The sequence below is a fragment of the Caretta caretta genome, chromosome 2 (assembly GCF_965140235.1).
Source record: "Caretta caretta isolate rCarCar2 chromosome 2, rCarCar1.hap1, whole genome shotgun sequence".
NCBI classification, from domain to species: domain Eukaryota; kingdom Metazoa; phylum Chordata; order Testudines; family Cheloniidae; genus Caretta; species Caretta caretta.
In genome coordinates this window covers 130,100,016-130,388,373 of record NC_134207.1, presented here as the reverse complement: position 1 = coordinate 130,388,373, position 288,358 = coordinate 130,100,016, and the positions used below count along the sequence as shown (strand labels likewise).

General features: G+C 40.8%; 2 long non-coding RNA genes across 4 annotated transcripts; one reads left to right on the top strand and one right to left on the bottom strand.

Annotated features, from left to right (window-relative positions):
- Positions 1 to 73,130: 73,130 nt before the first annotated feature.
- LOC125632035 (uncharacterized) lies at positions 73,131 to 201,983 on the bottom strand. 3 transcript variants are annotated; one of them, XR_012667064.1, is made up of 7 exons: positions 201,806 to 201,983; positions 175,601 to 175,715; positions 162,872 to 162,984; positions 142,859 to 142,919; positions 87,110 to 87,204; positions 77,314 to 77,428; positions 73,131 to 74,756 (listed from the first exon to the last, which is right to left on the bottom strand). It is a non-coding gene; the product is annotated as an uncharacterized LOC125632035 (long non-coding RNA). The 3 variants fall into 3 exon arrangements; XR_012667065.1 differs by lacking the exon at positions 142,859 to 142,919 and having other exon boundaries at positions 201,806 to 201,981; XR_007355149.2 differs by lacking the exons at positions 73,131 to 74,756; positions 77,314 to 77,428; positions 87,110 to 87,204; positions 142,859 to 142,919 and adding an exon at positions 148,747 to 149,150 and having other exon boundaries at positions 201,806 to 201,970.
- Positions 201,984 to 252,621: 50,638 nt separating this feature from the next.
- On the top strand, positions 252,622 to 253,834 carry LOC142070822 (uncharacterized). The gene is made up of 2 exons (XR_012666745.1): positions 252,622 to 252,687; positions 253,276 to 253,834. It is a non-coding gene; the product is annotated as an uncharacterized LOC142070822 (long non-coding RNA).
- Positions 253,835 to 288,358: the final 34,524 nt, after the last annotated feature.

Sequence of the window (288,358 nt, the reverse complement as noted above, 5' to 3'; positions counted from 1 at the left end):
CTCATGTGAGGTACTGAACTCCGCTCAATTTTCAGGGACTTTAGTAGAGCTGGAAGGGGTTCAGCATCTCCAACAAAGCATTCAGCACATTGCAGGATTAAGCCCAATTTAACATTCCTCAGCTGAATAGTATAAAGTGACATAAATAACTTTTATTTGAGAATAAGCTTTCATGGGCTATAGCCCACTTCATCGGATGCATAGAATGGAATATATAATAAGAAGACATTTATACATACAGAGAACATGAAACAATGGGTGTTACCATACACACTGTAATGAGAGTGATCAGTTAAGGTGAGCTATTACCAGTAGGAGAGGGGAAAAAAAAAAAAAACTTTTGTGGTGATAATCAAGATGGGCCATTTCCAGCAGTTGACAAAAATGTGTGAGGAACAGTAGGGGGGGGAAATAAACATGGGGCAATAGTTTTACTTTGTGTAATGACACATCAACTCCCAGTCTTTATTCAAGCCTAATTTAATGGTGTCCAGTTTGCAAATTAATTCCAATTTAGCAGTCTCTTGTTGGAGTCTGTTTTTGAAGGTTTTTTTTTTTTTTTTGTAATATTGAGACTTTTAGGTCTGTAATCAAGTGATTGAAGTGTTCTCCGACTGGTTTTTGAATGTTATAATTCTTGATGTCTGATTTGTGTCCATTTATTCTTTTACGTAGAGACTGTCTCATTTGGCCAATGTACATGGCAGAGGGGCATTGCTGGCACATGATGGCATATATCACATTGGTAGATGTGCAGGTGAAAGAGCCTCTGATAGTGTGGCTGATGTGATTAGGCCCTATGATGGTGTCCCCTGAATAGATATGTGGACAGAGTTGGCAACGGGCTTTGTTGCAAGGATAGGTTCCTGGGTTAGTGGTTCTGTTGTGTGTGTGGTTGCTGGTGAGTATTTGCTTCAGGTTGGGAGGCTGTCTGTAGGCAAGGATTGGCCTGTCTCCCAAGATTTGTGAGTGATGGGTCGTCCTTCAGGATAGGTTGTAGATCCTTGATGATGCGCTGGAGAGGTTTTAACTGGGGGCTGAAGGTGACGGCTAGTGGTATTCTGTTACTTTCTTTGTTGGGCCTGTCCTGTAGTAGGTGACTTCTGGGTACTCTTCTGGCTCTGTCAATCTGTTTCTTCACTTCAGCAGGTGGGTATTGTAGTTGTAAGAATGCTTGATAGAGATCTTGTAGGTGTTTGTCTCTGTCTGAGGGGTTGGAGCAAATGTGGTTGTATCGTAGAGCTTGGCTGTAGACAATGGACCGTGTGGTGTGGTCTGGGTGAAAGCTGGAGGCATGTAGGTAGGAATAGTGGTCAGTAGGTTTCCGGTATAGGGTGGTGTTTCTGTGACCATCACTTATTAGCACCGTAGTGTCCAGGAAGTGGATCTCTTGTGTGGACTGGTCCAGGCTGAGGTTGATGGTGGGATGGAAATTGTTGAAATCCTGGTGGAATTCCTCAAGGGCTTCTTTTCCATGGGTCCAGATGATGAAGATGTCATCAATATAGCACAAGTAGAGCAGGGGCATTAGGGGATGAGAGCTGAGGAAGCATTGTTCTAAGTCAGCCATAAAAATGTTGGCATACTGTGGGGCCATGCGGGTACCCATAGCAGTGCTGCTGATTTGAAGGTATACATTGTCCCTAAATGTGAAATAGTTATGGGTAAGGACAAAGTCACAAAGTTCAGCCACCAGGTTTGCCGTGACATTATCGGGGATACTGTTTCTGACGGCTTGTAGCACATCTTTGTGTGGAATGTTGGTGTAGAGGGCTTCTACATCCATAGTGGCTAGGATGGTGTTTTCAGGAAGACCGAGGGATTGTAGTTTCCTCTACTCTACTTTCCCTATACTGAAAACTTTTTGATCTGCTATACTTACCTACATGCCTCCAGCTTTTCATCCAAATAACAAATAAATTTGTTAGTCTCTAAGGTGCCACAAGTACTGCTTTTCTTTTTGCGGATACAGAATAACACAATTGCTACTCTGAAATAAATAACTCTGCATGTACAGGAGCTGGTCAACATGTTTTTCAAGAGTGTTTTCATTGAAAATTTGCCTTTTTTCTCTCCAATAATTTTTTTCTTAAAATTTAAAAATGTCTTTTTTTCAAAATTCTTTTAATTCTTTGACCACATGTAAAAAATAAAAATAATAAAAACATAAGATATTTGAAGTGTTTCCAGAACTAAATAAGTTACAGCATAACAAATATAGGGCTAGAGTCGTATGTAGAAACTTAGTCCTTGAGTAGTGCCACTCAATGCAACTACTCATGGAGTCGGTTATTATTCAGCATGAGTAAGAGTGGGAGCACTTGTTCCAAAGAAAAAGGTAAGAAATTAAAACTGGAAAATTAACAGCCATCAACCATTAATTATATATAGAACTTTGCATAGGCTAGTACTTTCAATTGACTTCTAAAATGTAACTGTCAATTGTTCAGATCCGGACCACTGTTATTTTATAGTCATAACTAATTTGTAGTTTACGAAGCCAGAAGGGAGCATTGTGGTCATCTAGTCTGTTGTCCTTTCTAACACAGGCCACGGGATTTCCATGAATGAATTCCTGTTTGAGCTAGAGCATATATTTTAGAAAAAAACATCTAATTTTGATTTATAGATTGCCAGTAATGGAGAATCCATCACTACCCTAAGTAAAAAGAAAAGGAGTACTTGTGGCACCTTAGAGACTAACAAATTTATTTGAGCATCAGCTTTCGTGAGCTTTTTTGAGCTGTAGCTCATGAAAGCTTATGCTCAAATAAATTTGTTAGTCTCTAAGGTGCCACAAGTACTCCTTTTCTTTTTGTGGATACAGACTAACAAGGCTGCTACTCTGAAACCTACCCTAAGTGAGTTGTTCCAATGACTAAGTACACTCACTGTTAAAAATGTGTGCCTTATTTTCTGTATGAATTTGTCTAGCTTCAACTTCCAGTCATTGAAACTTGTTATACTACTTCAGTTTCTAGGCACTGGATCCTGTTATACCTGGTTAATAAGTAGTTATTGTATAGTTTATTTTTTGAAAAACTCTCCAATTGAGGCCTCTATGTCTATAAGCATTCCACGCCCCATCTTTTATTGGATCAATGATTCAATTCATTTATGCATCTTTGTGGAGTCCTCTGTTTTGATTAATTTCTAGAATTTGCTTGAAATGCTTCCTTTAGAAAAATAAACCTACCACTGGGAGACACTTTACTTTTTCATAATTAAACAAGACAGATTACAGTAATTAAATTCAGGCATCATTTTACACATCAGGAGGGTCACACAATAGGTTTAGTATAGTTGATTAGGAAGCATGTTCATTTTTCAGGCTGGAATTATTATGTAAAATGAAGTAACTATGATTAAGTGCTATGGGGAAACTCAAAATGTTGATTATTGCAGAGAGAGAGAGGGAGAGAGAGGAGATTTGAAGATATAGTTTAGGTTTCAAAGATGCTAACATTCAAGGTGAAATCTCATATCAGAGTTGGTTTCTCTACATACAATTTATTTCAGATAATATAATGTATATAGCTCCAAAGATTTCACATTGACCAAGTGTCATTTTTAATTCCCAGAGATAATTAAACCAGAAAATTACCCTAATTAAATATTTTCCAAGATTTCGAAAATGTTGTGGATTTAACACATCAAAAGTTTGCATGAGAAATTTGTTAGTAATGTATATAATGAATTAATGGGCATTATCACAAGGTTGGATGTTCAAGACAGCCTTTCTTGTGTAAAAACATTTATGATACAATGAGCAACATGATCCCTAAATGTATGTCAGCAATAAATGGTACAGACTGAAAACACCATTTAATAATATAGCTTAAATATACACAAACAGAATACTGTAAAACCTGTCCATTTATACCATTTTAAACCTAAGTTTAATGGATGGGATTTTCAAATGTGCTCTATGAAACTGTGGTGCTTATGTAAATTCCAGGACAGTCCACTTGGATGACTAGAATCAGAGATATTAAAGAAAACACCTGTTATAACATCTTGTCTCCTTTGCCAGTGCAGAATTGATTAATTTGGAGGCAAATATCTAGATGAAAATTTAACAGGCACTAGTTAAAAAAAAAATAACAAAACACGAACATATTTCATCAAAGTAAAAAAAAGATATAGCTACAGATTATATAGGTATAGATATATATACACACTGTATATTTTACATCGCAATGGCATAAGCAATACCTCCAATTAGCATAAAACGGGTCTAAAATATTTTATAGTACGTTTATTGGATGACAATACAGTAAACTAGTTGTAATTTTCTATAATAATCTGAACCTTTTAAAAGCCTCTTTGGACTTGAGTTTTTATCCTTATTAAACTTGAGGAATGTCTACACTAGGAGTACTTTACTGGCATAAGAATGCCAGTATACTATACAAATAGATTGCTCCTACTGTAGCTGCAGGTATAACATCCAAGCTGTGTGCTGTGCAAGTATAGTTAAACCACGCCCCACAAGCAAAATAAGCTATGCCAATATAGCTGCATGTATGTTAGGGACTTTTGCCAGCACAGCTACATTGCTCAGGGATGCAACTCTTCACAATCCTGACGTAGCTATACCTAAATGAATTGTTCAGAAAATATAAATCTAAGCGGAGTGGCGCTATTTGCATCTAGAGTACCCAAGCTAATTCTGAACATTGCAAGGTCAAATTTGAGATACTTGAAAGTCATATTGCAATGATCTTTGAGTTGTAACATAACCCATATGACCTCTGTGTTCAAGGGGCCTGTCCCTGGAGCATGCAAAGCAGGGGGAGGGCATTGTGTGGAGAGTGGCTGGTTAATAAAAATCCTCCTCTAGCCCAACAGAGGTTATGTGAAAAAGGCAATAAACACCAGGGCTCAGTTTGGTCAAGCACAGAGTAGTATGACCTACTTAGACGTTTCTGAAGCTGTCATCTTGTTCTCCGAAATCTCAGGTTTCTTTCTCTCTTTGTTTTTAAAGTAAGTCTGTATCTATAATGGTTGCAAAGAAAACCTCAAAATTGTCTGCACAATGAGGTAATGTCCCCTGTGGGGGTGTTATGAATTCATTCGTCCAAATAAACCCTGATGGTACTCACTGAAGTAGTGGCTTTCAAACTATGGGTCGTGACCCAGTACTGGGTTGTGGAATGTAAGGCACTGGGTTGCTGCGGCTCTGCACTGCCAACTGGGCTATTAAAAGTCCCATTGGCGATGCTGCCTGGCTAAGGCAGGCTAGTCCTTACCTGTTCTGACACCGCGCTGTGCCCCAGAAGCAGCCAGCAGCTGGTCCGGCTCCTGGGGTGGAGGGGTGGGGGCATGGGGCTCTGTGCACTGCCCCCATATTGAGCAACAGCTCCACATTCCCATTTGCCAGAAACTGGCCAATGGGAGCTGGGTTGAGGGGGTGTGTTCCTTCAGGTTAGAGCCACACAGAGCCGCTTGCACATCTCTGCCTAGGAGGAGGAATTGCTGCTGGCTGCTTCCAGGATGCAGTGCAGTCCATGGTGCCAGGACAGGCAGGAAGCCTCCCTTGGCCCCCACACTGCGCCGCTGACCGGGAGCCACCCAAGGTAAGCCCATGCTCCAACCCCACAGTCCAATCCACTGCCCCAGCCCTGAGCCCCCCCAAAACTCAAAGCCCCTTCCTGCACCCCAAGCCCTCGTCCCAGGCCCCACCCTGCAGCCCTCTCCCCCTGCACACCAACCCTCTGCCCCAGCCCTGAGCTCCTCCCACACCGCAAACCCCTCATCCCCAGCTCTGTTGGATCGCGGATATCAACAATTTTCTTCAGCTGGGTTGCCAGAAAAAAAAGTTTGAAAACCGCTGAACTAGAGTCAGGAGATCCTCCAATCAGGGCTCCCGTGGGTGATGCCTTGGCTGAGGCTGTAGTCCTACTAGTTTCAAAGTTCAGCAGGTTTCAGCAGACATTGGGTGGAGGTTAGGATGCAATGGCTGTCTGGGAACTCACAGACCTGGAACCAAACCTGGAACATCACACTATGGAGGAATTATACCATGGAGTATAGCAGGTAATGTCTAGCACGCATTAATCATGGAGCTTTTCACATAATAAATTCCGTCCCATGGCTTTTCATGTGGAAAGGGGCAATCTGGTCAAGTGTGTATATTTAAAAGACAGTTCAAAGATTTATCATATGAACAGGTGAGTGTTTTATTTGTTGGGTAGCAGAGTCTCAGGAAGGCAGCATATTTGGACTGAGGTACCATATATGGAGGGAGAAAAAAGGTTAAAAAGGCCTACTGCTCAACAAAAGCAGTAGAATCAAAGAGTAAGGGATAGTTCTTAGAGGATCTTTATAGACAAGTCAGATAAATAGGTATTCTGACTGTGAAATAATCAAATATTGAATCCTCATCAGAAACCGTGTAGTGTAGAGAGCAAAGATTATACCAGCAAAGGTTAAATCAACACCTTTTTAACTGATGCCCTGTACAAGATAATTAATTCTGTGCAGTTTATTATTTTTATTATTGATATGCTTTGGAATTTGAAATGCACGAATCACTTCATTGAGCTAACCAGAATGTGGGTTATGAACTAAGGATTTTTCTTTCATGTATATTTTCCCCTAAATATAATTAAATGTGAAAAAGAACAATTAATAATTGAGTGCATTCAGCAATGAATGGAGAAGTAAGGTTCAGTAATTGTAATGATGTGGGCTTTTGGATTTAATTAAATTGAGGTCAGCTGGTTTCATCTAGTTATTTCAGTAAGATAGATGGAGGCCTACCCAAGAGACAAAGCATATGTTTGAGCATGGTCATGTAAGAGGAGAAAATTTTAACACAAAGTAGCAAGGGTCAGATTCTAATACCCTCTCTCACACTGAATAGTGCTTCCTTCATGAGCAGTCCCACAGAAATCAATGGGATTATTTATAAAGTAATATTATTATTAACTTATATAACTGGAGTGCCTACAAGCCCAGTAATGGACCAGAATAACATTGTGGTTGGTGCTGTACAAAAACAAAACAAATACAAACACCAAAAATATGATCCCTACCTCCAAAAGCTTACAATGTAAGTATAAGACAAGAGACAACAGATAGATAGAGAAACAGGAAAGTACAAGGAAATGACAAGATAATATTGGTCAGCGTGGTAGGCTGTGATCTCACCACACCATCTGCCTAATCACTGTAAAATGCCTTTTTTTTTTGTTTTTTTGGTAAGCATAATGACAAAGGAGAGTTTTGAGCAGATATTTGAAGAGGATAATGAGGCAGTTTTGCAGATGCTTATGGGGTGCTCCTCATAAGAGTGAAGGATAGCAGAGGAGAAAGCATGAAGGTTCTTGTTTGAAAATGTCACAAGTGTGATATGGGATGTCATAACACTGTCACAATGTCATAATAACCCAGAGTATGGGTTTTAGAATGTGGCCCTACATGATTATTTGTACACTTACTTTATTAAAAACAAACACCACCATTTTCTATAGTGTCTAAGAATTAGAGTTTTTGCACCATTATTATATTTATAATATGAATATTTGATATTTTGCTCTAAAGAATGAGCGGCTTTCTTTTAAAATGATTTATTTGTTGTATTGTCCCCAATGAATCCTTTTATTGAAGGATATGTAGTACTGAACATAAATATAATGGGTTTATTTTTGCATGTTCCCTGAGACAAATAAAACACTAAACCTAGCAGGCGTTTTTGTCATCTTTTGAAAAAGAAAACTGTAGAATGCTGGCAGCCAGTTTCCTCTTAATATTATTTTTCAGACAGGTTTACCAGCTGCTGTACATGTGTATGTGTCTATAATCACTGTAGGTAGCAGTATTGATTGTTGATATAATTGCACAGTATAGACTGAGGGTAAAATTCATTGCTGTGTAGAGGGCTAGTGCAAGGCTTATGAATCATTTTAATCCTGTTTAAGTAGAGCTGGCCAAAACTCGGGGTTTCAATTCACGAGAAGTTTCTTTTAGTTAAGGATTTGGTTTCATTTTAAATTGAAACAAAACTAAATTTACCAAAATTTCTCATGAAATAGAAACCCCCAAGATTTTATTTTGGAAACACCTAAACATGGTGTCTCCAAAATGAAATATGTGAAATTGCTAGCAATGGGAGTTTTAGATGCTCAGTACCTCTGAAAATCAGGACACAGGTGTCTCAAGCTAGGAACACAAAAATGGAAGCACCTCAAATTAGCAGAGACTGTTGAAAATTTGCACCTTAGTCTGTTTATGAAGACATGAGTCGACTGATGGACAGGGAAATTTTGGGACTATTAAGCAGGCTGAATGGGGAGGGATCTTCACTTGTGGTGGGCCAAGGAGTTCTTTTATGGATATTAACCCACTGGAAATAATGCATATATATGTGTAGTGTCTAGAGACCTCCATAGGCGTTTATTACCTTAAATAAAATTAAACAGGAATAAATACAATGTATGGAGGCAGCATACAGGGAAAAATCACAGTCATCAAATAAATTTACGAGCATAAAAAACACAATATCCTTGTGTAGGAATGTTAAAAAAATAACCAATAGGACAAGCGGCAAAGAGTCCTGTGGCACCTTATAGACTAATAGATGTATTGGAGCATAAGCTTTTGTGGGTGAATACCCAACAGGAAAAGGAGATGGTAAAAACAACTAAAATGTACAGGTGAATAACCAGAATTGACAGTAAAGAGTGAAGGACAATTAACTTTCTGGTTTAGTTGCATACACATTTAGACTTGATAAGAGCAGTAAATTATGTCCATGTAGTAAGTTAGTGGGTATTATTTTAAGCTTACATTGCAATGAGCTACTCTATTACCAAGATAAAACCAGACTTTGTTGAACCAATCACCAGCAGAAGGAATCTAGGGATCCAACCAAAGGGGGAGGTATTGGGTTTCTAGGAGGACCTTAATTGTTTTTCTCTTTTTTTCGGCTTGGTATGGATTTGATTCCTTGAAAAGCAGATAAAAACAGTTGAATTAAAACATAATTTGGATTCAGAGTGGAGATTTAGCCATACAACTCCCCTTGAAATTAATAAAGGTTGTGTGGCTAAATGTTAGCTTTGGAAATCTCAACCTTAATTAATTTACCAGTTTTTATAGCTCCCAGCACAAGATATCTAGGACATTGTACACAACTTATTATAATAGTTAAAATTTACCTTTGTCCTATGGTCCAGCAAAGAGTCCTGCCATCCTCTCCCCTTCCACCTGTAATCCGCCAAACTTAAGATAATAGATAAAAGACAAAAACTGGAAAGGAGAAGCTAAAGCATGGGATGCCAAAATGATCCATGAAAAAATGACTTCAGTAAAAAGACTTTGCACCAAGCCTTGAAGAGAGCTATAAAGGGACTCTGGAAGACATACACAAGGATAGAGTTTCAGCCACAGGCTTAAGGAAGGTCTATATGGAGTTAAAGGTAAATAATGTATATGGGACCTGAGGGAGATTTAGTTCAATAGTGTGCCTAAGGCTGACTGACTCCATAAGGTGCCACTCAATATGGAATCCCCTTCTCATACCCACTACATTAATAACCACAGTAGTTCCATAAAAGCTGCTTTCCATTTTGCTTTCTCGTGTCTGCCCTGAGATATCTTGTTCTATTTTCAGATCTGCCACAGACTGCTTGTGTGAGCCTGGACAAAACACTTAACCCTTTGTGCCTCTGTTTCACCATGTGTAAAGTGGGTACAAATTATACTTGTCCACCTCAAAGGGGTGCTGTGAAATTTAATTAGCTAACATTTTAAAAGAGCATATGATCTGGCAAGTCAAATGTAAAAATATAGTTGAGCAGGCCAAAAAAATTTTCAGAGCAGCTAGCAAAAGACAATACCTGACAGCATTTTTCTTAAATACATCAGAAAGAGGAAGCCTGCCCATGTGCTGGAAGATCAAGTTGCTAAAGGAACACTTAAGGGAGAAAAGGCTATTGAGGAGAATTTAAACAAATTCTTTGCATCGATCTTTGCTACAGAGGACGTGAGAGTAATTTCCACACCTGAGGCATTCTAAAGCATCTGGCATTGGTCACTTTTGGAAGACAGGATACTGGGCTAGATGAACCATTGTTCTAACCCAATATGGCCATTCTTATGTTCTTATTAATTCTGTGTAAATTAAACCTGAAAGCTGTCTCAGCCCCTGAGAGCATACAACCTAAGGGTTTGATTCTGCAAGTTCTGCAGCGTGTGAGGTGCTGAATGTCATCCGTATTCATCTATTTCAATGGGACTTGATGGTGTTCAACTCCCCAGATGAATATTCTACACCAGGAGTCTCAAACTCAAATGACCACGAGGGCCACATGAGGACAAATGTATTGGCCCAAGGGCTGTACTACTGACCACGCCCCACCGCTGTCCCAGCCCCGCCCCCACTCCACCCCTTCCATGAGGCCCCACCCCTGCCCCGCCTCTTCCCACCCCTTCCCTGCCCCCATTCCAATCCCTTCCCTGAAATCCCCACCCCAATTTCACCCCTTCCCTGCCCCTGGGGGCTCAGAGTAGGGGGTTGGGGTGCAGGGTGGGCCAGGGGGTTGGGGTGCAGGCGGGGTGCAGCAGGGCGCTCAGGGCAGGGGGTCGGGGTGCAGGAGGTGTGCGGGGTGCAGCAGTGGGCTCAGGGCAGGGGGTTTGGCTGCAGGAGGGCCCGGTGTGCACTGGGGGCAGGGCAGGCTCCCTGCCTGCCCTGCCCCACCCCCGTGCCGCTCTGGGAAGCAGCTGGGACCTGGGGAATTGTGGGGCGGGCACAGGAGTCTGTGTGTTGCCCTGACCACTCCTCAAGGTACCTCCCCCGAAGTTCCCATTCCCCGGCCAATGGGAGCTTCGGGGGAGGTACCTGGAGGAGCGGCCAGGGCAACACACAGACCCCTGTGCCCTCCCTCCCCCAGGTCTTGGCCTCTGCCCAGAGCGGCGCCGGGGCAGGGAGTGAGCCTGCCCTGTCCCCGGTGCGCACCAGGCCGGAGCCGCTCTAGGTAAATGCTGGGGGGGTTGCGGGGAGCTGGCGGGCCACAGAAAATAACCCTGCTGGCCGCGTGTTTGAGACCTCTGTTCTACTCCCTGCAGGATCAAGACAAGATGCTCCAATCCCATATGCTTGTTTGCATGAGTTTAAAGATAAGCAGTCTTATTGAAGCCAACAGGACCAGTCATATTAAGTAAGTTAAGCACATATATAAGAATGTGCAGGATTGGAGCCTAAACAAATAAGCAATACAAGAAGACGGATGCAATGGAAATATGAGTACTTTTAAAATATATATTTATATATTTATATACTTTTGCCTGAAATAAATACACATCAACTCTACCTCAGTGCCTGAGTTATTACCATCCACAATGCTCCATTATTTTCCACAATACATGTCCCTCTCCCTCATTTTTGACATGCTACCAGTAAGACTCTCATTTGAAGGAACGTTTCACACATTCACTCAGCAAGGAATTCCAGGTGTGTCTATCAACAAAAGGTTCAGAAATGCTGAGTTTTCTGGGGGGAAAGTTATTTCCAAATCCAATTCACAGTTTATATGTGCTGTGAGATTCCTCTCACCCTGTGAACTTTCAGAGTGCTGTGCTTGGCAAAACTAGTACAACTTCCCTATAAGAACGTTCCTACAGCTCAGTGGAAATCATATTGAAGCAAACATTCCTTTAGTTCCACTGTCATATCTCTCTGGTTCCCAGCCTGTCTGCCTCTTCACAGTACTAGTAATAATTCCAAATGTCTATTAGATCAAAGTTCATACTGTGATCAGAGGAAAATGTATGTTATTTAATGTTTTTGGTTAAATCATATTTTTTCCCAATGCTAATGAGTGTTTCTACTTACTAACCACATTCATGTTAAGTGGAAAGCACTGTTTTATTTTAGGTTTTAAAATTATAGTTAGCCTTGAAATCAAAGAGAAACTGAGACAGTTTGTAATGGAAAGGGCTACGAATCCTGAAAAACGTTAAAGCACTGGCACTTTAAAAAAAATCTGTAAGAGATTCTGTTGAGCTTATAGCTACTATATATAACATCAAAAAGCAAACAAAGAAAAAATCCCTCTTGACTAGCAGCTGTGAACAATACCTGCTGTGCTGCATTAATATAAATCAACAAAAATAGTAATTTGGAAGGACTTTGGGCTCCTGTTTCTTGTGATCTCTAGCATTACCATAAATGTGACAGCCTTACATGTCCAACTTTCCTTCCTCCATAACTGTAAATACTATTTAAAATAATAATCCCCAAAATATATTTTATTGAATCATTATTTATAAAACATATCGACTAAGACACAATCTGCATGTAAGTGCACAGCTAGTCCCCTGCACTTTCATGGAACCCTGCTAACATCAAAGGATCTCTGCATTGGCCCACTCACTTGGGTTCTCTTGCAGAATTAGGGCCTACTATTGCTAGATTAGTGGTCACCAGCCAGTCAATACTGGAGACTCTCCCAGTCGATCACAATTTCCAGTCGCTAAAAGTCTGGCTGCATGGTGCAGCGGGGCTGCTGCTAAAACAGGCTCCCTGCCTGCCCCAGCCCCACGCCACTCCTGGAAGCGGCCAGCGCAGCATGGGGGGGCAGGGATGTAGGGGTCTCTGTGTGCTGCTCCTGCCTGCAGGCACTGCCCCTGCAGTTCCCATTGGCCAGGAATGGGAAACTGCATCCAATGGGAGCTACGTAGGCAGGATCTGCAGAAATGGACAGCCCGTGGAGCCACGTCCCGCCCCCCAGGGGCGCATTGGCCCCTTTCAGGAGCAGAGTGGGGCCAGGGCAGGCAGGGACCCTGCCTTCCTTAGCCCTGCTGTGCTACCGACCGCGAGCTGGCCTGAGGTAAGTGCCACCCAGTGGGAGCCCGCACTAATCCCCCAGCCCTGAGCCCCCTTCCGGAGACAGCACCCTGTACCTCCTCTGGCACCCCAACACTGCCCCAACCTGGAGCCCCCTCCTGCACACAAACTCCCTCCCAGAGACTGCACCCCTCACCCCCTCCTACACCGTAACCCTGCCCTCTCCCACACTCTGAGACCCTCAGCCAAATCCCAGAGCCCACACTCCCTCCCAAACCCCAACCTCTGCCCCAACCTGGTGAAAGTGAGTGAGGATGAAGGACAGTGAGCGATGGAGGGAGGAGGGGATGGAGTGAGCGGGGCAGGGCTTCGGGGAAGGGGCAGGGTAGATCCTGGGTTGCACTTAAATTCAAAAAATGATCTTGTACATAAAAAGGTTGGAGACCACTGTGCTAGATCATCTATAGTGTAGACCAGTGGTGAGCAACCTGCAGCCACAGGTTGCCCACCACTGCTGTAGACTGTTATGAGAGTGTTTAACATCTGTATTTATGTATGGGTACGTATGTAAATACTTAATAGGAAAAATCACATAGATTATGTAGAACTCAAGAATATGTATCTTAGTTCTTGGGTTTTGTGGGATTGATAAAACTTGTTGAGCACGGTAAATGACTTCCTCTGGCAGCTCTTAACAGAGTATTATACCATTTATATATTTTTTTTAATTTTAGCTTAATCATTAATGTAATAATCCTATTTTCCTGTGATACCTTAAATACTCTACTGTAATTTCACATTTATAAATACTATAGCCCATGAGGTTCACCTTCATGGTATGCCTGAATTCCAAGTGAAATTAATTTTAATTTTGCTTTAAAATTATAATTTTTGAACTGTAAAATTAAAATAAAAATTAACCTACCAAAAATAATGTATATCACTGAACAGTAAATTAAACATGAGTTTGCAGCATGACATGGCAGCAAAAAAGACAATGCAATTTTTCAGCTGCATTCTGTATACAGTGGCATTGTGTTATGAACCACAGGGTTAACATTTTCTCTCACTATAGCTATGGTGTGACTGCAACTTGAATAATGGACTAGAGCCTCTGCTGATGTAAATTGGTGCAGCTCCATTGACTTCCATGGAGCTACACCAATTACATCAACTGAAGATAATGCTCAGGGGTGGGAGGAATTGAAAGATGCAGAAGTATTAAATAAGCCACATTTATACAGTTTGATGTGAGAAAGGGTGTGGAGACATGGTAACAGTCTACAAACATTTGATCATTGTAAGCCCCAAAGATGAAGTGGAATTAATCTGGGTGTACAGAAATAAATTATGGAAATCAATGGAATGAAATTAAGAAAGGGGAAAATTAGGCTGCAGCTACGTATAAAGAAAAGCTTCCTGCCCAAGAGAAATGTATTAAGCTCTGTAATAATATAGTCTCTCAATCAAGTATCATGCTGGAAGTTCCATTCCTTGGGACATTGAAAACTACAGTGTACTAGGTAAGAACCTAGAAAATGGATTCAGTGCACAATCCTGCATTGTCAAGGAAATGGACTGGATGATCCAATAGGGCTTTTCTAACTCTGACCTTTCCATCTTCTCTAATTCCATGAACAGACAAAAGAAGCCAACATTTAAAACAAACCCTTTATAGCACATCATGAAGCCTCCTTTCAGCTGAGGGAGACACACCATGGTAAACTTTCCCTTTCAGGGGGCAATTTGTGCCTGTAACATTTGGGCTCATATTGTGCACCCTCACTTGAATTGTGAATGCAAATCAGGTAGGTAGAGGTGCAAGGACTAGATTTCAAATTTATTTTGAGACTACAAAAATCTTAATGCATGGTTCCACAAAAAGTGAGGGTAAGCCTCAGTCTGGTAATATACCCCAGTGTTTCCAGCATAAATATCAACAGAACTAATCAAAACGTCTAGGGAATTGGATCAAGTTGCTTTAAATTCATCCTCTCTATCACTTAAGTAAAAATATGACAATGAAAGGCATCAAAGAATCCAATCCAAATTAGTAAGTGTTCAGGATTTTATGACTTATAAACATTAGCCTATGTGCTTAACTAGAGAGTGGACTGGAGTTAATGATAACATCTAAACTAAAGCACGAGAATTTCCTATTCATTAGGGCATGATGAAAAATTTTCACCAGACCAATTTTCCATTGGAAAAACCTGTTTCATTGACATTGAAATGATTAACAGGAATATGTTGATTTTAAAGGAAATTTTAAAAGGAAAATTTTTGAAATGATTTGAAATTAAAAAGTCGTATTTTGTTCAGACCTCATTTTATCTTGATATGATATGTGATATGCTATGATGTAAGATATAAGGTTGACATGAGATACAATATGATAAACATTTCAACATCATTGAAATGAAATTATGTGATAAGGTCATTTCAATATTTCCAAATAATTTCTTTTAAGAATTTCTACTCTGCAGAAACTTTCAGAATTTTGACTTTTCATCTCAATTTGGGATGAAAACCAATTTCAAAATGTCAGAATTTCTTATGGGACAGAAATCCTTCTTTCTGCCCAACTTACTCACAATGATACCTAATCCACTCTAAAAATGTTACTGTGTTTGAACAGATTTGTGAAGAATGGAGTTTGATGACACATTGCTGAGTCTGACTAGATCAGAACACATCATATTATGTATCATATCTGCTATCTGTGAGTAAACCTTTGTTCCACCAGGGTCTGCACATGGTCAGCTGACACAATGATGAACACAATTTGTCCTGATCTACAGGAAATGCTAAGTTGAGGTCAGCATAATATCATCTAAATTGGGTATTCTCAGCTGTGATCAAACATGGTAACATTCTGGAGTATAGACAAGGTCTAAGATTGAATCCTTCAAACTCTCCAGTGTGATCTTGAGTGCTTTGGGTGCTCCTGTTTTAAGAGATGCCTCAACCTCATGAGAGTGTATTATTTGCAAACCCTAGTGCAGAGACTCAAGACTATGCCATCCCTCCTTTCTTTTCAAAGAAAACCTTCAGGTTGTGTTTTTGTAACCCTTCTGCCAGGTGGAGCCGGCAGCAACCAGGGCTGGTTCAATATCTATTCCTTTTCAACAATACAACACAGATTGGCTCAAGCCCCCACCCAGTAACGTGGGGAAATTACACACCATTCCTGGGTGTCTTTGAGAGGCAATACTTCCCCAGTCACAAGTACAGAGTTTGAGTGTAGGAAAGAAACTTTTAATGAAAAGAGGGAAGCCACCCGACATTAATTAAGGAAAATGCCACAAACAGGATTCATAATCATAAAACTGTGAGCAGGACACCCACCCCAGAGTGCGTGGGGCAGTGCCTTCTGCCTCATGTTTTTGAGTTCTACAACCAACAGTTTCTTTTCTGTGCCCATCTCTGCTCCCCTCTCACAATGGTTGTCCTTGCCACTAGCTCTGGCTGGCTGCCACCAGCCATCCCGCCAGCTGTGGTGCTGCTCCACCAGCTGCCCCGCCCGCCACAGTTCCTCACCATCTAGCCGCCCCTCCAGCTGCGGTTCCTCGCTGCCTGGCCACCCCGCTAGCCACTCATTCCACTCTCTGCCTCACCAGCCACTCATTCCACTCTCTGTCTCACCAGCCACTCATTTCGCTCACTGTCTCGCCAGCTGCTCATTCGCTAGCTAACTATCAGTCACCTTCTGCTGCCACCTGCCTCTTTGCTGTGACCCCTGCACATCAGTCTCCTAGTGATTTTCAGCTCTTTGCAGGCTAGGCAGAAACACTGACCCACCACAATTGATTTCATGTCTCATTTCAGCACTTTAAATAACAAAAGGCTCCTAATGAAGCCTGTTTAACTTTATATTTGAACAGTGGGAAGGAACAGGTTAAACTAGACCATGGACCCTTAAGGGAGAGTCCACACCTCCTGGATGGCACACCTGTCCCCACCTCTCTTACTTTCACAGTGGTCTGGCATTTGAACCCCTGGCTTAGTGAGTTCCATTCAGCTGAGGGCGACCCCTCAATCAGGACAAGCTCAGTACAGTTCTGCTCCCTTTAGTCATACAATGAAGATAACATTGATAACAACAATTCACTACCCCTGCATTCCATACTAAAGTGATTTGTAACCCAACACCAGCCAAAGCTGATCACTTGGAGTTACACAACACCTGTCTGCTAGATACCTACATAGAGTAGATGTGTTCATGTAAATACAGTTTGCTCCTGAAGTCTCTCTCCCTCCCAAACTAGTTGTCAGGGGAGAGTTCCTTCAGACCCTGCTTACATCTTTAAAAAGCCTCTACGAAAAACATATGTAGCTTGGAATGTTTTCAGCCTTTTGTTTATTTCTTAAATAAGGCTGAAATAGCCAATATTGAGACTGCAGAATTGTAATCAAAGATAAGGTCCAGAGAGCTATATGAAGATGGGAAATGAAGATTGGGAGAGGGAGGAAAGATAGAAGAACTAGACAGAGTGTCTCTTATAAGATGCAAGATAAAGTCAAAAACTCCAATATGTAAGCAGAAGGATAATAATCAGGGATAACGAGAAGTATGTTTACAATTAGGAACTGGTGAACCTCACAAGCTTCAGATGAATCTCTTGAATTTGCAAAAGTCTTTTCATAGTGTTTCAGCAATACTGACTCCACTTGTGATTTAGAAATGCAACATACACTGACTATTGCAGAACCTAACACAAAGTTTATTGCCAGTTGGATTCTAAATGTGAGCAAATGTTTCAGGGGCCTGTTATTTTTATATGAAATGATTTGCTCAATATTTTCATCTGAACCAAGAGCAATTAAATGGAAAAATGACATTTAAATGATGTTAAGGGTGGTGTTAAAACCCACAAATGGAAAGAAATTTAAAGTTAAAGCTAAACTTCTGTTCTCCATGCACCCCGTTGTGCCAAATTATTGCAGGTGCCACTGGAAAAAATCTGATGAAGAGAAACGTGTGCTGCAATACTTCGCACAACAGGGCACATTTAAGAGGAAGCTAAACCCTAACACTAAATTGCCTTGTCTTGGAGTTTATATTACACTCATTTATTAGAGTATAAAAAGAATGCAAGCCAATAAAAATACCACACACACACAGAGCACCAAAATGATTATTAGGAACATTATATTCAGTTGCTGTTTAATAGTTAAACAATTTTTAAACAGTGTTTAGTTGCTTTCTCCAAGAGTAGGGAACCCTGAAGTTTAGAACAGATTTATCAATGAGTGTGCTGATAAATTCTGCTTGGTGTTGTGTAGGGGAGAGATCTCAGTATTAATGCATAACTGATATTAATAAATTATAAACTGATGTTGTTATTAGGCTGGAGCTTGGGCTCTGAAGCTCAGGGATGGGGCGTGCTCTCCTGCTGAAAAAGAAACTCATCCTGTCCATCTCCACAAGCACAGCAACTGCAAACAGCTAAGAATAGAAAATACTCAGGAGGAAACCAACCCAAGGAAAACCACCCAAAGACTTTATAATGGACCAATGAGACAAAGTTAAAGCACAGCCAAGGGATTAGATTTAAAAATTATTGTAACTACTTTACTGGGATATGGAAATGTTGTTGTAACTTACAATTTTAAGTTTTCCCTGTTAATTACCAAATGGTTAGACCATGCATTCCATGTAATAGTCACAGTTGGCCTGTTTTATGAAAAATGAATTCTTCTAACTGATTTAAATATTTTCTTTGATTTCATAGGATTTAGTTAAGTTTGATTACTTTGCCCATTTATAAACTTTCTGTTTATTATTAATAATAAATAGACAGGCTTCACATTATCTTAAATAAATTATTTTGCCCATGCACAAAGAGTTTAAGTATCAAAGAAGATACTAAAATGGAATTCACCTTAATTTTGGGAAACAGTATACTTTTGTCTGAACTTACTATAGTGAGGCACAGTAGCCTCCCTCAAGTATGGAGGAGGTTAACTCCTCCTGGTGTGTCCAGCTAACCCTGCCCTGTCCTCCTTACAAGAAGTGTTGTGGCAGGACAGGAAGTATAAAAGTAGGGCCCTGCAGCTAAATTATGGATAGTTCAGGGAAGGAGGCAGACATCTCTCCCAAACAGCCGAGCACTCAACAGAATCCATGACCATCTGCAGGGAAGAAAGGCAAGCCACTGCCTCAGGAGATGGAAGACCCCAGTAAAGATCTGGGGATTTGGGCCTATGTTAAATCCCTAACCTAAGAGGCTCTGAAATCCACAGCTCCACTTCTGCCTTTGTTTCTCTGGCCTGAATGACTTTGCACCTCTGCTCTTCCTGGTTTTAGCCAGGCAGGAAGTATAAGAAGTGAAATAGGCTATTTCCTGTGGAATTTTCAAAGTGGCCAGAACAAAGACATCCTGTACTAGAAGTCTCACAAAGAATATTGCTTTTATAACTCTTGTCCAATTTCTAAACTAAATATCTTCTGAAGAATGAAGTGCTTAGGCTTATCCAGCTTTTGAGGTTGTACGAGGACCTTCCTTTTCAGCAGCTCTACACGACACCCACATACCCAACCTGCAAACCAGGTGGCTATCCTTAGTTGTCAGCCCACAGTTCCCTATAACTCCAGTGTCAGCTAGCCACAGCAGAACCACCTCTTGCCTTCCTTACCCATTAGAGCAACCTGCATGGAACTTGCAGGAAGGAGCACAGGCTGCAGCAGACAAGAGTTTGGAGGAGGCACCAGGAATTCAGTTTGTTTGCATATGGCTAGAATACTAACTGCAGTTTTAGCATGTCTATAAATAGATTCCCTAATTAAGAGCCAGTTTAGTTTCACCAGCGAGGAGTCCTCCTTTCATGTTATTACACAGCATGCAATACATGAGACAGGGTGGCAGCAGTCAGCCTAGTGAGACCAATAGCAAAGAAGATAGTATGATTAACCGACAGACAAAGCAATGACTAGAAACAGAGAAAAACAGGCAGCATGGAAGGACTCAGACTAATGGGAATGCTGGATTTCTAGATGAAAACCGTGCACAACCATGGAAGCAGCGGAATCAAGAATTGAGTTTGTATATAGAGCAGACCACTGAGGATAATGATGAGAAAACTAAAGGTATACAGGGATTTCCCTACACCCCCCGCCCCCGAATTTCCTCAACACCTCCTCCAGTTTTGTGAACTAGTTACATGCAGTATTGCCAATTTAGTGATTGTTTGGAAATTTGCATTGAAATGGAAACATTAATGCACACTTTAAAAGCATATAATGTGTATCATAAAATATGTGTATCTGAAAAAGTATAATAGATTTGAAAAGTATGAACACAGACTAGCTTCCTTATACAGCTGTTTTTTTTATGACAATGTCAGTGCATTCATTTCGGTGATGTTGGCCAACCAAATCATTTCAAATTATGATTTGTAAGCAAAATCTAAATGAGCTCTCCCTGACAGCTAGTGATGTGCTGGGGGCTGGCAGGGAAAGGCTTCAGGACCAGATCATATTTACATTCACCCCTAGTCTAGCTAGGTATCCACTTGTTGCCCAAGTGATAGATTTTGGCTAGGGTTGGGTTACAAATCATTTGAATGCAGGGGTAATGAAATGTTGTTATTCTTATTGTATGAGTAAAGGGCAGTAGAACTCTACTTAGCCTCTGCTGATTGAGGGCATCAAGAGAGAGGGTGGGGACAGGTATTTTGCTTGATGGTCTGCCTGAGTCACAAATACTATTTGACCTGCCCCTTTCCACTGTTTAAAGACAGAACTGATTAGGCTCCATGGATAGTCTTTTGTTTTGTTAAGTGACCACTACAGCTGGAATCACTGATAATCAGGTCTAAGCACTTAGACCTGATTTGGGACAGTGTTTCTGTGGAAGAGATGGCCCAGCCTGCATTAGCAGTGAGGTTCCCCCATTGATAGCTGAAATCACTGAGAGCTGGTGGAACCTGAAGAGACCAACTCGCAGAGGTCACAGTGGCAGGTGGCAGCAGAAGGTGACAGTGCAGGGCCATTGGCAGCAGATTGATGGAGTGAACGGTGGCACAACGAACAGTGGCCAGAGCTAACAGTGAGCAGCTGGAGGAACAAGCAAGGTACCTTCTTGTTCCCCACCCGGGAGGTGAACTCATGTGAAAGCACCTCTGAACTCTGAGTCTCCGCTGACCAAGGACAACACCAGTGAGTATTAATGAGGCTGTTAAGAATGCTGAAGACACAACACAGTTCATGCAAACACATATGGCTGTGGCATCATTCTTTCTATTTAAGCAAGAGATACCACACACTACAAACTGGAGGCCAGTGTTAAGTTCATTGTCACTTGTTCATCCTGAAGTTGAACACTGGTTCTGAACAAGACAAATGCTCACTATCGTTCTTCAAGAAACTCAGCTGAGTGGTTAGAAGCATGTGGTGCAACAGTGAAAGACTCAACAGTTGAAAAAGTGAAGAACTCTCTCACCACATTCAAAAAATTTGCATACATGGCTATGAATGCACCGATGCAAATGGACATCAAGTATTAAGTCATTGTATACATTATCTTGATTTCAGCGGTAGGCCAGTAGATGCATTTCTAGATGTTCAAGTTATAGAAGACACATCGGCTGCATCTGTGACAACCCGCATCTTACAAGAGTTAAATGCTTGTCAGCTGGACCCCGAACAGATGGCTGCTTGTGCATTTGATGGAGCTGCAGACTCCTCTGGAAGACATGGTGGAGTACAAGCTTTGCTCAGAGAAAAGTGTAACCCTTATCTCTCCTATATACACTGCAGAAGCCATCTACTCCAACTAGCACTGGTATGAGCTGCAGACTCTTCAAAAGACATTTTAAAAGCTCTAAGTTTAATGTCTTCGTTATATTATTTTTTCAGCAAGAGTCCAAAAAGACTGAATATCTTGGAAAATATAGAAGATACACTGGGACTGAAGTTCAAATTAGTCCAACCTGGGAAAGCACTCTGGCTTTCTAATGAGCAATCCTTGGCTGTTGTCTTAAAATTGCTCCAGACTTAATTACTGGCTTTGGAAAGTATCTACCAAGATGGGATGAATCTAAGTAGTGAGGCTGGTGGATTACTTTTGCTACTACACCGGACCCTCACTAGAACGCGGGCTTTGGGATCCATGTGCGATACCGCATTAACGCGGGGACTGCGTTATAGCGGGGCCGTGTTATCATGGATCCCAATTTAAATATTTAAATTTGGGATCCATCTCCGCGACCACGCTATATGCAAATCCACGCTATAGTGACGCGTTCTCTAGCGAGGGTCCACTGTATGTTCAGAGAAGACTATTGCCATTCTCTCTCTTGAAAGGCTACAGTTGAAGTTACATTTAGATCAATCAGAGAGCTATCCATTGAAAAAGTACTAGAAGAAGCAAAGACTTCAGTCCAGAAGTTGACTAATGAAGGAATTTATATTGAATCCTTAAATGAAATGGACAAGTGTTTGTTAAGACAACTGAAAGAGTACACAGACTTGATTCTTAAAAATTTACAACAGTGACTTCTAGATTCTACTCAACCTCTACAAGCTTTTACAGATCCCTGTCCTATAAAACACTGACAGTTGAGTGGAGTGAGGCACTACCAGCAATGGGGCTGCTATGTGCTCAGGACAAAATAGAGAATTTGAACACAGAGTGGAATATCATGTGACGAATGAATGAAGATTTTACTTCAATTTCTTTATCATCATCCCTAGTGGCTCGACCTGATCTTTGTGCTATGTTCCCTGGGATGGAAGAAGTAGGAATTCATCTCTTGCTACTCCCAGTCACAACAGTTACAGCTGAGCGTTCTTTTTTATCATTGAATAGAATTTTGTGTTCTGAAAGAAGTCGCCTTCTGCCTGATCATGTGAATGAACTAATGAGCATATCAATTGAAGGAATGGAAGTACTGGACACATGAGAAGCCACCAAAGATGAACGCATTGCATTAAAGAAGTTCATTAACAGAGTTGTGCAAAATTATAACAGGAAACCAAGGAGGATGTAGATGTAGTGCTTCATAGAAGCCTTCAGTAGCCAACTTTAGTTTGTGTGATGATTTTAAACCATGAGTTAAATCTAATAAAATGGTCATGAAACATTTTTCAGTTTTTACTATGGTGCCATACAGCCCACCTTCACCCTCATGGTCTCACCCCTCATCGGCCCTGACCCCCTCCTGGGGAAAACACTGAAGGTACAGCTTTTTTATTATCTCACCGGGGTGGGGGGGGGGAGAATGAGATGCGAATGAAACACTGTTGCCAGGAATAATGCTTGAAACACTGGAACAGCTGATAAAAATGTCTGAGTACTGAGACCCCAGACAGCAAGAGACTGGAGAGAGAGAGATTGTGTTTGTTTTTTTTTTTTTTACCCAAAACTAAGTAGCAGAAGAGGGAATAAATATTTATATTACAAAGCTGAGAACTCTTGCATCCACTTGTATCTTTGGAGACATTAAAAATTCCCTAATTCAAGACAAGATCATTTTTGGGCCATGTGATTCCAGTTTACAGGAGAGATTGTTGAGTGACAGCCACGAGTGACAGCCACTGGTACAGAACAGGTAAACAGGCTCAAGCTGAAGGAATCCAGGGAGCAGGACAGAGACACACTGACCAAGAATGCAGGCATCATGGTCCAGTAAGTTTTGTGGAAAACAACACAAAAGGATGAAAGAAAAGGGGCTGGGAAGCAGAACCACTTTGTGACTCAATGGCACAGCTACCTCCAGAATTAAAAAGAAGCAGTACATGCAGTGACTAAGGGAGGTGGTGGAATCTCCTTCCTTAGAAGTTTTTAAGGTCAGGCTTGACAAAGCCCTGGCTGGTATGATTTAGTTGGGGATTGGTCCTGCTCTGAGCAGGGGATTGGACTAGATGACCTCCTGAGGTCCCTTCCAACCCTGATATTCTATGATTCTATGATTCAATGAAGAGGAGGGTATCTGTAGTTTGACTTTTGCATGCAAAAGAAGGCTGCTAGCCATTCAACTGCCATATTTGCAACAATATTATTGGATCAACAACCAGTTTGATTTCAGTGAATTGTGAAGCCAGCTGCAATGTAATCCCAGAAACACTGATAATCAGTAAGGCTGTGTTTTAATCATGGGTATTTTTAGTAAAAGTCATGGACAGGTCACGGGCAGTAAACAAAAAAGTAAACAAAAACCCATGACCTGTCCATGACCTTTACTATATACCCCTAACTAAAACTTGAGCAGGGGGCCACGGGTGCTGGACGGGGATGGTACTGCTGCTGTGGGTGAGAAGGGGGGTGCTTATGGCCTGGGACCCCTGCTGAAAGAGGGGGGTCTGGGGGCGGTGCCAGGTCAGGGACCCCTGCTGGTGCTGGGGATGAGGGGGCAGTGCCATGGTGTGTGGTCCAGGACCCTTGCTGGTGCTGGGTGGGGGGAGGGTTGGTGGGGCTGGCAGGCTCCCTACTCAGTTCCGACTGGCATATTCCTGAAGCTCCTGAGGGAGGGGCGGCCAGGGGGGCTCTGTGTGCTCCTCCTGCCACAAGCACCGATTCCACAGCTCCCACTGGCCGGGAACTGCCAAGACAAGCAGTGCAAATTTATTAATAGGTTCACCACTTCAGCAATGGAAAGCGGATATACACCAGCCTTTGCACACCTGAGCAGATTTACCACACACTTCAGGCAAACTCACTGGTAAAGATAAACAGTAAAAGAAGTTCACTGACTACAAAAGATAGATTTTAACTGATTATATGTGATAGGCAAAAAGTCAGAGTGGTTACAAAAATAAAATAAAATATAATCATGATATCTAAACTCTCAACCCTATTAGACTGGGCAACATCTATATTAAGCAGTTTTCTCACCCCGCTGGATATTGCAGTTCATAGTACACAGGTTTCACCCTCGAAACCTGGGCCAGTCCCCTCTGTTGGAGTCTTCAGAGTGTCCTTGTTGCTTGCAGTGTAGGTGGGGGAAGGAGAAAGGCCAGCCATGTGGCCACCCTGTTCTGTTTTATACCTTCAGTCCCATGTTCTTCGAGAACACAAATCTGGGTATGACTGGTGGGCATTGCTGAATTTCCAGGCAATGTTGAGCAATTTCCCTGGTGTGGCTTTATGCAGGTGAGACATTAAATTGTAACTCCCTTGCTCAACAATGACTGTTGATGGTTGTTTGACACCCACCTGGGTGTTGGTTACTTTCCTTGGTATTGTCTCTGGAGAGCTAGTATCTGGGTGCTTCCCAATCCCACAGCATATTTTAGTAACAACCATACAACACAATCTCATAACTTCATATGCACTAATGCAGGGATCTGCAACCTTTGGCACATGGCCTGCCATGGTAAGCCCCCTGGTGGGCCGGGCTGGTTTGTTTCCCTGCTGCATCTGCAGGTTCGGCTGATCACAGATCCCACTGGCCGCAGTTCGCTGCTTCAGGCCAATGGGAGCTGCGGGAAGCAGCACAGGCTGAGGGATGTGCTGTCTGCTGCTGTGACTGTGTGCAGCTGATGAGATAACCAAAACACAGAGCTCCATCAGTCATTAAAGAAGGAACTGGAAAACCTGCAAAGAAGAGGCATTATTAAACCTGTTGAAACTAGCAGAGTGGTCAGCATTCTAACAGTGGTGAGAAAACCTCCAGCTAAACTGAGGATTTGCAAAGACCCTAAGCCATTGAATGGAGCATTGAAAAGATGATAGTACCCATTACAAATGATTGAGAACTTACCATCCAATTTACCAGAGCAGAAGTCTTCATCATGTCGAGAATAGTTTTCTGCATATTGAGTTAGAGGAGACAACCAGCCACCAGACAACAGTTTTCACAGCTTTTGGTAGGTGCCATGGGTATGAATGCCTATGGTCATCTACCCAGCCAGAGGTGTTCCACTATAAATATTCAGAGGCACTAAAATGGTGATTCCTAGACATTAAAATTGTAGCTGATAACATTCTTATTGTAGGAGAAAGTGATGTCAAGGAAGAAGCAGTCTCGGACCATGATAAGTTGTGACAACTACTAAGCAGGTGCTGGAAGTGAAATATTAGGTTAGATGCAGACAAACTGAATCTTATGAGAGCTGAAGTTCCCTACATTAAAAAAACCTGATGACTTCTGAGGGATCTGGAAAAATTGAGAGCCATTAAGAAAATGTCCAGACTATAGGATGTGAAGAGAGTCCAGCAATTTATAGGGCTAGCCAACTATCTTCCCAGATTCTGCACTTGCCTATCAGAAGGCAGGGAGCCCTTGAGACAGTTAATACAAATAAGGCATTGTGGAAATGGTCAGAGACCCATGAACAGACATTCGAAAGCATAAAGAAAATCTTAAGTGAGGTACCAGTCCTAAAGTACTACAGTCTAGTGGAGTAGCTGTAACAACTCCAAAATAGAAGTTGGAATATTTGAGTGTAATGGATTAGAATGAGGCCTAGGACCTTTTGAAATTCCCACTAAGTACCTATTTACATCTCTAGGTGCCTAAATACCTTTAAAATGTTGTCACTAAGTGACTCATTCAAGGTCACTTTGGAAGTCTGTGGCATAGCAGGGAACTGAGCCCACATATTCCAAGTCTCACATAAAGCCTTGGCCATTGGAAAACCCCATCTTCCTAAGTAGATAGAACTATCTAATTTATGTAGGGATAATGGGATTAACACCCTTGGAGTAGCAAAAAGTTCCATAAGTGTTATGTAGCCTGATTTAGGGTGTGTTAATAATATTATTTTAATTTATCAATTTATTTTATTTTATCTAATCAATTAATATTAATAATAATTAATTATTAATATTAATAGTATGGGGTTTAACCTCGCCAATCTGTTTGATCAGAAGATAAAAGTTCTTGTCCCGAATCAGGCTCCACAGAATTTACAAAGGACCCTCGGGGGTATGACAGGAAGCTCACACTGAGACAGATATATCCTTAAAGACTTTTTATTAAAATCAATAATAGTAAGTAAATGGTAAAATACTCAGAGTTACAAAGTTACAATTGCATTACTGCTATTCAAAAGATACATATGATAATATAGTATTATATGCAACAAAGCTTTTGTTAATATACTCACACCCTTCCTTGATAACCTGGTGGTAAGACACACAGGACCAGCCTTGCAGTTCAGGTTTCTCAATTCTTGAGTGAGGGATGCAGTGCTTAGAAAAATCTAATGCTAAGAGCTATCAAAACTAAATTAGGGTTTACTTGACTAACTAACTTAAAATCAAAACCTAATAAACTAAGAATAAAAACCTAGGGAAACCAAGCTTAGCCTAGTTCCCTTGAAACGTAAAGTTTAAGAACAACAAGTATAGCCTACTAATAGTAGCAGTCGTCATAGATAGACAGACTAGATAGAGTAAAAATACATAGAAAATGAAGTAAAGTGAAGTATGGTAGAGTGGAGTACTCTAGCAAGGTGTGTCTCTTTTATAGGGCACAACTGCCGGAAATCCTTCCTCCTATGCCCAAACTTCATTCCTCACCCACAAAATGTTAGGGTTTGCTTACCCCATAGGCTAGTATGTTTGTGGGTATTGATGACAAGTATATACACACATAAGTTTCCTTGTGGTGTACATGTTAAGTCTGTGGGTACAACATTGAAAAAAAAACATGTCATTCTCTATTGTCTATTGGTCTAGATAAAGGTCTTAGACATAGGCGTGGGTACTTATCTATTTAGGTAACAAGATATAGGTCAACTTTACTTTCTGGGTAAAAAGTCTTAATATATATATGCTAACTTTGCCGCAGCTTGACATTCAGGATATGGCCTGTATGTCTTTTGCATCCAAACTTATTTTTAATATAAATCTATAAACCTATTACAATACATCAAATACTTAAACTATAAGAAAAAAGATAGATAGATTAGATAGATAGATGCAAGAAAGCAGGTTAGCCCTATAGGCTACAGCTTGTAAATAACTAATCTACTACACCCTTAAAGTGACTCTTCCACGAATAATATTCCTTTGGAAATGACTTCTACAGGTGGAGGTACCTTATAGTCTTCCAAGAGAACCCTCTAGTAAAGTTTATCGGGGGAGCATTGCAATCACAACATACTCTTTTCTTCTGGAGGAAGGATGGGAAACTTATCATTCCTGCTGTGCTTTAACGAAGATGAAGCATCTTCAGAGTTTACGGTGACAAAGAATAATTATATCTATGGCTGTTGCAGATGGTTTGATAAGTCCTGGCAAAGGAAAGAGGACAGAAATATTGGTTCTCTATTAACTAATAACTACATAACTGGAAACTTTATTGGATCTAAAAATGATGAATGTGTATAACATTTACCAACTACAGTGTCTGACCTTTACCAAATAACCACCTATATAAAGCATGGCTGCTGAACTAGAGCATGAAACAAGGTGATTGTTAATAAAGATCACATTATTGCAACAATTATAAATTTAGGTGCACACACATCTGGAACAGGAAGTTATATAACTGGCAATGTTTACGTGATCAATATTTTTAATAATACCCTCTGGTTTCTGCTATATCACACTCGTGCTGAAAGTTTTTCTTTGTTGAAAGCAAACTGTTTCAATGAAGATCAAGCAGCTAGAATAGCTGTATTTTAGACTGACAACTACTGTCATGCAGAATCAGAATTTTTCTGAACTCGATGCCCTGCTGCTTATGAGGATTGAAATAAAATAATAATAATAATAATAAAAGCTGGCCTGAGTGCTACAAGCGACAGCCTTATCAACTGATGTGATGCAATCACAGTGGTTATGCTATATTTAAGCAACCATATCTTTTCATGGTCAGGGGAAGAAGCAGAAAAGACACTGGGATTTTCCATTATTGATTCTTTGAGCTACGGATATCCAAAACGCTGAGCATTTGCAACTCATGAGCATGTTTATAGCATAGCACTAGGCAGAGCACTTTAACAAAAATCTTCTAAAATAAATAAATAAATAACCTAAGCAAACAAATCTCTGGATACCTTGTGTGCCAGCTTCTTTACAGCTATTTATTAATAGACATCACTGTGATGATTTGGGGAGTCTGTTTGAACAATGCATGGGCATCTTTAGTGGAATTTGGAAAAGGGGTATATAACAATAGGCCAGGGGCTAAATTCATCACTTTATAACTCTATAGGGGCAAACTATAGCTTGCCTCATATGGTTAAACAAGTGGGAAAGGAGAGAGAGAAAGAGCAGAGACAAGAGCACAGGACCATGGGTAATGCAAAGGATATCATTGTCATAGCTTCTTCACTGGGAGAAGAGAGGTATTAGATTTAGGGTGGAATTATACCTAGATGATTAATTTAATGAAGCAGGGACTGGCCTTTTCCTTATATGTCTGTAAAGTAGCACAAAGGGACCCTGATCTTTGACTGTCAGTCCTGGGCGCTACTACAATATAAGTAATAAATAATAGCGAATAAGTGTGACAGAGAGTGGAGGTTGCTCTATTTCAAGGCCTACAAAGGTAACCCTGGAGCACAAACTCTGCAAGAGCACAGGAAATAATTCTAGCTCAGCCACACACAACTCCCCCTGGTGTCCTACTTCATCCATGCCCCGTACTACAGGCCTATGCTTTAATGGTAACTGTGATGATTCCCCCCTTTAAGGTGTCACCTGATGTACTGAGATATCGCTGAGCCCACCTGTTCTGTCAGCCTGGGCCCCCTTTACCCTGTCTTACTGAGCCATGCTCTTAAGACACATACAGAGGCAGGGCCCCACCCAGACACAGACACTGAGATCACTCTGGGAAGACTCAGCTTAAGGGACTTGCCCCAGCACTCAGCTGCCCACTTCCCTTGGAGTGCAGACCCAAAGGTATAAAGTATTGCGCCATATAGAAAAATCTGCACAGAACAAACGCATAAGAATTCACCCTCCCTCAGTGTGAAAAGAGATATGCACAACTTCTTATCCCCCCCAGTTGGAAATTTCACAAACTCGGTTTAATAATAAACAAAACTAATTTATTAACTATAAAAGGCAGATGTTAAGTGATTATAAGAGATAGCAAACAGAACAAAACAGATTACTAAGCAAATAAAACAAACACACAAACTAAGCTTGATTCACTAAAGAATCAGGTTACAAAATGTAATTTCTCACCCTAAATGTTGAATTAGGCAGATTGCAAAGATTCTTGAAAGCCAGCAGCACTGGCCTGCAGCTTGAAACTTCAGGTATTATTCACAGACTAGACACCCTTCCAGCCTGGGCTCAACTCTTCTCTCCACAGTTCAGTTCTTGCTTCCAGGTGTTTTCCAGTGTCTCTTCGGGTCGGGAGGCAGAGGAGACCTTGTGATGTCACTCCCCTGCCTCATATAGCTTTTGTGTATAGCAGGAACCCTTTGTCTTCCAGTGGAAAAAGACTGGCATACCGGGGCGGGGGGGGGGGGGGGGGAGCACTACCAGGTGACTCATTCCCATGTCTCTGCAGGATCCTAGCAGCCATTACTCGCAGGCTGCTTGGAGTGTCCACAGGAAGACTAAGCTCTTTCACAGTCCATTGTCTCTGCTGATGGGCCATCAGCCCTGTCTGACTTTTTCATTGTTGTACCTGAAGGGCTAGTTGTGGGTGTCACCCAAAGTAGCACATTTGAAATACAGATACATGGTCAATATTTCTAACTTTAGATACAGAAATGATATGTGCATACAAATTGGATAATCACATTCACTAAATTATAGCCTTTCCAAAGATACCTTGCATGAGCCATCTTGCATAAAGTATATCTTAGTCATTCTATATTCATATCATAACAATATTTCTATGAAGAATATGGGATGTAACATCACAGTAACTAGCCCCTGGGATTCAGTGGAATTATACCATGAATAAATTTTGTCTCTAGTATTATTTTATCTGCCTAAAAATTGAAAATTTACTCTTAGAAATTAAATTAAATGCTTTGTGGGTTTGGTATATTGGGTTTCTCTTAAGATTCTTTTCTTATTCTCGTGAGTTAATGTTTGATGTTGCTTTTGTTGATCATATTCATCAGTTAATTAGCTTTAATATGTGAGTTCATCCAATATGTAATCATCCAATTATGAGGTGTGATTATTATTTGGTCTCTGTCAGAACCCTCGTTTCACATTTCTTTTCATTGTTGCAAATCTCGATCCATAAATTACATGCTGGAGAGTTAGCTTATGAAATGATGCATTTATGTCACATCGAGGGGAGCAATTCATATCTGCAATAGCTAAGACTGTCTTTTTTTACTAGCATTGAAAGGAATGGTGCCTTCCTATTTCTGGTTTTCCTTAGGTGATCTTCTGGTCTTAGATTTTTAATTTCTCTGGAATTGCATGGGTGGCAGATTTTAGTATTGTTTCTCCTTCTGCCAGCTCCCTCTCTTATAATTCAATAGTTAGTGATTTTTCCTATGCCTGAGAAATCTTTTATAGTAATGCACTATCACTCAGCTGACAGGCAGATCAAAAGTGCCACTCAGTGAATGGACATCTGCAAACACTGAGGAAACCATACTCATAGGAAATCAATCTAGTTTTGAGATGGTTATTCTCCAGAGAATGGTTGGAGGAATGAAATATCAGGGAATTCTACTTGCAAGGATTTTTGTTTAACTTGAATTTATGGTGTTCTGTCCAAATAATATGGTTCATCTTACTGTATTGAACTAGCTCAAAACTCTTTTTTTTAATGTAAATCTTTGCAGCATGGTTCCTGTCAGAGCTATGTGAAACATACATGACTTATTCCACACACAGCACTGAACAGCCATCAGAAGGTAACTGTTTTGGATTACTATTACTTATTCTGGATTTGAACTAGTGAGCTAGAAGTGAAAGATTTTGCATCCTATTAGCATCAGTCCCCTATGGTATTGAGCCCAGCCCCCAAATCCTGCAAATCCACCTCAGGCAAATATTTCTTGTGTGGAATTTATAACCTGGTGCATAGGTGTGGTCTGGAGCCATAACTTCACATATCAGCAAAGGAGAAAAAAGAAAAAAAAATCATGCCACTTAAGGAGTATACCTTTCAGCGTACCACTCACCACTCCTGATCAAATAGACAAATAGACAAAGCTAGATAGTGCCATTTATGCCAAAGCTCTGAATAGCGGGTGGAACAGAACTGGATTATTCCAGAAGGAACGCTGGAGAGATTGTGCCTCAGGCTACTCCATACATGGATAGTGATGGGTGGAGTAGACTAGTGCTGTGGCTTATTGGTTCTGCTCTTCAGGCTGATACTGGGAGGGGTGAGATCAAGACCTCCCTGTCATAACCATACAGCTGAGGGTAGCCTAGAATTCCTCCTTACCTGTAAGGGGTTAAGAAGCTCAAATAACCTGGTTGGCACCTGACCAAAAGGACCAATGGGGAAAGATGATACTTGGGGAGGGGGAAGGCTTTGTTTGTGCTCTTTGTTTTTGTGTTCTCTTGGGAAGCAGAGAAGCACCAGGTCAGAAAACTCCTCCTATAAACCATCATAAAATAAGTCTCAATATTGCAAAAAGAGTAAGTAAATAAAGCAGGGTGCATTAGATCACCTTTTGTTTTCAATGTGTGAATTTTCCCTGTGCTAAGAGAGGTTTATCCCTGGTTTTTGTAACTTTAAAGTTTTGCCTAGAGGGGAATTCTCTGTGTTTTGAATCTGATTACCGTGTACAGTTACCTTCCACCCTGATTTTACAGAGGTACTTTTACTTTTTTTCTTCATAATAAAGTTATGTTTTTTAAGAATCTGGTTTACCTAAACAGTTGGTATATTATTTTCAAGCCTTCCCAGGAAGGGCGTGTAGGGCCTGGGGGGATATATTGGGGGAATAGGAATTTCAAGTGGTCCTTTGCCTGATTCTTTGACTAAATCATTTGGTGGTGGCAGCGTACCATCCAAGGACAAAGGATTTGTGTCTTGGGGAAGTTTTTAACCTAATCTGATAGAAATAAGTTTAGGGGGTTTTCATGCGGGTCTCCACATCTGTACCCTAGAGTTCAGAGTAGGGAGGGAACTCTGACACTCCCCTTTACTCTTTTGGGAATCCTGCTCTTCAGGTGGATAGAAGGATAACAACAATGATTCCCTCTGACTCTCAAAGGTTTTAGTTGTTTTGTTTATTGCTGAGCATAAGCTCTCTGCTCCAGCGCTGAATAAAAGTAGAAATGGACTCAAAGCAAACCCCCAGATCAGAATACAAATTTGGAGGGAGGGGGTATTTAAAAACTGAAACCAAAATGCAAATATTATGGCTTCAAGTCACTTCTATGCCATGTAGGCAATAAGAATAATAATCAGGATTTTTTTCAAGCCTTATTTACATTGCCCAAAATGTGTGTATAGGATAAAACTCAAGGAGAGGAAATATTTGGGAATTGAATGTCAGTAAAAAATGCAATTTCTCTTAAGTAGATAGTGTTCTTATTTATATCATCATGTTTCATCAATATTTGTTATTTGCTATGATCAATGTTACATATTAACTTTTCAAAAGTATGCTGTTCAAACATATGGATACAACAGATTTGATTGGTCTCAGTTTGACAGTTTCATTACTTAGTAATTATTGTATGAACCTGAATAAACATAGTAAGTTAATGAAAAATGGTTTTGTACATTTCACTTGAAAAATGAAGAGAATCATCACTGTCTAAAATCAATGAAGAAAAATCTCAATGTAAAGGAAAGGGACAAGAAAATACATTTCATCAGGTAACACGAACAATAGATGTGAATCAGGAAGACTTTTTCTTCTGATGATTTAAGTCTGTAACATACTCAATGGCCAACTAATAGCCTTGCTATCAGACACTATTCAGAGAATGTCAAAAGCCCAGTACAGCCTTTGTAGGAGTTCTCCTACCTTTCACTCTTTGTGTTTGTTCTCTGCTATTGTACCTTTTAAAGTGCACAATTTCAGATTGTAAACACAGTAATTTACAAGATATTAGATTAGTAGCATTAGAGTTTTAGACAAAACTTGTGATCTCAGTTACACTTCTATAAATTCAGAGTAACACCACTGAAATTAGTTAGTTATGCTAATATAGTTGAAATCAGAATTTGGCCAGTGGTGTCCACTATTTCATAGACACACTGCAGTCACCTACAGCATCCACCACTCACTCATTTTCTTTTCATTTCTACAGGATGAAAACAAAACAAACAAAAAAACTCTACATAGTATACTTCCGTAAGACTTTACTTTAAATGGTGTTTTGCCTGAGTAAAGACAGCCAACAAAATCATAGAATATCAGGGTTGGAAGGGACCTCAGGAGGTCCTCTAGTCCCAACCCCTGCTCAAAGCAGGACCAATCCCCAACTAAATCATCCCAGCCAGGGCTTTGTCAAGCCTGATCTTAAAAACCTCAAAGGAAGGAGATTCCACCACCTCCCTAGGTAACCCATTCCAATGCTTCACCACCCTCTTAGTGAAAAAGTTTTTCCTAATATCCAACCTAAACCTCCCACACTGCAACTTGTGATCATTACTCCTTGTTCTGTCAGCTGCTACCACTGAGTATGGTCTACATCCATCCTCTTTGGAACCCCCTTTCAGGTAGTTGAAAGCAGCTATCAAATCCCCCCTCATTCTTCTCTTCTGCAGACTAAACAATCCCAGTTCCCTCAGCCTCTCCTCATAAGTCAGGTGTTCTAGTCCCCTAATCATTTTTTTTGCCCTCCGCTGGACACTTTCCAATTTTTTCACATCCTTCTTTTAATGTGGGGCCCCAAACTAAACACAGTACTTCAGATGAGGTCTCACCAATATCGAATACAGGGGAACGATCATGTCCCTCGATCTGCTGGCAATGCCCCTACTTATACAGCCCAAAATGTAATTGGCCTTCGTGGAAACAAGGGCACACTGTTGACTCATATCCAGGTTCTCATCTACTGTATCCCCTAGGTTCTTTTCTGCAGAACTGCTGCCTAGCCATTCGGTCCCTAGTCTGTAGCGGTGCATGGGATTCTTCCGTCCTAAGTGCAGGACTCTGCACTTGTCCTTGCTGAACCTCATCAGATTTCTTTTGGCCCAGTCCTCTAATTTGTCGAGGGCCCTCTGTATCCTATCCCTACCCTCCAGAGTATCTACCACTCCTCCCAGATTTGTGTCATCTGCAAACTTGCCGAGGGTGCAGTCCACGCCATCCTCCAGATCATTAAAGAAGATATTGAACAAAACCAGCCCGAGGACTGACCCTTAGGGCACTCTGCTTGATACCGGATGTCAATTAGACATCTAGCCATTGTTCACTACCCGTTGAGCCCAACAATGTAGCCAGCTTTCTATCCACCTTATAGTCCATTCATCCAGCCCATACTTCTTTAACTTGCTGTTAAGAATACTGTGGGAGACCATGTCAAAAGCTTTGCTAAAGCCAAGAAATAACACGTCCACTGCTTTCCCCTCATCCACAGAGCCAGTTATCTTGTCGCAGAAGGCAAATAAATTAGTCAGGCATGACTTGCCTTTGGTGAATTCATGTTGACTATTCCTGATCACTTTCCTTTCCTCTAAGTGCTTCAGAATTGATTCCTTGAGGACCTGCTCCATGATTTTTCCAGGGATTGAGGTGAGGCTGACTGGCCTTTAGTTCCCAGGATCCTCCTTCTTCCCTTTTTTAAAGATGGGCACTACATTAGCTTTTTTTCAGTCATCCAGGACCTCCCCCGATCGCCATGAGTTTTCAAAGATAATGGCCAATGGCTCTGCAATCACATCCGCCAGCTCCTTTATCACTCTCGGATGCAGCATATCTGGCCCCATGGACTTGTGCTTGTCCAGCTTTTCTAATTAGTCCCGGACCACTTCTCTCTTAGAGGGCTGGTCACCTCCTCCCCATGCTGTGCTGCCCAGTGCTGTAGTCTGGGAGCTGACCTTGTTTGTGAAGACAGAGGCAAAAAAAGCATTGAGTACATTAGCTTTTTCCACATCCTCTGTCACTAGGTTGCCTCCCTCATTCAGTAAGGGGCCCACACTTTCCTTGACTTTCTTCTTGTTGCTAACATACCTGAAGAAACCCTTCTTGTTACTCTTAATATCTCTTGCTAGCTGCAACTCCAAGTGTGATTTGGCCTTCCTGATTTCATTCCTGCATGCCTGAGCAATATTTTTATACTCCTCCCTGGTTATTTGTCCAATCTTCCACTTCTTGTAAGCTTCTTTTTTGTGTTTAAGTTCAGCAAGGATTTAACTGTTAAGCCAAGCTGGTTGCCTGCCATATTTACTATTCTATCTACACATCAGGATAGATTGTTCCTGCAACCTCAATAAGGATTCTTTAAAATACAGCCAGCTCTCCTGGACTCCTTTCCCCCTCATGTTATTCTCCCAGGGGATCCTGCCCATCAGTTCCCTGCGGGAGTCAAAGTCTGCTTTTCTGAAGTACAGGGTCTGTATTCTGGTGCTCTCCTTTGTTCCTTGTGTCAGGATCCTGAACTTGACCATCTCATGGTTACTGCCTCCCAGGTTCCCATCCACTTCCCCTACTAATTCTTCCCAGTTTGTGAGCAGCAGGTCAAGAAGAGCTCTGCCCCTAGTTGGTTCCTCCAGCACTTGCACCAGGAAATTGTCCCCTACACTTTCCAAAAAACATCCTGGATTGTCCGTTCACTGCTGTATTGCTCTCCCAGCAGATATCAGGGGGATTGAAGTCTCCCATGAGAACCAGGGCCTGCAATCTAGTAACTTCTGTTAGTTGCTGGAAGAAAGCCTCGTCCACCTCATCCCCCTGGTCCGGTGGACTATAGCAGACTCCCACCACAACATAACCCGTGTTGCTCACACTTCTAAACTTAATCCAGAGACTCTCAGGTTTTTCTGCAGTTTCATACCGGAGCTCTGAGCAGTCATACTGCTCTCTTACATACAATGCAACTCCCCCACCTTTTCTGCCCTGCTTGTCCTTCCTGAACAGTTTATATCCATCCATGACAGTACTCCAATCATGTGAGTTATCCCACCCAGTCTGTTATTCCAATCACATCATAATTTCTTGACTGTGCTAGGACTTCCAGTTCTCCGTGCTTGTTTCCCAGGCTTCTTGTATTTGTGTACAGGCACTTAAGATAACTCGCTGATCTTCATTCGTTCTCAGTAAGAGGCAGGAGCCCTCCCCTTTCGCGCTCTCCTGCTCGTGCTTCTACCCGGTATCCCACTTCCCCTCTTACCTCAGGGCTCTCACAAAAGAATCCTTGTGAAAGAGAACAAACAAACAGAAGAATGTCTATTTTTACTAATGGGTACATAAAACTAAATGGTAATTTATCAGATTTCACACTGAACATGTAATGTACCTATGGGTAATTTTACAAATTCACAGATCAGCGTAGTCTATAGCTGCCATATACTTTAGCAAACGTCCTAGCTAATAATAGCCCCTAAAAGTCCACAACTCTGGCTGGGAAACTGCCAGAATGCAGCAGGACTCTGGCCATGCCCACTACAATGGGAAAGCACTCAACAGACCTCTGTGCCAGAGGATCCCCTGGTTCCCACTTAAGGCAGCTTTGCAGACCCTTTGCACAGAGAGATCATTACTAATAGGACAGACCATGAGTCAAGTTCTATCGCATAATAAATTATTTACATAGGGTTTTATCTTTTCAACCACCTGAACAATCATTCCTCTTTAACCCTAACAAACTGTATGTGAGCCAGGTAAATAAGTCTGAACCCCATTTTATAGATGGTGAAACAGAGTGATTGAACAACTTACTCAAGGTCACACACCAAATAAATGTCAGACTCAAAGAGCTGAAATCAGGTTTTTTTGGCGTAAAGGTCAAAGTTTAACCTACTTCACCAGTAAACCACCAGATGTATCTTTGGACTTTTCTAGGTCTTGGTTTTCCAATTTTTGAAATCAGACTAATAATACTTTGTGCATTTTAATCTACTGTGCTCCATGTGCTTTTGAAAAGATGGCTACACATGCAGAGGGAACTGAGGTAGAGAGAAGAGTTCAGTCACAGGTTCAACGTCTGACAGTAAATAAGTATCCAACTCAAGTACTGAGTTGATAGTACTCAGTGCTTTGGCTCACAGGACAAGGTCTAACTCTGACTACCTGTCAGGGTTCCTCCCCCACTCTGAACTCTAGGGTACAGATGTGGGGACCTGCATGAAAAAACCCCCTAAGCTTATCTTTACCAGCTTAGGTCAAAATTTCCCCAAGGTACAAAATATTACACCCGTTATCCTTGGAATGGCCGCTACCACCACCAAACAATTACTGGTTACTGGGGAAGAGCTGTTTGGACGCGTCTGTCCCCCCAAAATACTTCCCAAAACCTTGCACCCCACTTCCTGGACAAGGTTTGGTAAAAAGCCTCACCAATTTGCCTAGGTGACTACAGACCCAAACCCTTGGATCTGAGAACAATGAAAAAGCATTCAGTTTTTTAAAAGAAGACTTTTAATAAAAAATAGCAGTAAATAGAAATAAAGAAATCCCCCCTGTAAAATCAGGATGGTAGATATCTTACAGGGTAATTAGATTCAAAACATAGAGAACCCCTCTAGGCAAAACCTTAAGTTACAAAAAAAGTACACAGACAGAAATAGTTATTCTATTCAGCACAATTCTTTTCTCAGCCATTTAAAGAAATCATAATCTAACACATACCTAGCTAGATTACTTACTAAAAGTTCTAAGACTCCATTCCTGTTCTGTCTCTGGCAAGAGCAGCATACAGACAGACCCTTTGTTCCTCTCCCTCCTCCCAGCTTTTGAAAGTATCTTGTCTCCTCATTGGTCATTTTGGTCAGGTGCCAGCGAGGTTACCTTTAGCTTCTTAACCCTTTACAGGTGAGAGGAGCTTTCCCCTGGCCAGGAGGGATTTCAAAGGGGTTTACCCTTCCCTTTATATTTATGACACGCCCCCCAAATCTCAGCTAGGGTGAAACACTGGCTGGGATTTCTTCCTGGAGCTCTAGGAAAACAGAGTTAATAAGACACATGCATCTCTAAATATACTACCAAGTACATAAAGACTAACAATATTTTCCACATCTCAAGGACGATTTTAACCAGTTGATTCTGGGAAACTTTCACGGGAGAGTGCATCAGCCACTTTGTTAGAAGCTCCTGAGATGTGTTGGATGTCGAAATCAAAATCTTGGAGAGCTAAACTCCACCGAAGAAGTTTTTTGTTAGTTTCTTTGACGGTGTGAAGCCACTTTAGTGCAGCATGGTCGGTTTGCAGGTGGAAACGCCGTCCCCAAACATAGGGGCGTAGCTTTTCCAGAGCGTAGACAATGGCATAACATTCTTTTTCAGTGACTGACCAGTTGCTTTCCCTCTCAGACAGTTTTTTGCTGAGAAACACTACAGGGTGGAATTCTTGATCAGGTCCTTTCTGCATTAAAACTGCTCCCACACCACGCTCGGATGCATCTGTGGTTACTAGGAACGGTTTGTCAAAGTCTGGGGCCCTTAGTACAGGGTCAGACATGAGTGTCGCTTTAAGCTTGTTAAAGGCCTTCTGACACTTTCCGGTCCACTGAACAGCATTTGGCTGTTTCTTTTTGGTTAGGTCTGTCAGTGGGGCAGCGATTTGGCTGTAGTGCGGTACAAATCGTCTGTAATAACCGGCCAAGCCTAAGAAGGATTGAACCTGTTTCTTTGACTTTGGGACAGGCCACTTTTGGATAGCATCCACTTTGGCCTGTAGGGGGCTGATAGTTCCTTGACCCACCTGGTGTCCAAGGTAAGTCACTCTGTTTAGGCCTATTTGACACTTCTTAGCCTTAACAGTTAGTCCTGCCTCCCTTATGCGCTCAAGGACTTTTTGTAGATGTTCCAGGTGGTCTGCCCAGGAATCCGAAAATATGGCCACATCGTCAAGGTAGGCGACTGCATATTCTCCTAATCCCGCTAGGAGACCATCTACAAGTCTTTGGAAAGTGGCGGGTGCATTTCGCAGCCCGAAAGGGAGTACATTAAATTCATACAGCCCGAGATGTGTGATGAAGGCTGACCTTTCCTTGGCAGATTCATCTAGCGGTACCTGCCAGTACCCCTTGGTTAAGTCCAAGGTAGAGATGAACTGGGCCCGTCCCAGTTTCTCTAATAGTTCATCTGTGCGTGGCATTGGATAGTTGTCTGGGCGAGTTACAGCATTTAGCTTACGGTAGTCCACGCAAAAACGTATTTCCCCATCTGGTTTGGGAACTAGAACCACTGGAGATGCCCATGCACTTTCAGAGGGGCGGATTACCCCCATCTGTAACATATCCTGGATCTCCCGTTCTATAGCAGTTTTAGCTTGAGGAGACACCCGGTAAGGTTGGACCCTAATTGGGTGAGCATTACCTGTGTCAATGGAGTGGTATGCCCGTTCAGTCAGTCCTGGGGTGGCTGAGAACGTTGGCGCGTAGCTAGTGCACAGCTCCTGGATCTGCTGTCACTGCATACGCCCAAGGGTCATGGAGAGGTTCACCTCTTCCACACCACCACCACATTTCCCTTCGTAGTAGACACCTTTGGGCCACTCAGCGTCGTCTCTTCCGTGGGCTGTAAACTGACAAACCTTTAATTCTCTGGAATAAAAGGGCTTTAGAGAATTAATAAGGTACACCTTAGGCTTTCGGTTGGAGGTGGGGAATGCTATGAGATAATTAACAGCTCCCAGGCGCTCCTGGACCGTGAATGGCCCTTCCCACGATGCTTCCATTTTATGGGCCTGGAGCGCCCTTAAGACCATGACATGGTCTCCTACTTTGAAGGAACGCTCTCTGGCATGTTTATCATACCAGGCTTTTTGTTCTTTTTGAGCATCCTGTAAGTTTTCTCTAGCAAGGGCTAAAGAGGTTCGGAGGGTGTTTTGTAGGTTGGTTACAAAGTCCAGAATGTTAGTTCCTGGAGAAGGTGTAAATCCCTCCCATTGCTGCTTCACCAACTGCAATGGCCCCTTAACCTCACGGCCATATACAAGTTCAAATGGGGAAAACCCTAAACTGGGATGTGGTACAGCTCTGTAGGCAAAGAGCAACTGCTGCAACACTAGGTCCCAATCATTGGAGTGCTCATTTACAAATTTACGTATCATGGCCCCCAAAGTTCCATTAAACTTCTCCACCATGCCATTTGTTTGATGATGGTAAGGAGTGGCAACCAAGTGATTTACCCCATGATTTTCCCAAAGGTTTTTCATAGTTCCTGCCAGGAAATTAGTCCCTGCATCGGTGAGGATGTCGGAGGGCCAACCTACCGTGGCAAAAATGTCTGCTAGTGCCTGGCACACACTTTTAGCCCTGGTGTTGCTTAGAGCTACTGCTTCCGGCCATCGGGTGGCAAAATCCATGAAAGTCAGTATGTACTGCTTTCCTCTGGGTGTCTTTTTCGGAAAAGGACCCAGAATATCCACAGCTACTCGCTGAAATGGAACTTCAATGATGGGGAGTGGCTGGAGAGGGGCTTTGACCTGGTCTTGGGGTTTTCCCACTCTTTGGCACACCTCACAAGACTGGACATAGGTAGAAACATCCTTGCCCATTCCCTCCCAGTGGAATGACCCCCCCAAACGGTCTTTGGTCCTGTTCACCCCAGCATGGCCACTAGGGTGATCATGGGCTAAGCTCAAGAGCTTGGCCCGGTATTTAGTTGGAACTACCAACTGTCTCTGAGGATGCCAGTCTTCCTGGTGTCCACCAGAAAGAGTTTCCTTGTATAAAAGTCCTCTTTCTACAACAAACCTGGATCGATTAGAAGAGCTGAGAGGCGGTGGGTTGCTCCGTGCCGCCGTCCAAGCTCTCTGGAGGCTTTCATCTGCTTCCTGTTCGGTCTGGAACTGTTCCCTTGATGCTGGAGACATCAGTTCCTCATGGGATTGTGGACCTAGGCTTGGTCCCTCTGGAAGCGATATAGGGGATGGAGCTGTTTCTGTTGACTGTGAACCGCTCTCCGCTGGTGCACTATGTTGGGATTCAGGCTCCGGCTGAGCCTCTTGGGTCGGGTTATCGGCTGCTGCCAGTTCAGGTTCGGTGGGGCCCTCTGGTGTTGAGGTTGCAAGTACTGGATTCAGTGCTGACACGGGGTCTGGTGTTGGTTGTTCGGCTGGTTCCGGTTCTGGGACTGGTTCCGTCTGGGTCTCTGGGACTGGATCCACTACTGCTGTTGCAGACATTGGCCTGGGGTCCAGGTCCATCACCTCTGACTGGGTCCTGATAGAAGTTTCCGGAACAGAGCTAGGCCTCACGGCTTGTTTAGCCTGGCTGCGGGTGACCATTCCCACCCTCTTGGCCTGCTTCACATGATTGGCCAAGTCTTCCCCCAACAGCATGGGGATGGGATAATCATCATAGACTGCAAAATTCCACATTCCTGACCAGCCCTTGTACTGGACAGGCAACTTGGCTGTAGGCAAATTGAAAGAGTTAGACTTGAAGGGTTGAATCGTCACTTGGATCTCTGGGTTGATTAAATTGGGGTCCACTAAGGAAGCATGGATAGCTGACACTTGTGCTCCGGTGTCCCTCCACGCGGTGACCTTCTTCCCGCCCACACTCACAGTTTCCCTCCGCTCCAAGGGTATCTGGGAGGTATCTGGGCCTGTGGACCTCTGGTGTGATTCCGGTGCAATGAACTGTAATCTGTTGGGGTTCTTGGGGCAGTTGGCCTTTACATGCCCCAGCTCGTTACACTTAAAACATCGTCCAGCTGACGGGTCACTGGGGCGAGGAGGGTTGCTGGAGAACGGGGTGGTGGGACGATAAGGGGTCTGGAGGGTTCTTTGGGAGGTAGGTGGTGCTTTGGGCGGCCCCCGGTAATAGGGTGTGGTCTGGGGTGGTCCCTTCTGGTCTCCACTCCAACTGCGGCCAGTTTTCTTCTTCTCTGCCACCTCCACCCATCTGGCTCCAATCTCTCCTGCCTCGATTACAGTTTTGGGCTTCCCGTCTAGGATGTATCTTTCTATTTCCTCAGGAACACCCTCTAAGAATTGTTCCATTTGCATTAGGAAGGGCAAATTTACTGGAGATTCAACACTTGCTCCTGATATCCAGGCATCCCAATGTTTCACAATGTGGTAGGCATGTCGGGTAAATGACATGTCTGGTTTCCACCTTAGGGCTCTGAACCTCCGACGAGACTGCTCGGGCGTTATCCCCATTCTGACTCTCGCCTTGGATTTAAACAGTTCATACTTGTTCATGTGTTCTTTAGGCATTTCAGCTGCCACCTCAGCTAAGGGTCCACTGAGCTGCGGCCTCAGCTCTACCATGTATTGGTCAGTAGAGATGTTGTACCCAAGGCAGGCCCTTTCAAAGTTTTCTAAGAAGGCCTCAGTATCATCACCTGCCTTGTAGGTGGGGAACTTTCTGGGATGGGAAGTGGTACCTGGAGAAGGATTGCTAGGGTTTGTTGGTATATTCTGCTGGGCCTTTATCCTCTCCACCTCCTCCACATGCTTCCTCTCTTTTTCCTTCTCCTCCTCCACATGCTTCCTCTCTTTTTCCTTCTCCTCCTCCACATGCTTCCTTGCCTCCATTTCCCTCTTGTGGGCAGCCTCCTGTACCTCCTTCTCCAGCCGCATGAGTTCTATCTGTCTTTCATGTTCCCTTTGTCTTTCCTCAGCCTGAAATTTGGCTAATTCCAGCTGTAGTTGAGCTGAGGATTTGGTCATTCTAACCTCTCTGTTTTTAACTAACTTTACACCTGAGGTTTAGAAATAAACAAACAAAACTTGGCTGTAAAATTTTGCTGTGCTGCAATAGAATACCTATTCTCTGATAGTGATTGTCAGCCTACAGAAAAAGACAATTCCCTTGTCTCTGCTCTGGGCCCAAATTAAAGCAAAAAACCTCCAACTACTTGGAAACCTGCTTACCCAGCCCAAAGAAAAAGCAAATGGGTAGAACACACACCCCCTATTTACTTTTAGGAAGAAAAGAAAAAAAAACCTCTGGATTGGAAGATTTCCCTGCAGGAGTTAAGTACCCTGCCTCCAGGCAAAAAAACCTGCAATTCACAAGATAATCCCCTTTTGTCTCTGCTTGGCCACAAAGCAGAGAGAAACCAAGCTGCTTTCAGTTTCAAAGCTGCTTTCTGGACTTTCTTTCCAAAGAAAAAAAAATTTTCCTTTTTAAAATCTGTATTTCTAGTTCAAAAAATCTCAACTGGATCTCAAATGATTTCAGGTTAATCCCACCACTGCGCCACCATGTCAGGGTTCCTCCCCCACTCTGAACTCTAGGGTACAGATGTGGGGACCTGCATGAAAAAACCCCCTAAGCTTATCTTTACCAGCTTAGGTCAAAACTTCCCCAAGGTACAAAATATTACACCCGTTATCCTTGGAATGGCCGCTACCACCACCAAACAATTACTGGTTACTGGGGAAGAGCTGTTTGGACGCGTCTGTCCCCCCAAAATACTTCCCAAAACCTTGCACCCCACTTCCTGGACAAGGTTTGGTAAAAAGCCTCACCAATTTGCCTAGGTGACTACAGACCCAAACCCTTGGATCTGAGAACAATGAAAAAGCATTCAGTTTTTTAAAAGAAGACTTTTAATAAAAAATAGCAGTAAATAGAAATAAAGAAATCCCCCCTGTAAAATCAGGATGGTAGATATCTTACAGGGTAATTAGATTCAAAACATAGAGAACCCCTCTAGGCAAAACCTTAAGTTACAAAAAAAGTACACAGACAGAAATAGTTATTCTATTCAGCACAATTCTTTTCTCAGCCATTTAAAGAAATCATAATCTAACACATACCTAGCTAGATTACTTACTAAAAGTTCTAAGACTCCATTCCTGTTCTGTCTCTGGCAAGAGCAGCATACAGACAGACCCTTTGTTCCTCTCCCTCCTCCCAGCTTTTGAAAGTATCTTGTCTCCTCATTGGTCATTTTGGTCAGGTGCCAGCGAGGTTACCTTTAGCTTCTTAACCCTTTACAGGTGAGAGGAGCTTTCCCCTGGCCAGGAGGGATTTCAAAGGGGTTTACCCTTCCCTTTATATTTATGACACTACCAAAGCAAGTTATACACACTTTCTGTTTCTCAGTTCTTATGACTACAGAACTGGCCTACCAGAGAGTATAACTGAGCATATTTGAATTAGTTTGTCTGAGGATACATCAACATAAGGATAAAAAGACTGCGGCATGGCCACGGCTGGCCCAGGTCATCTGATTAAGGTTGCAGGGCGAAAAATTGCGATGTAGACATTTGGGCTCAGTTTGGATCCTGGGCTCTGGGAACCTGAACCCAAATATTTACAGAGTGATTTTTCAGTCCCAGAGCCCAACGCCCTGCAAGATTGGTTCTGTTTCCAGATTTTGCCACCAACTTCATGTGTTTTCTTGAGCTAGTAAAAACTGAGGCGAGTTTCAGCTGCTCCAAAAAAAGGTGACTTTTTTTTAATGGGAAAAATATACACCTTTTCCACTTCTTCCCTCACGCAAAAATTGCTGGTTTGCTCAAAAATAAAACAAACAAAACCCAATAATAAAAATACCTTTTAACTGAATCCCAAAAAAATTTCAGCCCAAAATGTGAATGCTTCAGAAAGTTACAAGAAAAAGAATGTGAAATGTTTTCATGGGAACACTAAGGCAACCTTATCTATAGAGGCTCACAGCCATCTCTCCTGTAAAGTATCCATATTACAGATGGTGAATCTGAGGGAAAGTAATTTTGCCCAAAATAGCAATTCCTGGTACTGGCTCTAATCTCACAAACACATTCTAATTACACACACGCACACACACAGAGAGTCCCTACGCCAAATAATGATTTATTTTTATTTTCTTTTAACAAAAACTCAAAATGAAGACATCTGGTTAAATCATGCATTTTGGAAACATAGTACAAGATTGTATTTTATGTGTATATATATATATATACACACATATACACACATATACATACACACACACACATATATATATGTTTATATTATATATAATAGTTATATAATCACAATAAAACATTACTGTTTTATTGTCTATTCCTCTTATCAATTAACATAAAAACAAATTGATATTTTTGCTTCAGGGAAGGGGAAAAAAAGACCCAAACCTAAGGAGCTCTTCTCTTTGTGCCACTGTATGGTTAGCCATGTATTTTCAACCATTTTTTGGTTTGAGGGCAAGTTGTTTTGCTTCCTGTGAATCCAATCATTCCATCTCTCTTTCTCTTTTCCATTAACAGTACAAGTGGAAACAGTCTCTACACTATGTGGCTTTAATGTACATAATTTGCTTCTCTTTCTGTCTCTACCTGTTCTGCTGTTATGTAGATGGTTTTTAGATAGACATACAACTATCATTTCAAGGGCAGCAGCACATGTAAGTAAATATCTGGGTCCCTTAGTGGGATCATAAATGTATTAAATTAAATGGCTTTTCAGCTTCAGCAGAACAGTTTGAAAGTTTCAGTATTGGATGAGTCACCCCATTTTGTTATGCCACAGAATGACAAACACCTGATAAATGATAACCTGCATAGAAATGAGGATGCTTCTAAAATAAACATTTCAATGACCCAGGAAAAGCAGCAGGACTGCAACATATATTTTCTTTTCTTGAGTATATTGTCTACTGAATAATAGGAAGAGGTACAGAGACATTCATCTACTCTTTTATATGGAAAAGGGAGAGATGAGGTATTGTGAAGCTGTAATTGTAATTTGTGCATTTTATCTGATTTCACTCGCAATATAATAAAGTTGTATGAAAAGTTATTACATTATGATATAAACTGTATTATTAGGCAGTTATAATAAACAAGAAGTACAAGACACTTTTATTACATTTTATTATTGTGGCTTCTTTTATAGCTAAAAATAAAAATTAAAAAATACACAAGCAGCATTCAGAAGGATGATTTATGTAGGAGGCATTATGGCTTCTAGTCCTATGAAACAGATGGGACTTTTTATTAGGGATGGGTAAATTGAGTAATAAATTTGCTGAACAGCATGCTTATCGGCTATATTGATGAGATGACTAGAGCCTGATTCTTCTTTCACTTGCACCAGTTTTATACCAGGATGACTCCACTGATTTCAGTGGAGTAACTTTTAATTTACACCTGTATAAGCAAATCGAGAATCCAGTCCGCTAAAGTAAAAACATTTAACTGATAGATATAAAGGGTCTATATGATAATAGTCATTACAGCCACAGCTGTCTCATATGGAATGGGATACCTATAATTAACCAAAAAACACAACTCATTACTTATGTTATATGGCCTACTGCACTTCCTACTGACGTATTTGATTCAGCTTGTAACCTCAGAGCATCAAATTTTAAAGGACATACTAAAAAAAACAAAAACAATTCTGACAAAGGTAGCAAATTATAAAGGAAGAGACAATCTGTTCAGTTGTAAGATGCAGTGGTTGAATCAAAGTAGCTTGCTTCTTCATCGTGGTGAAGAGGGCTGTGTGCTCCTTGAATTCCAGCTAAGGTGGCAGAAATTCTTTTAATACTTCTATATACTACTGCATACATAGAACAAAATTGGCTAGTTTGGGGAATCATCCATTCAAAAACCAGAAATAGATTGAAGAACTCCAGTGCTGGGAACTTGGTGATTGTCTATCACAATTTAAAATTTGATAAGAAAATGGCAGATGAAGAGTTGACTCCATTATATGGAGAGGAAGAAAGAGATACTGATGAATTTGATGATGACAACAAAGATATAGATTAAGCAGTTGGAACTGATAAAGAAAAAGAAGATAATAAAAAGCAAAGTGTTTGAAGAGTTGCCTACCTATCATTTGTGCAATTAAAAATGACTTTTATTTTATAGTTGTTATATGTATGTCTTAATTTCCTTTTTCTTTTGAAACTGTTAAGTCTTGAATAAGATTCACATATAAATGCTAACCTAACATTGCTAAAAAGGTAATAATAATTATTACTTCATATTTTAAAACTTCATTTCCTTTTGATTCATTTTTTATGAGATATAACAATTCAGTTAAGTAACTTTTTTTTTTAATTAGGCATACATATCTAAGACTAAGCCCATTAGAGACCATTAAGTCTTAGTCTTTTTTGTTACTGTTGTTATTGTTCTAATAAAACAGTGCTTTAAAATATTTTATTATTTTTGGCATTATAACAATATTTTACCAATGTTTTGGCTGAACAATTCACCAATTATTTTTGGATGAGTCAAATGCCCAATTATAAAAATAACATTAAAAGAACATTAAAGTTTCAAAGTCAAACACTGAGAAGTTATGAAATTACAGAATTAAGGATGCCAATGGAACATTAGGGCATGAGACAGAGGTCTTGTGGAAAAATAGTACATAAAAATGTAATTAAAGAATGTATCATAATACATATGCTCAAGAGGGCTGAATTATGGTTACACATAAAACCTTGCTTCTGGCATTTCCTAATATTTGAGTGTTTGACTTTACAACCTTGAGACTCTTAACATAATTTGGATGTAAGACAGAGATAGAAATATGAAATGGTTAAGAGGTAAATCATAAAAATATTCCATTCACTCCTCCCCCTCTCCCCTCCCCCCAAAAAAGTATAGGTAGTGTGACAAAGTTCCTCTTCTACCTTGGTGGGTCCTGCACTTTTTGGCGGATTTACTTACCTCAGAGGTTCATGGCAGCCCTCAGTTTGGCCGCTTCTGCTAGAGGCTCAAACCTGCCGTACACTCAGCTAACCTCATCACTGGCCAGCATGGGGAAAATGGAAAATAATCTCCACAGTCTCTGTTGTCCCACATAGTGGGTCAGGGACAGGCCAGATCCCTTTCCAAATTAGACCTTCCCTTCTGGTTTTGCTCACAGACCATGCCAACTCCTCCTGTGTCCGATCAGAAGTTGGGCGAATGGGGGGAACCCGGGCCCGCCCTCTACACCGAGTTCCAGCCCAAGGCCCTGTGGATAGCAGCTGTCTTTGTCTTCTGTAACAGCTGTGTGACACCTACAGCTACAAATCCCTGGGCTACTTCCCCATGGCCTCCCCCCAGCACCTTCTTTGTCCTCACCACAGGATCTTCCTCCTGAAGCCTGATCACGCTTGTACTCCTCAGTCCTCCAGCAGTACACCTTCTCACTCCATGCACACCCCCAACTAACTGATGGGAGGTCCTTTTTAAACCAGGTGTCCTGATTAGTCTGCCTGCCATAATTGATTCTATTATGTTCTTAATTGGCTCCAGGTGTCTTAATTAGTTTGCTTGTCTTAATTGATTCTAGCAGGTTCCTGATTGCTCTAGTGCAGCCACTGCTCTGGTCACTCAGGGAACAGAAAAACTGTTCATCCAGTGGCCAGTATATTTGCCTTCTATCAGACTCCTGTACCCCACTGGTCTGGATCTGTCACAGTAGGAATCCTGTACTCTATTATATGATCAGATTGGGGAATATCTTTCACTGAAGGACTGCATCACCGTCATGGCCTAACAATTTAATGCACTGGCCACTTAACCATCTGTCCTGTTCTACACCAATCATTCTAGCTGTTTTACTTCAGAAATGAAAAATCTAAGTGGTGGACATCTGAGTTTTCTTGTAAATGTAAAATGTGTATATATTACCTATGCGTTAAAAACATAAATATCAGGGTTGATTGCATGCATACAAATTAGCGCTCATGTTATAAAGAGAATAATTTTCACAATGGACAAAAATAATAATGGAAATTGTTGATCCTGAAAAAGAACAGTAACTACACTTTCTTCCCATTTGCAGTCACACCTGCTTAGAGATTAAATTGTATTGTTATGCTACATTAAAAGAGTATTTTCCTACAAGAATGCATTATGTTTCTGAAAGGCAATTGTGAGGGTCTTTGTGCACTCAGCAATGTTTTGTATTCGGCAGTGAACATTTGTGTTAATGTCAATTAATTTGTAATTCTACTTCAGAGGGAGAGAGCGAGAATGTCAGTCAGGACATTAGGCATGTACTCTTGCTCTTTCTGAAGACAGTTGTGAGAGTTTTACCATCCTTATCAACTTCCAGAATCAGGCAGATGGAACTTCAATTTAATGCTTCATCTGAATACAACTGCCTACTATTGTCATTCAGATCTGATAGTGATATTCATTCTGGGAACCCATTTCTCCATCTAGGTATTTATATGCCTGTGCTTCATTATGGTATTTGAGGTCTAGTTTTGACTATTTTTGTAGTTCTTCCCATATTTAAAACAAAGTGTTCTATTTTTATGGAAGGATGTGGGTATGGCTGCAGAAATCAAAAGTCACCCTTCATTTTGAAAGGTGGAGTTCTGTACATAATGGGGCAGAATAGACTGAAGCTTATAATGGGCTCTCCTTGGTATGTTGTGTAATATTTAAATGAAGATAATGTAAGCATCAAACATAATCTCTCTATGCCTTAATAAGCAAAACAACTCAAGTTGTTGTCACAATTATTATTTGTGTTATGGTAACACCTAGGAGCCATAGTCTTACATCAGGACATAATTGTGTTAAGCACTGAACAAACACAGGGAAAAAGACTGTTCCTGTCCACCATCAACTCCATTTCCTTCCTATTCCTCCCCCAGGCTGAGCAGACCCTTTTTTTGGATTATTTTTTTGGGTATTTGTATTCAGGCAACGCAAACCATGAGAAGAATTTATTATGGTGTTTACTTTAGATTTAGTCTTCTGTGAAAAGCTTCTGTGAAGCTTCTTCATTTCTAGTAGTAGTTTCAGGATTTACTCTTGGGATAGAAGTCCATTGTTGGGCCATTTTATGTTGAAATGTTTGCACTCTTTTCTTTCAAATGTTTGTTTTATTAAATGAAAGACCTCCAGGCGCTTGGCAACGGACACTTCTATGTTCTTCAGATCAGCAAATCCCTCCTGGCACAGCTTTGTCTCTGTGGTTCTGAGGGTCCCAACATGCAGTGACATCTTACCAGTTCCAGTGTTAAGGTGGCAGGTCCTTATATGCCATGGAACAGAGCTCTGCAGGGAAGATGTGTGGAAGAGGCAGAAGCAGGGTCGGGGTGGATCCATCACCATGCAGGTCCTTCAGTCACATTCCCTCCACCACTTCACCTAGTGGAACATGCTTCACCCTGCAGCCTAGGTACTCGGGCTGCATGCTGGGGACATCTCTAACCAAAAGTGCTTTGTCAAACTCAGTATGTCCCATAATTGTCCTACTCTATGTAGATGTTGATTCTGTTACTTTTTCCAAATGTCATCTACTTTTCATGTATGTTTTCTTGTTAAAAGTAAATGCATCAATATTCATTTTTTAAGCAAAGAAGACAAACCTTAATGTCTAAAGCACAATACTCAGGAGTAATTTTCCAGTAACAAAATTATGCAAATTCAAAAGTGAGAAAAACAATTGCTAAGGAACAACTTTCTACTTTGTAGTTTTTTCTAGGATGTTATGAACAGTGTGTGCATGGGGAATGGCAAAGAACATTGATGGTTTAAAAATTATTTGGGAAACTGTTTCTGTGAAGTTCAGAGAACTTTTTCTAGCCAAAGATATAGGATAAGTTGCTGTTTTCTATGAATCAGCATTGCATGACACATGTAAATAATGAGATAGGCATACACAGTCTAGGTTTTGGTGTACTACATCTTACATTGTTGAACTGTCATCTCTTTCCTCTGTGGAGTTTACAAATATATGAACAGTCTTCCTCTGGCCAAATTGTTTTTGTTCACCATACAGGACAGAAAAAAAATCTCTGTCTCAAGATATCATTCAGAACCCCAAATGAACCCCATATTCAAAGCAGCATTGCAGAATCTGCATGAAAATCTCTATTTTAGTGTTTGCAAGAGTACTCATTTTACATCTGAGAAACAGAAGTGATGGAAGTAATGGAAAAAAATCTATCCACCCATAGTCTGTGTTTGCCATTAGATATTTGGAGTCTGAAAACAAAATTTTAAAATTTCCTTTTTTAAAAAAAAAAATATTTTTCACTGGGAAAGCTCACACTACTGTGCTACTCCAGTTTTATGTTGATGTAACTGCATTGGATGCATGCAGAAGTGAATCGAGCCCTATATATTCCAAATGTTCTTTCAACTTTCAAAATGTTCTCTGGTAGTTAAACATTATTTTTTCCAACTTGCTATATTCATTTATTCCTTTCAATTCTGGAGTCAGTGCTGAAGGTTTCAAGTCTGCATCAACTATGAATGAAATGAATGAAAAAAAAAGCAGGCTTTAGGAGAAAAGTGTAAAGCAAACACAAACAAACAATTACTTTCTACAGTTCATATTTCTGTGGAAAATACATCAAGGGTAATTAAAAAAAAATGCTTAGTGAAGTATATCCCTGTCCTACGTTCAAAAGCTTTTTAGGCCAGATTCTCTCCTGCACTGAGATATCACTCGAGAAGGAGAATAGGAGGAGGGGTAGTATGGAGCTGGTTTTGTTTCTCTAATTATGTGAGCTGGTCTGTGCAGGACTCACTGGCATTAATAGGAGGTGGCTGGATTCATGGCACCAGATCCTCACCTGGTTAAATCAGCATAGCTGCATTTAGGTTAATGAACTCATGTCAATGGAGCTATGACAATGTTCACTGGCATAGGAACTGGCCTTTTGCAGGTCTGGTTTTAAAGAGGTGACCGAGCACTCACAGCTCACATTGACTTCACTAGGAGCTGGTGGTGCTCAGTTTCTGAGAAAATCAGGCCCCTTGTGACAAGGATGATGTTCAGCAGAAGATCTAGTGTGACCGGTCAGCCAGGCCATATCTCATATGTGCAATCATAGCAGCTATACTTTTGTTGTAAAATTCCTAGAACTCCTGCTTCCTTGCATGTTGTGCGGAAGTTATGGACTGGCCTTTGAAATCTCTCAGGGTGATTCCCTGGAGTTCTCAGGGATTCTAACTATCAAGTGTTTAGTGTTTCAATTACAAATGTTTTAACACCACCATAAAAATGTTACTCTTGAGTTAATAAGTGATTGACAGTCCCAAGCTTTATTATAACTGAAAATGCTAGACCCTTAACCATCTCCTCCTGTAAAATCCTTCTCAGAATACAGAAGACATAAATATATAAAGGGATTGGTGAGCTATTCAGTGATAATTGAGCACCCACTTTGGAGGAGAGGGAGGGCGGTTTAGCAAACCATTTACAGACTGAACCTGATTTTATTTAACATATTTTTAAGATTTTTTTCTTATTTATTTCTTTATCCTCCTGCACCCTCCCATGCACAGGACATCCACCAGTTTCTGCCATTTATTTTAGTCATGTGCTGGTCTGTTCAGGGTTCTTAGTGTCAGGTTGATGGATCTGGCTTCTTTCTCTGTTATTTTCTGTAATGTTTCTCTAAGTTGCCCTCTTTTTCTCTTCCTGGGTGGCATCCATATTCTTACTTGACATGGAAGTCGTGTTGGTGCATCCTTAAAACGTGCCCTAAATACCATCTTCACCTTCTGCTGTTTCATGTTGGTTTGTTCTACTTAGGATTTCTGATGTTACAAGAAACTCTCTCCAACAGGCATTTAATTTGGAATGAGTTGAACATCTTATCAATTTCTGTTGTAGAGTTCCATGACTCTGCTCCATAAAGTAGAAGGGACATGATGTCAGTGTTCATGTTTTTGTATCAGTGCCAATCAAGCTACTTACTTTTCCAAATCTTTTCACATTTATGAAGGTTGTTTCCTACTTTTGATATCTGTAGCTTGACATCCAGCATGATGCCACTATCATTGTACATCTCACTCCCTAGATAGGCAAAATTATTTAGTTCTTTTAGTGTTTCTCCATTCACTCTGACGGTGGATTTGGGAGCATTGATAGCCATATATTTTGTCATTTATTTTTAAGTTTGCATATATGTAATAATGTTGCATTGTTGGATCATATTAAAGAAGTTCTGTATTAAAATCACAAATGAGTTTGATTCCCCATAGTTTAAATTCCAGGGTATTACTAATTAAGAAGTCTCTTGGTTTTTGGTACTGTTTCTCTCCCTCTATGTGTGAAACTTGCAAGCTGCTAATTGTGTTAGTACATTCTAAGACAGAGTCTGTTCTCAAAGCAATTCACAGAGAGAGAGACTCAAAGCAATACTCTAACAACAGAAACAACACCCAGAGACTCCCCACCCTTTTGTTGTATTAACAATTGTGATTAAAATAGAGATAGAAGATGTATGTGGATGGATGCTTGGTGTGGATAATAACTGAATGATCAGGGAGGTGCCAGCCTAAGAATCCAGTGTCCATGGGCTGAAGAAGGCGTCAAGTGGAAATAACCAGAGGACCCCCCCGGAGGGCAGACTGGAATCCACCCAACAGCCTCAAGAATGGGAGAACCAAAGAACAAGATAACATCTTGGAGCCGTCAGGAATGTGCTATCTGCTGATTGATTCAGCAACAGCATGATGAAGCAATTCCCATAGACTGGCATAGGAAGAAATTCCTATAAAAATAGACTCTAAAAAGTGAGAACTTTGGGGGTCTGATTCTGCAAACCAACTTCCAGGAGCATCAGATGAGCATCTGACAAGGCCCTGCTCCCTCCTCATGTCCAGGCCACCTGGCCAGTGGCTTGGCATGAGCAACTCTAAGGCTGGTAACTATGATAACAACCTTGCAGAACCTGTGTGTGTGTGTGTGTGTGTGTGTGTGTGTATGAATGAATGTGTGAATAAATATGAGATTGAATGGAATGTTATAACTAGAACTAACTGCTTTCTATGATTCTTTCTGTATTCACAATAAATGTGGTATTTTGCCTTTTTCCCTTTAATAAGATCCTGCTGGTTTTTATTTTATTGGTACAACAGCATCACTTCAACACTTCTAATATATCAGGTACCATCTAGAGGGCAAAATGAATATCCCATATTGTCTTCTGTACCTGATGCAACCCTACAGAAATGTAATCTTCTCAAGGAAGCAGGGAGTCTGAGATTTTAGTAAAATGCTTTTATTTAAAAATTGTATCAACCACAAAAGGGATGGAACTTGATTCCAGTGTCTGAATCAGAGAAGAGCTGTGAAAATAATCAATTTTTGGTTTTGTGTCCCAGCCAAACAACAACAATAATTTTGGGTTGCTCAGAAATGATTTTTTTTCAGATTTTTGAAAAAGCAATTTTTGGTGGGATTGATTGAAAAAAAAATTTTGAGGGGGTTTTTCTTTATAAAGAAACTGAAAAAGTTGTTTTCAATCATAAATTTGAAATGTTTCATTTTGAAAATGTCAAATTAAAATGTTTTTATGTTTCTCAGAATTATGTTTTTAATTTCTCCCCAACTTGAAACAATTTGATAAATTCAACACAAATTTACAAAATGTCTTGGTTGGCCTGAATCTGCATTTTGCCATGAAATAAAGTTTAATTTGAAAATTTTCATTCAGCTCTACCAGAAAATTCCTAAATTTTGCGTGTCTTCCTGTCGCTCTCCAGTCTATTTCCTGTTAGATACCTGGAGGGTCCACAAGTTGGCACAATTCCACAAGAAATGTCAATGGTCTTTTGGCATGTTAGCGTAGAGACTACCGCCATGGTCCACTGTCAGCACAAAAGCAGCAGCACACAACCCAAAGGAAGCGATTAGCTCAAGCTATCATTATTAGGCTTGGTCTACACCTAAAACTTAGGTCAACCTAGATATGTCATCAGGGGTGTGAAAAATTCACACCCAGAGAGACATATTTAAGCCGACCTAAGCCCCATTATAGGCACTGCTAGGTAGATGGAAGAATTATTCTGTCAACCTAGCTACTGCCTCTTGATGGGATGGATTTACTACAGCAATGGAAAAACCACAGCTGTACCACAGTAGTGTAGACATACCCTCTGTTCTGTTAAGGCTTTTGTTTGCAGTTATTGGAGGTAATTAGTTCTTTATCTGATGGGAGACAAAGAGTTCTGTGTGACCACCCAGACCAATGGCCACCTTGGAGAATGTTTGTGGTTCTAGAAATGTGAACCCTTAAAGAAGCCAACTTGACTGCTTAATTCAGCTGGAATGCTGTTGGAACGTGCCCTGCTTTACAAGAGAATTAATTAATACCACAGATGTATTGAATTTGCAATGCCTGCCACCCAATGCTATTTACACGTGTAATGGGAAAACATCAGGTACAGTAATTACCTAAGCAAATTTATGTAGTGAATATCAAGTCTACAATATAGTACTTGCAGGGTTTTTTTAAGTGAAAAAAGCAAGCTGTAGCAAGATGTGCTAACTGCGTAAATTTCAAGTGGGTAGTTAAAAGGTCAGAGGGGGAAAAAACACACAACGTTTATTATGTCAAAGGACCTGCACCATGCTGAGCATCATTTGAAAGAAGCTGAGTCCCTCGAACTTCTGCTGAAGTCAATGGGAGCAAACTGCACTTCTCAGAAGGTGTTCAGCACTTACCATGATTAGGTCACAAATCATATTTGTATTTAATTTTAAATTTAGCTTTCCATATTTGGTGTTTATTTCACTTATACTGGTATATTAAATAGGATGGTCTGAATATTACAGGCACTGAATCAGAGCACCTTGAATTCTTAAGAAGAAACACAGTAAGCACTAATATAGCTTATTTTTTTTTGGTGATTTATTAGTGTACATAATTACTGTAAGTATAACAAAAAATGTGAAAGGAAGAAATAATTTAGATTTGAATGGCCTCTGGGAGCAATGCAAAGGTTTCTGTCAATATACTAAGGCTATCAGAGATGAAGGGTAAAGCTGTCAAATTGCTAAAAAGACAAACCTTATAGTTTCTTAGGGGTTTATACCGTTGTCTGCACCATAATATCAGCATCTTTCATAGGAAATTGATTACCAAGAGCAAAATCCCTAGTTGATTTCATGGAATGAAGCCTCTCCTCATTGACTTATGAGGAGAGGCTGAGGGAACTGGGATTGTTTAGTCTGCAGAAGAGAAGAATGAGGGGGGATTTGATAGCTGCTTTCAACTACCTGAAGGGGGGTTCCAAAGAGGATGGATCTAGACTATTCTCAGTGGTACCAGATGACAGAACAAGGAGTAATGTTCTCAAGTTGCAGTGGGGGAGGTTTAGGTTGGATGTTAGGAAAAACTTTTTCACTAGGAGAGTGGTGAAGCACTGGAATGGGTTACTTAGGGAGGTGATGGAATCTCCTTCCTTAGAGGTTTTCAAGGTCAGGCTTGACAAAGTCCTGGTTGGGGTGATTTAGTTGGGGATTGGTCCTGCTTTGAGCAGGGGTTTGGACTAGATGACCTCCTGAGGTCCCTTCCAACCCGATATTCTATGAGTCTATAACTGTATGGGCATAGGAAAGAAACTTTAAACAATATAAGGGAATTTAGTTAATTTTAAGTAGTGACTACATATTTTAGAATAATGGCTCATCTGTAGTTTTAATCTTTTATTCACAATTTGCACACATCTCAAATGCATTTGTATAATATGGGGAACACAACTATTTTTCTCCATTTGAGGGATTTGGATGGTTCAAATACAGGCTTTATCTGAAAAAGTGAATCACATCAATAACATTGAAAGTATAATGGGGGAAAGGTTTGGAGTTTTTCAGAGGGTTTTTTTCACTTTATAGTTTCAACGAAATAAAAGCTACTAAGCACTGGAAATGGTAAAAGAAAAACCTCTCCAGACACTTCCCCTTTAGTCAGCTTCAGAATCACTTAATGGTGCATGATGTGCAACTGACATTGAACACAGACCCAGAGGATAGTGTACAGAATTGTAGCAGTGCTCAGTAGAAAGGAAGACCACTAAAATACCTGTTTCAACTTGAAACAATGAAAATACCTGCGGGGCCTGCTTTTCAAAGGGGTCTCAACCCTGCTCCACTTTTTGTAAGTGCAAATGTGCGTGTGTCTGCCCTGGAATCATAGCAATGTAGGGCTGGAAGGGACCTCAAGAGGTCATCTAGTTCATCTCCCCACGCTGAGGCAGAATTAAGTGTATTTGGATCATCCCTAACAAATATGAATCAAACCAGTTTTTTTAAAAACTTCCAATGGCAGAGATTCCACAACCTTCCTAGGCGATCTGATACATTGCTTAATTATCCTTATAGCTAGGAAGTTTTTTCTTAATATCTAACCTAAATCTCCCTTACTGCAAATTAAAATGATTACTTCTTATCCTACCCTTGGCGGATATGGAGAACAATTCATCACCATCCCCTTTATAACATATTTGAAGACTGTTATCAAGTCCCTCCTCAGCCTTCTTTTCTCTATGCTAAACAAGCCCAATTCTTTTAACTTTTTCTCATAGGTCATGTACTTTAAACCTCTTATTTTTGTTGCTCTCCCCTGCCCTTAGTGTTAATGCACGAAAAGTACACAGCTATGCGTGCATTGATTGGATGTAGAATTTACACACACAAGTGTCAAACAAATGAGGTTTTCACATGTCAGCTTTATCACCTGCGTACACAGGTGTTAGCTTACATTATCCGTCCATGCAAATATTACTATCTGAAAAGTGTGCATGCACACAAAAAAAATCTGTGTTCTGAAAATTGCTTCTATTAGGTACTGTGTGTTCATGCACACACAGGTCACCATTATTTTTAAGTCTTCGGTTTAATCAAATGTTACTGAAGTATTGCCAACTACAACATTAAAAAAAAATATGGCATTGGCTTAAACATCATGATTTATTTAAAAAAAAAAGAGGGGTTGTTTTTATTTTCCTTTCGGTTTCTGAGCCTTTAGAGTGCAGTAGAAAGTCCTTCATTTTAATTGGAAGCTGAAGTTCTCATATAATCATCTGACTGCAGGAGGCTGACTATAAGAAAACAAATTACAAGTAATCCTGGGAGTTGGCAATACTGTTTTTGCAATGCATTTGTTAATTACCTGCAAGCAGCAGTTGAAAATGGGCCTGATTCAAAGTCCATTGAGGTTGAAGAAAATCTTTCCATTGATTTCAATGCACTTTGGATTCAGGCCTTGTGTGTGGGAAGTTCTAAAGTATATTGAAGTTACATTTTCCTCCTTTTGAGCTTCATAAGCTCAGTGTAGCTCTCCCTCTTCTGAAAAAAATGTTATATTTGTTTACCTGGTTTTAAATTCTCTTGTATCACTTATCCTGCCTAGTCCCTTCAATGTCATGCATCACTCCTTAAGGTGACCTCTTAATCTCCTTTTTTTCAAAGAATGTGAACCTAGATTCTCTAATTTTTTGAATGTCCTTCACAGTGCTGCCTCCATTTCAATAATATCCTTATGATAATGAGGTGAATAGTATTGCTCACATTATTTTAAATATGGTGTTGAGACGGTGACAAATTATTATGAATTGCTGTGATTCATAGAATCATAGAATATCAGGGTTGGAAGGGACCTCAGGAGGTCATCTACTCCAAACCCCTGCTGAAAAGCAGGACCCATACCCAATTAAATCATCCCAGCCAGGGCTTTGTCAAGCCTGACCTTAAAAACTTCTAAGGAAGGAGATTCCACCACCTCCCTAGGCAACGCATTCCAGTGTTTCACCACCCTCCTAGTGAAAAAGTTTTTCCTAATATCCAACCTGAACCTCCCCCACTGCAACTTGTTTGATATGGATAAATGTGGCAAGCATGAGTTTAATATGGCTTGGTATGTCTGACCCTGCTAGAGGATTCTGGGAGCGGGATTCTCTTAGCATTAGATAAATGGAGTGGAATACTACTGGAGGTGCTAAAACTACACTGGAATGGTTAACAGTGGCTCCATGGGTATGTGTGTTTTAACAAAAACAACAAGGAGTCCGGTGGCACCTTAAAGACTAACAGATTTATTTGAGCATAAGCTTTTGTGGGTAAAAACCTCACTTCTTCAGATGAATGGAGTGAAAGTTACAGATGCAGGCATAAATATACTGACACATGAAGAGAAGAGAGTTACCCCACAAGTGGAGAACCAGTGCTGACAGGGCCAATTCGATCAGAGTGGATGTAGTCCACTCCCCACAATAGATAAGGAGGTGTCAATTCCAGGAGAGGCAAAGCTGCTTCTGTAATGACCCAGCCACTCCCAGTCCCTATTCAAGCCCAAATTAATGGTGTTAAATTTGCAAATTAATTTTAGTTCTGCTTTTTCTCTTTGAAGTCTGTTTCTGAAGTGTTTTTGTTCAAGAATAGCTACTTTCAAATCTATTATAGAATGTCCCAGAAGATTGAAGTGTTCTCCCACTGGAACTGAGAGTGCCTGGCTCATTAAAGAATCAGCTTTGCCTCTCCTGGAATTGACACCTCCTCATCTATTGCTGGGAGTGGACTACATCCACCCTGATCAAATTGGCCCTGTCAACACTGGTTCTCCACTTGTGAGGTAACTCCCTTCTCTTCATGTGTCAGTATATTTATGTCTGCATCTGTAACTTTCACTCCATTCATCTGAAGAAGTGAGGTTTTTACCCACAAAAGCTTATGCTCAAATAAATCTGTTAGTCTTTAAGGTGCCACCAGACTCCTTGTTGTTTTTGTGGACACAGACTAACACGGCTACCCCCTGATACTTGTGTTTTAACACTGAACTTTGGAATATTTGAGCAGCGAACCCACTCACAAAGTAAAGAACATGTAACATCATGCGATCAGTGAGCATGGTGACATGGCTGACATGGGTCAGAATGAACCTTTTTGGATAACCTCATGCTAAGAGCTTAAGTGAATGATTTATGAGAGAGTAAAGTATAGACAAGCTTTGGTCTGTGTGTCTGCTTTGCAATCCCTTCCAAAATTATGACGAAAACGAGTAATAAATGTCTATGAGGCATATTTTTGGAACATGTATTTCCTTTGAGAATAAAAAGGTATATAATTGCTAAGCAAAGTAAATGAGTCAGATCAATTCCCCAATTAATATCCGAAGAGGTTGGAGACTGTGACACAGAAGTCATCAGGGTAACCAAGACCCTGCCTCTAGGGACCTTTGCAAGACCCTAGAACCAGAAGTCGTGAGGGTAACAAAGGCCCTGCTTCAAGGGACAGACCAAGTGCCTGAGAGGGGAAAGAAGAAAGAGAAGTAGTCTCTATCTAGAGCTGGTTGATATATCTGCTTTGTTTGCCAATCAGGATACTGTGTAAGGCCAACATAGTTACTGAGGGTTTATGCTAGGGGAACTGAGGCTTATGGAAAGGAATGCATAACATGTAACCTTAACTGCTTGTGTGAGTCTTTCTTAAATAAATGACTGTGCATTAAGCATATTGGTTTCCGAATTCTTACTGGTACTGGTAAACCCCTGCCCAACTGTGGGCTATTAAAAGAGCTGTTTCAATATGCGGCCTCACAGTTATTACTCACTTTACAGAGCTGTAATCATATCCTTCACATTTAGTTCACATGTGTTAATGCTACTGTATTTGTGCCTTGCAGATTTTAGCTAGCCCTTTTGTCTTCCTGACATTCAGCACTGAAGGCTTGATTCTGCCATTCATGCTGAGTGGTACTTTATCTCCAAGTAGCCCTATTGATTTAAATTGGGGTATAACAGATTGATAATATCCTACAATGTTCTAGACAAAACTTACTGAATTGAGTTAAACATTATTGAACTGAGTTTCGTGTCCATTTATTTAAAAAGCAATCGTGTGTGTGTTGAGGAGTTTCTTTGTATTTCCATGGAAAGGGTAAATAGAAGAAGAGCAGGAGGTGACAAGGAAAATTCACCCAAGTTGTAACATCACCACCTGGAGAGGTCTGCATACATTAGTTCAAACTGGGTTCTCCAAGAACCAACAGACAAAGGATTTTAGGATAAACAGCCTGATTTTAAAGTGACTCAGGGCCTTGTTTCTGATCCAGCAAACTGATAGGACTTCTGGTCCAAGGTGGGCCCCAGTCCTTACAGAAGGATTGGAAGGACTCATCACCAACCAGAACCCTTAGCAGAGTGAGGGGGATGAATTTTGGTAAGCATATTTGCATGTGTGTAGGTTCTTTTACTGTGAATATGTATTCTATGTGATGCTTTTACCAAGAATAAAATAGACACATAAAAAAGAGCTGTGTGGTAACTATATCAGTGGGCAGTTAAACTATTAACTGTCTCTGAAGAGAAAGCAAGCAGGTGTGCTTGGGCAACCTATTTCTGATGGGGATACCACTGTGTTGTCAGGGAACTGTGCAGCCTGTAAATACTCCATACAGAAGGGAGTGAGACATAGGACTCCACTCAAGAAAGGCAGTGTCTGGAGAGCTGGAAACCTGAGTGGGTATCCTTGCTGGACTACTGAGGGGAAATACAGGTGCAGTTGCCCTGAACTGTGACACAGGGTAGTTGCAGAGAAAGGCATTGTTTTGGAATTTGGCCCTGAGACAGAGATGGTGTTAAGCATGCAGTCAGGGTGTGAACCCTAGCAAATTTTACTAAGTCCTGATTCATGAGAAGAGCTGGGTGAAATTTCCATCAAACCTTTTTTCAGCAAGAAAATGGAGATTTGGCAACATCAAAACCTTTAGTGAATTTGGGTCGACTTTGCAGAACAACCACATACCACACAACAGAACCACTAACCCAGGAACCTATCCTTGCAACAAAGCCCGTTGCCAACTGTACCCACATATCTATTCAGGGGACACAATCACAGGGCCTAATAACATCAGCCACACTATCAGAGGCTCGTTCACCTGCACATCCACCAATGTGATATATGCCATCATGTGACAGCAATGCCCCTCTGCCATTTACATTGGTCAAACTGGACAGTCTCTACGTAAAAGAATAAATGGACACAAATCAGATGTCAAGAATTATAACATTCATAAACCAGTCGGAGAACACTTCAATCTCTCTGTTCACGCAATTACAGACATGAAGGTCGCTATCTTACAACAAAAAAACTTCAAATCCAGACTCCAGCAAGAAACTGCTGAATTGGAATTCATTTGCAAATTGGATACTATTAATTTAGGCTTAAATAGAGACTGGGAGTGGCTAAGTCATTATGCAAGGTAGCCTATTTCCCCCTGTTTTTTCCTACCCCCCCACCCCCCCAGACGTTCTGGTTAAACTTGGATTTAAACTTAGAGAGTGGTCAGTTTGGATGAGCTATTGCCAGCAGGAGAGTGAGTTTGTGTGTGTGTGTGTGTGTGTTTCCCGGGGGGGGGGGGGTGAGAAAGCCTGGATTTGTGCTGGAATTGGCCCACCTTGATTATCATGCACATTGTAGGGAGAGTGGTCACTTTGGATAAGCTATTACCAGCAGGAGAGTGAGTTTGTGTGTGTGGTTTTTGGAGGGGGTTGAGGGGGTGAGAGAACCTGGATTTATGCAGGAAATGGCCCACCTTGATTATCATACACATTGTGAAGAGAGTGGTCACTTTGGATGGGCTATTACCAGCAGGACAGTGACTTTGTATGTGGGGGGGCGGAGGGTGAGAAAACCTGGATTTGTGCTGGAAATGGCCCAACTTGATGATCACTTTAGATAAGCTATTACCAGCAGGAGAGTGAGTTTGTGTGTGTATGGGGGTGGGGGGGTGAGAAAACCTGGATTTGTGCTGGAAATGGCCCACCTTGATTATCATGCACATTGTAGGGAGAGTGGTCACTTTGGATAAGCTATTACCAGCAGGAGAGTGAGTTTGTGTGTGTGGTTTTTGGAGGGGGGTGAGGGAGTGAGAGAACCTGGATTTGTGCAGGAAATGGCCCACCTTGATTATCACACACATTGTGAAGAGAGTGGTCACTTTGGATGGGCTATTACCAGCAGGAGAGTGAGTTTGGGGGGGGGGAGGGTGAGAAAACCTGGATTTGTGCTGGAAATGGCCCAACTTGATGATCACTTTAGATAAGCTATTACCAGCAGGACAGTGGGGTGGGAGGAGGTATTGTTTCATGGTCTCTGTGTGTATATAATGTCTTCTGCAGTTTCCACGGTATGCATCCGATGAAGTGAGCTGTAGCTCACGAAAGCTCATGCTCAAATAAATTGGTTAGTCTCTAAGGTGCCACAAGTACTCCTTTTCTTTTTGAGAAGACAGACTAACACGGCTGTTACTCTGAAACCTTTGCAGAATTGTTTCAGTTGAAAAAAAATCCTAAAATATTTTCTTTTAAATAAAAAAGAAATAATTCCTTTAATTTTATTTTCAGAAAATCAAAAATGTTTACAAACGGTCTCAATCAAAATGTTTAATTTGACACAAAATGATTTTTTTTTCAAATTTACTTTTCAATTAGCCATGTATTTTAGAAAAATCATTTTCAGTTTGACCAAACTAAATTTCCCCCCACTTTTTTGGAATTGCCAGCATACCAAAAAAAATCAATTATTGGTCCAGCTCTACATACCACATTTCTTCCAGAACAGCAATGGGACAGTCTTATTGCATTCTTCAATGGCTATGGCATTCTCCCATACTTACTGAACCAGTTGATCTTCCCTGTCTCTACTTTTGACTCCTTCCATTTCAGCTGAGTGCTATTCTTTATATTTGCCTTTAAAGCCCCATGTGCCCCTATGATATTATATAAATAACAATAAGTAATATTTGTCTAACACTTTGGAAGTCAAGAACAAAGGAGCCAACAGAAGAGAAAACAATAGGTCACCGGCAGGGGTGAGACTGGAAGTAAGTGGTGACACCCTGTTCACACTGCATGAGCTAAAGTTTCTCAGTGTCACTTGAGTACCCAGCTTTCTAAGGTGTCTCTTCTCCTCCCTCTAGATACTATTTTCTAAAATATTCTTACCAGAGTTAATTTAGGTGCAGCTCCCTTGGGAGGAGCACTGTTGACTGTACAAATGTAAGAATGTTGCAGAGGCTCTGGACATTTTTACCACCATATGCACTGACCTGTTTTAAGTGGGTTTAGAAGACAGCTGGGCTAGTGTTAGCAACAGGAGGGACATTTGTCAGAACAAAACCTCGTGTCTTCCCTTTCTATTCCCCTCACTCTCTTCCCCTCATCTGACTTTTCTCAGTTGTAAGGCTGTATCTGCACTGCAGGGTAGGGATGTGAGTCCTGGCTCATGTACACTTGCTCACACGAGCTTGGTGAGAGCTAGTGCATGTATAAATAACAGTGCAGCCGCAGGAGCAGGGGCAGTGGGAGCAGCCGCACGGCTGAGTACAAACCCTCCTGACCCTCTTGGGCACGTACTCAGCATGGCTAAGCATTGCAGCCACGGACTGTGCTACTACCCCTACGCCACAATGCAAACTCGCGCCAGCGTAAACCTGTGCATGCGGAGCTGGGAATCGCTCCCCTAACTCGTAGTGTCGCTGTAGCCGAATATTCATCCTTTTTCCGCTTCAGGAAATCAATGGCCCATCTCATCACTTTACAGGTCCTTCTAGCCCTACTTTCTGGTTTGCCTATTGTCTGGGCAGAGACCAACATATTCAGCCTTAATTCTGTTCATCTGTCTGGGCTGGCTGGCTATTCCCTTCAAGTACTCCTCCCTTGTCCAGGATCCTTCTTCACTGGATGGACTTCTTTTTGGATGCTTTTTGGAGATGCCACTGGCTCTGTTCAAGGTGTCCCCTGAAATGATTTCTCCCACCTTTCTCTGGCTGAAATTTAATGACTCCTGGCTCCTATCTGCCTGTAATCCTATTTTAATATGATCTGCAACATAAAATAAGAATTATTGACCAAAAAAGCTTGATCTGTCACATCAGGCAATGTTTGCTAAACTCTCCCATTCTCAGCAGCCTGCCTCTAGGGTAGCCCTATACCTTGTTTCTGCTTGGAGGGTGAGGATTCACTTGTAATTTCTTCAAGAAAGGCCTTTTTGCAGAAGCTTTGATTGCAGATTCAGGATTGGGCTCACAGTATTTCCATTAATTTGCCTGCTGCAAAAATCCTTCTTACAGAGTCTGTGCTGCTATTATGATCCTTTAAATCTCTTCCCGAATATGGAGTTTACAAGTTCCTAATAGCTTCTTCACAGTCTGTTGATGCATAATAGCTTTCTGAAGAATTAGTTATGCATGCTAAAAGCTGCCCCAAATACGAGTAACCTACACAGCAGCATCAGAATCTATGTACTACTGAAATTGGTTAGGGACTAGCTTGAATCAGTAGGCACAATCCTGGAATCTTTAAACAGCTGCCTATTTTTGATTACATTTCCATAGGCGCCTACTGTATCTATCTTCATTCAGCTGTGCAGTATACTCTAGGATGTCCAACTTACCTTTTCTTACTCAGCTGGTCATGACATTGGATTAAAAAGTCCCCATTGATTAAAAACACTGATAGCACCACTCAACATGGTGAACAGTGTATGTAGGGTGAATGTGGGAGGGTTGGGGGGAGGAGAAAGCAGGAGACATTCAACTTCTCTATGTCGGCATATGAGCAGGCTCTATTCTTTTATTTTCTCCAAGTAAGAAAACAAACCGTAAATAACTACTCAGAATTACTCTCTTAGTGACAAATATTTCCACCTCAGTTCCTTACTGTCATATCCTTCACCAGCTTTCCCAAGAGACTGTGAAGTCAGAAAGAATCAATTTTACATTAACTGCTGTCTTATGGAATATTCTTTATCAGTTTACAGCCAAATCTGCTCAGAAAGTTATACTTGTCCTAAAACATCCATACCACACACATCTTGTTCTATACTATTTTTATATAGATACAGATAGATATATCCTGTGCTTACATTTGCTGGTGCTTATTAAAGCAAGCAGATAGAAGGGGAAACGATCCCATCTTGTTAGCTGCTTCTACCATTCATTGTCACTAGAGATGAAAGGAGCCCTTCCTATGTATCCTTCTCCCTTTCAAAAAGTATGACTCCCCTCTGACCTACAATGCAGTTAACTATTGATGATCATCATCAAGCAAAAGCTATTTCACATTCTACCTGATCTGTTTCATGCTCTTTCAATTTTCATCTTTATGTGCCCTCAAGCCACCTGCAGCTAACTGTGTTTACATTTAGATGAGAGGTGACTGTGGTTGAGTGACAATCCTTAGACCAACACTCATTCTACCTGGCATTGATTAATGTTAAAATCAGAGCTAAAACTCTTCTCGTAAATTTGTCATCAATATGTATTCTTGAGTCAAATATACACAAAAATACTAATTTAATCAAGTGTTTCTGAACACAAATATATTATATAAAAGTACAGGAAGATTGTTACTAGAGCTGACTTGTGTCTTGTCCTTAATTAGAGCAAGATTGTGGCTTTCTCTATGGACCGAAGCAGGGGAGTAAGGTGTGTGTGTGTGTGTGCACATGGCAGGGGGGTTGAGGTACTCTCTATCTCCCCTCTATGGGCTACTTACAATGAAGATTATAACATGAGGCAGGGCAGTAACTTTCAAGCAAATATTTGTCTTCCCACACAGGTGGGTGAAACCTTGACTTCATTCTTTCCCAAACACACTGGCCGGTATAGCTGAGCTGGCGTGAAGGAGAACGTGATATACACCAGATAAAGAGATGGTGCAGATTACTTCTCCCCGCTTCTTCTCTCTCCCCCACTCCACCCACCCCCCCCGAACCCTCCAGAGCAAAGGGAAAATCAAGTACTGAACTGTAACACTGAGTCATTATTCAGTCCATGATCAACTCCTGGGACAATACTGCTATATGCTGCCCTATACTGAGGGTAGTAGCAAAGCCACAATTCAGCCCTTTGACTGTCAGCTCTTGGAGGTTACGTCTAACCGCAATCCGTGTTTATACAGGGAGCAGCACAATGAGGCACCAATCCTAACTAGGAGCTTTGGGTGGGACCACAGTACAAATAAATCATAAAATGATAATATTAATTAATTTAAATTGCAATATGTACTATGAACCACCTGTTTGGAAATGGATAGAATGTACCTACCTCTGAACTAGAATATAAAGTCTCTCTCTCTCTCGTTTTCTGATGTTACTTAAAGCTCTGCTCTTCTGTATAACTGGATGTGCAGTTTATTTCAGAATTTTAAATCCATACTTTATGGTTTTCATTGGAATCACAAGCTCCTGAAACTGGACAGGACAAATTACTTAGGTGGATATATTTGGCATTTTAAAATTAGGATACAAATATGCTAAACTACCTTATTGAAGTAAATGTTTTTAGAATGATCCAGGAGATAGGCTATATACAATACTGTACCTCCCTCTTGCTAGCCATAATACGTGCTTTTTCAAAGATCCTCAAACAGGAACATGTCTTTTCTGAATAATAATTGTGAATTATCATTCATTTATATTATGCCTTCATTTTAGACTTGTTGGAATGTTTATTCTTCTCTCAAATTCATGAGGCATATGGATTTTCCCAGTGACATACTTTAACATTTCCAAGCTTCCAAGGTTTCTAGTCCCAAGATTTCTACTAGGAACATGTATATATTATATGTCTCGAGGGGCACAAAGTGCCTTATTCTCATTTACACCAACCTGGCAGTGTAAAGAGACCATAATGTGGATATGTAAATGAGAAGCAGGCTCAAAATGCATACCTTATCAAAAGACAATACAAACTTGGTATAATTGTTTAAGGCTGAATTTGGTCCAATGACTTTTGACTTATCCCTTTAAATGTATGGCTTAGTGGAAGCCTAATTAAGATAGTAAATTCTCTATAATGCATGGCAAAAATATTTACAGATTTTCAAGAACTATTTTGCCTTCTAAATCTAGAAACCTCTTGTCCACATTATTCTGTAGCAAACCCTGTAAGAGATTAAACCAGACTGAAAACTCAATCCAATTCTCAGTGAAGTTAGTTGAGAGACTCCCATTGACTTCAATAGGCTTTGGATCAGTGTAGTTCACTTCATGTCTGTTTAAGAGGTGAGGTCATCAATTCTCAGATGAGATTCTAAAAATCTCTCCCTTTTAGAAGAAACTGCTTAAGATGATCTTACAAATTATGTCAAGTGCAATAATGAGGGCTGGCTCTGCTTCAAAAGACACACTTCTTTCTTCCCAGGTTTTCAGTAGCTTTTGCCAAACAATCTATCCCACATGAATGGAGGCAAAGTTCTCTAAGGAGCTTCTCTGCTCGTCTCCTGGAGATTTCTTAGTGCCAGCACGGTCAGTAGTTAATTGACAATGGAGGGAAAGAGAGTTAGTTTATGTATCTAGTTGGTCTCCTTAGAAACATTTTGGGAAACACAGTTTCCATTCAGGCTCCTACCTACATTTCAGCCTAAGAATTATGGGAATCCAGCATGGGGGTGGGAGAGAAAGAAGTATTCAAGTATTTGTGAACTGTCTAGCAATCATTTTAATCCCTATGCTTTCATTCCCCAACAAATTGTCTCTTCCTTCCCCATCCTTACTGAATATTAACCCCCTTGCACCTTGACCTGACTTATTCTGCTTTGAGCAACAGCTTCACAACACATTCTAGCATGCCTGTGAACAAAGAAAAGCCTCTCCCTTCTGTGGTTGAAGCCTGAATTTATTAGTTAGGATTAATTAGCTAGTGTTTGCACAGAATTTAGCACATATGAACAGCCATGTCCTTAAGTGCTAAATATTATATCATTATTTATTAAGAGTGTCCCTGAATACTCTTAGAAAAGGTACATAGTCTGTCTTACTGTACCCCTAGAGGGAACGTTATTTCACTGCAACAATAAAGTTTTCACCCTTCCGCCCAGAACCTGACGGGTCCTAACAATGCAGCACAGGGGAGGTAGGGCAGGCTATTTGCACCTTGTCCCACCCATCCACACAAAAGAGCGGTAAAATAGCAGTGCCTGCTGTTGAGGGAGTGCAAGGGCTGCTCCTTCTTAATGTCTCAGGGGTGCAGATCACCCTAAAGGGAAAGGAAATGCAATGGAGCTGTGTCTCAACCCGGCTTCCACTGGCCCACAGAGTTGGCTGGGTGTGAACAGGGGAACAGACGATATCATTCTCACTGCCTCCCTTATGCTTATGCATAACTGTGCAAGTATTATACTTTGATATATGGTATGGATTGAATTAGTGTAATTAATTTATTCCCTGTAATTACAAAGGATCTGGTATCTGAGAACTATGGGAGTATAGCTTTGCCAGCTCCAGATACACTACATTGATTCTGAATTTGATTTTATTTATGATAAAGTTACAGCACTAATTTACTCCCTTTGAGAGGCAAAGATAATCTTAATCAGCAGCTGGTTATCAAATTAAGGAAGTTTCTCCTCCTTTGTAGTCAGGAAACATAGTGCTATACTGGTACTCTTTCCTTGATAGCCTTTCAGTATATCTTATCCAAAGATGTGGCCTTGTCCTCATACTGTCTGTCTGCCAAATACATGTCTGATGGAACTTGGAACACAGGGAACAGATCCTGATCTCATTTATACTTGTGTACGACTGGAGTAACTGTACTGACTTCACTGGGGTTACTTTACATACATACCAAAGATCAATTCTGAAATCAAAATCTGGCTATGTAGTCCAGCAGCCACTCTGGTAAACCTTGCTTTAGGGTTCAAACAAGGTTGTCAGGGAGATGGGGTGTGTGTGTGTGTGTGTTATGGATTCTGTATCTGAAGACCAAACATTTAAAATCTGCTTGATGACATTCTCACTGTTGAGCATTCTGAAATACCAGCATTTCTTCCCTCCCTCATCACCCTCACCCCCATAATCAGTAAGAGTTTGCATGATTTTTGGTATACAAAAAAAAAAAAAAAATCAAGGCAGAAGAGTTATAATACATGAAATGCATGTATTTAACATTTGCATTAGCAATCAATAACAGTGGTGTGCCATGACATTTTTAATCAGGCATGCAATTCTCTGATATTTATGCCTCATTGGTGTCATTTATGTTCACACTGTTTTCCACCAGCTAGATAAGTAGAAAGAAGTGGTGAAAAGATTACTTAAAATATCACAGATTGTATTTGTCAAGAAATTCTACCTATATATCTAAAACTCTGAGATCTGCAGTAGTTGTGATGAAAACAGAGGTGCAAAGAAATACTGTGGGACCCTTTGCAAAGTAAATATTGCACTCAATGCACAGATGTTCATCCAAATGTTAACTGTTTGGAAAGAAGTGCTACTTCGAAGCATACTGAGGTGGCTCAGATCATAATTCAATTACTTCTAAAATTCTTTGCAACTTTAACTAATGTAATGAAAAGTTTAGGAAGCCTAGAAGTATATGAATTGGAATTTGAATGGTAAATCCAAAATGTTTAACCTCTAGTCACAATGGCCTTGTCTACACTGGCAGTGTAGCGTAAGATATGCCACAGTGAAAAGCAGGGTGCATCCATACTGCAGAGGGTAGCTACACGAGGCAGTGAAAGGCTGTGGTGGGGGGAGGCAGAAGGGAAAGTCTCCAGCAACACCTTGCTGCTGGAGACTTTCCATGGTGCTTTCCCTCTGCCAGAGCCTTTTCCCACAGCTGGGAAAGATCCTGGCAGCTTCCTACCATTGGAGCCATTTCCTGTAGTGGGGAAAGGCTCTGGCATCTCCCTGTGGAGAGGAAAAGCTCTGGCAGTGGGACATAATAAGAACATAAGAATATAAGAATGGCCATACTGGGTCAGACCAAAGGTCCATCCACCCCAGTATCCTGTCTACTGACAGTGGCCAATGCCAAGTGCCCCAGAGGGAGTGAACCTAACAGGTAATGATCAAGTGATCTCTCTCTCCTGCCATCCATCTGCACCCTCTGACAAACATAGGCTAGGACACCATTCCTTGCCCATCCTGTCTAATAGCCATTAATGGACTTAACCTGCATGAATTTATCCAGTTCTCTTTTAAACCCTGTTATAGTTCTAGCCTTCACAATCTCCTCAGGCAGGGAGTTCCACAGATTGACTGTGCGCTGAGTGAAGAAGAACTTCCTTTTATTTATTTTAAACCTGCTACCCATTAATTTCATTTGGTGGCCCCTAGTTCTTACATTATGGGAACAAGTAAATAACTTTTCCTTATTCACTTTCTCCACACCTCTCAAGATTTTATATACCTCTATCATTTCCCCCCTTAGTCTCCTCTTTTCCAAGCTGAAAAGTCCTAGCCTCTTTAATCTCTCCTCATATGAGACCTGTTCCAAACCCCTGATCATTTTAGTTGCCCTTTTCTGAGCCTTTTCTAATGCCAGTATATCTTTTTTGAGATGAGGAGACCACATCTGTACGCAGATGGATCTAGACTGTTCTCAGTGGCTGGATCTAGACTGTTCTCAGTGGTAGCAGATGACAGAACGAGGAATAATGGTCTCAAGTTGCAGTGGGGGAGGTTTAGTTTGGATATTAGGAAAAACTTTTTCATTAGGAGGGTGATGAAACACTGGAATGCGTTACCTAGGGAAGTGGTGGAATCTCCTTCCTTAGAAGTTTTTAAGGTCAGGCTTGACAAAGCCCTGGCTGGGATGATTTAGTTGGGGATTGGTCCTGCTTTGAGCAGGGGTTTGGAGTAGATGACCTCCTGAGGTCCCTTCCAACCCTGATATTCTATGATTCGATGATTCTATGATACCATGGATTTATATAAGGCCAATAAGATATTCTCTCTCTTATTCTCTATCCCTTTTTAAATGATTCCTAACATCCTGTTTGCTTTTTTGACTGCTGCTGCACACTGCATGGACATCTTCAGAGAACTATCCATGATGACTCCAAGATCTTTCTCCTGATTAGTTGTAGCTAAATTAGCCCCCAACATATTGTATGTATAGTTGGGGTTATTTTTTCCAATGTGCATTACTTTACATTTATCCACATTAAATTTCATTTGCCATTTTGTTGCCCAATCACTTAGTTTGTGAGATCTTTCTGAAGGTCTTCACAGTCTGCTTTGGTCTTAACTATCTTGAACAGTTTAGTATCATCTGCAAACTTTGCCACCTTACTGTTTACCCCTTTCTCCAGATCATTTATGAATAAGTTGAATAGGATTGGTCGTAGGACTGACCCTTGGGGAACACCACATTCTGAAATTTTACCATTTATTCCTATCCTTTGTTCCCTGTCTTTTAACTAGTTCTCAGTCCATGAAAGGATCTTCCCTCTTATCCTATGGCAACTTAATTTACCTAATTTACATAAGAACCTTTGGTGAGGGACCTTTCTGGAAATCTAAGTACACTATGTCTACTGGATCCCCCTTGTCCACATGTTTGTTGACCCGCTCAAAGAACTCTAATAGATTAGTAAGACATGATCTCCCTTTACAGAAACCATGTTGACTTTTGTGCAACAATTTATGTTCTTCTATGTGTCTGACAAATTTTATTCTTTACTATTGTTTCAACTAATTTGCCTGGTACTGACATTAGACTTACTGGTCTGTAATTGCCAGGATCACCCACAACATGAACAGTTTCATATTTGGGTTCAGAATTATTTTATTTAAAAAAAACTGTATTTTTTAAAATAAAAACGGTCAACGTCAATATATTCTTTTAAAATGATCAAAATACAATATTTAAATTTTTCTAAACTGATTTTTTTACATTCATTTCATGAAAATTTTCAAGATTTTGAATTTTTTGTTATTTGAAATAGGAAAACATTTAAAATATTGATTTTTTCTCAAGATGGGAAAACCATTGTCCATTCAAATTTAACACTAAGTATTAATTCATTATTATTATTATTACTATTATTATTAACTTCAGTGGGAGTTCTGGGCAGTTGATATTTCACAGCATCCAGCCTTCTTTTGGAAGTGATATATTTCTTCAGCTTCCATTTTCTCTCTTTATTTCTTCAGCAGTCTGGATAAATGGAAAATTGAGATTGATGGTATCACCCAATACTCCAAATCAGGTAGAAGCACTTTAGGTTTGGAAATACTGATTATCTGTATTGTGTAAGGCAGGTACATTTCTAGAAAACAATTTGGCATATCTCTACATCAAGTGCAAAGTTAATCATGTTGCATGTGGATAGTTGGCAATTGATTTGCTGAGAACACCTCTCAGGTTTTACTCCTCTGGAGTAAACAGTTATTTTATTTTATTTTATTTTGTGCTATTCAGAATGTTTTACAGAACTCTGCCACGTTCAGGATGTATGCTGAAGTTGTTTGTTGATTTTCTATTTGCTGTTATTTGAGACTAAAAGCATTTCTCATTATTTTATTTACCACTCAATTGAGATGGTAATTTGGCTTCATTGAACTTGTGATGGTCTTTAATGTTCCTTTGGCAGTGCTTTCACTGAGCATACTTGGTCACAAACCATCCTTACAATTGTTACTTTGATACAAGAGCATAAAAACAAGTCTCAGGGACTGAACAATTTCTTTTCTATATGACTGAGTTAATAGCATATATTTTACATGTGTATTTTACATGTTAATTAAGTTCTGACATTGATAATACTTTATAACTCCTATTCACAAAAAAAACAAAACAAAAAAAACACCACCCCACCACACCACCAACAAAGGATTATTAAGTAACTCTTGGGATTGCACTGTTTTTCCACGTTTATGTAACATTTTATTTGTTCTTTCTCTGTTGGTTTCAGAAAGACAATTAGGTTATTGGGCCACAGAAGTCAAGCAATCTGTTTGGCTAATGAATATTTTAACCCATGCAGATCTCTCATTGCCAAATAAGTAAGAATTCATTAAAGGCAGACTGGCCAGAAAAAAAAAATCCATTTACTTTCCCAATAATCTCTCCCACTAACCAAGCAGAGAGGATCATTCAACAGCACACAAACAAAACTAAACTTTGTAAAAATTCTCTTTAGGATTCAGTGAGTTTGTGCCAGCAGATCTCCCACTGTGATAGCCCAGGATGAGGCATCAAAGCTATAGGACCAAGAAACTGTAGGATATAGTGCTGGCCACTAGGGTTTCCCACCAGTACTGTACCATATCTAGAGTGAAATTCTAGCCTATTGGAAGTTCATCTTGTATCTTAATAGATGGTGCAGTTTTCAACATCCTTTGTACTATTCTACAAACCAAAAGTTATAAAACAACATTAGAGAGAATCTGCATTCCACGAAAAAAAATAATAAAAGAATGCAATATTCTGAATGCAATTTCCAAAAACAATAAGAAATAAATAAACAAGTCTTCAGCAGAGGAAGATATTTCCTGTTCATCCTTATCCCTCCTCTTGCTCATTTTAGCACTGAAAAATCTCATACTTGCACTTATTAGAACTGTTGTAGATGTGCCTCTGGCTTCCTTACTGTGGGAAACCCTCCTAAAGCAAAGAAAACACTGGATTCAGGCTTTTATAGCATGCAAGCTGAATATATTTTGTAAGTCATTCAAATCTCTGGGCCAAACCCTGCTCATTTTACCCACATAGGCAGTCCACACTAATGTGAATAGTCCCTTTGACTTCATGGTGGATTCTGACTACAACAGGACCACTCATAGGAACTAGGGTGTGTCAAACTTAATTCTCTAATAGTAGAACCATCAACTTTTTCTTACTTTCTCACGAGTTCCTTTATAGAAAAATCCTATCAAATTTAATTAGGATTCCTAAGGGTGTGATTCCTATGACACTAAGGCCTCTTTATGCCAGGCTGCAGTGTAAATGAGAATCCAGTCTTATACCTATAGGGATCTATAGAAATTACTTTTAAAACCTACCATATGTAGTAGAGAAGGACATTATTTCTACAGTTTTTTGAGCATTTCTATGGAATTTTATAGCAGAAGAGAGAGAGAGAGAGAGAAATGCCCCAAACCTTATTTCCTGTTAAGTTCTTTAGGATTTTCCACAAGGTTTGTCTCAAAAGCATTATCAGTGCCTTGGAGTTAGAAAATAATTTAAAGGGAAAAAATGTAACATGATAAACACTATTTTTGTTATAGGAGTTTGTTATTTCTTTATACTTCTATTGATTTAATGACTGAACATTCTGCAATTACCAGTGTTCTAGTATAGATATTTTTTGCACAGACATTAGGAGAGTTGCGTTGCTGGGTTTTAATTATTTTTATAAGGCCAAAAATAAAATTAAAAAGACAATTTAGGGACTCATCAAAACTAACTTTATTATTAATTATTATTATTATAAATAATAATAATAATTCTTTTGGCATACATAAAAACAAACTATTCTATAGCATGGTAAAAGCTCTGTACATGATGGCTCTGTGTTAAAACTCTAGCCCTGTAATAGCTTTGAAGCAGAAGAGGTTTGGCAGTACTTCAAAGCTGAGAGGGACTGGCACAGCTAAAAAGATCTCTCTCCTCCTTTCAAAATACAGCAATAGGGCAGGAGAGTCTTTCTAAATGAAGAAAGGATTAAAACAATTTTTGGCTAAAGAAAACAGAAAGACAAAGGAAGTTGGTACAAGCTACAATGCTTTTAAAACAGATAATAAACAAGGACAGGAATGTGTCTGAAGCAATTTTTGAAAAGAGAATGGTTCACTGAATTAGCTTTCTCAGAGTTTAAAATTGGGAATTACACTAATACCAGTTAGAAACTGGGGTAATGTCTCATTAAACAGTGTTAGAGGAAGATGGTAACTGGTACATACAATAATCTTTCCCTTTGACTTTCTAAAACTGAAAAAGGATGGTCCAGGAGCTTTTCCTTCACTAACAAAAACCCACTGAACAAAACAAATGATGCCTCTTCCACTGACTACTCATCCTGATGGGGACATTCAAATTAGTCTTTAATGATGTGAAGAAAAGCAGTGATTAAATGTGGGGGAGGGGGAAGAATCCCTTCCAGATGTACAGCCTGAAATGAGATCAACAGCTCCAAACAGATCTGCACATAAAAGCAAGAGAGCATGTTGCCACTCAATAGGCCTTTGCTTCTCTGCTATTTCAGCCAACAGTCTGAAAAGAGCACTTAGTCACAGAGTAATGTCCTCTGCCAACATACTCAATGACATGTGCAAAAACATCCTATTTCCACATAGATATTGTCTGGATCAGGAGGTCGATATTAGTTCTGGGTTTGATATATAGAAAAACCTTCAAAGAAACTCACAGGAACACAACATGTGTTCTAGGGCCAAAATCCTGGTCCCAATCAAGTCAACAGAACTTTTGCAATTGATTTCAATGGGATTAACATTTGGCTTTAGCCCTGATTTAATCTTGGCAATTTCTCTTTGAAGGGCTTAACTGTAGCCTACAGGTGTCCCCAAGTCTTGAGTTCTGCTTTCAGTTTCAAGTTAAAAAAAACCTAAACCCCTAACTCTGAAATCTTAATTCAGGTTTTCCCACCTTTGTTTTGTATCAAAAGTAGGCAGAAGAGCAAATTTTGCATGATTTAGTACAAAACCCATCATGAATCTGTCCAAGTCTGCTCCAAGCTGGTCTCAGTTTGGACAGAACATTTTGTGTACCTTAGCAAACCCTTATAAGAACTTAGTTTGAATTTCATATTCATAATGGCAAACAAGCTTGGACCTAATGCAGTGGGAAAGAGAGAGCCAGTGTTAGGATTCAGAGAGAGAAAAAATGGATATTGCCAAACACAAGGAAGATAATATTAATAACTACATTTTGAATGGTTTGAACTCAGAGGGTTCGGATGTATGTGTCATGGAGGCTAGGGAGGAGTAATTCACAGTTATCAATAAAGGTAATGGTGAAATCCTGGTCAAGTGCTTTAGTTGAGTTAGAAATACTGTGCAAGAAGAAGGGATGAGGCATGGACTCAGAGGGCTGGATTCTCAGTTGGTGTCAGTTTACATGTCAATTTATACCCACTGGGGATTAAGCCCAAATTATATAAACAATAATTAATAGCAATTAAAAAGTCCAAAGAACTACTTACTATGTCTCACACACATAAAGCTTAAATCAAAAATGGATGAAGTTCAGAGCAGAACGGAGAACATGACTCATTACCGCCACATTTCTGCTTCTCCCACCTCACTGTCTTCACAAATCTGTGAAGAGTAATAGTACATCCCCACATTAATAATACAGAAGAGAGTCTGTCCTCAGATCATTCTCTATAGCTCCCACTTACTGTGTCCGAAACCGTCAGTTCAAAGCATTTACCAAACACTTTTAAACTGAGAAAACTCACGTCAGCAGTGTCCACCAATATACATGAAATCCATCATTTGGGATTTCTTCCCAACACAGGAAAGATCAGTCCTCTGTTTGTACACTGATATAAGGCATTCTAAATTTCAATTTCATTTAATTTCAAGTTTCTGACAGAAACAAAAAATACCAACTGTACAGCCAAACATTTCTAAGAAGGTAAATAGTAAAGGAAATAATTAACAAATCACCACTGAATTCATGTCAATTCAGGTCAGTGGAGAAGGGTTGAAAACAAACGTACCATGTGTGGTCACTATCCACATTCTAGCTGCTATAGCCCCCCATGGGGGGAAAACACATTGAAAAACTACTCAGAGGTCGCAGATATTGCAGTTGTAATCAACTGCTATGTTCATAACAATACCACAATTACTAATAAAAAGAAAAGGAGTACTTGTGGCACCTTAGAGACTAACAAATTTATTTGAGCATAAGCTTTCGTGAGCTACAGCTCACTTCATCGGATGTATTCAGTGGAAAATACAGTGGGGACATTTATATACACAGAGAACATGAAACAATAGGTGTTACCATACACACTGCAAGGAGAGTGATCACTTAAGGTGAGATATTAGCAGCAGGAGAGCGGGGGCCAGGGGGCGGAGGAGGGGCCTTTTGTAGGGATAATCAAGGTGGGCCATTTCCAGCAGTTGACAAGAATGTCTGAGGAACGGTGGGGGGGTAGAATAAACATGGGGAAATAGTTTTACTTTGTGTAATGACCCATCTACTCCCAGTCTCTATTCAAGCCAAAGTTAATTGTATCCAGTTTGCAAATTAATTCCAATTCAGCAGTCTCTCATTGGAGTCTGTTTTTGAAGGGGTTTTTTTTGAAGAATTGCAACTTTTAGTCTGTAATCGAGTGACCAAAGAGATTGAAGTGTTCTCTGGTTGGTTTTTGAATGTTATAATTCTTGACGTCTGATTTGTGTCCATTTATTCTTTTACGTAGAGACTGTCCAGTTTGACCAATGTACATGGTGGAGGAGCATTGCTGTCACATGATAGCATATGTCACATTGGGTAGATGTGCAGGTGAACAAGCCTCTTATAGTGTGGCTGATGTGAATAGGCCCTATGATGGTGTTCCCTGAATAGATATGAGGACACAGTTGGCAATGGGCTTTGTTGCAAGGACAGGTTGGGTTAGTGGTTCTGTTGTGTGGTGTGTGGTTGCTAGTGAGTATTTGTTTCAGGTTGGTGGGCTGTCTGTAAGCAAGGACTGGCCTGTCTCCCAAGATCTGTGAGAGTGATGGGTCATCCTTCAGGATAGGTTGTAGATCCTTGATGATGCATTGGAGAGGTTTTAGTTGGGGGCTGAAGGTGACGGCTAGTGGCGTTCTGTTATTTTCTTTGTTGGGCCTGTCCCGTAGTAGGTGACTTCTGGGTACTCTTCAGGCTCTGTCAATCTGTTTCTTCACTTTAGCAGGTGGATATTGTAGTTGTAAGAATGACTGATAGTTGTCAAGGTCCTCATCCCCCCCCACTCTCCTGCTGGTAATATCTCACTCTCGTTACAGTAGGTATGGTAACGTCCATTGTTTCATGTTCTCTATGTATATAAATCTCCGCACTGTATTTTCCACTGAATGCATCCGATGAAGTGAGCTGTAGCTCACAAAAGCTTATGCTCAAATAAATTGGTTAGTCTCTAAGGTGCCACAACTACTCCTTTTCTTTTTGCGAATACAGACTAACACAGCTGCTACTCTGAAACCTGTCATTATACAATTACTAATAAAGTTTTAGCAATTGTCTCCAATTAGTACATGCGGGGGGTGCAGGAAGGGAAGGGCATTGCACACCTTGTTGCTTCTGTAGCTCACTGCACACACCAGGGGCTCCTTGCATCCCTCCACAAGGTCCATGTGTGCCACCTTCCTTATCCCCTTCTATTTCAGGGACTCCCCGCCCCACCTCCTCCCTCATGCCAGGGGCTCTGTGTATCCCTTCTCCCTCCCCCACGTCCACTATGTTAGGGCCTCTGCATACCCCATGCTCCTTCCCTGCAATGCCAAGATCTCTGTATGCCCCACATTCTCCCCTCCCACCAAACCTGGGTATCCCACTCACACACACCCATGCCAGGAGATGTGTGTGCTCCCTTATTCATCCCTCTTTTTACCATGCCCCCATTCCCCACCATGGCAGAGGCTATATATGCCCTCCATTCCTTCCTCTGCCATATGCCTAGGGCTGTATGTGTCCCTCCAGCCTCTGTCACATGCCTAGGGAATCTGTCCCCCCATCTCCCAAAGCATTGTCCCCTGTTCTCCATGCCCTAGCACCATTCCATGGCTTGTATGCCCTCATTCTCCCCTTCCACCACTATCCCCCCCATAACTTCTTCCTCATGTTGTGCCCATACCAGGGCCCCTCATCTCTCCCACTCCATGTCAGGAGTTCTTATGTCCCCCATTCTCCTCTCCTGCCACACACCAAGGGTCCTGTCTACCATGCCCCCCCTCCCCTCTATCATTCTGATTTCTTTTTCTTTCAGGTATCAACATTTAAAACTCAGTTGGGACATGGACAGAGCTGAGATGGGGTTGTTGGTATCCTGGGACATGATAATGTCTGCCATCAACCAGTTCTTTGATGTAAAGACAATTACAGAAGTAGTTGAAGCTGCTGGGTTTGCTAACCAGACATCAGTGGCTGTGTGTGCGTCCCCATTTCCCACTTCCAGTTTTCCAATTTTCACCAGAATCAATAGGGTTCTGCCCATTGTTGTCAAGAATATTTCCTGAAATTCTGGATGCTGTGTTCCAAATTTATCAGATTAGATCCAAATATAGAACTGCCATCAAATTGAGTCTGGGATCTTGCAAGCTCAGCCAATTAATCTTGAGTCAGTTTACTGATTGTCAGTAAAATTCCATAGTCCATCAATCATACTGTGTGTCTTGCATAGAGAAAAATGCTTAGATCAAAAACTTGATTAAAGCCAGTCAGTGATAAAGACCTTCAATGCAGCAACATTCAGACCCAGAAAGGTGACCCCCTTACAGACCAAATTTCCTCTTACCTCGTCTTTCCTTTAATTTAGGAATGTGTTCATTAATTACAATGTGGATACAAATGGCCTGAGCTTGCACTGCTTACACTGGCCCTAATTCAGCAAAATCAATGGGACTCAGGTGCGTGCTTATGTTCTTTCCTGAATCAGTGCCCAAATGTGGGGAAATTTTGACTGATTAAGGAGTATATGATCAGGTCCATGCTGTGAAATGTTTTATATAACCTTTCGGCATTTCTCTTATACCCTTTTTTTAAGCATCCTGTAAGTGTCCTTCACACTCAAGCCAATAGCACATTTAATCCAATATATTACATATAGTTGATCATTAATCTTTAGTAATTAATCTTTAAATTTCAATCTACCAGGCAAATGGGGCATCATGACACCTGGTGAGTGTGGATGAAAACATTGCATAGTATTTCCACTGAAGTGGGAAGTTGGCAAGTAGCTGAAAGATTAGAAGATCTGGGGAGGTTTAAAATCTATTTCTAGATACCAAATAATTGCTAATATTGAGATTTCTCATGGAAACTGTCTAAACTATGGATGGGTAATTCTGCCAATAAAGATGGCATATTTCCTACTATGTTAGTGTCTGCAAATAATATCGCTAAATGTCTTTGAAAGTTGAACTTAATTGGAAGCACAAAGAACTTGAAAGTTCCTTTTTGCTTGTGTTAGAAAAAAAGAAAAAGAAAAATGGGCTGCAATATAGAAAACATTTCAGATCTTGATACTGATTCCCTTTATAGGGATTGTCGTGCTTGTTTTTTTTATTATTTTTGGGGTTTTTTTTTGTCTTCATCAACAGAGCATAGCCTCTCAACCTTCAAGAGCAGATGAACTAGAAGGACTAAAGAGCAGCTTTTTCCAGATAGACACAGAATTGTCTCTCTCTGCAGTAATTATGAGGATCCATAGGTTTTCTGTCATAGTGTGAATTGAAGCTTACTCAGGGAGTACTAACCATAGAGTGAATACTATGATCCAGTCACTATTTGAAGCATCACATTTACTTTTTCAAATTATGAATTTCACTAATGTTCTTTTTACCCCCTATCTGCATCAAACAAACAACTTTACACATCTAAACCACTTTGTATAGCCTGTAAAGTTATTTCCTACAAGTTATTTTCTTTTTTGCACTTTATTTTTTTTTTAAATTCATAAACAAACAATGAATCACACAACAATACTGCAGATCACAAATATTATGTGGACTAATTAGTATGTGATGGGCTTCACAGGACACTTCCACCATTCCCCTTGCCTGTTTCAAAAACCAAACCAAACCCTTATTTGTATTATGGATAAATGATGGCAGAGCTCCATAACTAAGGCCCCAATCTGCAAAGATTTATACGTATTCACCTTTACCCACATAAGTACGGATATTGAAGACAAGTACATGTATAATTCTGTGAAGATGTAATGCCATTACATACCCAATATTACCTCTATCCCTTGTTTGAGAAGCACAATCTTAACCCTTCATGTTTCTTCAGTTTCTGTATAAGATATTTATATGGCCCTCAAAACTGTAGTATCTGAGCTCCTCACCATCTTTAAATGTATTTAATCTCACTACATGCCTATCAGGTAGGACAGTACTATTTTCCAGATGTGGAATTAAGGCACACAGTGTGAGCTCCACTAAGGTACTTAGGCACCTAATTCCCATTGAAATCAGTAGGAGTTACGCACCTACATTCCTTTGTGAATTTCCCACAGAGAGACTAGGGGCCAGATTTTTAAAGGCAGTCAGATATCTGAAGGTGCCAATAGATGCCCAGTGGGATTTTCAAAAGCCTGGGAGTTGGGCACCTAGATTCTTAAGAAAAAATCCACTAGGTGTCTACCTGAATCTCTAGGCACAAAAATAGCCTTAAAAATCTGGTCCTTAGTAACTAACACAAGTTCAAGTAGGAAGTTTGTGGCAAAGCAGGAAATTGAATCTGGGCCTCTTGAGTTCTAGGCTAGTGCCCTAAACAGGACATTATCCATCCTCTCTAAATAGTCTTCTTCCTCCTCCTCCTCTTCTATAAAACTTACATACATGAGTGGTAATATGCACTCCCGGATCTCACTGAAGTCTGACTGTTCCTGTGATTAAAGTTAAGCATGTGCTTAAATGCTGTACTGGAGCAGGGCAAGTATTCTTAATATCTTGGGGCTTTTCTGTACTTCCAGTGCAGCTGTACCATTGGACCACTTAGTCAAGACGCTACCTAGGCCAACAGAAGAGCTTCTCCCATCAGTGTAGGTAATCCACCTCCCAGAGAGGTGGTAGCTACGTTGACAGGAGAAGCCCTCCCCATCAACATAGCACTGTATACACCGGGAATTAGGCCAGTGTAGCTCTCTTGCTTAAGGATGTGGACGTAGTTATACGACATACGTTTGTAGTGTAGAACAAGCCTTGTGGGCCCAAACCCTCAGGTCATTGATAGGTGCCTGCAACTTTACATTCACCTTAATGCTGTGGGGTGCACGAAAAGTTTAATTCTATATAAGCTATGCATGACTGTGTACTACTTGGAGATGTGCAAATTGTCATATCTTGCTGAATTATAAATGATTTGTTTACTATTCCTCAATCTTGTTATGTTGTGTGGACTATTTAAAAAAAGGACCTAATATATAATGCCCTTCAGTAAAGGGAACAAAAGAACAAGAAACCAACTGGGTGATAAAGGTAGTGTTAGCGCTGTGGTTTTTGCAAGCTACTTTTTATGCAGAATACCTGATCAAAGTAATTTCCATATGAAAGACAGCAGAATTCATACCTTTTTTGTGGTGATTGGAGGAGCTTTTGTATCTCTGCTTCAGACATATAAGGTCAGTGTTTAATGTTCTTGTATGGATCACTATTTAAACATTTGTGTGTGTACCACAGCCTTTGTTTTAGTTCTCCAACCTAGAACTTGTTTTCTAGTCGTTTCTCTACAGGAGCTGCATACTAATTGCAAATGTAACACTTACAAGAAAAATGGAGACTGTTCGATCCAAAATGTGGACTGTATTATCAACTGAATAAGATCAGATTAATAACTAATTATCCCCCATAGTGTGGTATGACTAAACTAAATCCACCCTCCTCCAAAGGCAGGATATAACGACCTAAAATTATTTTCCATTTCTAACTGGAAATGAGTCAATCTGGAGAGGAACTTATTTAGTTAATTTTCATAACCTCTAAATGTAAAGGACCCATTTTAACCACAAATATCCTTTATGTGATTCCATTCTCTGTGTGGAATTTCACACAGAAATGTCATGGACACTATCTTTACAATTTTGATTTGTGAGTGTGAGATGACCAACACAGACAGCAACTTAAAGGGTCATATCACCTCTTCCAAGAGAAATCCATCAAAAAGTGCAAGTTCTTCTTTGTCCCAGTTGAGCAAGTTGGGGAATTGGTCTTCTGAATCTATAACTATTCCTAGATCCACATGGATCTCAGGACACCCGTAAAGCTTAAGCCCATCTGCAAGGAATCTGAACGTCTCTATGAAGTTCCTTGAGACACCTTCTCTCCCCCATGACAGCACTCCAGAGTCATACCCTCGTGCTATCCCCAACATCATCTTACCTTTCATAGAATCATAGAATATCAGGATTGGAAGGGTCATCTAGTCCAACCTCTTGCTCAAAGCAGGACCAGTCCCCAATTTTTGCCCCAGATCCTGAAATGACCCCCTCAAGGATTGAACTCACAACCCTGGGTTTAGCAGGCCAATGCTCAAACCACTGAGCTATCCTTCCCCCCTTTCTTCATTCTTCTTTTGGGCGGGAGGGGCAACAAGCACCAAATATGGTGACTGGTCCAGTATTACTTGACATTTCACAATGGCAGTGAGATTGAAAAAGGATGCCATAAGAATGGTCATGTCCCCAGCCTAATCTTGCCTCTCCCCCAGATAACGCCACACACTCCCTCTGAGGCCATGGTAAACTGTGAAGGGGCTTCTTTTGGATTGACTGAAGTAAGTGAATACATTACTGAGGCATTGTCTTCCCATTCCCCAATTCACGCTTTCTTCATTCTGCACCCTACATGATCCTAATCTGGTTCTCCCCGATGTGTGGTACCGGACCAGAAGAATGGTGATACCCAGACTTATTAGATATGTAGACAAATGACCACAGACACAAGTTTACCTTAATTTGTATTTTGGGGGAGGGTTGAATATAAGGAAAAGTAGGTTTGAGTTGCTTTTTCTGAATCTTCCTGTATTTCTCTCTCTACCCTCCACCTCAGGAGAAAAAAATCCTGGCCCCACTGAAGTCACTGGGAGTTTTGCCATTGACTTTAATGGGCCAGAATTTCACCTCTGCATGTAAATTGGTCTTGTCTGCAAGTTAGGCAGTAACCCACAGCATGAATCTACAGTGTACCAGCTTGCCGCACACTAACTTACAGTGTAGACAAGCCTTACACTTGTTTTGCGGTGCAATGAATAGCAAATAAATGCAAGGTGCACTACTTTGCCACTTCCCTCTTTTTTCTGATGAGTTTTAGAAGTGATGTATAACTTACTCCTCTTGTTATGTATCTTCTGAAGTTGGTTCAGAGCCTTTCAAGGGAACTGCGTTTTCTTCACACTAGCTGTTTTTGTGCAATTTTGGCCATTCATCACTTGTAACAAACTCAGTGATCTCTCCCCCAAAATCCCCAGTATGGAAAATGTACTGGTACACACATGCACACCATTTTTTTCTCCATGTCTTAAAAGTTAAATGTTGATGAGAGAAACTCTTTGGGACTGATTCTACATTCCCATTCACCCAATTTTTTTATTCACTTAAATACGGGCATTTGGAGGGAAAATAATGGAAGACTGAGATTTACGTATTTCTAGCAATCTAATCCTAGAAAATAAGCATTATATTTTTAAACATGCAGCTACACTGACAGGACTGACATTTTCAAAAATATTTCCATCACCTTCTGTTTACTTGCTTTGAGATTGTATCAGAATTCTGCAATTGTATTCATACTGCAGTACCATCAACAAAGCAAATGAGAAAACATGAAGCCTGACAAACATTTTTATCACATCGAATTTTAAAGTGCATATCAAATGAAAAATATAAAACCAGATGTAAATTGAAAACTTGACTGAGTAACATCACACAAAACATGCCTTTATCTACATAAATGTATTTCTATATTTGATCATGTTCATGTGGAGCTGATATATTTTTTTTTAAAGTAAATGGCTGTATTTCACTGGATTTCTCAGGAATATATTAGAGCAAAAAAGAAAAGAGAGCATGTCAGAATATATTATAAGAAATGAGAAGTCAGGATTCATGTTCTTTTAGCCGCTATCACTCTATATCACCCAGTGGATGCAAATTGTTGAATTTGCATTGAACTGAATGGAACTACACTGGCTCAAATCAGAGAATGTAGGCCACTATAATCAGATGAATTGTAACATGTAAATGTTCAGATACAAATGTGTGAATCAGGTGTTACTTTTCTTTCAGATGAAACTCAGATGAGATTCATTAAAAACACTTTGATACAAAATTTGAATTAAGACGATCAGGGAGGTTTGGGGGTTGTTTGTTTTTATGGGTTCTGCTGTTGTACTTTATATAGAGCCTGTTTTAACATTTTAGGAGAATGTGAAAGCATCCACACAGTTAAAATATTTTTGTTGCTGATTTATTTTTATTTCTATTTCTCCCTATTAAATGCATATTACTATTTGTGAAATTAGGTTACCAGATGAAAATGTAATGAGCTAAGCAGGAAGCACCTATGTTTAAAAAGCTTTCAGATTCAGGATTTGAATAATGATATTTTGAAGAGAAGGACCTACACAATATATTAAGCAAACATTGTTTTTTTTTCCTCTTAATGTACCTCATGTTTATAGCTATTAGACAAGCTAAACATCTGTTACATTCCGAGCAAATTCATGTTCCTTCCAATACCTACAAATACTAGAAGGAGTAACAAAAGTACATGACAGTGTATTGATTTATGAGATTGCGTGAAAGCACAAACACCACTTTGGTATCTTCCTTCATGTAACATAACCATTAAACTACCAGGTCTGATGTCTGTGACTCCTAGAATGATTGCAAATATTTAGTAATTACTGCTGATTTTAAAATCTTGAAGGCCTGTATATGTAATCACCTCACATATTTTCTTTGTCTAACCCACACAATTAAGTGTCTGATCTCACAACATGCTACATGCCCTTCTCTCCCACTGACTTTATGATTGACTTCAGAACGTGCGAGATCAGCCTTTCCTTTGGAATGGAGGGTGCTCAGCACCTTGCAGGGTCCTAAATTCTTGAAATTCGTTCTTGATGCGTAACTTAATGCTGATGATCAAAAAAGCTCCCTTGACTGTCTATGGTTTAGACAAGCAATGGTATATACTGAAAGGAACAGACGAGTGAAAGGGTCACTTTGTAGGACAACTCTCATTCTCCACCCCAGTGGTATAAGAATGAATACTTACACAGTCAATAAAGAGCAACTCATCAAGACCAAGCATCAGGTAGTGTTCCAAAGCTCACTCCAGCTGGCAGAAGTGAAAAATCTATTTTGAGACACCTGGGACATGAGGAAAGAACAAAATTGCTCTGAGCCACTGTGCTTGCTGATAAATGGCATACAAAGATAAAAACATTCTCCTCCCCAACACTAGATGTAAAGGCAATCTATAGCACAGTATCTTTCCAAAAGATGTTTCTTACTATTTAAACCCCCTTCTGCCCATGAACAAACCCACTGTGTGGTGTACACACACCTTATAAGAGAGACAGATAGGAAACCAAATTCTGTTTTGCGCTGTGCACACAAGGCCCCCATTGTCTTCAGTAGGTTACATGCAAATTAAGGATAATCTAGTGATAGAAATGATGTCTAGTGGTTAGAGTGCTAGCCTGGGACTCTGGAAACTTTGATTCAATTTCCTGCTTCGCCACATGCTTCCTGTGTGACCTTAAGCAAATCACTCAGTCGTTTTGTGCCTCAACTGCACAGAGCTCAGACAGAGTCAGTAGGGGAAAAAAAAATCTATAAGCGACCTAAAATAGCTTTTCTGTAGTAAAAGCATCAGTTTGAAAAGTCCAAAATCTTGGAAAGTTCCATTCCTGGAAGAAAGTGTTGCATGTCCCTTTGGGAATTCTTCCTTTGCTAATTATATAACCTTCTGATATCTTGTAACAATGAAGAACAAGTAAACAGACCTTAAACCTTTAACTAATGCAGGTCTGAATCTAGCTGATCTTGGGCCTTGGGCAGTTGTAATTTGAGAAGAAATTCCACAGTGAGGGGAAAACAAACAATTTCTCTGTTAGGGTGAAGTTTTGAGGTTGTTGGGCTTTTTGTTTTGTTTTTTTAAATGACAGTTGTTTCAAGCTTCTCAGGGGGTTTGGCATTTGAAAATAAATCCAAGAAGAGATGGATTAATGGGAAGATGGTATGTGAGAAGGCCAAAGGGGCATGATAAAGAGGGAATACATGGTATAGGTTTTATTGGCCTGGGACTGATATTGTCACATTACTCAGGAATGGGACTCTTTTGTACCTCTTCATTTGCAAAAATAATGCATTAGTCATTGTGAGTCTAACTGAGCAGGTCTCAGAAGGAAAAAGTTTAGAAGTGTAAAACATCTCTAAAAAGCATGTAAAATAGCTTTTTGGTACATAAAGCCACAACTTTAAATGTTACTATCTTGGACATGCTAGAGCAGTGATTCTCAAACTTTTGTATTGGTGACCCCTTTCACACAGCAAGCCTCTGGGTGCGACCCCCTTTATAAATTAAAAACACTTTTTTTATATTAAATGCTGGAGGTGAAGCAGGGTGTGGGCTGGAGGCTGACAGCGCATGACCCCCAATAGCCTTGCAACCCTCTGAGGGGTCACAACCCCCAGTTTGAGAACCCCTGCGGTAGAATTAGGAGACAATGTTGTGTGGCCCACTAAGAAGTAGGGAAAGCTCTGATTTCCAATGGTACAAATATTTTGCTTTAGTGCTGCAGGTGTAAAAGTTATCACACCTAAGAATCATGGCATCATTGTGTTTAGAAAAGCTTTTACTGGCCCAAGAGCTGAATTTGTCTCATTGTGGGCTTCAAGCAGGGGTATTTTGTGGGGGAGAAGGAGGAAAAAACATTTTTCTGGCAGGTTGATCTTTAAAGAAAGTTGGATGTTTGAAGCTGTTGAGATTAGAATGTTAGACTAAGTCTCAGGGAGACGAATTAGTGGGCAGGTAGTCTGGCAAAAGGCATGTGATAAATTCCGGAGTTATATGGGAAGTGTATTTATCATAAGCCGAAGCAATTTGTTTGAGGCCCGTCCAATCTATCACATCCTCATGTGAGGTGCATATATTAATAGTACACAGTCCAGATGCATGCAAATGTTCGTGGAATTCCACCCCACCCAACTAACACCAGCCGTACCTGTAATCATTCAGCTAGTTAGGCCAGGTACAGTAGTAAGGCACAGTACACACAGGCATATCATGTGTACTTTTTCTGTAATAAAGTTAATTTTCACACAGAAGAACACTGCAAGCATTTCCTTAAAACTAGCTTACTTCCATTCTTTGTTACTTCTGTCATTTCCTGACACTGGATTGACCTTTTTTGGTTGTGCCATGAAACATCATTCCCTGTTCCTTCCTATCACAGAAGGCTTTACCCAATCCTATGTCTGGATAAACACAGTTGGTAGAGCAGCTTCAAGTGTTTCATGCTCTACCCACTTCAGGTGAATGATGTGCAAGGGACAAAACAGGAAAGCCACTTGTGGCTTTATGGCAAATAACTTGGGTCCATCACTATTGCTCATGGACCTATTGTGCTGTGCTGTCGCTGACTGAGAGCAGCCTGACCTCTTTACTATGTTGGGGATTACAACAGGTTTGAACTGCTTCCGAGGCAGAGGTACCTGAGAATGGGAACTGTTGGGAGAGGCCCATGAGGAACTGTTGACTCTGGTAAGAGCTGTGCCCACAGTGGTGGTTTAGTGCTGCTTAACTTGCCTTACGAGACTGTATTTTACGACTAGCTGTATATTGACTATTTCAGATGAGTTTTTTAAAAAGGGAAACGTTTGTTTTCCTTTATAAACCAGCAAGACCTGTGTTTGTTCTATGACCAGGACCTCACCTATTTCTACATGACATCATACTGATAGCTACTTCTAGCAGGGCAATGAAGGTTGTGATCCGTTAATTACGAAACATAAGGTTGCAAGTCGTGGTGTATGCAGAAGACCTGGTATCTTCATAATATAAGCTTTCTGTACTCTGTAGGGCCTATAAACCGTTCATCCATGAGGCTGTGTCATGCAATCAGGAGTGGGATGTTTTATCGTCAGGGGCGGCTCTACCAATTTTGCCGCCCCAAACAGTCACCGCCGACTTGCCACCGCTGCAACAGCGCCGGAGCCGCCACCAAATTGCCGCCGCACCCAGAAGAGCGGTGGAGCTGCCGCCCAAAAGCTGCCGAATTGCCGCCGTGGGCCACGGACGGCCGCCCCATTCTGAATGCCGCCCCAAGCAACGGTTGGAAAGCTGCTGCCTGGAGCCGGCCCTGTTTATCGTCTGCCCTAAGTAAGCATCTACAGGTGTTATAAGGACAGAAACACTTTAGTTAGGATAAGAAAATAGAATATCTGATAAATATATAATACAATACATTTAAAAGCATTTTAATGTACTGTGTATTGTCCCTGTGAGCATATTACGGTATGTGTTTCTGCAGTCAACTTGGTCTTTGCAAAAATAATTATACATGCAAGGTACCAGACTCACACAGCCCTAAGGAACAGTATACCACCATGTGGCAAAATAATTTGCCTGTATAACAGACAACCCCTTATAAAGACTTTAGAACAACATATTTAGGTACGTTTTAAAAACTCTCTTTTGGGCACCCATGTGACCTGCACACAAATAACAGTGATATGGTAACTGAATTTTGGAGACTTAGCTAGAGTCTTGATAAATGCCTGCAATTGTCCTAGTTAAGTAGCAGCTGATCATATCTGTTCTCATTTATTTAGATGCAAATACACATGAAACATATCCCTACCCTTGCCACTATTTAAAATATATATTAGAATACTAAAGATATAGCACATACCCTACTGCCACCTGGCAGCAGAATATTACAAACTGAAACCTCCCCTCAGGGCTGGCCCACAACATTTTGGCACCTGAGACAGGAAGCTCAAATGATGCCGCCCATACCATCTCGCTTGGGCCAAAACCTTGAAAGGTCTCAATTCTGCCTTCTTCCTGTTCTACTCCTCTCATGGCACTGCTCTGCTACCTTCCCGAGTAAAGGCGAACTAACAACTTAAAATGTCTTGTTCAAAAATTTTAAGTAACACTTAACTTTCAAACGCCTAAACAGCAAATATAACTTTTTTTGTCTGCATAGTAAACACTGGCATTTTTATCTGTTTGAATGATCAAAGTGATGCTTTCTGTGCCTTCTTGGTTGTAAAGATTTGAGCTGCTTCCTGCTGAAGGTCCACAGTCTGGGCCAGCTCATGCTCTATTGAGATGTTGCAAGGCTGACCAGCCTCTCCTGTGTCATTGTGGAGCGTAATGTGTTTTTATTAAACTTCAGCTTTGAGAAGCTGAGTTCTCCACTGGCAACTGTTACAGGAAGTGTTAGAAGTATGCGCAGAATAACAAAAAAGTTTGGAAAGAGGGTGGTCATCTTATTTGTGCACATATATTCCAGAACAGCCTTTGGAGTTGATGCTGCTGAAATGTATCTTGAAAGGGCTTTCAGTTCATCACCTAAATCACTCTCATCAATATCACACATGTCATCATGTGTCAACATTGTCTCTAGTGCCCTGCATTGCTGGTATAGGTCTTCTTCAGGAATAGTGAGGAATTTTGGAATATCATACAACATCCCAAATACTGCTGTGTTCCTTGAGTTGCATGAAACATTCTTCAACTGACTGTATTGCACAATCTAGCACCTGGTTAAAGAATTTAACTTTGAATTGTTGTTTGGGGTCTCTTATGGGATTATCCCATGCCTCATAATCAAAATGTCTTCTGCTTCGGTGACTCTTGTATTCTTCAATGGGTGGTAAAATAGCTTCAGTATGAAGTTCCTCTGCCAACTTCTGTGCACTCTTCAGAATGTTTTGAAATCCCTCATCTGATCGATAAGACTGTAGGTATGACTTTGTTTTGTCCAGTTGTTCCATTGCTCCAGATATATCAAGGTGAACACCTTGGAGTCTCTTGCTTACAACATTTATTTCAAACAGTATGTCATGCCACAACACTAAGCCACACAGAAATTTGAAGTTATGTATGTTTCTGGTGATTCCATTTCCCTCGGCCACTGTACTCCCATGAACAGTTCCTGTCATAGCATTATTCTCCATAATGGCAACTATGGGATCATCTATTTTCCCAATTTGGTGTTTATCGCCTCCACACGACTTTCCCATCATTGGTTTCAATGTCAGAGAGGATGTTCCCAGATGTTGCTTCAAAATTTGCCATCGATGAGTTGATGCCCAGAGAAAAATAAATAGATGCTTTGAATTACATTAAAACATTCAGCAGCCTCACTAGAAGCTGATGCTGCATCACTGACCACCAAGTTCAATGAATGAGAACTGCACGGGATAAAAAAAGCTCAAGGGTTTAACTCTTGGGTCTGTGTCTGCACTCCTCTATTCTTTCCTCCGATATTGGCACCATTACCGTAACCCTGACTTCTCATGTCAGCTATCGCAATTCCCATATCTTCCAGCTTTTTAAGAAGCACATTTGTCATACCAGCTCCTGTAGTATCATCAATGTCAATACATTCTAGAAAATGCTCTCTGACAGTCACCATTGCAGGGACATTTTCACTAGGTTCTGTTGTTGTTGCAAAATGCACCATTAACGTCATCTGTTCCATATGGCTGATGTCAGGTGTGCAGTCCTGAATAACAGAGTAATATCTTGCTAACTTCAGATCTGCCACAATCTCCTGTTTGACTTTTCTTGCCAGTAACTGTATGATCTCATTTTGAATTGTTTTTCCAAGGTAGTGGTGTGTGTACATTTCTTGGGTGGTGACTCTTCTTAGATGCTCCTGGAGTACAGCATCAAACTCAGCCATCAGAGCCACAATTTTAAGGAAGTTTCCATTGTTTGGCACATACAGCTGATCTGAAGTGCCACACAGTGCTAGGTTTTGAGTAGCAAGCATTTGCACAATGGCAATGAGCCTTTTCAGAACATTTTTCCAGTGAAGAGACTCTGATGCAATCTTCTCTTTTGCTGATAATTTGTGGTGGCCTTAAACCTTAGTTTCATCTCAAGCTCTTTCCACCTTTGGAATGCTCTCTGGTGATTTGCTGCCAAATCTTGGCATGCCAGATTTGCTGCCAAATCTCATGGCATGCCAGATTTCTAGCCAGATTTTTCCAGTCCTTTGTTCCTGTAGAACCCAATGTGGCTGGAATATTAGACTGGAAGAGTCTGCAACAAAAACAGTATGCAGCATTCTGGGTTTTTGAGTACATAAGCCATGGCCTCTCCACTTTGTCACCATTGGGGATTTCACGTCAGTAATGTGTTGGATGGAAACTTCTATTTTCATTGTCTTTGGGAACCATGAAGCTTTTCACTTGCTGTGGCCCATGCAGTACAAGGAAGTCCCTCAGGCTACTGCTCAAGTGGGTCCACAGTCCTGGATCATCTAGACTTAAGGAACTAAACTCAGCAGCAGCTGTTTCTTGCGCCTCCACCGCAGTCTTCTCTGATCTACACTTTTCTTAAGGAATGTGCATGGTTACATCCCTTTGAGATGCAGATTTGGATGCTGCAGTAGCTGCCAGGTCAGCTGCACTCTCAGTAACTGGAAAATCAAGCATCTCCTCATCACTCTCATCCTCGCTGGGGCTGGAAGGCTCACTGTGAACATTTGTGTCTATGTATCTCAGGAAAGCTCCTTCCTTCGTAGACAGAAAAGCTTCCTTTGTTTTCTTTCTTTTTCTGAATGCTGCCCAGAGGGGCGTTTTCTTCTTTCACTCATGACTCCTGTTCTGTGCCAGCTATCATGGCTCTCAACACTCAATTGAAGGGGACAAATAAGCAGGCTGGTAGCAGGGCATGAGTGAGGGAAGATATCAGCATCTTAAGGGCCTAACTGGCTCCTACTACTTCAGTTGACTGCCTGTTCTCCTCAAGTGGGTTCAGGGAAGCAGCAGGAAACAGGAAGCTTCCTGAGAAGCTGGTGTTAATCAGTCCAGGCTCCTGGGGGTGCTAGAGAGATATGTAAGAGGCTCCTCCTCCTCTCTCTCCCTGCAGCTCCTGCTGCTTTCTGTTATTCCCTCTCACCTTTTCTCCTGCCTGCCTGTTATGTCTCTTATGCCCTCCTTCCTCCAGCACAGCACTCCACTATTTCTGTGCATCTAGAGCAGAGAGAATACATCTGTACCAGCAGCCGACACAATTTTCTACACTCTGGGTCCTAGTGGCGCCCCTCCCCTCCGCCCCAGTCTGGCACCTGAGACGGCCATCTCCGTTCACCTCATGGTAAGGCCAGCCCTGCCTCCCCTTCCTTGATTTCCTCCCAAAAAAACTATACCTAGAGCCCCTCAGCCCTTTCCAAATGCCTAGTAAAAAAAGATAGACTTTGCAGCCTGGGTGAATCCATGAAGAAGAAAAGCAAAGAAATTGTTCACACAAATCTTCATGAAGCAAAACATGCATGTTTCATTCAGCTTTCTTTGCTATGATGGGATAATCGCTTAGACAAATTCCAGCCTTTTCACAAGCAAGGACATTGTTTTACACTACAAATAAGTTGTAGTGTGGCCTTGTTAACTGCAACATGTCACCACTAAGCTGCCTGCCTTTGAGACCTCAGCATGGCTTATGCCACAGCACTAATCACCATTGTCTCTTAGTTTTCCAACATCCTGCATATTTGAATGTTGTTTTCTTTATATATTTATTGCTTGGCCATCATTTTTACAGATGACGGACCTATTCTAGGTGCCACTGAAATCTAGGAGAGCTCAATGGTTTGGTCCATTAGGCCTGTGTATCTAGATAACTTTATACAATCAGTAATTGCCCAACATGGCTAAGTGGCTCCAACTGAACTGATCCCAAAATCTAAAAGAATTGACACAAAGACAACATTTTATGGTGTACACAGCACATGGCCTTTCTATGCCTGTTAGGGGTCCTGTTACACAAGTTTTTCAGTATGTGATTGTGACAGGGATTGGGCTTGTCAGTGGTGCCACTTTGTGGTTTGCTCCCTGGGCCCTAGCTCTCCTCCATCCCTGGTATCCTTGAGCAGCTGTGGGGATCCACCTTTTGGTAGGTTGACTCCGCACTCAAGCCAGGTCACCAGTTGAGTTTGCCCCATTCTGGGGTATCAGAGTCCAACAAAGTATTTATAGTCCAAGGTTCCCACAACAGAAAGGGTCTTCCACACTTCTTTGGGTCCCTATGGATGTTATACCCTTGACACGGGGCTCACAGAATCTGTATCTTCACCTTATCTCCAGAGGTTCAGGGCTGCAGGAAGGTGGGAGGGTGAGAAGAGAAGAGGGTTTATGCCTTTCCACAAAAATGGTGGCTGGTAGGGGAGCCTGGTCCCTCCCTCTACACTGTGCTTAACCCCAGAGCCCTGTGAGAGGCGGCAGTTAGCAAACAGTGGAGTGCTTTGAGGCTGCCTCCTTAGGTCACTTCCTACCACTCACTTGCCCACAAGGTCTTAAAGTCAAACAGAAAATAGCAAAAACAATTGAATCATCCAGCAGGTCTCAGCTGGTGACCTTCTTTGCAGGCCAGCCCCCAGCTTCAAACTGGCCCAACTTCCTGGTTACAATCTCCTTGCCTGGGGTCTGTCATATTTCTCCCCTCTAGCAGGATTCCAGGCAGGCTGCAGACCCTGAACAGCCCATCTCTAGTCAAGCTCCCAGGTCAGGACTCTACATCCCAGGCTTCTCTCAACCAAGAGAAAAAACTCCCAGCTATCCCTCGGTCTCCTTCTTGGATACTCTTCAAGGCCTGTGGGAGTGGGAGGCTGCTGCTTGCAGAATGGATTTCTGCTGTACCATACTTGGAGCTCTAAACATATCCTGTCCTCCTATCCTTCTAAGCTGTTTGGCTCCCTTTCAAACCCCTTCAGATGGAGCAGGCTCTGCAGGTGCAGCAGAGAGGAGTTCCCAGGCCCCAGAACTGCTCCTTAACCCCTTTTGTTCCAATATGGAATTCATACACCCCATCACAGTGATGTATTTGAGTTTGTTCATTGGCTATTTCATCAGCCACAAAAATGTATGATATAATCATGGACACTAATGCACTAACAGCTTTTACAGTATGTTTGGTAGTAACACAGATGACATATCCCATTTCTACCATGTGAGTCATAACTAGGGCCTTATCCAGAACCCTTAGAACTCAATGAAAGTCTTTCCACTGAGTTAATGAGCTCTCAAATGCATTCAGTGAAGTGAATGGAGACATAAATACGGTGGGCTTCAGACATTTGGGAAAGATGCCAATCTGCAAATACAATTTTTATCACATACATCTGAGAGGATGAAGTGACACAATATGATTTAGATTCCACTGAAAAGATCATGTACATCTCTTTTGGTTAAAAGAGAGCAGAACTTTCCCCTAAAATTACAATGCATATTTCTTTCTCTTCTATTCATTTTTTATTTTGGGGCTGCTTATTCCCATCCAAACAACATCTCTGAGAAATCACATAGACCTAACCCTCTTTCCATTCTCACTTTTATTACAATAGCTTTTAGGGGTTTTATCATTGAATGTAAAATTACCAATCTCTGCTCTCATAGCTTCTAAAACTTTATTGGGGATATAATTAGCAAAGACAACAAAATATAATTCAATTTTGAGACTGCTGGCACTATCCTCCACCAGCAGGCACTTTTTTACCCATAGGGTAATAATTTCCCAATACAGATGCCCCCTGACTTACGCAATCGTTCTGTTCCGGAAAGCCTTGAGTAACTCAAATTTTGCGTAAGTCGTAAAAGTGTACCCGTACGTTATGCAAAAATTTCCGCAATTCGAAAATCCTATTTCTGGCTTATGGAACTTTTTCCGTAAGTGCGAATTTGCGTAAGTGGGGTCTTGCATAACCCGGGGAGCGTCTGTATAACTCTTAACTGAAATCTATGCACATTGGCTATGAAACAAAGTTTCACTTGAAGGTTCTATAAACTAATATTCTCTGCCTTTGCTTTCTGCTTCCAGTTCTTTTTATATATATTCTCCAGGTGTTTTAAATATTTTATCAGCATAAATAATAATAATGCTAAACTGTATGATACTATTTCTTGAATTGTCAATTCTTTAACATGTTGCCTTGTGAGATTGAGATTTGCCAACCTAAGAGCTTGGGGACACTTCTTGATCATATATTGTCAGCATGCTGATTACCAGTTAACCATACAGATCTAGTTTATAATATTATTTTGTCCGTCTTTAAATTAGACTCACACAGAGCATGTTAATAAGAGAAATATATTGATTTCTAAACAATTAAAAATTGATATCTTGATCAATACATGCTTCTTTCTATGTTCTCATCTGCATCCCACCCGCGTAATAGATTGGAAACAGCCCAAAGGAGTGAGGAAGCAAATAATTGAATAGACAGTGGATTCAGTGCAGGTTTCATTCCTCATAGTGTTTAAGATAAACTGTTATGCATCCATCCAATGAAGTTAGCAGAAAAGTGAAAGGCAGGTCTGACCCGTTTTCAAATCTGCAGAGGTGTAACAAGGACTCAAAAAGTGGTATAAAGGCAAAAAAATAGCTCAGAAGACTAGCACTGGGACAAGCAATTGGGACCCTCAACCTAAAGCCACTCTGCACGTGGATCTCACATTGATATTAATCATGAGGGAGCTGCAGGCTGTGGTGCTAGAAACTAAATTAAAGCCTGTTTTACTGACAAAACTGATTTTTTTAAACAAATAAAACACACAAATAAGATTAATTTGCACACAACAAACATGAGCTTTGAGCTGTTCCTTGTTTGCTACAGCCACTTGTAGATGCTTTCATGTGAAGAAAGGAAAATCAGATGGGAAAGCAATTCAAGTACTAGAGTAACCAAGTATTTTCTGTTAAGTAAAACAGAGACGCAACATTTAGTAGTTTAAAGAATAAATATGTTTACTAACAAAACTATACCCACGTTTAAATAAATTTTATTTTAAACAGTATTCAGAAGTCAGCCAGTATCTTGACTTTGTTGCCATGAGTAGCAAGGACTTTGCATGTACATCTTGAAATGCCTCATCATCAGGGGGACACCTGATGGTTCTAAAATGGCTGAGAAAGTGTGTTAGTTTTTGGAATGGTGTCAAGTGGAGGTTTTGGAGTTGAATGTGTGAAGGGAAATTTCCTGGGAATTTCAGTTTGGACAGTTGTAGGAGGAATCAAGTGAGAGCAGTAGGGCTTTTGAGCCTGGGAATAATGAGAAGGAGGGTTCAGAGCCAAGTGGGTGATTCTGAGCTGTGAGCTGATTCTGAACCTTGGAGAGGCTAGGGGGGAAGGAATGGTGGGATCAGCCAGGTTGAGGGAGTTTCTGAGGGAAGGACGAGTGGGGATTTGAGCCTGCTGCTATGGGCAGGAGGGAGATATCTGAGTGAGAGGGAGTTAGATTAGCAGGAGAGAACTGAAGGGAGTGGGTAGAGGATAGGACAGGTTGGCAAAGTTAAGTGGGACAAATGGAGGGAGTAATAAAGTTGTGTCCCTCAGAGGAGATAGTAGGAGACTGGCCTTCATTTCCTGGCCCAAGTCATGACATGGGTCAAGGTTACAAAAGGTAACTATGCCTATGGCATGGCAAGGGCCAGTGTCCATTTACTATAGTGCTAAACTGTCACATCTTCCTTTGCTCTTTTGAAAAATTAAATAAAAATATTAACAATTATTGGTATTGCCATAGGGTCTAGGAACCCTAGTCATAGTCAAGGACCCCATTATTCTTGGCACTGTACAATCTCAGAACAGAAAGACAGTCCCTGTCCCCAACTAAAAACAACCACCACAAACTAGTACAACCAATTATGATCATGTATCACAAAACATCTAATGTGCAGGCTATCATAAGTAACCTAAATCCCCTTGAGAGATGAGGATTATTCTGTATGTTATTGATAATCTGACAATAGCTACTATTACTGAACTGCAAAGGTTTTATGAGAAATAGATTATCCTCCCAAACCTGCAATGGGGTAACTATTTGTCATAGCTTCCCCCCCCCCCTCCCATGCAGATTTTCAGATTGTTTTGTGTTTTTTAAAAACCACTGCAGGGTTAATTGTTTTTCGCTTAATGAGCTTGTTAAATGTTGGCACTAAGGTTTATGTCCATCTGCCTATGAGTCTCTGAACTTTTTATTTCTAAATTTTATGTAGAAAAAATGGAGAGGGTTCAGAAAAGAGCTACAAAAATGATCAAGTTCTGGAAAACATTCCTTATAGAGACACACAAGGAGCTCCATTTATTTATCTTATCCAATTACAGGTTAAGAGAAGACTAGACCAACATCTATAGCAGCAGTGACTCCTGTTGGCAATTCTTGTTGTTGATGTATTAGTTCAAGCATCCATTGTCAGCCACTTACTGTGCATAGTCAAATTGTTAGCAGAAAAGACTGCAAAGAGCTTAAGAAAATAAAAGCTGTGGTCAATTCAAATAACCAATTAATAGTGTTAGAATATCTCGATCTACTTTACAATACTCTATTAAAACCACCAGTTCATACATCCATAGATTTTACGGACAAAGGCATCATGACAATCATGTAATCTACACTTTTCACCCCATGTTATTTCAACCCCATAACTTGTGGTTGAAATAACATGTATTTTAGAAACACATTTAGTCTCAGTTTAAAGACTCAAAGTGTTGGAGAAGCCACCGCATATCCTGGTAATTTGTTCAAATAGTTCATTATAATCACTTAAAATTTGAACTTTATATGCCATTTGAATTTTTCTAACTTCAGCTGTAATCACTGGATGATATTATACCTTGGTTTGCTAAATTAAAGAGCCTTGTAGTATCAGATACATTCTCCTTGTATTGCTACCTAATGGGCATTATCTTTTAACTCATCTGGAATCCCAAATTTATATTTACAATCCATTATTACATTGCTACTCAATGTATCACGAAAGAGCTCCATTAAAAAAAATTTGTAGTAGGTGACTAGTAAGATGTAATATTTTCTATTTAATGCAAAATAGATCTTGCCAAATTTGGACAGAGGGCAATCAAAAATCGCACATGGTTTTCAGTGTTTTTTTTTGCATTTTGTTTCCTGCATATCAGATTTCACTTTTGGATACCTTATGGCAACATTCAGGCCTGGGAACATCATCCCATGTTCTGTTCTTGCACTTCTCAGCATTCAGATATGCACTGTGGTTTATGCTTCACTTTTTTGAACAAAGCAATTTGTGTGTGTGTTGTGTGGAATTATGATACCATTTTCTTTGTGCAATATCATATAGAGCAATTTCCTCTATGTAGCCACAATACTATTTTATACTTTGAGAAACCCATGCTTCTTCTGTTGACCATCAAAGTAGACTTATTCTCTCAAGTTATTGTACAGAGGGGTCATTTTGGATCTCTCATTTGAGCTTGCCAAATTTTGTTAAAGAGATGTATAGTAGTTGTGTCATATTAATTTCAAACTTTTCATCCTGCAGCTACTTGCTTTCTTTATTTATAGGTGCTCTTGAAACCAGATCCTTCACATTTAATAAATATTTTGTGATTTCATTATCACTCTTTGAAGTTTAAACAATAACTTCAAACAATCATTTTTGTAATACCACTTCCAGTAGCTTATGGTCTATTTCTATCTCAACCAATTCCAGTCCAAAATCATTCATGAAACCACTGACAGCTAAACTTAATTTCCAGCATCACTTTACAGTTTCAGTATTGATCTGTTGTGTTTTAGTCACAGAATATTTATTTCAGCTGTACAGAATTAGGAGAAAGATGGAGCACAGTCCTAATTGTTTAGTTTCTTTGGGGTTTTGCATATTTAAAACCATAATTGAAAAGCCCGCTGTGCAGTAGGATTTTAAGACAATCTAAACAAATGCCTTGAAGACTTGATTAGCTTAAGTCATAGCTTAGTTTATGGAAAGTCTTCTGTTGATGACACTCAGCTCAGGAAATGTTCTTAAGGTTCTATTGGTTTATACACCTTGGTCTAGGTTTTCAACAGAGCTGGTCCACTCTTCCTTCCCTCCCTCCCAAAGATGTGCAAACTAAACATTTTTATTTGTTTTTTGTTGTTGTTTTTAATTTCAATGGAGTTTCATAAAAAAACCCACATGAAAACTCAAATGCCTCAAATTGCTTACTTTTTAGCAATGATTTTTTTTTTAATTTAAAACTGAATTTTTTCAACTTTCAGTGCCAAAACTCAGAGGGACAGAGGAAAAATCCGCTTTGCAGTTTTCACTGGAAATATGGACATTCAGTGAAAACGGTCATTTTCCCCCCACCCCTCTGAAAAGTTCTCATTAGTTTTAAAAAAGCCATTTTTTTGTCACAGAATGTTTAATCAAAACATTTGCAACCAGTTCTATATTCAAGGTTTAGTAATCACTGGTTTGTTGGCTCATCTTACTGAAGTTCTTCTCCCCAGGCTTGACATCAGAGATCTTTCCCTCCCACTCCTTTTGTATAGGGCAATCCAAAAGCATTAGTGGTCAGTTCAGCTCTGTTTCTTCGACACCACTCCCTTGGACGTTGCTGTCAACAAAAGGACCGTGTCTAAAGGCTATCTGTTTCCATTTCTTGCTAATACAACCTAGATAACCTATTCTTACTAGCTTACATGTTACCTGAGATGGAACAAGTCTCATTGCATACCTCAGGGACAGTTCATTTATAAATATAAGTGGTTATATGCTGCTCAAGTCAGAACAACTTCACTGGATTTTTCTCTCTGGAAATGAACCCCACTTTGGCCTCTTAGTCCTAAACAAGAAAGGCCAAACTGTCCCACCCCTAGATTCTTTTAGGATTACTCTTTTCTGACCAGGCTGAATTTGAAACTCTGATGGGCTCATCGTATGATCTATTTGTGTTTGTGCCTCATGAAACCAAATTGGAGACACCTGGTTTCTTCCGTTATTACAAATTCAAAACAAATAATTTTGATTGCTTGTTGAGGTTGAGACTATAATTTCTTCACATCCTGATGCAGTGTGGGTTACTTTTAATATCATTCAAACCATTTACTCTCCAAGAAAGAAAAATTAAAAAAGGGAAAATTTCTTGCCTTATAATTTTACTTCTTTGAAAGCAATAGCTCACAGGCTTCTTGTCCACCCATCTACCTCAGGGTTTGGACTTTATGTGAAGCCTTAAAGGCACACATGCACATGCATGCACATGGAAACACACATCCACCAATTCATGTTTCATCCTTTGGCTTGAAAAAAGGAACTGACTATTGAGGGCACTGTTGGGTTTGGATGTTTCACCACTTGTGCGGGGTGTGTGTACAAACTTTGGAAATTCCAGCTAGTCTCATGCTAGGGGGTTGAGACCCAGAAGTGAGACTCCCTTTTCGACCACCTCTCTCTTTCTGTGAAGTGCCCCAGTTTTTTATTCTGAAAGGGGGAAGGTGGTAAAAGAGGAAAGAATGAGTCCCCTTGGCTTCTAACTTCCTTTCTCCACAAACGTTCCTTATATCCTCCAAAACCCCTCTTTTGATGCACCTCCATTGTTTTAGATCTTGTCTGAACCTGTAGTAGCATGTAGGGTACATGTAATTACACCCTGCAGAGAAAGGCAGGTTGTATCCACACTCACTGCAATGTGTAGGTACATGCATCAGTGAATGGCTCCAGCAGTGCGGAGGCAGCAGGGAGGCCCTGGACATGACGCTGATAAAAATAACTTTGTATATGTGAGTGGCACTGCTTGGCTATGTATAGAGTGGCTATATACTGGGAAGTCGCATTGGAACACTTTTTGGAGTGGGAGTGCTGAGCTGCACCCCTGATCCCAGGACCGGATTAACATTTTGTGGGCTGGCACCAAATATATTTGTGAGCTCCCAGTAGGGCATGGAGCATAGCTCAGGGACGTCAGTCCCCAGACCAAGGGGCCAGCCAGGGGCAATGGGGCATGGCATGGCAGGAGTGGCATCGCTCTGCCCAGCCCAGTGCAGACTGGCAGTTGCCAGATGCACAGTGGCCCACCCAGCCCTGTGCTGCTAGGGTGCCCCTTCCCCTTAGGGGTGGGCCCATGCCAGGCCATGCCACACAGCCCCCCATAGGTGCCGACTCCGTGGGTGCTCTGGGGCTGGAGCACACACAGAAAAAAAATTGTGTATGCTTAGCACCCACCAGCAGCCCCACCGATCAGATCCTCTCCCTCAACCCCAGCGCCTCCCGCCCACCGCTGATCAGCTGTTCAGCGGCAGGCAGGAGGAACGGGGGGGGGGAGGAGCAGGGGCAGAAAGAGGAGGGGGAACTCTGGGGAGGGTGCTGAATGGGGCAGGAAGAGGTGGGTGGCAGGGCATTGGGGAAAAGAGCGGAGTGGGGGCGGGGCTTGGGAGAGAGCTGGCGTCAAGCACCCATGGGGAAATGAGAAATTCAGCACCTCTGCAAAACTCCCCGCCCCGACTCCCTATTGCCAGAGTCCCCCCAACCTTCCTCCCTCCCCACAAATGCAGAGCGCCCTGCACAATCTTGCAGGCTGAGACGAGCAAGTAGTGGGCGGTGGACAGCCAGCAAGTGGAGCAGGCTGGGGCCCCTTCTGAGCATGGGACTGGCTCCATGGCACCACTGGCACCATTGTAAACCCAGCACTGCCTGACCCCTGCCCGCGCCCCTCAACGCTCCCTGGAGCTGGGGCCAGGAGTAGGACCATGGCTCTGAGAATGGGGGACACAGACAGGGGTAAGGCGGCTGGTATCCTGCCTGTGGGGCTGGAAGCAGAGCCCCTGGGCCCCTGGAGTCTGGGACTCTGCATGCGGGGCTGGCGGCCAGGAAGCCGTGGCTGAGCAGAACCCTGGGCTGGCAGTGAGCCCCCGGGCATGGGGCCGGCAGCCAAGCGGGACTGGTGCCCAAACAGGACCCAGGACCGGCAGCGAGCCCCCGGGCACTGGCGGGGCCAGCGGCTGGGACCCTGGGCACAAAACCTGGGGATGCTGCAGCACCTCCCGCACTCCTACTTTCCACGCCTATGATCCTGGGATTCAGGAACATAGGGTACTTTATCCTCCAAAGCAGTGCAGTGCCTCACCATCTATACTTCTGTTTATATCCATGCTGTGGTGTAATGCCTGTACTATACATGATGCCATAAATTTAGACACCTCCCACAGTTTTTCAAGTTGATAATCTGGTGAACCTGCCGCAGATGGTTAGGAGGCAGGATGAATTAGGGAGTACCTGCAGCCTGGACACTTTCTTTGGGCAGCCTGAACACTTTCTTTGGGAAGTTGCACCCAGGACTAAGTAAGAACAGAGGAAACGCTTAAGGATTTCACCAAGTGGGAAAAGTTTCCTGTAGGTGGAAAGCAAATCTTCACAAACAAGAAGTTTCCTTGCTCCCATTGGTGAGTGCTTACTCACTAGGGGACGGTGGGTCTCACTAGCTTCAGGGAGACATCTTTCATGCATAAGTACTCACCAAGGGGAGTAAGTAAATTAAGTAAGGTGAGCACATAGCACACTGAAAAATACTGGGGGCTATTTTTGGATGGAACAGTCATAGATAACAGATCTGATACTATATTCTTTTAAATTAATTTTTACAACATGCTTTGTGGAGCTGCTCTGTTATGGTATTTCCAATCACCAATTACCATCTTGCTATGTCTGTAATTTTCCACTGAAAATTACAATAAGTGATACAGAAGCCAATTATTCTTATTTATCAATACCCAAAATATAAAGTAAGCTGCTCACTTTAACATGATATTATAAGAGCAAGGGATGCCTAAACTTGAGCCCATTCCTTGAAAACATGGTAACATTTAGACTGCTTCAATAATACATCTTCCAATAATAATTGCTTTTAAAACAAATCAGAAAGAAAAACATTTCTCCATGTATGACACAAATTATGGCACACTTTAAATAGTGCAATAAAATCTCCAGTTCTGAGCCTTTAAAATATTCCGACAAGTTAAGATGTTTCCTGCATAGCCCAATGATGAGTTACTATTTTAAAATGAAATAGGTGACTCTAGTGATTTCCCACAAATTGCAGGCAACAGAAAATCAATAAAAGCCAATGTTAGAATCTGGGGGAAAAAAGACTTTAAATAAAGACTGAATTATCATGCATGTGTGTTGGGGATCATCCTTTTAGGTCAAAGCTGAGGACACCAATAGGGCATGGAATAGGAAATCTTGCATTGCCCCTACTTCATTTATTTTCTGAGCTGTCTATTTCTCACTTACATACATCCACAGCTGTCAGTTGGCAAGCCTTACCATTAAAAAAAAATCCACAAATTGACCCACTAAAGAATCACAATCACAAATCACTTCATCATCAACTGAATCATTCAGAAGTGGTGCTTTGTCCTGTGTGGTATTATATCCATATGATGTGTGTTATGTCACATATGACTGAAGTGTGACACTATGTAACAAGGTAAATAAAAACCCATTCATAGAAGTGATATCTCCTCCAGGTGGATAGCAATTTTCTGGCCAAATTTACAGAAGAGGGAAGGAAGTGAAGCAAACAGGTAAAGGTTCTGTCTGTGAACTAGTGGATAACACAGTTCGCAAGCTGCCCAAATTATTCTCAGGTACTTTGGCACATCTCTAGATAAAAATTATGATGGTTCAGAGGATTCGATGCAGACAGGAACATTCATCAAACTATAACGAAACTTTTTCAATTTACATTAGTAAACTTATGAAGCTGAACTATGGCATCCGCTTGCACAAATCTATTTGTTAAGGGAAAAAAGAGTCATGGACCATGACATGCTTTCATATCTATCTATATTTGTAAGCAGATGTGTATATTCAGGAATACATTTTAAGCATCATTAATACTGATAGAGAAAGGTTCTGCAGTCATCATTCATAACCATAGGTTTCACTGAGGCACTCTGCCTCAACAACCTTCTTTAGCTCAGAATGTTCATCTGTCTTGTAGAAATGGTTCAGCATTTTCATTCATCATGTGAATGAGGTGTGGTAAAAGTTCCATTTTTTTAAAACTGAACTAGTGTATTTTCACAGACTGTGCTTTCTGAGCCTATTAATAGTAAGGATGTTATATGGTTCACTCTAGTTCTTTCCATGCGCTGCTGCTCACATCAGAGCAAATAATAAAGAGGGAAAAACCCTTGTGAAATGGATGTCTTCTGTGGAGTGGGGTGAGTGGAGTGGAGTTATAAGCTTCAACTAACCGGCCCAACTGTCTTTCACAAATCAAATGAAGAGAAAGAAAAAAGGCATTTTAAATGTGTGTGCAAACAGAAAAACACTCATCCAGAAACAGAAATTGACTGGAGGGTTTTTATTTACTTATTTATTGTTTGGACTACTCATGAAAGGTGCAGGACTCACACCAGTGGAGAAGATAGAGCACAATGCATGCTTCCCTTGACTGAAACATGATTTGAGGGACCACCTTTAGAGCTCAGAGTGTAGTTCAGTCTCTATGCTCATTCTGGACCTGGTCTGATGCCATTCAAGTCAAAGAGAGTCTTTCCATTAACTTCAGTGCATATTGGATCAGGCCCCTTTTCTTTGGCCCCTCAGCAATACACCCTATAGCGTGCTCATCTAATTTTGTCCCACTGGAGTCAATTTTGTGAGCTGACTATTTATCTGAGTTCATTCCCTCAGCTATTTAGATGAATAGGTGTGAACGTTTCAGGTTCACAGCCTTTCCCCTTTTTGAAGATCCTCTCAACCATGCCAGCTGGCCTTAGCATTCTGAACTGTGCTGTGTCCTTCACCTCCTTCAATCTTAACTGACTAGTATCCAGAGGGATTGTCACTGTGATTAGGATTGGCCTTCTGATTTTGAATAGGGCCAGTGAGATGATTCCCTGTAACTCCCAAAACTCATTTGACTCATTCTAGAAGGGCAGAGAGATCTTCACATTCCTGTTGGCTTCCTCTGCTCCAGGACAGGTAGAGTCCAGCGGCTTGTGCTGTCCCTTATGCATAACTGACATTGTTTTCCCCCAAGGGCTCATCATCCAAATAAACGGGGTGTTTTGGGGCTGTGAAACCTCCATCTTTCTTAGGATTGTGCATACATTTTGACTATTTTCTCTGGGCCAGATTAAATCACAAATCAGGCATCGGGAGAGTAAAGTGGGTTTCTGACAATTTGATGCTATATGAATTCTGGCCTGTCCAGGGATCTGTCCAGCACCTAGTGCAGCTTAGAGAAGACCCAAGTTATGACAGTCTTGCAAGGCCATGTATGTCCTGCTCCTCCCCTAATTATTTGCCTCCTCCCATCCCCACTTCACAGAGGGAAACCTCTGATGCCAGGCAACTCCTGAGAAAGCCATTCAGACCCCTTTACAATTCTTTATACTACTGGAATCCAGATGGTGTCCTTTCTCCAGCTTTTTAGCTATAGAATCCAGAGTAACTAGTAATATCAATAGAATATAAGAGTTCAGAATAGCCATCTCAACTTTTTGTCCTAAACTCACAGTAGCATAGGTCATCTGTCAGGGAAGTACAACAACATAAATGAAATGACATTAACTAAACTTAATTGCATTTACTAACCTAAAAGGTGTCTCTCTCTTCTGGTCTTAAACTCTTGGACTGTTCTTGCTTATTCCTTTCTCCATCCATTTGCCAGCTTCCACACTACTAAGCTTCCTCTTATTCTGGTCAGGGGACACACTCACTACTTGAAAAAAGGGGTAGCTCATCTTCAGAAGGCCACAGACCCAGACTGACCTTTGTAGAGGCCCTCATGCCATTAGTAGACCTTCTGGCACCATTGCAAAGACACATATGCTTCCCAGTGGTCTCATAGACCCAAAGCTCAAGCTCGAGCAGCTGTGAGGAGGATGAGAAAAAAAAATCATTGACAAATCAGAATGTCCCACAGACCTGGGCTTCAATCCATGGACCCCTCAAGACTGACCATGCAGAGGCACACTCTCTGGAAAAGGGAGTGAAAAACAGCAAAGAAAGCATCCTATTCTATAAAATATATGTTAATTTAACAGATGGTTTAAAGAGCTGAAGTTATTGTGCCCAGAGGATGATGAAGGAATTATCAATGAAAACATCAGACAACCCATGAAAAGAAAAATATTGCAACATAGCAGGATATGTTTTGCTTAACTTTGGAAAACTGAGTAAACACTGAGAAGATTTTGCTCTGTTTGCTGAGATATTGTAGAATGGCTTCCACCCTTTGATATAATTACCATGGAAGCCTGCTCTAGCAGGTCCATTAGCTCAGTGCTCCCTGCTGGGGTCACAACACAGCCTCACCTTCCTAAGCAATAGTACTCCCCACGGGTTCCCACCTGCTACCCATCCGGTCTGAGACAACTGACTCTGGGAGTCTTGGCAAGTAATAAACAGTTCTTGATTGCAGAAACGAGGTTACAAAATACTGGAGCTGTGCTGATTGGACAGAGTCATGGTTGGGTAACCGGTCTGGCAGATAACTCTGACAAGCTACAAAAGCATGCAACAAATATTAACCAGCTATTTGGCAATCAACAAAGCTGTCATATGATATTATATGTGCCTATCATATGAGCAATCATTACTATATTTGGTTAACAGGTGCCTTTCATATGATTCATGACCATGGGTGGAGTTCCAAGTTTCATGTAACCACAGCCTTGCTGTGCTACCCTCTGTTACTGCCAAATTCACAAACTTCAGTGAGCGTAACAGCTGCCGTACTCGGTTTACGTTGGTGGAAAGTCAAGTGGTTTTGATGTGCTGCCCACTCCTTGGACGAGGAGTTCCTTGTGCTCATGCATGGACCTGTTAAGTTCATCCAGCAAAGAGTTTGTCTGACAGTACAAGGCTGTGTTTACTGTTCTGGTCACATCCTGCATCTGAATTCTTGTCAGCGCAACCTACGCTGCCCACTCTGATGTCTGACAGAATGGAGCTAGCAAAGGGTTGATGAGCATGATGTACAGCATGGTGATGTCAGAAGCAGTGAGACAAGGCCTCTCTGACACTACCTCTCTGAAAATCACAGGTTCTGCTGCCGCTTTGCTAAACAAAAAATCTTGCTGATTGCAGGCTGTACCTTATTTGATCAGCAGCCCTTAAGATTTAAAATGTGCCTCACTGGCTTGCATCTATATTTGACTTCTGAGGATCCCAAGTGGGGAAACAGCGGTCAGGCAATCTTTCTCCTACCCATTTCTGCAGAATGTAAACTGACCCACTGTAAATAACAGATCTGAGTCACACCTTCAGTTTACTTACTTGTAAGTGACAACAGAATTCTGAGAGCATGAATTCAAATTATTGCTATTTCTTGAGCTACTTTGTTGGATTTCCAGGACTCAATCAATTATAAGATTGCTGATTACCAGGGCAAGAATTATTGATGTCATTGCAAACATGTTGAAAAGCTTGTTATATTAGCATTCCTGACTTATTCTACCTTTTCCCATGTTGTGGTATTTTCATTTCTTCCCATCCTACCCCCATGCCTTCCCTTTTGTCTTCCTTTTTTTCCCTCACCTCCCCACTTTTTCTGATTTGTTCCATGTTCTCAGCTCTCAAAAATGGAAATCAAGGGCAATGCTAAATAAATCAAGGACAACACATCACAATCAGGGATAGAGTCTACCATTCCTTCCTACTCTCCTTTGCTCATAAGAAGTTTGGACCTGTACTTGGTAGAAAGTCAACTCTACTTTCAGCGACTATTTTGAAAAGCCTATAGGGCCAAGCCTGCAGTCCTTACTCAAGCTAAATGCCAGTGAAGGTAATAGGAGTTTTTATTGAGTATGGCTACAGGGTTAGGCCCTTTATTGGTGTAGACTTAATTACAAATATTTTCTCTAACAATTTGGGATCTCAAAGTGATATTTCTTTCAGATCACCTATTGGAAGCTTCTTGCTTATAGAAGCAGGACCTAAGAAAACCAATGCAAGAATTAGGAGATCACTTGCCTAGTGGTAGAATTTATGGAGGAAGAAAAGTGGAGGATTGTGGATGCAGCCAGGAGTGCCTGTAATATAAAGTCAGAAGTGAATATGTGCTCCTTTGTTTCCTGCTGTTGCTCTCCCTGTACTCTGAAATAACACCCTGTTCCTCAAACTCCACTCCATTGGGACCTATTTTCCCAAAGAGAGAGGGAAGTGTCTCCAGAAACAAACTTCTCATAAACAAATTAGAAAAAGATAGCCTAGGTGAACTAAGGCGATGCACAACCAGTTGGAAAAACTGTCCAGAGAGAGAGTACTTATCAATGGTTCACAGTTGAGCTGGAAGGGTATATAAAATAGGATCCCACAGGCATCTGTCCTTAGCATAGCATAGCATATCAGGGTTGTAAGGGACCTCAGGAGGTCATCTAGTCCAACCCCCTGCTCAAAAAAGGACCAATCCCCAACTGAAATCATCCCAGCCAGGGCTTTGTCAAGCCTGACGTTAAAAACCTCTAAGGAAGGAGATTCCACCACCTCCCTAGGTAATCCATTCCAGTGCTTCACCACTCTCCTAGTGAAAAAGTTTTTCTTAATATCCAACCTAAACCTCCCCCACTGCAACTTGAGACCATTACTCCTTGTTCTGTCATCTGCTACCACTGAGAACAGTCTACATTCATCCTCTTTGGAACCCCCTTTCAGGTAGTTGAAAGCAGCTATCAAATCCCCCCTCATTCTTCTCTTCTGCAGACTAAATAATCCCAGTTCCCTCAGCCTCTCCTCATAAATCATGTGCTCCAGCCCCCTAATCATTTTTGTTGCCCTCCACTGGCCTCTTTCCAATTTTTCCACATTCTTCCTGTAGTGTGGGTACTTGGTCTGGTTCTATTCAATATCTTCATAAATGACTTGGATAATAGCATAGAGAATACACTAATAAAGTTTGCAGATGATACCAAGCTGGGAGGGGTTGCAAGCTTTCTAGAGGGCAAGATAAAAATTAAAAATGTCTTGACAAACTGGAGACATGGTCTGAAATAAACAGGATGACATTCAGTAAGGACAAATGCAAAGTACAACACTAGGGAAGAAATGATCAGTTGCACAAATACAAAATGGGAAATAGAAAAGGAGTACTTGTGGCACCTAAGAGACTAACCAATTTATTTGAGCATGAGCTTTCGTGAGCTACAGCTCACTTCATCAGATGTTTACCGTGGAAACTGCAGCAGACTTTATATACACACAGAGAATATGAAACTCCTTTTCTTTTTGCGAATACAGACTAACACGGCTGTTCCTCTGAAACCTGTCAAAATGGGAAATGACTGCCTAGGTAGAAGCATTGCAGAAAAGGATATGGGGGTTATAGTGGATCACAAACAAAATGAGTCAACAATGTAATAGTGTTGCAAAAACAAGCAATCATTCTGGGGTGTATAAGCTGTAGTGTTGTAAGCAAAACATGAGAAGTAATTCTTCCACTGTCCTCAGCACCGGTAAGGCCTCAACTGGAGGAAAAGATATGGACAAAGTGGAGAAAATCCGGAGGAGAGCAACAAAAATATTAAAAGTCTAGAAAATCTACAAGGAAATACTGAAAAAAAAACCATTATTTATGGGGAAGAGAAGATGGAGTGTGGACATTATAACACTCATAAAAATGCATAAAAGGTTGTTACAAGGAGGAGGGTGATAAGTTGTTCTCCTTAACCACTGAGGACAGGACAAGAAGTAATGGGCTTAAATTGCAGCAAGGACACTTAGGTTAAGTATTAGGGGGAAAAAACCCATCAGGGTAGTTAAGCACTAGAACAAATTACCTAGGGAGGTTGTGCAATCTCTGTCACTGGAGGTTTTTAAGAACAGGTTAGACAAACATCTGTCAGGGATGGTCTAGATAATACTTAGTTCTGCCACAGTACAGAGGACTGAATGAGATGACCTACTGAGGCCTGTTCCAGTCCAACATTTCTATGATTCTATAAACATAAGTAGCATTTTCTATAGGAATAAAAATTAAAGGGAACACTCAGTAGTTTTATAGTTTCAAATTACCTGGGCCTGGGAGGAGAGATCATGCTGAGCATAAGTAATTTCTCTCCCAGTTACCATATGTTGCAGTCTCACTTTAAAAGAAAGTGAACAAACTAAACAAAGAAATTAACTTAAAAAACATTTTGCTAGAAACTTAATCATTGGATGTAAACATGCAAAACTGATTAGGGAATTTGGAAAGAGAACTGATCAAGCAGCAGGCAAATCAGTACCATTTGATCAGTAATCAGGGGAGCTGGACACTAAATGTTTTCAAAGCTGCTTAGGAAATTTGGATGCCCATTTCCCCATTATTTCACATGACTTTGAAAATCTCTGCATGAAGGTCATAATTCTTGAGGACCTATCTATTAAAGAGCTAGAATACAGCATCCCATAGAAAATCTGATGGGAGAGGCCTGGAGGAAGGAAAACTCCTTAAGGTTCTTCACATCCTCTTGTAATTAGATGGGCTTGCGGGCTGTGGATTTTGGAGGCCATGCCACTCTCAGCCACACAGTTCCAAACATCCAAAGGAAGGGACCCCTAAGCCAAGATAGGAGCAGCTTTTCAGGGACAGTTACTGCTCTTATGGCTCCTTCACCCTGAGAGCATGGCTTCAGTAGAAGCCACACTACCACTGTAGGGGTCGGCTTATAGTTTATGGTAAGGATCATATAGCTTTGTAGCTTGTAGTAATGGTGAGGACCAAGAGTGAAGTAACAGAACTCTCACCTGTGATAAGGTAAGATATGGGAAAGAGTTGCTTGGTTGAGGAGGGAGTCTCGGAGGAATGGGCATCCTCTCTACCCTCACTTTCTAAAATCTCTGACCTCCCCTATAATTGGCTGCCACAGCCCACTCATGTTAGGATGAGGATCCACCCCTGATAGAAAAGAGGAGTCTGCGATGATACCTGGTTTCCTTTTCATTAAAGGAACTTATCCTGCTTATGTGTGGTTAAACAAAAGAAGGGAGGTTTCAAGGCCACAGAATAAACTACTTTGCAAAACCTATTCATCTTGTTTTAGTTTACAGATATATGTAGTGAAAACTGAAACTGTAAAACAAACATACACGCGTGAGAACTGGCCTTGGATAGCACAACTGAGAGAATGCAGAGAATGCGTCCCTATTACCAGCTTATAATCCATTTTGAACTATAAAAGCAGAGTTAGGCCAGTGCTTTTGAGAAACCCACTTTAGATTACCATTTGGGACAGAGGTTATGATGTTTCTGTCTTTAAAATCTGAACTTGATGTGCCCTTGGTCAATCCATACTCAGTGGCTGATAAATGTAATACATCATAGCTCTACCATTAATTTTGTTACCAAAGTCATCAAGTGGCTTTGAAACAATATACCACTTAGGAAATTTGCTTAAAAGATTAAAGTCATTTTAATGATACTTAAGTAATGTTTGTCTCTCCACAATACACTATAGTCTGAGGGTGGTATTTCATTAACACTGGTAATATTTCCAATCTAAACTAATCTGTGATGAAGCCATGAACATATTAGGAAAGTTATCACAAAGTATTTCGATATAATGTTTATATCACACATTATCATCATGCATTTTCTTTATGATATATTTTAAAGTAAATTAATTGCAAAAATTAACAGGTTTTGCACCTCTTTGCATGTGAAGCCAACTGCCCCACCAGTTACTGTATATGCCACAGAGTACAAGAAAGGAAAATAACTTAAATCCAAACCAAGTTTTCAATTAGTCAGAGTATCACTGTTGAGGACAAGTATCCCTCTAATTACTATGCTAGAAACAATATCAATTGAAAGGGGTTAAAATTGGATTCCCCAACTCCCCAGTGACAGAGCACTACTATTGTCCTGTACTTCACAAAACTCGGTCGCTTGTTAAGGTCAGCACCAGGTTAGTTTGAGGGAGAATTTCCACTTTTGGAGGAAAAAAGAGGGAAAAATTGGAGATTCATTTTAAAATACATACTTGGCAGCTATGAAGCTCCTGAGAGGTTGGGAATGTTAAAAGCAGCTGTAGAAAAGAATTAATGTACTGGTTACTTCAACTGTGGTCTGTGGAGATCTAGTGGTCATATTGATAGGGCGGGGGAAGGAGGGCAGGGTATGATGGCACACACACTTAAAGAATACTCATCCGCCTTCTTGCTATTATGATGTTAAATATTTTATTCTTTGTTTGACATTAGTTACATTGTTTCCCCCTTATGAATATGTATCTCTTTCTGCTAAATACTCTTACATGAATTTGAAAACAATAAAAATATTGTGTCTGAAATAAAAAGCAAGAAACAGGCTTTTTAAAGTTTACAAGCTTTGCTCTTAATGCTAAAACACTATGTTATAGAATAAATTTACAAACAACATTTTTGCAAGTCTAAATTAAATCAATATTCACTACACATACACAGGCACGCTCCAAGTGTTGCCAAATATTATTTTAAACAAAAAGTATTATTTTAAAAGTTTAGTCTAATTTTGTATGGTAAGAAAAAATAAACAGATGGTAGCACAGTATGTGCCTTTTGGATATTATGATCTTAAAAAGCTGAAATATATTAAAAAAATAGCTTATGGCTATTTGATCAGTATAGTAAGATATTCTATTTGAAATGCAGAAACAAACACTTAGAATTATGTGTTTACTTGGTGTGTAACAAGGCTTTCAAAGTAAAATTACAGAGAGAGTTCTGAACAGACTAACTGTTCTAATTAACTCTCTTTGTAGTAGCTTGAGTTCAAAAAATTCCCTTACAGCAATTGTTAATTAAGCCTCCTGTCTTATTTTAGTACCTGAATAACAAGTGTTATAGCCACTCTAAAAATAAACAATACTACCTAGTAATTGCTATTATCAAATATACTACAATTCTGATGTTAATTAAGAAATACTTTACTAGCTAATTAGATGTGGAAAGTCATTATTCTAATGATATATTTTGTCTTCACCTCAGAAATACTTAAATATCTAGCTTAGAAAGCATGTTTGGAGAATAAGGGAATTATATCACATGTCCTTCTGGTTGCCTATGTGATATTTTGCTGCCTAAATGCGTTTGATCAAAAGGGGTTGTTAAAGGAACCACGCACAAATGGTAAAACAATGACACAGATAAAGTCCTCGAGGAAAACAAGGGGGAAGCTGTTTATTGGGAAATACCCATTACATACCAGGGTACAGTCCAGTCATAGTGGTCATCCCTACCCTGCAACCTTGGGTGTCTTACAGTGCCTTGTGAGAAAGGAAATACATTTGGAATTTAGGCTTTTTGCTAGATCTTAAAAGAAAGAATTACAAAAATTAAGCATCAAGATAGCTTTCTTGAGGGTCAGCTTAAAGGTTACAAGCAAAAAAAAAAAGCATCTGGGGTCAGCACAGAGGAGAGCCACAATCCAAAATAAAAAAAAAAACAAAAAACAAAACCAAAAACCTATTTGTGTCTATTTAAAAATGCCCTGTCCAATAATTTCTTCTAGGTATGGAAGATGAATTTTTATACCTGGTTCAAGCCTTTCACAGCATTCCTGCTTATAGCATTGCTGCTCCATCTCTCCTTCTCTGGAGAATAATGGACAAAGGGAAAGTTTCTTTCCCATTTAACAGGTTTCAGAGTAACAGCCGTGTTAGTCTGTATTCACAAAAAGAAAAGGAGTACTTGTGGCACCTTAGAGACTAACCAATTTATTTGAGCATAAGCTTTCGAAAGCTTATGCTCAAATAAATTGGTTAGTCTCTAAGGTGCCACAAGTACTCCTTTTCTTTTTCCCATTTAAAAAAGTTTTACCCTTTCCATTGGCTTTTTTGGTCAGGTGCCCATCCCTTTCCCTTTACCTGAGAAACTTTGTTAACCCTTTACAGGTAATGCAAGCATAGAACACCCACTAAGAGGGACTTTATAGCTAACTGGCTGGCTGGGTGTCCATAAAAGGGAGCTCCCCCTCTCCCCCTTCATTTAGCACAAGTATGTTGACCCCACTCTAGGTACACTGGCTTTTTAAGTAGATCAGCAAGTTCAGACAGCAGGTGCTGCCAGCAAGCTCCCTCCGTCCTGACCCCGGTCCTGTCCCCTCCCCTGCTCTGTGGAGATCGGGGGCAGGAGCCAGGGGAGGGTACACCCTGACATCAGCACCCCCCCCCCCACACACACACACCAGCACAGCAAGCAGGAGGCTCCTGGGAGCAGCTCCAAGGCAGAGGGCAGGAGCAGCACAGGGCAGTGGGGGAGGGACAGCTGAACTGCCGGACAATTGATAGCCTGTTCGGCGGCTGCCGCACAGTATACTGCAGAGTGCAGAAGGTACAACTATTTGTCTTGTGTCAAGTGTCATATATGTGTAGCTGTGATCAAGCAGCTCACACTCCTCAGAGCTGAAGTGCCATCTCTTGTTGTCAGAGTTGTTGATTAGAGGAGAACAGAGACAGTGACCACATACACAGGACACTGTAGAGCAGCTCTATCCCAGAACTGGCTACCTGTGCATCCAGCTGAGAGAGTCTCATGAAGGGAGGGAAACAGATGGAATAGGAGGAGAGACACTCTTAGATGGGACCCAAATTCTGAAAGAGGGAGAGGAGGCCGATTATTCCTCCTCCGTCCAGTGGATGAGCTTACTTACTGTGGCAGTAGGGGATTCAGTCACTAGAAATATCAGTAGCTGGATACACACTGACCATGGACCATTCAGAGACTTGACTACTTGATATCAAAGGTGGTAGTTCTCACAAGACAAACTAGTGAGTACAGAGGAGGCCATTATACATATTTTTATCAGTGTCACAGGAGAGGTCTGAGAAGCTGAATTTAGATTTCTAGGCCTTATGTTTAGGGTTTCTATGATAGTGTTCTTTTAACTACTTTTAAATCCTTAGATAAGGCTAGCTATTCAGACTCATGATGCAGGGATGAAACAGCACAAAGAGGTAGGATTTAAATTTAGCAAAGACTTAGGGAATGTTTTTTCTTGATCTGACACATTCCATGCATGCCACAGATCCATTGACTAATGGATCATCCAGGTACTATCTGCAACAGATTGACTATAGCCTGTAATATACTGAACAAACTTTGTGGAATTAAGATAAACTTTATTGAATAAAGTTAAATCTTATGAAATAGGATTAAAACCTCTGGGGTATATTGTATTAAAAATGTAATTGTGTATGTTGTATTGTATGTACCTTCTCTAGAAGTAGTAGGAAGTTAATGTGCTTCCTCTGTTATCACCCCCTTGAAGCCACCCCTTGGAGAACTATGGTCATACTAGTTAAAACTGAGTCTCCAGGGACTAACAGACAAAGAAAGGATTTTTGGATAAAGAGGCTGGTTTTAAATTGGCTCAGGGACTTCTTCTTGTTCTTACGGATAGACAGGACCTCTGTGCAGGAGACCCAGTCCTTAGTTTACAGTTGGAGGGTTTGGCCAATTAAGGGCCCATAGGACTGGATACTTGTTCTGAGCTGAAGCTGTGATGATAGTGTGAATACAAAGGAAACACCATGAATGGGGTGTTGAAGGACTGTTCCTGCCAGAGCCCATGTTTGGATTGGAGTGAGCTCTGGCAAGCTCACTAGCATTCATTGAGGTTCTTTTATTGTTTTAGTATGTTTTCTCTGTAGTGTTTTTACCTTAAGGATAAAATAGGTTTGAATAGAAAGAGCTATGTGGTAACTTATAAGTTTTGACAATCACTCAGTTATTGGGCTCTCAAGAGAATGCTAGTAAGTGTGCTTGGGCAGCCTGTTTTTTCTGGGGATAACACAGTGATGGCAGAGAACTGTGCACCCTGGAAATACCATGATCAGAAGGGAGAGAAACTCTGATCTCCATCCAGAAAGGTGCCATTGCCCTAAACTGTGAGATTATTATCCAAGCTGTACCTGTTCCGTTCAATATATAATTGTCTTGACTCTCCACTTCTTTACACCTCCTCTTTCCTGTTATCATTTACACATCTGCAAAGTAGGTATGAAAGGTTACCATTGATAGAAGTGAAAAGAGAAGTTTGATTTGGAAGCATTGTTTATTCATTACACATGAGCAAAGTAAACTGTACAGCAGTGGAGAATCAAGCCCAATATCTGTTCTATATAGATATGCATGGTTCCTAGACTACTCACTTCACATTACCTTTTCAGCATCAGTTCTGTCAGAGAGCTGAGAATGTATTTGAAAATATAGCCTAGTATGCCTGCTTGTGAGAACTCTCTTCTGCTCTCATTTGTTCCTATCTCTTATACACCGCACACAGTAGACCCTTTAATTCTTATGACGATTACTTTCCTAAAAGTCCCAGTTAAGAACTTTATTTTCCTGCACACAGCAGTGTATAGTGTGGCAAGATGAGCAGTCTTGCTCTGGAGGACCTATATTAAGCAGAGATTGCACACATGTATTCCCTGGGATGGAGACATCCCAGGATTGTACCCTGCACTGATTACTGATTGCAGGAATCCCACTGACATCGATAGGAAATGTTCAGCATTTCTCAGGATGAAGTGAATAGTCCCTTAGGGCTTGTCTACACTACCACGGGGTCGATCTAAGATACGCAACTTCAGATACGTGAATAGCGTAGCTGAAGTCGACGTACTTAGATCTACTTACCACGGTGTCTTCACTGCAGTAAGTCGACAGCTGACACTCTCCCATCAACTCCGCTTGCGCTCCTCATTCTGGTGGAGTACCGGAGTCGATGGGAGAGCGCTCAGCTAGATCGACCCCCTTCTGGATCAATCACTGCCCACCGATCCAGCGGGTAGTGTAGACAAGACCTTAGAGTCAGTCTCTTATAATTGGAGAAATACAGAACATGCTAGATATTAAGAAAATAATAAACATTTTCATAACAATAAGGTAAGATATGGAATAGTTTCTCATACAAAATAGTGGAAGCTATATGCTTGGAAATTGGAATAAATTCAAATATGTTGTTTCGTTTATGAAAGTATATGGTTGCATTTTCCCTCTTCCCCATTCCTCTCTTCCATTTCCCAATAAATATGGAAATCCAAACCTCAGAGCCAATGCCTTTGAACTTTGATATGTTTAAGGAGCAGGGAGGCAGGATTTCAGACACACTTCTCAACCTGCCATGATCGAGTCTGGGAAGAATTGTGCAACAGAGACCCAAGATGAAAGGCACAACAAATTATTCATTCAGAGAAGTTAACATGCCACAGGATGTCTTTCTTTAGCATACATAACTATTTCTATGAGCCTCAGTTTCATGACCCTTTAGTTTTAGATTTCAAGCAATAAAATTGAGGGGACACTAGAATTGTATGGAACAAAAGTAGCTTTGGGACTAAAATGAGGGATGTCCCTTGAACTTACAATTGAGATTTATGGTTGCAGAATTTGCAGACAGACCTAGACCCAAATCTCTCCATTGTTCATATCTCAATAATGGTTCAAATAAAAAACCCAGATCCTACCAGCCCCAGACTTTTTGGTGGAGAGGTGAGTTATTTTCCAAAATCTGGATCTGGACCAAGCTCAAATCTATCTCTTATTCCCTCTTTCTGCCACTTTTCCCTTCATCTGCTTCCCAGATAGTCACATCTTCTTCACACACCATTACAATTGCTTCTCTGACATCCTGCTCTTTGTCCAAATGAGCTTTCATAAACTCTTGTTCAGGAATTATTTGTGGCTTTCACTGCAGTATATATGTCCTGAATCCCATTTAATGCTGGCCCTGTCTGGGAGATTTTGGTAATTCATCAATTTTGTGACTCTCCTATCAATGATCATTTTTATGTTATACAGGTGACAGTGCATTTAATGTGATCACCCAAGAGTTATTTGTATTTGTGGAATGGATTGAATGAAAGAGAGAATCAGATTCGCTGATGACAGTTTCAAGACACGGAGATACACTGAAATAACTTCATCTATCTGGTGATAAGTCTGGCTGTGATAGCAGAGCCTTTGAAGCTGACATTCTCTGACATTAATGTGACTCCAGTAGAATAAAAATACTACTTAGTACTTACATAGCACTTTTCATCTTCAAAGCATTTCTCAAGCATTAACCAATTAGTCCTGACAACAACCTAGTGCAGCTGTTAAGTATTATATTCCTCAATTGGTAGATGGCTGAAACTGAGGCAAATAAGTTATTTATCTAAAGGGGTGGGGGTGGGGGGGAGTCAGTGTCAGATCTAGGATTAAAATGTAGGAGATTCTGGTTCTTAGTTCTGATCACTCCTCTCTATAAATGTTGTTTTCACTAACCTTGATTACTATTGCCCTGTAATAGTCTATTTTGGTCCTAGAGCATGAAATACAAAAGAAATGGGGCAAAATTCAAGTGTTGAGTAAACAATACAGACTCATATCTTAATACCTTTAATGCACTGTGGGAGGTTTCATCACTTACCGTACTTATGTATAATTTTGAATAAAAACTGTATATCGGCGTCACCATTCAGATTCCAGTCTGTCAAGTTATTACATTTGCTATTACCCAGATTTTCTATTCTACTTTGAACTAAAGTTTTACTAAATTATGTAAAGAATGGCTGCAAATCTACCCCATGGTTTCCTAAACACCAGGGCAAACTGAGGCAAAATCACATTCCTATAGCACAAAGGGGCATGGAAAGTTGCCCTAACAACACTGCTGGAAAACTTCTTGCATAGGGGAAGTACCAAGGTAACATAAAGCCGACAATAAGCTCCTAGAAGGTGTGTCATTCAATTTGATCAGTGTTTAGTGGAGAAAGACTGAAAATACCTTCCAGGGTGCTGGAACAATTTTAATAGTGTGGGTGTTGAGAGCCACTGAACCAAACTGTAAACCCTGTATATGATGGAATCCACTTCAAGCCAGGGGGTACGACAGCATCTCCCACAGCCCTAGTTCCAGCACCTATGACTACCTTTTCTACTGATTTGATAAAGTCTGCAGGAGGGGAGTATAGCGTAGTATAAAAACTTTCACACCTGGACCCTCCTCCAGCTAATCTTGGTCCAGATCCTCAACTGCATAGATTAGTGCATCAGTTGAGCTATGCTGATTTACATCTGCTGAGCTTCTGGCCCAATATTTGGAAACACAGTTTAAACTTTGGGGAGGGGTTTAAAATGACAAATAAAATTATATTTTCGGATGTTAGAGCTGAAAGTGTATTTTGGTGGAATCCAGCTAACACACACACACAACTTGCATGTCACAATAAATCTACATCTTCAAAATAACCCAAATGTTAGAAAGCTTTGAAATGTAGAAATAAGCAATCCATCCAGTTTCCCACTGCCATACAATCATTTATCACTTACTTCTATCCCACACGATTTACTCTGCTCACTCAAACTTAAGTTTGCCCCTCCAATTTGCAATAAATATACAAAAAGGTCCAAAAAATGCATTACTAGGAAATTAAAATTCCCACTTCCTATTCTGGAAATCTATTTCCAATATACTATGACATGTATAAATAGTGCAATGCTACTCAGTATGTGCGTGTTACTTGGTATACAGCATCGCAAACTTCCAAGCTCTGCATACTCTTGCATAACCTTACAGCAACATATAATCAACATAACCTCTAACAAATTAATCAAAAATCAATTTATAAAAAAATACACTGCACTGCCAACCCCAGGAGCCAAAATTCTGATAAGCTGTACTCCCGTTGATTATAGTGGAACTATTTGCGGAGTATGGTATTATTCAGAGTTAGGACTGGGCAAGAGAGTTTTTGGCTGCAACTTTTTTTTTCAGCAAAATAAAATAAAATAAAGGCAATTCAGCAATTCTAAAACATTTCACAAATTTATGTTGGTTTCACCAATCTATTTTGAGAAAAAAAATCCTAAAGAATTCAGGAAAACCAAAATGTTTTGTTTTGCCATTTTCAAAAAGGAAACCTTTCAGTTTTTCAGTTTGCAAGGACTTTTTATTCTAAAATTTCCTTTAATTTATTTTAGAAGAAAATCAAAAACATTTTAAAATTGTTGAAATCAAAGGAAAGATTTTGATTTTGTCTAAACAAAAATGTTTCATTTGACTTCGAACATTTTTTTTTAATTGCCAGTGAAATGAAAATTTGTTATTTTTTACCGCATAGCTCGAACCAAACATACACCAGGACTATGTTCCCTTTAGAGTTCTGAGTAAACAATATGTAAAAAGAAACCATATATATCTAAACAACTTATTGCCATTAAACAGCAAAATAAAGGCCAAATTTAATTAGAAATTAGTCAAATAATTTGGTTGGGGTGAGAGTGATTATTATATTCCAATTAGTCCCTTGATTGGATCCCTTAATTATTTTATTTGTAGATTTTCTACCACTTAGGTGGTGGTTTGTTGGTGTGGTTGATGTTTTGCTGTTGTTGTTGTTTGCTTTTTGGTGTTTTTTGACAAAGGAATGTACATTTCTGGGGGTCAGCAGCTAAATTCCTCTAATAAACACTTTCAAACTTATGTCTTTCTGAATTAAATTCTTTGTTATTTGTTCAGAAGTCATTTCCGAGGTTCTTTCGCCAATCACCTTTAGAAAGGTGTCAAAACTGTACGGTAAGATTAAAACAGGCTTGCCACAAAAAGTCAGCTACATGTGTTTAAGAAAAGTCTCTAGGTAATTAGAAATACATTTTTTTCCAGCTGTGTTAACGTATAGTACCAGTTAATTAGCTCCTAAAGCTGGTGTTTCCGCATGAAACTTACTGAACATATGACTACAAGCTGAGAAGGCTTGTTAACATTTTACTTCCTTCCCCCAAAGTGACAAGGGGCCTCATTCTCCTCTCATACCTCTCTAGATCAGGAGTAACTCCACTGATGTTAATGGACCTGGACTACATTGCAGCCCTTTATGCTGCACTACCTGTGCAAAGCTGGCCAAAAGCTGATTTAGCAAGGGAATTCTCTGATGGCATAGAAACAACTTAGAGGATTTCATGCCACAGCACCCTCCTTCCTCCTCTGTGTTCAGTGTAGTGTGCAGGGAAAAGGAGATGTGGCTGAGATTTCCCCACAGTCCACAGAAAAATCCCTGGCAGCTGTAAAGTCATGTTGGGGGCATTTGCACTAGTGCAGGATAAAGCAGGCTTCAACCCGCTCTAGCTTACACCAAGATGCTGTACTAGTATACATATGGCCTGAGATTAGTACAGCGCAAAAGATGGATAAAGCCACCTTTGTGCTATAGCTGGTACAAAATAACAAATCAATTAAACTTTTTTTCTGTTGAAAAATGCCTTTTTGTCAAAACCAGTTTTTTTCACAGAAACATATTTGTTTTGACTAAAAGCTCACCAGGAAGATTTCTTACTTCCAGGGTGGAATTTCCAATCAAACCTGATATGTGTGAGATCTGCATTCAAGTCCTTGCTCTGAGCAAGGCAAGCAGGGACTTGAACCTGGTCCCATATGCCAGTTGTTCTTACCACTGGGTGATTCTAGGGTCAGTCTTTCTTGAAACATTTTGAAAGGTCTCAGCTGGTTCTGCATTAAAACAAAAACAATTTTTCATGAAACAGAATTATTTTCCAGACAGCCCTACTTTGTACCCCTCTGCCGGAGTTACAATATGCACTTCTTGGTTCTGAATCACCACTGCATTATTCCAGCTTTAGGTCGGTGTAACTCCGCACATTCCATTGGCATTAGACCAGGGTAAGACTGCAATGGTGAATTTGAACCCACGGCTTAGGACCACTCAAGCTATACCAGTATAAAACTGGTGCAAGTGAGAGCAGAACTATCCTTCAAGTGTTTGTTGGCATTACCCTTCTGTATATAAGATTTTCTGTATCCTACATTTTAGCTTGTTACAGTCGGCTAGGTAAACTAGAGCCACAATAACAGGTACATTTTGGACATTTTAGAATTTACAAATAAACTCTCCCTGGATTAACTCCATGATGCATTTCTAACACTAAAGACAATTTGAGCTATTTTGTATATTTTTGATTATAGCATTGAAATTATCAACTTTTTGGAACAGTGAAATTCAGATGAAGAAATCCACTTTATAAACATCTGTATTGTGTCCACATTATTAGCAATTCTCCAATAAGCATTTACTCACTGTTTACAAATAAGCCCATTTTCACAAGTGTTATATTTTTAAAATACAATTATTTTTGCTTTGCTTTTTGTCTGTAACATTTATTAACAATGGGATTTTGTAGATTCTGATTTGCATCTTTTTTGGAAGACATTTTTAAAGTAGCTAAAATATTTCTTCCAGAGTTTTTCATATCTGGTAACTTGCTTTTACTGGGTATCTGTCAGATACTTCTTTCTGCTGTATATTTTTAATGAACATTAGGCTTTTTTCAAATTGTAGGTGGAAGTTGCACAAAACCCCATGAACATATTATTTTTTGGAATCAATTATTATTTCCTTGTGATTCATCGTATCCTTTCCATCTTGCAGAAAGACTCTCTCTCTCTCTCTCTCTCTCTCTCTCTCTCACACACACACACACACACACACAGAAATGGAGATATGCAAGTGAAATTGAGTTAAAGAAATAGAGGAGAAATTGAACCATTTTCATGGTAAAAAAATGCAGAACCATGATAGATCCCCATTTCAATTTTTTTTTCACTGTATGGTTTAAGTGGATGTTGCATTTCTATGCACTCATTTCAACTATTTGCATACAAAAGTAATAGACCCATTAGCATAATTGCTCTGCAATATGGTGTAATTGCTGCAGCAATGTAAAATTCATCCACGACACATGCATTTGTATACACAATCCCTGCAATAATGGCAAAGCAGAAAAATAAAACCTAGGGGAGACTTTTGAGGAGAAGGACTCCAGAGAGAAGGGGGAGAGCAGGAGTTCAGGGAATTTTCAATCTCAATTACTTTTTTTTTTTAAAACCTACCGTGTGCGATGCTTGCAGAGGATTCGGAAGTTATACTAGCCTAAAATACTGAAAACTGTTTTTCTACTGTACTCAGATACTTCCATGAGAAAATGACTGACCTATTTATCTACCTTAAAAATAATTTTACAGAATGCACAATTTTAACTGTACAAAATGCCTGTAGAGTCACTTCAGTCAGCTACCTAGGGATTCTGTCAACATCTGGGGAAACTCTAAGCTGGGATAGATTTTTCAGCTCTACGCCATTCCCTTTTACAGCCACTGCTTAGAATATGTAGACAAGGGAAAGAAAGTCTAGCCAGAGATTACTCTGCCACTACTCTTTAGCCATCCCTGGCTGCTGGAATGCCTCCTTGAGATCACAGGCAGTAAGATGCAATTTAGCGTCGTCTTGAGGCTGCCCTGAACTGCACCATGGGCCAGACTGGCTCTTGCTGGCATCAGGATTGGAAATCCACAATGTAACCTTTGTCCCCTCTCCCATCACCAGTTCTGCACCAAGCCCCACAGAAGCAGAATGAGGGATCCACCCCTGAATTTCTACAATTGACATTTGTAAAATCAAATGAAAATAGATTTCTCTCAGTACAGTTATCTGCTTCATGGGAATTGGATCTTTTTCAGTGAACCCTAGCTCTAAATGAATGCCTTCTTTCTTCATAGGCATTCTAGCATATACAGATGAAGGAGGAGTTAGCATGCTGGCTACCTTTCCCATATTATCTCTTGAATGTACAATCTGTAGTTTCCCAAGGATGTTTCTCCCAGCCCGCCACTCCCCTAATTTTTCATACTAGATAGGCTGTTTTCGATGAATACAAAATCTGTTAAAGAACTCTGAAATAGAACTTTATGGTTCAGGAATAACTTCTGGGATATAGAACCATCAGTTCAATGCAGCATAATTAGAGCCCTTGCTCACAGTCTTTGCAGAAGACCCAGTGGTTATGTGGGAAACATGAAATGCTTCTCACAGGACAACTTTGGAACATATTTGTAAAACAGTCTGCCTCTACTTGTACTATATCTATTCTGCAGACAGAAGTTAGTCCCCTTTGCTCTCGCTTCAGCAAGTTTCATGAGCAGTAAATTCACTTTAGAAAAGGTCATTAAAAATAGAGGGCTGAATCCTCCCAGGTGCCTATTAATGTTCTAATTATCCATTCTGCACCCACGCCTCAGGTCTACGTTTTGGGCCACATCTCAGCTAATAAATATAAGCATGGTTCCTCTGTAGTGAATAGAGCTATGTCAATTTATATCAACTGAGGAGCTGGTCCTTTGTGTCTCATTGGTCATCTCCATTTCACATTAGGGCCTGACAGTGACTACAGATCAGCTTTCAGTACTGAGGTTGTCAGTTTGTCACATAACAGAGGCTATCCTCATCTGTATTCCCCTGAATGCACATGAGGTACTATTCATCATCCAGACACCATCAAACTGTTTTGCTCAAAAGGACAGAGCTCTATGTGAGAGCATAAAAAAGAAGTGAACCAAGACAGTGCAGCGTTCAGACTTTATTCTTTCCCCTATGTTTACTGCCCACACAAGCACTTCCTGACAGGAGAGTTCTTCAAGGTCCTAGACATTACTCCATCCATAATTATGCTATAATGACCCCTATTAGGAAGCTATTTATTGTAATACACAGAAACTGCCATAATACTGCTGTGCCACCTCAGGATACTCCTACACTGTCCTTTTCCTTGTCTCTTACATTCAAATACAAGAATTTTCTAGGGATGAAACAGAAGCAGAGTAGTCTTAGAATCTCTGTCTTATTTTCCCTTATGATCCTCCTTTGCTTTTAATTTCTTAGGTGCTGTCAAGGTTCCTTTCCCACTCTGAACTCTAGGGTACAGATGTGGGACCTGCATGAAAGACCCTCTAAGCTTATTTTTACCAGCTTAGGTTAAAAACTTCCCCAAGGTACAAACTTTGCCTATCCTTGAACAGTATGCCGCCACCACCAAGCGTTTTAAACAAAGAACAGGGAAAGAGATCACTTGGAGATGTCTTCCCCCAAAATATCCCCTGCCCCCAAACCCTACACCCCCTTTCCTGGTGAAGGCTTGATAATAATCCTCACCAATTCGTACAGGTGAACACAGACCCAAACCCTTGGATCATAAGAACAAAGAAAAATCAATCAGGTTCTTAAAAGAAGAATTTTAATTAAAGAAAAGGTAAAAGAATCACCTCTGTAAAATCAGGATGGTAAATACTTTGCAGAGTAATCAGATTCAAAACATAGAGAACCCCCCTAGGCAAAACCTTAAGTTACAAAAAGACACAAAAAACATGAATATACATTCCCTCCAGCACAGCTTATTTTACAAGCCATTAAACAAAAGAAAATCAAACACATTTTCTAGCTAGATTACTTATTAACTTTACAGGAGTTGTAAGACTGCATTCCTGATCTGTTTCCAGCAAAAGCACCACACAGACAGACCAAACCCTTTGTTTCCCCCACTCCAGATTTGAAAGACTCTTGTCCCCTCATTGGCCATTTTGGGTCAGGTGCCAGCGGTGTTAGCTTAGCTTCTTAATCCTTTACAGGTGAAAGGGTTTTGTCTCTGGCCAGGAGGGATTTTATAGTTCTGTATACAGAAAGGTGGTTACCTTTCCCTTTATATTTATAACAGGTGCTGTGCAGATATGAGGAGAATATTGCCCTGTCACAGCTATTCTGCTGTGCTGATGACATATTCATGGATCTCTCATTGATATCAATGGGAATTTCCACATGTAAATAGAGCAGAATCTCTGTCAGAATTTATCATACATCTGAGAAGAGAATTTTGTTCCAAGTAATGTTTGTTCTCTGAAATTACAGTATAGAGTTCAGATCCTGTACCCATTATGCATTTCTTGCTCATGAACATAATCCCATTGCATTCATCAGGACCACTCAGATAATTATGGATAATTCACCTGTGGAAAAGTGCACAGGATTAAGCCCTAAAATACCAATCTCCTCCATCTTCCTTCAAACCATATTTTTAAAAATGATGTCTTTATGGTCCTGCAAGTCAAACAACAAGGGAGCATGTCTTCACTAGCAACGTTACAGTGCTGCCGCAGCAGCGCTTTAACATGGCTGTGTAGTCGTGGCATAGCGGTGGGAGAGCTCTCTCCCAGCTCTTTACAAAAAACACCTCCACGAGGGGAATAGCTACCAGAGCTGGCATTGTGGCTCCCGGCGCCGGTGCACTGTCTACACTGGCACTTTACAACGCTGGGAAACTTGCTGCACTCAGGGGTGTGTGCTGGAGGAACCAACTAGGGGCAGAGCTCTTCTAGACCTGTTGCTCACAAACAGGGAAGAATTAGTAAGGGAAGCAAAAGTGGATGGGAACCTGGGAGGCAGTGACCATGAGATGGTCGAGTTCAGGATTCTGACACAGGGAAGAAAGGAGAGCAGCAGAATACAGACCCTGGACTTCAGAAAAGCAGACTTTGACTCCCGCAGGGAACTGATGGGCAGGATCCCCTGGGAGAATAACATGAGGGGGAAAGGAGTCCAGGAGAGCTGGCTGTATTTTAAAGAATCCTCATTGAGGTTGCAGGAACAAACTATCCTGATGCGTAGATAGAATAGTAAATATGGCAGGCGACCAGCTTGGCTTAACAGTGAAATCCTTGCTGATCTTAAACACAAAAAAGAAGCTGACAAGAAGTGGAAGATTGGACAAATGAACAGGAAGGAGTAAAAAAATATTGCTCAGGCGTGCAGGAGTGAAATAAGGAAGGCCAAATCACACTTGGAGTTGCAGCTAACAAAGGATGTTAAGAGTAACAAGAAGGGTTTCCACAGGTACGTTAGCAACAAGAAGAAGATCAAGGAAAGTGTGGCCCCCTTACTGAATAGGGGAGGCAACCTAGTGACAGAGGATGCGGAAAAAGCTAATGCACTCAATGCTTTTTTTGCCTTCACAAACAAGGTCAGCTTGTTGTCTTCACAAACAAGGTCAGCTCCCAGACTACTGCACTGGGCAGCACAGCATGGGGAGGAGGTGACCAATACTCCGTTGAGAAAGAAGTGGTTCAGAACTATTTGGAAAAGCTGGACGAGCACAGGTTCATGGGGCTGGATGCACTGCATCCGAGGGTGCTAAAGGAGTTGCCAGATGTGATTGCAGAGCCATTGTCCATTATCTTTGAAAACTTATGGCAATTGGGGGAGGACCTGGACCACTGGAAAAAGGCTAATGCAGTGCCCATCTTTAAAAAAAGGGAAGAAGAAGGATCCAGGGAACTACAGGCAAGTCAGCCTCACCTCAGTCCCTGGAAAAATCATGGAGCAGGTCCTCAACGAATCAATTTTGAAGCACTTCGAGGAGAGGAAAGTGATCAGGAACAGTCTGCATGGATTCACCAAGGGCAAGTCATGCCTGACTAACCTAATTGCTTTCTATGATGAAATAACTGGCTCTGTGGTTGAGGGGAAAGCAATGGACGTGTTATTCCTTGACTTTAGTAAAGCTTTTGACACGGTCTTCCACAGTATTCTTTCCAGCAAGTTAAAGAAGTATGGGCTGGATGAATGGACAGTAAGGTGGATAGAAAGCTGGCTAGATTGTTGGGCTCAATGGATATTGATCAATGGCTCGCTGTCTAGCTGGCATCTGGTATCAAGTGGAGTGCCCCAAGAGTCGCTTGATCATTAATGATCTGGAGGATGACATGGATTGCACCCTCAGCAAGTTTGCAGATGACACTTAACTGTGATGAGTGGTAGATACACTGCAGGGTAGGGATAGTATACAGAGGGACTTAGACAAATTAGAGGATTGGGCCAAAATAAATCAGATGGGGTTCAACAAGGACAAGTGCAGAGTCCTGCACTCAGGATGGAAGAATCCCATGCACCTCTACAGATTAGGGACCAAGTGGCTAGGTTCTGCAGAAAAGGACCTAGGGGTTACAGTGGATGAGAACCTGGATATGAGTCAACAGTGTGCCTTTGTTACCAAGAAGGCTAATGGCATTTTGGGCTGTATAAGTAGGAGCATGGCCAGCAGATCGAGGGATGTGATCCCCTCTATTCAGCATTGGCAAGGCCTCATCTGGAGTACTGTGTCCAGTTTTGGGCCCCACACTACAAGAAGGATGTGGAAAAAATGGAAAGAGTCCAGCGGAGGGCAACAAAAATTATTAGCGGGCTGGAACACATGATTTATGAGGAGAGGCTGAGGGAACTGGGATTATTTAATCTGCAGAAGAGAAGAATGAGGGTGAATTTGATAGCTGCTTTGAACTACCTGAAAGGGGGTTCCAAAGAGGATGGATGTAGACTGTTCTCAGTGGTAGCAGTTGACAGAATAAGGAGTAATGATCGCAAGTTGCTGTGGGGGAGCTTTAGACTGGATATTAGGAAAAAACCTTTTTACTAGGAGGGAGGTGATGCACTGGAATGGGTTACCTAGGGGGGTGGTAGAATCTCCTTCCTTTGAGGTTTTTAAGTTCAGCCTTGACAAAGCCATGGCTGGGATGATTTAGTTGGGGATTGATCCTGTTTTGAGCAGGGGGTTGGACTAGATGACCTCCTGAGGTCCCTTCCAACCCTGATATTCTATGATTCTATAACATGCAATTCTCAGAAAATTCAAAATATGTATACAAGGGGTCAGTGTACAATTCTCTTTTAAAATACTAATAAAAATACTATTCACTAAACCTGGACAAAAAGATAAGACTACAATATTTACCACAAGGCTTCTTCATTTATAAAGGTCAGATTCTACTGTTATGCACACAGCGCACTGAAGTTACTCTGGCTGACCCAGAACAGCTAAAATCAGAATCTGGCTACTAGTATTTGAATGCTGGTGAACAAGCCCATCAAACTATTTTCTCAGAGGGTTGTGTTAAAATGTATTTTCAAGAATGTAAGATCAGAATGAAGAGTGATCTGGGGGAAAAACAAAAATAAAAAAACTAATGAGTACATCTGGGAGAATGATGCCCAAAAGATTCTGTGACTATTTGTTGGCAGTTTGAATAAACTAGCTTTAATTCAGAGCTGGCTGGAAACTGTAAAAAATAAAAAATAAATAAAATTTTGTAAAAATTTAAAATTTAAATAAAAAAGCTAATTTTTTTCCCCAAAAAATTGTTCGAATTTTTTTTGACCCATCTATTCTTTGGCCATGTTTGTGCCTCTTGTGTGCTTGCTTTCTGTGAACATTCATGCAATTAATATTTACAGGTCTAAATATTGACAAAAAGTGACCTTCAGGAGGCACATATTCAATGTTTGCGATTGGTGCATCAAATTCTTACATTCACACTGTGACTAGACCCCAGGGTGAAGCCTGGGAGTGTGGGACCGCTGTACCTACGTATCTCTCCCCAGCCTAGGCTGTCTCTCACATTGCCTTGCTAGTAAGAAGCGGCAAGGCCCTCCAGGTGCTGTTATCATTCAGCACAACTGCATGTGGAGCCCCACACGCAGGTGGATTGCATGAATGCTCTCAGAGCCACTCATGAATCACACAGAGAAAGGCACCACAGTTCCCAGCACTGTACCTCAGGAATATCCTGTTAAATGCAGTATATATATAAGTGCAGTGTATATAAATCTCCTCACTGTATTTTCCACTTTATGCATCCGATGAAGTGAGCTGTAGCTCACGAAAGCTTATGCTCAAATAAATTGGTTAGTCTCTAAGGTGCCACAAGTGCTCCTTTTCTTTCAGGAATATACTGTCTTGCACTGCTCAAGATGAGCACTGCAAATTTATTAATTGGTTCACCACTTTAGCAATAGAAAGTGGACATACACCAGCCTTTGCAAACCCGAGAAGATTTGCCACACACTTCAGGCAAACTTACTGGTAAAGATAAACAGTTAAACAAATGTACTTACTAAAAAGGATAGATTTTAAGTGGTTATAAGTGATAGGCAAAAAATCAGAGTTAGTTACCAAAAGAAAAGAAAATATAACCATGCAGTCTTAACTCTCAACCCTATTAGACTGGGCAACATAAAACCCCACTGGATACTGAAGTTCACAGTATACAGATTTCACCCTTGAAACCTGGGCCAGTCTCCTCTGTTAGAGTCTTAAGTCTTCTCAGTGTCCTTGTTGCTTGCAACATACGTAGGGGCAGGAGAAAGGCAAAGCATGGGCCTGCTGTGTTCTGTTTTATACCCTCAGTCCCATGTGCTTGGAGAATACAAGTCCAGGCATGCCTGATGGGCATTGCTGCGTCCCCAGGCAAGGTTGAGCAATTCCTCTGGTGTGGCCTTATGCCGGTGAGTCATTGAATTGTAGCTCCCTTGCTGCACAATGGCTATTGATAGATTGTTTGACACCCCACCTGGGCATTGGTTACTTTCTTTGCTGTTGTCTCTGGGGAGCTAATATCTGGCTGATTCCCCAATTTCCAGCATGTTTTAGTGACAACCGTACAACACAATTCTCATAACTTTCTATGCATTAATGATATACATATATGGAGAGCAAAATGACTTTCAGCAGATCATAACCTTTCCCCTAATACCTCACATGTCCTTCTTTATATGCAAGATCACAATTACATATAAATGAGGAACATGGGGATTACAGGGCACTCCCCCAAGATACAGAATATCACACACACACAATGCTTTGTACCAAAAGTTGTTCTTTCCTCACTCAGGAAACAGAAGCAATATAATACAACTCCCCCAGCCAATCAAAACTAAACACCACAGCCGGAACAGCATATACTTATAGGGAACTATTCATTTGAAGAGGCATTGAATAACAAATTTAAGTAAATTGTAATCTGCTTGGAGATATTCCAGAGAACAGAAAGAGATAAATTCATCCAATAAATTATTCATTGTGGATTACTCACACAGCTTTACTTATGTACTGTAAGATATAAGTTAAAATGCAAAAAAACCTCAGCGGACTGGATGGCTTAAGGGGATAGCGAACATGATATGAAGTTTCACAATTCTACATTAACCGTATTCCTACTGGGGCTGAATTCAAAGGGTGAAAACTGATACCTCTGGATCGATCTTTTGTGGTTTATGGGAAATGAGTTGGTGACCATGGTGAAGAGGTTAGTGAGCCAGAGATATATCCTGTGTGGTGCTAGGTGATTTCACTGGAAGCTGAAAGTTCTCTTTATTTGACCAGATTGGACCCTGGCGTGTAAGAACTGTGACAATTGGCTGACTCTGTAGACAGGCCAAGAATTGAGTAGACATGGAGACATAACCACCCTTTTCGGACTACAGGTGGTCCCGCCCAAGTCAGAACTGAAGCTCATATAGGTTCATTTTTTCCATTGTCACCAACTTGCCATTCCTGTTTTATAGGCAGAGGACTTCAGCCTCCAGGGATGTCAATGCAGTACCTTTCACTGGTCCTGCAAAGTAGTGAGCAAATTTCCTACAAGGAGAATTACTTCTCACCCTACAGATTTTGACCCATAGAGTACACAATTCATTGAAATTAAAAAAGAATTACAATAAAAAGAATGTGAACACTACTGAAACCAGATTTCTGTATTCTTATATTGTTGTAATGAGATTTCCTTCCTCACTTTATGGCTTATGCATTGGAGATGGTGATGGAAAATGAGGAAAAAAAGTAATTGAGCCCCAAAAGAGCACTATCAAGGATCACTTTGTCTTCTGTTTAAGCATCAGAGAGAAGGAGAAAAAGAAGAATAGTGAGGGGACGTACTGCATAACAAAAAAGCATTTTAAGTGCCTATTTTTCTTGGGAAAATCTCTTTAATTTTAATTATCTGACTACTCTGGGAGAGTGTGGTGTGAGTACACGATAACAACAACAAAACAGCACTTAAAGTGTGCTTTTTGTGTGTAAGAGCAATCCATTCTGCTTTATTGTGCCTTACAAAAATGGAGGGTAGTGAAAGATACATCCATATAAATGGAAAAAAATAGGAACTTTCTATTTTAATGGATATTGATATTAATTTGTTGTCTACATCTATGTTGCTCTGACATTACCTGCAGCATTACAGCCACCCTCAATGGAAAGTTCACTTCTCTACATCACAGCAAAATGAAAAGCCCGCATACAGTCTTGCCACTGCAATTTTCATTCATTCTTGTTTCGCTGGCACTTCAAAGAAGTCCCTCTTTCCCCAGCCAATCTCATAAACTACTTGTGTGTACACAAATTAGAAGAGAGATGCAAATACAGTGTGAAAGGGAGAAGGATAAACAAGAAACCATTGCAAGGGGTCTGACTCCTCTGGGCTATGCAAGTTGTAGAACACAAGCAAAAAGTCAGTTTGACGGTGAAGACTATAGTTGGTCAAAGCATTCATTTACCCAACAAGTGTTATTTTTTCCTAAATAAATTCTTCACAAATAATTGTTGTTCCATTTTTTGACCAGATCTAGGTATGAAATGAGTGATCTCTCCTCCGAGTCAGATAGTATCTGGTCAGGGGAAGGTACCCAAGGGAACAACCAAGCACAAGGAGACTGCCCTACCTGACAGCCTTTTGAAGGGGGCAGCTCCAGTTACAATCTGTGTGCCACTAGTCCATTGCCACTAGTGTTGCCAGCAGACCCAAAGTGGCTGGAGAGGGACATGGTTAGACATGGGTCATGGCCCTTTCCCCCAGACCATGTACCAGCCATCTGTACCTGGCATAAAGGGGATTGCATTCCACACAATTTGGAAATATAAAGCTGCCTATCCAATAATACTGCCCAAAGTCCCATGAGGGATTCCAGATGAATCAAAAGTATTCTTTTCAGGTGCTTTCTTCCCCATAAAAAGCTTCAACCCTGCAAGTTATTTAAAGCCACACTCTGTTTCCCTGCTGCTATATCCAGTGTCGAAATAAATGTGATACCCATGAAAGGGTTAACTTGGAAGAGGGAACTTTGAGAAGCAGTTAGAAACAGTGTCAGGCCCTTAGGGTAAGATCAGCCAGCAAGGGTTTGCTCTGGGGATGGAACCTGGCATTTCAGTGGCTGAGTGTGTTGTCACTAGATTTCTCTAGAGTGCTTTATGGGATGGAATTATTTGGAAAAGTCTCTCCCTAGTATGTGAATTTCACTTAATCTCTCAATCTCATTATTCTAAACCTTTGCTTTTCTACCTCACCTCCAGACACTTAATTACAGTACCCTTGCTCCAAGCACAACAACTGTAATTAGAGAGCTTCCCAGGAAAGTACACTCCCTGAAGCATGAGCCTGTTAACAGCACTCTCTGCCAACTCACCACAACCTGGAATGAAACAGTAGAAGCACAATTCCTTGTTTCAGTGTGAACTGTCAAGGTCACAGAATGCTGCACGTACACAGACCAGGTACCATTCCTACACCCTGACTCCACTTCCCATGGCACCCCTTTAGTAGCTCACCTCAATCACCCAACTTTTCATGCTGGTTTGCTGTTGGTGCTCCTGAAGGGGAAGAGTTTGTTGTGGCTGTGGGAAGGAGGAATCCCTTTCCAACAGTCCTGCTGCTCCTACTCCCTGTGTCCTCCCACTGTTGGGTGGGCTACTCCCTAATACTGCCTGCTTCCTTCCAGTAGTGCCATGACATTGCACGCGGGGTTGGCTCTCCTTCCACAGGGGAAGATGGTGATGATGAGGTAAGTTTTTCTCCAAGAGGCATTCTTACTGCTGGAGATATCAAAGCAGCCATTTTCCTCCCCACCACCCCCTGTGGGAAATGCTGCCCTCACTAGTGGTGATATTGTGTTCAATGCTCTTGGGAGGGACTGAGTTTTGGTACAGAGTGGAAGCTGCCTCTCGTTGCCAAGGGGGCATCTCTACGTTCCTATATGTGAGAGAGCCACCAGCCTGTGTCAAAAAGAAATGGGGGACTTGGTGGGTGAAACAAGAGACTCACAGGCCTGTACTCATTACACATAAAAGGGACATGGGCACAGATGTTCAAAGTCAGGTTTAAGGAGACAAAAGAAATTTACTATACAAGGTGAGATGCAACTGGCATCATAGGCCAGACCATCATTGGCTGCATTTGTTAGGAAAATTAAAAGACCTGGAAAAAAAACCTTGCACAATATATTGATAAGCACTTGTATGTTAAAGTTAACATCAGCAAAAGGGAGATTACCCTGTGTCAGTGTAATGTCAGACTATTTAGGCTTGATGGTGCTCACACCAGTGCAATTCCACTGACTTTTATGAAGTTATTCCCAATTTATACAGTGTGACAGCACAATCGGATCCCCAATCTTTTCTTCTATGGGACGAGGACAATAATTGACTCATGTATTTTGACTGAAAGAACCAAGGAATTAATTGGAGTAAGTTACATTTTTCATCTACACCCCAAGCTATCTTGTCCTTCTATGGTGCCTTCCCTAGGCTTACTCTGGTTTTCTCTAGTATTTATTGTCTTCATTCACTTTTGCTCTGTCCAATTAGCAATAGATACAGCTGAGCTCTTTTGAGAGGATACTCCACTGATGGGAGTGATCAACCTCCATCTCTTGTGACAGACACAATTTTAGGCTTGATTCTGATCTCACAATAGAGTAACCCAGAAGTATCTCCAGTGAAATCTATAAAGTTAACACCATTAGAGTGGGGAAAGAATCAGGTTCAACATGTGTGTTTGCCACTGCTGCTAATGCTTCATCAGAATATGCCACATGACAGTTCTTTACTTGAAATGAGTTGAAAGAGGGATCCATCCATCCATTTTTCCCCTGATTTTCTAATCTCAGTTTTTCATCTTTGATGTCCTAATATTTTGCACTATTAAATTCCCTGTTGACTAGAAATAAGTTCTCCCTGGGCTTTAGAGCCTGACCAGCTAATGTATTTTTTTTTAAGTGAGCTAATTCATTGGGCAGGCTTTACAAGGTTCTTCAAGTTATCTGAAGACATATGATAACTGCAATTTGCACACTGGCAGTTAAGGAAATGTGCAACTTGGCTGTATAATTTTCCATGAAGTTTTAGCTGGATGCCACTGAGAGTTAAAACTGGAAAGGGTAGCCTATCCAGGACTATTCAGTGATGTTACCAGGGCTGGCACCAGTTGGTGATTCTAATGCTATTTTAAGAAATATTACATGTCATGCCTCTATTATTTCCCTTGTCACTATTTGTAAACAACTGATGGCAAATGATTATACAGGGGCCACCATTAAAACTGTAATATTTATTTGCAGTGGAATCTGAGATATCATTGTATTTCCAATCGTACAGGGAAACTACCAGGCTCTGCTTTATTTTACAGTGAGTAAACACTGTCTAGTTGAGTAGTTTGGGGACTGATCAGAATCCCACTGAAGGTCAATAGAAGAAAAACACTGCTACAAAAATATATTTCAATGGACATCATATCAGGCTTTGTATAATGCATGTGTACTATGCAGTTAACAGTACATTTTCCACCCTTTTGGAGACAGATATGTGTCTGCACACTAATTTATTACTGTTTTATCTCAAGAGAAATTTCTTAGAGAAAAACACATGCAGAGTTGTATTATATTTTTTTTTGTGATTCCTTGTCTGATTACATCTCTTATGTAGAATTGTTTATTTTTTTTAAATTTTTCCTATGATCTATCCTCACAAATTATCTTAATAAAGTTCAAATGTTAGCTTACTTAATATTAATATTACTCAAAAACATTGAATATTGGATGTGCTTTTTTTTAAAAAAAAAAGGGTTTTTTTTTTATTTTTATCATATTGTGGACCACATCGTAATAGCAAAATCATGTTAGACCTTTACTCCCCCAAACATGATACCCATAGCATCCTCGTGGGAGCTACAGCAATTACTTGCAAGGAAAAGTAGTTTTAGCACAGTGTTTGCATCTTTTAGTGCTTTAAAAGAAAAAAAAAACACCCACAAACAAACAAAAAACACTTTTTGTGTTAATTTTTCACTCTTCTTTCTCTCTGACTCCAGTCCTTTCCGTTCCTCTCTCACACATGCTGCTCTCCTCTACAGGTTTATCTGCCATCTGAGCTTTCTTCTTCACTCCCATACATGGGTATCATAGAATCTGCTGTCTGGTCCTCCTCCCCCTTTGCATGTGCTTTTCTGCACTCCTCTCCCACCACCTCACCTTCTCACCTATTCCTCTTCACATACTGATTGGCCATCCTGTGCCTTTTCCCCCTACTCCTCTGAACATGCTGTCTTCCCTCCCATTTCCCTGTGTGTGCTAGCTAGCTGCCTACTTCTCCTATTCATTATGCTTGAATACTTGAGTCCCTTCTCCTGTGGACATCTTTCCGTATTGCCCAAGTTGTCTTCTCCCTTGTTCCCCTGCACCTGTCCATCTGCCTGGGATTCTTTGTCAACTAATGATTCTCTCTACAAAAGGAAGATCCTCCAGGGGTCCAATAAAACTGATTTAGGACAGCTATGTATGAATGGGTACTGCAAGCTGTCCTAATGAAGGGGAAGATCTGCCTTATCAATTCAGAAGGCCAGAACCTCAGCAAGTATAAATCAACTTCCCTCCATTGAACCATAGACTGAAGTCATGGCTGATTTGTACCCACAAACTATTCATACATCCAAAGATTGGACTATATCCAGTGATCAATATATAGCTGAGAAGTATTCTCCCAATTTTGTAAAATAATTTTAACAGTTAACAGTATATCCATATGTTTTCAAATGTTTTTATCAATTTGTTCCTTTATTAGTGAACAGTTTAACACTGTTGCAAAAAAAGGAAACATCATTCTGGGATGTATTAGCAGGAGTGTTGTAAGCAAGACACAAGAAGTAATTCTTCTGCTCTACTCCACACTGATTAGGCCTCAACTGGAGTATTGTGTCCAGTTCTGGGTGCCACATTTCAGGAAAGATGTGGACAATTGGAGAAAGTCCGGAGAAGAGCAACAAAAATGATTAAAGGTCTAGAAACCATGACCTATGAGGGAAGATTTAAAAAAATTGGGTTTGTTTAATCTGGAGAAGAGAAGACTGAGAGGGGACATGATAACAATTTTCAACTACATAAAAGGTTGTTACAAGGAGGAGGGAGAAAATTTGTTCTTTTTAACCTCTGAGGATAAGACAAGAAGCAATGGGCTTAAATTGCAGCAAGGGCAGTTTAGTTTGGGCATTAGGAAAAACTTCCTAACTGTCAGAGTGGTTAAGCACTGTAATAAATTGCATAAGGAGGTTGTGGAATCTCCATCATTGGGGATATTTAAGAGCAGGTTGGACAAACAGTACCAGTGTCAGTTTAACAATTGGTTTATATAACTTTTGCCTGCTTTTAAATTAATCATGAAATATTGTTTTCAATAATGAATGTTATCAACAGGTGGGGAAAAAAACCCAGAAGATAGGGAGCTGGAAGTTAATGAACCCAAACTGGTGTGTCAAATATTAGGCCTAATTGGTGGGGAAAATAATATTCCTCCTATCATTCCCTTTGTGGGACCTTAAGGAAAGAGACTTCGGAAGAAAATAGAAAAGAACAGCCGGAGGCTACTGAATTAAGCGTCACCATCATGGCTGCCACAACCACCATCTCCTGGTGTCTCAGGCTTTCATCATCCTAATCCAAAGAGATGTCCTGACCAGCCCGGGGCAGAGAGAGGGACCCAGATAACATTGTCACCCCGACCAGCTACAGCTAAATCCCAAACACGGCCTGGGATAAAACCAGATTGGCCTTTAACAGCAGCAGCAAGAACAACAGCTCCAACCCATCTCAACTAACTTCTTCTCTTTTACCCAAATGGACAGTTATCACCATCTTTGATACCATCTAAAAGACTGTGAAAAAAGGGGTTTTTCCTCCTAAAACTCTCTCCAGTTACAGGGAAAGAGAACAAGGACTGTTGTTAAAATGAAAGCCTTACTTAATATTTTTACATTGCAAAGGCTTTAACTGTTTTCCCTTCTTTTCTGTGTCTCTAATAAAAAAAAAAGGATTTTCATGGTGAGTTACCATGGTACCAAGCAGGGTGAAGTCTCTGTATACCAAATCCTGAATCTTGTTTAATGTTGGATAGTGACTGAGTTATGTTAGCACCTTTAGCCCATATATTCCACCCAAATTAATACAACAGTGTTTCCAGTCAAGTGCATGTGGAGGAGTTGAGGGACATCACAAGTTTCACAACTTATATCTTGCACTCTGCACTACAATATCTCTTGAAGTCTAAGGCTGTGTATTCTTTCCACTTTAAATGTGTTCATCAACTCTACTTGTCTTTCATATGCAAGTACTACATGAAAGCATATACACACAAAGTATGTACATTTAAGTGTTATAAATACTTTTTTTAGTCTTCAGGAGCCTTCTAGGAGCAAGTACTTCTTCAGAGTGGATTACATGAATGAAATGATTACATGGACATCTGCTAAACTTGTTTACAAGAACTCACAGTCCTGACTGACAGCTCAAACTCAATCCCAAACCATCACTATTTCTGAAAGCTGCTATTAGAGTCTATACAGTTCAGTGCAGTCACATTAAAGTCTCTGCACTATTATTAAAGTCATTGAACTGACGGCAAACTTAGTCATACTTGTCCGCTCCCACACTTTACCAGGGAAATGCAGGACATTTTTGATTCAAAACATGTCATTCATGAGGAAGAATAAACCTAACCATTCTTGTTAATGTCAATAGACTTCATTGTCATTACAAGGTTTTATATAAAGAAACTTTTTTTTTTTCCATTTTCCCTCTTCCCTAGAATTAGGCCTAAAAATATTATTTAAATCATTGCTAATAGCTAGGAACATAAGACATCCTTCTTTTGCCTTTCATAATGTTTGGAAAGTAAAATTAGTATGAACATGTATATAAATTTATCTATGTGTATATTGAGAGAGTGTAGCAAGGTGGAAAGGAATACATTAGAACTAGTCAGAAAATGCAGCCAGAATCCTCTCTTCTGGGCTTCAAATAACTCCCCAAACTCACCGTGCTCATCATCAGAAGCAAGCTCCCTGCAGACCAACAAAGTGGCATCTGACCCGGCCAGAACAACAGATGCAAAACTTCCAGACATATTTCCACTGCTATGATGATCAATATTCCACACAACATACCTTTCAAAATCCATAAGTCCTACACCCGCCTATCACAACAGGTGGTGTACCTTATGCAGTGCATCAAATGCCCCCACTACTATGTGGGTGAGGACAGACAATCTCTACACTCTTGAATGAATTCACACAGAAAAATGGATGAAAGCACCATATCACACATGGGCAAACACTTTTCACAAAGTGATCACTCCAAATGTGACCTCTCACACCTCAAAGGAAACCTGCACAACACCTTCACAAGACGAGCATGGGAACTTAAATTCATAACTCTGCTAGATACCAACAACTATGGTCTCAAGAGACACCCTGGTTTTATGGCCCATTTCAACAATTTGTAACCTATTAAACCAACTTTGGCCTGTGATTGCAGAGGTGTTAATTGCCCACTTCATTTGAAGTGGTTTCTTGCATCATGTGTTAACCCCTTATGCTTGACAATCTGTCTCACCTTGTATTTACCTGTGACACTTTGGTTACATTTCCAAGAGCTGAGGAATAAATCTGTGAAGCTTAACATCTTATTTCTTCCACCAACAGAAGTCAGACCAATAAAAGATATTACCTCCCATTTTGTCTCTCTCATTGATTTAAAATGGAAGTTTAATGACTGCCATTTGTCTCTTTGAAAATCTTCTCTTAACTGTACTGCCTACTTAGGCTGCACTTTGAATAAAGCAATCAACTTCTGAGCCAGTGAAGCCAGCAGAAGACTCAGTAGAGGTCTACACTACCACTTACATTGGTAAAATTGATGTCACTCACGGGTGTGAAAACACACACACACACCCCGTGCAACATAAGTTTCACTGGCATAAGTGGTAGTGTGCTCAGCAATATGTCAGCAGCAGAGCTTCTCCCGCCAAGATAGATACCGCTGCTCCTTGGGTGTGGTTTAATTATGTCGACAGGAGAACGCTCTCCCTTTGGCATAGAGCAGCTATATGAGAGATCTTACAGTGGTGCAGCTGCATTTGTACAGCTGTGCTGCTGTAAGGTCTTCAGCATAGACATAGTCTCAGATTTCTTCCACTGCTGCCTTGGGAAGGTTTTGCCGATCTAGAACACTGATTCAGCAAGATACTTGAGTAGTCCCATTAAGTAAAGATCATGCTTAAGTATCTTGCTGAATCAGGTCCTAATATTAGAAGTGACTGAAATTTTTAAAACCTTTTTTTTTGCAAAAAAATGCAGATTTGGTTACATCAAAACATTTCATGAAATCGTGGTTTTTGCTGCATTGTTTCAGCAAAAAGAAAAAAAGAAAATCCAAAAATTAAGAAAGAAAACATTTCCATTGTTACAGTCAAAAGGACAGTTTTAGAATTTCCTCCAATTTCCTTTAAAGTGCAAAAACATTTTTTAAAAGCTTGTAATCAAAATGAATGTTTCCTTCAACCCAAAGTGATTGTTTTGGATCTGCCAGTGAATTGAAAAATACCATTAAGTAAGACTCATGCTTAAGTATCATTCTGAATCAGTGCCCTAATATGTACTCCATCTGGCTTTTAGAGAGATGATACATTCAGACTAAGAAAACAGCACACTTTACATACTAAAGGAGAAAAACCTTCTTTTTATTCCTTTCTGAATCAAGGAAAATGTGTTGCTATGCACAAAGCAGCATTATAAATTCTACAGGACTTGCAATTGTAATGGTTTTGTCATAGGAAAAGCAATTTTGAAAGCAGGAACATATCATTACCCTCAACAGTACAATATTCTTCATAACAATGCAAAGTTTTAGAAATACAAATATTGATATTTAAAATTGGGAAACATTAAAAGGAAAATTTGCAAGCTATCAATCAGAATGACATCACCATTTTGCAATTTATCCTCAAAATCAAAACTCACTGATCAGTGAGATATCAAAGTAAAGTTTAGGAATAAGTTAACAAATTTGTTAAAGTAATATAATAAAGGAACAAATACATAAGGGTTTGATTGGCTTTTGTCTGTACATTCTGAGTTTTACAAAGATATGCTATTTTTATATCTGCCTAGATTACCCATTTTGATATAATTATATTACTTTAAACATATATAGTTCCTTCACTTCTGAAGATCCTTAAGCCTGTCACCTACTGCACATTAGTTAAGCTTCTAAAACACTCTTTTGAGACAGATAAAAAGTAGAATCATGCCACTCACCATTGAAATGCAGCCACCTCTGGGATAGAATATGACATCTGTTTAGCTTGACACAGCAACACTACACAACAGTTTAGAAAAGGGAATGAAGAATAATTGTTTTCAGGTAGCGCAAATTGGTATAACTCAAATAAGTTCAATAGCCCAGGTAGACAATAAATAATATAGTTGGACTTTGGCCGAATCAGGATACCCTGCTACAACCTTATGCTCATGAAAACTGCTGTGGGATCTTCAATAAACATAAATGCTAAGGATCTCAGTTTTCTGTGTCATCTGAAAGATGGTGTTACTTTATGAAGTTAAATTTCAGGATCAGATTATTCCTTATGAGGCTATCCCAAAGTGTTTTGCAAACTGAAGAGTTTGATAACGGTAATTCTCTGACTATTGAGGTAGCATGACAGACAGCTATGATGAGATCAGTAATAGCTCTCTCACTGCTCTGAATATTAGAAATGGATTGCCTTATGACTCAGCTCTACTTCCATTGATCAGAACAAACAGGTGAATGAAAGATGAACACAAGGATAGATTTAATTGGCAGGAGAGCAACAAAAATGATAAAAAGGTTTAAAAAAACCTGACCTATAACAAGGTTTAAAAAATGGGCATTTTTAGTCTTGAGAAAAGAAGACTGAGGAAGAACCTGATAATAGTCTTTAAATATGTTAAGGGCTGTTACAATGAGGATGGTGATCATTTGTTGTCCATATCCACTGAAGGTAGGAAAAGAAGCAATCTGCTTAATCTGCAGTAAGGGAGATTTAGGTTAGATGTTAGGAAAAACTTTCTAACTATAAAGGGGCGTTAAACTCTGGAATAAGTTTCAAAGGGAGGTTGTGGAATCATGACCACTGGAGGTTTTTAAAAACAGGTTAGACAAACAGCTGTCAGGTATGGTCTACTTTTACTTGGTCCTGCCTCAGGACAGGAGGTTGGACTTGATGACTTCTTGAGATCCCTTGCAGCCCTACATTTCTATGATTCTATGTGCATGATCTCTTTCCCCTCCCTAGCCCCTCCCAGCAGCCATTCCTCTAACCAACCTTCTGAACCCAGCTTGCAGGCGGTGGGGGAAGAAGGGAAGGATATTAAAATCTGTTTGTATTTTACCACTGACTTAATGTGAACAAAATCTAGCCCTTAGGGAGGAAACTTTCAATCTACTTGGGCAAACCAGAGTGCCAAACAGATTACAGTTTGTTGGTAGACAGTGGAATGATCACATTCAAGAAGTAACTTTAACAGATATACGTGATTTCCCAAAATGTAGGTCTTGGGGAAATGTGACGCCACCAAAACTAAGAAGATAGAAAAGTTTCTAATATCCAGGTTCCCATATTGGCTGCCATCACTATCTGACCACCTCATTTCTACTATATTTTGCATGCTGCATCTAATACAAAAACAGTAATGAGTAGGCAGGGGTTGAGAGATGGGAGAATTTCTCCAGAATGAAGGAAACAGAAATGTTTTTAAAATATAGATGATTTGTATTTAAACCTGAGATCAAGGTTCTGCAACATATTACACCTATGGAAATGTCCTACAGTATGTAATAGAAAATTATAACCATTCTATTTTTGAACCCCTCTTAGAGAATGTAATCAAAAATTAAACCCCAGTATAGAATTCTGTGATGGCTCAAAAAGAGAAAAGGGATAAATTCTCTGTAAAATTATATAGGTTTTCAGTGCAGTTTCTATATACCCCCATTCAAGTTCTACAGAATGATACTGGCATAACCTCTCCTAAATTCTATAGGACTTTTCCACAGGCTAATAAATAAAAAGCATTCCTAAACAATGTACCTAAGTTCAAAACTGGAATTAGTCACTCATCATCCTAGCAGCCAGACATTTCCATAAGAAAGTGTCGCACAGCAGGCTAGAGCATGAATTTACAGCAAATTCATGATGCCACACAAACTTCCTGTGGAAACATGATCTGCACACTAAAAGTGGCTCAGGTAGTTTAGCTTAATACACTTGAAAGTGTCAGTTAAATTCACACCCTAGCTTGCTGGGCACAACCTTCCCCATGTAGACAAGTGCTTACTGTACCCTCTAATGGGTTTTGTTATGGTATTGTGCTGCATTGATTATGGCACAGTCAGCCTTCTATTCCTATGCAATTAAAACACGTGTTATCATTCTAATCAGCTGAGTCTATAAATATATTTAAAATATTATTTCAATTATGATTATTTACTGAAAAGTTACATTCAGAACTGCACTCCTTTGGATTGTAATTGAGCAGAAACCATCAGCAGTATAGGAGCATGTCCTCTGGAATGCTGGCTGAACCATGAAGGGGTATAAGAATGTTTAGCATATCTGGCACGTAAATACCTTACAATGCTGGCTACAAAAGTGCCATACAAATGCTGGTTCTTGCTTTCTGGTGATGTAAATAAGAAAAGGGCAGCATTATCTCATGTGAATGTAAACAAACTTGTTTGTCTTAGTGATTGGCTGAAACAGTAGTAGGACTGAGTGGACTTGTAGGCTATAAAAATTTACATTGTTTTGTTTTTTAGTGCAGTTATGTAACAAAAACAAATCTACATTTGTAATTTTGTGACAAAGAGATTGCACTACAGTACTTGTATGAGGTGAACTAAAAATACTATTTATTTTGTTTATAATTTTTACAGTGCAAATATTTGTAATAAAAATAATTATATATACTTTTCATTTGTGTTGTAATTGAAATCAATACACAAGAAAATGTAGAAAAACATCCAAAATATTTAATAAATTTCAATTGGCATTCTATTGTTTAACAGTGTGATTAAAACTGTGATTAATCGCAATTAATATTTTAATCGCGATTAATTTTTGAGTTAATCGTGTGAGTTAACTGCAATTAATCAACAGTCCTAATAGTATCATAATGCATCCTAACTTTGAATATTTGACTTTGTGATCTTAATTTTTGTAATGTCATTTTTGTGAGTCAATTCAAAGTCAAACAGTCATATAGAACTCAGGAAATCCAATGAACCAGGCTCCATGTCAATCTCACTCCTAGCTTGCTTGTTAAGCTGCACTAAAGCTGACATCTTCTCCCCATTTTTAAGTTTCAGACCTCCATCTCTCATTGCACATGTTTTTTGCATAAAAAACAGAAAACGAACAAAGGGTAATTTCTGTCAAATCAAGCTAAATCTTAAATAAGCCCTTTTTGATAATGCAGGCGTATATACACTGGGGATAATAATGTAGTTGCTACATGAAGACTTTAAACAAAAAAAGAAGTCTGTTTGCTCAGGTTGAAGGAGCTGTAAATATGCATTTGAAATGTCAGATTGTTTACTACTCTGGGAAAGTAGCTGGGTTTTGAGTAGATGAAGTTGTGGGTATGTTACTCTGTGTATGTCCAGTGACCAGCTTTGTTCTCAGGTCCAGTTATTCTCCAAGGGTGCTATAGTTATATTCTTAGTTCCTAATTGTATCTACGTTTCCAACATTATACTGATAACAACCATGTACAGTGACAGGAATAAGCCCTAAGAAAACTATCAGATCAACAAAAATGTTTCAAATGTCCTGGACATGGTAGTGAAAAAAATGAAATTGTGAGAATCAAGTGAGAAGTGAAATCATTAAAGATGGCAGAAACCTGTTGTTTCATAGGTCTAACCCAAAGTGCTAAGACCAGTTTCTGCGGTTCAAATGGACAGCCATCTCTGAGGCTGGGAGTGAGCTAGCTGCTGCCAACTTAGGCAGCATCGGAACTAAGGTGCTGCTGCCATGATTCCCCCCGCCCCCCAGTTATGCTTTCATGTTGTTTTCATATCTAATTGCTGTCCCACTTGACCCCTCCCCCCCCCAAAAAAAAACTCTCCAGGTTTTCAAGATTCAAAAGCAGGGGAGATCTCCCCCTCCTCTTCCTGGCTTAGAGGAGCAGTACTCCTCTGCAAAACCCTCTCCTTGACTGGTGTAGCAATAGCTACCCCTCCTGCTTCAATCTACTTTACCACAAACTTGCTCACAGTCAGAACAAAGATGCATTATGGCAGCCACATGAGTGCATTGTGGGATAAGTAGGCCAACTGGGGCCCAGTCTGTAGGGGAGAATGGAAGCATGAGACACCCAAACTAAAACAGCCTCTTACGTAGACGCAGTTTAAAGTTGAACTGACTGGAAAAAAGGTCATTCTGACATTTCTGAAAAACTTCATTTCAGAAATTTTCATTAAAAAAAAATGATGTTTTGACATTTTACTCTGAGTTGGGACAAAAACAAATGCTGACATATCATAATCTCCTCTAAGTCAGAAGTTCCAGTTTTTCACTCTGCTCCAGTCAGGGTCAATGTCCAAGGTGAAGGAATTCTGGAAAATGGTTGGGGGGAGCAGGGCAAGGTTTTAGGAAAAGTGTCCATCCCATCAGTCAGAATGGAGTTAAGGATTCTCTCTCTCCCCAAAAACATGCCTCAATTTGGATGTACCTCTTATGTTAATCTTTCTCCCACGATTTAAACCAGTCTCAATTTTGCGGGGGGGTCTCACTTTTAGAGCTCACTTTGCTGGCGATGTTGATGAAAGATGGTTGGAATATTTTTCAGTGATAGGGCTCAGTGGTGCTTTGGTAATACAAATAATGAATACATACTTACATACCTACATAGGAAAAAAGATGCATTTTTCCCTCTTCTTCCCTAATTCAAAGATGGCTGGAAGGAATTTTGCTGACACTTTGGCAAATAAAATAAATAAAAAGTATCAGCTCCAAAGATGAAAGTTTCACAGAGTTCTGAATGTTTGAAAACAGAAAGGTAGAGACTCAGAATACAAATATAAAGGAACCCATTTATGTTTATGTCTGCCTAATCTATTTCAGAAAGAACAAAGCCACAAAGTTCAGCTCTGGCTGTGAACATCTCGTAAATTTTGGGGGAAGGGAGTTGGCTAAGGCAACTGATAGAAAATATAATTACACGTTACTACACTCTTTCCTGTAAGTAAAGTTATCTCAACTCCCAAATAATCTGGGGATATTAGCTATGCCCTAGGTATTATTCATAACAGTTTATTCTCTTTCATTTCATTATTTTGGAGAAGGTAGCGGAAGCAGTGATGAGCTGTGAATAGCTCCCTTCAGATCTTATTCTAATGGCACTCTGTCATTGCTACTATTTGGAATGTCTTTCCTTAACTCAAATTTCCCTGATGTCAGCATAAGAAGAATATCCTGAAGAATATCCTGAAGAATATAAGAACATAAGAAGGGCCAGATTGGGTCAGACCAAAGGTCCATCCAGGCCAGTATCCTGTCTACTGACAGTGGCCAATGCCAGGTGCCCCAGAGAAATTGAACCTAACAAGTGATCTCTCTCCTGCCATCTATCTCCACCCTCTGACAAACAGAGGCTAGGACACCATTTCTTACCCATCCTGTCTAATAGCCATTAATGGACTTAACCTCCATGAATTTATCCAGTTCTCTTTTAAACCCTGTTATAGTCCTACCCTTCACAACCTCTTCAGGCAAGGAGTTCCACAGGTTGACGGTGCGCTGAGTGAAGAAGAATTTCCATTTATTTGTTTTAAACCTGCTACTTTAAAATCCTTTTTCCATTCAAATTCTAAGCTGCCATGCAAGTTTTGACATTACCAGACAAGGTTTTTTTCAGGCAAACAGAACAAGCATAAAGAAAGAAGACTGGATTTTGAATCAACTTGGATGCAGGATGGTGGTCTAGGGTGTTTGTGGGGCGGAGGGGGGGCACTGTATTACAATAATGGGATTCCTTAAAATTAGAGAGAATGTACCAATGTTAAGAAGCAGCTCAAGCCTTTGACTTTTGAACCTTTCTGTGCTGTTCTAATGGGCAGATTTTGCATTTAAGATATTATGCATGCTTCCATACCAAAGTAATCTGGCTGTAAGCCAACTTTATTGTTGTTGGGTTTTTTCGTTTTTTTTTCTCTTCAGTTTTTTACAAGGATCATAAACATGGATTTTATTTTGCTTCGTTTACACAGAACAGATTTAGTTCCCATATAAAACTGTAAAATGGAAATACACACTTGTGATTGTTGTCATGTTGAAGCAGTTAGTCACAAGTCTCAGAAGACAAATTATTCCAGGAGTAGTTTCAGGAACAGCAGATACTGAAGACTGCCCATTGTAACTCATCTTTATTATGAAAAAGATTAAAACAACCCAAGTAAGCATCAGCAGAGATATGCTATCTTTTCATCTGTCCATCCAAGAACTGTTCCAAGGAAAAGAAAAAAGTAAGAGTGGAATGAACACTTTCACAAGGATGATCAGGTGCTCTGAAAAAAAATAAAAGAATTAGCTAACACATTTTATTGTCTGGTTTTAAATTCATTGTGAGTAAATGCAGACATTTGAAAAAAGAACTTTGTTTGAATGAGGAAGAAGGTTAGACCCTCTTCCCCGCTATGACTGAGAAAAATCAAAGTGACAGTTGAATTACATGGGTGTAAAACTTAGTGATTGTGTCTTTGCCAGTGCTGAGAATAGAACCAAGGAGTTCCAGCTTCTCATCCTCTTTACTGACATTCTTTCTGACCTCAGTAAAAATTGCTGAATCCTCTCTGTGCATTGGCTTGCCCATCTGCATAAGGGATATAATGATATTCACCTGTTTTATTGGGGTGTTATGATATCTAACTGATTTTGTAAAGTAATATCTAAGTGGAAAGTATTATTAAGTCCAGGCAGTTGCAGGATCACAATCCTCAAAACTATCAGCGAGCATTATTGAGCATCCATGGCTTCGGAAACACGCACAGCTTTAAATCTACCGCTGGAATCATAGAATCATAGAATATCAGAGTTGGAAGGGACCTCTGGAGGTCATCTAGTCCAACCCCCTGCTCAAAGCAGGACCGATCCCCGACTAAATCATCCCAGCCAGGGCTTTGTCAAGCCTGAACTTAAAAACTTCTAAGGAAGGAGATTCCAAGGTAACGCATTCCAGTGTTTCACCACCCTCTTAGTGAAAAAGTTTTTCCTAATATCCAACCTAAATCTCCCCACTGCAACTTGAGACCATTACTCCTTGTTCTGTCATCTGCTATCACTGAGAATAGTCTAGATCCGTCCTCTTTGGATCCACCTTTCAGGTAGTTAAAAGCAGCTATCAAATCCCCCCTCATTCTTCTCTTCCGTAGACTAAACAATCTCAGTTCCCTCAGCCTCTCCTCATAAATCATGTGTTCCAGACCCCTAATCATTTTTGTTGCCCTTCGCTGGACTCTCTCCAATTTATCCACATCCTTCTTGTAGTATGGAGCCCCAAACTGGACACAGTACTCCAGATGAGGCCTCACCAATGTTGAATAGAGGGGAACGATCACGTCCCTCGATCTGCTGGCCCCTACTTATACATCCCAAAATGCCATTGGCCTTCTTGGCAACAAGGGCACACTGTTGACTCATATCCAGCTTCTCTTCCACTGTAACCCCTAAGTCCTTTTCTGCAGAACTGCTGCCGAGCCATTCGGTCCCTAGTCTGTAGCGGTGCATTGGATTCTTCGGTCCTAAGTACAGGACTCTGCACTTGTCCTTGTTGAACCTCATCAGATTTCTTTTGGCCCAATCCTCCAATTTGTCTAGGTCCCTCTGTATCCTATCCCTACCCTCCAGCGTATCTACCTCTCCTCCCAGTTTAGTGTCATCCGCAAACTTGCTGAGGGTGCAATCCACACCATCCTCCAGATCATTAATGAAGATATTGAACAAAACCAGCCCCAGGACCGACTCTTGGGGCACTCCGCTAGATACCATTTGCCAACTAGACATGGAGCCATTGATCACTACCCGTTGAGCCCGACAATCTAGCCAACTTTCTACCCGCCTTGTAGTGCATCCATCCAGCCCATACTTCTTTAACTTGCTGACAAGAATACTGTGGGGGACCGTGTCAAAAGCTTTGCTAAAGTAGAGGAATAACACGTCCACTGCTTTCCCTTCATCCACAGAACTAGTTATCTCATCATAGAAGGCAATTAGGTTAGTCAGGCATGACTTGCCCTTGGTGAATCCATGCTGACTGTTCCTGATCACTTTCCTCTCCTCTAAGTGCTTCAGAATTGATTCCTTGAGGACATGCTCCATGATTTTTCGGGGACTGAGGTGAGGCTGACCGGCCTGTAGTTCCTAGGATCCTCCTTCTTCCCGTTTTTAAAGATTGGCACTACATTAGCCTTTTTCCTGTCTTCCGGGACTTCCCCGGATCACCATGAGTTTTCAAAGATAATGGCCAATCGCTCTGCAATACATCCACCAATTCCTGTAGCACTCTCGGATGCAACGCATCCGACCCCATGGACTTGTGCACGTCCAGCTTTTCCAAATAGTCCCGAACCACTTCTTCCTTCACAGAGGGCTGGCCACCTCCTCCCCATGCTGTGCTGCCCAGTGCAGTAGTCTGGGAGCTGACCTTGTTCGTGAAGACAGAGGCAAAAAAAGCATTGAGTACATGAGCTTTTTCCACATCCTCTGTCACTAGGTTGCCTCCCTCATTCAGTAAGGGGCCCACACTTTCCTTGGCTTTCTTCTTGTTGCCAACGTACCTGAAGAAACCCTTCTTGTTACTCTTAACATCCTTCACTAGCTGCAACTCCAGGTGTGATTTAGCCTTCCTGATTTCATTCCTACATGCCCGAGCAATATTTATATACTCATCCCTGGTCATTTGTCCAATCTTCCACTTCTTGTAAGCCTCTTTTTTGTGTTTAAGATCAGCAAGGATTTCACTGTTAAGCCAAGCTGGTCACCTGCTATATTTACTATTCTTTCTACACATTGGGATGGTTTGTCCTGGTAACCACAAAAAGGATTCTTTAAAATAATCTCATATCAATTTCTTTAGTACCTGTGGTGATGTTAATTCACACTAACAAATATTTTGGAGTTAATCTTCAGCTTTGGCAGGCCCATCGACAGCAATTCCGGGCCCCAGGATAGAGCAGTCAATGGACCCCAAGGCCGCACGGACACAGGTGCTGCGCCTATGGTGGCTGGTGCCTAGTGAGCTGCTGCCATCTGTGCTCCTGGTGCCCAGCCAGCTGCCAGCTGCACTGCTGGGTGCACTTTTCCGGCATGGCCAGGTTTTCCACATGCCCACCTGGCTGCCTTTGCCACCACCGGTACCACCCTGCGCACACCTAGGAGCCCTGCCCTGTGGCCCGCCTGGCCTATTTAAAAGGGCCTGGGGCACCCAGCTGCTGCCTCTACTACAACGGCAGCGGCCAAGGCCCCGGGCCCTTTTAAATCACCTGGGGCCCTGGGCAATTGCCCCCTTTGCCCCTCTCCCCGTCGCCGGGCCTGAGCTTTGAAAGCAAAGTAAAACTACCTCTTTTTCACGTTCTGACCAACACATATTCCAGACAAAGGTAAAGCCTTCCCCTTTCTCCTTTGAAAGCACAGTGAAATCACTGTGCTGGCATACCCTTAGTGTTAGGGAGCCACCAGGTCATCCCACAGCAACACACGGACCTAGCAATGAACCAGTGTTTGAATTGTAGGTAGGGTGCTAGAGTAAACATTGGTATAATGTCCCCTAATTCGCCCTACAATCTCCACGTATTGATTTTGTTCCTTGCAGAGCTGTAACTAGGGTTGCCAACTTTCAAATTTCTCAAAACTGGACACTACAGCTATGGTCAAAATGTTCTGCACCAAATACTTACCCGCATATACACTATGAAACAGCCAGAACAAGCTCGCTAGCAGCAATGGAAATACTAACGAATGGGATGAATGCATGGGGCCTGGGGGAGAAGGGAAGCTGGCTTTGACTTGCCATTATTAGCATAGCAAACACTTCAGAGCAAACAAATCCTTCCATTTGTTGCAGCACTTGCGTTCCAAGGCAGAGCCCAGGCGCCTTGAGGGGGTTCCAGCCCTACATTCTTCACCATGCCCTGCCCTGATGTGCCACTTCGATAGAATGGCTTCAGATTGAAAGTGCAGGGGCTTCCTTTAGCAATCTCCCCCAAGCAAAGCAAAATAACTCTGAGCTTCCCAGCACACAAGGGTCTGGTACCTTTGCCCTTTACCTGAACCACCTCCCACCCAAAGCTCAACTCACCATAAAGAGAGGGGGGAGGCTCCATCCAGCAGCGGGTCTGAGGCAAAGAGTTTGCGTGGAGCAAAGGGGGAAGAAAGAAGGGTTGGAGCTTCCTGCAGCCGGGGGAGGTTCCCAGAGGTTGGTCTGTCCCGGCCCCGGGAGCAGCCTGTGCAACTCGGCTAGGAATAGCAGCCGGGGTGCCTCTAGCTCTGGGGCCAGCACTTGGGGGCTAAAGGGGCCTTGGGCTTGCTGGGGGAAGGGGGCACAAGATCGGAATTGTGGTAACTGGACTTTTGGTGACAGGTCAATACTTTTGACTGGAGACGATACAGTCCCCTTAAAACTGGACTTTCCAGTTGAAAACCTGACACCTGGCAACCCTACCTGTAACAGTTGAAGCAAGGTGGAAAAAAGACTGGAGCAGCAATGGAGGAAAAAAACCTTGGAATCTGACTAATTATGGCATAGAGAGCTTGCCTTTACCAATACTACAGCATATGAGTTGGAGCCTTGTTCTGCAAGATTGGTAAAGATGCATAGAGAGTACCTATGCCCATGCTCAGATACATTGCTAGTGCTTAGAATAATAGAATCATAGAATATCAGGGTTGGAAGGGACCTCAGGAGGTCATCTAGTCCAACCCCCTGCTCAAAGCAGGACCGATCCCCGACTAAATCATCCCAGCCAGGGCTTTGTCAAACCTGACCTTAAAAACTTCTAGGGAAGAAGATTCCACCACCTCCCTAGGTAACGCATTCCAGTGTTTCACCACCCTCCTAGTGAAAAAGTTTTTCCTAATATCCAACCTAAATCTCCCCCACTGCAACTTGAGACCATTACTCCTTGTTCTGTCATCTGCTATCACTGAGAACAATCTATAGCCATCCTCTTTGGAACCCCCTTTCAGGTAGTTGAAAGCAGCTATCAAATCCCCCCTCATTCTTTTCTTCCGTAGACTAAACAATCCCAGTTCCCTCAGCCTCTCCTCATAAGTCATGTGTTCCAGTCCCCTAATCATTTTTGTTGCCCTCCGCTGGACTCTTTCCAATTTTTCCACATCCTTCTTGTAGTGTGGGGCCCAAAACTGGACACAGTACTCCAGATGAGGCCTCACCAATGCTGAATAGAGGGGAATGATCACGTCCCTCGATCTGCTGGCAATGCTCCTACTTATGCAGCCCAAAATGCTGTTAGCCTTCTTGGCAACAAGGGTATACTGTTGACTCATATCCAGCTTCTTGTCCACTATAACCCCTAGGTCCTTTTCTACGGAACTGCTGCCTAGCCACTCGGTCCCTAGTCTGTGGCAGTGCATTGGATTCTTCCGTCCTAAGTGCAGGACTCTGCATTTGTCCTTGCTGAACCTCATCAGATTTCTTTTGGCCCAATTCTCCAATTTGTCTAGGTCCCTCTGTATCCTATCCCTACCCTCCAACTTATCTACCACTCCTCCCTGTTTAGTGTCATCTGCAAACTTGCTGAGGGTGCAATCCACACCATCCTCCAGATCATTTATGAAGATATTGAATAAAACCGGCCCCAGGACCAACCCTTGGGGCACTCCACTTGATACCGGCTGCCAACTAGACATGGAGCCATTGATCACTACCCTTTGAGCTCGACAATCTAGCCAGCTTTCTATCCACCTTATAGTCCATCCATCCAGCCCATACTTCTTTAACTTGCTGGCAAGAATACTGTGGGAGATCGTGTCAAAAGCTTTGCTAAAGTCAAGGAACAACACGTCCACTACTTTCCCTTCATCCACAGAGCCAGTTATCTCGTCATAGAAGGCAATTAGATTAGTCAGGCATGACTTGCCCTTGGTGAATCCACGAAGACTGTTCCTGATCACTTCCCTCTCCTCTTAGTGCTTCAGAATTGATTCCTTCAGTGGAAGAGAGTAAACTACCCACAGCACTTCAACAAATGGCCCTCCAGACCTTACTTAAGAAAACATCACCATTAACAACACTAACTTACCAACCTGTCTGATATCTCGCTTTCTTTAGTAATGTAATTGAGAAGCTGGTGGAAAATCATCACCCACAGCATTTGGCTTTCTTCGGTATCTTAGATCACTTCCAGTGAGGCTTCAGACTTGAACAGGACTTAACTACAGCAATGGTTTCACTGACACCTCCTCTTCTTTATGAGCAAAGGTCAAATACACTGACTATTTATTGTGAGATTTATAAGTGATCCACATAGTGGATCATCACACATGTTCCTAGATAAAAGATTTATCCTCAAAATCATCGGTCAAAATGTGTGCTAAGTTTTGACATGTAGGATGTCCAAAGCCTACTAGAAGTTCAAATACTCTGTTAGACTGTCCCTATGTTATCCCTCAGACAGATTATGATGCTTCACAGTTTCCTCTTCACTGAGATGAAATGGTGTCCTCAACTTTATTGGTTAAAGCTTTTTGCTAGAAGACTCATTGAAGAAAACACTGCACTGGACTCACATTTGCAATATTGTTTGCACAGATATTTTTATAGTAATTTTTTAATAAAAACTTATTCCTTAGACACTTTTTTTGGGGAATGGTTTGTTGGCCAGAGCTGAGATCTGAACCCAGGAAGGAGGCCAGACTCTTCTATGCTATCCCCTTCACAGTTCGAATAGACTAATCTCATCTATCAGTTCTCCCTTTAGCACAGGACTCCAATTTCAGGAAAGGACAGTAATCAGTGAATATTTATTATTAACATTCTAATGAGACTACTCCAGGGAAAACTTTGTATGATGTTTTATTTGTCTCAAGTCAAACACAGCAGTAAGATTTTTTGTTTTTGTTTCAGTGATTGAATTCAATATATTCTGTACTATTTTATCTCCACAAAGGAGCCCTATGGGCATTAAAACGTTATCAGCTATAGTCACGTAAGGGGAGATGTAGTTGACTAGCTTCTAAAAGAAAAAAGAATTAATTTTCATGCCCAGGGAACACCATACTGAGTTTTGCTAAATACCTATAACTATGTTTAATTATGTTGCTGCTTGTATCTTACTAAATGTTTTCAATAAAGAAATAAAAAAAAATATTTTAGGATCAAGGGAAAGTATGCAGCTGCAAAGGACAAATGGAGTACATAAAAATCAGCAAGCCACTCACTTCCCTCCCACATACACAGACATAAATTAGGAGGAGCAGCTCCACTGCAATAAGTAGAGTTACACTGACATAAAATTGATGTAACTGAGATAAGAATCCTGCTTTAGAACTTGTACCTGAATGTGCCCAACTCTGAGATGGTTTGATCTGTTGTTACAGTTTGGATGAATCTTATAGATTGGCCTGAACCAGAATTTGGATTGGATCCAGAGTTCGACAGAATGCAATAGTGTGGTTCAGACCCATCTCTATTATGCTTCTGGGAAAACAATATGTTGGCTGCTGGTCATTAGAAACCAAAACAAAACTGTTTTAGTGGTGACACTTATTGAACACTAACTATTCAGGTGTTCTTGCAAGTCTAGCAAATGGTCACAATACTAATCTCCACTGATATCACCATGGGACAAGATGTGTTAACTATAGCAGTTTATCTACTGGTAAATGATGCCATTCATCTTTCTTTAAGGGAATTTTTAGTTTGCAGAAAAGGACTACTTTTTTGACTACCTCAAAAACTAGGCATTCTAATGAATGGTCTTTCATAGTTAATTTTCCTGCCCCGAAGTCTGATAATCCCCTAAGAGACATGCACTCTGGGAAAAAAGGAGTATTACACCAAATGCACATTTGATTCTATGCAATGAGATCGTCTTTCACATGCAGTATTTTTCTTTACATAATCTCTTTGCGCCACATATCCTAATTTCTGTATTACTACAATAAAAACTGACAGCAGGTAAAGTGCTGATACCCTCCCAAGTACCAGCATTAAAGCATTCGACCTTTTCTTCACTTTGGACCAAAAGTATTTTTGATATCTGTGCTATGTTAGGGAAGGAGATATTATTTGTATTCATCTCTTATCTCTCCCTTCAGTTAGCTGTCAGACTATGCAGATAAGGTCTGGGAAGTCTCACAACTGAAAAAATAAAAAAGGAACTTTTTATAGAGCAGCGGTGTATTCCCTTTTTCTCTAATTTACATTGCTGGTTTACTGTTATTTTCAACATTGTCATACACTGTTCAGACAATGAAATGCCCAACTACTGACAGCAACAGCATGAGACTCACTTTTTTCTGTTTGGAAACTGAAGCTAATGCACTCTCTCTCCAATTAGTTGGAATCCTTATTTTCAGTATTCTTCCTGCCCTATTTAATCATCAGATACCTCATTCTCACAAAACATTTTCTCATATTAGCCAAGATTTGGATGAACTGGTTGTCTTTCTATTTCCTTTCATGCTGACTAGATATCTTATTCACTTCCTTTCACTTTTATTTTCTTGAAGTTACAATTCCTTTAAAAGGACATTTTTTTTAATTTGAAAGCTTTACACAGCTCTGTCAGTCTATAGGGATGTATTGCTAGTTAATTCCCCTTATCTTCTAGGGAAACATATCACTGAGTTTTCTTTTTCTTGTTGTTTGTCTCTTACTTACAACTGCATACAATTTCTCTTTTCCTTCCCTGTTATAGGAACTGTGTTTTGCTCTTGGTAATGCGTTCCATTGCATTTATTGTATTTACAACTATTATTGTATTTTTGGGAGAGTATCTTTAAAGCTCATCTTTCCTCAAATGAAAGTCCTTGACTTGAAAGTCCTTGACGCTTTAATTCTAGTTTCTTCCTATTAGTGCTAGCCTGTGCAACCTTTACTTACGTTGGTCACTGGCTCTCATGACTACTTGTGTAAATGTCCACCAACCTGAATAAGGACAGTACAATACAAAACATGATATTGCTTCTGGATTCTGGCTTTTCAGTCTGCTATCACTTTGTGCTAATTTCTCAGCTGGGGCATTGTTGTGATCTATCATTCTTTAGAGTTCAACATTGATATATATGTGCCTCCATTTGATTAGGCTACATACAAGCAAACAGCATGGAGTGGAACCAGTATATCAGGATACAAGAAAACCAAACTGACACACAAGTAGGCAGTCTTGAGTGCACAGAGTATGGATGCTTTGTAATGTGTTAATTCCCAAGTCAAATATATCAAGAGGAGGTGGTAAGCATGTGAAAAGTATTAGTCTTAACCAGCTAAGAATCCCCACACAACAAGGAAAGATCCAGTGATGAACAATTAAAATCAATGGGAGTTTTGTTGTTGACTTCTATGGGGACAGCATGAAACACCCAGATTGTTAATCCACACATGTTGAAAGGTACTAACAAAGAGCCACTTTGGAGAGAGCATGAGGACTATTTTAAAACAAACAAACAAATAAAAAACCCCAACTTTTTCCTGATCTGTCATTGCACATTGCATACAGCTTGTTTCCAAATTCCTGTCTATCTTTTCTAGCACTGCAGTTCAGCAAAACACTGAGCCAAAAGCTTAACTTTAAGCATGTGCTTAAATATTTCACTGAATTAAAGCCCAAGATGTGGAGCTAATCATAAGTTCTACAAAATTGTAATGTACAGTGAAACAACCCGTACATTAAAATTAACATGCAAGTGTGTGGCCGTACAAAACACAAGAGGAACTAATAGAAGTTCATGATTAAGAATAACCAACTGGAGCAGATGAACCATCAACAAAGATGCCGGAGATCCTGGTTTTCATGCAAACGTCTTTAAAAAATATATATATATCCTCAAGAAAAGTAACATTTTTCTACATTTTAATACTAAGTGAAATATTAATGTTCCCACCTTTAAGATGTGGGTATATGCAGAGTGACCAGTTTTCATTCATAACAGTTATGTATACTTCTGGTTCATTACATTAAAAAACAAACAAACAAACAAACAAAAAAAACCCCTTCATCCCGTCACCAGTCACACTATTCAAAATATGTATGAATTATATATTGTTGTGGACAAATATTTGTATTGTTTGTTTATATAATAAAACTTTCATTACAGAACAATTGCTTGTGCCAGAAATGACAAGCTTCAAGATATTTTTTTACTGAAAGAGGTGAGATAAAAGAGACACACCATGGACTTTGTAGTTCTCTTTAACTGAAAAGGGATATGCCTTTGTTAGACTCTGATCCTGCACTGGGAAACAGCTGGGCAGATCCCTGTGGATTCCTAATAGGTCAAGAGTCCATCTATACATTTCTCAGTAGAGGACTCAAGATTTTAAGGCTCAAAGAGGTCATTATGATAATCTACTTTGGCCTTCTGCATAACCTGAAAGCCATGACTTGCAATTCTGTACACAATAAAGGGGAAAAAAAGTCATGGCCAGGCAACTGTCAGGGTTACATCGACTTGGCCTCAATTCATCAAAATGCAGATAAAATAAAACAAAGGTTTGTTTTTGTTTTTTGTTTGTTTTCCCTATTTAAGATAAAATGTTCAGCTTCTCTCTTTTATCTTGTAGGTAGGTAGGTAGCGTGGCCGAGCAGTCTAAGGCACTGTATTAAGGCTCCAGTCTCTTCGGGGGCGTGGGTTCGAATCCCCCCGCTGCCACTACACTTTTGGGGGAAGGGATAGCTCAGTGGTTTGAGTATTGGCCTGCTAAACCCAGGGTTGTGAGTTCAATCCTTGAGGGGGCCATTTGGGGCAAAAATTGGGGATTGGTCCTGCTTTGAGCAGGGGGTTGGACTAGATAACCTTCTGAGGTCCCTTCCAACCCTGATATTCTATGATCTTCACGTTCATATTTATGCACTGAATGGTATTATATATATGCAGTACACGATACTGATAAATATAAGATCAGAAAAGTCAGCTCCATTAAAGATCTATTAAACTGATAAAATGTAAAATGAAAAGTTTCTCCTAATAGATATATTTACTCTTTCACTATCTTGATCCTTTCAGATGCTCAGTCAAGACTGAGATTTCATTTACATAGCTCCTGTAATTGATTACATAAAATATGATCAGTAATGATGCTACTATGGCAGACAGAGCAACTTCCTGCAATATCTTTGGGACATTATATTGGGCCACGATTGCTGCATGACAGTTGTCTTTCCTTTCTTTTCTGGCATTGCTGCAACCAGGGCAAGGAGATTTTCCTCAAAAGTGGATGTTTCCTCTCAGACAAGTCTTCACCAGTTATCCCTATTCTGGGCTGCTGTCTCTGAGTGTGAGGTATCAATGCCACATCTCTTGATGTTTATCTTGAGGGTGTCTTTGAAACACCTCTTTTGGTCTCCCCATTTCCTTTCTCCTTTGGTGAGTTGGGTGTACAGCAGTTGTTTTGGTAAGCGTAGATCAGGCATGCACACACAGTTCCTGCTCCACCTCAGCTGGTGCTGGATAATCAGGGCCTCAGCACTGAAGATGTTGGACTCTGTGAGGACATCGACATTAGTGCAACAAGCTTCCCACTTTATGTTGAGGATCTTCCAAAGAAAGTGCTGCTGCTGGCATTCCAGATTTTTCAGGTGTTTTCTATAGGTCACCCAGCACTTCGTTGTAGACACTATCTATGCCAATGGGAGGAGTTCTTCCATTGGCAAAGGTAGTCCCCCTCTTCTTCTATCAACCCAGTGCTGTCTACAAAAGGATTTAGGTTGGCTTAACTTGTTCCTCAGAGGTGTGGATTTTTCACAACCCTGAGCAACATAGTTACACTGACCTAATTTTCTAGTGTAGACCAGGCCTAGCTCGGATCGAACTGGCAGGCTAAAAATCAAAGTGTAGCCGAGGCAGAGCGAGTGGAGGAGGGGCTAACTGCCCCGAGTATATGCCTACAATCCTGGGCAGGCTCACACCATCATAGCAACATTTCCATATGTGTCATGTTAGCTCAATGAGATTGAGAATGGTTACGTTAACTCAAACTGGAAATTACACCTCCAGCTCTAGTCTAAAAATACCCTAATAAGGACATTTGGCCATTGCTTTAGCTAGTCTGTGTATAATAGAAAGAAATTGAGCAAAGGAAAATGCAAACTGTATCATCACATTTTTTTAAAGATTAAAGTCTATTAATCTGGGTAAAAGTTTTCCTTGGGAACACCACTGCAACCTACAGGAAGTGGCAGAAGCCCCACAGTTTGAATCATTTGAAGCTGGAGCATACAAAACACCTAGCAATATCCTACTGGGAACAATCCTGCATTGGCAAAGAGTTGCACTAGATGACCTGGGAGGTTTCTTCCCCACCTCTAAACTCTTTGACTCCATGAATAAACATGAAGCTAATCAGAATAGGTATAGTGTTTATCTAAGCAATATCATTTAGCTAACTGGAGCACAGGAGGCTAAAGAGCTCTTAGACTGCTGATTAAAAAAGATCAGGGCTTTGAGCTAGGCTTTGGAGTTTTAATTTGGAGACCTTGATATGTATTTATATTGTAATACCCTGCTTATAACCTTGGGTGCTTAAAATAGACACCCTTAGGCTATAATTCATAACTTCTGTTGGGTATGTGATTTGGAAAGACTAAGCCCTTTATTCAGCAAAGCATTTAAGGTTACAGTTAACTGCAGGCACTTGTTGAAGTGCTTTTTTGAACCAAGGCTTAAAGCAAGAGAGAGAAAAAAATCACAGATAGCAGAAATAAATAAAATGCAAACTGAGTGCATGTGGTTAATTCCCGAGAGGTACCAATTGGGCTATTTTACAGGGTTTCCCCCCCCCCTTTTATTCATAGCTGGCCAAACCTTTCTTTGCAAAGATATTTCAATCTATGGATTGAGATCAATTTACCATTTTCTTCAGCTTTCTCTTTGACCATTCCTAATTCATCGTCTGTGATAGGTGACCTAAGTCCAACGTTTTGGTTCTGGTTCCTGATTCAGTTACTCAGGCTGTATAACTAGGGCAAGTAATTTTGTCATGGATAGGGTATGTTATCCTTGTTTACATATGAATGCAGCTATTTGCAGCATAGTCATCCCCTAAACATTGGTTTTAAAACAGTTTTCAGGAGCAAATGAGAGCATACTACTTGGGGAGTATCGTGCTATTCTGGATGAGTACGGGTAGTTACTGGCCCTTGGAAGTTAAGAGATTTCAAGATACTTTGAATTAACAAAATAATTAAAATTGCCTTTGGGGGAGGATGAATAAAATCTTGATGCTATCGAGAGAACTCTACTGTCTGCATCCACTGAAGCCCCCAAATTAATATACAAAACTTACAAAAAGTACTTGTGTGCTGTTACTTTTTTTGTTTAAAAACAAAGAGTGACCCAATTGGCTGAGGGTTCACAAAGTAAAACAAATGATTTACTGTAATGTTATTTAAGTAGCCCATGATTTTCTATTAACTTATCCACCTATATTGCTATTAACTGATCTTTCCAGCTTAACCATGCCATTTGTTTTTGTCCCACTGATCCCCACCATGATGGAGTATACAATCACCACACCGGCCCGGAAGGCCAGTACTGGGCCAGGAAGCTGCACTCCTCCACCCCTGCAGAGCATGCTCCCCCTGGAGAAGGGGTCGAAAAGGGAGCAACCCAGCTCAAAAGAAAGGAGGCTGGGGAGGAGGACAATCCTCTCCTGAAGGCTCCTGCTGAGACTATATGCTGCTCTCAGTTGGGGCTGATGGTTTGGTTCCCTTTTCTATTCTCTTTACCTTATCTGGGAGTGAAAGCAGGGAGAGAAAAGAAGAAGTAGAAAGTGACCCATGGAGGATAACTCCAAGGGCACTTTTGGGGGGCAGATACTGTTGACCCTTCCAGGGCCCTGGGTCAGAGCCCAATGGAGTGGGCAGATCCAGGTTCCCCTACCACTGCCCCCATTAAAGGAGGAACTTGAACCATCTGTATTCCTTACTGCTCCTCTGAGTAAAGGAGGTCCAGGACTGAAGACTGACCCACCAAGGAGGTGGGGCAGGGGGAGAATTAGGTGCATTGACCACTAGGCCACATAACCCACCAAGGACTCTATTACACTCACCTCCTTCAAGATGCCCTCTTCCATCTCTCCATTCCCCTCCTCAGTCACCCCACATCTCTTCTCCCTTCCATATTCTTGCTTTCTCATGTAAGCTTTATCCAATCACCTTATTTCTATGAAAGAAATGGAGAGAGAGAGAAAATAAAGTTAGAACTATAGTTAACAATTTAGCCAACAACGTGCAAGGAAAACTGCCTACAAAACATCCTGCCAAAAAAACCCAATAGGTATCAAAAAGCATATGCAGGCCAGAGAACTTACATAATCTTACCCTCCTGCCAAAGAATTTAGCTGCAGAACATAATCACAGGTCAGAATCTCTATATAATCTAAGAAAGTCCTAAAGATAATTATAAGATCCAAGGAATAGCGATGTTTGAAGACTGGCAAGTCTTTTGGTGGAAAGTTTTGGGGAAAGATAAATGTTTCTTTTCCTTTACTAGGCACATTTTTTTTTAAGATGGAAAAAATATTTAATCAAAAATGATTTTTTCTGCAAAAATGTGTTTAATGCAAGAGTCATTTTTTTCATTTAACTTACTTTTGACACAAAAATTTCAACCAGCTCTACCAAAAAAAGTTAGGAACCACTGCAGTCAACACAAGCGTCAGCCTAACAACGACAACTTAAGTTCCTGATCCTGCAAGCTTCCACACCAGTGGGGCCCCTGCTGCTGCACTGAGTCCCATTGAAGAGATTTTAGCAGAAACATCCCAGCTAATGGGCTTATCCGTCATTGTTAATATAGTGGCAGGTAATGGAGTAGTGGTACTCTTGTTTACTATCATGTTATAAATACAAAGGCCCTGATGACACTACACAGTGCTTCACACTGGTGGTTATCCAAGTACTCTGAAGGTGAATACACATTATATCCATTTTACAGAGGTGGCATTCAGCCACGGGAAGTTAAGTGATTTATCTGAGCTCACTGAGTGACTTGGTGGCAGAATCAGAAGGAAAACCTAATTCCTAGCCCCATACTCAATCCACTACTTCTCAGACACTGTAAAGATACCCTGATGATAATATGGTTTTGTACAAACTCAGTGAGATACACAACAATAAACATGCCTCCACCATCCACTAATGAGTTTGGCTGGGTTGTTCCCAACTAGATTGACAAAAATATGTGGATTTCACAATGTCCCCAGGTGGTCAAGAAATTCACGTTCGTTCAAACCAATAGCAGGAGTCAATTCCATAACTGAGAGCTGTTCACTGAAAATGCCTTTCTCCAGTCTCCAACTACACAAATCTAGGAACTGTGAGAGATCTTGGATCTTGGATGATTTCAGCTATTGCACTTGTGTACAGGAGTGGCACACAAGGAGGAGACACGTAAGGGATAGAAACACAGGCCTCAGAACAGCCATTCAAGAGTGCAGGGTTCTGTTCCTAGGTCTGCCACTGGCTTACTCTGATCTAAGGAATTTACAATTCTCTGCCACAATTTCCTCATCTGTAAACTAAAGACTAAGAAACTAGCACCTTAAGAGCAGAGAAATCAATAGGTAACAGTTTATTATTATTTAAAAATATTACTTTTTTTGTAGAGAAAGTCAGACACACAAAAATGGAAAGGAAAGAAAAATCAGCAAGAATAGTCCTTATGAAGTATAAGTCTTATCTAATCATTTTCTTACATTTTGCTGTGCTGTCATTCCAAATTGGTGGTAGCAGTAGGAGTAGTGAGATGAAGATGCGGGCGGTGTGGGGGGGCAGTTGGTCATTGGAGGTGCAAGTGGAGAAGTGTCTCTTCAGAGTGATCTGACACTCAGATTGAGGGCCTAGTTTTACTTCCTCCATCTCCAGTTTGAGCACTGAGTGCAATTGACTGTGGTCTCTTCTTTATGGTAGACTCAGTAGCAAAAGTAATCTCTTTAGTGTATTCACAGCTGGCATATTTTAAGTACAGAAATATTTAAAAAATAATCAAGAAATATTCAGAAAACAAATGGCAAATTTTGAAAATTGTCCTGAAGAAAACTGATCGCTGAAATCCAATGATCTTGTATAATGTTACCAAGATTGTTCCAGAACACTTACCATTAGTTTTACTTTCATTTTTCAGTGAGTCATTGAGATAAACCAATTATGTGTCATCAAAAGTCAATTCAGCTTCTAATTTACTTAATGAATAAAGCTTGCCAAGTGAACAATAACTATATCAACTCCACTAAACTGCTTCTTTTGAGTCCTTACAAACTAATGGAATCTAATCAATGAACAATTAAAATACCTCAGTTTCAATGATAGATCACAATGGAACCCCACTGCAGTTACATTCATATTTATTTTGGTATTTTTAACTATTATCAGCATGAGGTCTCGTTATCTCTGATAAGGGCACATAAGCATCTGCAATTCAAAGAACTGATTTGCATATAAGATTTTTTTTTTTACTTGAATTACAAATCAGTATCCCGGTGTAGTATCAATACATGAACATTTTAAATGCATGAATCCCAGGTATAAGTAAGAATTCTTACTTAAGACAATGGCATTTTTCATTGTTTACAGTAATTTATCACCATTCACACTGCTTGATTGTCACAATCTGTTCTTATTGATTTGTATGCTCTATCAGTCTGCTGTAGCTGTCTGTCATATGTTTTTTCATTCAGAACATATAACAGGAAAAGCTTGTTCTGACAGTCAACTGGATGGCTTCATAGCCGTAGCACAGCATGAAACATAGGACACTAAAGGTTTTTAATTGGCCTCATGCCTGAATCCAAAATCTGATTAACTCTGGAAGGGTGATAATGGTCATTTGTTACACCAGTGTCGGCATATAACAACATTCACATTGGCCTCAGAACTTCATGGAGTACCATATTCAGAGACATCTGACATACAGAAAGGAGGTTGTTTTGCCCTCAAGGAATATCACAATTTATCGTACATTTGATTTATCACCTGTTCCTGCAGGAAAGATACATTCTTACTATGGTGAGTATTCTCCCATGACCTCTTTCCCCTTTCCCATTACTCCAGATATGATGGCAAAAGTTAACAAAGGACCATTGAGAACAGTACCATCTAATTCCCTACTCTGCTGGTTTTCCCTACAGTCAGTCTGAGTCAATCTAATTATCTTCTTGGGCTTCCCTGTTGACCACATGCAAGAGAACCAGAAGGATTTGCTGATGATCACATTTGATCTTCTGGGAATTCTTGTCAAATACAGAAGACTTGATTTTCAATTACACTGAGACCTCTTTGCACCACTTTACAGTGTAATGGAAGTGTAATGGGTCCTTAAGGCAAGGGGTCAATATATTGTTGTTTTCAAGACCTACCCACTGCACTGGATTCCATTTTCCCTGGGAGCTCAGTGCACTGAGCCAACACCCTATTAAACCAATGAAGACCGGATAAGATTCCTGTAGCACCAATTGGCTTATTTCTACTGTTGTATCAAAATTTCAATATCATCCTTTTAGGATATAAATCTTATGGTAAATAATTTAGCCTGAACTGAAAACTCTCTGTAGGATCAGGAATCTGACTGCAGATACCTGTATGACAGATCCTGTAAGATCTGGTGTGAGGAGGATTGATTCCAAGCCTGTGACAGTTATACAGGAAGTGTGCCAGTATGGGGCCCACTTCTCCAGAGGGGTTTCTACAGCAAAGTGTGAGGGGTATTAGTGTTATCTGTTAGCTAGTGGTCTGGTGACAAGCATTTCACTAAGTGTTCCAGGAGGCAGACTTGTTTACGTGTCTATATAGTGAAAATACATAGTAGAGGGGGTATGCCTACATTTCTGGTGCAAGCTTAACATGGTTGCATTATTCCAGAGGCCACAAACAAATTTGGTAGCTGTTGCAAAATGAGCATCAATAAAGCCCATATTCTATACCATCATGTACTCTGCACATGCCACATCCATTACAGAAGCTATTTTGCAACTAGCAGGAAGATTGGTCCTGTGGATAAGGCACTGGATTGGGACTCCAGAGACCTGTGTTCATCTTTTGGTTCTGATTCATATTCATGCATGACCGCAGGCATGTCATAACACATATATGACTCAGCTGCCCATCTGAAAAACGAAATATACTTCCTTTCTCCCACCCTTTGCCTTGTCTATAGTGAAATTTTACAATTTAAACAAAGCTCCTATCTGTAGCTCTGCAGGGCTAGGAGATATAAATCCATGGCCTCTTAAATAGGTTACATATAACAAAGTTGACCCACTATCTGAACCTTGCTTTGCTTCTGGACCTTAGGAAGATACTTAAATTCAATCAGGGTGGATGTAGTCCACTTCCAAAGGTGTTAATTTGGGCTTGAATAGGGACTGGGAGTGGCTGGCTCAATACAGAAGCAGCTTTGCCTCTCCTGGAATTGACACCTCCTCATCTATTATTGGGAGTGGACTACATCCACCCTGATCAAATTGGCCCTGTCAGCACTGGTTCTCCACTTGTGAGGTAACTCCCTTCTCTTCATGTGCCAGTATATTTACGTCTGCATCTGTAATTTTCACTCCATGCATCTGAAGAAGTGAGGTTTTTACCCACGAAAGCTTATGCTCAAATAAATCTGTTAATCTTTAAGATGCCACTGGACTCCTTGCTGTTTTTGTGGATACAGACTAACACGGCTACCGCCCTAATAATTAATGAGTTTTCTATTAGAGTGCACAACATTTAAGACCACCAATGATTAGGTCCCCACAGCTCAAAGTGCTAGTAGACAAGTCTTGTTCCCCACCAAGCTTTCTACCCCTCCTGGGGGGCTCACTGGGCACACTAAATCACATTATGTAATAGTGATGCCAGCTTAAAGTCTCTGTCTATATTACAGCTAGATTTTATTTTCCTTCCTTTCTGGAAAATGGTTGTCTCATCAAGTTCTTGAACGTGGCACACAACAAGGAGGTAGCAGCAAATCTAACATTTGAAAAATCTCAGTTATTAGATATTACAGTCCATTCTGACCCGCTTAAAACAGTTAACTCTGGCACTGTACAGAATATGCTTCACTATCTTTCACCCCCAAAATGAAGGTGTTATCTTTGTTATGGCATTAAAGTCAAGTTTCGAATATTGAGCTAATACTTTGACTAGCCTAATTTTGAATTGCAAGATATTTCCCACTGTGCCTTGACATATCAATACTGTGGCTTAGATCTGTGGTTCTCAGGACAAATTTTTAGGTGGCCTCAGTGTGGGGTCACCAACTCTTGCTGGTGGCCGCTCTCACGCTTTTTCCTAAAATACTTAATTAGCTTCAGGAAAATCAAATAGTTATGGACATATACATTTCTAAATAATTTTAATTTATTGCTAGTTAGTAAGTCTGTTGTGAAAAGTGATATTAACAAACATACAAATATTACTTTTCACAGCAGTCCTGGCAAGCATGGAGACAAATTAAGCCCTGGACGTGGGGGTCGGGGAAGGCAGTAGGTGCCAGGGACAATGGGGGTGGGTGGGTGGGGGACCAAGGAGGGAGCAGGGAGCTGGAGCCTGAAGCCCCATAGCCAGAGCACAAAGCCCCATGGCAAGGAGACGGGGCCTGGGGCTGGATCCTGAAGGCATGCAACTGGAGCCTGGGGCTGGAGCCCCAAGCCCCACAGCCAGAGCCTGCTGCCCTGCCACTCCAGGGCTGAAGCCCAAAGCCTGAGCCCCATTACCCCAGGGAAGGTGGGGAACTCACTGGCTGCCTGCTCCTCCAGCACTGTGCCCCAGGTGAGTCCAGAAGAGGGCAGGGTCCAACTCCTGCTGGTGGCCCCAGCAATCAACACCAAGGCGGTGCATCCAGGAGCAACAGGGAGGGGGAAGGGCCGCTACTTTATTCCCCTCTCCCCCAGTCACAGTCCAGAAGGCTATGGCTGCAAGAAAAGTCCCTGGTGGCTGCACGCGTGGTTGCATTTGAGAAACACTGACTTAAATGTTCTGAGAGTGGCTTTAACATTTCAAATCAGCACAATGATTTTGTTATTGTGATAGGGACTAAAGGCTCCACTCTGAACCAGGGTGGGAAGTAGAGCAACGCTGGGCTAGTAAGGCCCTGTCCCTCAAGGGTGCAAGGTATTTTCTCAGTGAAGGAACAATTTAAAATGACCCTAGTCACCCAGGAGAAGGGGTTGAATGAGCTGCATGTGGCAACAAGAAGCAAAGGTGATGTTGACAGCTGTGCAAGGAGTGGCAACAGCTCTGCAAACTCTGCTCTCATGTCAGAGACTTGGGCTCCCCGGCCATCTTTGGGAGTTGAAAGTCCTGAGAGAGATTGACTAAATGAACTGGACACTGAGAAGAGTCTGCTAAATCTGTCATCCTGCCCCAAACTGAGGAGCTTCAGACTGGTAAGAATTGACCTGCATATAACAATATCGGGTAGCTCAGAAACTGGGCTGGACACGGAGAGACCACTAGGGTCAGGATTGGTAGTGTGGGTGGGTGGAGGTCCCCCTATTTTGCCCCCTTGGGGAACAATCAGAGCACAAGCAGGTGATTGAGGCTGGAGCTGAAGTTCACTCTGGGATGACTAGAGGGGCAAAACCTGCAAGGCCACAAGATGACCATTAAGCCAGCTGCTCACCAGACCTTCCGCCTACAGTTATATATTTTCATATTGCTGTCAGTACTGCACTTCCAAATGAGTAACAGCAATTTTAGTCATATGACAACAAGAAGTCACCTCAAAAATATGAATGGGATTATTTATTATACACAAGCCTTATAATTTAGTATACAACACCTCACCGTACAGCCAACTCATATTATTAATTATCATAAGCAAGTTTTGTTGGAGAACTTTCTCGTATGGTTTAGTGGTTTAGGGAGACTCCTAGAAACCCCTCTTCAAATCCTTGCAGGGTCTTCACAGCCTTTCAACTTTTCATGGTGCTGTAGACAGTGCACAGTTCAGAGTGAGGATCGTTCCTCTGAGGCCTTAAAAGCAGAGTTCATCTTAGCATGCTGTAGACAACAATCTCACGGCACTTTTTCCTGTGTGGTCCTTGGTCAAGGAATCCCCAGCTCCCCTTGCAGTATGCTGATGTTCATTCTAGAAATGGGTTGCAGTATTTTCATGTGTCGTCCCCTTATGTGTTTTTGTAAATTTAGACTTAAAATTGCCCAGGTACATCATTAACATTCAGGCACCCAAATACAATACAAGCAAACAGACTCTTCTGTTACAAACTCCATTTTTAATTTTAACATACATGCTCCATTCAACCTCAGATTTAATATATTAATCTAAACCTTAACATTTAAATTAGCTATACCAATAGACATTGTACATTGTCACAAGTCTAATCTAAAATTATCTGCAGCCTGAGCACGGCTGGTTGTACACTGGAAACATTAAAAAGGCATTTATTATGGTGATGAGCAGTTAGTGTGTGTTTGGGTAGTCTGATGTCTGTATGGAGAAGTACCTGACCTGAAGTAACTGTTGTGGTGCATTTGTTGGTGATTTTCTTTTTTGTTTCATTGACAGCCAGTTGCAATTACCATTTCTATTGCAGTAGTGCCTAAAGGCTTCAGTTAGGTGAGGCCCCCATTTTGCTAGGTAATGCACCTACATATCAGCTGGATAGTTGCAATGGACCAAATGTAAGTTAAGTGATGCATGAATTTCCTTATTTAAAGAACGGTTTGGGTGAGTATTGGTCACTGGATATTGAAAAAGCAAGGACACTTAACACTATTCCATAGGGGAAGCAGAGAGGACATCAGATATAACTGGATTAGGCAAAGCTGTGGTCAAGTTACTTATTTCCACCAATGTAAGGTCTAAAATAGAATCTGACCCATTCATCCACAACCAAAACACGTTACAGCACAGCTGTTATGGCAGAAGTTAGCAGATGGCACTGTAATACAGTCTTATGAGTTCTCCCAATTTGAAAGAAAGCTTTTAGTTCTCAAAGAAACAAGTATATTGTTTATATTGTTAATTTTGTTATGTCAATAGAGAAGCTGTGGCAGACGGAGAAAGTAAAACAGGGAGAAAACTGCTAGTTGGTAGCAGCTTATGGATTGTGGTTGGGATCTCCTCTTGCTTCAAAAGTGGTAGTTCTACTGGCATTTTCTGCCCCTTTTCAAATGGAAGAGGGATTGCTCTTGGCAAACGTCTCTTTAAAGACTCAAATTGTAGCGTTGCTTTTTTCTCAGCTCCAACTGCCCTGAGCGTCTCCCCACTGATCCTTGGATGATGTTTAAAGAGCTGAGGCCCCAGCGCTGAGCTGTAGCAGTCTGCACTGATGACTTGAAATCCACTCATGAAATGACAGAGGGAGTGAGACTTCAGTCTCGAATGCTTCAATGGCCATAGGCAATTCAAAGATCTGTTCTTATATAGGTTTCAGAGTAACAGCCATGTTAGTCTGTATTCGCAAAAAGAAAAGGAGGACTTGTGGCACCTTAAGCTCATGCTCAAATAAATTGGTTAGTCTCTAAGGTGCCACAAGTACTCCTTTTCTTTTTGTTCTTATATAAGCAGCTGTTGCTGTATTCTGGGCCCTTCATCAGGCTCTGTGGGGACATTGTGGTATCAAGCTTGCTACAAAGCTAAAGAGCTATAGAACAACAGTTATACCAACTCTTTGTACAGAAGTGAAATGTGGGCACTGAGGAAGGCTGAAGAACACTGGATTGATGTTCCTGATTCTCACTGTCTGTCAACTACTACATATCCAGTGGCAGGATAAGGTCAGAAATGAGGATATTCAAAGCTGAATCCAGTAACCACCACCATCAGCATTGGTTTGATTTCAGCAGCTTTTCTAAGATGCACTTATTATAAGAATTGAAGACCAACAAATTCCAAAGTGTGTACACCAAGGAATACACTGCACAACTGGCGATCATGTAGGTGTGAAAATCTCTGGTGGCACAACAAGATTTATATTCAATTTGTCCATCACTGGCAATCATGCAACCAGCTTGCCAGAGAGAGAGATCTGAGTGACTCTTGATTTACAAGGAGGTCACATACCTCCTTTAGGATTTGTCTTGATGATAATTGGGACAGATCAGCTTCCCAAGAAACAGGCACCGGTATGTGGGGTGAGTTTTCTGGCACATGTGGATGACAGCATGTGTGTTGTCTGCAATGTCCTCTGTTCCAGGTCAGGTGTATGCAAAAAGTTGTGCTTAGAATATATGCAAACACTCCATCACTGGTCTCTACTGTACTAGCATGCCAACTTGCAAGGCCCCAGCATTTTATTACCAATTGGCAAAGAGGGAACATGGGTGTGAGCATCAGGACACTGAATTCGGCAAATGAGGTGATTATGACACTTATAGGCCAGGTGGCTGCACTTGCCAAGGCTGTAGGCATCAGCTGAGCACTGATAGATTCATAGCTGAAAACCAAACTACTTCACCTGTATGTTAGTATTGCTCCAGATAGTTGTTAGACTCGTAAGGATATGTTCAGTGTTTAGACTCTAAAATGCTTATAAATCACTGCATGCATTAATCTTATTTGTAATGTCTGTCTCCCATGCTATAAAGTTTTGCTTTATAATTGTTTAAAAAATGTCTGCTCCTAACTTCTGAAACCAGAGAGGAATGATTCCACTGCCCATCAAGGATTATCTAAACTAAATGGGCCATTGTGGAACATCATGATGCAAAGACTGGGTTAATGGCCCTTTCACACCCATGAAGGTGCTACATGCAAGAAAGCCTGTCCCATGAGCTTGAACGCTGGAAGAAAGGTATAAAACATAGACAAAAGAAAATGTTCTCTCTTTGCTGTTTGGACTCTCTCAGGGCTGGAGCTTGGAAACAAAAGCAGAGATCCCCAGGCTCAACCTGGTTTAGCTCTAAAAGACATTCAGTGCTCATAGATTACTAAGTCTATCACCTTTTTGAACCACAGACTGTAACTCATTTGTGTAGATATGTTGCCGGTGTTAACCTGTACATAACTCATTTATTTTTCCAAGTTAATATAATCCTTAGATAGTTTACTACAGGATTGGCTATAAGCATCATCTTTGGTTTGAGGTCAAAGGTGCAAAAAGTGATCTTGGGTAAGTGACTGATCTCTTGCGACTGGAAGCAACCTGAATCTTTTGTGATCTTTGGTATATGGCAACCAACTATCACTGAGTCCAACTTGTCTGGGTGGTAAAATAGACTGGAGTGCTCAAGGGGACTGTCTGTGGCTCTATGGTAAGATTGTTACGGTGCTTCAGGAATTCACACTTGTTACTGGGTTGGTGAAATGTATCGAACTTACCACCCATTTTTGACAATCTGCCCTCAGGTTGGCACTCATGGTCATGAACTACTCCAGATAGTGATAATAGCCTTGTGTTGGTACTGTGATGTAATAAAATATAATCTGAGCAGAAGCTCGCATATACACATTCCTGCCTTACATACTAAAAACCTTCAGGTGTCAGCCTCAGAAAAAGACAAATATAAGAAGGGCTAACATGGCAACCTTTCTTAGAAAATCAGTTGCTGTGGAAGCCATCAGAAGGGCAGAAGCCATTAAGTGATAAAATTAATGGATAATTAAAACTATTTAGCGAGTGTCCAGGATATTAGTATTCTCTAGAAATGTCCTGTGTATATTTACTGATTCAAACTACATTTATGTTTTTCTTCATTTCCAGTTTATAATACCCGACTACCTTAGTATAGGGCAAAGATCATTTCCTGGAAATTAATGAGCAGCTGGAGTTAATGGCTCCAAACTATTGAGTGTTCCCAGATTACCATTAGCCTCCAGGAAATGCCCTATACCAAGGTTGTCATGGCTTGATTCAGACTTTAAGTGGTTTTTTTTTTGTGAAAAATTCAAATGTTAAGTCAGTATATATAGCAAATATGACACATACAGAATTATCAAAGCAACACTTCCATATTGCTATCAATAATGGTAATCACATTAAAAGTTCAAGTGACAAGAAATGGAAATAAAATTTGTCTGCATCACCAAATACTGCTATATCAGTCATATGGTGAAACCTAACTTCATATTTTGGTTGATGAACATATGTATAAGATCTTTAAATTCTTTAAAAGTAAAAGAGTGAGGGGACAAATGTCTTTGGTTTCAGAGTCTCACACACTACAGAAGTTTGGGCAGGGGGAGAGTAGGGTATGGTAATGTTGCTTTTAGTGAATGTGTAGGCCTGCTTATAAAATATCACTTTTTAGTGATATAAGAAGCAAAAGCAATTATGGCCTTGTTACTAAATATATAAAAACAGACAGCCTAAATGGGAATGAAGTGAGGGTAAGAGTTCTTTCTTGGCTGTCTGGCAAGTTTTTGTAGACATACGCATTTTCCTATCTTGTTTTAATTTAAGCATTCGCTTAAACATATTAATAAACATTTTAATACTGAGTTATTTTAAATCAAAAACAAACATCAGTATCTCATCAGTCAATTCCATCTGTTCCCAAAGTTTAGAATACTCAGTTCTGCAATGTGCAGAACACTCTGACTCCAATCCAGTAATCCAGCCGCATGAAAAGCAGTCTCATTAAAATCAGTAAGACCACTGATTAGATTGGGGCTGTGGTGGTCAGCACCTTGCAAGATAGAACCCACAAAACACACCAATCTTGATCTAACTGCTGTCTCACTTTTCATAATATGCATAACTATCATGTTTTAATTAGCTACCATTGAGAGCAGACAGAAAAACATGTACTTGGAACAAATTGAAGGTACTTGTGACGGTCACACCTGACTACCGCTTGTCAACAAGTTGTTCCAAAAGCAAGAGACTTCTTTCTCTGCTGACACCATTTCAAGTTTGCTAGGAACCTCTCTCCGTCTTCGACATTCACCTGTGAATTGCAGACTGAACTTTCTTGCTTCATCTATAGTGTAAGGATTCTAGTTACAACCCATGGCTATTTTTCATTTAAAAACCTTTCAGACATTTCCACTGCTATTTAATATACACTTATAAGTAAATCTGAATTCTCTCTACCTGATGCACCTGTCATTGTAATATCCAGATAATGGTTACATAAAGATTCTCATCAAATTTTACTCAAAAATGTGGCCTACATTCTTCACTTCCCTTATCATAGCTGTGAAAAGTCCTGGCAGGGTCTCTTCCGTGGCCATCTTCCAGGAATGCCTTACAGGGTCTTTTATGAGCACGATTGTGTTGCCCCTCACCAACAAAGGCATTGAGATCAAGCTTCTTCTGAACTCAGATGGTAGGGAATGCCACTTCCCTGGGCCCTCTACCATGGGGTCTCTTCCTCCACCCCCTCACAGTGTTGCCCTCTACCTGGGACTATCAGTAGCAATGAAGGAAATTATTTTATTGCAGGGCCATATTTTTTTTTCCAGCCAACATGTCCCAGTGGTCCAGCAGCAGCATGACATAGGGTCAGGAAGAGCTACATTAGGAAACCCAGGGGAGCTTCAGCAGGGTGAAGGTACATGAGTGTGACCTCTCAGCTCTGTGGAGTTAATTGTGGCTGTTTAGAGCTACAATTCAATGTGGCCACTAGGGGGCACACAGCAAGGAGATAAGAGTCTGTGTAAACAGGAAAGAGACAGTTTGCATTCACCTGAACAAGAATGTCCTGGGATTCTTATCTGTACAGTTTTGTTCAAGGAACAAGCTGTTATCAGCAATGCATCGAGCTAGTTCGTTTACCTAGCAGTCTAGAAGAACAAAGCCTACAGTTGGAGCCCTCGGAGAAAAGGTAACTATAAAGGGGACAATCTGCTGGTTACCCAAAAGGAAGGACCTCAGATTGTTTACCTGCTTAGATGAATTTGGTGCCAAGTACAGAGAGAGAATCCATGCTTGGACAGCTGTATGGATCCAGACATCAGGAGAAGCATGTGCTCTTCCTGCTACACAGTGCCTTCATGCTCTGTAAGAAGTCAGTCAAGTGTTAGGATTTTTCACTGCAGTAAAAGCCTCAAATCTTCCCCTCCTTTTGTTTTCAAATGTCAAACAATGAAACATTGATTAAACAGCTGTATCTCTTTGTTTCTGTGGTATTTATGTCACTTATCTCTTTAATATCTGAGTGCCATGTCCACTGGAATTCCATGGTAAACAATACATTGCTTCAGCCATCTCCCAGTGAAATATACAACCATGGCAGCAGGTCTCCAGAGGCAGCCAAGGTACCATGCACTGTACCCATCACTAATGCTTTAATCCATTAGGTTGTACAGTAATTTAAGGGCTCATAAATTGATAAAAATTGGCTGTAAAAGGCAACACACTCCAACATCTTTAGTGCTTTAATGTTGGTGAGGAATGATTGGCCACAGCTCCCATAGGCAAATATTTCACTATCACATCTGCTAGCTCATATGCTATGACCTACACTTTGTGCTGTTTAAGTAAAAACAAGTCCCAGTTCAGGCAGCTTAAGTGAGTAGTGATGCCTTGATTTAATGCTTCTAATATGCTTTATGCACAAACCAGCAGGATGCCACTGAACCACCTTATAAAAGGCATGAGTTGAGAGGTTTGTGAATATTGAACTGTAAGGCTCTTAAACATTATTCTACAGGGAAAACACATCATAAGTTTGTTTAGGGGAAGTGTTGGGAAGGGAAGAACTCCAGAAGTTTCAGGTGGCAAGCATGGAATATGCATTCAAGGAAAGGAGACCAGCTTTTGGGATATAGTTGATAGTTGTGTTTACTAGGTGAAAAATAGTACAGTAGAAAAAAAAAGACTGAAGAAGATGTTGAACATTTAGAACAGGGATTGGTAACCTTTGGCATGCAGCCTGTCAGGGTAAGCCCGCTGGCGGGCCAGGCTGGTTTGTTTACCTGCCGCATCTGCAGTTTCGGCCGATCACAGCTCCCACGGGCCATGGTTCGCCGTGCCAGGCCAATGGGGGCTGCGGGAAGCGGCGTGGACTGAGGGATGTGCTGGCCGCCACTTCCCTCAGCCCCCATTGGCCTGGGACAGCGAACTGCAGCCAATGGGAGCTGCGATCAGCCAAACCTGCGGATGCAGCAGGTAAACAAACCGGCCTGGCCCGCTAGGGGGCTTACCCTGGAGGGCCACGTGACAAAGGTTGCTGATCTCTGATTTAGAGATAAGCCCATTAGCCAAATTTAGGTTCTAGATTTCAAAATTTTCAAGAGTGGAAAGATATGTGTGGATCCATGGTTTTCTCCAGTTCATTAGAGACCCATTAGGTGCCAAATGTAAAATTTGGATCAAGATCTGAATTCTCACGATCTCCACTCCCAGTCCACCATATACACAAAGTTTAAGGGTAATCAGATCTAGGTCATTGATTCAATCCCTTTTCTAAAAAGTTATATTTATTTCTATTGCACAATATTAGTTCAGGGAACCTAATGGAGCAGCACAGTGATTGTATATCACTTGGAAGGGAATATAAGCTCTCAAGTTTTGTGTCATAAGCCAACTTCTAGCTACTGGGTGTCAGGAGACAAGTTTCTCTGGGGCAGATTAGCCCATAACCACTTACTTCAAGATTTCTTCCCTACTGCAACTGGTAGCATCTACTTTCAGAAGCAGGATACTGAACTAGATGGGCCACTGGCCTCATCCAGTAGGACTATCTCTATGTTTTCCCCATTAATAGGAGTCTGCTTTCAGAGTCAAGTCCAAACCTTGCACACTTCTCCACCTACAGTGTAAACAAATGGAACCATTTGTCCTGACACATACAAAGTCAGAGCTTAGATAGTTTCACCTCATGAAGGAAGCATGGTCCAAGGCATTCTATGATGCTTTCCAACCTGAGTTGTGCTGGTGGTAACTACCTCAGAGTCAAAGCAAATAGTTTATGAAAAATCTGTAGGTTGAATGTCCAATGTCTAGGAATGCATGATTCTTGATGTAAGAGGAGTAGTGAACATGGGAGAAAACTGTGGCACTTTTGACCTTAACAGCTGCAAGCCTCCAAAACCAATGTACTATACTGATTAAATTTGCAAAATTTGTTTTTAATTTGGCTTTGCATTCTAATGAGCGCCATACTGCTATTTGGCAAAATCTTGATTCCTCGGAAATCAGGACAGATGAAGTCCCTATCAAGATGCGTAAGAGACTATTTTTAACCTGTAAAATGGCATTTTAGTGTCACTAAATATTTTGAGAGACATATAAGTTGGTAGAATTGAGAAGTGAATGTTTAAATGTTTAACGCCCTAATGCTAAGGGTCCTGGCTTGAGTGTCATGGCATTTTGGGGTTTGCCAAGGATGTATTTTTAAATTGTTTTCATTCCATAGAACAGCTACACAAAGGGATTATAAAATGCCGCCAAATTGTATGGTCTGGAGTTGCTACATAAGGATGAAGGCAATGGAAAATAAGACTCTAGAGGCCTGTATACTGATAAATACTATGTTTGTGGGTACACACTAGTAATCAGGCCTACAAAGTATGCAGTTGCGTTCTCAAAATTGGTAGCCACATAGATTGTCACCTGTTTGGCTAGATGTGTTTCTGCATCTCCAAGTAGCAGTACACTGTCCATGAAAGATTACCCACTTGCACACCTAAGTGCATTTTGTAAGGTCAGCTTAGGTTAATAAGCTACCTAAGTATTGTGCCTCAGAATTCTGTCCTACATGATCTTATGAAATATGGCAGAAGAGTGAAAGTCTGAAAATGTGAGAGAAGAGACCTCATATCTTCAGTCTCAGTTAGTTGACAATGAAAAAAATCCCTTAAGAGTTTAGAACACCTAGTGCCAGCTTCAGAAGTCAGTTTATTGCCTTACTAATTTTTTGATAGGACAATATGGTTTTGTACTGGGAGATTTAGTTAACACATTTAAATGACTATCCCACATTATAAGGTAAAATTAGTATTGCAGTCTTTGGTTTTTCTCCAGATCAATTGAGACTTGGAAAAAGCTTCTATTAAACATTCACAGGGAGTCATTTTATATCTCAATTTCTTCACATGCTTCATGCAATTATTTTGTCATTGTTCCTAAGTCACATTCACTGTCATGTTGATAGTCACTCACTGTGTCTTGGTGAGACTTAGTACTGTTACAATTTGCTTAGAAAATTGGTTCATGTAAGTATTTATGCAGAACCAACAAACAGCTTAAATTCATTAACTGTGCTGGTTTTGTTTCTTCAGGTGTTACAATAAATAAAAGCAAACACACCTCTAAACATCAACAAATAAGCAACATAAAGGAATGTCTCAGAAGTGATGTGACGGAGGAATAAGGAATACCACCTGTTGCTATTAAATCCCCCTTCTTATCATCAGAGTAATTAATGCCACTCTACCATTGTTAACAATTGCATAACCCATTCCCCTTGTTTCATTTTTCTATTAGAAACGGGTTTTAGGAGCTTCACCAGCACTTCCATGTATATAATCATGAGTTATGGAGGTGATATCCGTGTGATAAGATCTCATGCACCTTTGACCACTTCATTTGCTCTCTCCACATTAAGCCTCTCCAAATCTCTAATACCTCACAACACTGCAAGATATCAAACAAGGGCTTTTGACTGTTGGAAAGAGAAGATTAACCATTTTCTGATAAGACACAGGAGCACTTGCTTCTAGGCCTTCAAAGTCATTAGAATTTATTTTGTAAAAATAGCCTATTTTGCTGTTGGTCTTATTTTCACCGGTTGTGAAGGGTAGGGGCTCCCCAATGCCCTCCAGACACCTCTTCAAGTTGTTTATAATATCCTTGTGACAGCATGGGAATTTTTTGTAATATTTTATATGAATAGTGTATGCCTCAGGTTCCCCTATATGCTGCATATAGGTGGTGAGAAAAGATTGTTTATTCTGTGCACAGACCCAGACATACAGGGGTTACTGATGCCTACCAGTCTCTCCCTGGACATGGAGTGCAGGCCCCATTCTGAGAAGACAATGGTTACTCCCACTGCCCTGACATTAGGTACCTAGCAACTAACAAGCAGGGCCCACCCCACCTCAGGAAACCAACCATGTTTGACCAGTTGAAGAACAAAGGGCTGATAATGTTTGCCCAGGGACAAGAACAAGGACTGAGGAGGGGCCAGGTAGGGGGTTGTTAAGAGTGGGCTGCTGGAAACTTGAGACTGTCCTGAACTGGGACAAGAGAGCAGTCAGAAGGCTCTGGGCTGACCAAGATGGATCATGGTGTAACTTTCTGTTCCTTATGCTAAACAAGGACTTTTACTGTTGTGTTCCAGACATCTAATAAATCCTACTGCTTTTACAATACTGGCTGAGTGTCACAGCAGATGCTGAAGGTGGGTGTGCATTGCTCCCTTTGGGTGTACAAGTTTTTCTTGATGTCCAACTCGAGTAGACTCACTGAAAGGTGCTCACAGTGTGAAGCAGGGGTGCTAAAGGCTTAGAGGTTCAGTCTAAGGAGATGATGAAGTCAAGTGGCTTACCCTGGTGAATGAGTGAGACCCTAATGGGTGTTTTGCACACTGAAAGGGTCCTCCCAGGGACAGTTCTTCCACCAAGTTCATAGCATATGAGGGATTCTATAAGAAGGATCCTTTCCTTTCTTTCCCTTCCCTTATGAAAGAGGGGAATCTAAGTGAAAGCAAATAAAAGCAAAGGTGGCCTGGCTCTCAGGGAGTCTTTCTGGGTTCAGACTTTGGGATTGGCCTATAAGTAAGTCTATTGTCTTATTAGGGTCTACCTCCAGCCATGCTTCTTGCAGCATCCTGCTTTGCAGCTTGTCTGCAGCTTCTGGAGCAGTGAGTCTTGCAACTATCTCCCCCTTGGCTCTTCGCTTGCTGTGGTCAGCAGTCTGAGATAGAGAAGCCCTCCTCTTTTTTGCCACCCCTTCCTGTCATAAGTTTTCCTTTTTTAAACTCTCCCCCTCACACACACACACACACGCACCCCTTCCAGGCAGAGCAAGCCTTACAGGTGTATCTAATTAGTGCTGAACAGGCTCAGAAGACTTTGTTAGTCTTCTCTCCACCCGAGTGAGGGCATGCCCCTTTGCACAGGTTTTTATGGTTGCCTCAGACCTGTACAATTGACTCATAACTAAGTATACAAGATACAAAAAAAAAAGCTATTAATTTTTAAACCTTCCAAAGCATTTCTAAACTTTTGTCTTTAATTTACCGTGCATGTCAAGTTCAGCATGTGTGTTATGAAAAATACTCATTTTGGATAATGGGTACCATCCATTGTTGGCTTTGTAGACATCAAAACTCATGCCACTAAAATGTCTGTCAACCCACATGATCCCATACTTAAGCTATAACAGTGCCACCTCTCACTGATAGAGTCATATTTTGGCATTCACACATTATAGAATGCATGTCCCTAACTGTGGCAAATAATCATACTAGTGCACAATTCTTGTAGTGCAGAGTCCCTAAAGATATGTTCTCCCCTCCCTACTCTATGACATGTCTTACACTATTCAATCCAAAATTGTATTTCTTCCTCTCCTATACATTCTATTGACACTTTATATTTTAATCTTCCATGTAGTCAGTGGAGCTGCTGTGGAGTCCATCCAGAACTTAAAACTGCCTTCACCTGTAGAATCCCTAGGGGATAGCAGCAGTGCTTCTGGCTCCACTTTCCCCAGGGGTCAGATACTCTCAGACACAGAAGGTGAAATTTGCATCCACATGCATTCAGGCATGCATCTGGTCCAGAGTCTGTATAGCACCATATAAGTGATAGATCACATTTTCTGGTTACCACCACCTTACTTCTCTTGACTTGGTTCTCCAAGTGTTTCCCTGCCATTTTCTTTCAGCCTTTGTCCAGCTCTTGCCACCATAATATCATCCTAGCAGCATCATCCAGACAAGCTCTGTCCTCTCTCCAACAAGGGGAAGAAAATCAAGAGGACCTGCTACACTCCTCTGCTAACTATTGCCACCAGCCAGCAAGTCTGTCCCCCAGTCCTGTTCCCCAAGTACACCAGCAGCAGAGGTTTCACACAGTTGTGGTACCACCACTGTCTTTTCCAGGGCAGGAAGTACCATTGCCATGGCAGCCATATGGACTGCAGAGGGCCACAGCTAGAAGGCATCACAGGCTGAGCATCACATGACAGATGTTTTCTTAACTCTCCATTTCCTGCTGTTCAGACGTTTAGATTTTGGGTTTTTTTTACCCTCAAAGGGGCAGAGTCAAGGATGTGTGGTATGGAAGGCATTACCCTAGCAGGTGTGCTTTGTTTTGTTGTGCTTGTTTTCTGGTTCTGTGATGTTTCAGCCTTCCGATACTGATTTCCACATTTTGGAAAAGTATGAGGACACTAGCTTTTAACCATAACCTCTTTAACACAGATGTCTGTTTGGGAATACTCCTGGATTCATGTATGAGGCCAATCCTTCCCTCAGCAACTGCCTCCAAACAAGAAGTGATTCACATTTTTCCTTCATAAATGGAAGGTCATCTGCCAGAAAAAACAGCAGTATTTATAATAGTATTTACTGAGACACCATGCTTGCACCATCAGGCCCTTGTTTAGTCTTCCCTTCAACCCCGATTCTTGTCCAGCTAGTGTCAGGCTACTGAATACTCCATAAACAAAGGAATAATCCAGGTGAAGGCAAAAAGGAGAGGAATTGGAATAGCAGGTCTGTTTACTTCCAACCTCAGACAGAGGATAATCCACTTAAGAATCAAAGCTTCAGATACCTCCATCCATTCTGTGATGTGTGCAAGAGACATACAAGTTTTCCAAATGGAGCCCAGTGGACTTATTTGAGGAATTAATGGACCTATTGCCATTTTTCTGCAATATCCCATAGTCATTGTTCTTGGCAACTTCAACGTACATACCTGCAAAGGCCAGAATACATGTAGGACTGGTGATCAGATCTTACTGGAAGCAATGGATTTTCCATAATCTATGTCTGGACCCACTGAACTAGATACAAGCTGGATACAATCTTCAGCTTAAGAGTGACAATTAACATTCCACTCTTCTTGTCTGACCACTACCTCATCTAGACAGTGATCAGCATCAGGGGTCTATTCCATAAGGAAAGCTGAACAGAGATGCTTCCAAAAACCTTAGCTTTTCATTATGTTAGGAAGGTAAGCCACCAAGCTTCTGGGATAAGGTGACAACAAACTAGAAGACAAACTTAATTTCAACCATTGATTATTTGGACTCAAGCCAACCCCTGTACTGACCACAAACATAACCATGGTGCACTATAAAACTTACAGGCAGAAAACTACTTGTTGAGCAAAACTCATTCCAAATCCATCTGCCAACAACACGAAGGCTTCCAGTAGGACTAAAGCCGCCACGATAAGGGAAACAAAGAACTTCTCCACCATTACAGCCAGCTGTAATGCTGTAATGTAAAGCTGTTTTCACTTTGTGAGCCACCTAATCAAGTTGGACAGCATGATCGAAGCCCCAGTCCCAAATATTGACTGAAGCAGAGAGAGTTCTCATTCTGCTTTGCAGCAAAGCAGCCAAATAGACAAGAATTTGCCAAGCCAGAAACCTGATCTGGACTGCTTATCACTGACCTCACTACACTGATAAACTCAGCCCCACTTCAGCTCTGGAAGTCAAGCCACCACTTGCAAAACAGTTCTATGCTCCTTTCAGCAGGTAAAAGTGAATAAAACATTCCCAATGGCAACAACTTATCAATGCTTCCTTCAGAGAAATGAAATTACCTATTTCCCTGAAAGATGCAATCATCTGTCCAGTCTTCAAAAAGCCAGCACTATGGAAAAAGCCTGTCCAAATATCACTCTGTCTCCATCTTCCCATTCCCAAGTGGAAGATTTGTGAAAGTCATGACAACTAAGCTCCAACACATCTGTCAACATTTTTTGCCATTGGGATTTTTTTTTTTAGATTGGGGTGTTTTTTTTTAAAGATTTTTTGCCATTGGGCTTTTGGTTTGGGGACAGCATAAAACCCCAATGGCACAAGAAGTTAACATCACCATGAGAGTGGAGAGAGCCTGCATCTCCTTGATTGTAACCTCAACAACTTCTGTTTTTCAGACTGAACTCTTTGTGGCATGCGACTTGCTATGTCGTGTACAGTCCCAGCACAGGGTGACATTAGTCTTGATTGGGACCTATACCTCAATAAATATCTGCAGCTTTTGACAGTCAGCTGCAAAGTGCTGCTGACTTGCTTCTATGATATAGCTAGAGTAGGTGCCACACCAGGGGAGCTTCAGTCATTCTCCAGAAAGAACGAGTGAGTGGTACTAAGTAAGTGCTCCAATTCCCCAAAGTGACACACCTCTCAGGAAAATCACTGTAGGCTGCACTGCTGGGGATGACATAACACTCAACCCTGTCACAAGGATGTCACGATACCTACATGAAAATAGCATCTGGATGAACAGCTGGCTCAGACTGTACCCAGGAAAGACCAGGTGACAGTCTTTGGACTGAGGAAATGCTTCCAGAACTATTCGGGACAATCTCCTTCTTCCCCTTCACCACACTGTCTCCCCCCATGTGATGCAAAGTCTTGGGTCCTATTTAACTCTTTACTAGACCTAGATGATGTAGTGTCAGGAGTAAAAATAATGCCTTCTTCTACCTTCAACTTGCTAGAAAGTTCCTAGTCACCTTCCTCCTACACTAGAATCTAGGTACAATGATGCACACACTTGTCAGCTCCAGACTTGATTATTGTAACTCACAGTGTATGAGGCTAAAGGGGGGGAAAAAATCAATGAAAAGGTGCCCTCTTACTAAAAGTGAGGCAGCCATCTCCTCAAGGAAACAGGATGCCACAAGCATGACCTTCTATGCTTCATTCCCTCTACTGGCTCTCTGCCCATTTTTCTTCCCAATTCAAGGCACTGGTCATGACCAAAGCTGTGCAAATACTCTCTCAGCTGGTTGGGTGAATCAAAACTAAATTCACTGTGATTTAAAGCCAAAAAAAAAAAAAATATGTTCTAGCGAAAAGCAAAATATACTTTTAAAAAAGTGCTTTTGTCAAACAAAACATCATTTGTACCAAAACAATTTTTTTGTTTTATTTCAGTCATTTTTAAAAACAAAGGAAGTTTGGAAACATCATTGAGAAAACCTGAAAATGTACCCCCCCGACTATGTAGACTAGTTTAGAGCCTGACACTTTATGGGCCATCTCCTTTGGAAAAGCTTTTTCCCCTATAAACAGAATGACTGTTGTAGGAAAAAGAAAGAGTTCCAACAGATCTTTCTGTAACAGGGAAGAGAAACATTCATGAAGTTCAGCATGTCAGGCACATCCAATTTATCCAGGAAGCATTGGCTACAGCCATAATGGACATTATAGAAAACCATTGGATAGTCCAGCTGTGGATTATTATTTCTTAGATCTGTTCTCATGGATATACAGAGTTTGAATCTCAATTTATTATTTCATGGCCACTTCTTGCTCCCTTTGTTCTCCCCCCCCCCTACTTTTTACCCAACATTTACTGCACCTTCCAAAGTGTGAAGAAAGGAAAAAGGTAATCAAAAATAAACTGAAGAAATCAAATTAAGACAAAGAGCTCAGAGTAATATTAACAGTTTATCTTTCTCACCAACAGAAGTTGGTCCAATAAAAGATATTACCTCACCCACCTTGTTTCTCTAATATCCTGGGACCCACATGGCTACAACATGGCAAACTACTGTGTACACTGTATTCCATTATGAATCTGTCCAATATTTTGGCACATCCATCCAATACAACCTAACAATCCTTTTTTTATTCCCAGAAAAAAAAAAAAGAAACAATGACATCTACACTTTCAGTTTGACTAATTTAAGAGTTAGGAAACACACAAGTCAACTGCAGAAGCATGAGAAACCTAGGAAATGCATAGTTAAAACTTTAATGAAACCCAATTATTTGAAAAATGGCTTTGGAGAAATACCCAGTTAAGGCACTAACCTTGCCCCTGTAGTGATACTAGCCTCCCATCTTCACTCTTCTTGTGCCTATGACTTGATCTTTTAACCATTTACCAATAGGATTGAGATTTTCCGGCACCTACACTGTTAGGCAGGTTATTTTTGGATTAAGGTTTTTCAGGCTCCTACATTCTAAGGTTTGTTATTGTTGGATTAAGGACTTCTTTGTATGGTGCAATGTTGCCATTCTGCAATTTTATTGCGAGTTTCATGGTATTTGGAGTCTAAGCTCCATGAGCTTTTCCTTATGGCTTTAGGAAGTCTGCATACTCTAAAGAGACCATTTTAAATACAGACAGACCATGACAACCATATACATTGTCATTCTCCAATTGTAGCATCATACTTCCTTTTTAATATCTCTTAAGAACGCTAACTCTGATTTTTTTTTTTAATTGCACCCATCACTGGATTTCCTGGTTTTCAGACATTAGGATTTCGCCAACTAGAACATAAAAGGTTTTCCCCTTAAGTTAGAGAGATACCTATTTATAACTTCACTCTATCTTAATGAATATTGTGTCAGGGATATATATATATATATATATATATATATATATATATATATATATATATATATATATATATATATATATATATATATATATAAGCACTTTTCCTTCTGCACAAAGTATTTATAACTGAATAGAATAGCACTGTATTTTCATAATTCCCTAGTTTTTGTGCATACTTAGCCTGTAGTGTTTTATTTATGTTAGACCTAAAAATAGACTTGACGTTGATTTCTACCCCGCCCCCAACACACACACCTCAAATTTGCTTTCTTAGTTAAGGGAACAGTGTTTTTAGGTGAGAGAAACAGCCTCCTATAATTGTTCTTGATACAAAAAATGTAAATTTTGCTTTTAACCAAGAAAACCAAACATTTTAAGAGGCTGATGGATTTTTTGGAAAAAAAAAATAGTGCTTTGTTCTCCCCCTTCAAATATTTTATATTATGTGTTTTGTTATGGCTCATCCGTTATAATGAAGATGCATCAGTCACATTTAATGAAATGCAAAGTCAGGAATGAAACTTGGCAAGACATTTCAGCCAGAAAATTTAAGTAAAGACCAAATGAGCTTGTGCTGGTGTAAATCTAAAGTGACTACATTGGCTTAAAGCAAAAACCAAGCAAAAAACAACAAAAAAACAAACAAAACAAAACCCAATACACACTCAAAGCTTAAGTTCTTGCCCCACTCACTTTTTTGAACAGTCAGTTAAAGGACTTGTGCCAGTATGGGTAATAATCAAGTCAGATGATTACAATGCCTCTTTTGTTACTAGTATGTGTACAAAAACTTCACTTCCAAATTATGTTTCTGGACATCTTTAGGTCAGAGGCCTCTGGAAGAGTCTATAACACACTAAGTAGAGATTATGGATTTCTCACACTGTATAGTAAAGGTAAAAAGGAATGAATATGTGGAATAGTTTTATAAGATTATAGCCACAGAAGAGTGTCAACATACTACGCTTTATGTATATACATAGTGTGTGTATATATAAACACAAAAAATTATACAGATTTTTTGGTAAGTTTTCTATACAATATACAATAAAGCCATAAAAGCAGGGAGTTTTTATTTAACAGTATATACCCTCTACTTCACCAGAGACAGACAAGTCACAATTACCAAAACTGAGCACCACAGACCACATCCCACAACTTTAACTCTGCCCAAAATTCAAGTAGATATCTCTCCTTCCTTGAAGTTTTGCATACTTTTATGCAACTGAAAATAAGGTCTTATAAAAAGGAAGTGTCAGGCAATGTTACCTCTTCTCTCTCTCCCTTCCACACCCTTTAGTGTAGACACAAGTGTGTTTTAACCTGTTAGTTTTCTTTTTAATTCTTTGTCATTCTTGTCTTTTTTCTCATATCACTGTGGAAGTTGACCTCAATAAAAACCCAATAAACCTCCCCCCCGATAAATTATATATCACTCTCATTTTATGTCATTTTTTTACTGAATTAAGAGATACTTTCAATTATTTTAGACACAATGTTTGCAGGATATGCTTACATGCTTATGTAATTAAACAAAATTTTCAAACTAATGAAGTAAATTCCTAGAAATTCTCTGCTTTCAGTCAACCAGTGACAAGCACCAAACAAGCTAGATGACTATATCTCTTCAGCAATAAAATACCGCTGGATGAATAAATGTTTTGTTCACTGGCAGCTCTGGAAAACAACACAACAACAAGAAAATGCTAAACAAACCAAAATTTCAGAGTTTAGAGCAAATTGAAAAAAATGACAAGTGTTTTTTGGGTCAAATATCTTTTGTTTGATCCTAAACAAAACCTTTGTTTCCAGGCATTTAAAGCTTGTATTTATGAAAAAGGGCTCTATTCATAAGACAAGAGAGCTCTTTTAATATGCCCACTTGGTTAGGACAGTCAGTTGGGATGTGGAAGACACAAGTTCGAATTCCCATTCCAGAGCAGGGGGTCTTGAACCCAGGTTTCCCCAAATTTCAGGCATGTGCCCAAACCACTAGGCTAGACAATTACTCTCTTGTTACTTTGGCCCAATGAATATTTATGTATTTTAAAAGAAGTAGCGCACCAACAGGAAGGACAGAAACCTACCCCAGAATAGCCAGCACCCTGGTGCTTAGGCCACTCATCTGAGAGGGATTCTAAACAAGGGCTTCCACATCACAGGTAAGTGGCCTAGCTACTGGGTTATTGGGTATAAGACACACCCCTTCCTTCCAGTTTTGTGAATAGCACCAAGTCTTCTTATGAATCTGGCTCTCTTCCACCCCTTTTCCCCCCTCCCCCACAAAAAAGTATAGTTTGGTAAATTCATGTTAAAAATTGGTAAATTTGGATCAAATTCATGTATAGTTTCATTCAACCCAAAAATGGCATTTTTCAGCTAATAAGCTATTTATCTGTAAAATGTCACCTAGCTCTACCATAAAACCATATTTATTACCTCCAAGTGTGCTTACACACACTCTGCAATTCAGGTTTATATCAAATTTTAACATTCTGTATCTCTTAGAATATGTTTTGAATGTTGTATTTAAGGGTAAGTTACTGTGATTTGTTTCTGGTCTTGACTGCTTGATGGGAGTCTAATTGCAAGTTGTAGATTTGCTGCAAATTTAAGAACCATTGGCTAGAGGGTAAACCACCACAAGTATCTTCTCAGAAAATATGATATCTTCCCTGTTGTACAAGACACCAGCCTTGTACAGATATGATCTTTAACTCAAGAGAAACTTCTCAGGATATTTATGTCAGAAAGAGACCTGGTTGTGTGAAAGAGTAAGAATATTCTTTATTTGGGCTATTCCAGAGAGGAGTGGTGCTTACGTGTTATCAGAGCAATAAACTAAGTTATATAACTGAGCCCAAATCAAGAGCAGAACTCTTTACTCTTCCTCTTTGCAAACAAAAATAGCCTTTAGTTTTAAAGATGCATAGAAGGTTTCCAGGAATATCCCTATTGAATCTCATTTCTTTAAACCGAGAACATTTATGGTTGGAAAATGTCTCAAAATATATTTGTTACTTCTAATCTGTTTATTTTTCCTTGAAGAGGAAACCTTTTGTTTTCCTTCAAAAGTTTTAAAATGGCATAAACTTTTTGTAAGTGTTTTAGAGTGTCCTTCTTACATTACCTGCCGGTTGCTTTTAATTCTTGATGCATACGAAAGAGATGTTTGATGTACAAATATGGAATCAAATGACATGCTAATAAGTAGTCCTTTGGGTATCAATATTTATATTAATTGGGGAGTTAGTTATCTGGCAAGGCTTAAGCAACTGCTTACCAAACCCAGAAAAAGACATGAACCATTTTTCCAAGGTGTGACAATCAGGGGAGAACAGAGGTTTAAACCCCCAAAATGAACAGCCAAACCAACTGATACTGCCTCATTGTACTGTAAAAGTATACGAAGTAAGATCTTTTATGAAAGCTTGTAATGTACTAAGCTTACAAGTCATTGTGAGGTATGTATAGAGACTGTGGTTATGAATGTATCTATTTGTGTATCTAGAAAACTGTGCTTATAATTTGTGTGCAACTTCAGCTCCACCTCACAGCAGGGGCTCCTTAACATCTACACTTGCCCCAGAGGTTGCTTCACATCCTTCAGGGCTTTTCCGACTCTTTACCAGGTAGCATACATTTGTCAAAAGTTTTACCACCCATATCATATAACAGCCCTGCATAGTTCCCCTGCTCATAGCGACGCTCTGAGCCACCTCATTGCCTAACTATACCACTGTCTCATCTCACCCAGTAGGCCTCCCTACTCCCAGTGGAGTCCTGGCCCACAGCTTTTCTTACCTGTACCAGGCTGTCACCACACCTAGCAGATTCTGGGCTGCAGCACCTGTGCCTCGGTTTCCCTACTGTGAGGCGTAGCTGAATACTGCAGCACTAAATTATGAGCAGAGATTTTTAGATACAGAAATATATACATTTGTAACCACAGTTTGTATACATCTCCCGGGGTAACCATTAAGTTTAGAACATTACAAGCTTTCAGAAGAGAACTTACTCAATATACTTTTATAGCATGATAATACAGTATGCAGTCAGTTGATTCAGCTGCTCAATTTTGGGGAGTTTAAACCTTCTGTTTTCCCCTAAGGGTGGCTGTATCGTGAATGTCACACAAGTATTGTTGAGTAAATAGACCATAAATACTTTGATGTCCATTTAAGATAAAGAATCATTTAAGTTTCAAAAGGCTATTTTAAGAGCTCAAAGACTTTTTCTACAGTGTTTGGACTCTATAGTGTTGAGACTCATTTTAAACAAAATGTCAACTACTATTAAACCCTGATGGAACTAAAAGGGATAGCTCAGAAATTTCAGTGAATAAAAGAAAAAGTTAAAACTCCTTTCTTAAAGATGTTCTGAACATTTCCCACTCCAAGACAAAAGCAATGTGCATAAAATTGAAGAATGAAAATCCTTCTGCATATGCATTAGCAAACTGCATATTCACGAGCTGACGATGCTAGCAAGGCCATCCTCTGATGATGTTGAGCCAATGAGATGGTGACAGCGGCTGATATTTGAATCCAGCTAATTCCGTGAAAGACGTGTGCCTTCCACCTTATTCCTCAAATTCCTCTTAACTGAGGCACCCTCACACATTCGCTCAGACACTTACTCTAGTATTCTTATTCTTATGCATACCTGTTTATGTTCTCTCCTACACTTCCCTTCCCAGCTCAGGCTGCTAATCTCATCACACCTTCAAGCTGACACCTCTACAAGCAAGCAAACAGCAGTGGCGACAAGATTAATAATAAGAACAAAGAAGTCACAATATACCATCAGGAAGCAGCAATCTGCCAACCCAAGCACTGTTTCTGCAACGTGACATCATCAGGACTTCAACACTATTAGTGATATGGAGTTTGCAAAAGAACTGCCAGATACTGGATTTTAAATTTTTGTTAAAATTATTTTAATGGGATATTGAAATGTTGTTTTAATATAAAAGGTACTAACAGAAGCTGTTAAAATACCAGTTGGTTTAGACTAGGGCTGTCAAGCAATTAAAAAATTAATCTTGATTAAGCACGCTGTTAAACAATAATATAGTATCATTTATTTAAATATTTTTAGATTTTTCTACATTTTCAAATATATTGATTTCAATTACAACGCAGAATACAAAGTGTACAGTGCTCAGTTTGATTACAAATATTTGACCTGTAAAAAAACAAAAGAAATAGTATTTTTCAATTCACCTAATACAGGTACTGTAGTGCAATCTCTTTATCATGAAAGTTGAACATACAAATGTAGAATTATGTACAAAAAATACTGCATTCAAAAATAAAACAACGTAGAACTTTAGAGCCTGCAAGCCCACTCAGTTCTACTTCAGCCAATCACTCAAACAAACAAGTTTGGTTACAATGTGCAGGAGATAACGTTGCTCGCTTTTTGTTTAAAATGTCTCCTGAAAGTGAGAAAGGAATTTGCATGGCACTGTTGTAGCCAGAGTCGCAAGATATTTACATGCCAGATGCGCTAAAGATTCGTATGTCCCTTCATGCTTCAACCACCATTCCAGAGGACACGTGCCCATGCTGATGATGCGTTCTGCTCAATAACAATCCAAAGCAGAGCGGACAGGCGCATATTCATTTTCATCATCTGAGTCAGATGCCACCAGCAGAAGCTTGATTTTCTTTTTTGGTGGTTCAGGTTCTGTAGTTTCCGCATCTGAGTGTTGCTCTTTTAAGGCTTCTGAAAGAATGTTCCACACCTTGTCACACACAGATTTTGGACAGCACTTCAGATTCGTAAGCCTTGGGTCAAGTGCTGTAGCTATTTTTGTAAATCCCACATTGGTACCTTCTTTGCGTTTTGTCAAATCTGCTGTTAAAACATTCTTAAAATGAACATGTGCTGGGTCCATAGGTGCTGACTTCTACTGGCGCCAGTGGGTGCTCAACCCCCCTCTGTCCCCGGCCCTGCCCCCCCTCCCGCCCCTATTCCGACTCCTTCCTCAAATCCCCCCTCTAACCCCACCTCTTCCCCACCTCCTCCCTTGAGCGTGCCACATTCCCACTCCTCCCCACTCCCTCCCAGAGTTTCCTACAGCTGTTTGGCAGCAGCAAGCATTGGGAGGAGGGGGTATGAGGTGTGCTTAGGGGAGGAGGTTGAGGTGGAGGAGGAGTTGAGGTGGGGTGGGGCGGGACGAGGAGCTTGGCTGCTCTTGGTTGCAGAGCACCCACAAATTTTTCCCCGGGTCTGGAGCATCGACAGAGTCGGCACCTATGTCTGGGTCATCATCCGGGACTGCTATAACATGAAATATATGGCAGAATGCAGGTAAAACAGAACAGGAGACATACAATTCTCCCCCAAGGAGTTCAGTCACAAATTTAATTAATGCATTATTTTTTTAACGAGCATCATCAGCAGGGAAGCATGTCCTCTGGAATGGAGGGCCATACTAATGTTTAGCATATCTGGCACATAAATACCTTGCAATGATGGCTACAAAAGTGCCAGGTGAATGCCTGTTCTCACTTTCAGGTGACATTGTAAATAGAAAATGGGCAGCATTATCTCCCGTAAATGTAAACAAACTTGTTTGTCTTAGCAGTTGGATGAACAAGAAGTAGGACTGAGTGGACTTGTAGGCTATAAAGTTTTACATTGTTCTGGTTTTTAGTGCAGTTATGTAAAAAAAAAATCTATATTTGTAAGTTACAAGTTCTGTAGTGCAATCTCTTTATCGTGAAAGTGTATGAGGTGAACTAAAAATACTATATCATTATTACAGCACAAATATTTGTAATAAAAATAATAATATAAAGTGAGCACTGTACACTTTGTATTCTATGTTGTAATAGAAATCAATATATTTGAAAATGTAGAAAATCAAAAATATTTAATAAATTTCAATTGGTATTTTATTGTTTAACAGTCTGATTAATCGTGATTAATTTTTTAATCATAATTAATTTTTGAGTTAATCTTGTGAGTTAACTGCAATTAACTGACAGCCCTAGTTTAGACATTGTATTCTAGAAAGAAGACATAAGATAACATTGGTAAACAGAGAAAGTTAGTGGGATTGAATGTAAGATTAATGATGTTCTCATCTGAAGACTGTTCTTTGAATGACTTTTTAAGTAATCTATTTAAATACTCTCAATTTGTATGTGACTTAGTTAAGATCATTTACCTATCTCCATTCATAAATCGGGTTACCCCTAATAACCCAAACAGGATTTTCCAACCGTTATAAGAAATTCCAATAGGCCTTCTATAAGCCATTTTAGTTACTTGTGATTACAATAAGACAAAACTCACTACTGATATTTGGATTAAGATATTGTAGTTGTATCTTACTTAGGTAAGTGTCCCCATTAGAGTGGACCTAATCATAAGGTGTAGTCACTATTAACAGTTCTCCATAGGGAAATATATAGAGGTGACTGTGACTGAAGTACAATTTTTACTATTTGTTTGTGTTCTGTTTTGGTTTTCTTTTTTTCCTTTTAGTAATAAGATACTAATAAACAATAAATTGGGAGTATGTTGCCTGTCTTTAATTGTGGTGTTGCCAAAGGTATGGTAAAGAACCTCATGCAATTACAATAGTGGGAGAGGTTTATCCATGGAGTGGCATTAACAGAGAGAAGATTTGGCCTGCCACTTTGTTTTTCTAGATTATACATTTTTTTTTGTAATTTGGGGAACTAAATTACTTGGTGCTTAACACCCCTAAGAATCTGTTCAGACTTACTAGTTATATTTGTTGACCTTTGAGCCCTGATCTGATATTGGGAGGTCCCTACCTAAAATCAAACTATAAATTGTTTGGAAAAACTAAGATGCATAAGGAAGTGATAATAAAAACAATAATATTATGAAAGTAGGGGGAAAATAAGATTTTAAATTGGCTTTGGAATAAGTTTGAGGCCTAACACACAATCTAGCAGTTAGTATAACTTAGCCCAAGTGTTTGATCTAGGGTTATAAGATTTAGCAATATGCATCTTGTGATAAATACAAACTTCAGAATAACAGTTTGAGAATGAATTAGCAGATTTTTTAAAGGTTTTTTGTATATGTAACCATGGAGCAGCTGGATTTATGTATTGAAAGCACTGCATAATGTATCAATTCAAGAGGACTATACTAGCAGTCAGAATCCTAATTGTGGTCCCTTAGAACGGCAACCAGGGGCAAGAGGCCAAAAACTAATCAATGGTCCTGGCAATGTCGGAATATAAGAAAAAAGGGTTATAAAAGATTGTCAGACCAACTCCTAGTTCTTGAAGGAGACGGAGGACCCTTGAACTATGAATCCCTGCACCCGGATTAGTAGCCCAGGGAAACCAGACTTTAGTCCAGTTTTACTGCAAGAGTGCAAGTCACTGTGTTTCAATGGGATACATGCTGACCCAGTGGTGGACCCCTCCACCACTGTTAGGGCCCTGGGCTGAGAATAGGTGAAGTAGGGTGGGTCCAGATCGACATACCCCCAACCCCACCCCTGAGGTGGCAGCTGACTCCTCCTTGGCTGGAAGACCTGTGCTGTGTTTTGGCTGCAGCGCCCCAGACTGTGTGTTTGCTGGCTGCCTTAGCCAGGGACAGTTAGGCTAAAGCCTGCTCCCTGCTCTGCCCACACAGAGGGTCAGAGCCTTAGACTGGTGATTTCTGTCCACCCTAGCTGGGAGGCTCAGGGTTAAAGACTGCTTAGTTCGCAACCCCACCCGGGGCCAGAGCTCTAGATTGTTAACAGTTGTTTTTCCCCAGCCAGAAGGGTCTGAGCTATAGCCTGCTTGTCACTTGCCCCACCACCACCATCACCCAGGGAGCCCAATCCTGAATATTGTTGCCTGGTGCTGTGAAGTGGAGTGGACTCCCTCCCCACTTGAAGAGCACTTGAGAGCAAGGGACCACTGCAGGCAAATATAGTACCAATCTATAAAAATGGGAATAAAGACAACCCAGAGAACTACAGACCGGTAACCTTAACTTCAGTTCCCAGAAAGATAATGGAGCAAATAATCAAGCAATCAAGTTTGCAGACACCTAGAAGATGGTAAGGTGATAAGTAACAGTCAGCATGGATTTGTCAAGAACTAATCATGTCAATGTCAAACCAAACTAATAGCTGTCTTTAAGAGGGTAACAAGCCTTGTGGATGGGGGAAAGCGGTAAATGTGGTATATCTTTACTTTAGTAAGGCTTCCGATAATGTCTCTCATGATCTTCTCATAAACAAAGTAGGGAAATACAACCTCGATGGAGCTACTATAAGGTGGATGCATAACTGGCTGGAAAACCATTCCCAGAGAGTAGTTATCAGCGGTTTACAATCAAGCTGGAAGGGCATAACAAGTGAGATCATGCAGGGTTCAGTTCTGGGTCTAGTTCTCTTCAGTATTTTCATCAATGATTTAGATAATGGCATAGAGAGTACACTTGTAAAGTCTGTGAATGATAGCAATCTGGGACAGTTTGCAAGTGCTTTGGAAGATAGGATTAAAATTCAAACTGATCTGGAAAAAATGGAGAAATGGTCTGAGGTAAATAGGATGAAATTCAATGAGGACAAATGCAAGTACTCCACTTAGGAAGGAACAATCAGTTGCACATGTACAAAATGGGAAAGGACTGCCAAGAAAAGAGAACTGGGGAAAAGGGATCTAGTGGACCACAAACTAAATATGATTCAACAATGTAAAACTGTTGCAAAAAAAAGCGCAAACATCATTCTGGGCTCTATTAGCAGGAGCATGGTAAGCAAGACACGAGAAGTAATTCTTCCATTCTATTCTACGCTGATTAGGCCTTGACTGGAGTACTGTGTCCAGTTCTGGGAGCCACATTTCAGGAAAGAGGTGGATAAATTGGATAAAGCCCAGAGAAGAGCAACACAAATGATTAAAGATCTACAAAACATGCCCTATGAGGGAAGTTTATAAAAAATACATTCGTTTAGTCTAAAGATGAGAAGACGTAACAGTTTTCAAAGACATAAAAGGTTGTTGCAAGGAGGAGAAAAAAAATCTCTTGAAATTCTGTGGATCGGACAAGAATCAATGGGCTTAATTTGCAGCAAGAGCAGTTTAGGTTGGACATTAGGAAAAATTTCCTAAGTGTCAGGGTGGTTAAGCAATGGAATAAATTACCTAGGGAGGTTGTGTAATCTCTGTCATTGGAGATTTTTAAGAGCAGTTTAGACAAACACCTGTCAGCGATAGTCTAGATAATAGTTAGTCCTGCAATGAGTGCAAGGGACTAGACTAGATGACCTCTCGAGGTCCCTTCCAGTCCTATGCTTCTACAACCTGTTATTAGTGATTTGTGTATTTAACACCTTAAATCAAAGGTTGCTATTTGTTGATGCTAATAAACCTGATACACAATACTGTACATATTGTTTCCAAAATGATGTGGATTGGCATAAGGGTGTCATTGTTTGGTAGGATGGCCTGTGCATATTAAGTGCATAAGACATAATGATGGTAGAAATTCTGTTGACTGATTTTCTGTTATTTATACTGAGCATTGCTTTGTACTCATTTTAATGGGCAATTACATTAAACATATAAATCCTGACTTAAGTGTTCACAGTTCCTGTGCCATAAAAATGTCTTAACTAAATTTTACAGTGTTTAAGGAAGGGAATTTCTCAGTGGCATATTTAATTTCAAGAAAGTCTAGCTCTTATTGCAAGAAGAAATTTTTCATTTTAATACGATGTCCTATAAATCAACAAATTATATCTGACAAAACACCAAAGGTTATTGTATTATTTTATTCTGTGAGTTCACAAATGCCAAGCATTCAGATTACAACCTAAGAAAGAAGTCTATATTGATAACTAAAATTTGCAAAAGTAGTAAATGATTCAACGAAGTAGAAGCTTATAAATTATATTTTGCATGTCACACCAAAAAAAGCAAACCACTAACAGTATAAAGGTTACATTATAAGTACTTCAACATAAAGGATGCTTCCTTACATATGCCGGTTGGTTAACATTAATAAAGCATTGATCAGTTCTTGAGTATTGGATGTTTTAACATAAATCAAGCTACCAAGCAAATATAGTACGATTATTTTACATTTGCAGGTACCTAATAAGGAAAAGAAAATTGGGATTGAAATGAGTGGCTTACCACAGATTTTCTTTGCTTATGGAATTTCAAACAAAAGAAACTTTTCAGAAGTTCTGTCTAGAATTTGTAATAGTCAGTGATACCTTAAAACACAGATTTTACACCACACTGGTTCAAATCCAGATGCAATCAGCAATGTAATTAGTTTTTTAGCCCACTTCATTTTTTTGGAACCAGCAAAATCACTTTTGCATTAGTTGGTTAGCCAGAACGTGATCTTCTGTACTGAAGGCCCAGACCAAAATTCTTTCCCAGCTGGTTTGGGCTATAGCCAGACCAAGCATTTCTTACTACCCTCCACTTTGTAGTATCAGGGAGCAGCCATACTGCCAAACTTCACACACCTGGTGGAATCAATGGTTCAGTTGGAGACAATGCACATATAAGATCTCTAACCACAGGCATCAACCTTACTAATAGTTAGATTTGACATAACCCTTTGTTCCAGAGGACAGACACCTTTAAACGTAGATGGAAGGAGAAATGTGTTAGACACACAGGTTGTGTCTTAACACTTGTTTTACTGGTGTCAGTTACCTGTGTAGTGGGGCTCCTTTTTCATTGATTGTCCCAGATACCCACCCCTCAATGCAAGTTCAGAGCCCTTCTACAACTTTGGGGAAGGCAGAAGTTAGCAGAATAGCTAAAATGTGTGAATATATCCCCAAAACACTGTAAAACTCATAATACCATACACAGAATTTAGCGTTATTATTAAACAATTCATTAGATTAGCAACCAATCCAAACTGATCCTGTGGCCTCAGTCATAGATTAAGGGATTATTTTTCCCTTTGGGGCAGGGACAGATTCTAGCATGCAGTGTGACTTTATAATTTCCATGTACCAGGCTGCTCCCAGCACCCACCTTTCATCTCCAAACTCAGGCTGTTTGTCCTACTGCTTCTTTACAACAGGAACATACTTTCCCTCTCCTAGGGTGCCATCTTCATCCTCCAGTGCGAGGCCAGCTGGCAGCATGAAGCCAGGTGTGGAATTTCCTGCCTGCTCTAATCCATCAGCACTCTGGATGAGCAAAGTAGCCAATTCTTTCTCCCAGCCCATCATCTAACCAATTGGAGCTCAGAATCAGGGCCAATTCTTTTACAGAATCACTGCTAACATACCAATGTGCAACATCCAGTTTTCATGCTGCTTAGGAAGTTGATAATCAGAGTTGCCACCCTCTGATTTTATTAGAAGCTACAACTGATTCAGCATCTGCCCCTTGCTGAAATAAGCTCCAGACTGGTAAATTAGTCCCTTATTTTTAATTTTCTAGAGCACAGCAAGTTGGGGACTCTCTTACCAGATAGCCCATTATGCCTCTTTAGTTAGTTAGAACATACCCAGACTGGCCGATAGAATATTGTTGTGTCACTTGAACCTGGCCGCTATTGTGATCTAGAACAGTTGATATAAGAGCTGCTTACATTTACTTGGGACCTACTTGGGGGAACTATATAGTCTCATTCAGCATGTGAAAATACATACTTATATTAACTTGCCTTGTTGGCACTATTGGAACAATAGTGTCTTTCAGCAAAATAAGGATAAACCCAAGGTCTCTGTACCAAAATGAGTACAATGAAGCCATTTGTGCTGTCATTGGCTTTTTATTTTTAGTAGCGATAGCATCAGAGATAGTTTGGTGGCATGATGTGCTCCTCTTGACTTTTCAGGGAGGTGGGGCAAATACCACTGTGACCTTAAATGATGTTCCCTCATTAGATACAGCATCAAGATGAATCAAGTAGCTGAAGAAAGCTAAACTGAGAGTGAAGGGAGGCCTTGTGTGGTGGTTCCAAGGATTTGTTGATTATCAGCTGTTAGGATAGTTATAAAGGTGCCAGGCTAAGCTCTGTGCATAAGAATTTCATTGATATGCCTATATCATGATATCAATTCTAACCATTCAGAGTTATGCAAAAGACACTGACTTAAGCAAGTACAAAGGCAACAGCAGACATTCCACTGAGAATATAGCTGAAGACTCTGTGCTTAAATCAAATTGTGTGTTCTTTTGGTAATTGGAAGTAAAAATGGTTCACCCTTACTGCCTAAGTGGGGAGACTTTGAATTATGCCCAGTTCAGTTTGAAAGAAAACCTTCCTTAAAAACATGAACATACAATGATTATGGTGCACAGAAGCACTTGACTTCAAGATAATTTGTGAAGGTTTTCAAACATCTTAAAGAAGCTGTCAGCCAGACAGATCAATTATATAGCTACTTTGAAATTAAATTTGATTTAGAGCTTGCTTCATGACATGAAGGATTTAAAGATCTTCTTACAGGCGCTTGTATAATTAGCTGAGAATGAGCAAGAAGCAAGATAATGAATAAATGAGATGCTGCCAGATGAGGAAGCAAAATAAGTGATGTTGCATTGTTCTGCTGGTAAAACTGACACCACAGTGATTTGTATCCAAATCGTTCCATTCAGGATCTGAACGTGCTTCCTCTTCCACATAATTACATGTTTACAGAAGCAAAAGTGTTTCACTCAGATTCTGATGATGTATTGTTTCAACCAAGTTGTTTGCGATGAGGCACTTACGTAATTTGGTCAACATAGCTAGACATAGTGGTTTTAGGAAGCATAAGGTAATCTCAGTGAGGCTGCACTTATTTACACAAATAGCTTTTAGCAATTATCTACATATTTCAGTTAAACCTAGGTCCAACTACAGCAATGTGCTTCAATTTTTTTAACACTGTTTGAACAAAAGTTAATTTTAAAAAGGTATTTAGAATTGTACTTTAAAGCCCAGAAGCAACTGTTGTGATCCTGTAGTCTGACCTTCTGTATGACACACGAATTAACTCAGGGAAATCTTGTGGCCTATTTGAACTAGAGACCCTCTTGTAGAAAAAAAACATCCAAATCTTGCTGTGGAATCCACCACAATCCTCGGCCAGTAAGTAATGCAGCCAGTTACAGACAAGCCCGTGCAATCAAGCCCTTGCAGCCATGGGGTCCTGCCAGTAAGCATTAATACTGTACATTCTGTGCTTGCACTTAAATAATGGAAATGTATTAGCTCCAGAAATACATGCACTAGTACCTGGAAAACTGTTTGTTGTCTTTAACATGCATTCATTTTAGTAAGAGTGCCTCATGTTTGCCAGGAGTACTGACTGCTGTGCCAGTGTGTCTTAGTATTTTCTCTTTAAAATAAATGTTGCTATGCTATGTATGAAAACCAAATGGTGGTATTGCTAAGCTGCTAATAGAACTAGGATAAGAGCTCTGCTTTGAATGAAAGTCACCTCTGAACCCTATTAAGTCATACAGGCACATCCCGGTGCACAGCACTTTAAGTTTCGTAGCCTAAAGCAAGGCTAAACTGCTTCCCGTCCAGTACTAGGCTTTATTGGACTATAACTTTGTTAATTAACATTGTAGTAATAGTGTTTCATGTTTAAAGTGGCACAATTAATGTCTAAAGCATAAGGAAATAAAATAATTAAGATTCTGACGTTATTTCTTTCTTAGCCATATTTTGCTTCCTGTGTGTTCAAAATCATGTTTAAAATATCCTCAGTTGTGCATTCAGGGTTATGCTTAAGAAGGAAAGCAGGAATAAAAAAAATTCTACATATCTGTTCAAATCAGATGGCCAGGTTATTCACATCCTTACACCGTACCATGGGCATGCATTGTTTACAGATAGTGTGAAAATATTTAGAGGCAGCGATAAGGAAGAAAACTGGCATTTTATCTAAAACCCCATGTGGACCATTAACTATGCAGAGTTCTGTTGAAGTGATCAGAATCCACATGCAGATCTTTTTTGTAGGATTAAGGCCTGTCTTACAATATAATGCTACTGTAAACATCTTGACTTTCCTATTTTAACTGAACCTTAATGTTGCATAGACATTTCACTTTCTTTCCCTTCACCCCCCAAAAGAATATACATTCTTTTTGTCCTGTTGACTTTGAGCTTACAAAGCATTTTTTGTCTGAGCTGCAGGAGCCACAGTGTTCTCAAACTATCTCAAAATCTTCGTTGCTCATTCTTAAAGTCAAGCTAAGGATCAAAGTGATCATTTTTCTCTCAGACACTACCCTTGTGAAGGTTAAGATGTTGATATGTCAAGTGTGTGCAGCTCTTGGGCTGCACATGGATGTGCATAAGGGGATGCATTTTCAAAAAGTTTCAGAGGATCTGAGCTATGTAGCTTGATTTTAATCAAAGCAGTGCAACAAAATCATGCACAGGGCTTTGTACATTTCAGAATAACTTTGTTAAGTGGGCATTCACAAATTTGGAGGAAAAATCCTGGTCCCATCCAAGTCAATTAGAGAACTCCTCAATTAGAGAATAATGATCTTTGTTAAAATTTCTACTATGTGCGCTAAATAAAGCATTTTCAAAAAGAAAAGGAGTACTTGTGGCACCTTAGAGACTAGTCAGCTCAGAACTATTTGCCCTACTGTGGAAAAGTCCCTTACCTCTGTGTCAGGTGCAAATCCTCCCCCAGCTTTTCTCTGACTGCATTCTAGTTTTCCAGTCACAAGCAGGGTGATGTGTCTCTACAGCCATACTGAAAGGTGTCTTTCCCCTCTAGGACACACAAGCGGAGAACAAAAGAAACTGCCTTGTGACTTTTTGCAATCCAGTCCAAGAAAAGCAAAAGAGAATGGCTTGACTCCGAGCCAGTCCTCTCCAGAGAAACACAAATCAGCCTAACTCCCTGACCATATCTTGTGCTTGGCTTAACCATTTACAGAATCCAATAGCTCAGTGACCTTGAATCCTCTCCTCAGGGCTCTGAGGAGGCAGTCACTTTTCTCCACTCAGAGTTCTGTCTGAAAGCCAAATCTCTACAGTGGTCATAATTGACCTCAGCTGGTCCTCATCCTCTCTCTTCATGGTCTGCATTTATGCCTTACCCGCATGGGGTTTCTGCACTGCCCAACAACGACTGAAGATGTATACATTTATTAAATTATATACAATACTGTAATTAAACTGTTATGTTAATTACGATACTGCAAGCAGAATGTTTAAATGCTGACAAGACTTTAACATGCTGACTCAAGAACTCATCACTCCTGCTGATGAAAAGTGCTTTAGAAAACAGAGCAACAATTATAAAATTCATGTGGCAGGTAATCTGTTTGCAGATTTGTATTATGCATAGCCTTCTCTCTTTATTCTAAAAGGTCACTTGAATGCCTTAAGAATTTCCCCATTGTTTGTTTATTGATCTCATAATTACTCAGAGTTTGTGATTATTTGGATGTCTGTTTGAGTCACTTGTGTTATTTTGAAAACGTTGTTTTATTCTTCATATTTAAAAACAGATGTTTGTAGATTTCCACAAGAGTTCAGACATTTCAGAGAGACAAATTTTGACATTTCCAGCAATGAGTACAGACTTTCACGCAGCAAAATGAGAGTTTATAACTTGTTTTGATCTGGAGTTTTATCAGTCAATTGCTGTTAGTGGAAAATTATTTAACTAAAAATTATATTGTTTATAAAGGAAAGAAACCTTTGTTTCACCCCGTCCCCCCCCCCAAAAAAATCATTCTTCATTTTTTGTGAAGACTACATCTTTGCACATCCCTCACATAACTCATATTCATATGACCAGGCCATAAGATTGCTGTACTCAGTTGGAACTTAGGCCATAAGACTTTCAGTGTTAGTTATACTTTCTGTTTTTTTTTGTTGTTTTTTTTTTTTGCCAGATTAAGAATCCTAATAGATAAGGTTATAAATGATTTTGAAAGGACTCTGAGTTAGAATCAAGTTTAGGTGAATCAGTCCCTCAAATTGGGGACAAGCTCCAGCTTTCCTGAGGTCTAAACAACTTTCTGTGATGATTTCTGAAAATGTTGCATACCCTTGCACTTTCTCAAGGGCACACAAACAGGAAGGGTTATCTGTGAACCCATGTTTTTTATGGAGTTTGTTACTATTAACATGAGGTCCAAACCATTTTTGCCCTCCCTATTGGCCTGAAATTTCTCTATCTTTCCTTTCCATATAAGATATCAAGAAGCCTCGTGCTAGAAAGATTCTTACTACAGAACCCAAGGGTGAACTGAGAATCCAGTGGTTATCCCTTTTAGAAAAAGCAAAAGTGGATTGAATCCAGGCTATGGACCTTTTTTCACTCAACAGGTCAGCTGGATAATGGAATTTTTGATGAGGGTAGAGTAAAGTTCTGACCTCCTCTACAATACACATAATCGTCAAGTCAAGATGGGGGTCAAATACACGGTATTTATAAACAACTGTTCACTAACGCTGCATTGTCACCAGAATTGCCTCACATTGAAAGAACGAAAGTGAACTTCTAATAGTTCTAAAAATAGTGAAGAAACCCAATAAGCCTAATGTCTTCTGCAAAGAGAGGGCTGGGGACACAGGCAACTGTGGAAGAAAAACCTTGAGCGCTTCTCTATTTGGAAGGCTAAAAATGTCTTAATTCAGAATGTAAAATAAAGTCTGGGGTGAAGTTGTGTATAGAACCACATTGCCTTCTACCTGGGCTACTGCTGTACAGGAGAAAGCAAACTTCCCCTCACATGGCTGGAGGATGAATTCTACGGACTTGGGGAGATGGTTTGCTTCCCAGATAAAAGAGTGGGTTTATCCTCCAAAGCCAGTCAGTCAATCTCATAGGCTCCATGGAAGCCAGTCTGCCTGCATTGGATGATGCCCCAAAGCAGCATGGTTTCTGGCCATTATTGGAAGACAGGATACTGGGCTGGATGGACCTCTGGGCTGACACAGTATGAGCGTTCTTCTGTTCTTCTGTTCCTGATGGAGAAGTTTTCCTGCCTGACTCTTCCTCAAGAAATCCTCCTCAGGAGAGAGAAGTTTATGGTGGAGATAATTCAGTGAATAGCATTTATCCCTCTCCAAATCCCACCTACTTCCACAGCTGCCTTATCCTGGTCTACAGCTTAATATCCAAACCCTCTTAGACACTGCCGGAGTGTTGGCCTACCGACTGCTGCTAACCATGGGAAAAGGAGAATGATGTGGCAGAGGGAACACTCTCATGTTTTGTCCACTCACCTGGATGCAATGCATCTTCATCCACCCATTATGGCAGAGTGAACAATGTGGCCCTAAGTGAAGAATCACATAATAAAACCAATCAGAGGGGTTGTCAAGGTTCCTTCCCCACTCTGAACTCTAGGGTACAGATATGGGGACCTGCATGAAAACCCCCTAAGGTTATTTTTACCAGCTTAGGTTAAAACTTCCCCAAGGTACAAACTATTTTACCTTTTGCCCTTGGACTTTATTGCTGCCACCACCAAGTGTTTAACAAATATATAACAGGGAAAGAGCCCGCTTGGAAATCTCTTTCCCCCAAAAATCCTCCCCAAATCCTACACCCCCTTTCCTGGGGAGGGCTTGATAAAAATCCTCACCAATTTGCCTAGGTGAACACAGACCCAAACCCTTGGATCTTAAGAACAAAGAAAAAGCAATCAGGTTCTTAAAAGAAGAATTTTAATAGAAGAAAAAGTAAAAGAATCACCTCTGTAAAATCAGGATGGTAAATACCTTACAGGGTAATCAGATTCAAAACATAGAGAATCCCTCTAGACAAAACCTTAAGTTACCAAAAGATGCAAAAAACAGGAATATACATTTCATTCAGCACAGCTTATTTTATCAGCCACTTAAACAAAACAGAATCTAACACATATCTAGCTAGATTACTTACTAAGTTCTAAGACTCCATTCCTTTTCTGTTCCTGGCAAAAGCATCACACAGACAGAGACAACCTTTGTTTCTCTCCCACTCCAGCTTTGAAAGTATCTTGTCTCCTCATTGGTCATTTTGGTCAGGTGCCAGCGAGGTTATCCTAGCTTCTTAACCCTTTACAGGGGAAAGGGTTTTTCCTCTGGCCAGAAGGGATTTTAAAGGTGTTTACCCTTCCCTTTATATTTATGACAGGGATCAGTGTTATCTCATGCTGCTACAGATCAGCAACAATGTCATCAGGAAAAATATATGAAACAAACAGATTTCTATGATTGGATAGTATCAGGGGGTAGCCGTGTTAGTCTGGATGTGTAAAAGTGGCAGAGTTCTGTGGCAACTTATAGACTAACAGACGTATTGGAGCATAAGCTCCACTTCTTCAGATGCACTTCTTCTTTGCTGCTATGATTGGATAGGAACTCTGACAAATCCATCTCTCCTGAGTAAAAGGATATGAAACATTCTAAAGAAAATCATGAGGTTAAAGAAAAAGATGGCCATAATAGCACATATATAATCACTTCTCACTTCTATTCTGCACAGTATTAATCCTCCATTGTACTCTCCCCACATATATTCATTGGTCTGGGATCATCACCACTACCAGGGGTTCATCTGCACTTCCAAATCTATACCTGTAACAAATTCCTCTTAAGACAGAAGTACAGCTAGTGTGTTACATTTTCACAAGAATCCAAGAATATATGCACTGGCTCTTCTGCCCTCCTTTCAGAACAGGACAGCCAAATACATTGGTGACACATAAGATGTCTTCCTGAACCCATTAATAGAGACTTCTCCGATTCCAGCTAAGTGCTAAAAATCCTTCAATTTCAACAGCTTATTCTATCAGTTGAATTCTGACTATCCAGTCTGTACCGTATGTTTGTTTTGAAAGTAGAAGGCATGAGCAGGGCAGTAATACCAGGAAGAGTGTTGTCCTAATGGACGATGTTTCACATCTTAAAACTCTTCATGATAGTTTTGACAATGTTGAATAATCATCCTTAAACTCCTTTCATTCATTCATTGTTGAGAAAGAAAACTGGTCAAGGTGTGAGAAGACAGACACGATAGAAATAATATTTTAAAAAATCAGACTTGTCATACACTGAAGATAGATAGAAGACCTTTAAAACCAACATTAAGTAGCAACAGACCCAAGTTAGAGTGTGCTTAAACATTATTTAGTCAGAAACAAAAAAAGCAAGAATATTTGCAGTGTGTAAATACTAAGTTATAAGGGAACTGTAATGACAAGGGCTTCTTCTGATCTATCAGTGTTCAAATCTAGATTTGACTGAAAGGAGAAGCCATCTTGCTGAAGAGTGCTATTTAAGGGAGGAAGAAAAGTGAATCTCTGTAAGGAAAAACATCTTGGTAAAGGCCACTGCCCTAAAATCTTCTACTGTGTTGTCAGGGTTCCTTCCCCACTCTGAACTCTAAGGGTACAGATGTGGGGACCCGTATGAAAGACCCCGAAGCTTATTTCTACCAGATTAGGGTAAAACTTCCCCAAGACATAAACTCTTTGCCCTTGGAGGGTATGCTGCCACCACCAAGTGATTTAACAAAGAATCAGGGAAAGGACCATTTGGAGTTCCTATTCCCCCAAAATATCCCTCCAATCCCTTACACCCCCTTTCCTGGAGAGGCTTGAGAATAATATCCTAACCAATTGGTTACACAGTGATCACAGACCCAAACCCCTGGGTCTTAGGACAATAGAGAAATCAGTCAGGCTCTTAAAAGAAACAGAACTTTATTAGAAAGAAAAAAGGTAAAAGAACACCTCTGTAAAATTAGAAGGGAAGCTAATCTCACAGGGCAATCAGATTGAAAACACAGAGGATTTCCCTCTGGGCAAAAACTTTAAAGTTACAAAAAGAAAACCAGGAATACGCCTTCCTCTCAGCACAGAGAAAATCACAAGCCAAAACAAAGTAAACTAACACATTTCCTTGCTAGTACTGACTTATTCTAATGGAGCTGGATTGCTTGCTTTCTTGATCTCTCTCCGGCAAGCACACAGAACAGACAGACCAAACCCCCCACCCAGATTTGAAAGTATCTTGTCCCCTTATTGGTCCTTTTGGTCAGGTGCCAGCCAGGTTACCTGAGCTTCTTAACTCTTTACAGGTAAAAGGATTTTGCGCCTCTGGCTAGGAGGGATTTTATAGTACTGTATACAGGAAGGTTGTTACCCTTCCCTTTATATTTATGACATGTGTCCTAATGGATTGAACATAAGGGAAATAAGAATTTGAATAGACTAGAACAGAGAAACTGTCCACTAGGGTTCAAAGAGAGGCTTTGGGCTCAGCTAGGCCCGCCTTGTTATACCTGAAGCCCATTACAGGCCTGGAGGGAGGAGGAAATGACAGAAACTGGCTCAGCTCAGGACTGAGTGGTGAAGAGGCAGGAGCTAGCTGTCTCCCTACCTGAGGGGAAGGGTCACTAGCCTGCCAGTGAAGGCAGCCACCAGGAAGTAAGCACTGTCTCCCAAGCAAAGGCAGACTGTGGAGACAACCTAGGAACCTCCAGTAACTGAGTGACTGAAGCACAGAGACATTGTGGGGTATGGCCTCACCAAACTTACAGCTGCACCACACGAAGGAGCCTGGGACCACGATAGTGTGCCATCCAAGGTCCATGAGAGGGAGCCAACCCACCCCAGCAGATTGGACTATAGGGGCCATGCCTCAAACTGAAGGGACAGTGGAGGAAGGAGCCCATGGCAGTGGATTTATACTCCCTGAAGGGAGGGTCTCCTGTTCAGGGGTCAACTAACACAAAGCCCTGGGCTGGGACCTGGTGGAGTGGGAAGGCCCGGATCCCCTACCCCACCACTTAAAAGGCTGAGGCACATCAACAAGGGAAAAAACAGCTGGAGGTCAGGTGTGCCATCCACTAGGCCACCTGGCTTCTCCAAGCTCCATGTTACAGTCACCTAAATCTAATGATGGAGAGACATTTACTCTGTCTCTTACCTTTTGTTTAGGCCATCAAAAAATATTTACCACATAGTCACTACTAAACACCACGAAAGATGGTTAGAGTATGGTAAATTAAGTTGTCATAGTCACTCTGTTTGGAGTGGTTAATGACCATGATTGTCAAAAAGCAAGGCAGACACCCCAAAGTAATTGTATGTTCTAAAATTGTATTTAACCAACCCAGTAAAAAATGTAAACTCCTGAAGCACTGTAACAGCTTTGCCATAGAATCACAGATAGACTAGAGTGCCCAAGGTGACTATCTTGCCACCCAGTCAAGATGGACTGAGTGACAGTTGGTTGCCATATAGCAAAGATCACAAAGGACTCAGGTTGCTCCCAATCCCAAGAGTCCAGACACTTACCCCAGATCAATTTGTACCTTAGATCTCTCAGCAAGAACAATGTTGGTAGCCTATCTTATCATAAACTAACACGATATTTATTAACTAAGAAACATAAGAGAGTCATTTACAGGTTAAAGCAGGCAAAATAAACACAAATGAGCTACAGTCTATGGTTTCAAAAGGTGACCGATGTAGTAATCTGTCAGCAGTGAAATGTCTTTTAGGGCTAACCCAGGTTGACCCTGGGGATCTTTGCTTTTGTTCCTTAGCTCAAGCCCTTGAGAGGGTTCAAACAGCACAGAGAGAACCATTTCTTCTCATGAGCATCTTTATATGCTGTTCCCCAGATCTCAAACTAATGAGATGAACTCTCCTCCATGTAACTTCATGTGTGTTTGTCCTACAATGGCCCATTTAGTCTTGATAGTCCTCCTTGACGGGCAGGGGAACCACTCTTTCTGCCTAGGTTCCCAAGTTCAGAACAGTCATTTTTTTCCCAATTATAAAGCAAAACTTTCATGTTACCTTATAGCATGGGAGACAGACATTACAGGTAAGATTAATGCAAGCAGCAACTTACAAGCATTTTATAGAGCCTAAGCACTAAAGTCTAACACCTATCTTCAACACTACTAATATATAGGTGAGCTGGTCTCATTTCCAGCTATGAATTTGTCAGTGTTCAGCTGACATCTCCTACAGTCTTGAGAAGAACTGGCACCTGGTTTACCAGCATCACAATCATGTCCATGTGAGGCGCTACAAATGTCATTTTACTTGTAAGACCATAGCATTCAGGGTAATTTCTTCTGGCACAAACAAGCAAGAACATTCTTGCAACAGCCTCTAAACATAAATTAAGCATCCTTCTAAACGGCTTACAACAGCCCAGTTTACCTAACAAGAACACTTTTTTCCAAAAGAAACTTCTCTTGGAATTAACTGTTCAGATGTATAGTAGGTCTGAATAGCTCTTCACACTTAGATATTGATTAGGAAATCTGTCCACACATGAGAAATCTATTCATTCCCATCGTGATTTAATTATCTGACTACAGTTTCAATGGGTGGATGTAGACAGTAGGAAGACAAGAAAAAGTAGTGTATCAGAATCTTGAAGAAGTGTGTTTTAATTGATAAACTAGCTTTCAGTTCTCCCTGACTAGTAGAAAGATGGATTTTGTTTGATAGTCTTGTTGGAAAACCTCATCCCTACAACAAGTGCAACTGTCTATAGCACAATTTTCTAATACGAGAAGGAAAAGATTCTGTCTACAAATGGTCAGGGAAACAGTGATAGCAATAATCATTTAAACATGATGGAAGCTAGCATAGTTTTTATTTCAACATGGATGGTCTTGCAATCACATTTGCTCATTTATCCATGTGTGGTCAGTGCTTAAGGAAACTTAGTAGTAGCAGATAGGGCTTTACTTCTCTGAAGTTACTGAAGAAAAAAAAATTACCTAGAGAAAACAGCAGTGCCTCTATTTCAATTATGTATCGCCTCTAATCCTCCTTAGTTTTGTCTGCATCTTTCTTCTTATGGTGTCATAAGAAGAAACATATGGCACAGAATCAAGGATCAGAAAGATTATCTATTCTAATATGTGGTCTTGGCTTTTTTGTCATGGCTAGAGGTTTTTAATCAGTGGTATGACAGACCTTTTTGAAGTAAATGTAGTGCTCATTAAAGTTGTTGGATTGATAGTCCTGGAGATGGAAGTCCTTTATCTACAGAATAGGTAGAGTATAGCAATGAACAGTAGCAAGGCTAACTTCCGTGCACCAATCCAGCAGCCTCAACCCTGTTCTAGGTCTATCACCTTGAAGGAATGAGGAGATAGTTTACCCTCAATGAAATCCAGAATTTCATTTTTACCCCAGCCATTTAGATGGCATAAAGTGACCAGATTCTGATCATAGTTTGACAAGAGAGAATTCCCATGGCCAAAGGGAATCAGCTGTTTGCATAAAAACAGCAGAACCAGTTTCAGTGCCAGCTTGGTCCCAGTGGAGCTGTACTCTAACACATGGATCCATCATTAGCATATCGTCTCTTAAGGACCTTACACAAATGGTATAAATTATACCAGCTATTAAGCTGCTCTAATCCATGTCTCCCAAGAAAATCCCTAAAAAAATTCATTGAAATTTACAGCAGGAGATTAACTTTTCATTGGGGAAAAAAAGCTTTTAGGGCCTCTTAAGTCTCTCCAGATGGGGGATCCAGACAAAAATCACAAACACCAACATGTTTGGGGATAATCCCTCCCTGTAGCCACAACAAAGGGTGGGCAAGTCTACAGTGCTGCCAGTGATCCACCACCAACATAGTGGGTTCTGGGGAAATTGCTCTGGCTTGGGCCTCTGAGTCAGGCTCAGTCTGTCCATCTTATCCTGGAAATCTGCTGTATTCTCCTCAGGGTCAGGATGAAGATGTCCTGGATGGGAGCTCCATCCATGGTTTCAGGAGTCCCTGCTGCAGTCAGCTGTTTGGACCAGTCCAGTGCCATTATCCCCAGCTGTAGTTTTCCCCCTTTTAAAGACTTCCTCCCATAATGCATGATTGACAGGGCCAGAGAGTTGGGGCTTTCCCTCTCAGCCAGGCCTCTCTGGCACCTACCTCCTCTGCGTGGAAGCTATCCAGACAGTCACACTCCACAAGATGGAATGAAGCAACTCAGGTTAACCTGGGACTAGTTAACTAATTTATTTGATGGGAGGCAGTTAATTAGGCGGGGAAGCACCTGGGCAAGATAAAAAGGAAGCTATGCCCAGTAAGTGGGGGCTAAGAGAACAGAGAATCCTGGGATGAACAGACATCAGGACGCAGATCGCCTGTCTTATTCTTTTCAGTTTGTCCTGATTGAGCATTCTCAGCATAGCCCCTCCACCAACCATAGTCACACCTATAATACAAACTAAAAAATTATTAACTAGAAAAAAGAAATGAATTATATAAAAAAGTTAAACACACACACACACACACACCAAAAAGTTGTAGTAGCTGCTATATATGCAAGCTCTATATGTCCTTTAGGGCTAACCCAAACTACTCAGCTTGGGGATCCCTTGCTTATATGCTTAGAAATATTGCCCTCTTTGAATTCCAAGCAGCACTGTGACACAGTTCCTTCTGGTCAGGCATTTTTATTCCCTTCCCCCAGCGTTCAAACTGATAGACGCTGGGACCTGTTCTGTCTCCTCTTCATTGGTGTGTGTGCAGGGGGGGGGGGGCAAAATCAACAAAGTCTGTCCTTTGTTTCATAACGACTCATTTGGTTTCAATGGGCCTTGTGTGTAGGACCAGAACTTTTACACTAATTAATGCTTCTTTTCTGTTTGACAAGTGACACAATTACAGAGGTTTGCAATGCAAACACTCAATATAACTTTATACCAAGAAGTTGTAAGTGAGATCAACACATGCAGCATCCTATAAGCGTTTAATCCAGCCTAAACACATTCTTATCAACTTAAAATCTATTTTAGCAAAGCTAACACACAGGTGAGTCAGACTGGTTCCAAGCTTTGCATTTGTCAGTGTTCAACGAGGCCTAGGGGCATAGCATGACGTAGCATCTGGTTTGCAGCATCACATCTCACTGTGAGAACTTCATCCCAAGAGGAGAGACCCTTCCCGCAGCTGATAAGAGGCCTAGGCTTCAGAAGGGGGTCCTGGGTCAAGTGGGACCCGCTGGTAAGGAACCTGAATATAAGTGGGATTAAAAGACAAAGGTTACTCAGCCCCTTCTCAATGAAATTAATAGCAGGTATGAAACAAGCCAAAGTCAACACACAACATAGTCACACAACACAGTCAATTTGTGGAATTGCCAGGGGATGTTGAAGGTCAAAAGTATAATGGGGTTTAAAAAAATATTTAGATAAGTTCATAGAGGACAGGTCCATCAATGGCTATTAGGCAAGATGGTCAGGGATGCCAACCCATGCTCTGGGTATCCCTAAGCGTCTGACTGACAGAAGTTGGGAGGGCATGACTGGGGATGCATTACTCCATAATTTCTCTCTTCTCTTCTTTTCCCTCTGAAGCATCTGCCATTGGCAACTGTCAGAAGACAAGATACTGACATAGATAGAGCCAGTATGGCCGTTATGTTCTTAAAATTGCCTAATGATGCTCTTTAAAAAGGCAAAGGATTTCAATATGGCTAACTGAAAAGGAAATAACAAAATCCTGACTGGTATCATTGTGCATGATGAAACAAAGCCGCTGCTGGCAAAAGCAGGTAAAATCCTATTGATTTCAAGGGAATGTGACCCGATATCAATGTTGTAGTTGGATTAATGTGTTCATGTTCTCATAGTTTCAAGTTAAATACCTTCAATCATGAATAAAATATATTTATCCAATCTGTATGTCTTAAATGAGCTCATACATAGAAGGCTTTTGTTTAGCTGGATTTTGATATGATCCCCAAATCTTTTTAGAGTAATTAAAGAATGTGCCAGCATTGTGGACTGTTTCCTAAATGGATACAACTTAATTGACAGTGATAGCTGAACAAAGCATTAAGTAAAATGTGCCCTCATTTGCATTAGATGCAATCCAAGGAATTCAGTGGGATTGTACCATGTGGAAATCAGAGAATGATGTACCATGTGTAAACTGTCACTGGAAGACACCAGCAGTGAGGATGATATTAGAATTCTTGATGAATTTGGCCACATTGTTCCCAAACTCTGAAGTTAGGAAGGTACAGATAATACAGAGTTAACTCACCTAAATGAGATTGTCTAGCTGCTTTTCTATGCAATGATGTTGTCAGTCCCAGGATATTAGAGAGACAAGGTGGGTGAGGCAATATATTTTATTGGACCAATTTCTGTTTGTGAGAGAGACAAGCTTTTGAGCTTACTTCAGGAGCTGAAGTAGAACTCTGTGTAAGCTCGAAACCATGTCTTTCTCACCAACAGCAGTTGGTCCAATAAAAGATATTACTTCACCCAACTTGTCTCTCTAGCTCCTTTTGAGCATTCTCTGCTACATTTTGAATCAATGTGCTGTATAGCACACAGCCATATAAGAAATGCTTTGTCATGATGGTGGTAGTGACAGAAGTGGTTAGTATTAAAAGCAGAACAAAACACTCCCTGCTTTATGGATGTGTACTGAACTCAGGGCATCTCTTGTGAGGGAAGCAGGAGAACCCAAATCCTAGTCCCAGGAAAATGCCCTATATACTTCAATAAGACTAGGATTTGCCTCCAAGCGAGAGAGACAGAGTTGATATTCAAGATGTAATAATATATGAAAGGGATAGAAATAGATTGAATACTTGAAGAAGCCCATCCTTCAAGGTGCCAAGCATCATCATCTCATTGACTTCAATGAGAACTGAACACATTCTTGTGGGAGGGGCTCCACAACTTGCAGAATAAGGAGTTTTATGCATAGTACTCCAATTTGCTCCAAGGTCAAGATATTTAGAAAACAAAAAACCCTAAATTAAGGGTTCTAAAATGCAACTAAAGTTTTCATAAGTGTCAGCCTGCATACACATAGCTGTAGAGCATGGATCAAGTAAGACCATCCTGTATCACATCTAACCGTGGAACAGACGCAGGAGAGGCCATAAAAGAAGCATTTTAAAGAGTTCACATAAAGTGTTTTTTTTTTCTAAATATGCCCAAAGCAGTGCAAAAGAAACCTGGAAAGTTGGAAGTAATGGTGCCAACAGAAGCTGGAGTATGCTCACCAACGAGAGACTGCAGCTGCAGCCATCACAGACATTGCTACTGAACTCACTTTCTACAAAACAGGGGCAGTGCTTGGTAAAGAGTCATGTATCTGAGCAGAGGCTGCATGGAATGCCTGAGCCACAGGTCAGAAGCAGGAGCTATCATCATTTAACCGCTGAAAGGATTTGACACAGCAGACCAGAGGACAATATTTTTTTCACACTGCAAATGTGCGTGTGAAAATGCACCAGTCCTTCTCTGCTCCCTGTTGGAGGTGTTGCTTCCCTGACACACCTGCCCACAGGAAAAGTGTACCTGAGAAAGAGGGAGTTTAGACCTGTGGGCACTGCCTGGAGAAGCAACTCAGGCTCTATCAGCAGAACCAACAAGCTTTGGTCCTCCAGCAGCTTGAAGGTCCATGAGGAGGCAGTACCCACTCAGGATCCACCAGTTGAGATAAGAAGGTTTGTCTGCTTATCCTAAAGAGGAATTCTGGATGTAACTGGGGCTGGAGGAGTGCCCAAGAGTACCAAAACCTGGATCAGGGCCTCACAACCCTACTGTACATTTGATAGAAGTTTGCAACAAACTGTTTATTTTGTTGAGTTAAAAGCCTAGCTGGCCATTTTTGAGTTGAACTTCAACTAACAGTTACAGGACTAACAAAGGGCACAAGACACCTTGCTTTGGCGAGCTGTGACAATACCCCTATTAACATGGCTCTGACAGTTTGCAGACTACTGGAGGAAAACCCAAACCCAAGCCCAAGTCTCTGAGAATAATAGTTTATGGCTTTATTTCCTTTAAAGAGAGGGCAGGCCTTGAAGGGTATTTTTGATACTAAACCTCAGCAGGAGGTTCTTTACACCCACCATTTGCTTTGTGTGTGGGGGGGGGGGGAGGGGGTGTTGGGTACAAAGCAGATTTATTTTTGAACCCATCTATTGTCTCTTCCAAGGGGCTTCATCTAGAAATTAACTGTACACCTTGTCTAACTAGGACTTTGTAACTACAGTACCTGCAGCCTTTGACTTCTGCAAGTCCTACCAGTCCATTGATATTAGATGCAACTACTTAATGGGAGCAAAAGTGCTAAAACTTTCAAAATGTACCATCTGAAGCATACAACATGCTTAGCTCCTAGTCTGTAATATACCTAGCATGTGACATGACACTTGAAAGGAATTGAAACGCCAGCTCCCTAATGATAACCCCACCATGGGGCAGAGAAAAAGTGAGACAGCTAAATGATATCCAGTATTGTATAACTGCATGGAATACTTCATAGGTATCAAACAATGAAAGAAATACAGGTGGCTATTGGTTTTAAGTAGTAATTGTCTGTCACAAAATCAAAAACTAATTATTCTTGTTTGTGTCTTCACTAACTCAGTATGCCCATGATAAGTAAAGTCAAAAGACTGTTGAAGAGAAATATTGAAGGTAGAAAACAAATTGCTGTTTGCTGCATGCTGAAGAGTAGTCTATTTATTATAAAAACAATGGAGAAGTATTTGAAAAATAGTTCCTCTATGTGAAAGAACAATTGCTGTAGAAATAGTTCCTCTATGTGAAAGAACAATTGTCAAGGTCACTGAGATCGAAGGTGATCTGCTGTATAAGTGAAGTAAAGGGCACAAAAGTGATTACCTGACTGGAGAGAACAATCTTTGGAGGCTATAAAAATTTTTTGTACATCTGTACACTTTCTTTCAAGTGATGCTAAATCTAGAGAGCTACACAGGGCACTGGAATAAGGCCCTTGCCCTGAAAGCTTGTTTTGTCACTTTGGTCTAATAGTAGAAATGTGCTAGCAGTCTCAAAAGCCTCTTTCCTCATCAATCCACTGGAGACGGGAAATGCACACATTTCATGGGCAATTATCTACTTGTACCTGCTTTTAACCCCAAAGTGGTGTTTCTTTCCATTTGTAATATAACGTGACATGCTCACTGAGTTGTGCTGTTATCCATCATGTCTTGCTGCATCAGTTATAAAGTGGGCATATTGCTCCACAGGCAGTACTTAAAGGAATATTAATTTTGCTACAGAGGGTAAGTCTACCACACTGCGGTTAGATAGCCAGAGATGGCACATGCCAGTTGACTCTGGATTGAAGGGCTTGAACTAAGGGGCTGTTTAGTTGTGGTGTAGACATTCAGGCTCAGGCTGCAGTCAGAGTTATGGGATCCTCACACTTCCTAGAGCCAGGGCTCCAGTGCAAGCCTGAATGTCTACACTGCAGCTAAACAGCCCCTTAGCCCAAGCTCAAGTCAGCTGACACGGGCCAGCCGTGAGTTTTTAATTGCAGTGTAGACATACCCAGAGTGGGTAGAAATGGCAGGAGAGGGAAAGCCTTAGCATTCCTAGTATTGCCGGACTGGAAAACTTTTAAGTATGGATTTGCCTTACATTACAGTGTATTTTGTTACATGCTTGTTTTATCTGTGTGCATTGAACACTTAAAGGAGAGCTATTTCTGTTAGGGTGAGAAAAAGAAAATGATATCTTCCCTGTTTAGGGGAAGATGCCTGATCCTGACACAGGCAGTTTGGTACCTGCCTATTAGAAGGTCCTCAAATATTTAGGGTCAAATTTTACCTTTAGATTCATGCCCAAGGTTTCCTGTAACTTAAACAGGGTATACATCTGAGGGCAGAATTTAGTCATATAGTAGCATTTATTTCTCTGATTCACTGAGAACAATTCTGTTTCTGAAAATAAAAATAAACTCAGTACTTTATTAATCTCGTTATGCTTTTTGCCACCATGCATTTATCAACTTTTTAAAAAGTGTTTTAGATAAAATACAATGTTGAAATAAATGAAAATTTGTGCTTGATGATCAAAAAATGATGAACATGAACTGAAGACTTCAGAGATGACAGTACTAGGGCTTAAATTCCTATGTTCAAATTCAAATTGCCTCCTTTGACATATTTATATTTTATTTTACAATATCAAACACTGATTCATGAATGCAAATACTTCAAAAATTGAGCACAGTGAATAAGCATCAGCCCACAGTGTTTTCTAAAATAGCCATGTATTCAGAAAATGAGCATTGTAATCTATAAAATGTTTTTTTATACATTGTCTTCCCAGAACAAATTTCTTTGTGTTTCTGTTGTAGACTTGTTACTGTCATGTCCTGTCATGTTAAACAGAAGAAAATACATATAAATAGATTCAGACTAATATGAAAAAGTTAGTTGTCACGATGATCCTGTGACCTGCCCTTGCTATATTGTTCTCAGTGAATCATAGAAATAACGCTGTTAGACAGTGTTGTTACACAAAACTGCTTGGATTTAAATCTTAATTCTTGTTCTTCTAATCCTATGTGTGAATGTGCTTTTTAATTTAGCAATGCATTTGTCTTTTGTTTTGGCATTTATTTTTCACTCATTTAGAAGAAGGCAGATTAGTCATTAGAAATGTTAATTAAGGAACTGTCTGTGTTAGCATGCAAAATTAACAAAATAAATATTTGACATTCATATCGTAGTAGCGAATGAAGTGCCACAACTAGGTTGGGCTAGGAGCTGTACAAACAGATGAACAGACCTTGCCCTGAAGAATATACATTCTAAAAAGACAAGATATAAAAATCCGAATCAAGGTATCTGGAGAAGATATTGGAACCTGGGAGTTTATCAGGTGTGTGGAAAACAAATACAATATAGACAGATGCCTCTATAAGAAGCTGGATAGAGAACAGAGCATAGGAATTTAGCATCCAAACATGTTAAAGGAATGCCATTTTAGGATGATATTCACTCATGTGCAGAGGGCAAGAATAAGGAATTCAGCAGTTAGGGAGTTAGGTATGACATTGGTCTTGTGCCAGAGTTAGTTTCACTCTTAAGTGTTACAATACATGGTATTGAATCTTTTATATAGTTAAGTATTTGTTTCAGGACATATGCAATTCTAGCATCTCTAATTGCAAAAGCAATTTTGCAGCTCATCTGGAAATTATGGAATAACTTTCAAGCATTTAGGTGTCAATCCTGCTAGATGCTGAGCATGCTGGCTCCGATCAAGCAAAGTTCTTGGGCCCAGTTTTTAGACATAACTGTAGTCAGAGTTGCAATGTGTAATGGATTTTGGAGGTTAAATCTCATTTTCAAAAGTGAGGGAGAGGGATAGCTCAATGGTTTGAGCATTGGCCTGCTAAACCCAGGGTTGTGAGTTCAATCCTTGAGGGGGCTATTTAGGGAATCCGGGGAAAAAACTGGCAATTGGTCCTGCTTTGAGCAGGGGATTAGACTAAATGACCTCCTGAGGTCCCTTCCAACCCTGATATTCTGTGTAAATCCCATTGACTTTCAATGACACTTAGAGGTTGAAATGCTAAGTGGAACAATGGCTAAATACTTTAAAAAAAATCTAAATTAAGCGTGAACAGTACTACTCATAGGCTGAAGGTAAAGCATATACTTAAGTACTTTGCCACATTAGGATCAGGGGGTCAGCACCTTGCAGGATCGAGCCTTTCATCCAGTTATAAGGTTCTAAAACATCATAGTAACCAAGGGCTGCAAAGGACCTTGAAGTCATATAGTCCATTCTGCTGTGCTGATGCAGGACTAAGTATATCTAAGACCATCCCGGACAGGTGTGTTTGTCAAACCTCCAATCACAGTGTCAAGCTTTCTGGAGTGGCTAACAGCCATGAGTACCAACCTAGCGCATACTTAGATTTCTTCAACCAAGTATCAAGGGTGAACTCCTCAAGCACCATAGCAGCCTAACCATGGAGTCACAGATAGTCCTCTTGGGTACTCCAGTCTATCTTGCCACACAGATAAATTTGCCATTGTGATAGAGGGTCCCTTTCACCAAAAATCACAATATCCCGGTTACTCCCAGTCCCAAAGGACCAGTTACTTACTCTAAGTCAATTGTACCTCAGATTTCAAACCGAAGACAATACATGTAGCCAAGCTAAATGTTTATTAACTAGGAAAAGGAAATGAGAGTTGTTTATAAGGGAAAAGCAGGTAAACACACACACACACACAAATGAGTTACCATCTTAGGTTCCAAAACGTAATAGAAACTGCTGTGATATGCAAGCTTTCTATGTTCTCTAGAGCTAATCCAAGTCAAGCTTGGGGATCCCTTACTTATGCTTAGAAATATTGTCCTCTCCAAATCCCAAGCAGCATAGTAATACAGATCCTGCTAATCAGGGATTTTTATTCCTCAAGAGTTTAACTGTAATGGAACAAAGGTTTGTGTAGGTCCCCCTTTCATGGGTGTTTAGGGAGCAATCAAAGTATTTTGTCCACTGACATTCCACAATTGTTTGTCCAGTGTCTATGGGTCTTCTTGTGTTAAGCAGGAGATAACACCTCTTGAGGTAAACTAGTATTTTATACTTGGTAATGTTTCTCTCCTGACTGTAGGAGTTTTCAGTTTCATAGCAAATGCTTTTATAGTTACAAAGCAAACACTTAACTATTACCATAAAATGTAGGATACAGATCTTATAAGTGAGATTAATGCATGCAGCAACTCACAAGAATTTCATAAAGCCCAAACACTGAACATTTCTATAAACCTAATACCTATTTTAACAATACTAACAATCTGAGCCAGCCTGGTTTCCAGCTCTGCATTTGTCAGTGTTCAGTGAGGTCTAGCAGCCTTGTCATGAGCTGACACTTGGTCTGCCAGCATCATACATGGGGATCTCACAACCTCCCCGGTAACCTATTCCAGTGCTTAACTATCCTTAAGGTTAGAAAGGATTTCCTAATAACTAACCTAGATCTCTTGTGCTTCAAATTAAGCTTCTTGTCCTCCCCCTGGTGAACAGGGAGAACAACTGATCACTGTCTTCTTTATGAGAAACTTTTATGTCTTTGAATGGGGGACATAACAGTCTTCTCTAGACTAAACAGTCACAAGTTTTTCCACATTTCCTCAGAGGTTGTGTTTTCTAAACCTCTTCTAATTTGTATTGTTTTTCTCTGGACTCTCTTCAATTTATCCACGTTTCTTAAAGGGTGGTGCCCAACCTGAATACAGTATTCCAGGTCAGGCCTCACCAATTCCAGGTACAGTGGAACATTTATCTTCTATGTCTTACAAGTGACACTCTTAATATATCCTAGATTGACATTTGCCTTTTTTGCAACAATCACATTGTTAATTCATTCAGTTTGTGACCCACTACAACTCCCCCATCCATTTCTGAGGATCCGTACATTTAAGTGAAGTACTTTGCACTTGTCTTTATTTAATGTCATCTTGTTGATTTCAGACCAATTCTCCAATTTATCAAGGTCATTTTCAATTCTAATACTGTCCTCCAAAGTGCTAGCAAACCTGATCCACTTTGGTGTGATCCATAGATTTTATATTTTCATTAATAACTTAGATAATGGAGACTATGCTTATAAAATAATAGGGTTTATTTTATAAGCATAGTCTCCATTTTATAAGGGTTTATTTTATAAGCATAGTCTCCGTAATAATAGGGTTTATTTTATAAGCATAGTCACGCATTTATATATAGCGTTTTCCCCACACACAAATTTGTCATTTTAAACAAAGAAAATTGGAAACAAGTTTTCAAAAATTCGTCAAAATGCTAGCTTATTTTTAAAAAGTCATTTATTTTTCCACCAGTAGGAAAAAATTAAAAAATGTGCAAGTGGGTTTTGCCTCACTTTTTAAATGTATCTTTTCCTACAACAAATGGAGTAATAAAAGGGGGGGGGGGGGAAGAGACAATTATAAATGATTTTTTTTTTACTGAAAAGTTAGTTTCACTTTGAAAAAAGTGTCAGTTTGATTGTTGATTTTATTCCTACCAAAATAATTTTAAATTAAAAATAAGCTTTTTTTAAAAAAAAATTCCAGTTTTTAGCAGCTTGACTTGATTGTCCTTATCACCACTAAAAACCTCCCAAGAACAAACAACTCCACTGAGACATCACTATCAGGAACAAGAACACAGGAAGATTGTGGAGCAAAGAAAGAACAAGCAAAGAGAAATACAAGACCCAATTGGCTACCTGCCAGTGTATCTGGTACTGTACATGAAAAAAACTGGACTTTTTATTCCCAGAACCTTCTATACACTGAAGTGAGACAGAAGCTCCCTGTAGGGGGAAACCAGATCCTAATCCAGAGGAGGAAAGAGAATGGTAGTTAAAGGAATAAAGTGAGCTACATACTAAAAAAGTAGAAACTCCAATATCATTTAAATGCAGCTGAATAGATCTAAGAGAAAAGGGGAAGCTGGTTATGGTCAAGTGTTTGTTGCCTCAGTGGAGACAATTAGAATTTTTTTTAAAAAGTTACCCAAAGGCAGCTATTACCAGACAGTTTGGTGAGAAGAATATGGAGCAGTCAAGATGCTATACTGAATATTTTGTAGTTACAAATGTCCTACTAGAGAAGTTGTCCGCACCCTGGTATGAGTAAAAAGGAGTAAATCTTTCACTATTATTATTATTCTATTATTCAGTCAGATGGAACAGGAACAAAAACCCTACACAATGATTGTGCAAGGAACCATACATATTTTGTTCTGAAGCTGCTGGTGATTGTTGAGAGATTCAGGATTAATCAAAGAATCCAAAAAGAGGGGGAAATTGATTCACTATTTGTGACAGTCTTCAAGAGGATCACTGAACATTGCAAATTGCACGCTATGTTAAATGACATATTTCATGACAGCTCTCCCTGTAGCCTACATGAGACAATAGACATGTTCCCTAATGCTAAGTATAGTTTCACTTATCAGAAAGCTGTGGGAGAGAAAAAAAACTATTTCCTATTGAAACAGCATAGTCCCAGATGCTGAATGCATCTATGAAAATGCACAAGATAACAGACAAATTTTCAAGCACAATGTCATGTATTTAGGGACATTAAGAATGCAGCAAGACAGGTTATTCAGGAGGAATGTGTTGGTTCAAAGACTTGATATGCAAGCAGCGTGCTGAAAGGGACACATTAAGAAAACACCTACAGGCAGAAGAAAATGTCAACAGGAAAAACAGCTCAAGTAAATAGAAATAAAAACTAATGAGACATAGCAAGGAAAAAGTCTTGCATGCTTTAGAGCAGGACCAGGAAGAACAGAGAACAACTCAATAGAAATAACCGTGCATATCCTCACAGTGGCAGGGCCTATACATTAATAGTGGATGAGTCCACTCTTGTATGGAATCTCACTCTGGTGAAACTGAGTACAGCGGCTGCAGTAAGGCTGGTGGTAGGTCTACTGTATCATACAAAACTCTATACAGATACCAGTCAGACACCAACTGGGATCATACTGACACCAGCCTTATTCCAAAAAAGCTACAGATCAGATATTGAATGATTTGCCAGGATCACAATGCTATTTACAGGATAGAGTATTGACCCTGCAAGAAAGGAAGGGAACATGTCAGCAATGTAGATAAAACCTAGCGGAGTTTGGAGAATTAGGTTGCATGAGTTCATAGAGACGAATGTGAATTCTTCCATCAGTCTGGAGTATTTGGGCCATGTAATTGATTCTATTAGCCTTTAGAGTGCAACAGCAAAGGTCGAGACCCAAAATGGTTGCCCAGAACTGAGAGTCCACTTTTTGAAATACTGAATTATTTAACATTAGAGATGGGCAGAAAAAAGTTTTCCCTTCCTGTGAAAGTTTGAGATATTGAGAAAATGGTCCTGTCCTAAACCACATCAAAAAGGTCAATCTCACATTTTCATGAACTGAAAATTTGAAAGAAAAAATATGGAGTTCAGGTCAATTGGAATGTTTTGTTTTGATAATTTCATGTGTTTCATTTCAATTTGGACCTTTTTTCTTTTATTTCCCACTTTTTAGTCTAAATGTACCAAAACTTCAAATCAAAAGTTGCTTTGACTGGAAAAAAAAGCCTTCCAGTTCAAAAATAGCAAAATGGAACATTTCATCAATTTCTAAGCTTTTTCTCCTCAACATTTTTTTTTTCTAGTAGGCAGACTTATCAAAATTTAGCCTGTTTCATGAATAGTTTTTGGTTTCACAAACTGGCATTTTTTGGCCAAAAAACCCCAACAAGATTTGTCAAAAAGTTTCCAACTAGCTCTTACTACTAATGTTTCATTCCTCATCCAGGATTAGGCTAGAATACTGAATCATCTTCATGGTGTTTAAAAATAGCCAGAGCTTCGCGAACCAGCTGAGCGCCGGAGAACCAGCTGAGCAGCGGGGACAGCAGAGCAGCTCACAGCAGGAGTTTGCCTGGGACTGGTAAGTATCCGAGTGTGTGTTTGTTTGCTTGCTGAGGAAGTATCCGAGCGTGTGTTTGCTAGGGGGGCAGTGTGAGAGCCTGAGTGAGTGTCTGATTGGCTGCTAGCCTGCTTGCGACAGGGAAGCCTGGCTGTTTAAAAATAGCCAGAGCTTCCCGAACCAGCTGAGCGGCGGAGAACCAGCTGAGCAGCGGGGACAGCAGAGCAGCTCACAGCAGGAGTTTGCCTGGGAGTTCGCCTGGAGTGAGCCCAGTGAGGCATACGTCTTGCAAACTGCTCTGAGGAAGCTCATAGTAGGAAGGTGATATGGAAGGGGGGGGTTCAGCTGTTGTGACCTGCACTGGATGTGCCATGTTTGTCTTTCTTCCACAGGACAGAAGCGACTTTGTCTGTACAAAGTGCAAGCTGGTCTCCATATTGGAAGAGAAGATTGAAGGTCTGGAGCAACAGATAACAACCCTGCGTTGCATACGGGAAACTGAGGATTTTCTGGACAAAACTCAGGATAGGCTTCTAGGGGCACAAAGCTCTACAGATATAGAGCAGGTTGCACAGAGGAGCCAAGAGGCCAGTGAAGAAGCTTGGCAACATGTGACCTCCAGAAGAGGTAAGCGGAATGTCCGGGTTCCAGTAACACAGACACAGGTAACTAACCGCTTTCATGTTCTCTCCACAGGTATCGTTGCGGAGAGTGGACCGGATGATATGTCTGGGGCGAGAAAGCAGAAGGAGACTCTGCTGGTTGGAAGGCATGAGATGCGCTGTCCTGAGGTTGGGAGTTCCACGACCACCACTCCCAAGAGAAGAAGGCGGGTGGTGGTGGTCGGGGACTCTCTCCTCCGGGGGACTGAGTCATCTATCTGCTGCCCTGACCGGGAAAACCGAGAAGTCTGCTGCTTGCCGGGGGCTAAGATTCGCGATGTGACGGAGAGACTGCCGAGACTCATCAAGCCCTCGGATCGCTACCCCTTCCTGCTTCTCCACGTGGGCACCAATGATACTGCCAAGAATGACCTTGAGCGGATCACTGCGGACTATGTGGCTCTAGGAAGAAGGATAAAGGAGTTGGAGGCGCAAGTGGTGTTCTTGTCCATCCTCCCCGTGGAAGGAAAAGGCCTAGGTAGGGAGCGTCGTATCGTGGAAGTCAACGAATGGCTACGCAGGTGGTGTCGGAGAGAAGGCTTTGGATTCTTCGACCATGGGATGGTGTTCCAAGAAGGAGTGCTAGGCAGAGACGGGCTCCACTTAACGAAGAGAGGGAAGAGCATCTTCGCGAGCAGGCTGGCTAACCTAGTGAGGAGGGCTTTAAACTAGGTTCACCGGGGGAAGGAGACCAAAGCCCTGAGGTAAGTGGGAAAGCGGGATACCGGGAGGAAGCACAGGCAGGAATGTCTGTGAGGGGAGGGCTCCTGCCTCATACTGGGAATGAGGGGCGATCAACAGGTTATCTCAAGTGCTTATATAGGAATGCACAAAGCCTTGGAAACAAGCAGGGAGAACTGGAGGTCCTGGTGATGTCAAAGAACTATGACGTGATCGGAATAACAGAGACTTGGTGGGATAACTCACATGACTGGAGTACTGTCATGGATGGTTATAAACTGTTCAGGAAGGACAGGCAGGGCAGAAAAGGTGGGGGAGTAGCACTGTATGTAAGGGAGCAGTATGACTGCTCAGAGCTCCGGTACGAAACTGCAGAAAAACCTGAGTGTCTCTGGATTAAGTTTAGAAGTGTGTGCAACAAGAGTGATGTAGTGGTGGGAGTCTGCTATAGACCACCGGACCAGGGGGATGAGGTAGATGAGGCTTTCTTCCGGCAGCTCACGGAAGCTACTGGATCGCATGCCCTGATTCTCATGGGTGACTTTAATTTTCCTGATATCTGCTGGGAGAGCAATACAGCGGTGCATAGACAATCCAGGAAGTTTTTGGAAAGCGTAGGGGACAATTTCCTGGCGCAAGTGCTAGAGGAGCCAACTAGGGGGGGCGCTTTTCTTGACCTGCTGCTCACAAACCGGGTAGAATTAGTGGGGGAAGCAAAAGTGGATGGGAATCTGGGAGGCAGTGACCATGAGTTGGTTGAGTTCAGGATCCTGACACAGGGAAGAAAGGTAAGCAGCACGATACGGACCCTGGACTTCAGGAAAGCAGACTTCGACTCCCTCAGGGAACGGATGGCCAGGATCCCCTGGGGGACTAACTTGAAGGGGAAAGGAGTCCAGGAGAGCTGGCTGTATTTCAAGGAATCCCTGTTGAGGTTACAGGGACAAACCATCCCAATTAGTCGAAAGAATAGTAAATATGGCAGGCGACCAGCTTGGCTTAATGGTGAAATCTTAGCGGATCTTAAACATAAAAAAGAAGCTTACAAGAAGTGGAAGGTTGGACATATGACCAGGGAAGAGTTTAAAAATATTGCTCGGGCATGTAGGACTGTTATCAGGAGGGCCAAATCGCACCTGGAGCTGCAGCTAGCCAGAGATGTCAAGAGTAACAAGAAGGGTTTCTTCAGGTATGTTGGCAACAAGAAGAAAGCCAAGGAATGTGTGGGCCCCTTACTGAATGAGGGAGGCAAACTAGTGACAGAGGATGTGGAAAAAGCTAATGTACTCAATGCTTTTTTTGCCTCTGTTTTCACTAACAAGGTCAGCTCCCAGACTGCTATGCTGGGCATCACAAAATGGGGAAGAGATGGACAGCCCTCTGTGGAGATAGAGGTGGTTAGGGACTATTTAGAAAAGCTGGACGTGCACAAGTCCATGGGGCCGGACGAGTTGCATCCGAGAGTGCTGAAGGAACTGGCGGCTGTGATTGCAGAGCCATTGGCCATTATCTTTGAAAACTCGTGGCGAACCGGGGAAGTCCCGGATGACTGGAAAAAGGCTAATGTAGTGCCAATCTTTAAAAAAGGGAAGAAGGAGGATCCTGGGAACTACAGGCCAGTCAGCCTCACTTCAGTCCCTGGAAAAATCATGGAGCAGGTCCTCAAAGAATCAATCCTGAAGCACTTGCATGAGAGGAAAGTGATCAGGAACAGCCAGCATGGATTCACCAAGGGAAGGTCATGCCTGACTAATCTAATCGCCTTCTATGATGAGATTACTGGTTCTGTAGATGAAGGGAAAGCAGTGGATGTATTGTTTCTTGATTTTAGCAAAGCTTTTGACATGGTCTCCCACAGTATTCTTGTCAGCAAGTTAAGGAAGTATGGGCTGGATGAATGCACTACAAGGTGGGTAGAAAGCTGGCTAGATTGTCGGGCTCAACGGGTAGTGATCAATGGCTCCATGTCTAGTTGGCAGCCGGTATCAAGTGGAGTGCCCCAAGGGTCAGTCCTGGGGCCGGTTTTGTTCAATATCTTCATAAATGATCTGGAGGATGGTGTGGATTGCACTCTCAGCAAATTTGCGGATGATACTAAACTGGGAGGAGTGGTAGATACGCTGGAGGGGAGGGATAGGATACAGAAGGACCTAGACAAATTGGAGGATTGGGCCAAAAGAAATCTGATGAGGTTCAATAAGGATAAGTGCAGGGTCCTGCACTTAGGACGGAAGAACCCAATGCACAGCTACAGACTAGGGACCGAATGGCTAGGCAGCAGTTCTGCGGAAAAGGACCTAGGGGTGACAGTGGACGAGAAGCTGGATATGAGTCAGCAGTGTGCCCTTGTTGCCAAGAAGGCCAATGGCATTTTGGGATGTATAAGTAGGGGCATAGCGAGCAGATCAAGGGACGTGATCGTTCCCCTCTATTCGACATTGGTGAGGCCTCATCTGGAGTACTGTGTCCAGTTTTGGGCCCCACACTTCAAGAAGGATGTGGATAAATTGGAGAGAGTCCAGCGAAGGGCAACAAAAATGATTAGGGGTCTGGAACACATGAGTTATGAGGAGAGACTGAGGGAGCTGGGATTGTTTAGCCTGCAGAAGAGAAGAATGAGGGGGGATTTGATAGCTGCTTTCAACTACCTGAAAGGGGGTTCCAAAGAGGATGGCTCTAGACTGTTCTCAATGGTATCAGATGACAGAACGAGGAGTAATGGTCTCAAGCTGCAGTGGGGGAGGTTTAGATTGGATATTAGGAAAAACTTTTTCACTAAGAGGGTGGTGAAACACTGGAATGCGTTATCTAGGGAGGTGGTAGAATCTCCTTCCTTAGAGGTTTTTAAGGTCAGGCTTGACAAAGCCCTGGCTGGGATGATTTAACTGGGAATTGGTCCTGCTTCGAGCAGGGGGTTGGACTAGATGACCTTCTGGGGTCCCTTCCAACCCTTATATTCTATGATTCTATGATTCTATGTTGTCAATTCATACAGGTAAGCGATAAAGCTTTTAAGAAGCTAAAGACTTTTGATTAGCTTCAGAAGTTTACATACTTTGACCCTGATTCCCCAACCAATTGGTGTATGGAGCATCCCATCATGGGGAGGGAACAGCCATATCCCACATTATGGCTATAGAAACCAGTTGTCTTTGCTTCATGAACACTAAACAAAGCAGCGTGCATTCTATGGATTAAATGAGAACCATTTGGAATTATCTCCAGAATCTACATTTTATGAATATTTTCCAAGATGAAGATTCCTGCTTCTGACAGATTGTCCTTGGAGTTCACACTGGGTCTCCCATGTATATTGCCAGTGGACTGGAAAGATGGACCTTTAGTTATACCTAGAAATTCCCACGCTCACAAGCCCAGATAAGTGATATCACAGTGTGAGTGCCTCATCTACTGTACCTCTGCCATTCAGTGACCTGCAGACCATCAGCTATTTTCTTTTTTAGAAAAGTAGCAGCACACTTCAGTAAGAAAATAACTTGAGTTGTAATTCAACTCTAGCCCAGGTTTTGGACTAGGTGCTACATGGTAAGATGTTAGGAAAGTTAGAAATGTGTATGCCCTGTTATCTCAGATGACTAAAATATCCATTCAATCTGGATTATTATGGGATTTTCAGCTAGTTATTCAGCCACTATTTAGACAGATACTAGGTCAGCTACACACAGAACATTGTGGAGTGGTGTGTCTGAAGAGAATTGCCTAATGTAGAGCTGGTAGAGAAACAGGAACATTTGTGTGAAATTTTTCATGAAATGTGTCCCTTCCTTTGCTAAATATTTCAATTTTTTTGACCAGCTCTCATGTAAAATTACTTTTGATCCTCTGGATTGGATCACAACATTGAAGATAAGGCAAATGTTAGTTCCACATGTCAGTATAAGAGAATATAGAATCATAGACTCATAGAATATCAGGGTTGGAAGAGACCTCAGGAGGTCATCTAGTCCAACCCGCTGCTCAAAGCAGGATCAACATCAACTAAATCATAGTGGAACTGGAATCTGTATCTATGGGGATAGCTGGGATGGGCACCTTGCTTATGGTTATCAAGTTGTTTGTTTTTCTTCCTTCAGTTCAATGGAAGTTTCCTGTAGCTATTCCTTTCAAATTCTTTCTCTACATGTCTTGGGTATTAACTGAGTAGGATTACTTGATAATGTGGTGTTGGCAGTTCACTATGAGACACTTCTGAAAATTTTACTAAGTGGTTGAGGTGCCTAAATCCCATTTTCAAAAGTGATTTAGGCCTCCAAATCCCACTGACTTTCAATTACAGTTGAGCTCCTATGTCACTTAGAAAATTTACTCTATGTCTAGTCGGTATTTCTCTACAACCTATCTTCCATGACAGTTTTTACCATATTCTCTTGATTGCTATGATAATAGTATGAATGTAATCTGTTTAAATCAATAGACTGCAGTCTATGTCATGTTTGATGTAGTATATATCCCATGAGTTGAAACAGAATTGCTTGCCTGTTAAATATAAGAGTATGCCAATATATGAACACAGGGATTGCCATACTGGATCACAGAGTAATGTCTCCAATGATAGCCAGCAACTGATACTTCAGATGTAACTGCAAGAAGCCCTGCAGTGGGCAGCTACAGGATAATCTGCCCCTACAAAAAGTTTCCTCTTAATCCCTTATTAGTTAGAGATTGGATTATATGATGAAGGATGTGGGTATCTCTCTTCTAAATCTAATTTTGAATTTATTATTTTAAGTTATGTTCCCACATTCACTTTTCTCTTTATTTACTCTCTTCCCTTCTCTTATTTTCCTGATTTCATGAAAGAAATCTGAAACCTGCCAACAAATTCCAGCTTTGTGTTTTTTTTTTTTTAAGTATACAGTGGGTACTTCACAATGAAACAGAGCAGGTCAGGTTGCCTCTGAGGCAAAGGCAATGATATGCCATAGTGCAGTTTTCATCCCCCTTGATGTTCAGTTTGTCTGGGGGTAGGGGGTTCTCCTGGTTTTTACAGATATTCAGGGTACAATGTATTTTAATATCATTTAGCATTAAAAGATGTAAAATTTAGCATGTTTGAAGATGAGGTTACTCAGAGATAAGTTCTAGAGATAGAAGAGGAGAGAGACTAAGAACAGAGCCCTAGGGAATCCCTACACAGAGTTGGAGGGTGCATTGGGAGGATTTTCTGTAAACACACTGATGAACCAGTTAGAGATGTAGGAGGAAAACCAGGAGAGGACAGAGTCACAGATTTAAAGAAGAGCATGTTCAAAGGTGTTGAAGGTGGCTGACAAGTCAAGGAGGATATTTATATTTATATATTGTTTTTAGTAAGACTTTTTGCACACCCTACATGCCATTCTCATAAGCAAACTAGGAAAATGTGGTCTAAATGAAATTACTGTAAGGTGAGTGCACAACTGATTGAAAGACCATACTCAACATAGTTATCAATGGTTTGCTGTCAAACTGGGAGGATATATCTAGTGGGGTCCCTCATGGTCAGTCCTGGGTCTGGTACTATTAAATATTTTCATTAATGACATGGCTAATAGAGTGGAGGGTATGCTTATGAAATTTGTGGATGACACAAATTTGAAGGATAGGATTAGAATTCAAAACAGCTGACAAATTGGAAAAATGGTCTGACATCAATAAGATGAAATTAAATAAAGGCACGTGCAAAGCACTCCACCTAGGAAGGAAAAAAATCAAATGCACATCTACAAAACAGGGAATAACTGGCAGGCAGAAGTATTGCTAAAAAGGGATCTGGCGGCTATTGTGGATCACAAATTGAATATGAGCTAACTATGTGATGCAGTTGCAAAAAAATGAGTAATATCATTCCAGTGTGCATCAAGAGGAGTGTTGTATGCAAGACATGGGAGACAGTTGTTCCTGTTTATTCAAAACTGGTGAGATCTGAGCTGGAGTATTTTGTCAAATTCTGGGCACCAAACTTCAGGAAAGATGTGAACAAACTGGAGAGAATCCAGAGGAGAACAACAAAAATGCTAAGAAGTTAAAAAAATGATCTGACTTAAGAGGAAAGGTTAAAAAACTGGAAATGTTTAGCTTTGGGAAAAGAAGACTGAGAGGGGACCCATTAACAGTCTTAAACCATGTTAAGGTTGTTATAAAGAAGACAGTAATCAATTGTTTTCCATGTCTGTTGAAGGTAGGACAAAGAAGCAATCAACTTAATCTGAAGCAAAGGAGACGTAGGTTAGATATTAGGAAAAGTTTTCTAACACTAAGGGTAGTTAAGCTCCAAAATAGGCTTCCAAGGGAGGTTGTGGCATCTCTGTCATTGTCCAACCTGTTCTTAAAAACCTTCAAACACCTGTCAGGGAGGGTCTAGGTATATTTGGTCCTGCCTCAGTGAGGGGAGGGAGGAGTTGGACTAGATGAACTCTCAAGGTGCCTTCAAGCCCAATATTTCTGTGATTCTATAAGACGGAGTACTGTTTGACATATGGCTAGGAAGAAGTCATTAGAGACTTTGGCAAGAGTGGTTTCAGTGGAGTGCAAGGGGCAGAAGCCAGATTGGAGAGACTCTATGATGGAAGTGTAACTTTAATCAACAATTGTAAACAGTGTCTTCTAAGAGCTTAGCGATGAAGGGAGAAGGGAGATGGGGCAGTAGTTGGGGAGGTGAGGTCAAGGGAGTTTAAAAAAATAGGAGTGACTAACGCATGCTTGTATTGTGAGGGGAAAGAGCTAGAAGACAGGGAGAGGAAAAGAGTGGGTGCGAGGAAGATCAGAAGATGGAATGGGATGAGGGTCACTGGTGCAAGTGGAGGGGATAAGGGAGAAGACCGGAACAGACACTTGTGTCTATGACATGGGAGAAGGAAAGAGTTATAGGACAGGGAAAGGGATGGGAAGGCAAGCTGAGGGATTTTGTAGTTTGTCAATTTTCTCATGGGAAAAAATTGGCAAGATCCTATGCAGAAAGGAAGAGAAGGGAAAATGAGAGGATGGGAGTATTTGATAAATATCAGAGGTTGTGAAAAGGTGGCTGCGACCAACATGAGATTTAGTTAAATTGGAGTTAGAACTGTTTAGCTAGGAAGATGGCAGAACTGAAGGAGCAAAGAATCAATTTGTAATGGAAGAAATCAACCTGGTCATGGAGTTGTCCCCTCCCTGAACCAATGTATGCCTTATATATACACACTAAAAGCATTCTAGTAACTTTCACACAAGTTTTACACTCTTATAACTTACATTGCCATTATTCACACTGAATCCTTTCAAAATGCCCTCACTTGCTGGGCTTCATGTTTCAGCTTTTCCAGACCCGCTTTCAAGAAACTATTCCTGTTGGCTTTTTCTTTTCACCCCAGTTGTCCAAAACTGTTGACACTCTTAGCCTCTCTGATAGTCTTCCAAGAAACTACTTTTAGTCCTCTCTTCTGGGTCTTATTGCTCTCGTTGCTCTGTTCCTCATTAGGTATGTCTCCTCTTTCCATCTCACTGCCCCAGAACTCTCTGCTGGGCCTCAACTCTTAACCTCACAAGTTAAGTTTATGGATGCTTCTGCTAGCTAGTAAGACCTTCCATTATTGTCTATTATCTTTCTCTGGCCTCACATTGCATGCAGTCTTCTAAGGTTCTCTCACACTCCCCTCCCCTAACTCCCAATATTTCATTTAGTCTATGAAACTACAAAAGCACTTATACTTTAAAGAAAAAAGAAAAAAATATTAAGTCTGACCTTTGACTAGACCTGCAAACATTGCATAGATCCTTCTTCCTTCATGATCTCACATGTCTCCTGAACACTCCTATGGCCACGGAATTTTGTTTCCTCCCGATACCACTCATGATCTCAGCATTATAAACCTTGTACGTATGTTAGGAGAGACACATGTCAATAAAAAAAGTGAGTCTTTTAGAAACTCTGGATCCAATCTTTACTCATGTACTCTTAGGCATCATGGACGGGTAATGCATCTACTGTCATTTACTACTAGACTGTTGAAATGATAAGCAGCCTTTGGAATATATGATTTTGTAATTCAGTCTAAGGTGCTAAATCCAGGCCCACTGGCAGAAAAATTGAACACCATAGCAACAGCTTTATGTACCTGCGATTTTTTATCTTCTGCTCTCCTGACACTTTCATGAAATAATCAACTTTCTATTGGTGGTCACTCTCCCCACTTCATTACAGCATACTGCAAGATATATGCCTGCTATTGGCAGAGGATTTCTAGCTAGATTTGTTGATTTAGCTCTAATCTTCTTGCAAAACACTGCCAGATAAGGTAAGCATAACCAGGTGAGTATTTCATTTAGTCTATTTTAATGAACTTTATTAACTCAACAATCTACAGAAGTCAAAAATCTGAATTGTGCAAACAATTTAAAACAAGTAAGAAAGAATTGTCTTGCAGCCAAAGCGCAGGACTGAGTATGATAAAAATCTATGTTCTATTCCTTGCTCTACAACGAACAGACAGTATGTGACCTTGGAGAAGTCACCTAGGCCAGAACTTTCAAACATAGTTATGAAGTATTTTAACCTATTGTCGATTTCTCTGTTATAGATCCAGGAATTTAGGTAAAGAGCAAGAGCTTGCATCCCCTTCTCTAGGGCAAGAGAGGCTGCTGATGGATGAAGAAACAGGGAAGGAGAACAGCAAACTGTTCTCAGACTGGACCATTCCCCACGACTATAATCTTTCAACCCTCTAGGCCAATCTCTGCAGTAGACCCCCCAACTAGCCTCTGGTGGAGTATTTTGGACTTCAGAATCATGCCCAAAGAGACATGAGAGACCCAAGAGATGCTTCGAGTGCAATTATCTACCTTGGTATGTTGCTGTAAGTTTGAATTCTGCTATTTTTGGCCTCTCCCTTTAGCTTCTGAAATGTTACATCAGAAATTAATAACCTGAACATTCCCCATCTCCTCTCATGTGACTTGTCAGAACCAAAGAAGTTTACTTGAAGAGGCACAGTAGGTTTTCAAATTAAGTTATTTTGAATTTTATGAACTTAAGCAACTGTATTCTGAAAGTTTACAGATTCTCTAACACCAAACATCATTAAGTCCTTCATCTCCCTCCCTCACGCCCCAAACGTCTAGGTGGCATATTTGTCCAGCACTAGCAACTACTTGACAAATAACTAGGATTCTACATATATATATATATACTAGTGGCCCTTTCATCCAACACCAGCATCCCATTCTGACACCAGTTTTGCCTTCCGGCCAAGCAGTACCATTTGTCCAGGACATTGTGGGTTAACTTCCCAGTGGGTATGATTAATTTTAATTTATTTTATTTACATACACATCCCATAGTCCTGGAACAGAAGGAATCTAATATCATACAGGCAATCCCATCTTTCAAGAATCTCAGACCAAGAACAATACTTGGTTCCCAGGCAGCCACTCTGCTTTTTGTCAAAAACTTACTCAAATTAGAGACCAAGGCAATATATATATATATATATATATATATATATATATATATATATATATATATATATATTGCTGCTCATACAGCTCCCTCTCCAAAGGTCATTGCTTCTACATAGAACCTGGCATAAAAATACTACAGCATGTCTTCCCAAGGCTGACCATGGCTTGCATGCTAAGAAAGAACTTGGAAGACTATAGGTTACAGCACTTCCTGGTGTCACGTGCCATAATATTAAAGCAATTTAGTTTAGAATGTCGACTCACTTTTTCAAATTTCATTTAATTTTTTAAAGACATTCTGATATTAATGTCAGAAAAGAGCTAGAGCCTGTTTCAATAGAGATTTGCTCCAGTTTCATGCCAGGTTCATTGGAGTTAATCCAGTTTTACACAAGTGTAATATTAAAATTGGTGCAAACAGGAACAGTAGTGATGACAAATCATTTCTTAGAGTAAGGTTTTTTTAAAGCTAGCCAAATATATATATTTTTCCAGATTGAAGCAAAAATGTATTGCTGAATTGAAATTAGGGATTTTACTGTAAAAAAGGAAATGCTTTCACAGCCTTAACTACACCAACAAGCACTGTTTGAAACAGGAAAGATAAAGGGATTTTCTTGTGTCTGGTAGTGCTCAGCCCCATCTTTGGATGCTGCTAAGCCATCCCTGCCAAGGGTGACTCCTATCCCTGGCTAAAGATACTTCTGAAAAGCAAATAGTTTGCCTTTGGAATGCAACAGAGTAAACAAAAAAGCATTTATTATCAAAAGATTCCCCAGCCCTTCCCTCCCGCCAACACCTTGAAATGTATTCCATTTGGACACTGCCAACAAGAATGTGATGCTAATCACAAGATGTCAATTATCACAGCATGCTACAGAACAATGATTGTGTGTGTGCACACATGTGCCTTGTGCGATTATAGCTTCCTGCTTCAAGAATTAAGGCAGATTTATATATCTGGAAACTTACTCTGATTAAAACAATTTGCTAAAAAATATTGAACCAAATTCATCTGTGGTTTAACCCCACTGAAATCAACATACTTCAGAGATAAATTGGTCCCTTTGTCTTGACTATTTTGTTTAGCAATACTGTGGTAAGGTCAGTATTTTCAGATGTAACTGCCTACACTTAGACATCTAATTCAGTGGTCTGATTTTTCTGCTCACACACAAAATCAAACATGCTTCACCTTTCTGAGGTTCAGGCTGCTTATCTTGGTTGGCACACATGTATGGAAAGTTTTGGCCTAAATCTTTATACCTGATGCTGCAAGTTAAGGAGCACCTCCTGAGTGGTGCTGATCTCAGATCTGACCCCCCCCCCCAAATGATTAGAAGAAGTTGATATTGTTTATCTGTAATAGATTAATTTAATTTATCTAAATTGATCGCATTATTGCCATAGATCTCTTGGCACCAACTTGGATCTTTATTTAAAACAATGTTGCAGTAATATTAACAAGATTGTCTCTCTTTTATGTGTAAGAATTAAGAGAGCTCTTAGTGGTAAACAAGATACAGTCCATTTCTCCATTTGTTTTATTTATTCCGCCCCCACCCCTAACACACACACACTTTATTTTGAAGGTATTCTCTCTTAGGCTTGTTATTCCTGCTCGCAGTAAATCAGGCAGTGGAGCAAAAGAATGCCTGAAAGGCTCACTGTGCCAGTCAGGCTTAAACAGCTCCATCATACCAGTGCAAAAAGGTCAGCTCCACTGTAATGAACACAGTGGTTAGAACAGCAAAACTTGTTTTGTGCTTTTCCACAAAAAAAATGTTGGTCTAATGTGTCTGATTTTATTAGTCTCAGTGTGGTTTAGCTCAGACCAAGAAAATTATAGCACTCATGAAAAAATCACTGAAAATTATATTCAGCTTTTCAGGACTTCAGTCATGTTTCCTATCAGCACGAATACATCTGAAAGTATGCTAATAGTGTTGCTGTGTTCATATGCCTGTTACCTCATTTAAACCTCACATTACAGAAAGAAGCCTTCAGTTTTCACCTGCTTAATTGCATGCATTGAAATTCACCCTGTGCAGAGAGTTAGCACAAAGATATGCACCCCTAAGACAGACTTAAACCTTCAGGATAGGATGCAGTGTAAAGGTCTTGTGCTGGTCCTCTCAACAGCAGTGAATTTCTCCCTAGGAAAACGGCCCTATGTGCTCTCAAGACATGTGATGTATAGTACATGACATCTAGTCCTATAAAGGCGGCGTGGATTGTGCATTTTATATGAAACACTAGACCTGTCCTTCGAGTCATTGAGACCAGCACTGCTTTTCATATCCATCCACTCTCATTGTAGTACAAAGGTAATGAAACCTGGAACGCTAGCTGTACAGCTGATGCAATTCCTTCTGTGCCTTACCTCTCGCAGTTACACCAAATTTAGGCCAACACAAAACTGAGGAACATCCCAGATGGAGAGGTGAAGAATTCACAGCACAAACAATGAATAAAAACATTCAGTGTCATGAGTCACCAATGTACACTAAGAACAATATTTACAGATCAATCCATGGAACAGAAGTGGTAGGATTTATTAAGAGTTCATATACTGCATCACAAAATGACCATGCTGAAACTGGGCCAGAGTTCACTGCTGGTAAAATAATGGGATATAAAATGTAGATAATGCAATTAATTAGGTTAAACATATAATGATTGTACAAGCAGAGGAAGTAATCTGAAAAATGCAATAGCAAATGGTTTTTAAAATATTACCTTTGGTTGTGACTTGACATTTGCTAATATAGTATTTCATAACTATGCCTGTCATGCTCAGTTGGGGCAAAAAATCAGTTGTCATTTTGTAGAATAGTGATGTTCAGCTAATGGATATTCTGGGACATTTTAAAAAATCTCCACTTCTATTTGTATGATTTTTTTCTTTTAGATTTAAGCTATCTATATTATTTTAAAAGCCCACATTGTGTTATGATTGAATGATACTGATTACAACACACGAAGGGCCAATCTTTCATGACCAGGGCCTAAGTTTTCTACTCGCTAAAATTTCATGACAGCCATTATGAGCCCAATTTATCTGCATCAATTAATACTAAGCATGTTTATTAGAGTAGTGCCTAAGGGCCAATGGGGCCCCATTGTGCTAAGCACTGCACAAGTTTTACGCCATTGAATTCAAGAGAGTTTACTCCCATTCCCACCATTTGGGGGGTGAGGGGAAAGTTCATTCCCACAATTTGTAAACCACCTACTAGCTACTTATTCAGTTACCTACTAGCAACTTCTAATAAGGAAGATGGTGGAACTGGTCATTTCTCTCTCATACATTTTGTATTAACATTTAGAAGGGTAGTATGGATTTACTGTAATAGTCTTAACACAGTTATTATCCAATAGTCAATATTTTACCCAGAGGGTAACACTTAATGCCTTCAAATATAATACACTAAGAGCTAAATACACAAGAGATATCCTGCTGTCTATTGGAATTCACAACTCTAGGTTAGGCATCCAGGCTCCCCGTCCATTGTATTAGGAGAATTAGTCACCCAAGGAGGTATTCACAGTAGCCAGCACACTGAGCAGGGAGCTGCTTAAGCTATGCAGGAAATACTGAGGAGAGGAATGAGGCTTAGGGCCTGCCCCTCAAGGGGAGTTAGGTGCCTCTCTGGATTCAGGATCCAGAACTGTGATCCCTCCCATGTAGTTAGGCACCTAAACCAGGACAGTCCTTTCTCCAAAAAACAAACTAACAAACACACACTGAGATAAAAATATCAATATTCCAGTGGTTAGCGCACTCACCCAAAACATGGAAGAAACAGGTTCAAATCCCTCCTTGGCCTGAATCAAAGTATACATTTGAATGCGGGACTCATCTTCCAAGTGAGTGCCCTAACCAGTAGACTGTTTAGTCAGTCACATCCCCTTGCTGGGCCAATGAATATTTTGCATAAAGTTGAACAGCTTCAAGAGGAGACTCTGATATATAATCCAGAGGTTAAGTCACTCATGTGGGAAACCTGGGTTCAAGTCTGCTCTGAATCAAGCAGTGTAGGGATTTTAACATAGGTGAGTGCTCTAACCACTGGGCAGGTGGGCATAAGGGAAGCAGCTCCTTGCTGCCTTTTGTGGAGGTTAGTTGTGTTCAGGTCTTACTGGGGTAATAGGCAGGCAAACCTCTACTTTGTGAATCTCCCCAGAACTTAGGTGTGAGTTAAGCACCAAGCAGCAGTGATGTCAGGACTTAGGTGGCTTTACAGATGCTCACTGGTAGAAATGTAGGCGCCTAGGGGGCTTTACCAGTGGAAATGTAAGCACCTACAGGGTTTGGCAGCAGCGGTGGTGTGACTGCCGGTAGTGCCAAAATGTTAGATTTTGACACCTAAGTCCCCAGTGTGACCCTAGCCCACATGGCAACTACTGAAAAGTTTATTAAGAGTATTTGATTTCTTGGTACAAAATTCAGTAGTTACAGGAACACTTAGAAGACCTGATTATCTTTTCTAGTGCTTCCTGTGTGTTCAAACATTGGGCAGAGAGAGCAGGCTGCCTTACAGAAAAGTGACCAGGATCAAGAAAAGCATTCTCTTCCATAAGAGCACCACCCCCAAAACTTTCCCCCCTTGGAACGTTGGCAGTGTTGATTCATTTCAACACTTCATAATAAGTTACAAGTTATTCATGACACTCAGCAATAAACTTAGAGCCTGTCATTTCTGCATGCTACAACTCACACAATCCAAGAAGCTAAAATAGGCTGTTTTCCAAAGGTACAGGTAAAATTCAATAGCGAGAATGGGTGTGAAGTTTGAGAGTCTATTTCAAATGAAAAAAAAATAATGTGTATATATATATACACACATACCTACTTACTAAAGCAAATACACATAGCTCAATGAAGGGGAAACTCACTTGAAAGTATTAATGATAATTATGTTAAAACATGTCCTACTTCATGAAAGGTCAGACTCTACGTGACCATTATATAGATCAGGGGTTCCCAAACTTGGTTTGTGGGTTGTTCAGGGTAAGTTCCTGGCGGACCTTGAGTTGCTTTGTTTACCTGAGTGTCCACAGGTATGGCCGCTTGCAGCTCCCAGTGGCCGCAGTTCGCTGTTCCTGGCCAATGGGAGCTGCGGGAAGAGGTGGCCCAGCCTGCACTGCTTCCCACAGCTCCCAAAGGCTGGGAATGGCGAACTATGGCCACTAAGAGCTCCAAGTGGCCATACCTGTGGATGCTCAGGTAAACAAAGCATTTCATGGCCCGCCAGGGGCTTACCCGGAACAAGCCACAAACCAAGTTTGGGAACCCCTGATATAGATGCATGAGGCAAGGACTGGGGTTAATTTCAAGGGCTTTCCCTTCTCCATTGTAGTCTATGTGCTAGAGCTACCCAGAGTCAAAATCCTTTCCTCTCCCCATACAAAAGTTTGACTAAAGAAATACTAAGATTGCCATATCAATCTGGATCAAGTATGAACTGATCTGAACTTCTGCCACAAATGATAGTCAGGCCCACTCCAAAAGGCTTTAACTAATCCAGATGTACATTATCGAAGATAAAGTCACTTTTCTCCTAAAACATGATATGAGCAAAACCTTTAAGTTTCAAATGACAGTTTAAAACTGTTTTCAGTTTCACATGTATGGAAATTATACAGCTAAGAACCTATCATCACTCACTGTAGTGAGTCTCCGTGTCCCCACCCACCACAGACAGGCTAAAGACCAGAAATATTTCTTAAAAACTAAGTTACTTATTATACCAACAGACCAATAGTTTACAGACAATCCCCAGAGGGATCAAATATTGTTCCTCAATATCTTCTTCCATATACCAATAACAGGCTTATTCAAATACAAAAGCCCTTCTAGGTTCCTACTGTTACCGGAGGATGGTGATAAATTAAACAGTAATAAGGAAAGAGTACTTCCTTTTGTTTGTCTTAAACTGCCTGCCTATTAATTTATTTCGGTGGCCCCTGGTTTTTGTGTTATGTGAAGGGGTAAAATAACACTTCCCTATTCACTTTCTACACACCATTCATGACTTTCTAGACCACTATCATATCCCCTTAGTCATCTCTTTTCTAAGCTGAAAAGTCTCATTTTTTTTAAATCGCTCCTCATATGGAAGCTGTTCCATAGCCCAAATCATTTGCGACATCAGCTGGTCTGAAGAGACTTTGGTACTTGAGGTGGGGATGACTGTAGTGACCTGGTTGGAGGGCTGAGTCACAAAAAAGAAAAGCACACTGAGTCCTGGCGAGAGAAAGGGGCCACAATGTCAGGAAGAGGATGTCAGACTTGGGCAGAGCTAATCCCCAGATGTGGCCAGAAGGAGGTGCCCCTAGTGATGAGTGAACCCCTTCACAAAGACAAAGAACCACAAGAAGTTTCTGCTATAAAGAGTTTGTGATATTCTCAAATAGTGTAAAGCTTAAGCCTAAAGGCTTTAAGGTCCCAATTCAGAGTACATGTCTAGTTTTAGTACTATGCTGAATTGGAGCATAGTGTGGGAAATGTCAAAGTCTGATTATTATTATTATTATTATTTTTTGAATGGATGAATCTTAGACTATGTAAGGGAAGGGGTGAAATAAGGGTTTATTCTTGCTTGGGGCTAAATGTTCCTTTACTTATGTCTACAAATACAAAGAATGAGTCAATGTAATAGTTCAGAGAGCTTCAATTTAACTGCTTACAGGACATACTGAATAAACACATGGAATTATATGTAGATAAAATAGGGACAAGGCTAAGCAAGTAAACAGAGCAGTCTGAAGTAATATTCAGATACTCTGGGACTGGATGATGAAGCCTAATTCCAATCATTATTTAGGGATTGACGGCTTTGGGGATAGGTATTAAGTAGTGTAAAACAGAGGCAAATTAATGCAAACACATTGCAATAACAGCACATACAGATCACATGCTGCTTCTTTTTACTGACATGTATATATTCTGCCATCATCACAGCAGCATCTGAACACCTTGAATATGAATGAGTGTGGACTCCTACCTTTGAGTATTTCTCGTTTTGTTTGACTTTTTTATCCAGCCACTGTTAAAATACATACATCTCATTTACCAAACAAGACAGGACTCTGTCTCTCTCCAGCTGATAACAGGTTAATGTGTCTGTCACTCTCAGACAGCTCCTGAAGTCAAATAGCAACAAATCATACTGTGATTTAAAAATTAATGTATAATACTAATTGATCTTTCTGCCAATGAATCCTCTTTAAAGTAAATAGTATGACCAGCATCAGCATGCTCACACTGGGATATGTATCTCCTACAGTGACAGAGCAAGGTGTCCCTGAGAATCAAGAAAGAGCCTCAGGGAGGAAAAGGCCATGTAACAAGCTTGAGTTATTTTTTCATGTTTGCTTCTTTGGAGCTCAAAGACTTAGGAAAAAGTAAAGCAGGGTTCCCCATTTTTCTCCAATGCTACCTAACTAGGATAGCCTGGCTTTCAGAAAACAAAATTGGAAATTAGCTTCTTAAATGTTTTGTCCTCCCCTGGTAGATGGGCATAGAAGCTGGTATTGTCTTGTTCCACTGGAGAGTGCAAGTAATGAAGCCAGCTTGTTCCATTTTTTAGTAAAGTATGTTATGTAAGAGTGGAATCTGGGATTCTATTTAATGTAGACTCTTTATGTCTCAGTGTTTAGAAGGAAAATGTTAGGATAGGAGGTGATGTGCCGCATGCAGCCCACGGGTTGCCCACCACTGACCTAGAGTATCTCCTTTAATAAATCCTGCCCTTAGGGATATCTCTGTCCAAACCAAGCCAATTTGTTGGCTTTTTCTCAGACCCTAGTTTAAAAACTCCTCTACAACCTTTTTCAATTTTACATGCCAGCAATCTGGTTCCATTATGGTTTACGTGGAACCTTTCCAATATAGGCTCCCCCTTTTCAAAAAGGTCTCCAGTTCTTAATAAATGTAAATAAATCCTCAGAGCATCATCTTCTTATCCAATAAGACCCTGCAGTGTGCATAGACTCATAGCCTAATAGACTGCTTAGCTCAGCACACAGCATACCAAACAGAGCATACTATAAACTTCAAGGAAGCAAGCACAAGGCAAACAACCAACCATGCAACAAACAAACAGGCAACAAACTCACCCCAAGAGTCAGATAGTCACTCCTTCACCTGGACAACTCCCTCACAAAACTCCTGTATTTGCTGCTCCTGTTCACTAGGTCATTCATTAAAAGTCCTAGGTACAGAGCATGGCATCAGAAAGAATATTTGCATTAAGAGACCGTTACTGCCCTAGCTCCATGGCTGCAGTGAGACCCCTTGCAGTAGAACTAGTGGAGTTCTGTTGTGAAAGGTAGAGTAGGCATTAGGAAGGCACACAGGAGGTGCACACCAGGGCAAAATTCACTCCTGTGCAGAGAGCCAGCACAAGCCTACGTCAACATTTATGTCCCATTTATGTCTTCAGTACAGGATTTAAAAATTACTTAAGTGCAGCTTAAGCTGTGCTGACCCCCTATACTCACACCCCAAGTATTGTGAAGACTCTTGGTCCTGGAGATCAGACTAGAGGTGAGGACAGAGGCTCTGAAGCTGCTCCAAAGGGAGCAGTGGACACAAAAGACTTAACTGGCTTCAAGACTGAGTTTGATATGTTTATGGTGGGGGTGGTATGATGAAATGGCCTACAACAGCATTTAGCCAATCTGCAAATGCTAGTAGCAAATAGCCCCAATGGCCAGTGGTGAGACACTAGATGCGGAGGTCTCAGAGTTACTACAGAGAATTCCTTCCCAGGTGTCTGGCTGGTGGGTCTTGCTCACATGCTCAGGGTCTAACTGATTGCCATATTTGGGGTTGGAAAGGAATTTTCCCCCAGGTCAGATTGGCAGAGTCCCTGTTTTTTTTTTTTGTTTGTTTGTTTTTTTGTTTTGTTTTTTTGCCTTCCTCTGCACAGGGGTCATGGGTCACTTGCAGGTTTAAACTATCATAAATGGTGGATTTGCTGTAACTTGAAGTCTTCAAATCATGATTTGAGGACTTCAGTAACTCAGCCAGAGGTTATGGGTCTATTACAGAAGCGGGTGGGCAAGGTTCTGTGGCCTAAAATATGTAGGAGATAAAACTAGATGATCATGATGGTGCCTTCTGGCCTTAAAGTCCATGAGTCTATGCAAACTCCTCAATTTCTGCCATCAAACTCCAGTGCAGGTTAGTGTGTTAAGGCTATAAAATAGTAGCAGCAGTGGCAGATAGCTGCCTAGCTTGGGGAGGAAGGATACATTTCCCCAGACCTCAGCACCTATGAGCGTTTGCCCCTAAAATATCTAATCTAAATAGGTAATGATGAGCTGTCTTCAAATACCTGTTGACTGAGGCCAGTTGTCAAACATAGGACCCTAAGGTTAGTCGTTTAAATAGCCATATTAGGCATCTAGGTGCCAATTTAGATACCCCAACATGGATCTCTCCTTGATTTTTCCTTATACACAGTTTGAAAATTAGGCCCTAAATGATTGCATGCCACACGGATGGAAATAATATTGTCTCCAAATTATGAATGTAGTCCCTTAGAAATCAAAGCCACTTTGAGAAATCAAGCCTGGAAAACAAGCTAGCTGAAAGATATACACAATCTGTAAAGAAACTGTTTATTGCTATTGTGTTCTGTGCCTCACAGTTTTGTTATTTAATTTGTATTCTTGCAGCATTTTTCATGCAGTCTATAATGATTTTGTTACATATTTGGCTGCTAAAACATTGCATTATGCTTTCAATTATTTATGTTTTGTAAGCAAATAGCACTGTCTTTTCAATTCCTATGAACTAACCCACAACAACTAAATTGAACTGCTTACAAAAGGGTTTTTGTTAATAAATGCATGAGGGTTATCAGGGCTGCTCTTATCACTGAGGAAATGGAAAAGACAGAAGGCTAGTATTGTAGCTACAGAGCCTGTTTAGCTTCTGAAAGGACACTTTGAGAAACCCAAAAACTAAAAGTCTCAGAAATCATATTCAAAGTAAAACAACACATCCCCTCCCCCCCCCCAATTTAGCTAAATCTCGATCAGATTATACTAGATAACATGCTGGATCAGTTATGTATAATATATAAACATGTAATCCTAGAAGAATTCTGCATTTTGAACATGCATGGAAGTCAGTGGGAGTAATGCTTGTAGAGCACTTGCAGGATTAGGCCTGTTACAAAATTGTTCTTGTTTTCCTAAACCCATACTTCCCATGTTAAATTCTGTAGTAAAAGACTTTCTGCACCACTGATGCCCTATATTGAGGTTGTACAGGGGAACCACAGGCAGATTCTGTTCCATATTGAATCATGCAGTCATTGAAAGCACTGTAGTGTCCTTAATAGCTGATGCATGTCTGTATGTCCATGAAATGTCTCGAGCAGAAAAACAATGCGAGGAGTATTGTAGACCCTGATCCCAGTTCACATGGTAGATTCCACCTCCCCAGTCCGCCCTTACATGTCTTGCATAAAGCCTGATTTATTCAGAGATCACAGAGGAAAGCATACTTCACCCCGTCATTGGTAGCAACATAAATACTTGAAAGGGGGGTTCAGAGGGGACTATGCATTTCTCGTGATGTTGCTGGGAGTGGCAGGTTCACTGAAGAAAGAACAGAGCAGTACTAAAATTTAATTACTCTTGTAGAGTGTTCCAGCAGCTACAGTTAATAATGTTTGAGCAGTTCCAGTCTAAGAAGACTGTTCTCTTCTCCCTATATGTGCACAACTCTCATTGACATTAATAGGAGATACATGTACGTATGCAGCAGAGAATTTCTGCATTCAATGCTGAGTTTTTTAAGTCAAATATAAAAATGTGCTCTGGCTGACATTTGGTATTCAAAGGGGAATGGCAAACCCAAACCCCAAAGAAGAATAAAATAGCTGTTTTAGGAAAGGGTTAGTCACTTAAATAGCTATGCTAAACAAGATACAACTAGGACTGCAAATATTCTGGTTCCTTTCTGGGTTAAATCCACATTTGGGAGTTTTCCAGGGAAGCAGCATTGCCTATGGGTGACTTTCAACTTAGCCATTTAAATGGCTGGAACTTTTCTGTTTAAAACATTTTATTTTAATCAAAGGAAGGGTTTTTACAAAGTGTGCATAAATCCTTATGCATCAAGGGAGGATTCACTCATATAGAGCTCACCAGAAAATTGTGAAGAGCATACAGTGTGAAGTATCCATTACTGATTTATTTAAAAGTTATGGTAATTTAACTTAACAAGGAAGAAAGTGCCAGTCATATGCATTTGTAATACCAGGAATTATATTATATTTTAGCATTAACTTACCATACAGTAAAATGTTCCTGACTTAGGAATGTCAGCCTTATTTCCATATATTCAATGAAATGAGCATGAACAGATAATTAGAATGAAGAGTCAAGAACTTCAGAGAAAGGAATTAATGCTTGTTGCCAGATGCTTCCTGAGGTAGTCAAGCTTGGGAATCAATGAAATTTCAGCAGCAACAGAAAGAAGAAGCTGGTCCACCTAATGCTAGAAACCTAAGGTGAATCCAGACTCCATTGAAGTCTATGGTAGAGCTCACATTCACTTCAGTGGGATGATGGTTTCACGACTAATGTTTGAACTGATAGCTCTGCAATAGAAGAGGACCTAAAGTGTAGAAAAGAAATTTTCACACTATGGGCCTAATGCCAGAGTTCCTGGTCATTCAAAATTCTGATCTCTTTCAACCAGATTTTCTGGTATGGTCTGACTACTTCATGCCACTCAGACAGCACAAAGTAGCCCACTGCTGGCTGCAAATGGTTAGTGGAGAGTCGCTCATGCATAAGGGAACTCATTGCTTGTGTAAACATGGTGGAGGCAGTTCCTGTGCCAAGGTGGCATTCCAGGCAAGGGGTGTGTGAGAGACATGAGAAGATGGCGTAAGTGACACCAGAGCCAGGTTCGCACAGGATTGGGAAAGCGGTCTCCATCTTTCTCTTGCACCCAGTGGAAGTTGTACATAGGTGAGAAATGTACCCATCAGTTTAGTGCCTGATCCTGTGATCATTATTCAAGCAAAACTCCTATAGTGTTCAATAGAAATTTTGTTTGAGTAAAGCCTTCAGCATTGGACTCAGGGTCCCCATGTCTGTCTGTCTTTTTTGTCAGACCACATTCATATCCCTTGCCTTTATGATAGTGTTACCCAAGCTTTACTTTATTTTATGGATAAAAATAAACAGACAAAAAAGTAAGCAGATGTATCAAATTAAGTAAGGGTGAAATTCATCCCTGTGTAAACAAGAGAGTCTAGCTCAGATGCTCGTTTATCCCTTAGATAAACAACATTGATAATAATAATCAATGTAACAAATTAAGAAAGAAATTATGTCTGATAAACTACATCTCTGTTTATTTCTGCCTTTATTTACGCATTCAATAAACTCATTAAAGTCTATGGTAGGAGCTAATGTACATCTAGCTCAGAATTTACTTCTATGTTTTTCATAGCACTTTGAAAGTGTATACTTAGTGTAGCTGCTTAAATATGACTGGATCCAATTTTCAAACTTAAGTGCATTAAAGATACTCGAGAGAGTAAGGGTAAATTTTTCAAATGTCTAGATGACATAGGTGCTTTTGAAAATGTCTCCCAATGTCTGAATTTAGACAACTAAATGCCCATTTAGGCAACTAGGTGCTGATTTAGCATTTTAAAGTTGGATCAGTGTAATTGAAAGGAGAATTTGGCCTGCCCTATTGCAGCCATACAGGGACTGCAGCGTGTGTTCTGAATGCATGAAATGGCTTCATATTAATGATAATATTTATGATTACACCCGCTTATATGATCTCCAACACCATAGCATCTGGAGACACTTAAATTTGGGTCAATGAACAGTTTCATAAAAGAGGAGCAGTTATAACATTACTCCTGCAGTACACACCTTTAAAGCAGAACAAATGGATGGGCAGCTGTATGCCCAGACGTTCACATTAATTTGAAGGTCAGTCTGGGCAATGAAAGCACATCTACCAGTTCTATGTGAATGTGGTTTGAGCCATGATATATTATTGCTCTGTGCATCACAATAAGAAAAACAGAAAGGAATGTTACAACTGATTGAAATCGACCAGCATTATTTCGTTTGTTTTTGTGATTTCGTCTCTCTGATAGTTATTTAAATGACTTGTGGTGAGACTGCGTTATTCTAATCCACTTCAAATCACATTCAACAGCAGCTCAACAAATGTTTTGACTACATTATATTTTAGCTTTTTGGCATAAGGAATTTTTTGACTGGACAAACATTGTAGCTTTTGCCTAAATCTAAAACAATAGAATTTCACAGATTAGTCCCACTTCTGAAAGGAGAGAGAAAAGTTTTCTTTAATCTTCCTGCAGCCAAACTCCTCAAGGAACTTGACAGGTCTATATTTCTCCAGATCAAAAATATAGAGAGGAGGAAGTATCTGTATATAATGAGTTACCATCCAGGGGAGCTTGCAATACCTCTATCCTACAATTAACACCCAAAGCAAATGGTTTCCTGGAGGTTTAAAGCTTCATGAAATATAATTATTATGACGTAATTTTCAGCACAGAAGAGGATGTTGGTTAAAAATTCCATGTCATGAATTGGGGGATGATGGGAGAATTACAGAGCCACCAAAACTGTTAACTTGAAGACGTTTTATGGTTTCAATAACTTGTTGCTTGATTTGAGCGATATCAATAAAGAATAGTTTCTTGTTTAAAAAGGGATACACATGTACAGAGACATCCATCACTTTAGGTTGCTTCAGGCTGAAGGATGCTATAATTGTATATTACAGAAATTAAAGGTGGAAAAACCTGTTAGATTATTTATAAAAAGAAAAGGAGTACTTGTGGCATCTTAGAGACTAACAAATTTATTAGAGCATAAGCTTTTGTGGGCTACAGCTCACTGCATCCGATGAAGTGAGCTGTATCTCACAAAAGCTTATGCTCTAATAAAATTGGTACTAAGGTGCCACAAGTACGCCTTTTCTTTTTACAGATACAGACTAACATTGCTACTACTCTGAAACCTTAGGTTATTTAGTGCCTGATCCCATGAGGCTCTGAGATGTGTTGAAAACTACCTTTGCTCAGACCCTCTTAAGATCAGGCTGTAAGTGGACCCTAAAATATATATAGTTATCATAATCACATTTGATAAACTTCTTTTTACTTCTTAGATTTCCTGCAAATGAAGAACACAAGTGGGTGCCAGAGTGTAGCTTCACCTTGTTCAATATTTACCTCTGGGCTCAATAAATCTTGATGGTTCATCTCTTCCAAAGTCAATAACTACTTTATATTCTATTAACAGACTGTGGAAATAACTCTGTGTTTCTGCCATGGCATTGTAATTAACTGAAGATGGTGGGCCTGATTCTGCTTGCATTTATGCCAGCATAAGATAGGAGTAATACTACTGCTGGCAGGGGAGTTACAGCTTTATAACATCTGTGTGATAAGAGAATTGGGCACTTAAGATTTCAGAGCAGAAAAACAAACCTTTGCTCAAATTTTAGTTTAATATTTTAGTTCAGCTCTCTGGGACAATTTTGGAAGGTCTGTCAGCTGGCAGAGCTGGCTCCTAGCATGGTGAAGGTAGTAAGGGGACTATGTGGAGCTCTGCTATGCAGATTAACAGTCACTATATGTTCCCTTAAGAAACCCAAATTCTCAAAATGGCCTGCAATCTGTGTAAAGTTGGCTTAAGTAACCATGACCACTTGCTGTAAATTAGAGAAGCTTGGGGCTGTTTTAACTTACATCAGGGTCAGGGCTAGACCATCCTGAGAATCTGGGTCCATAACCAGCACTTTGACAGGCCCTTCACAGAGCAAGAATCTGGCCCTATTTTTAAACCACTTTCACTAAGGATCCTCTCAAACAGAGCTGTAATACCACAGAGGAATAAGACTTTCAAATCATCCACTTTATTAGTGACTAGATTCTCCCACCCTGCAATACCGCTCACTTTGCTAAACAGTTTGTCATTGGTAGATCCAGGAGCAGCGGGGACATGTGTGCCACTCCCCTTTTTCCCTAAATTGGTGGGGAGGGAGAAGGGGAATGGGGGGAACTCAGCTCCTGTTGATTCCCTGTTGACATAGTCCCGTGGCATGACATTACATAGTGAGGGGTATGCATTCAAGTATCAAACAGCATGGGGCTCCCTTCATCTCATCTCTCCAGCATGGATGATAGGATTTGGCTGCCATTTGGCTTCCTGCCCAGATCCCTGGTCAGGTCTGGCATGTAGAGAGGGTGTTATCCTTATACCCATGCTCAGGTCTGTAGAATCCAAGGCCACTGGGGCCCAATTGAAAGTCACACTTGAACAGCCCTGCCACATACTTCAGGGGGTGGTGATAGATTAACAAAGTTACAGCCTCCGCATTAAACTGTTCTCTGGTGTGCATGTCTTATTGTTTCTGTGTCTGCACCAATCAGCTGTGGCTACTAACAATACCAATTGAGAGAGTCAGAAAAAAAAAAGAACCCCCCAAAAAGATCCAAACACCCTGACTCTTGGAGACTTTCAGAAGTTGAGATCCATACATGTCCCCACATTTTCTAATGGTCTTCATTAAAAAGATTGATACAAACAATCCTGAACTGTATGGACCAGATCCTAAGCTGGTGTTAATCAGCATAACTCTATTTACTAAAATAGAACTTAATTAAACCAGCTGAGAATCTGGACTTCATTCAAATGCTTAGAATTTGCAGACCGATTGCTATGGATACAGATTTTCCTGGTCTACTTATTTTTTTAAAAATAAGCAAAGGAATATCAAGGCACTGTATAAAGAATAAAACCTGCCTGTGTTATATGTCAATAATCATCATTTCTAATGCAGGACTGGCCTAGGTGGTGTGAAGAAAATAAAATGACAGTATTTTTAATTTGTGTTTAAGTGATAATACTTTAGTGTCTATATCAGGGGTAGGCAACCTATGGCACGGGTCCCAAGGGCGGCACGCAAGCTGATTTTCAGGGGCACTCCCACCACCCAGGTCCTGGCCACCGGTCCGGGGGGCTCTGCATTTTAATTTTAAATGAAGCTTCTTAAACATTTTTAAAACCTTATTTACTTTACATACAACAATTGTTTAGTTATATATTATAGACTTATAAAAAGCGACCTTCTAAAAACATTAAAATGTATTACTGGCACGCAAAAACTTAAATTAGAGTGAATAAATGAAGACTCGGCACACCACTTCTGAAAGGTTGCCGACCCCTGGTCTATATCTATACCCGGAGACTGTTTTCTTCACATTGTGACTCCAACCATAGCATCACTAACATATTTGCTATGAGCATGTGCGCATTGGTTAAGTGTAAAATGTTAAATTGGAAAGTCTGAGGTTGGAGGTAAGATTTACTTTACAGTGTTAAATGAATACAGGGTGTGACTTCTGTTTCTTCTCAATGGAAGTGCAGAGGACGTCAGAGTTGTTTATGCAATGTGTGACTGTCTGGGTATACTGCCAAATTTTCCCTTGACACATATTGCCTTTAAAGGGTTTGTCAGTGAATTTCCCATGCAGGCAACTTCCCAGTATGTTTGTAACACAAATGGCTCAATACTGATATCCTGTATACATGCCTACCTTTCACAATTGAAACAACATTGTTCCTATGTAATTACTTTTCATTTGTACAAATATGAGAGCAGATTTAGGGTCACAGTTTATTGTAACGAAGAATTTAAGTTGGCATTATGCACAGTCTTTATCTACTAAGTCTGAACATTTTTCCTCTAGCGTCTGTAAAGTAAAGGAAAAGAGGAGGGGAGGGAAAGTCACTTAGTGAGTGCACTCATTGCTTACAGCACTCTTGTTATTGTAGAGGTTATTGAAGTCATCAGTAATATTTAAAAAAAACTTTTGTTTTATTTCTTTAAAAAGGGGATGGGGTGATACCAAAACAATAAAACAGTTAAAAGCTATAGAAGAATCCATTTTAAAGGGTTCTTTTTGATCCATTTGATAGGAATTCCTAATTAATAACAAGCACAATTTTAATAACATTTGTTATCCAGAGATCTGCAGGGCCTATTGTGTTAGTGGAGAAGCCTATGAATTTGGCAGGAACTCCTTTCTGCACTAGGCTAGGGATAGAGTGTGCAGCTTGCCAAGTTCCATCTGCTGAGGGCGTGGCAATATACCAGGACTCGTGACACACATTATGTAGATGCAGTTGAGGGGAAGCAAACAGCCAGTTGCAGGCAGTGGTGTAATCAATGAGACTTCATGTGTGTATCACAGCTGATGAGGCTAAGAAAACTGCCATTTGGGTAGTTAACGGAACCAACATGAGACCTAGACACACAAAAGCTAAGCTAAATCCCCTTTAAGTGGAATTACCATTTTTATTAAGTTGCAATTATTGCTACTAATTATCACTGGTTTAAATCTGTTCCCTGGGAGATGCCCCCATTAAATAGATTTCCACAGTAAGTATGTCTCAATTAAGTATAGAAAACTTTTAGAGTAACTTTAAGAGGCTATTTTTTAAAAAAAATATGCAGCAATTTAGACACATAAAGCCCATTGGCAATAAATCTGGGCCCTGGTCTACACTAGGACTTTAGGTCGAATTTAGCAGCGTTAAATCGATGTAAACCTGCACCCGTCCACACAATGAAGCCCTTTATTTCGACTTAAAGGGCTCTTAAAATCGATTTCCTTACTCCACCCCTGACAAGTGGATTAGCGCTTAAATCGATGTTGCCGGCTCGAATTTGGGGTACTGTGGACACAATTCGATGGTATTGGCCTCCGGGAGCTATCCCAGAGTGCTCCATTATGACCACTCAGGACAACACTCTCAACTCAGATGCACTGGCCAGGTAGACAGGAAAAGAACCGCGAACTTTTGAATCTCATTTCCTGTTTGGCCAGCGTGGCAAGCTGCAGGTGACCATGCAGAGCTCATCAGCACAGGTGACCATGATGGAGTCCCAGAATCGCAAAAGAGCTCCAGCATGGACCGAACTGGAGGTACGGGATCTGATCGCTGTTTGGGGAGAGGAATCCGTGCTATCAGAACTCCGTTCCAGTTTTCGAAATGCCAAAACCTTTGGGAAAATCTCCCAGGGCATGAAGGACAGAGGCCATAACAGGGACCCGAAGCAGTGCCGCGTGAAACTGAAGGAGCTGAGGCAAGCCTACCAGAAAACCAGAGAGGCGAACAGCCGCTCTGGGTCAGAGCGCCAAACATGCCGCTTCTATGATGAGCTGCATGCCATGTTAGGGGGTTCAGCCACCACTACCCCAGCCGTGTTGTTTGACTCCTTCAATGGAGATGGAGGCAATATGGAAGCAGGTTTTGGGGACGAAGAAGATGATGATGAGGAGGAGGTTGTAGATAGCTCACAGCAAGCAAGCGGAGAAACCGGTTTTCCCGACAGCCAGGAACTGTTTCTCACCCTAGACCTGGGCCAGTACCCCCTGAACCCACCCAAGGCTGCCTCCTGGACCCAGCAGGCGGAGAAGGGACCTCTGGTGAGTGTACCTTTTAAAATACTATACATGGTTTAAAAGCAAGTATGTGAAAGGATTACTTTGCCCTGGCATTTGCGGTTCTCCTAGATGTAGTCCTAAAGCCTTTGCAAAAGGTTTCTGGGGAGGGCAGCCTTATTGCGTCCTTCATGGTAGGACACTTTACCACTCCAGGCCAGTAACACGTACTCAGGAATCATTGTAGAACAAAGCATTGCAGTGTATGTTTGCTGGCATTCAAACAACGTCCGTTCTTTATCTCTCTGTGTTATCCTCAGGAGAGTGAGATATAATTCATGGTCACCTGGTTGAAATAGAGTGCTTTTCTTCAGGGGACACTCAGAGGAGCCCATTCCTGCTGGGCTGTTTGCCTGTGGCTAAACAGAAATGTTCCCCGCTGTTAGCCACAGGGAGGGGGGAAGGTTGAGGGGGTAGTCACGCGGTGGGAGGAGGCAAAATGCGACCTTGTAACGAAAGCACATGTGCTATGTATGTAATGTTAACAGCAAGGTTTACCCTGAAAGAGTGTAGCCACTGTTTTATAAAATGTGTCTTTTTAAATACCGCTGTCCCTTTTTTTTTCTCCACCAGCTGCATGTGTTTCAATGATCACAGGATCTTCTCCTTCCCAGAGGCTAGTGAAGCTTAGAAAGAAAAAAAAACGCACTCGCGATGAAATGTTCTCCGAGCTCATGCTGTCCTCCCACACTGACAGCGCACAGACGAATGCGTGGAGGCAAATAATGTCAGAGTGCAGAAAAGCACAAAATGACCGGGAGGAGAGGTGGCGGGCTGAAGAGAGTAAGTGGCGGGCTGAAGAGAGTAAGTGGCGGGCTGAAGACAGGGCTGAAGCTCAAATGTGGCGGCAGCGTGATGAGAGGAGGCAGGATTCAATGCTGAGACTGCTGCAGGACCAAACCAGTATGCTCCAGTGTATGGTTGAGCTGCAGCAAAGGCAGCTCGAGCACAGACTGCCACTGCTGCCCCTCTGTAACCAACCACCCTCCTCCCCAAGTTCCATAGCCTCCACACCCAGACGCCCAAGAACACGGTGAGGGGGCCTCCGGCCAACCAGCCACTCCACCACAGAGGATTGCCCAAAAAAAAGAAGGCTGTCATTCAATAAATTTTAAAGTTGTAAACTTTTAAAGTGCTGTGCTTAAAGTGCTGTGTGGCATTTTCCTTCCCTCCTCCACCACCCCTTCTGGGCTACCTTGGTAGTCATCCCCCTATTTGTGTGATGAATGAATAAAGAATGCATGAATGTGAAGCAACAATGACTTTATTGCCTCTGCAAGCGGTGATTGAAGGGAAGAGGGGCGGGTGGTTAGCTTACAGGGAAGTAGAGTGAACCAAGGGGCGGGGGGTTTCATCAAGGAGAAACAAACAGAACTTTCACACCGTAGCCTGGCCAGTCATGAAACTGGTTTTCAAAGCTTCTCTGATGCGTACCGCGCCCTCCTGTGCTCTTCTAACCGCCCTGGTGTCTGGCTGCGCGTAACCAGCAGCCAGGCGATTTGCCTCAACCTCCCACCCCGCCATAAACGTCTCCCCCTTACTCTCACAGATATTGTGGAGCACACAGCAAGCAGTAATAACAGTGGGAATATTGGTTTCGCTGAGGTCTAAGCGAGTCAGTAAACTGCGCCAGCGCGCCTTTAAACGTCCAAATGCACATTCTACCACCATTCTGCACTTGCTCAGCCTGTAGTTGAACAGCTCCTGACTACTGTCCAGGCTGCCTGTGTACGGCTTCATGAGCCATGGCATTAAGGGGTAGGCTGGGACCCCAAGGATACATATAGGCATTTCAACATCCCCAACAGTTATTTTCTGGTCTGGGAATAAAGTCCCTTCCTGCAGCTTTTGAAACAGACCAGAGTTCCTGAAGATGCGAGCATCATGTACCTTTCCCGGTCATCCCACGTTGATGTTGGTGAAACGTCCCTTGTGATCCACCAGAGCTTGCAGCACTATCGAAAAGTACCCCTTGCGGTTTATGTACTTGCCGGCTTGGTGCTCCGGTGCCAAGATAGGGATATGGGTTCCATCTATAGCCCCACCACAGTTAGGGAATCCCATTGCAGCAAAGCCATCCACTATGACCTGCACATTTCCCAGGGTCACTACCCTTCATATCAGCAGATCTTTGATTGCGTGGGCTACTTGCATCACAGCAGCCCCCACAGTAGATTTGCCCACTCCAAATTGATTCCCAACTGACCGGTAGCTGTCTGGCGTTGCAAGCTTCCACAGGGCTATCGCCACTCGCTTATCAACTGTGAGGGCTGCTCTCATCTTGGTATTCATGCGCTTCAGGGCAGGGGAAAGCAAGTCACAAAGTTCCATGAAAGTCCCCTGGACAGGGGAGGGGGGGGAAGCAAATGAGTACAAAACAAATCTGGTCTATTTCTTGTTTTGATCCACTCCATCTATCTTTTACATCTTTGGCTGGCAGCAGACGGTGCAGAAGGACTGCATGCCATCCACATCTCATGGCTGCTCGGCAAAAGATGGTACAGTACGACTGCTAGCAGTCCGTATCGCCTGCCCACTCACCATAAGACGGTTCAATAGGACTGACTGCAGGACTAAAGAGAATGACCTGGTCAAGTCACTCCAGATTTAGTCCCTGCACCCATGTCTGCCCAGGCGCTCCCAGCCGACGTGGCCAGGAGCACCTCGGACATGACGATGACGGCTACCAGTCGTACTGTACCGTCTGCTGACACAAGGCAAGGGGTTGCTGCTACTGTGTAGCAATGCCGTACCGCGTCTGCCAGCACCCAGGAGACATAGGGTGACGGTTACCTGAGCGGGCTCCATGCTTGCAGTGGTATGGCGTCTGCACAGGTAACTCAGGAAAAAAGGTGCAAAATGATTGTCTGCCCTTGCTTTCACGGAGGGAGGGAGGGAGGGAACGGGGGCCTGACGATATGTACCCAGAACCACCCGCGACAATTTTTTAGCCCCATCAGGCATTGGGATCTCAACCCAGAATTCCAATGGGCAGCGGAGACTGCGGGAACTGTGGGATAGCTACCCACAGTGCAACGCTCCGGAAGTCGACTCTAGCCTCGGTACTGTGGAAGCGCTCCGCCGAGTTAATGCACTTAATGCACTTAGAGCATTTTCTGTGGGGACACACACACTCGAATATATAAAACCGATTTCTAAAAAAACGACTTCTATAAATTCGACCTTATTCCGCAGTGTAGACGTACCCTGGCAGTGGGTCAGTGGTTACTTTTAACATCTTAGAATACTAAATTAGCATTTATGTATGAATAATATTTGAATGTATTCACAGTATCCAGCTCCATCCCTTAGTGTCTTATTAGTCTTCCCTGATTTTAATTACCCATATATTTCTCAAAGTTTTCTTTTGGACTGGAACTTATTGCATATATAACCAGATCTCAGCTAAAAAAGTGTAAAAAAACCCATACAGAGCTCCAAAATGCTTGAATTGTTATTGCTACCCACCTCTACTTGATTTCTGTTCATGTCCCAGCTGAGAGCTGTTTTGGAGTCCATCCAAGTAGAACCTGCTTTGAACTGCAACCCCGTTACATGTATTTCCAAGAAGAACCTGGTGTCATGCCACCTGGTGTGGGACACAGCTAAGAGTGCCAGTCTCAGGTCAGACTGCTAGAATACAGGGCATGTATCCCAAACTGGTGGTATACTCTGAGTATCATAAGATTTTTACTGACAAGTAACAAATGTGTGCTTCCAAAATACTATACTAGTTATTATGAAGAAACAGACAGGCCCCTTCAGGTCCTCTAGTTCTAGTGGTTCTCAAACTAGGGCTGCTGCTAGTTCAGGGAAAGCCCCTGGCGGACCGGGCTGGTTTGTTTACCTGCTGCCTCCTCAGGGCTGCGGGAAGGGTGGCCAGCACATCCCATGACCCATGTCATTTCCCGCAGCCCCCGTTGGCCTGGAGCGGCGAACCACGGCCAGTGGGAGCCACGATTGGCCGAACCTGCAGATGTGGCAGGTAAACAAACTGGCCGGGCCCGCCAGGGGCTTTCCCTGAACAAGTGGCGCCCCTAGTTTGAGAACCACTGCTCTCGTCCCTCATGCACCACCCAGAGAAACCAGACTTCTGCGATAAATGATTAATAAAACCAAAAATCAATATAAGTTCGTCCTGTTCAAAAAAGCAGACACTGACCCCTATGTCAACATGTAATTCAGATCTTACCCAAAAAATACACTAATAGCCAATCCTTTAGTAAATTAAAAAGGAAAGGTTTATTAATATATAAAAAAGGAAGCATTATTAAAAGGTTAAAATGAATTATATACATTACAGTTCATTTCAGAGTCTATAGATCAGGATAGTAGCTGTGATGTGAAACCTGTCTTTATGTAATAAGACTCTCTGGTTCATCCCAAATATGGGGGTCCTCAATCCATTGTTCAAAGCTCTCCCTTTGTTAGAAATCATCATCCAGAGATGTAGAGCAGGAAAGAGTGAAGAAGATGATGCCACCATCTCCAATTTATACTCCCCAGTCCATGAGCATGGATAGTTACTGTCTCAAACATGGAGTCAGGGATCACATGTTCTATGTGTCCTGCTGAATCATGAGGCTGACGTTGTCTCTGTGCTCTCTGAGGCATCCTCGGGAGAGGCCTGTTGGAAGAGTTGATTCTCCTTAATGTCCTGTCAACCATGGCTGTGCAGTTTTGATGTAAATCTGTCTTGTGGGTGTTACCCAGGCACACAACGTGTTTGAGATATAAACACATAGCAAAGACTCATAACTTCATATACAATGATAATACATGCAAATAAACGGGATAGCACTGTTCAACAGATAACTTTTCCAATGATACCTTACAAGGTAATCTTATTTGCATAAGATTTATCACAATTGTGCAACAGTGGTGATAAATCAGTGCTGATACATTAGTGTAAACATTGTTATCTTTCTTCTTCTACAGCATCACATCTGGTCCTGTATTTGGCTAAGAGCAGAAAATAATTTCCCCCAACTTCATTTTCATGTGATTGCCATATGGGACAGCAGAACTGGGCAATCTGTGACAGGAGAAGATTGGCAGCTTTTGGCAGTCAGGGCATTCCATAGCTTCTGTTAAAGTGGAAGCAAGTTACCTGCTATCTGAGAAACACTAGGGTATTTCCTTAACGTAACAAAAAATATACACCCTGATCATTAAGCATGGTCTAGCTAGATGTTCTCTTTTAGCATCTTCTCTACATTGCAAGTGAGTTCTCGTTGAGGCATATATTTAAGCTAGGCACTTTAGAAGAGTTCTATCAGATTTGGCTCAGGTGAATTGCTATGTGCCATTTCTTCTCTGAGTTTCACTTAGATCTCTTAAATAGTTGGCTGCTGTTTTTTGTTTCTCAGTTCACCAACAGTATCCACTGAAGCAGCCATTCCTGGCCCACCCAATGAAATAAGGTGTAATCACCATCACACTGCATCTGTCAACAAATGCTAGTTTTCCTTCCCGACTGAGCTTTTTTGTTTATCAAATAATCATTTCCTCTAATTAGGGAGCAGAGTGTAAACATACTCTTCACTAATTTGCCTTTGTTTGAACATCTGATTCTTTAGCAAAATGAATGAGAAATGCTGATGAGCTCTGTGACTGCACAGTTTGGTTCCAATTAAATTTTTAATGAAACAGAAGCCAAACCCAACTGTGACCTGTGACACAGTTTTGATTCAGTAGTGCCCCTCTTATGTCATCTCATTTGACTAGGTCTCTGCCATTGAGTAGCAGAATTGAAAACTGACAAGATAGTATCACATTGAACGGGGAGGCGTGAACAGAGCAGATTGCTTTCCAGAACCATTGCTTGATTTTTATTTTATTTTATTTTTAAGGTACTGTTGACAGCTTGACAATCAAGCTCATCTTGAATGTTCAAGTTCATATAATCTATTGCCATAATAGATATCCCAGGATGATTGTATGCCAAACGAAGGAAAGTGTGCTTGCACCACTGAACACAATGCTTGAAACTGATAGAAAATGTTTGAAGACATTTAACTTCTCTGTGGGAGCAAACAACAGTCTGTAGTAGATGTCATGGCAGCCAGCTGCACTAAAAACAGCCACTAAAAACCAAGTTCACTTGTTAAAAAGGAACACGGCAGAGGAAGGAAAACCTAACCTTAGAAACACGTGTAACAATGAAATAGTAGGTACAATTGTAGTACTAATGATGCTGGTTACTTACACAGAATGGCTGATTGCCACATTAGAAACCATGGTTTTAACTCCTCCTTCCTGAAGAAACAACCATGGTGATCCAATGCAAGGTTACTAACCTGTGTGGCCAATGAAAACAGGTGAGGAATAATATCCCCAAAGTCCAGGAGCTGCTCTGTTTAGTCCTTGTTCAGTGACAGTTTTAAAAAGTTGGCAAGTTTGCAAGCCATCAGAGCTGGAAAAAAAAAGCTTTAAACCAATGAAAGAGTACAGAACAAAGAGTCTCAAAAGTAGGGGCCAGGGTCCTCAGCTGGTGTAAATTGGTTTAGCTCTGTTAACTTCATTAGTCTTACACCACTGTACACCAGCTGAGGATCTGGCTGTAGGTGCCTAAAATTCAACTCCTAAATTAATAGAAAAGCACCTAAATAAGTCATCTGATTGTTCAAAAGTTCTGAATACCAAGTGAACCAAAGGAACCTACTGAGTGGATTTGAAAATCAGGCCATTTATTTGGGATCTTTACTTTAGTCACTCAGTCTGGAAAATAATGGCCAGGATTCCATGGTTCAGCATTTGTGTAGAACCTAGAGAGTTCAAAAGATGCCGGACCTTAAGATCACAACATCCTGATGTATAGGAAAGCTAATTTACTTTGAGATAGCCTTTTAAAGTTTTTGTTATTTCAGACACTCATAGGATGGAACTTGGTAACTAAAGTACCTGTGTTTGAAGGAGGGAGGATATAAAATAAATATCTACAAACACATTTAAAGTTCAAAAAAATGTCCTGAAAACTTTTCCTTATAAAATGTGGCATAAACAAGTCCTGTGATGGGGTGGGGTGGTTTAATGGTTTTATTGATGCTCACTAGCAGCACAGCTCTCCCAAACTCATTCCAATATCATCCATCCAATAAGCAAAAAAGTTGGAAATTGAAAACACTTTTTAGATCATCCAGTCCATCTCCCTCCAAATGTAATATTCCTTAATGGCACATTTTCCTAACATTTTCCACCACAGTTGAGCTCCAAATAGCCCAGAAAATTCCCTGGGAGACTATTCCACATCCCAGTACATCTTCCTGCTAGGACAGTTGACAATTTCCCTCATAGTTATCCTATATGTCTCCTTATTAATTTAATCCTATTATTCCTAGCTATTCCTCCAACTACCACCCTAAATAATTCCCTTAATTACTCGGAGTTAACACCTTCAACTATGTGAAAATAATTGCTATATTCCCCTTTAGTTATTGCGTAGCCACAGTATTCTCTTATAAAATCTTTCTTCAAAAAATGATCCTTCCAACTCTCTGATGATTTTTGTTGCTACCTACAATCTTTCAATATACACCTGGACAGGTTGTGCCCAGAACTGAGCACAATTACATCAGGAATAATGCACCATAGTGTACAAGCCTTGACTTCCCCCCTTCCTCTGCCTTACTTACTACAATTACTTTCAGTGAGTCAATTTATGGGCTAAGGCACTGTACAGCATGAGTAAGTGTAGCAGAGTCTGGGACAAAAAGAGGGATTTCCCTATTCTCTTTCTGTTGCAAGATACCTATAGGACCTCTCAGCCAGGTTTCATTCCATATAACAGTGTTCTTAGCCAAGCCAATATGAACTTTTCAAGTAAGACTTTGTGAGACACAGTATCAAATGCTGAAATACAAATATCACATTGACTGCATTCCTTTCATCCACTAATCTTGATGCCTCATCACACCTGCATTGTCACTCCTATGGCAGTAATATGATGGCCATCCTTAAAATGGCCTTCCCCCTTCTAAGTTACAATATGACTTTTTAACGTTCTTCAGTCATTTTTAACTGACCTTTGATCCGCCCCTTATGAAACAGCATTGGATGATTCTTTCTTATACTTCCTTCCATTGCACCTTGCTGGCCAGATTTTAATTGCCCCTTTATGTGCATTCCTGAAATCTATTACCTTACATGGCCTTAAACAGATATTTACTAGGTTGAATTAAAACAACTTGTAGTCACCTATTTCAGATTACCATGTTATGCTCATAGTCTCCATCAATTTCTTGCAATCATAATAAATGTCCTTAAGATGGCTTTGCCTCAGAATGGAGGCCCTTTTCTCTGGATCATAAAGTTACCTTTTATGATATTCAGAAACCTGTTTGATATTGCCTCTTTTTTCATTCTTTGTACTTGTGACAGATTTTAACTTTCCAGGTAGCTACTGTGTAATAATATGCTAGAAAATCTTGGTATCCTGCCTCCCAATCACATTCTCTAATAACTTGACACTGTGCACCCCTAAAAGGAACTGTCAGGAGGGTGAAAAAAGAGAAAATAAGAAAAAAAAAAGACACACCCTCAGTCTCTCCAGCAACCAGGAGAGAGGGAAGGAGAAGAAAGTGTCCTTTCAGCAGCCAGGAAGGATGTACTAGGCTGACCAGCTCACCTTCCCAAAAGCTCATAGAGCGAAGACTCAGAGGGAAAAGTCTCTCCTTCAGTCAGGTGGGGAGAGATAATACCCGTGCTATCTGATACTATGTTGTGACACTGCATAAATGTGTGATGACTTGAAATAATGCCACACCACCATTGTCATAACTGAAGCTCAGGATGTAATGACATAATGGTCCATCAGCTCCCTGGAATCTAAGCACTGATTTAAATGTTTCCCTCTGCCTGAGCACATAGGGAAGTGCACTGCTGCCTCAACATGCCATCCACAATCACCCCACATTGGCCACTCATTGGGTGCCCTGCACAGAACTGGCTCTGCAAGTAGTTGAAGGCAGGGCTGGAGCTTGTCTCCTTCTTTCTACACAATCCCCTGCAAAGCCCATATATAGTCAGGAAGACATCCAAGTAAGAGTTAGTGCTGCTTTAAGAAGACTTACTTTCCTTTTCTGCAAGGAGACTAAGTCAATGAAAATGTGGATCACGTTGGAGTCACGTTGCTGGAATGGATCTGAGTCAGAAGCTGTCTATGCATATGGAGTTTGGATCCATCACTTCCTACACTATCTGCAAGTCCCGAACTCCCACTTCTTTAGGGGACAATTTTCAGGGAAGACTATAAAGGGAATAAATGAGAATTCCTGCTCTCCTGGCCCTCTTCCACAGGTTTCTCCTGAGAGGGATCAATATGGTCTAAGATTTTTTTTTCTGTCTTTCTGACTTCAGTATTAGCTGTTGAAAGCTGAGAACAACTGGACTCTAGAGGCTAGAGCAAAGGACTAACTAATAACTGTACTTGGCTCTAAAAAAAGATCATTTCTGTCCATGTAAACTTGAGCAACTTACACAACTTCTTTGTTCCTCCTTCTGCTCAGATATAAAATTAAGACAAAGCAGGACCTTAGTGGAAAACAGATGATGCTGCTGAGTTGAATTTTCCTGGGTAACTAAATTATAAAATAAAATAATAATTAATTACTAGCAGTCGGTGCATAGTAATTAGGAAGTTATACCTATTATTACTGGATATAGACAAAATCAATATTCATTAAGGATGTTCATGCCATCAAGCAACAGTAGCAAAGTCTTGACAGTGACCAAATGAGGCTGTGTGCATTATTTCCCAAATTAAGCAGAAACATTTTTTTCATTCTTCATTTTCATGTGTGATGTGGACCAATCAAATCCCATTGTGAAACAGATGCACTCTGGAGCTTAAAACCGGTTCTGAAAATGTACCCTTACAGTCACTCTTTCATATGGATATGCAGTGGGAAATATTTTCTAAGCAATGAATACCCAGGGGAAGGTTTTGCCATCAGTTGCATTGTTGTAAATCCAGAATAACGCCATTGAGCTCAATGGAGCTAACTGCATCATTAGAGTTACTTGATTTACACCATGAAGCTTCATATTAGGATTTTTTGTTGCTGTGGTGAGGGATTTTTGGTTTGGGATAAATGCTAATTTTTCATCATTATGAAAAGACCATGATTGATGGAAATGCATGTGTCGTAAATATAAAGGGAAGGCTAACCACATTTAAATCCCTCCTGGGCAGAGGAAAAACCCTTTCACCTGTAAAGGGTTAAGAAGCTAAAGATAACCTCGCTGGCACCTGACCAAAATGAACAATGAGGAGACAAGATACTTTCAAAGCTGGAGGGGACGGGGGGAAACAAAGGGTTCTCTCTGTCTGTGTGTTGCTTTTGCCAGGACCAGAGCAGGAATGCAGGTCAGAACTCCTGTAAGGAGTTGGACTTGAAGGGTTGAATTGTCACTTGGATCTCTGGGTCGATTAAATTGGGGTCCACTAAGGAAGCATGGATAGCCGACACTTGTGCTCCGGTATCCCTCCACACAGTGACCTTCTTCCTGCCCACACTCAGTTTCCCTCCGCTCCAAGGGTATCTGGGAGGTATCTGGGCCTGAGGACCTCTGGTGTGATTCCGGTGCAATGAACTGCAGTCTGTTGAGGTTCTTGGGGCAGCTGGCCTTCACATGCCCTGGCTCGTTGCATTTAAAACATCGTCCAGCTGACGGATCACTGGGGCGAGGTGGGTTGCTGGAGAATGATGTGGCAGGACTATAAGGTGTCTGGAATATTCCTTGGTGTGTAGTTGGGGCCTTGGGCTGCCCCCGGCAGTAAGGTGTGGTCTGAGGGTGTCCCTTCTGGTATCCGCTCCAACTGTGACCAGGGTTGTTCCTCTCTCCTCCCTCCACCCGTTTTGTTCTGGCTTGCCCCGCCTCTCTGGCAGTCTGTGACTGCTCGTATCGATCAGCATAAGAAGCAAGACTTTCTGCTGAGTCCATTTCTTTATCCCATAAACACTGTTTTATTTCCTCCTTGGACATATTCAGGAATTGCTCCTGAGCTATCAAATCACACATTCTGTTAAAGCTAGTGACACCCCTTCCTTGGACCCATTTATCTAACAGATCATTCATCTGGTTTAGATAAGCCACATTACTTAGCCCAGGCCCTCTCTTAAGGGTTCAGAATTTTACTCTGTACATTTCAGATGTAATTTGAAATTGCTTTAAAACCAAATCCTTGAACTTATTATAGTCAGAAGCCTCATCAATAGGCATCTTATTGAATATGTCCAGAGCTCTTCCAGTCAATTTTGCAACCAATGTGGTCATCTTGTGAGCTTCAGAAATTTTATGGAGAGTGCACTGTCTCTCAAAGGTGAGAAAATATTCAGCAATATCACTGGATTCATCATACTGTGGACATTGTCGCTCCCATTTGTGGATTTTTGGGGAAGGATTGTTAGGGTTATTCAGTAGATTCTGCTCAGCCCTTACCTTCTCCATCTCCAGTTCATGCTTCCTCTCTTTTTCCTTTTCTTCCATTTCTTTTTCCTTTGTCTCCATAACTCTCCTGTGAGCAGCCTCTTGGTTCTTTTCTACCTCCATAACTCTCCTGTGGGCAGCCTCTTGGGTTTTTTTCTGCCTCTTTTGCTGCATCAAGTCTGGTTAACTCCAATTTGTGTTGTGTCTTGGTTTCTGTCATGTTTGCCTCTCTGTTTTTAACTAACTTTACACCCGAGATTTAGAAATAAAACAAACAAAAAGCTTGGCTTGTCAAACAAAATAGGTTGTGCTGTAACTGGATACCTATGTTCTCTGATAGTGGTTGTCAGCCTACAGAAAAATCCTTAAAAAAACCTAACACCTTTGTCTCCAGGCAAATAGACAGAAAACCCCTCTAGTTGCTCTTAGGTAAAAAAAAAAAAAAAAACTTCTTCAGGTCTGTGAAGACTTGTGAATTTCCCTGCAGGAGGTTAACTACCCTGCCTTTAGGAAGAGAAAACTCCAGCTCACAAAAGACAATTCCCTTTTGTCTCTGCTCTGGCCCCCAAGCAGAGATAAAAAAAAAAACCCTCTAACTGCTTTCAGCTTAAAACCTGCTTTCCAGCAACCCAAAGGAAAAAGAAAATTCCTTTTTAAAATCTGTGCTTCTTGTTCAAAAAACCTCAAATTGATCTCAAAATGATTTCAAATTAATCCCACCGCTCTGCCACCATGTCAAGATTCCTTCCCCACCCTGAACTCTAGGGTACAGATGTGGGGTTACAGGTGAAAGGGTTTTTCTTCTGGCCAGGAGGGATTTTAAAGGTGTTTACCCTTCCTTTTATATTTATGACATCCCTACATCTGTACCCTAGAATTCAGAGTGGGGAAGGAAACTTGACAGCATGTTTCCATACTTATGAAGTACAACAATAATAAATCAACAAAACATACACTAAAATAAGTTGGCCCTAATTCTGATTTTTTCTCTTTCTTTTTTTTTTGTTTTTGTTTCTTGCTTGAAAGTTGCAGAAAGCTTTCGCACTCCAAACACATCAATATTTTTGGAAGTGCGCTGTCATACTTGGTACTGAAAACATTTTTTGAGACTGCTTAAAATGTGCAGCCAGTCTGCACATTCTTTAGACACTACTACAATGGATGTTCTAGAAATACTGAGGATAAGGAGATGGATAGTAGCCATGAGCTATGATGAGCTCTTTCTGATGTCTTGCTATTATGCATCACTTCCTTTGTTTGCATTGACAAGTCCATTGTTCTTGCTTTCATCACATTAACTATATTGCTTTCGTGTCAGTCATGATTTTTGTAAAGGCTTCCACTGTATCCTGACCTTTACTTGATAGAAGAGAATGGAACTAGTTTTCTATCTGGGTCACGAGGCAATTATATAGAGAATCCCAATTGTTGTCTTTACACCACAGAGCTCAATCAACATCCTGCTTAAAAGTCTTTACCTTTTCTATTAATCTTTGTGCTATGCTCTATACTCTTCAGCATCTCCAGTGCCTTTTGTTTCACTAAAGGGTTTTCCTTCTAAGACCACAAATTGATTTTTTTTGAGCTGCAGTTCAATTGCTTTAGCTGTAAGGAAGGGAGGAGGGGAGTTAAAGTGTATGACTGCTTAGCCGTGAGACAAAGACATGGCATCAGAGAGCTCAAAATATAGGATTATCTAATTTTAATGCAGCTTATTGACTGTATTGTAATTGTACAATGAGGTACAATGATACAAAGCAATGTAACAAGTTGTCTACTTAAGTCCCAAATCCAAAATGGCACTAATAGGAAAAAAAAAAAAACATAAGAGAAATGAAACATTAGAAATGTGAACATTTCACTGCTATTCAGCTGAATCTGGGTCTTGAAACTTTTGTGTATATGGGGTGTACACAGGTTGGCTGCATCTCATCAACCAACTTGGTTGACTAGCTGGAACTTAAACCTTTCTGGAAACAGGACTGGAAGACTGTGGCAATTAGAGTTAGGAGCCTAGGGGCTCTTATAAATGCCACTAGGCACCTATCTATAACTTTAGGTGCTTAAATACATTTAAAAATATGGCATCTAGGGTGTAGAGTATGTTTTATCCCTCACCCCAGAGGACATGTATGGGAACTAGTGAAGCCAGGAAATGTCTGGATTCCTTTCTCCAGCACTTAGAGTGGGTCATTGCATTGGAAGGTAACATCTCCTTCCAAGCTCTTTATAGATCAAAGAGTACTGGGTTTATATGAGGATAATTTCCTTCCATTGTTTTTAGAGGATAGGGAGAAGAGACTAGTGGAATGGTAAGTGAGGCCTTATAGCCTAATATTCAGCAAGTTAGGCAAAATAGTCATCTCTTCCAATTCTAATAAACCCAGTGATCTTTGCTGTTTTGGTATTGTGTATTTGGGTAATTAAATTTTGGGCCCTTGGTCTTTCAGCAGAAACTTAATTTTCTCTCAGATAATACTGTTCCCAAACAGATAGATAATAATTCACCTAATTACCTCTTCAGAAGTAGCCCTGACCTAATTATCTCTTCAGCAGTAGCCCTTCTGTGTTTAGAAGCCAAAAATGAGGAAATTGCAAGTTGGCCATATGCCAGATGAACACAGAGGTATTTCTAAATCTCTCAGTCCCTTTCACTGTCAAATCAACACAGGCAAAACCATGTTTATTAAATGTTAGGGTTTGCCATGAGTTTTTCTGACATGTTTGCCTTCAGATGTATGTACTTACTTCAAAAGGTACAAATGTTGAGCCTGTGAACAAAAATGTCCACTTAAAATACAAGTCAGACCAAAAACAAACAAACAAAGAAAATCCACCACCCCACAACTCTTTTAATGAAGGGGAAAAGGTATATCAGAAAGCAGTTTAATGTGTAATATTTGGAGAGGTGAGAGATGGGGGACAGTGAAAACTCCAAGAAATATATTATACAAAATACAATAAAATAAAAAGAAACAAAAAAGCCTATTCAGGGATAAAAATTGTGGAAGTGAAGTTTTGGGAACACCAGAATCACAGTACTGACAGTCACTTTCAGAAAGCTGACTCTTGTTTTTCATCATTTAACTGAAAGAGCAAAAGATTTAGTGTTGTCAGAAAGATGTAAATGTTTTAAGTATGTGGCAGGTCAGCACAGAGGGAGCCACAGCTAACCAACTGAGAAGTAATGGAAATATACATTGATTCAACAGAGATATTTTTAAAATGCTAATCTCTGGTTTAAAGAACCTGATTCATATGTATTTCAAAAGAGTGTGCTGAGCCCAATGTGACTTCATGATTGTGAGGCCGAATAGAACAATTATTTGGATAGATTGTTGTTGGTGAAAATGTAAGTTACTACTGCAAGGGACCACTAAATAGTAATTCCAACTTGTCAGCTTTCAGCATCAAGAAGTTTGAAATCTTCAAACCTGTTGCAAAGAGCTATATAGAACTGAGAGGCAAAAAAGAATACAGTATCACTACCAAATAGCAGAAAATAGTGCTTGAAGCTACAGGCCAGAGTATCAACTGTGCCCAGATACCACTAGGTGGAGCTAAGAATGAGGGACCAAAAGAGAGCTGCTTGTAGATCCCTCTTTCTGGGGCTGGTCCTGTGCTCGCTCTGACATCTGTGTATATTAGAGCAGCCTGGGAACTGCTCTATGCTGCACTAGCTGCTGTGGCTCCAAAAGGGCCATCTGTCAGCCACAGATGGCCAGAGTACAGTGTGCTTTGGCCACTCTCTCTCCCTCCTTGATACACCTCTTAGTGCCAACTGGCAAGGAATTGCAGAAATCTCATGAGTCTAGTGTGTACATCCTAGTTCACCAATAAACATCATGTTAGGTCTCAAATGAAAGCCTGGTCATTAATATCACTGTGAAATGTGTATACAAATACTACATATGATTTATGTATATATACTGAAAATATGTTTCTAAAGTCTGTTTCAAGGTGTTAGTCACCAGCAAAGATGAAAAACAGGTTTCTTTCATACAGGCGATAAAAAATGTATATATATCTGTGTTGGGATGTAGGCTAACACAGCCCCCATTTATATGCAAAGTCAAATGTTAATGAAGAAATGTAAAGTCAACAGGAAAGCAGCACACAGGAAAAACAAGCAATGGGTGGTTATCCTGTTTACCAGCAGAGACAATGAGCTTTGCAGGTATCTCTAGGAGGCAAAGAAGACATCACCGCATCTAGCACATAGGAAATAAACAGACAGCACATTTGCATTAATGAAAACAGGATCACAGCCAAACTTGATTGACAATGCTGCAGAGGTCTTTGGGTAAGATGAACTTCTTTAGATAGGAGGTTAACCTGTTAGGTAAGTTTAGTTTCTAGAAAGCATGTTATGATTTTATTTTACATGTAACCATTTGTTTCCAGTATTCTTACTCACTATCACTTAAATCTTAAATCCTTTATAAGAAACTTATTCTTGTTTTCACTCTAAATATATCTAAGTGCCATGAAGTTAAGCTAAATGCTGATCTTGAGTTGACGTTTACAAGCTTGCGTGTTTTGTTCCTTTTGGAACAGCGGAACTGGTTTTTCTGTGAGTAGCTAGGGTCAGAGACTGGATATTACATATCACAGGGGAACACTTCAAAGGGACTCAGGAACTGGCTATTGTTAAACTGCAAGACAAAGACAAGGTTAGAATAGCCTAAAGGAGAGTGCCTTTGAGGTTAGCAGGCTGATGGTGTTAGGAAGCTGATACCCAGCTAAGTACAAGAGAGACTCCCTCATACTGGAGGCAGGAGGTAATAAGGTGACCAGGAAACCTGAGAACCATCACATACACCCCAAACCCGAGGAACTCCAAAGGGTGTTGCAGGATTTAGCAATGCATGAGTGGGGCAAAGGAAATGGAATAGGCTAAGGTATCTCCTTCTATGAGAGACATGAGATATGACATATACAACTATAGGGACACACAACAACACACGGTGAGGTGAAACATCTCAGAACTGTGCTGGATGAGATAAATCATTGATGCAATATGCTACCTACAGTATGAGCAATAGTAACCAATGTTAACAAATGTCCAATAAGAGAAGGACACAAAGGTTGATCCTTTGATATTAATGCAAATTTGTTTGAGGTCTGTTTCTATGAACCAGAGGTAAGCCAGCATTTTACTGACTGCATAAATTAAGTTTCCAAATTCCCCTGAAGCAGAGGTGTTGACAACTATACTTTCAGTTCCTTGGATAAAAATGAAAGACTACAAATTGCATCACAAACTAAGAATCCTTTCTCTAGGCTGGATTAGTTGAAGGATTGCTGCTTATAAGCAGTATTGTAAACATCCATTAGGAGAGAACTGGTGAAAATCCAAGTTCATTTAAACAGATAAATATACTCCAGATTGGTTAGACAAAGGATCCTATGAACCAGAGTACAGCAACCAGCAAGAGAAATCAAAGGGACAGATTCTCTACCACATGAAATTATGCTGTGTGCAACTAAGTTGTGGTGGGGATTCTAAGCTCCTTTATGCTGCTCTAAGTTTTGCTGGCTGGAAGAATCACACAGGAGCCATTTTGCTAGTTGAGGGTCAGTCAAAGCGCTTTACACTCCATCAGGACCTACACTGGCAATAGGGAATCATTGGTTGTTTCTTTGACACTTGAGCAGTGTCAAGAAGGACTTGGGCAGGGCCAAGGATTTGGACCAAAATGTAGCAACCATGCTTTCTGATGCTCAAGACAATATAAACAAGCACTGAAAGGGACACAAATCAAGTTGTCCTGAGTAAATGACATTCTTATGATGTTCACCCAGGCATAAATATCACTATTAATATGCAACATTTTATTCAGGCATTTATCTTAAGATAGCATTCCTAGATGCAAGAGCAATCACCGTGCCTTTGGAAATGCACACTTTGAATGCACAAATACTACACTTTCCATATGCAATTTGCATACACAAATGCAGGATTCAGCATGCCACATGTTGCTTATTCATGGTTGCAGAGGCAACTTATTGTGCCTATGTCTCCATTTTTGGTCCATAGGGACAAATTCTCTCCCCAGGTGAGCATAGCTCCAATGAAATTAAAGGAAACTTTATGCATTCATAAAAAGCTACTAGCATCTTCAAAGTAACTTAAATTTTGGCTTTTTATGAATGCATAATGTTTCCTTTAATTTCATTGGAGCTATGCTCAGTTGGGGAGAGAATTTGTCCCTATGGACCAAAAATGGAGACATATCTATCTAAATCTATCTATCTATCTATATAAAATGAAGAATGTGATAGAGAATTTAAACATGTATATAAATAATGAAATATGTGAATAAGAGTCAACATTCAATGTGCTACATAGTCAGCCAGCCAGCCGGTGTTCTCAGCACTAAAGCGGTTTACAGGACCAGCTTGTTCTAAACTGAATGAATCAGAACACAGTGATGGGTATTTTGCAGTTACACAGTAATTAAATGCTTTACATTACACACCAGTCATAGGAGTGAAATTAGCTCTTATTTCTGAACGTTGCTTCATTACGGGGGGTGATTGAACACGCACAAGGCTCCCAGGAGAGATGGAAATCTTACAGAAGCATGAAAATTCACAAATTATTTGCTCTTGCTGCTTTTTCTCAAGAAGCAAAAAAAAAATAAATAATGCTGTGATTAAGCCTCCTGAAAATTTCATCTGGAAATTGTTCACTTCACTTGGAAGTGGAAAGCTGTCTTGTACCTGTATCTAAATGTTTTGACAAATCTTATGTTAATTTAGTTTAGTTGTATTATATGTTCTGAACAGAAATGGATTCCTCTGTTTGGGGACTTTAAAAGGTAAATACAAGAGACAAAGTTGTTTGAAAAAAGTTTCTGGCTGGGAACTCTTGAAGAACTCTGACGGTGGCGGTATTTATACAGGCTTTAGTGTAGCAAAGCACTGTGCTTAAACGCTTTGCTGAATCAAAAATACAATTACTATCTTGGCCATAAGAAAATGTCTTTCCTTATCTCCTGGAGATAGCCTCTCCAGACCTGTTAAACAGGATCAAGGTCTCCATACTGCAGCATTTCTGTTTCTGGACTGAAGCCCAGTTTTTTCCACAGTTTTTCTCTACCATGACTGTTTTATTGTTGTCCTCCTTTCCATGATGTTTTTCCTGAACTTGGACCCCTAGATGTTCCTTTCCCTCTTTCTCTCCTTCAGTTCAAATCTGGAAGCACAGTCTGCTTTGGGAGTAGGTGTGAAGGTTCCAAGTACTTGTGGTAAAGGAAAGAAAGTCTCTCACTGTAGAGGAGTTTTGCTTTTACTCCCCTCTTTGGTGGTCAGATCCTGCCAGTTTTGACGCCATATCATGCTATGGTGCAGAAAGGAATAGGAATCCATGTGCTAGAGAGGAAAATGCCTTATTACTAACCAGGAAGTGACAAAGATAGTCAACACTACTTCCATCCCTATAAACTATTCAAGCATATCCACCTCCTTCTGGAACGATTCCACAATCTAATATTGTGCTACCAGGAAGGAAGATTCTCCACTGGTTAGGGCAGCAGACTGGAACCTGGGAGATGTGGCAGAGCAGGGATTCCTGCTCTACCACTGTGAGATCTTGGGCAGGTCACTTAGTCTTTCTGTGCCTCAGTTTTTCATCTGTAAAATGAATATAATGACACTTCCCTAGCTCCTGGGTCTGTTGTGAGGATAAAAATAACTGAGGCCTACAAGTACCTTAAATAGGAAGTTTTCCCTTATGCTAAACTTACTTTTTTCCTTTTCTTGTATAACCAATGCTTGTTACACTTAAATAATATTCTATCTGTAGTTATGCACAAACCATATAGAGAGACAATGGGATGGACTGTGATTGTAGACCAAGACCAGTTTGGACCTGGTGTTACCCTACTCACTTTAGTGCTGTTACCCCTGATCTACACCCGTGTGAGATCAGAACCACGTACATTCTGTCTATTTCTATCTATAATAAATGACACTATTCATCAAAGATTTCAAGTCTAGCAAAAAAGACCTCTGAAACCCAAGGTCTTTTGTCTGTTGGACTTGAGATGAAGAACATGTCGTGTATAGCACCAGTAATTCTCCATGCTGTCACAGAATATCAAATTGCTCCACGATCAGGAGCTAAAAGAGTGCCTGAAATCATAAAATAATGTTTAGAAAGGAATCTGTCTTGTCACTCTCTCTCTCTGAACGGGGGTGGGGGAGTTGTCTGAGTGGCTTGTTTATCTTGTGTCCAAGCCCACAAAACAAATGTAAGAGAGACCAAGGAAAGGAGAGAAAAGAGGATTTGGATAGACCTTGAAATGGTCCTAAATAGGGGCTACTTTCCCTCTATATTAGTAGTTAACTAATATTCAATGAATGTCAATTAAGCTTTTCTCTTCTCTGTAAGGGAGCATTTTTTGCAAGTATTGTAACTATTATGTATTTCATACCTGTTATAATTATGGATCAAATTGTGACAAGCTTGCTCATACTGAAAGAACATACTCAAAGAGTAGTTAGCAATGGTTCACTGTCAAACAGAGAGGGTGCATCTAGTGGGGTCCCGCAGGCATCACTCCTGGGTCTGATAATATTCAATATCTTCATTAATGACTTGGACAATGGAATGGAGAGTATGCTTATAAAATGTGCAGGTGATACCAAGTTGAGAGGGGTTGCAAGCATTTTGGAGGACAGGATTAGAATTCGAAACAACCTCAACAAATTGGAGAACTGGTTTGAATTAAATAAGATGAAAATCAGTAAAGAAAAGTGCAAAGCACTTCATTTAGGAAGGGAAAAATCAAATACACAACTACAAAACAAGGAATAACTATTTAGATGGTAATACTGCTGAAAAGGATCTGGGGTTTATAGTGAACAATTCAACAAATTGAATATGAGTCAACAATGTGATGCAGTTGCAAAACAGGTTAATTTCATTCTGGGGTGTATTACTAGATGTGTTGTATGTAAGACAATGGAGATAACTGTCGCTCTACTTGATACTGGTAAGACCTCAGCTGGAGTAATGTATCCAATTCTGGGTGCCAGAAGAGAGCAACCAAAATGAGTAAAAGTTTAAGAAAACCTGACCTATAAGGAGAGGTTAAAAAAAATTGGGCATTCTTAATCTTGAGAAAAGAAGATTAAGGGAGGGACCTGATAGCAGTCTTTAATACGTTAAAGGTTGTTATAAACAGAACTGTGATTGGTTGTTCTCCATGTCCACTAATGGTAGGACAAGCAGTAATGGGCTTTATCTGCAGCAAGCAAGGGTTAGGTTAGATATTAGGAAAAACTTTCTAACTATAAGAATAGTTAAGCTCTGGAATAGGCTCCCAAGAGAGACTGTGGAATCCCCATGACTGGAAATTTTTAAAAACAGGCTGCACAAGCACCTGCCAGGGATGGTCTAGATTTACTGGGTCCTGCCTCAGCATAAGGGGCTGGACTTGATGACTTCTCAAGATCCCTGCCAGTGCCACATTTCTATGAGTCTATATAACCTACACCTTAGTCCAGGAGTAATTCCATTGATTTTAATGTGACTGCTCCAAGAAAGATATTATTTATTAAGTGCTGGCATTATTCAGAAAGTCATTAATCAGCATTAGCCCAATCAGCGTTAGCGGCGGCGAACCAGCTGAGCAGCGGGGAACAGCAGAGCAGCACACAGCAGAGTTTGCCTGGGATTGGTGAGTATCCGAGTGCGTGTTTGCTGAGTAAGTATCTGAGTGTGTGTTTGCTGGGAGGGCAGTGTGAGAGCCTGAGCGAGTGCCTGATTGGCTGGTAGCCTGCAGGGGGTGGGCATTGGGGCTGTCTGTTTGTTTGTTTCAGGGAAGCCTGGCTGTTTAAAAATAGCCAGAGCTTCACGAACCAGCTGAGCGGCAGGGAACAGCAGAGCAGCACACAGCAGGAGTTTGCCTGGGAGTTCGCCTGCAGTGAGCCCAGTGAGGCTTACATCTTGCCAACTTCTCTGAGGAAGCTCATAGTAGGAAGGTGATATGGAAGCTGGGGGTTCAGCTGTTGTGACCTGCACTGGATGTGCCATGTTTGTCTTTCTTCCACAGGACAGAAGCAACTGTGTCTGTACAAAGTGAAAGCTGGTCTCCATATTGGAAGAGAAGATTGAAGGTCTGGAGCAACAGATAACGACCCTGCATTGCATATGAGAATCTGAGGATTTTCTGGACAAAAGTCAGGATATGCTTCTACGGGCACAAAGCTCTAAAGATTTAGAGCAGGTTGCACAGCGGAGCCAAGAGGCCAGTGAAGAAGCTTGGCAACATGTGACCTCCAGAAGAAGAAGGGGGAATGTCCGGGTTCCAGCAACGCAGACACAGGTAACTAACCGCTTTCATGTTCTCTCTACAGGTACCATTGCAGAGAGTGGACCAGATGATATGTCTGGGGGGAGAAAGCAGAAGGAGACTCCGCTGGTTGGAAGGCATGAGATGCACTGTCCTGAGATTGGGGGTTCCACAACCACCACTCCCAAGAGAAGGAGGCGGGTGGTGGTGGTTGGGGACTCTCTCCTCCGGGGGACTGAGTCATCTATCTGCCGCCCTGACCGGGAAAACCGAGAAGTCTGCTGCTTGCCAGGGGCTAAGATTCGCGATGTGATGGAGAGACTGCCGAGACTCATCAAGCCCTCGGATCGCTACCCGTTCCTGCTTCTCCACGTGGGCACCAATGATACTGCCAAGAATGACCTTGAGCGGATCACTGCGGACTACGTGGGTCTGGGAAGAAGGATAAAGGAGTTTGAGGCACAAGTGGTGTTCTCGTCCATCCTCCCCGTGGAAGGAAAAGGCCTGGGTAGGGACCGTTGAATTGTGGAAGTCAACGAATGGCTACGCAGGTGGTGTCGGAGAGAAGGCTTTGGTTTCTTTGACCATGGGATGGTGTTCCATGAAGGAGGAGTGCTGGGCAGAGACGGGCTCCATCTTACGAAGAGAGGGAAGAGCATCTTTGCGAGCAGGCTGGCTAACCTAGTGAGGAGGGCTTTAAACTAGGTTCACCGGGGGAAGGAGACCAAAGCCCTGAGGTAAGTGGGAAAGCGGGATACCGGGAGGAAGCACAGGCAGGAACGTCTGTGAGGGGAGGGCTCCTGCCTCATACTGAGAATGAGGGGCGATCAGCAGGTTATCTCAAGTGCTTATATAGGAATGCACAAAGCCTTGGAAACAAGCAGGGAGAACTGGAGGTCTTGGTGATGTCAAGGAATTATGATGTGATTGGAAGAACAGAGACTTGGTGGGATAACTCACATGACTGGACTACGGTCATGGATGGTTATAAACTGTTCAGGAAGGACAGGCAGGGCAGAAAAGGTGGGGGGAGGAGCACTGTATGTAAGGGAGCAGTATGACTGCTTAGAGCTCCGGTACGAAACTGCAGAAAAACCTGAGTGTCTCTGGATTAAGTTTAGAAATGTGAGCAACAAGAGTGATGTAGTGGTGGTAGTCTGCTATAGACCACCGGACCAGGGGGATGAGGTGGATGAGGCTTTCTTCCGGCAACTCACAGAAGCTACTAGATCGCACGCCCTGGTTCTCATGGGTGACTTTAATTTTCCTGATATCTGCTGGGAGAGCAATACAGCGGTGCATAAACAATCCAGGAAGTTTTTGGAAAGCGTAGGGGACAATTTCCTGGTGCAAGTGCTAGAGGAGCCAACTAGGGGGGAAGCTTTTCTTGACTTGCTGCTCACAAACTGGGAAGAATTAGTGGGAGAAGCAAAAGTGGATGGGAATCTGGGAGGCAGTGACCATGAGTTGGTTGAGTTCAGGATCCTGACACAGGGAAGAAAGGTAAGCAGCAGGATACGGACCCTGGACTTCAGGAAAGCAGACTTCGACTCCCTCAGGGAATGGATGGGTAGGATCCCCTGGGGGACTAACATGAAGGGGAAAGGAGTTCAGGAGAGCTGGCTGTATTTCAAGGAATCCCTGTTGAGGTTACAGGGACAAACCATCCCGATGAGTCGAAAGAATAGTAAATATGGCAGGCGACCAGCTTGGCTTAACGGTGAAATCCTAGCAGATCTTAAACATAAAAAAGAAGCTTACAAGAAGTGGAAGGTTGGATATATGACCAGGGAAGAGTATAAAAATATTGCTCGGGCATGTAGGAATGAAATCAGGAGGGCTAAATCGCACCTGGAGCTGCAGCTAGCAAGAGATGTCAAGAGTAACGAGAAGGGTTTCTTCAGGTATGTTGGCAACAAGAAGAAAGCAAAGGAAAGCGTGGGCCCCTTACTGAATGAGGGAGGCAACCTAGTGACAGAGGATGTGGAAAAAGCTAATGTACTCAATGCTTTTTTTGCCTCTGTCTTCACTAACAAGGTCAGCTCCCAGACTGCTGCGCTGGGCATCACAACATGGGGAGTAGATGGCCAGCCCTCTGTGGAGAAAGAGGTGGTTAGGGACTATTTAGAAAAGCTGGACGTGCACAAGTCCATGGGGCCGGACGAGTTGCATCCGAGAGTGCTGAAGGAATTCGCGGCTGTGATTGCAGAGTCATTGGCCATTATCTTTGAAAACTTGTGGCGAATGGGGGAAGTCCCAGATGACTGGAAAAAGGCTAATGTAGTGCCAATCTTTAAAAAAAGGGAAGAAGGAGGATCCTGGGAACTACAGGCCAGTCAGCCTCACCTCAGTCCCTGGAAAAATCATGGAGCAGATCCTCAAAGAATCAATCCTGAAGCACTTACATGAGAGGAAAGTGATCAGGAACAGTCAGCATGGATTCACCAAGGGAAGGTCATGCCTAACTAATCTAATCGCCTTCTGTGGTGAGATTACTGGTTCTGTGGATGAAGTTTTTTCTTGACTTTAGCAAAGCTTTTGACACGGTCTCCCACAGTATTCTTGTCAGCAAGTTAAAGAAATATGGGCTGGATGAATGCACTATAAGGTGGGTAAAAAGTTGGCTAGATTGTCGGGCTCAACGGGTAGCGATCAATGGCTCCATGTCTAGTTGGCAGCCGGTGTCAAGTGGAGTGCCCCAGGGGTTGGTCCTGGGGCCGGTTTTGTTCAATATCTTCATAAATGATCTGGAGGATGGTGTGGATTGCACTCTCAGCAAATTTGCAGATGATACTAAACTAGGAGGAGTGGTAGATATGCTGGAGGGCAGGGATAGGATACAGAGGGACCTAGACAAATTGGAGGATTGGGCCAAAAGAAATCTGATGAGGTTCAATAAGGATAAGTGCAGGGTCCTGCACTTAGGATGGAAGAACCCAATGCACCGCTACAGACTAGGGACCGAATGGCTAGGCAGCAGTTCTGCGGAAAAGGACCTAGGGGTGACAGTGGACGAGAAGCTGGATATGAGTCAGCAGTGTGCCCTTGTTGCCAAGAAGGCCAATGGCATTTTGGGATGTATAAGTAGGGGCATAGCGAGCAGATCAAGGGACGTGATCGTCCCCCTCTATTCAACATTGGTGAGGCCTCATCTGGGGTACTGTGTCCAGTTTTGGGCCCCACACTACAAGAAGGATGTGGATTAATTGGAGAGAGTCCAGCGAAGGGCAACAAAAATTATTAGGGGTCTGGAACACATGACTTATGAGGAGAGGCTGAGGGAACTGGGATTGTTTAGTCTGCAGAAGAGAAGAATGAGGGGGGATTTGATAGCTGCTTTCAACTACCTGAGAGGTGGTTCCAGAGAGGATGGTTCTAGACTATTCTCAGTGGTAGAAGAGGCCAGGACAAGGAGTAATGGTCTCAAGTTGCAGTGGGGGAGGTTTAAGTTGTATATTAGGAAAAACTTTTTCACTAGAAGGGTGGTGAAACACTGGAATGCGTTACCTAGGGAGGTGGTAGAATCTCCTTCCTTAGAAGTTTTTAAGGTCAGGCTTGACAAAGCCCTGGCTGGGATGATTTAATTGTGGATTGGTCCTGCTTTGAGCAGGGGGTTGGACTAGATGACCTCCTGAGGTCCCTTCCAACCCGGATATTCTATGATTCTATGATTAATTTACTTTATGTATTCACTAATACAGGGATCGGCAACCTTTGGCAAGTGGCCCATCAGGGAAATCCGCTGGCGGTCCGGGATGGTTTGTTTAACTGCAAGTGTCTGCAGGTTCAGCCGATTGCAGCTCCCACTGACCGTGGTTCACCTTTCCAGGACAATGGGAGCTGTGCGAAGTGGCGCGGGCCGAGGGATGTGGTGGCCGCCACTTCCTGCAGCCCCCATTGGCCTGGAATGGCAAACCTCGGCCAGTGGGAGCTGCGATTGGCTGAATCTGCGGATGCTGGAGGTAAACAAACCGGCTTGGCCCACCAGGGACCCTGACAAGCTGCGTGCCAAAGGTTGCAGATTCCTGCACTAATATCATTCTCAGTGTAGAAGATATGAAGAAGCTCTCTGTTAAAAACAATTAGTGCTCATAAATGTTTCCGGAATAGTAGATAACTCAGCAACAAAAAGTCACTTCCAGTTTTCCCTCTATTCAGTTTACAGAATATTCACATAATCAGTTAACATTTCCTCCCTCTGCTGTTCAGTTCCCTAGCTGAGCTGAGACAGTGTGGGGAGTGTTGTAACTTGCTGCAGGAAAGGGCCAGGAGCAAATTAGTACCTCCGGAGGAAAGGGCAAGCAGGAGAGGGAGTTATGTCTCAGGGGTGGCAGAATGCCTCCTAGGACTACTACTGGGGTGGTGCAACTTATGTACCATCCCTTACTCAGGGCTATGATGAAAGGCCAAACCTAGCTTGAAGTCAGTGGGAGTTTAGCAATTGCTTTCGGTGGGATCAGAATGGTTCAGGGGTGTCCTATTTCATTTTAATCTTTTTTTTTTGAGTGCCCAAGATTTTTATGGGAATTACATAAAACATATTATAGGATATCTCTATCATATATAACACTTTGCAATATAATAAAATACATAAAAAGCTAAAATACAAAGTCCAGTAATATGCTTTTTTAAAGTTATTTAAAGAATTTCAGCTTTAAAGAAATGGAACAATCCAATTTTAAGAGCATGCAATATATCCTTTTAAAGGTATAAATCCCAAGGACAGAGGGATTTCATTGATTTGCATGTAATTGGAAAGAGTTATTTCAATAATGAAGGATAATTTTAATTACTTTTAATAAGATAATTATAAATGTTTTCATGTCAGCATAAATTGTATTTTTTCTGCTTATTAATCTATAAATTAATAAAGGCAAGTTCAATATTAATTTCTGTCTTGATTCTCCCCCTTCCTCCCCCCCAAACTATTCCCAGTTATGCATTTATTTACTATGTGTATTGTGGTGCTGCTTAGACATCTCAAATGGGATACATTTTTTCTGGGCAGTATGCAAATGCAGAGGAAGATGCTGTCTGTCATCCAAAGATCTTAGTATATACCTTGAAAGGATAATGTATGAGATTTCATAAATGAGAAATTTTAAAACTTTTTTTTTAACTCTGTTGCATGACTCCTTTTCACTAAGGTGTACCTTCTCCCTCCCTTCTCCAACTTGTGTATAGAAACCACAAATCTAACAGATGTATTATTTAAAAAATGTCTGTATATATAGGATATAGTTAATGCATAAAAGGGAACTTTAACAGAAGGAAAACTGAGACACATATTAGTAGGATATTATTCTGTATCCCAAAAAAGAACACGTAAATCAATTCCTTTATTGTGTCTGGTTTCAATGTAGGTTGTTCATATTTCACACTTACTAATTTCAGCTGTGTTTTTGATGATCACATATGAAGCAGAGAACTGAGAGTTTTGAATCAGGCAATTAAAGAGCATTATAACACAATAATTCAAGTCCATACTGTTGAAAAATATCCATGTATGGGAATGTGTACTTATAGGGAAAGACAAAATTGTTTTGATTTATTTTTGAATCTTTTTGATCTAGGATTTTAAAAATCTCTCTCAACTTGAATGTCATCTCTTTCAATCTACATTTCTATAAACAAGTACCAGAGATAATGGAAATAAAGATCAAAATTTCAAAAGTGCTCCGTTTCATTTTCAAAAGGGACTTACACATTCAATGAGACTTAGGCTCCTAGGTCACTTTGGTGTTTTCAAAAACTTACCACAAATCTTAATTTTAAAAAATCCACTAGTTGTCAACTGGTTTGCACCACTGGGGCAGCACCAACCACTCAAACAATATCAAACATTTTGTCCATTATGTGTGTTTATATATGTGTGTATATATATATCATATAAATATCTGCCTGTAGCAACTCAGCTCCTGTGTGCATAGCCGGGGTGGGCAGAGGAGTTCTATGTCTAATACACAGAATTTACTTCCTTTTAACTGGAAAAGGTTTGTGTTTGTTTTTGGGGGGTTTTTTGGTTTTTTTACATTGAATGATTCTTTATAGAGTCTTATGTGTTTAAGTTAGGTTGGGCGCACTCATCCTCAGAATCTCTCTCTTCACCCCTTAGGGCTTGGTTCTCAATTCCTGATGCTGGCAACTCTCCTGTTGACTTAAACAGGAAATTTTCTAATAAAGACTGTACAGGTCCTATGTGTCCTCAGCTTGAGTAGAAGACTGACTACCTTTTCCCTTGGTGTCTGACACTACACACAAGGCCTACACAAGACATTATAAAAATATACAAAGCAACCAAACTTGGACAATTTAACTTACTGCACCATTTTGAGATGGATTGCTTCCCTCTCTGTTTTAGGCCACACATCAGCAGCATATTTATCCTTTATAACAGAGTCCCCTCTTCCCAAATACTCCCACCACCTAAACTCTTTTGTATTGATGGATCAACATCTAGCAAATATCAACCCTTATATAGTATTCAGTATACAACTATTAAAATCTTATCTTCCTGTTACATTAATTGGAAACTTTCCTTGAAATTCCATCCTGAATTTAGAGTTCCTATTTCACTTTTGTTTTCAGTTGCCACAGAAAAGATATTTAACAAAATATTTCACACCATTTGATCAATAGATGGGCAGCTGTCCAGAGTCATTTAGCCCAGTCTGAGACTTCTAAACAGAAAAGAAAAGAAAATATGTAATTCCTTGACTATCAAAGATATATGCCAATAGTTAACTGGTAGGTGTCATTGTTTCCTTTAAAATGCAGCAGAAACATTTCTTTGGTATTAAAATGTCTGAATTTAGAAAGTTGCACAAGTATAATGAAGAGAAAAGTGAGGTTTAGTTTCATTCATTTATGTTTTACATTACCAGGGTTAGGAAAGACAATAGTGGGGGGCGGGACTATGATTCTCTCAGTTTTGTGGTCCAAAGGAGAAGAAAAGAGTAGTCATTAAGTAACAAATATGCCTTCAGTCCTGATAATGGAGGGAATGGAGCAAGTGTGATGCATTCTCCTCTATGGTTGTGCTTACTCCACTTGTTTAAGGCTGCAGAGGATTTGAGAGAGTAGCTGGCTGGGGGAGAGTAGTGAATGAAAACGGCCACTCTGTGTAGCTTATTATTCTTAGATCCTCCCAGATTTCAGAGAATAAATCCATGTAAGTGCTAGAGGTAACTAGCTCTCATAATTCCAGCTCTGGCTTCTGCTCTGCACCTGGGGGTGGAGGATATAAAACAGCAATATAGTTCTGAAAGGAGCAGTACTAACACAGGGGAACAAAGGTTGTAAAGTTAGCATGTTGGGACAGAGCCTTAATGCAAAAGCTCTGTTATAGATGGGAATGGTCTTGGCTTTCCCAGCGGTTACATGTGTTCCACATAGTTTGGGGTACTACCATCCCCGCACCCCACCCCACCCCTGCCCAACAGCTTCTTAACGGGAATTATCCACTTTCCCCACAGAGTAAAATAACTACAGTTATCTGTGGCTACAAAGTTGCAGATATTTTCATGTAAAGGCTAATTTACAAAGATACTGAGCACCTGCAGCTCCCATTGACTTCAAATGAAGATTGATATGCTCAAGCACCTTAGAAAAAAGGGCCCATACAGTTTGTTTCCCCCCACACACACTGTTGGATTTTATTGCCTCCTTGAAAGAGGACAGAAGAGGCCCTAACAAGACAATTATCTGCAGCTTGTATTTGAAAAATATTGGCCACGAACACTGCCAAGGAGAAGCTGGGAATGTTTTGGTAAAGCTGATCTTGCCACATTACTCGATGTTCCAACCAAAATGGAAACATTTCCGTCTCTAATTTGTGGAGATTTCATCTCCACAATAGATTGTTACAATCTATGACTCCCCATTTACAGTGGGGAGAGACTAACCTTTATGTAGCCAAGGCCTTCATTAGTGGCAGATTACCCTACGTGTGCCCACTGTGGTGTTTCTTGTATCTTCCTCTGAAGACTCTGGTGCTGGCCACTGTCAGAGGCCAGGTACTGTACTAGGTTGGCAATGGATCTGACTCAGCATGTTCCTAGAACCTTCAATCCAAATATCTCCAAAACTTTGAGGAAATACAGATCTAGCCTTAGATATGAATATTTTTGGCTTGGGCTGATCTCTAGCAAAAAATTTGGGCTCACCATGCATTTTCCTCTTTAGAACACTTCAAAGCTCTACTCTTTAGAAAACCTGGCATATTTCTCTTCAACAATTTTTCCAGCTCTATAAAAATGCATACTTTCAACCTAAGAGTTGTGCTGTTAATATTGTACATGTTTATCTCAGACTGGAATAAGCACCCCTCTATGAATGGATTGACTGCCCAGTCCTGATCCTCCAAGCCATGTACCTATCCCCATACAAGTCTTTGCTAACAAAGATGCTCACAAAAACAGTCTCAAGGTTTAAAGTTAATCTTTTGTCTGAGCTTCCCAGTGCACCCTGTTTTATCCATTTTGTCTTTCAAATTGTATGCTTTACAGGGCAGGGACTGTCTTCATTGTGTCTTGCATGCTCATGAGCACTTGCTTAAGACATAAATAATTAGTGAACACTTAGTGCCAGTTACTTTCTGTACATGTTATTGTAGGATCCAATTCCTTAATTTTACCATTGTTTGGGTTTTTTTTTTTAAAATAAAACTTCTTGATTCATACCCTCTGCTGCAGCACAACTGATTTGTGCCACACCACCAACAGATTTTTACCTGTATAACTCTTACTGTAGGGCCACTTTAGTGGCATAGAATCAGTTTAGCAGTTCCTATACCGTGATCCCCCTGTTGCCAACACTGGAGCCACTGTCAGTCAGTATATCTAAGTACAAACATTCTAAATTCTGTGCTCTTAAGCGTCTCATTTGGGGCCGGATCCTATCTTGAAGACACTATATAATTTCTTTTGTCATCTCATTTCAAATAAGACCTAATGTAAATAGTTATGGATCAAAGAAGATCCACAAAAGTAGTCAATTTGTCTGTATGGGGAAGTTAGTGCACAGTAAGCTAGGATGTGAATTTAAAGACCCATGTGCACATGGGCAGTTTAACCTATTGTCTTTGGAACGTTGGAAGTATAATTTTCCCTGTCTACACAAGCCCACAGAAGGAGGATTTCAGTATGAGGATTTATTGAGAGTGATTGCTTGGGAATGATTATTTTATTATAATAGAGGACAGCCAGTGTACATAAACTAATGCATAAACTAAGGCGACCATTTGAGTGTTACTTTCATAATCCATTTTGAGGCAAGGACAGGAGGGCCAATTAATTAAATGTAAAAGGTTATCTCTTTTAAACAGAAAAGAAGGAATATTTTTCAAAAACTTTAAATTGAATTTAGGTTTTCCTTGGAAGTTTCTGTCCAAGCCTAATGCTGCTAAGTGTATGTGATCTGATAAGCCCAAAGCAGTATGGCTGCAGGGGCAATCTTTGTACTGTCATCTCTGTCTCCTTTCTTCTTCCACAAAAGTGAACATTAAAAAATGAACAAAAAACTTTATAAGGTGAAAGGGAAATTTAACACTGAGGGTGTTTTTTTGTTTTTAAAATGCATTCTGTTCTTCAGGGTTAGCCTCGTTTATTATGATTCTTCCAGCTGTTGGACTTACTTTGGGAAGCATTATACTGTCATCATCAGTTGTAAAACAGTAAAGCTATTACAGCCTGCTTGCAGATGAACTATGGCTTTCACTTTGAGGTATTGGAGGGGATTTCTGAAGTGTGTGTAAGAAATCAGAAGATTTAAAATCCAAAGTGCAAAAGAGCCACCCTCTTATAGTTCAGTATTGTGTAAGTGGTCAAGTAGAATTGGTCAGATTTTACACAGGCAGACCCTGACTTGCACCGGAATAAACTCCGCAGAGCTGAACAGGGAGGAATGTACTTGTCTGCTGCCCTCAAGCAAGTAGTTTCACATGGAAAGATATGATCTGTCCAAAAGTGTTTTATGAGATAAATTGTGGTTTTATTCTTACTACACATATACAACAGATTATAACTCTTTTTTGTGACATGAAACACCATGAAGTCTAATACTGTACACTTTTTGGTATCATCATATCAGGACATGATGAGTTTTGGGTATGAATTTTCATACCTTTACACGTATTCATAAGGAGTACCAACTGATGTTTTGTATGAATGTCAACTCATCTTTTCTGTACAGTGTAACCTTGAAGAGATACAGATGAAGCAACAAAACTTAGTACAATGTACTATGGAGCTAGGAGATACAGGAGGTGCATGTAAATCTCACTCCTGGGGTGAACAGTTCATTTTTTCAGTTTTAGGAGGCAATTAATGCACTAATGATTCTGGCCCTTTCCTTTTAATACAATATGAACTGAAGCAAACAAACAGAGCTTTAAGACCAAAGAGAAAGCAGATGCCAACAGTTAGCCTAATACCTGAGACTTATCTCTTGGGTTTGACATATACTTCCGCTACTATGGCAGTTCCTTTTGACCTTGTCCAATTGCTCTCTATGGGTGGCATTGTAATATGATGTTCATCTAAGGCATGTTATTTGGGATTATTCTGTTCCAGTACAGTGGAAATAACTGATGTGCTGTACTTCTGCAGTTTTATGGTGTTTCTCCCTGCAGGCTATCCTGAAACAGTGCAGATGACCTTGATATTTCCAAAAAAGTATCTCAGTGCAGGACAACACTTTCCAGTAGTCTCTACCAGGCTATTCACTGGGCATGCTGAGAAAAATAAATCCTACTATTGATATTGTCCTTTTTCACTACCCTGAAAGGAAAAAAATAATATAGTTACGTGTTGAAACGTAAAAGCTGAAAGAGAAAAGGTAACATGCTGAAATGGAAATTGTTGTCTATCACGGAATCACATTGGATGTTATGAAGGGAAAAGGGATAGCAGATGGGGAGACTTGTCCTGAAATCAGCATTTAGTTATACATTGGCATTAAGCCTAAAGCCACTTCCTGTTAATTTACAGGCACAAATCTGAGGCATACAGCTGGGTGAAGAGAATAAAAATGTACCAGTAAATTGTTTGCTGAATCCAATTTGAGATGTGATCATACAATGTTCAAACATTTTAGTTTCCTTTTGCCATGAACATTCAGATGACCACTTTGGGCACACGACCTTTTGGGATAGGAGAGCTTATTCATGTGAATATATGTACATGTCTATGAAAAAAATGTATCTGTGCATAAAACAGGACATTCATTATTTACTCATTTATTTCTATTGTGGCTTTGAGCAGGGTCTCATTGTACCATATAACACTAACACACACACAATGTGAAAGTGACAGTCCACGTCCAGGAAAGCTTACATTCTGAACACTGGAAGTGATTGTCTGGCTACCCCTGTGTATATCAGCTTTGCATATTTGGGAGTGAGGGAAACAAGAATAGGACATGGAGAATGACATGGTCAAGGATTTTCCCGAAGCAATCACATGGTGGTTCACTTTCTTACCTATATATTTTAGGTGCTTATGTGGCCCTTTTGACCCTAGTATCTGAGTACATCACAAAATTTAATGTATTTACTCTCACAAACCACGTGTGGCAGGGCAGTGGTATTATCCCCATTTTACAGATGGAAACTGTGGCACAGTGAGACTAAAGGCTTGTCTACACAGGGACACTTAAGAAAATGAATCTAAATTAATTTTTAAAATTAATCTGAATTAAACCACATTAAATCCCCATGTGGATGCTGTTATTCAAAATTAAAGTGTCCTTAATTTGGTTTTGTTTAATTCACTTTGGAAGAGAATTAAGCTAAACTGAGGGTATGTCTACACTACAGCAGGTACAGCAGCACAGCTACAGTGCTGCCGCTTTGCCACCTACTCGACTGGAAACTCTTTGCCCCTGAGACTGATGTTTTGCCCCTCTAGCTCCAGAATACTCTCAGGCTGAACTCCCTGCTTGGAGCGTAGGCCTCTGCTGGGCATTTGGCTGGATGTCAGTCTTATCCCAAGGGTGGATCCCTTTTTGCTGACTTAGTCTCCAGTAGCTTTCCAGGAGATCCCACACCCAGTTCATTCTTCTGGACTGCTCCAGTCCGTTGCCTGGGAGCACTTTCTCTCTGGACCTGTTCCTTCTCTTGGTGAGTCTCTGTTATCCGGGGATACACCACTGGGAATAACTTCCTAACTAGTTCTGCTGAGGACCCTCTCCCCTCTGGAGTTTCCTCTGTTCTGGGGATACCTGACTGAGCCCTTATAAGACATTATTAGACCCAGATACTCCTTACCTAATTAACTGTCACCCAGCTACTTAGTCAATTAACTATGCACAGATGGATCTGGATTGGCTCATTCTCCTTAATGGATTTTCTCACAGATAGGCTGGGCACCTGACCCTCTCAGGGAGCAGCACCCAAGACAAGGAGTAACTAGGAAAAATAGTTTCACAGTTTTTTCTGTAGCTGTATGGAGAATCTCGACGGAAATGTAGCCTCTACCTTTGAGAAGCCAGAAGAGAATGGATCTGAGCTAGACACTGAGCCTGTCCCTTTGACATCTCGTGGATGTCTAGCCATCAACACAAGTTCAACATGACAAAAACCGAGCCATTAATCTCTCCATACACACACACTATTTCTCCAGTAACTGCTTTCTGGATTGCTGTGGACAGGGAGCTTGGAAGCCCCAAGATCCCTGACTCCAAAGTAGTCTGCAGGGTAGGGCTACCTCTGAGCTAAGACTCCTGGAAGCCATGGGGTTCCTGGCCCCAGCAACCTCCCAAGTGAACTGGAATAAAACTAAGCAGGTTTCTGACAAAAAAAACTTTCCTGTGTTTTGTCAGAAGTTCATTGAAACTGATGTTGCTGTGAAACATTTCTATGAATCAACATTTTCTGATGAAAACCTGCTTCACTGGAAAAGTCCCAGTCAGTTTCTGTTAGAAGAAGCAGTTAATGTTGTAAAATTCCATTTTAAGGGGAGGGCCTGTATCTTAGAATCTCCTTGCTTTAATGACCCAAAAGTTGGACTACTAACTCTAACCTGCCTGCCCAGGAAGCACAGAAAATGTCAAGAGAATCTGAATAATCATGCAGATTTTTAGAACAGAAAATGATGCTCAACCTTAACTAGAGCAGCGTACCAGCTCTGCTATAATATTTACTGTGGGAAAATATTTTTTGGGAAAAAACAATCTGAGCAAAACTGCTGATGGCTTGTGAATTCAGTTCAGATTCAAACCATAGCCAACTATACATTTGTTTGTGCTTTGAGACAAGCAGTTAACAGAGGACTATTAGTAAGGCATGTTTTGAGATTAAAACAGCTCTTGTAGATGTATTGTTCTGAAGGGAAGAAAGTGTAAGAAATCTATGTTAACAACTATAGAAATTATCTTTTAATTATTTCTAAGAGATAGCAAAAAAAATAGGTGGACATTTGACATAGAAATTGACTTGCTCATTTTGTAACTTTTCTTAAAAAGCTTTTTCAAATATGTTTTTAAATGGCCAAACTTATCACTGTTCCTTAGTAATTATCCACCACTCAGAGAATGGCAGGGCAGGCAGCCAACACCATATTGAATAATACTTTCTATACATATATTTGTAGTTTGCTGAGTGTAAATTTTTATGGTCCTGTGCCATTTGTGGTACTCAAAGAGCTTTTTAGAATTAGTGCCATGTCATTCTATTTTTGGAACATGAATTACTGAAAATGTGTGTTCTTAAGAGAATTTTGCATTAAGGTTATTTTTGGGTCCAAACTCGGCAAAGCACTTAAGGAAGTGTTTAAATTTCATTAACATAAATAAGATGGAACACAGGCTTAGGTGTTTTGCTAAATACAGATGAAATTTGGTTGATACACAGAACCTAAGGTCTTCCCTAGCATTCAGCATCTTGGGGGAAATGCATATAGGAGAAGAAAACTAGAAACATGAGA